At 35.2% G+C, this 279,022-nt stretch overlaps 2 protein-coding genes and 3 non-coding genes across 7 annotated transcripts; 1 reads left to right on the top strand and 4 right to left on the bottom strand.

Annotated features, from left to right (window-relative positions):
• The first annotated feature begins 138,712 nt into the window (after window positions 1-138,712).
• LOC150096693 (calponin-3-like) lies at window positions 138,713-216,755 on the top strand. Its single transcript, XM_090407956.1, has 6 exons — window positions 138,713-138,892; window positions 180,575-180,729; window positions 196,937-197,003; window positions 204,099-204,203; window positions 208,208-208,240; window positions 214,708-216,755. The coding sequence occupies exons 1-6, from the start codon at window positions 138,842-138,844 to the stop codon at window positions 214,900-214,902; spliced, it is 606 nt and encodes a 201-aa protein (XP_090264082.1). The 5' UTR covers window positions 138,713-138,841; the 3' UTR covers window positions 214,903-216,755.
• Window positions 216,756-228,245: 11,490 nt separating this feature from the next.
• LOC150096689 (large ribosomal subunit protein uL11-like) lies at window positions 228,246-266,095 on the bottom strand. Of its 3 annotated transcripts, none has more exons than XM_090408212.1 (5): window positions 265,940-266,095; window positions 256,762-256,835; window positions 249,387-249,567; window positions 239,307-239,506; window positions 228,246-228,284 (listed from the first exon to the last, which is right to left on the bottom strand). In XM_090408212.1, the coding sequence occupies exons 1-5, from the start codon at window positions 265,974-265,976 to the stop codon at window positions 228,261-228,263; spliced, it is 516 nt and encodes a 171-aa protein (XP_090264338.1). In that variant the 5' UTR covers window positions 265,977-266,095; the 3' UTR covers window positions 228,246-228,260. The 3 variants fall into 3 exon arrangements, with proteins under 3 accessions (XP_090264338.1, XP_090264340.1, XP_090264339.1); XM_090408214.1 differs by lacking the exon at window positions 228,246-228,284 and adding an exon at window positions 231,871-231,997; XM_090408213.1 differs by lacking the exon at window positions 228,246-228,284 and adding an exon at window positions 234,839-234,865.
• LOC150096692 (small nucleolar RNA SNORA57) lies at window positions 249,928-250,058 on the bottom strand. The gene has a single exon (XR_016549880.1). It is a non-coding gene; the product is annotated as a small nucleolar RNA SNORA57 (small nucleolar RNA).
• LOC150096691 (small nucleolar RNA SNORA57) lies at window positions 250,143-250,273 on the bottom strand. Its single transcript, XR_016549879.1, has one exon. It is a non-coding gene; the product is annotated as a small nucleolar RNA SNORA57 (small nucleolar RNA).
• Window positions 250,358-250,488, bottom strand: LOC150096690 (small nucleolar RNA SNORA57). The gene has a single exon (XR_016549878.1). It is a non-coding gene; the product is annotated as a small nucleolar RNA SNORA57 (small nucleolar RNA).
• Window positions 266,096-279,022: the final 12,927 nt, after the last annotated feature.

Genomic DNA, 279,022 nt, shown 5'->3' with positions numbered 1-279,022 from the left:
AGTCAAACCACTGGTTTGAGAGTGGCTGTATTCATAGCTAGCTTTTCCAAGTGTTCTATGTAGAAATTGGCTAAAGGGAGAGGGGTGAGCCCATTGCTGTCTCATCTAGTTGTTTGTATATCTTCCTGTTCCATGTAATAAAATAACCTGCATGTATACTGTAAATTTAAATAGTTCAAATATATCAGGGAGAAAATGTGACTTTAGTAAATCAGCGTTTTTTTCAATTAATGGTACATTTGTAAATAATGAAGTGATATCAAAACTAATGTTTATACTATCCACAATAGGGCACAGGGGAAGGTGTACCTTGTTTGTGAATTGTAGGTGCTCCATATATTCTGGATGTTTTAACATGAAAAGGCTTGAGTTTGTTAACTGTTTCTTTTGGCCAGGAAGTGACCTTTTTCAATAATTTGCAAACTTTATTCTTTTGAAAGTTAGTGGAATCACGATCTATAATTTGGTACGTAGACTGGTCTTGTAAAAGTATGTACATTTTGCTTTCATATTCATCTAAATAAAATAACATGTGCTGTGAACACATAAGCCCTTCCATGCATATCTTATATTCAGCCCATCAATGATATTATCATATGAGATGTTTATAACCTTTCATGGGCATGATTCCATGAAGAAGAAAAAAAAATCTAAAATATAATGTTCACTGAAAAATATCTTTAAAATACATATCCTCAAAATTAAAATTTTCTTCAGAGAACTGAGTCTGGCCCAGGCATTTCAAAAGCTTTAATTGCACTTAGATTTTTTTTTAAACACTAAATTTTAATTAAAATCTCATGCTGATCTCATGTTTTTTTTTTTGTTAACATCGTAAATTAAGGATAAATATTTTTCCCAGGAGAAATTCTAACTTATCACTGAATCTGTGACCTCTTGAAGTGGTCATTAGTAATATACATGTAATAAATTCAGGTTTGCACATGAGCAAACTTTTTCATGCACAAACTTTGTTTACCTATCCTTGGATAAAGATGAAACCAAGAATATAATTTCTTGGCATCTGTAATTTATAATATAACCAAGTGGAAAAATTTTCAATATCTATCTCTAATCCAGAGTATTTTAATAATAAGGTGTGACACCTTCTGGCTACCTGTATATGGGAATATGACTACAACCTTGGTATCACTTCCAGGTCTGGCTCCCACTGATGAGATCTCAATGAAGGTAGAAACCAGTCTAGGTATTGGCCCATCCCTTAATGTATGGCATTATACATGCCTGTAAGATGTGCATTGTATTATGGGATTCCAAGGCAATTGATGTGAAATCGTTATCCTCTATATACGAGTTGCCCTGTCATGAAGTTATTTTGTGCGCAGACTTTGTTTGCTTACCCTTGAATAAAGGATGAAACCAAGAATATAATTTCTTGGCATCTTAATTTATGTACATAATGAGTTAACTTATGTTATAAAAAAAAATTTAAGCATGTCTTTCATGAAACTTGGAAATCAAAAGGAATAGTCGCATAAAGGGTGGCAGATAGACCAAAGGAAGGCAATCTGCAAAACAGGCCTTGATGCTGAATATGATCAAGAAGTTCTGGAAATGTCAAAGGCAACAGCATATGTTTCTCCAAACTTTTCCATGACATAATGTGTCCAGTGGTGGTGATGTAGGTAGGCTAAGACATGAGCCATGGATTCTGATATTGATTACTTTATCTGTTATTTTGGAGAGGATTGTAGTGTTGGAGATATCAGTAGTTGGACAGTAGGCTTTTGTCTCACTTTTTTGGAATGGTTTGGATATATGCTTGCTTCCATGAGATGAGATAGGTGCCAGTTGAGCATAGAAAATTGAAGAGATGGTAGAGGACAGGTGTTAGCTCCTGAGCAAAATGTTTGAGTACAACATGCATCTCTCCTGTTTGTTGAATACAACAGGAGAGATGCCATCGAGACTACAAAGCAGAACAGTAGTCTGATCTTTATCAATGTACACATGTAATATAGGATTCTCATTTTATGCATACCTTATATACAGTTTTAATTTTATCTTCTGTACATCTGAACATCTATTGAAGTCAAGATACATAATTCCAGTAATGCATCAATTTTTAGCTGTCTGTCTGTAACTCAGTAATGAATAACAATTGAAAATAATTATATTTAATACAGTTGCAAAATTTAGCTTTATACCATATCTTGAGCTTAGCATAAAATCAGGTTCAGGTATTCTAATAAAATTGAAACCAGAATCAAAATATTAGGCTGAAAAGCAATGCTAAAGGAAAATAATAAACTGATCTGCTAAATTGTTTGGGCTTTTTTTTTCCTAAAGAAAACGTTTTTTGCACAAAATTTTTTTATTTATTTATTTTTTTAACTGAATTATGCAAGACTCAGAGAAAAGAAGAATTACTAGCAGTTTATCAGCCTGTTATACACTTCTTGGAAAGAAGTCAACAGACATCACAGTGTGAGGAACAAACAGCCATGGCATCCACCTTAATAAGATGTATGACCTCACTTGATGCATCAGTCATATGGAGCATACTTTCCTTAAGCGTACTATAGCAATCAATGGGAATTTTGGACCATTCTTCATGTAGGCATGCAATGAGATCCTGGACTGTTGTAGGGCAGATGTCCCTTAATCTCATGTGATGCTCTAGTTCATCCACAGATGTTCAATAGAGTTGAGATCAAGACTCTGGAGGACAGTCAAGTTTGGTGATGTTCGTGTCCATTGTGTATTGTCTTGCTGAAAGAGACAGTACAGGAATAACCACTACCTTCATATAGCGCAGTTAATTGGCTCCAAGAAGCGTCTGCACTATGCAAAACCACATTGTTCAAGGTATATTTATAAAGGTTTTCAATTTAATTTGTTTATTACAAAAGTTAGGATAATAAAAATGTTTATAAATGAAAAATATTATTTTTATTAACTAAATAACAAATAAAATCCTTTTAAACTGATATAAAAGTTGTAGAAAACAAAACAAATATTGCTTCAATTTTAGCATACAGTAATTTACTTTTTACTAAAGTAGTTTTTTTGTGTTCGTTGAACCATCCTTGTCTTCTTTGTCTCTTCAAGTACTAGATCTCTGTAGCATTTGATGGCATTATTGAGACTTTGATGCTTCTTTGATCTCACTTTGATGCTTCTTTCCAAATTCGGGTCGGCATTTATGAGAAAGTCGGAAGCTTTGCCGATTTTTCTCACAAAACTTGAAAGGTCAGCCAAAGAAATTTCTTCAACCATGACATCAGTGAGGTCATCTTTGTCTTCTTCTGCATCATAGGCTCGTTGTTGTTCCAACTCCAAAAGGGTTTCGTCATCCAGATCATTTGAGTGAGAATCAATACATTCATTCACATTGTTACAGTCGAAACTTGTAAAATCAAGAGCTTTGCCCATCTGCACAATTTCTGTTGAGATTTCCTCTTTCTGTGTTGCAAAGGCAACAAAATCCTTTGAACAATGCAGCAAGATATTATGCCATACGGCTCTCATGTTGCTTTGAGTTGCCTCTTACCAAGATTCATAAATATTTTGAACAGCATCTTTTATGTTAAATTTCTTCCAAAATTCACTCAAAGTCCAAGAATTTTCTTCTGCTGCAGCTTTAATAGCTTGAGCAAGTTCGTCTTAAATAGTAAACCTTGAAAGTGGAGATAACGCCTTGATCCATCAGCTGCAGAATTTATGTTGTGTTTGGAGGGAAAAATAAATCTTGACATTTTCATCTAAGTCAGTCAATAGAGTTGAATGGCCTGGTGCATTGTCTAATAAAAGCAAAATTTTGAAAGGAATATCATTCTTTTTACAATAGCTTTTAACTTCAGGGCAAAAACAAGCTTTAAACCAGTCTTCGAAAATTGAATGAGTCACCCATGCTTTTTTATTCGAACGCCAATGAACAGATAAATTGTTCTTTGTAAACCCCTTAAGAGCTCTTGGGTTTTCCGCTCTGTACACTAACAGTGGCTTCAATTTTAAATCAACTGATGCATTACCTCCTAGTAAAAGTGTCAATCGGTCTTTTGACACTTTATACCCAGCTTGTGTTTTTTCCTTCTCTGCTAGAAATGTGCACGATAGCATTCTTTTCCAGAACAAGCCAGTCTCATCAGCATTAAAAATTTGATCATCTGTGTAGCCTTCCTTCCCAATAATCTCCTTCAATTCATTGGGAAATAATTCTGCAGTTTTAGTGTCGGCACTTGCGCTTTCACTTTGGATTCTTACGTTATGGAGTCCCATAGACTTTTTGAAATTGTAGAACCACCAGCGACTTGCTATAAAAGTTTCACTGGTTGTACCGCTTTCATTTTCTTTTATTTTGTCATATCGACTTGTTGCTTTTGCCTGGATTATCATTTGACTCAAAGGAATCATTTTCTGATTGCATTCTTCAATCCAGATCATTAGAAGGCGTTCCATATTTTCCATTGTAGAAGATCGATTTCTCGTGATCACTTTTGACATATAAGAAGTGGTGCTCATTCCATGTTGTTTAATCTTTTCTTTGCTCTGAATAATTGTTCGTACAGATAACTCATTCATTGAATTCTCATGTGCTATTTTAGCAAACGAAGTGTCATTCTTGTGACATTTTATAATTTCAAGTTTCTTCTCTAATGTCAACCACTTGCGTTTTTTTGTTACCCCAACAGTGTCTTCTTTGTTTTGTCTCTTTTCACTCATACTTAAATAATAAAAAAATATTTAATACTAATATTGACGTAAATAATAAAATGCCGCAGGGAAAGAACGTGTCTGCGTGAGAGCCAATCAAATAACTATTGTATAAATGTGGCTCTCGACTGTCACTTGCAGCGCCCGGGAGTCACCGGTCAGTGTTGACAATGTTAGTGTAATAATGATAAATGTAATAATAAAAACCATTAGACCAAAACCCGCGTTGTTCAAAACCGTGCTATACAAGGTATTCCTGTAGTCAGTTCCGTAAAAATTAGAAATGCCACGAGGTAGGAAGCATCGCACTGTCCAGAATATTCAGATATCTCTCGGAGTTAAATGTTTGTTGAACTACAAACAGAAGTCCAGTCCAAACCAAGAAAAACAGGATCATACTATCAACTACCACCTTGGAATTTCATAGTTGGGGTTACACACTCTGGTAAGAGACAGTCACTGGGCATCCATCACACCCATCCATCTGCTCTATTGAGCAGATGGATAGGCGTGGCATGATTTGTTGCTCCATAACACAGCTTTCCAAACTTCCATGCCACACTGTACATGCTCTTTGCACCACTGAAGACAATGTTGCATATTTGTTCAGGTAATGTGGGACTTGCATATTGCAGTCTTACCATGGAAACTCATGTTGTGAGCCTTGGTCTGAATGTTTTTCTGCAGACTAGTATTTCAGAACTACGCATTCAACATATCGGCCAATGAATGGCGGTTGTGAACATTATCCTTTGTAGTACCCCACAGTTACATTTGGTGAGAGTGGTGGGCTGTTCCACTGCTGGGAAACACTTGCAGTTGACTCCCTGCACTTCCATCTCAGTATGGCATCACTGAGTGTTGACAAATTGGGCATCTATGCCCAATTTGTCAACAATGTACTGAACATCCTTCAACATGGCATCCTATCCCAATATCTTTTTCAAAGTTTGTCAGTTTCCTTCTCACAGCCGTTTCACCTAGACACTGGTTTGGGTGCATCATATTCCTCCAATTCATACTGGCTACAAGCACATGACTCATTAAATGCACAGTGCACCTTGCCCTTGCGAGTGTCCATTTCTTCTTTCCAAGCAGTATATATTATTATTATTGCACAAGCACCTTCATGGAGTCCAAAGACTCATTGCATGAAAATTAACTATCCACACAATCTATCATACCTCTCCTTGAACCCAGTAACATACAAAACACTCACAACTGAATCTGGACTGAATCAGTTGTGAGTGTTTCAATCACAACTGAACACTCACAACCCATTTCACTCATTCACAACTCTCCAAGAAAAAAAAAATATCTACTCCTCACTAATCACACCTTTATTCAACTTCAGGGATAACCTCTTGTTCTGGTCCCTCTAGCTGATTGCTAAAACATTTCCCTCTACATCAATCCTATAAAACCGTTTATGTAATTTTAAATGTTTCTATCGTATCTCCCTATTTTCTCCTATTAACCAACTTTTGCAATTCACACATCCTAAATCTATCCTTATAGGGAACATTCCACAAACCACTCACCATCTTGATCACTTGCCTCTGAATCTTATCCACCACTTTCTCCTCCCCAAGAAACCTAGGAGACAAGACCTGAGCACAGTAATTCAGATGTGGACATATCAATGACTTATAAAGAGGAATAATTACCTTATCTCTACTTGTTAGCGTGTTCTTCAATAGCCAAGTAAGCTTATGGGCTACCTTAACAACTTTAGCAATATATCTTCTAAACTTTAACTCTCTGTCTACTACCACCCCTAAATCTCTAGCTTTTCATCTCCTTTCAGTATGGTACACAGCTTGTAACTATTTATCCCAAAATGCATAACTTTATATTTCTCCACATTAAACTGACAGAAATCATCTTTTGGCCATGCTGACAGCCTATTTAAATCATCTTGCAAGATCTGCACATCCCCTTGATTAACTATTACTGTACCTAATTTTTCATCATCAGCAAACTTCTAAATATTTCATTTCAGGTTATTTTTGTATTATTTATGCACAAATTAAACAGTAGTGATTCCAGTACTGAATAGCACACAACTAGTGACCTATTTTTGCCTTGATTCTGCCTCATATATCACTTTTTGATGTCTGTCTAACAGCCACCCTCTTATCCACTTAACCAGTGCCATATCCGTCCCCATTTGTTCTAATTTGTATGATAGAGTTCCATGTGGTATTCTGTCAAATGCCTTTGCAAAATCTGGCAGAATCATTATGTAGCCGTCTCCTTTATCCAACTCTGCTGTAACTCTGTTATAAAAAGTTAGTAAATTACAAAGATATGGCTGACCCTTTACAAAGCATTGTTGCCTCACATACAGTATCATATTTTTATTTATTCCATTCTTGAATTCTCTTTTTGACCAATTTTTCAGTTTCTTTTACCACCATGCCTGAGATACTGATTCGTCTATAATTGGTTACTGCAGTCTGAGAACCTCCCTTATGCAGGGAATTATTTTGCCCACTACCTTACCAGAACTGAGACTTAAATAGCGTAGTCGGAGACACTGCCAGTTTCCTTGCACAATCTCACAAAATCTAATCTCATGGCTGTGGAATTAGTGGGAGGAATATGATAGTTACAATCTCCCAAGTTCTTTTATTGCATTGAGATTCTGCTATATCATAAGAACCTGCAATTCATCCACCTCTCTTTCCACATCAGTATCAATCACATATGTTACAGCAGTCATCTCACTTGGATGATATACCCTTGCAAAGTTGTCATCATGACTGAACTATTTTATCTGCTTTTATTACCTTGTGACCATCACTCATTAAGGTTAATCTTTCATAGTCATTCTTCCTCTTACTTGCCATGTAACAAAAGAACTCTTTGGGATTTCCCTTGGCCTTCTTGGCTAGATTCTTCTCGTAATCAGATTTTGCTTTCTACAACATTTTCTTCTGAAGTTCATACTTAATGATATTACTAATCCATCTAACTCCTACCTGATTAACCCTCCTTGTCTTAGGGTATACAATTTAATATTGCTTCCTCTAGATACTGTAACTATCTCCCATGCACTACTAACAGTCTTCCCTTGCAATGTTTTATTCCTTGGCTCAAATTCAGCCTTCCTCCTAAGCTTGTCTTAATCACCTGCCTTGTAATTCCACATATATTCCTTCTTTACAGAATATTCATCATGTTTTACAATCTCCCAAGTCAAGACTATAATCACTTTTGTCAATTGGAGGCAATGTGGCCACTTTTGTTTTGGATAGCTCTTCTGATCCTGTGACCAGTCCAATACTCTCACACCCCTAATCCTCTCCATCACATACTACCTCAAGTATTATCTCAGTAGGTGTATAAATTCCATTTCCTTCCTGCCATGTGATCTTTCTTCCCTCCAGTCTATATCTTCATAGTTGAAGTCCATCACAATAATCACTTGACTTGTACTAATTTGGCATTCCATGTCTTCAAGATCATGCATGTTCATTTGATGAAAACCCATACATACATAAAACACTACAGTTTGTAGTATTAGATGTGATTAGAAAATTAGTTGTTTTTTTTTACTTAACTTTACTAAAGAGTATATTTATGAGTATAATTTTCATCATATAGAAATTCACTAGTGTGAGGATATGCATAGTATTCATATTTTGTAATATAACTATCTTTTTAACTTGTCCTTATTCTTTAATTCATGTACTAATCAGAAGAAAAATCAAATCAGTCTTTTCTTTATCCTGATTTGGCATGGTGTACATACACCTTGCCCATAGGGATACTCGTTTACTGCTTGGAAAGAAGTCAATGATCACAAAAATATTGAGATCCAAGGCCCACACCATAGGTTTCCATGGTAAGGCTGCAACATGCAAGCCCAACATGACCCAAACCAACATGCAGCATCATCTTCAGTGGTACAAAGATTGTGTACAGTGGGACGTGGAAGCCTGAAAATCTGTGTTATGGAGCGACGAATCACACTACATACTCTACCGAGCTTCGTGTAGCAGATGCCCAGTGAACGTCTCTTACCAGAGTGCATAACTCCAGCTATGAAACGCCAAGGTGACGGTGTAATGGTATGGTCCTGTTTTTGTGATTTGCCCTCTTACCTCTGTTTGTGGTGCCACGAACACTGAATTCCGAGAGGTATCTGAACATTCTGGACAATGTAATGTCCTCTACATTGTGGCATTTCTATGGAACTAACCATTGTATCTCTCAGGAAGATAGTGTACCATGTCATAAGGCTACTGCTATTGCATGGTTTATGGATATGAACACTACCTCACTTGACTGCCCTCCACAGAGCATTGACCTCAACTCTATTGAACACCTGTGGGATGAAGTGGATCATCGGATGAGGTCAAGGGACATTCACCTTACAACACTTCAGAACCTCATTACATGCCTACATGAAGAATGGTCCAAAATACCCATTGATTTGGCATCATACTCTTGTGGAATGTATTCCCAATAGGATTGCTGCAGTCATCGCAGTGAAAGGATGTCCTTCATCTTATTAAGGTTAGTGCCATATCAATTTGTTCCTCAAACTATGGTGTCCATCAGCTCCTTTCCATTTCTAGTTCAAACCAGCAGAAATATCCTCACTTATTAGAATTGGAGAGAACATTGTTTCAGGTAGCCATCACAACCAAAAAACACATCCATCTAGATTCATCAGTTCATTCAACCACTTGCCTATAGTTTATTGTCCAACCCAACAAGCAGTGCAAGTCATACTGAGTGTTGGAGGGAGGGGAGTTGATGCAGCAGCCCTTCAATAAAACTAAGGCTCTAGCATTTAGGCGATGATGGTCTAGTACAAGCCTCAACAGCTATGAATAGTCTGAGACATGTCGCTTTTAATTCTGTCCTGTCTTATCCCATTGTGGAATACCTGACTGATTTTGAATTTCATTTTGAATTTTCAACCATAATCAATCTTCATTATGGATGCATTATGGTTTCACAAATTGTCAATGATTAATGCAGTAGCTTATGGAAATGAGTTGACTGTCTTTTTTTCAGGTTTATACATAGCTACACATTTAGTGTAGCTATGTATAAACATTTTGGTTTACAACCCAGTGTCCAGTAGAATAATTCTAATTGGAATAAAGCATACCCAGCGAACGTTAGAGTCATACAGGTGTATGCACCCACTATAGATTCAAGTGAAGATGAGGTAGAAGAACAGCAGCAATTTTCCAGTATGGTTAGGTATCACTGAAGGCAGATTAATAGGGCTGTATGTTTTGTCAAATAGACTTGCTTACAGGACCTTTGTGACATCTTGAAAAACCTGGTTGAAAACATCTTAGATGTTCCCTTGGCATGGAAGAGATGTGAGGGCGTGATAGAGCTCCATTGCACTTGTGGTGATGACCGATGGTATCTGATCAAAGGTTTCCTGAAAGATAGATTGGTCAAGGTGGACCAATACATGGCCTCCTTGGTTACCTGATCTAAATTCTATGGATATTTATTGTGCACCACTTAAAATTATATGTACTTAGAAATATTGAATGGTTGGAATGTGTTGGATATTTGTGCACTGCCATCAAACAGTAGCCAAGAACTTTCGAGTGTATTAATATGTCAGTGCTATGTTTGTTCCCTTGGCACGGAAGAGATGTGAGTGCATGATAGAGCTCCATTGCACTTGTGGTGATGACCAATGGTATCTGATCAAAGGTTTCCTGAAAGATAGATTGGTCAAGGTGGACCAATTACATGGCCTCCTTGGTTACCTGATCTAAATTCTATGGATATTTATTGTGGACCACTTAAAATTATATGTACTTAGAAATATTGAATAGTTGGAATGTGTTGGATATTTGTGCACTGTCATCAAACACTAGCCAAGAACTTTCAAGTGCATTAATATGTCAATGCTATGTTGTCTCAGCTGCTGTGTCACCAGCAATGGAGGTATTTTGAAAATCTGAGGTATGTTCATCCTGCAGAGAAATTTTTGTTTTCTGATAATCTGCCTTCTCTCTGCAATGCTCTCAGAAATGTGAGGTTTCCAGAGAAATGTTTATTGGAACATTTTGTTAGTGCATTCCCAAGTTAATATTCATGATGTAGATTGTCATAAGCTCAGTCGATTTTGATACTTTCTTAGTTTTATAAGCAAACATTGTTTGTTGTTTGGTTATAAAATAATTTACATATATCATGCAGATTATTATGTCTATACATGAATTCTAAGAGTGTCAGAAATAAAAGAGTAGAGTTTGCTGCCTTGATTAATATGTTGGGACTTAAGATTATAGTCATTAGTGAGACCTGGCTGTCAGAATTAGAAATACTAACGTATTGAGTGTAGAGGTTACAATATTTTTAGGAAGGAGCGGCATGCTGGTAATAATATTGGATGACTTGAATCCAGTTAGTGTTGAGACCTATGATCGTAGTGCTAGTAACATTATTTCACGTGGCAGTGAATTTGAAGATATCTGGTGTGAGGTGGCATCTAACAAGATCAATCACATAGTGGGATGTTGTTACAGACCTGGTGGATCGATTGCTAGTGATGAAGAAATGCATCAGCAAATAGAGACGATGGGCGCAAAAACTAATCATGATGGAAGACATTATTCAACTATTGATTGGGTAGCAGTAAAATCTCACGAAAAGAAGAATGAAAGTCAATTTATTGAGCTGTTGCGAAAAAAATTCCTCAAGCAGCATGCCAGTGATCATGCAGTACTCAATTGGGAAGTGACTAGGTTTATGAGTTCCATTCAGAAAAGGTTATATGCTGAACTATAAAGTGGGATTTTATGACCAACTGAGGAGTATACTCAGTTCAGCAGAATGATATCGATTGCTGGATGGAAAGAATGTCGACAGTGCATGGGAAGCATTTAACAAAATACTTTAATGATACAATAAAGATCCTGTTAGCTCAGTGGAAGTGGTGTTTGCACTCCTCATAGCTAAACCACTGGAAGATAGACTGAGTTCAAGTCTAGTCGCTGACTAGAGGAGCTTTTACTAATCCTTTTTTCGACTTGTTCCCGAGTTAGTCGATCTCTGGCACAGCCAAGCCGATTTTTTCTCCCAGAAATTCGAGGTTTTCGTTCTGTAAACTCAAGAAAATAGACCGTAGAACCCACACTATTTCAGACATTAAAAATAGTGTTAGGGGACTATGAGATGGCGGCACTGTTGAGCCGTATCTTCACTGCCGGCTGCTTGATTAATGATAGCTTTGGGTCAGCTATCTCTGATTGGCTACCAGTGGAGATTGAACTTCCCACTCAGTCTCCCAAAGTTAGATAGGGCTAAGACGGCCTTGCCTACTCCCTATACCGGAATAAAAAGGCATTAGCTAATTTTTTTTTTTTTTGATGATGCAATATCAAAATGTTTTTCAAGAGTTCGAAGAATAAATAGGGTTCAAGTCAAATAGATGTGTAATCTTTTTAAACAAGAGATTCTTAAAAAATGGATGATCTGGAAGGTATAACCTGGTGCAGGATGACATCCATTATGAAAATTATAAGCAGCAGGCTAGAATAGTCAACTGGTATGGAAAACAAAGTTTGAGTATGAAAAGAAACTGACTCCACAAACTAAAAGACAAAACTTCTGAATGCTGATGGTGTGAGGGTGACAGATGCAGAAGAGGTTCAACTAATGAGTGTCCATTTTGCTAAACGTTATCAACCTGGTGTATGCAACATTGAATTCACTGCTACATCTTCACTGGATGAAGAAACTCAGATGTATGAGGACGAAATAGAGCTGTTGCACAAACTGAATAAGAATTTAGCAATAGGGACTAATGGGATATCAGCACGTGTGCTAAAAGTGTTCAGCTGGCTATTCCTTTGACCAGGCTGTTTAATATGAGTCTCAGAACAGGAAAGATTCTGCAGGAATATAAAGAATGTATGGTAATCCCATTGTGCAAGGGGTGGTGCAAAGACCGATGTATCCAATTATCGACCAATCAGTATCTCAGGAGTGGTGAAGATTTTGGAAAAATTAATTAGGGTTTGCATTCAGAAATGGGTTGACAGTGAATCTATTTTGCAATAAACAGCATGGGTTTATTAAGGAGAGGTCATGTTTTATCAACTTACTCACATTCTATAATGTTACCATTGAACTAGGTAAGGGGAATTGATACGCCATGACACTTGGATTTTGCTTAGGCTTTTCACAGTACAGCATGGAAGACTTTTGCATAAATTGAAGAATATAGGTTTGGATTATAAAATAGCATGGATAAGAGGATGGCTGACTGACAGATATTAAAATGTGAGTGCAAGTTTTAAGGTAAGTAGTTGTGTACCACAAGGATCAGTCCTTGGTCCATTGTTATTCAAGCTGTACATGAATGATATTGAGAAGGATTTGACAGGCGACATACAGCATGCTGTATGTCACATCAAGAATGCTGCTGATATGCAGTACTTGGAGAACGATTTAAATAGGCTGGAATTGTGTGCATGGGAAAATGGATGTCAGTAAATGCTGTCATGCATTTTGGTGTGATTTGATATGCAGCAATCCCTCGATTAATACGTTCTCCCCCCGATTAGTGCGTCATTTTTTTTCGATACCCAAATTCGATTAGTGCGCCTATCTTAAAAATAAATGTTACAGATTTTAAAAATTTTCAATCTATACATTTTTTATGGCTGACTATTTTAAAAAATCACTCACCAAGATGAAATAATTTAGTTAACGATTTCAACATTTTACAGCGTTATTTTTTAATGGCATGCTACACTATTTCCCTGTACACTGTGTTCCAAATTTTAATGGCATGCTACACTATTTCCCTGTACACTGTGTTCCAAATTTTAATGGCATGCTACACTTTCCCTGTACACTGTGTTCCAAAATTTGTCGTCTGCTTTACATAGCATTTTGCTGATCATATCTCGTGCAATTGTTTTCCGTACTTTTTTATTTTAAATTATTTTCCTAACCTTTAATCATGAGTAAAAGAATTAGTGAGCAAAAAACAAGTGTGAAAATTATTCGAAAAGTAATCTGATTGGAAGAAAAACTGGAAATAAAGAAAGATGAACAAGGCGAGTCCAGAGCAAAGATAGGACAAGAACACAAAAATGGGTGAATCAACTGCTGAATACAAAGAAAGGTAAGGGCTGCTTGAAGTTCATCATGCATGCACTGAAAATCAAAGTATTATAATAATTGAATTAGACAGACTTCTTTTTACATGGATCGAAGATTGTAACCAAAAACGGATCACGCTGAACACTGGCCTTATTAAATCAAAAGCATTCTCTTTGTAACTGGAAAGAAAGGGCTATCAATGATGGAAAGGAAGAAGACTTCCACGTATAGTTTTGGGTGATTAGAGGGTTTCAAAAAGAAATAGCCTACATAATTCTCTAATCACAGGCGAAGCTGCAAATGCAGATAAGGAGATGTCCAGAGATTTTGAAGAAAATTGTGTAAGAAGGGAACTATTGTGTTCAGCAAATATTTAGTGTCGATGAAACCGGCCTTTTTTTTTTGGAAGTGAATGCCTTCCAAGACTTTTCTAGTAAAATCAGAGAAATCTCAGCCCTGGTTATAAAGTCGAATGAAATTGCTGCTAGCAATATGTGAGCCGTTTGGTAGCACATTCTTCCACATTGTGTAAATAATATTAGAAGCTTTTCAAATTAATCTAATTAAATCTCATTCTGAGAAGTTCAGTGATTCTGACCTGCTAAATTTAGATGCACAGCGGGAAGATCCTGAAGAATGTGAAGAAAATTTAATCAATTTCAAGCCCAAACAGGTTCCACAGAAACAATTTGAAAATGGCTTTCATAATCGAAGTTCTTAAGCAGCAATTCTCTCCCTGGTGAAGAGAGAACCAGTAAAATTTGCAGAAGAGGCAATTAGCCATGCCGTCAGTTGTAAGGAAAAAAAAAAGAAACGAATGCCTATGTTAAGAAGCAGAATAATAAATTTATATCTGAATATGTTTTATTGTCTTTCAGCGTCATGGTTTTCCTTTAACTAGGCCCTGAGACATACCCTATCCTAATTCTTTTATAAAAAATTATAAAAAAAAAATAACCTATGGGAAAATTTTATAAAATATTTTCCCATAGGTTATTATATTTAATTAGTGCGTTTTCGATTAATGCGCCTGTTTAAAAGAGCGCATTAATCGAGGGATTGCTGTACCATATCGTATTATATTGGTGAAACTATGCTAGAAAAGACTGTTCAGGCTAGAGATCTTGGAGTTTTAGTAGACAGCAAGTTGAAGTTCAGGGGGCCATGTAGTAAAGATTGCAGATACATCTCAGAAGATTGTTTAACGAACTTTCACATGTTAAGATAAGGATGTCATTTTGCCTCTTTATAAGACCTTGATATGACCTCACTTGGACTATTGTGCTCAAGTAGTCTCATGGTTTCCGTTGTGATTTTGATACAATGGAGAGAGCTAATCTTTGACCGTTAAAAATGATATCAGGATTGTGGAATACTGATTGTGAAGACAGATTGAGATTTTGTAGAATGAAGATGCTAGCAAACAGGAGAAAGAAGGGTGATATAATTGAAACTTACAAATTTCTGAAAGGGTCATACGGGATTTCGGTTGATGGAATTTTTCAATTTATTTGGGGTGGGGAAAGGACAAGAAGGCATCCTTGGAGCTGAGAATGAATACCGCCAAGATGGGGATGAGGGCTAGATTTTTCTCTCACAGAGTGGTGCGTGATTGGAATGGATTGACATTGGATGGTGTGTGTTCAAGCAGGGCTTGAACACACACCATCCAATGCACACACAACAATAATAAGTATGATAGCTAATGCATGTAGTATGCCCTCTGTTAATGAGTCCCTGACTCCCTGGAAGTTTCTTAATAATAATAATAATGTATTACCTATTTTTCATTTAGTACTGTAGTTTTAACATTTCTGAGATATTGCTGTAGATTCCAAGCACAGTTTTTCAAGCTTGTAATAAGTTTGAAAGTAGGGTGGTGATCACTCACCAGGTGACAAGAATTGTCAACCGTCAATAAACTGACGTATATCCATCCTGCAGCCTGTTGATTGAAAAGCAGAGATACTATCCACTTGGGTAACTAGACAGGATGAAATAGCAATTTCATTAAATCCTTCAGCCTGAGATGCTCTCATACTTCCATATGCAGGAGGATTGACAGCTGGGAAAAGCAGTCTTCATCGTTTTATGGAGATTATTATTACATGACACCTCCAGGGAGTTCAAAGACTCATCGAGAGATGGTAGCTACTCCACAACTCTCCGTCTCCACCACTCAGTCCACCAACTACAACGAACCGCCAACGCCGACCCGAGCAAATTTTTGAGTGTGTGTGTGTGTGCAAGATTTTTTTTCCGCCCTTCGGTCAAGCAATCGATACAGCAGTCCCTCGATTAGTGCGCCTAATGCGTTTGAAACGCACTAATCGAATATAATAACCTATAGGAAAATGTATAATTCGTTCCTCAGATTTCTTTTTTGATCCTTAATTTTTTTTATAAAAGAATTAAGGTATGTCACAGGATCTAGTTAAAGGAAACCATGAAGCTGAAAGACAATAAAACATATTCAGAATATAAATTTTATTATTCTACTTCTTAACAAAGAATTGAACTAATCTAGTTTGGCGGGCATTTTGTTTCTTTTTTTCATACAACCGACGGTATGGCCCTATTGCAAATTTTACGGGTTCTCTCTTCATCAGTTCAGCCTCTAAGCATTGCTGCTTAAAAATTTTGATTGTACGAAAAAGTATTTTCAAATTGTGAAATCTCTTGACTGACTATCAGTGGTTAAATTTTCTTCATATTCTTCGGGATCTTCCCGCTGTACATCTAAATTTAGCAGGTCGGAATCACTCAATTCTTCAGAAATTAACTCTTGGACGTTATCATTGAAGGGAAGAAAGAAATGAAGGACGTACGAATTGGTCGCCAACACGCTAAATCACGTGCTTTATAGAAAAAATTTTCTGACTATTATACAAGCAAAATAGTTACCACTTTAAAAACTACAATGATCATAAAAGCGAAGTTAATTTTTCGACGTGTAATAATAAACAACTCATTCCAGAAGAGGATTGATTACCCTATTATCGGAATGGATTCTCCTTTTTGTGACATACGCATGCGCAGGTGTCGAAGGGTCTCGAATCTGTGGGCGTACTATAGCAGACGACATAAATTTCGGTGCTAAAAATTTGGAACATAGTGTACATGGAAGTAGTATAGTATGCCATTAAAAATAACTTTGTAAAATGTTTTAAATCGGTAACTAAACTTTTTCATTCTGGTGAGTGATTGTTTAAAATAGTTAGCCATAAAAATGTATAGATAGAAAATTTTTAAAATCTGTAACATTTATTTTTAAGATGTATATAGGCGCACTAATCGAATTTGGGTGTCAAAAAACATGACGCACTAATCGGGGACGCATTAATCGAGGGATTGCTGTAATAATAATAAAATAAATATTTTTGTGTTTATTATGTAATATGAGTACATAATTTTAACACAATTTATAAATATTACATAAATCACATTAAACATGACAAAACAAATATATATAAAAAAAATCTAAATTAAGATTTAACAATTTTAATTATTTTAAAAAAAGAACCCTTTCTAGCCATAATTTCGGCAAAAAGACTAGTACTTCTAGATCTAATGCCTCGCCTATGTCATTTTCAATAGATAAAGTGGCTAAGCCATCTAATTTCTCTTGGGACATTTTGGACCTCAAATAATTTTTAATAAGTCTTAATTTAGAAAGACTGCTCTCTCCATTTACAACTTTAGTTGGGATTGTTAAAAGAATTCGTAGTGATGTGTACACATCAGGAAAAAGGCTTATGCATTTATTTGCACAAATATAATTTAATACTTCTTGGTGAGAGTAATTATTTGATATCCTCCGAGACAATATTTTAACTCATCTAATAAATCTATTGCTGAAATATCTTTTTGATCACCATCAGACAGAACAATTTCAAAGTCGAAACAAGCTTTTTTTTACTGTATCATTATCAAATTTTAAGTTACCATTGTTAAAGAGAAACCCAAAAATTGATTCATTTTTATTTAGCTGTTCAAATCTCTCAGTAATTGATGTTATTGCTGAATCAAGAATTACATTAAAAAAATTAATTTGAAACTGTCGCTCAAAATTAGTAATTGATTCGTCAGGATTCATAATCAAATTGAGTTTTTACACGTCGAGTTCGTGTGGTGTCGTTAGTTGGGAAATCAGCATTTAACCTAATATTTAGAGCGAAGGTATGGGCTTGGTGTTTAACCTTCAAAAAATTATTTTCGCTTCTGTATGACGGTAAGAATTTTTTCGTGACATCTAATGATTTCAAAGCTTCCATAATATTGCAAGAGATATTTTGCAATTGTTTGCTAGATGCATTGACTTCACTTAGAATGTCATACCAAACAAATATGCTAAATATAAACTTGAAAGAATATTTTTTTTTTGGTAACGAACTAGCTTCCAATTTTGTTTTAATGCCTTGTTGCCCAATTAAGCTGTCACCTTCCATGATGAAAATTAAAACTTCGTGTATTTCTTTTACTTGATTTCATATTGCTTCAATGCGACTTACCCATCTCGTTGTGCACAAATGTTTTAAAGTAAAGTTTTGGACGTGGTTTAGAACTTCCCATCGATGACTCAGTGAAGAAAAGAAATTGTAGATTGACTGAATAATGTCAAAAAATAAAACCGTATCTACTTTGCAGCTTGCTGCATCGCTCAATACCAAGTTTAAGGAATGCTAACAACACAGAACAAAATGTGTTCTAGGATTTTTGTTCCTTAAAAGTACTTATACCCCTGCATTCTTCCCCTTCATATTGGACCCATTGTCATATCCCTGACCACGGATATTTTGAATATTTGTTTTTTAATTCTAATAATTTTAAAATTGCTTCAGCCATACCACTTCCTGTTGTATTATTAATTTTAATAAAATCTAGAAATCTTTCCTCTATTTGTATATCTTTGATATCTTCATAGAGCCTGTGTAGCTCAGTAGAAGTGGCGTTTGCACTCTACAGTGCCTGACCGTGCGACAGAAGGCGTTCGAATCTAGTCGCCGACTAGATGAACTTTTTCTAAGCCTTTTCTTGACTGGTTCCAGAGTTGGTCGATCTCTGGTACGGGCTAGCGGGTTTTTCCTCCTGTAAACTCATGAAAATCGGCCGTCGAACCCACACTATTTTCAGACATTACATATATTGTGTTGGGGTTAGGGACCATCAGATGGCGGCACTTACTAGCCGACTTCTTCACTGCGTGCCGATTAATTAGTGATAGCCTTGGGCAAGCTATCTCTGATTGGCTACCAGTGGAGATTGAACTGCCCACTCAGTCTCCAAAAGTTAGATAGGACTTAAAAACGGCCTTGCCTACTCCCTATACTGGAACAAAAAGGCGTTAGCTGTTTTGATTTCTTAATTTTTTTTCTTTTATATAAACAAATCTTACAATTAAGGACATTTGCTCCTGCCGCAAAATATCAGTGGTGCAATCAACAATTATTGAAAAATACTTAGCATTTATTATTTTAGATATATTTTTTAAAAAAATTTCATTACTCAATATATTAATGATTTCGTTTTGTATACATTTCCCTAAATGATGAACGTGAATTTCGTTATTTTTTATGCGTTCTACATGTTTTTGTAATAAGCTGTCAAATTCGGCGAATAATTCAATCAGCTTCAAAAATGTTCCATTATTATTTGTATATAGAGTATCTGAGCTTCCTCTGAACGCTGTTTTCTTTTGCAAGAAATTTAATAACTGATATTATGCATTTTAAAACATGCATCCAGTGTTCTTTCTTTTTTTTTTTTGAGTAATTTTGTCTGATGTTGATCAATTGTAGTTTCATTTTTAAACGCTTTTCCAAATCAATCCATTTTTCAAAATTATTAAAATGTTCTTGGGATTTTTCGTAGTGCTGAAGAAGTTGGGACATGTTTCCAATCGTTATTAAAAAAAAAAAAAATCAGCTAACGCCTTTTTATTCCTGTATATATAGGGAGTAGGCAAGGCCGTTTTAGCCCTCTCTAACTTTTGGAGACTGAGTGGGCAGTTCAATCTCCACTGGTACCAATCAGAAATAGCTGGCCCAATGCTATAGCTAATTAAGCGGCACGCAGTGAAGAGAGCCGGCTCAACAAGTGCCGCCATCTCGTGGTCTCTAACACTCAATGTCAGAAATAATGTGGGTTCTACGATCGTTTTTCTTGAGTTTCAGGGAGAAAAAAAAACCCTCTTGCCGTGTCAGAGATCGACTAACTCGGGAGCCGGTCGAAAAAAGGCTTAGAAGAATTTCTTCTAGAAAGACTAGTTCGAAACCAAGAGGTCTTCCTTCATGCGGTCAAGCGCCATGGTGTGCAAACGCCACATCCACTCGAATATTTTATTTTCTCAAAAGCATCTATGTACATTCGGACGAACTATTTACATATATACAATAAGTACTTAGCATGCTTATTTCAGTTAACAATTTTCATTTACAGCATGATAATGAATACAATAAACAATAACATACAATACAATATACAATAACAACATGGCATGCTTATTTCAATTAACATTTTTGATTTATGTATTCATTTATTTATTATTATTTACATTTTTTTTTTTTTTTTACAACATGATAACATGCCCAATATCTATTTTCAGAGTACTTTACTCTGAAAATATCTATTTTCAGAGTAAAGATTGAAAACAAGAGTACTTGTTTTCAATCTTTTGGGCAGTTATTTTGTCATTTAACATCCATTGAAATATTAACATATTTTTACCAACTGAAAATTATAAGACATATACTTCCTCTTATGCAAATAGATCTGTTCATTACTATACAATATTTCCACACTTATATATACATATTTACATTATGTGTTTAGTTTTCTATTCCATTATTTTTTCTTTCAGAATGAATTGTATTGGCTTGTTTTCGTGTTTTTTCTTTATGGTGGGTGTTTTATTTCTATTATTTGTATGTTTTCTTCATATTCATCAGAGATAAGGCATGTTTTCCGCCATTGGTGTTTGGTTATCTTTTTTCTGTTTATTGTGTCTGTTATGATTTCATTTAGTTGTTTGTTAAGTTTTTGCATTATACCTGGGCCTGTATCTCTTCCATAAATTCTGTCACATCTGTATGTCCAGATAGAGTACATTGTTGTTATAATTACAATTGCTTCGGTTATTGTTATGTTTCCGTCCTTTAGCCAGAATAGTGTGTGTTCTGTGACCGGTTCTTTGTGTTTTATAAATTTCTGAACAGTGTTCCATATTGGAGAGGTGTGGGGGCAGTATAACATTATGTGATATAGTATTTCTGGTTCAGGGCAGAAGTAGCATTTGGCTGGGGCTTGAAGTGGAATACCTTTGTATGCGCACCACATTCTGGTGGGTAGGCAAGCGTGGTGAACCTTGTAATAAAATGTTTTTAGTTTCGGGTGTATGGGTAATCTGAATGCCTTTTTGAGTACATTGGATAATTTAATTTTACCTTTTTCAAACTCTCGGTGTTGAGGTGGTGGTATAACTGCTCGCGTGAGAGTGATAAGTGCAATTTTTGGTTTCATTTTGAGGAAATCTTTTATTGCTATATGATTATTAATGAATTTGTACCCCTCCGCAACTTCAATGAACATTTTTGGTATTTTGCCATTCGATTGTGGAAGAGAACAAATTATTTGGTGGGGCATTATTCTTTGCATGTAGTGTATGATATATGCACTCCATGCTTTGTGTTCCGAGTAAACTCTCTCTATGATTTTGCTCTTGCACTTAGAGTTTTTAAATGTACATTTATTAAACCAAGTCCTCCAGCTTCTATATCATGAAATATTGTACACCTTCGTATGGGTTCGTATTTCGAATCCCAAATAAATTTTGCACATTCTCTGTGAATTTTGTCAACTTCGTTGCCATTGTAATTAATGTTGGCTACAAGGTACCATATTTTTGATAGTAAGAGCTGGTTACATATTTTTGCCCTGCTTCTAATTGATAGTTGTCTGGGTCTCATTTGTAAAATTTTTTTAGTAATTTTGTTATGAGCTGCTTCCCATTGCTTGTTATGATGGGTTTGGTCCCCTATGGTGATTCCTAAAAGAGGGAGGTGTTCATTAATTTTAATTTTGTTTGGCACGGTTGGCTTATTTGCTCACCTGCCGACGAACATCGCGTGGCATTTATGAAAGTTGAGTTTTAATGCGGATGCCTTTTCAAAAGATTTAAATACATTACAAGCAATCGCGAAGGACTCGGCTGTGGTTAGTGTTAACGTAACATCGTCGGCATAGGCTAGTACTTTTGTTTTACCTTCTTCTCCTATATGAGTACCCGCTATGCCGGGATGTCCCGATATCGCTCGTATCACCGGGTCTAAAGCAAGAGCAAATAGGATCATAGATAGGCTGTCTCCCTGTCTGATCGAGCAGTCAATTTTAACAGGTGCCGACAGTTTCTTGTTGATTATGAGTCGTGACTGTGCAGTGTTATATATGTTTGACATTAAGTTCTGAAATTTCTTCCCGAAACCTGCAGCTTTAATGACTTCTTTCAGGTACTGGTGACTAACCGAATCGAAGGCTTTTTCTATGTCCAGACTTACCAACAGGCATGGTTGTTGTGTTGCCTGGTAGTGTTCATATATGCATCTAACTGTCAGAATATTATCTTCTATTTTTTTGTTTTTAACGCCGCAGGTTTGGAATCCTGATATTATTTTATGTATGTGTATTTGAATTCGTTGTGATATGATTTTGGATAAGAATTTATAGTCTATTCAGGAGTGTAATGCCTCTCCATTGTGAGTTTGCAATTTTGTTTGTGATGTCTTTATTTTTTGGTATCAGTGTTATGTAACCGAGGTTGAAATATTCTGGGATGCTTTCCGAATTCTGTATTTCGTTCAGCATTTTCACAAATAGTGTCTCAAACAGGGGGTAGTAAGCTTTATAAAATTCCGCCGTAAGACCGTCAGGTCCTGGAGATTTGTGTAGTGACAGGGACTTTATAGTATTTTTGCATTCAGTTTTTGTAATGGGGGAATCTATAATTTCAGCTTCTGACTTTGATAATCTCGGTAAGGTTTTTAATAAATTTTGTGTTTCTGTTTTATCACTTTGTTTTTGGGAGAAGGTAGTTGTGTATTGTGAGTGGAAGAATCGCAGGAGATTTGCATCTCCCTCGACCTCTGTCCCCTCATGTTTTATTTTATGAATGGTGTTTTTTTTTGTTTTCTCTGCTCTTCAAAGAGCCAAGCTGCTTTGGACTTCCCTTCATCATGTTCCATTGTTCTGATTTTTGCACGTATCCAGGCCCCTTCAGTCTCTTTTATTTCTATTTGTTTCAATTTTGCTTTAAGAGCGTTGATAGCTATTTTATTTTCTGGGAGGGTTCTGTCTGTGTTGTATTGTCGTGTTAGTTCTTTGATTATGCTTCTTTTTTCTTGGTTTGTTGTATATTTCTTATGTTTTCCTATTTTTATAGCAGCCTGTTTTAAATGTATTTTGAATTGGTTCCAGGCATACACTGGATTTTCTATTTCTCTTATGTTGTCTAATATTCTTTTTATTTCTGTTGTAAATGTGTCTGTGTTGATTATACTGTTGTTTAGCTTCCAGAGTGGGTAGTTTCTGTTGGTGTATATATTTCTGTCGTTAGCCTCATGGGAAAGTTTGCCCTTAACCATGTAGTGGTCACTAAAAGTCAATGGCAAGTGACAAACCTCCTTAACGGTTAATCCCATATATCGGCTTATGTAGATTCTGTCTAGCCGTGAGGCATTGGTGGGGGAATAATGAGTATAAGCTTTACGTGTTGGATGTAATTCTCGGAATATGTCTTTGAGTTGACATCGCTGTATAATGTGTGAAAAATTGTTTTTTGTTGTAGCATTTTTTACCTCTGTCTAATATATTGTTTTCTACAAAATTCATGTCTCCGGCCTCAATTATATTTCTTGTGTTTGCCAGTTTGGTTTCTAGGGTCTCCCAAAAGTGTTTTTTTTTTTGTGTGTGTGTGTTCAGCCGGGCCGTATACGTTAATTAACGACACTATTTGATCTTCCCAGACTATTTCAACCTCTAGCACTCTGTGTTCTATTAGAGTAGAGTGTGATAATAATTGTATGCTACTTCTCTTACTTATCAAAGTCATTAAACCTGCAATTACTTTGGGCTTGTTCGCCAAGAATGTAGTAGTGGCACTGCAGATTTCTGTGTAGTTTTTGTTCTGCTTCTGAATTTTGTTTTAATCTGGTATCTTGTAGCATTACTATATCTACTTGGGTCTGGTATATTGTGTTTGTTAGCAATTTTTGTGAAACCTGGTTATTCAATCCATTACAATTCATTTTAATTATCTTAATTGGCTTATTCTTCATTTTTTGTATATATATTAGCAGGCTTTATTTCTTTCTGTTTTTCCTTTTTCTCTTTTTGCTTTTACATTAGGTACGAACTGGATTTTTTTACGTCTCCCTGAGGTAGAAGCGCTGCCGTTTGCTTCATGTTTTCCCCTTTCGTCAGGTGTCATATTCTTTTTTTCCTCTTTTCTCATAGATACCTGATCTTTATCTGTTTCTAAACCAGTACTATTCCTTTCTCTTTCTTCCGTTTTTTTTTCTCCTTCTGGATCCACTGGTTGTGATGGCACAATTGATGTATTTTGAGAATCACCCCGCTCCAATTCCTCCTCGTTGGTGCCTATTTGGTTTTCTTTTTCTAGATGATGTACAGTATTATTTTCTTGTACATCATCTACTGACTCTAGCTCTTCTTGGTTTGGTTGGTTTACTGCTGGTCGTTTAACCAACATTGATGCATATGTTTACCCTTTACAGTCTTCCGTATCATGTCCGATTCTTTTGCATTTATCACACTTAGGTGCCGTACACTGCTTTCGCAAATGTCCAATTTTCCTGCATCTGAACCATGCCGGAGGTCGTCCTGGAATTATGACTATTCCGGTCATTTTTTACGGTGTATCTTCTACTTTTGTATCTTCGTTCAGAGTTATAGTTAATTTTTTCTTATTAGAGAGAACATGGGCCCACTCTTAATCTTTACAACTGGCGATATTTTCTAAAATTTCAATTTTCCCGAATTTTTCAAAGTGCATAGCTACCAATTTGTTTGATATTTGGGGGGGGGGGGGGGTAACCAGTGTATAACAATGTCAATTGTACGGCATTTACTAATGGGTATTATTTCACATTTTAAATTACGAACAATAATTTCTCTTAGTTTAACAAAATTGTCTTTCACAGATAGGTGTTTAAAAGATATTAGAAATACATAATTATATTTTAACGCACCTAGGTGCCACACATCAGAACCTCTTACCTTTGCTTTTAAATCTTCTATTATATCCTCCTCTGTGTATGGGGCACCGACAGGGTTGCATTTCAATATGCAGGCTTTTGTCCAGTCAAGTTCTTCAGGTAGGTTTAGCGAGTTCAAGACGTCCATTCCGATATCCTTAGAATTATTCGGCAACGTTTCTGGAGATTTCATTGTAGAATCCTTTACTTTATTTTCTTTTCCAATAAAAGTGGCCAAACTGGATACTGTAGACTTGCAGGGTTGAGTTACAGATGTGGTCGACATTCCTACGGCAATTACTTGCGGGAACACGGGCAATCACACTTGTGATCGGCTTAAGCCGAACTAATCCACTTACAATGGGAAAATAGCTTAGACACGGAGCACAAAAAAACACGTCTGCACTGGTCGCTATCCAAACAACATTCCGCCGCCACATCCACTCAGCTACACAGGCACTTAATTTACTTCCGAAATTAAGTTCATAGTATTCGAATATTAGAAAATAATTTGTAGCAGAAACAAAATACTACATTTTTTGAACTTGAATAAATTAACCAAAATCTTTTAATGGTTTCTCCGTTACTCAAAATCCTATTATAATGCGATACGTGAAAACTTCTATTATGTTCATCGCGTGGAATAAAAGTCTCTTTTGATTCAGCAGGAGAACCCCGTTTTACTAATACAGTATATCAATTATTGAATTGGACAAGTTTGGCCATAAAGCTGGATCGTCAAAAAGCTCGTAATTTAGTGTCGAGGTATTTGTATTTGAAGTCGAAGCTATTGGATGTTTCTCAAGAGCCAGATTATCATCTAAACACAAATTCCAATTTTCAGACTCATTGTCAGACTCTCATCGTATAAGAGTCAATGAAAGCGACGTTCCTCCACAGGAACGTCGCTTTCATTTGTTGAGCTCGAATAACTTCTCGTTCTGCTCGTCTTTTTCTGTATTGATGACCAGAAAGAGTTTTCATTTTTTTTCTCTGGTCTGCCATTTTTGTCTTTTTCTGAAATAATAAGAAAAAGTTGTTTTTTTTTTCATAAAGTGTGGGAAAAAACAACGTAAAACAATTTAGAATTGATACAATCTTTGTACAATCTTTATATCATCTTTATATAATCATTTTTATCTGATTCTGATTTTACTGCATTAAGAAAACAAATAAATTAACAAAGCAAAATTAAAAATTACCTTATTCAATATTAACGTAAAACTCCGTATAGTATCAATGGGCGTAATTTCAAATATATGCAAGAGTTCGTAAAATAATAATAAAAAAAAAGTTAAAAACAACCACGGCTATAGCTACAAAAAAACTGAAATGAATAATTTATTTAAAAAATTATTACTAAGATAAATCACATATTTAACTACAAACTTACCTTCATAAATACGCGGTAACAAAATTCATTCAGCAAGCTAATAATATAATACACACTAATACAGGGATAGCGAACTGGCATGTAAGAAAATTTTGCGGATATGTGAACGATTTATAATTCTAGATAATAACATCTTATACGGCTATAATATAGTTTTAAAAAATTATTTTTAATTTTTTCAAAAAGTTGCATATTTATATTATTTATTAATATATCAAAATTTTTATATTAAAATATTAAATTACTAAATAACATTTTCCGATTGATTTTGTTTCTTAAATAAAAATATTCTATTTATAAGAGAATCAAATTTTCTCAATGAAATTGGATCTAAATGTTTCTATCCCAGGGATTATCAAAATAAAAATTATTATTTGGAGCTCATGTAATTAGAATAAAATATAATTGTGTTTATAAATACGTATATATAAATTTAATATTTTTTAAATATATGATATATCCAATTTAATTAATTTTTTTTTCTGCCTCCAGTATAATTGTAACATAAACTCTGGAAGTTTTCCGCCTGTCATATTCACCCATTTCGCCCCTGCCACGGGACCGGCCTGCGAACCGCAACAACTTAAATCATCTACACCGACCACCACCACCACTAGTATTTTCACAGACAATCAGAAACATCCATGCCCACGGCGGGATTCGAACATCTGGAGAGCGGATACGCTAACCACTCGGCCAAGCAGGCCGGCAGAGATGGCGAAGTTTATCATTCCGAAAAACACACAACCCAACAAAGAGAATACAAGTAACAGACAATTACACTGGCTTTATAGCCTTAGCTACTTTGGCGTAATTTCCAACAGCCACATCCCAATTGGCCATTACGTATTAAGTGCTGTTCTGAAATCCAGCTCCTTAAAAATAACGACTAGATACGGAGTTATTATTTACGTTAATCTATTTAGCACAGAATTTTTACCCTAGTGTCTAGAGCATCTTCAGTATGGCTTTCAAATTAAACAAGTCGAAGAGAAAATCCGGAAGACGCAACAATGAAACGTGAGCTGCTCGTACATCGTATAGAGCGGTACTGTTTAAAGATCCTAACTGTACAAATTTAAAAAAGAGACAGAGAATTAAAAAAAAAAAAAAACAGTTTACAGAATGTGCGGAGAATTATTTCCCATTAATAAGAACAAATTCGGACCATCATTTCTTTTGTGAAGGACCTTCATCTTCTAAAAGAATCCATGTTTGATGGAGTGGCATATTCAGCAAGTCCCGACTGTTCCAGACCAAGAAATTTAATTTAATCAAGGTATTCATCATGACAAAGAGCCCCTGATCTATCAGTTTTGGCAAAATATGATAACCTATACTAGCACAGAATTTGATAGGGTACAGAGTGGGTTAAAGGCAGAAGTTTATCCCTTGCAGACCTTAAAATGAAATCTTAATTAATTTATTTATATGGGGTTCCCCTGTCCTTTTGGCAGGGGAGGGTTCAATCCTCCTAATGAGGGATTAGTTATATATTTTATAACGAAATCCGTCTGTGGTTGCAGGGAAGGTTTGTCTGTTCAGAGGGACCAGAGTACAAAGGTTCCTGATGTCGTAGACGGGAATCGAACAACCCCGCTCTTTCCGACCAGAGGACTTCGTCTATACCAACTGAGCTACGGAGGCTCATATCTTTAATAGGACGAAATGACACCAGTACGCTAATCAATGTTAGCAGTTTGGCTACTCCTTTAGAGATACCTTTAACATAAGGAATCGTAATAGGATGGCCATTTCTCTGGAGGTAGGTGATAAAGAAACCCCTTACCTGTTAATGATTTTGTTGATTTAAGACTTGTTGAAACCATTATTATTATTAAAAATAAAAGTCCAAAGACTCATCGAGAAAGGGCACCTATTCCACAACTCTCCGTCTCCACCAATCACAGTTACGTTCATCATCTACACCAACGCCATCTACCGCCGACCACCATCACTAGTATTTTCACAGACAATCACAAACATCTATGCCCATGGCTAATGCGGATATGCTAACCACTCAGCCAGCAAGAGCCTGGTGAGGAAGATGGATCTAGTGTAATGTATTTCTTGAGACAGCAGCTCTTCAGTAGAGCATGACGCGTGAGCTCGATATATTAGTATTAATGGCCCCAGATTTTTGACAAGGATGATGATGATGATGTGAAAGAGCATGAATGTGAAGTTTGGTATGAGTTATATTTTTAAAAACGGAGACATCAAGCTTACCATCTGGCAGACGAAGAGGAAGGAGGTCAGAAAGAACTGGATGTGATATTGGACTTGTTGATCTTCAAGTTCCATAAGGGAACCATGCCAAACATCAAAGATATCATCCTTATACATGCGGATGATATCTGCCACCAATAAGACTAGCACATCGAGCTCACTTTGTGCTTTATTGAAGTGCTACTTTCTCAAAAAATAAATTTGATCAGGTCCACCTTTCTGGTTCAAGCGATTAGCGATGAAGGTGGACCTGATATAAGTTATTTTTTGGTTGTCCTACAGGTGTCCTTTGGCTCTATTTAACATGATTTCTAGGTTTTTAAGCTCCGCAATGGATAAACTATTGTTTTTACCCCACCCTGCAGTCTGTTATAGTCTATGTCAGTGTGAGTTATATTTTTTGCTAAACTGGTAGATCGTCGGCTGTTCGTCTTGATGAATACCTCAATCACACCTTAAATTCCATGAGCTGGCACAGTTGGGACTTGCAGAACATGCCATCTCTAAACATGTTCCTTTGGAGGAAGATTAAGTAGTTATTTTATTGAGCGTTATACAAAGGGGGGGGTTGTAAAACCTTTTCACACATTCCGTGGTCATTTTTTTAAAAATTTATGATTATTATTATTACTTTAGCCCTTGTTTAATTTGTACAGTTAGGGGTTAATATACTTTAGACAGTGCCACTCTATATCATGCACACATATCTCAATTGTTTTCGCTTTGAGTCTTCTGGGGGTTTTCTGTTATCTGTTTGATCTGAAAATCATACTGAAAATTCTGCAGACGCTAGGGGAAAATGCTATGCAAAATAAATTCTAACATAAAAAATAAATTTGTAGTTAGTCGTTATTTCATTATGGCTTATGTTCCTATTCTTCATGTTAATTCTAGCTCCTTAAAACGTGAGAAGCGTAGTGTGTTAATTTTGGCTGAATTTATAAAAACAGTTAAGAAGAAATCTGGATATATCAGAAAATAATATACAATCACCGCGTACGTGACAAATAAAACTTTTCGTCTAGTACCACCATCTAGTGGGAAAGGGCATAACGATAACGTTATTTTAATTAATTATACTGCGTACACTTTCCAAGTTCATGAAAAATAAAACTGCGTAAATATTTATTAAATCTCGCTGATATATATATATATACATATATATATATCTCGCTGATATATATATATAAATTCAAGGGATTTCCCATTCCCTTTCACAGTAATAGATTTCGGCATAACCTATGGAGCTATTTTTTTAAAAAAATAGTATATATTAAAAATATAATTTTAGCTTTAAATTTATAATAATTTGATATTGTAAAGTAACAAATTTTGGTGTATTTTAATTCTCGATCCTAGCGATTGAACTCATATTATGGCTGTTGGAAAGACGAACTTTGAAAATTATTTTCAATTCTGAAGCCAAAGCAATTGCATAGTACAGTGAGCAACAGTATTAACACATAAATTTGCGAAATGAACACTGAAATCAAGCCAACTATAGCAGCTTGTCACGTGGTTCATTTCCCGTCTTCCTTTATAATCCTGATAGGTGAATGTTTGTCAGTAAGATTTAAATTATCCTTTGTTATTTCATGATTTATTTCTGGGAACATGCTTTCGGAATCCCAAATTTGTTCAGCAGAATGTAAATACAGCTTCTTTTCCTCAACTGAGCTGCATTTGTTCCTAACTGCCCTATACGTCACATCACGTAATCCCACACAAGGACACATCTCCCCGCAACTGAATTCCCTCACTTTCTCGTTTTCCCCTGCCACTTTGAAATGACGTAAACAATACACACCCCGATGCGGTTGGGAATAGCCTTATCGTAACCAGTTTCTTGTTACCGGTCGCTCACTGCGAAATCTTTGTTGCAGGCGCACGATGTTTGTTTTAGTGTGGGTCTGTTCAATGTCTAGAAAAGGATGAGATTGCTAGAAGTATTATAGCTAGTCTAACGCTATCAGTGGGAGTGCTGCAACCGAACAATTCCATATTACTATAGAATAGAATGCAGTGAAATTACAACGTATTTGAAGTTAAATAGGATTTTTTTTTTTTTTTTTTTTTTTCAAAAGAGAAGTTTGAAGTAATTAGTAAAATAATTTTCCTTATTCTGGGCACAAAATTAAAATTGTATTTTTAATAAAGCGCTGCTGGGAAGCGGTAGGTTTATTTGTCGGAATGAATTACGAAACTAACAGTGAAGTAGATTCACAAATTTGCTGTGCTGTACAGTAATCTAAAATTTCCTTGGTTTAATTAGTATTTAGTTGCTCATAAATGTGAAATTTACATAAAGTTGATGCCACACAAACAGCGAACCAAATGTCTCATTTATTTTATCTTTGTTTTAATTGAATACATTTTCAAACTAAACTGGAATTTTAATTTCTTTCAAAAATTTCATTATTTATTATGATGAAATTATATCATAACACTTTTTAGAAATCCTAAAAATATTTATGAATTATTTAATTATTTAAAACTGTACACACTGTTACAGAGGAGGGGAAAAGAATATAAAAAGCCAGAAATATTACTCAATGGTTTGATGTCTGAATCGAAACGATGATTTTTATTCGACTTTGTGATCTGCAAATGATGGTAAAAATTAAGATTTCAGTAAGATCAGGACTATAGAGAATGATGGTGTAAAACATTCAGTGTTTTTAATTTCATCAAGAGCAATTATAGTCCGAAGTGTTTTATTATTACGTGACACTCCAAAAAGTCACAGGACTCATCGCAGAAAATTACACTACATAATCCGAGCTTCATAATCCACAATCTGCACGCAGGGCACCACTCCATACAGTATTTGTCTGTTGATTATGTGTTCTTCTCTGGCTGGTTTGTGTTTTTGTGGGAGGTAAAAAACATCAATTTCGGGAAGAAAAACCGGGCTATTTCCGTTTGATACTATCTAACTCACCTTCATTTAGGGAGGGAGGGAGAGAGAGAGAGAGAGAGAGAAGCCCATATAAAGATTCCTAGCATCATAACGCGATTGGAACCCATGTCGTTTCCATTTTAAAGGCGTAGTTCTTCCAGTGCACTACGGGGCACGAAAGTTTTATGTTCCTTCCCCCCTCCCCCGGTTAATGTATAGACTTCTATAATACGACAAATGAGCTGTGAAAATAACCATGATCTAACTTTCAGTGCATATTGGTTTTTCTGGAAATCAGCAGGGGTGTAGTCGGGCCAGGGTGAAGCCCTGGTACTTTTTTAAAACTATCAAAATTTTTAAATTCATTATAATAAATTATAAGAATTATAATCCTCCTCTCCCATAGTCCTTAATGGACCGTTGGGTCACTCACGGATAAGCCATGAATGTTTGATGGGCGGTGAATTAAGACAGATGGCGCCCATCTCCTCTTCTGTCTTCGTCTATATGTTCACGGGTCCGGTTTGCCTGTTTATGGGATGAAAAATCCCAGGATAAACTGGGGGAAAAACCATGCTGTCCACACCCAAGACCGGCGGCTAACTTGGCTATGACTGAGGAGGATCCTTCAGCTCCTCACGTCTCCGACGGGAATCGAACTTAGGACACTCCTTCCCCAGGTATGGTTGCGAAGCGCAAGGAATTATAATAATGAGACATAATGTATTTCCAGCTTTCGATCAAAAAATAGCAGCTGCCGCTCTTGTCATTTTCGTTTCAGAAAACAAGGCAATCTCTCTTTCTGCCATATGGCCATCGCAATAATAATAATAATAATAATAACGCCGCACTTCGTGCTCTGGATTTTTGTTTCCAAAGTTTCCCTGGCACTATTTCTTTTAGGACTACACCCCTGGAAATAGGAATTGAACACCTCAGTTCATCATACTTTGTAAACAGGTGTGTTGACCACTGAAACCGATATTTAAGTACATAAGATAACACTGATCAAACGATGTTACTAGTTTAGCTTTTAGTTGTGATCTCAGATGCCAAGCTGATTGGAAGATTTCGTGCTAAACAAAACGTTATGGGTAATAGAGCTGTCGTGGATCCCTATCCCTTCCCCACACATACACACCATAGTACAAATGATAGCTACAGTGCACTTTGGTTGGAATGATGTTAGTTGGTCAGCTTCGATTCTCGAGGGGAAACTTCAGAAGGCATGTTAGCCGATCTCATAGTAGCAACAACAAGTTTTTTTGTTGTTGCTACTTTGTCGTATTTTTCATACGCACATTATATTCCTCAGACTTGGTTCAATTAGTTTCTCTCTCTCTATCTCTCCTTATCCAAAAAAAAAAAAAAAAAAAAACAGTGAATCTGCAGGGGCGGAAGAAACCTCTTTCCGTGTCTCTGCTCCCCCCCCCCAAAAAATCATGGGTTTGCTACTGCTTGAAATAGCATACAAAACATCGCTATTTGTATGCTGTCAGTTGGCTGATATGTTTTTTCACTAACTCATTCATAATAGGTATTGTGGAAGGAAGGAAGAGGCACCTTCAAACTGTTTATTTGATTCTTGTTTGGTTTGTGAGAGGTAGAAATACTTGACAGTTTTGTTTACTCTCTTTCTCATCACATGCACAATGCAAATTGCACACGGTATATTCGACTGGTTATTTAGTTTCCGAAAATAAAGAACCCACTACCTCCATATGAGACTATCAAATAAACCTCAAATAAGTATGGAAATATCACTTTCCCTACTTATCAAATTTGCAAAAACAACATTTATAAAAATCAGTATCTTTCGCGTCTGAAGATGAATTATAGACGTGCTTTCTGAATTTCCGATTTCACTTGTCGAAAAATAAGTAATTGCTCTGTTATTAAAAACACCTCAAAGGGTTGTTCCCATTGACTTAGATCTACCAGTGATTTGCAACGTCTCATTTACTTGTTTTATGTAAATACCGTCATCTTTCTGTAATGTTGAAAGAAGGGGCGGCTCGTGCATAGGCACTACAGAACTGCAGCATCCCCAATTTTCACCGATATATAAATATATTAATTTATATTTGCTTGTAATATTTAATTTTATCATCAACAATTCTATACAATTCTCTTATTTTGTATAAAAAATAATAAAAATCCATCTTGTAGCACTTAGGAGGGTGAAGGACGTTAGCAGCACTGTGTTGTTTACCACAGTGTCATATTGCTACGCGCCCAAACATATACACTTCATAGTGAGATACGAGCGTAATGTGGCACTGTCCGTCGCGCAGTTCCACTGTTGTTTATATGCAGTTTGCGCCAGTAGTAAAGTGTTTATCGTGTTTACTTCGTCTCTTTAAATATGTGGACATTACAATTAAAGACATAACATTTGTTATAGTTTTTATTTTAGAACTGGGATTATGATAATGGATTTTATTTTTAAGTAATTTTGCATTATATATTATCGATAAAACTGTATAATTTTATCGATAATAAACAGTATTTTTTCATGTTTAACTTTTTTTTTTTAAATTTTGCCATAATTTTAATATTTTATCCAAATACGTATACACTGTACTTACAGTGTGTATGTATGTTTCGAAAGTTGCAGCACCCCCACGATTTCAAGCCACGAGCCGCCACCGGTTGAAAGTCTATCTCTAACGTTACGTAACATCCGGTTCATAGGAGTTGAGTTGGTCAATTTAATCTTCAGTTAATCAAAAAACAATGTACTTAATTTTTGTAGGGCGACATCACTCGTTGGCACTGTGAACTCCAAGCCGCCTTTAGCCTATCAATTGACTAGTTGTATCCCCCTAGCGTGTGTAACTATGTATGCTAAGATACATACTGGTGTTCTAAAATAAATAAATAAAATAAAAGAATCTTGAAGGATATTTTTAATATATTTCAAGCAAGTATTTGTTTTGTCTGGATTGAATGGCCCAACGTATACAGTACTACAAATAATGAAGTTAAAAAAAATAAATAAATACTCAATCTGCTGTCTGTTAAATAAATGATAAAAATAAATAAATAAATTCTCTTAGAATAAATAAATAATAAAATTAATTAAATAGTTACGTATTATATTCATATTCATCAGAACAATTGAGCCTCCGTAGCTCAGCCAATATAGACGAAGCCCTCTGGTAGGAAAGAACTGAGTTCAATTCTGTCCATGACCTTTACTGATCATCTTTCGACGAAAGATGAGTTTGCCGGTAGTAGGAGGTGGAGTTTTTTTTCACTCAGGTTTTTCGTCCCCTAGAACAGACAAATCGGGTCCCCGTGAACACACACTCGGATTACAGTCAGGAATATTTAAGAATCGGTCCCTCCTAGCCATAGGCTTGATTCGTCAGCTATGCCGGTCCCGAGCCCGGATAAGATAGAGGGGATTGAGATGGTGCCGTACCTCCCCCCGTAAAACGGGTTCATGGCCGTTGTATCATCATACGAAATAAAGAAGAACAGTTGTTGCTAATAAGCTTCACCTCTACTAAACATTTGCTCATATTTTGGAAGAACGATGCGACATAAACGTCCTTCTTGTGAATAAAAGAATAAAAACTGGGTTCGATTTTCTCATGTGAGAAATAATTACAAGGCTTCTTCAGGTGAAAGTGAGTTCATCGGATAAGAAAATATCACGTTCTTGCGCAGCTTAGAAAAACATTCCACATTTGAAGAACTTGTAAAAATTAAATAAAATCGGTCGTTCATATATTAATTTCTCTTTAAATTTTTATATCGTCAATATTGACATCCTTCTTTTTCCAACACTGAAGACACAGTAATAAATCAACAATTTTTTTTTTTTTAAATTTTTATGAAACACATCGACATGCGACATTTAAATTCATACAAATATTGTATCCGCATCTCTAAATAATTTTGTGTGCCTGATAAACGAATTTCATTTCATGTAAGAAATAAAAATAAAACTTCCAGTTCTTCATCCACAGCATTGATTTGGCACAGCTGTCTCAGTTTTAATTGAAACTTAGATAATCTGAATAATATTAGTCATTTATAATACTGAATTTTCTTCCCTTTCTATGGCTTGGATTGAAATATTAATACCAAAGAGTCAATAAACCAAATATACATTTCGTCAGAACTGTATACTATATTTGGAGAGTGTTTTTTTACTAAAAAATTGATGGAGAAAAGGGCAATACTTTAAAATTCTTGTCTTACTATTATTTAGTAATGAATTATAATTTGTCTGCATATCCATACTTCTTTTTAAAGTCTTAAATCTTCCCCTCCCCCCATTAATTGCCATCGCATCTAATCCGCGATGAAAGCTGATTTGAATAATATGAGGAGGTGATCCTCTTCCTTTTCTGAGTTTGCCTGAAGAATGCGAACACTTTTTTTGCTCTTTCCTTCTATTAATGCCTTCAAAATTTACATCGTCATTATCACCAGCGAATGCAACACATTTTGAGGGCAAATTATATTTTTTTCAAATTTCGTCCATTGTCGCAGCTATTTCAGTGGGAGTAGTGTTTATTTCTAGAATATTGATGATTAGGGGATTTTTTTTTTTTCTTTCAAACCATGATTGCCAAACATCCGTCTACATTCTGTTATGAGATATATTACCCCAAGTATTCACTAATTCGGTTACTTGGATGAATATGGCTTCGGTCTTTGTTCCAGCACGTGATATTTGGCAGTTTCTGAGTCATCACTTGACGAGTTCAATTTACTTTGACTTATAAGAATGTGACGGTGTCTGACCGGACGTCAGAGTTGCTGTACTTTCTTTTCATAAATTTTTGAACAAATTGGAGTAAATAAATTAAAAAAAAAAGTTATTTTAGTTAAAGATGATGTTATCTTCACTTTATTTTTCTGTGCTTTTCACCTGCTGTTACGTAACTATCGCATATACTTTTCAGGGCCCTCTCTAGATGAGTCCCTGACTCTCTTGTCTAATCACACGTATCATATTCTTTTCTGATTTCTACCAAACAAGTAAATTTTGCTTTTAAATTACACTCTCTTTTATGTGAATTCATTTTACGGTGACCATAAGATTTTTTTTTAAAAAAACATTAGTATTTTATATCGTACAGGTACATTGCTCTCCATAGTACTGGCCCTGTGAGAGAAACTGTGTAGTTTAACTCGAACTGTATCTCAAATCAGTAAAGGATTACAATGTACAGTGACTGTAAGATTAACTGCACGAGTTTATACGCGAATTATTATTATTATTATTATTTTTAAATTAACATTCGTTGTTGAAGTTTGGTCTAAAACATGTACTTTCGTATTTATACAAAAAGAGGACATTTCCATGCCTTGTAAATGCCGAGAGGTATTTAATTTCAGATTAAAAAAAAAAAAAAAAAAATTTTTGAGAATTTTTGGTAATCGTCCTTTTCATAACATATAATTTTGTGTCATTTTGATTCGGTTTGGCGAATTTTGAGACTAAAATTTGCTTTTTAAACAAAATGTGAGGTTGTTTGACATATTTTAATACAATACGAAATTGCAAATTTTACCAAAATCTCTTAATCTAAAGGACACACACACACACACACACACACACACACACACACACACACACACACACACACACACACACACACACACACACACACACACACACGACAAACGGAATAAAAAATAAATAAAATAAAATAAAGCCCTTCCACTGCGGAACTACAGCACCCCTAATTTTTCTCGATACATAAATATATTAATTAATTTATATTTGCTTGTAATATTTAATTTTATCATCAACAATCCTTTACAATTCTCTTATTTTGTATAAAAAATAATAAAAATCCATCTTGTAGCACTTAGGAGGGCGGAGGACGCTAGCAGCACTGTGTTCACCACAGTGTCATATTGCTACGCGCGCAAACATATGCACGTCATAGTGAGATGCGAGCTATTAGCGTAATGCGGCACTGTCCGTTACGCAGTTCCACTGGTGTTTATATGCAGTTTAAGCCAGTAGTAAGAGTGTTCGTAGTGCTTATCGTGTTTACTCCGTCTCTATAAATATTTCTCATCTTCCTTTCCCTCTTTTACCTTGCAGTGTCGAGGGTTTATTAATCATCGGACCCCAAGCCGTTCACAGGATAAGGTGGTAGGCCTTACGCCCCGGTGTATCCTTATGTCTGTAATGTTGAGTTCTAAAGGGGGGTTTGCCTGCTTTGCGGGATGAAAAACCCCAGGATGAACTTGGGAAAAAATCATGCTGTCCACGCCCAAGACCGACAAACTTGGCTATGGCAGACTCCTCACGTCACCGACGGGAATCGAACCTATAACACTCCTTCCCCAGGCATATGGTTGCGAAGCGCACAGCCACTAGGCTAATCGCGCGCGTGCTCTTTAAATATTTGGCATTACAATTAAAGACATAACATTTGGTATAGTTTTTATTTTAGAACATAATTGGGGTTATGATAATGGATTTTATTTTTAAGTAATTTTTAATTATACTAAACTGTATAATTTTATCGATAATAAACAATATTGTTTCATGTTTAATTTTTTTTTTTAAATTTTTACCATAATTTTGATATTTTATCCAAACACGTATTCACTGTACTATTCACTGAATATTTCGAAAGTTGCAATACCCCCACCCCCACGATTTCAAGCCACGAGCAGCCGCTGAGACTGTATATGGAAAACTATATTCCTCCGTACAGTTCCCCACCCCCCCTCTTCTATCCTCGCAGATTAAAGGCAGTTCCACCAATCAAATATGGAACAAGGCCAACGAACACGAAAATCACTCCTGGTTGATGCCTTTTTATTTTTCTTTCCTGCCATTTACGCTTCTATATTTTCTCATGTTCGTGCAACTCCGTCGTTGGTTTAATGTACCGAATTACCCCTAACCACTTTAACCTTTTTCTCCCAGCTTCAACTCTCCGGTCATTTAAACGGCGTCAGTTCACCTCCCAGTCGGGCCACTGTGGCACCGACTCCCACGGTGGTCTATCTACGAAAAACCTAAGATGTAAAACTAAGTGTGAACTCTTGTTGAGAATAATAAGGCGGTGTCTGGACGTCTGTGGGGACCTGTTAATGGAATTCCATCGATCGTTGAATATGAATTGTTTATATAATGAGAACTCTATGACATAACAGTAAAAGAAGAAATGAATTTTTCTGTCTGCTCTGATTATTCGCATCACGTAACAACGGGCGTTACAGGGTTAACTGATCCTCCGTTAATATTTCCGGGAAAATTAGTCCTATCCGTGTTTGCCGAATCAACATCCGTCAAACGAACCGAAACCAACAATTTTTTTTTACGAGCTGTGGGTTTCCGTTCACATATCAGACATGCTCTGTTTGTTTACAGTTCGTTTACTCTGGTGCCACCTATCTTATTATGCTTTTATAATTTTTTTTTTTCTTTTTCACATGAGCCGAAAAATAATTACTGTCGTGTTTTATTTCATTTTCTTTTCAAGAATAGCTGATTCCAAGAAATGTAATTTTAGGAAATTTAGATCGTAGAGACAAGATCTTATTATAGGACTTCATAGGCCCTCACACATGCTTTCATACGTTATTAAAAAAAAAAAAAAAGAGGGGGGTTTGAGAGAACGGCGTCCTTCCATTCTTCCTCTCTCTCTCTCTCTCTCTTTCTCTAATAAATCTCTAATAATAAAGCGGGACATCAACCCCGAGCACAACAGTTGTTAAAAAGCTATAGTAAAAGTTTTTATGTTGTTATTTTTTGCGTATTAATGTATTGTTTTTAATATGTCGTGTTTATTAATGTACCGTGTTCGTGTTTTTAATATAATTTCTTCCAAAATTCAATTTTTCAAGTTCCTATATGAAAATTATTCACGTAATAATAATAAAAATAATAATAATATCTCTTCGCCCTTAATAGCTGCTTTCGTTCCGAAATGCTTATAAATTCACATATTTATAATATCAGAAAGATAAACTTCTTTTGGTCGCCTTTAAAGTTCAGAAAATTCATTCTAAAATTGGCTCGCTCTCCAAACAATGTAAACTTTTATTTCCCTTTAATTATAAAAGGGAAATAAAAGTTTAGATTGTTTGGAGAGCTAATAGTTACCTGTTATAATACAATAATGAAGTTTATTTGAACGTTTATTCTTAATTTGGACGTATAATATATATTTTATAATATGACATTTGCATTCAGCAGTTAAATCATGAAATTAAAGTATTAAAAAAAATAATAATAAGGATATTAAGATAGTGATCTCCTTGCATGCAGGAAAACTATGTATTAATATATTCCAACCGGTTTTTATTCCCCTCAAAAGTGTTTTAAAAATATCTTGTGAACGAATCACAAGTAGTTCGGGACCTGAACAAAAATAATTTTACTTACGAAAAATGTCAAGAGAAAGGATTAATGAATGTGTTTTCAGAAAACATTAAATTCAGATCTGTACATGTCATCTACTGACCAACTCCCTAATAAGAAATAAGTGATCTCACCGCAAAACGTAAAGGAACTGCTTAAGATTACAAAACGCCGAAAACGGCGATCAAGAATCAAGTGACAGTGATTGTCACCAAAAAAATCTTAAGTGGTGAAGAAAAATTAAATGAGAATGATGATTAAATTTTTGATTTTAATAGTGATTATTAATTTCTCAAGATGTATTGCCAATAGTTAACGTAAATATTATTTTTTTTATTTCTTAAATGTAATTTAGCAGGAAAACCAAACGATTTAATAGTTATGTTTAAAATTAAAAACGCACACTTAAAGAGTAAATAAATATTATTTTGTAAAAATAAATGCTTATATTGTTTGAGAAACTTAGTTTCAGAATGTATTTTCTGAATATTAAAGGCGTTCCAGACATTAATTTTTCTGTTCTTATAAATGTTTATTTATATGCAATTTAGAAAACAATAATACTTTTTATAAAGATGACTATTAAACAGGAAGAGAGAGAATATGCCATTGATTTTCTTAGAAGAACCTGAATTTTTGAATTTTAGTCAGTTGGAATTATGGCCGAAACAATTTTGGCTATGACGTCAGTATGGTATCTCTTAATTACAGGTGTGTTCTTCTAGCCGATTTGCCTATTTTGTAAGATGAAAAAAAGAAGAAAAAAAAATCACAGTCAAAATGTGAATGTCTTTAGGTGCAAGATGACTTTCATCGCCTGATGTGGAATTACCGCCTCGCTTGAAAAAAGTTCCGTGTATGATATCTAGAGCATGATGTCTGGATATATGAAAAAAATAATTAAAAATGGATGGGCGGTAATTACAGAAACATACAAGAGAGAGTTGATTACTTTCTATGGTAATTACTAATTACTCAGAAAAATGCGAGGCTTCTCAATGACCCCTTTTTTTTTATTGAATTTTCCTCCTACAAAACCATTATTAAGATAACAGAACGACACTATAGTAGAAGCGGCCATGTTGCAATCCCTGATGATGTGCAAAGCCGCAATATTATAATAGTGCAGAGAGAGTGAAAAAGGGCGATTCAATCTATAAATTACCATTCAAATTATTTTCTTTGTTTAATGTATAATTTGTTGGATGTGTTGATTTTCTTCCATGGGAACGCAACACACACACACACACATTCGACGTATTCCTTCCCTGGGATAACACTTCTTGTACAAGGATGCGAAAAACCTTTATTAAGCGATATTCAAACCGAAGATAATTTAGCGGTCTTGATGCAGAAATAACGGTGTTTTTTCAAATAAATTATCAACATATCTAGAATTGATTTTGAAAGAAACAAACTAGTAAACATGTCTTGTCCGAATGGAATACATAATTTCTAGTTCCTATCAAAAGTTTAAATCATAACTTTTGCTTAACCCAGTTTCTACTTCCTTCGCATCATTATATAAATAAAGAAATAAAAATGAAATATAAAAACATTTCCTGGGTTTGTACACATTTGTGCAAATGCACTGAATTTTTGTTGTCCAAAGTTGACTCTTGGTGTGTGGGGGGTGCCATTTTATAGGGGGAAAGGAAGAAAACTTGTTCAGCTGGCATTTCTTTCTTCATCTTGGAAATTAGCTCATATCCAACCTATTCATAGCAGTTGAATAGCAAACCGTATCACATTCTCCTATTGCTGTCATTTTAGTTCTCTATAAATAATAGAGAAATCTGAATGGTTCAACTTCTACACTATCTGGAAAACCTATGCACTAATAAACGATCATCAGTTGTATCAACATGGGATACTGCTTGTCACCTACTTTGGACAATTGCCGAGAAGCTTTTTTTTTTAATATAAATTCAATTGGTTGCTCTTCCCATTTCTTTTAAGTAACCTCTAATTGTAGGCCTCTCTTTTGTATCTGAGTTTTCAGCTTCCTCTTTTATCATGATGTGGAATAGATATTTTTCCTCAAAGTTTGCAATCCACGGTACCTTTCTTTACTGTTTCTTGTGTACACCAGCGACTTTCAGTTGACTGCAAATTTAAAATTTTGTTACGATCGTACATTGCATTTTTCTTTGAGATTTGACATACCTTGTGTATTCCACAATATCGCTAAAACTTCTAAAATACTTCTGCCTAAATTCCGATCTATTTAACATTCTTCTGCTGGACCATGTTAATGACCTTCAAGTCTAGAAAACTCAGTTATGCCTAACTTCATTTCTAATAAGCTAAAAAAAAAAATACCCAGTCTTACTTTTGATAATACACAAATCTACAGATAATATTTCTCTTTGGATAACGAGAATATCTCAGAATTTAGGTTTTCTGTTATACTTCAGTCATTACTTTACTCTGAACAGCTTATCTTATACATATCAGAGTACGATACCTCACAGTTATTTAAGGGTTCGAAAAAAAAAAGGGGGGTTGGATAAAAATTAATCTCCAGGTGGATCCGATTAGCTTTTAATTATCACGCCCATTGAATGATTAACATAAGTTATCCACGAGATAGTGTTATATTGGGATTCTGCTCTTCACATATTTGAAATACGAATACCAAGTCTGAAAATATTTTAAGTTGAAAGATTTAAATTATTAGTGTTATTAATACATCTCTATGAAGAAATAAGTTCTTTCACTTCTTAAAAGTTTAAACACTTGAATTGCTGTCAGTGTCTTCTTACAGTTTTGTCTCTTTCTGTATACACTCATGAGCCAAAATATCAAGACCACCTAGCCTGTATTCGGCCACCAGACTAACTGCATGGTTTGCTGGGAACAGTCCATTGGTTGCGGTATCTTGGGATGGGGATTGTTCTCGTGGATATCACTGAGCTCTTCATCCCCACTGAATACACCTTGATCGCCATTCTTAAATGGGGATTGTTCGGACTGGGTATTACCCCACATACTATGTGAGCCTATGGATCTGAATTCTATCAGCAAGATAATTCCCCGTATCACAAGACTCGCATTGTGCAAACGTGATTTGAAGAGCATATCCAAGCATTCTATGTGCTCCCCTGCCCGCCTAATTCTCCTGGTTTGAATCTAATCAAACATTTCTAGGATCATGTGGAACGTACCATCCGCCAGTTGATGTCGGTGCCTAGCTCAGTCACTGACCTCCGGGACGTTATTTTATCTAGCTGGGTCAGAATATCTCAAGACACCTTTCATGGTTTAGTAGCAGCTTGCTCCTGTCATGGCATTGAACAAAACATCGTGACCACCTAAGTAGGTGTGTGTGTGTGTGTGTGTGTGGAGGGAGAAGTTGGGGGTCATCCGTGGATGCTAAGTAAGGATGTGATCAAAAAAGTATGTGAGATCTTGGTTCTTTTCATGGCATGTGGTGATGAATGTAATAAGTTGTTGACATTGTAAGTGCATCTTCGGTGAATCTTCAAAGCGGCATGATAGGTACAAAGGAATTACACATTCAAGGGCTCTCCTTCGATGAGTCTCTGGCTCCCTGGAGGGGCCTGTATAATAATAATAATGAAAAAAGAAAATCTCCGCTTAGGATTGACCTTTTCCCTCATCGAAGTTGTTACGGGAGAAGTATGACGTAAGAGAAATCAATCACGAAAAATAAGCAGTTGCTTTGCTGATAAAGTAAATGTTTATTTACAATTTTTTTTTATTCTTATGTTCATCAGATATGGATGTTTTGTTTTTTAATGATCATGAAAATAATGAGTGTTTACTCGTAAAATGGTACTTAACCCGATAAAGCCAACGATATTTAAGTCGTTGGCGATTTTATAAAACAAAACATTCGTATGTGACTCTGTGATGTAGGTTACGGTTTCACACTCCAACCATTTATGGTTCGGTTAAGTATGGCTGTCACATGCGGTTCATTCAGGTCATGAAAAGACGTCATTACCAACAGCAATAACAAGGTCGCTTGACCGCACTTCACACCCCCTAGTGGCTAAAAGCGAAGAAATTTCACAATCTCGAAATGCCAAGTTTCAATTAGAAATTAAGTAATAATTAGATGCAGGTGTTTTTCATTATTGTTATGCAAGGGTGTGGCGTATCCCCTTCTGTTTGCGTGTATTTCATGAAACAAAAACTGTCATTGAAAATAGGGAACCAAACAGAGGTTTCATGCTAAATAGGGATGAGCACTTTATTAAAATTTTCTCATTTCAAGAGAGAGATAATTCATAAAAGTTCTTGCAGTTCCTTGAATTCGTAAGAAAAAAATTCTTTGTATTAAACGAGTCAATCATACCTTTTCTTCACACTTGCCGTTTTAGCCTTTAGAAATAGAGGATAAAGATAAATTCAGAAGTCCGTTCAAAATTTATAGACAACAAAAACAAATTCCTGGACGTTTTAATCTAAGAAGTCAAAGAAATCACCCGATCATTCTTCAGCAGTAGTGCTTGACTATTTTCGTCTCGTGTGCCCTTTCTGAGTCTGGTATTAATCCCTATCAAAGCAGACTTTCATTTCATATATGCTGTTATCAATATGCATGCCAATGTAAAGAGCAGTGGTGTTTAGCTGAAAGAACTCTTCTGCGTGCTGTTCCATACTTCTATTTTGGCAGAGGAAACAGAATTACCACATTTCTAGCCTATTTCAAATAAGTCCTTAAATTGATAATTCCCCCCAATCACCGAGAGTAAATGAACCTCCATGGCGGAAATAATATTCGAATTTGGAAGAAATAAACATATTTGTCTATAACAAGTTCTTCGTCAGTGGTTTTGCATGATAGCAGGAGACGACACCCTTGGACTACAGAAATGCCATTCTAGCAATATCTGAGCTACAAACAGTGTCGAATGTGATTCAGTGACGTAGCTTCCTTTAATGTGGTACAAACATGAAATGGACTAAATCCAAACCTCTCATCAAATAGCCGTACATATACTGTTATTTAACATGGGTTGGGGAGATGAATAGCCACTTTCTCGTGACTTCATATCCACTCCCCTATATACAGAGGGAAGTTAAGGATATAATTCAAGCGTGCTACAAACAAACATCTGATGACCAAGTTGTGAAGATGTGATAATTTCGTCAGCTATTTCATCCCTTTTTTTTAAAATATTTTCTACCTCCCCGCTTTACTACTTTGACAGTCCGCAGTTTTTGTGATAATACATTACATTATATTCTCTTTGCTCATTTGTCCAGCTTTGCACTGCACAAATCAATTAAACTTGTAGAATATCTACTTTTACAACCTTAAATGCTGAACTCCAACCCATTCTTCAATGGAGTTCTTTCTAATAAGACAAGATTTCTTGTATCACTTAAACCTTCAGTCTTTCTTTGTATAAACATATCACGAGCATTGCTTTCTCAGCATCGAAGAAATCGGGCTTTTTTTTTTTTTTTTTTGCTTCAGTTTATCGTACTTGCTTCGCCAACCATCAGGCTGCGATTCGAATCCCGCAGTGGGATAGATGTTTCTGTTCGTCTTTAGGTGAGAGGTGAATTTCATCGTCTGGTGTGAGACCACCTCCCCGCTTATTGGAGGCCTGAAGTGGCTTGAAAAAGTTTCATGTTTGGCCCACAATGGTTGGTCGATTGGCAGAACCTCTGCTACTAATGGTTCACGAAAAAAGTTAAGCCAGTTTTTGCGCGGTTAGTAGTTGGAAGGATATATATATATATAATATTTAATAACACATTACAATTGTAAATAACAGATACTTTCAAGTTAATAATATTTTTAATTTTTTTTTTCCCTGTATAATGTATTATATTCTTTCTTTGGGAGGCATTTCTGATTCTTCCTCGAAGCTTAGCACAGCTTATCTGAGGAAGATAATAGATGATAGATGACGGTGGTTTCATGGTTATGTTTCTATACTGGTCGCAAGCAGGTGTTGATTTTACTGTTTGTTGGTACGTGCTTGGAAGACTTCAACTACTATTACAGTTTAACTTTTTTTTTTTTTTTTTTTTTTTGCAAATAGGATTGGATTTAGACATGGTGTGTTTGTTTCTTTGTGTTCTTGTAATGATGGTTTGTGCGTGTGTGCGTGCGCGCGTTTGGGAGGGGGAGAAACAGGAATTGCTCTAATTTTCATTCTCGCTATAATATTTATATAGCGCCTGTTTCAGCTCTCTGTATGTTCCTAGGTTTCTGTTGTCGAACGGCAGTTTGTTTATCATGTCAGGTACGTAGAAGTTTCGGGTAGCTTTGCCGTAGTGATTGTTGTACTTATATGTTATGTAGTTTGTTAACTGTGGTCTTGTTATTTGATGTGTTGTTCTGGTTACTCTATAGGTTGGGCTTTAGTAATGTTTTAACATGACTGTGTAGTGGCATAAGTGTTTCACCTTAAATATTTTATGTTTTGTCCGTGCTTCCTGCATAAGAGTGGGTTGTTCCCAGAATATCAGTTTTACCATTTTATCTTGCAACCATTGTAACCTGTTAAGTCTGTAGTCTGCGCAGAATGCGTATGATGTGATTGCATATCTTAAAATGTTTTCATATAATACTTTATAGATTAGTATTTTTATGTGGGTTAGAGCAATGTCTTTTAATCGGTATAGTTTGCTTGCTATTATCCTAAGCTTGGTGTGTAGGTGTATATGGCTATTATCGAAGTGAAGTCCGAGATAGCCTGTTGTTTTCACCTGTGTGATGGTTGTGGTTTTAGGTTCTGCGCTTTGTGTATAGGAAGATGAATGTCGGATAGTGAGATATTTAGTTTCTATGGGCAGGGTTTAGGGGTTTGTAAATATCATTAGCTTTGTTTTTCCAGGGTTATATATATATATATATATATATATGCCGTTTTCGGTTAACCAGTTAGTGATTTGATTGATGTCGTGTTGCATATTTGTGTAAGTGATATTTGCGTTGTTGTGAATGGATACTATGGCCATGTCGTCTGCGTACTGGAAGATTTTACTTTTTAGGGGAAGGTGGCTTATGTCGTGTGTGTATAAATAGAATGGATACTCCACAGGTTACATGTACCTCTTTGCTGTACGCTGATCCTATACGTGTGGTGTGTTTTCTGTTTTTCTTGTATGCTTTAAACCACTGTAGTAGACGACCTCCAATTCCGATATGCGTTAGTTTCGTTAACAAGGTTTTTTGTGTTAGTGTGTCAAATGCTTTTCTTAGGTCAATGAATACCATTAATGTTATTCTGTTTTTATCCAATACAGCGTTTATTAGGTCTGTGAAATCTTCCAGGAGTGTTGCTGTTCCTTTATTTTTTTGAAAGCCATATTGTGTTTAGAGTATGATTTGAAATTTTTCAACGTGTGTGGAGAATTTGTGATGCACGATGCGCTCCATGATTTGGTTGATTACAGACGACGTGGCGATGGGTCTGTAATTACTTATGTTTCTTTTTCCATGTTTGTGTATGGGTGTGATTAATGCAGTCTTTAGTGTTTCAGGTATGTGTCCCGTTTCGAAGATTTTATTTAACAGTTTTTGTATAACTGGAAGGAGGTTGGTTGAGTGTTTCTTGATGTCTTTTGGTCTGATTCCGTCTATCCCCGGTCCTTTGTTAGGGTTAATTTGTTGAATTGCCAGTGATAGTTCTTCTTTTGTTACTCTGGGAAACCACATCGACTGGGTTGCTCGTGGACCTAGTGGAGAATGTTCGTTTGTGTGAGGAAAGGTTGTTTCTTGTAGTTTTTGGACAGAGTTCACGAAGTGCTGATTAAAGTTGTTTGCCAACTGTTTGAGGGATTTGGGGTCGCAGGCAAAGCTGTGTTTTATTGTTTCTGAGGCAGTGGTTCTGTGTATATTGTCCAGCATTTCATTAATCAGGTGCCAGGTTTCCTTTATGTCATTCTGAGCTGTTGTTAATTTATTGCTGTAATAGTTTCTTTTTTTTTTTTGTTCTAATCTGTGTTGTTAGGAGAGTCCATTTTCTTTTGTATTCAGCTTTTAAAGCGATATTATTCGGCGACTTCTTAAATTGTTTCCATAGGGCATCTTTTCTTTGTGTGTCTGTTATCCATGGATTTTGTTTCGTTTGGGGGCGCATTTTTATTTTTGTTAATGCTTTGTTATATATTTTGTTAAATGCAAGTTTAAGATTATTATATACAGCAGCAGCAGAGTCTAAAGATGCTATTTGCATCCAGTCTGTTTTTCTGATTTCATCGTTTACTATTGTTTCGTTTAGAATGCTATAATACTGTTTTGTAGTCTCAGTGAGTTTTATGGGTTCTGGTTCAGTGTGTAACTGTAATGCTGTGAAATAATGGTCTGCCAGTTTGCATATTATGATGGCTGCTGTGTGGCTGTTTAGAGGGGCCCTTATATTTATATGATCAATGCAGGATGAGGTTGTTGTGTTTCCGACTATCTCTTCTCGTGTATACGACTGTGTGGATGGGGGTTATGTTATATGCAGATAATAGGTCTAGGTATTGTTCTGTGTTGTTATTTATGTTCCTAATGTTTATATTAATGTCTCCTATTATTATAAAGTATTCTGAGACGCCTACTTCCGTGGCTGAAAGCCATCTGTTTAGTTGTAGGAATTTTGTGGTGCTTAAGTTGGGTGGTCCGTATATTGCGTTTAATATCAAGGAGTTTTCTTGTTTGATGTTTTTAATTTCGATGCATATGTTTTCTGCTTATTATAATTTATAGTTTATTTCTGTTACTTCTAGTTTATGTTTGGTAAATATTATTATACCACCGCCTCGTTTTGTTTATCTGCAGTGTTTGTTGGAAGTGTGGCATTTGGTAGGTGGATGCCGCTTCGTTTGTCGTAGATTGATTTCAGAATGTGCCAATTATCATGTTCCGGGGTGATTACGTCTGCTTGATGGTCTGCATTCATGTTGGTTGATGTGCTGTTCCTTCTTTACGAGTTATCAATATTCCTTTCAATATGGCAGCCTGTTGAGGTCTTCTAGGATTTTATTTCGATTGGTTTTGCGTCTTGTTTCTTTCTAAGGAATATTTTGCTGTCTCTTATAATAATAATAATAATAATAATAATAATAATAGTTTCCTGACCATGTAAAAAAATTAATTAAAAATATAAAAAAATATATAAAATTGATAAATTAGAAAAAATCCTTAGCCCACCTACTGTACGAAATGTACTATAAGTTTGCAAAATAACCTTTTGTGGATGAGGATCAACATAAAAAAGTGCTGTTTATTCTCCTAGCAATGACTGATTTCTAATCATAATCACTAACTATTATTGAACATTATTCCCACGTTTGAGAAGTGCTCTCAAATAAGAGATCCCAAAAGATAATACCTAGTACAGAAAGAACCATTTATGTTCATTAATGAGAACATCTCATACTAATTCTCTCACAACCCTCTTTCGCACAGATGTTCGGTTTTCTGTTATTTCCATAGTTGGTGTTTATCAGAATTGCTATCGATACCCCCCCCCCATTCTCCTATAGATATGTTAAAGCACTCGCGCAATATTTACTCAACACCCATCATTTTTCAATTCCAGACTCGCAAAACAAATAACTGAAACAGCACAACGACATGATTTTGTCTGCACAAGCAGTAATTTGTCCAGACATGTCATTACATGCTTCAGCTCGCCATTCAGTGATTTCAAGTTTCGTTTGGTATATCGTAAACTAGTTACTTTCAAAATGACTTTCAAGTCATGCATTAAACAAAACCAGACTTTTTGAATCATTTAGATCGATTCCCCAAACCCTATATTTTGAATGGCTAACGTTTATCCAATGCTAGTCCATATCTTAACGGTTTTCTCAAAATAAAGCTTTATGTTCATTTGTTCTTTAAATTATGTCGCCTTTTTACTCTTTTCTTTCGCTTACATCTGAAATTTTAAATTTTAAAACTGTTCCTGTTATTCTGCAAACAATAAAAGCACTGTCATCATCATTAGTGTTCTGTCTCTTGACAGGTCCAATGGTATAACTCAGCAGATTCTCTTCCCCCAATTTCCTCTGTCTCTTGCTTCCTCCTTCATTTCCTGATATCTTCTTGTTCCCATTATATCATCAAGCATCGTTAGTCGTCTTCTTCCTCTTGGTCGCTTTCCTTCAATTTTCCCTTCTATCATTCTTTCCAGTAGGCTGCCTCCTCTTAATACATGTCCTATCCAGTTATGCTTTCTTCTTCTTATGGTCTTTAGTAAATTCCTTTCTTCTTCAACTCTTTGTAATACTTCTTCATTGGTGATTTTTTCAGTCCACTTTATTTTCTCCATTCTTCTCCATAACCACATTTCAAATGCCTCCAACATTTTAGCTTCTTTCTTCCTAATTGTCCATGTTTCTGACCCATATAAAGTCATACTTCAAATATAGCACTTAATAAGCCTTTTCTTTAGATTTTTATTCATTTTATTAATAAATAAATTTTTCTTGCTATAAAAGGCATATTTTCCTTTGTTAATTCTTTCTTTTATTTCCATGTCACATTTTCCATTTTCTTGTATTATACTACCAAGGTATTTGTATTGTCTCACTTGCTCTACACTTTCTCCATTCATCATCACCTTGATACTTCCTGGTTTCCTGGAGACTCTCATCACTTTTGTTTTCTTTGCGTTAATTTTCATACCATATTTCTTGCATATATTTTCAAATTTTTGCATTAGGTGCTGTAGTTCATCTTCGGTATTAGCTAATATTGCTTGATCATCTGCAAATCTAATATTTTGTATTGTTCTTCCTCCAATGGTGATTCCTCTTTCCTCTTCATAAAATGCTTCTTTTATCATTTCTTCTGCAAATATATTGAAGAGCGTCGGTGACAGGCAGCATCCCTGTCTTACATCTCTGCCAATCACACATTTTTTAGTTTTTCCTACTTTTGTCTTTATTATGGCCGTGTGGTTCATATATAATTCAGCTATTAACCTTCGATCTCTCCAATCTAAACCTATTTTGCGTAATATTTCCATCAGATTTTCCCATTTCACCGTGTCAAATGCTTTTTCAAGGTCGATGAAACAAATATAAACTTCTTTATTTACTTCTATATTCCTTTCGCATATGGTCCTCATTACTCCAATTGCATCTTTGGTTCCTCTGTCTTTTCCAAATCCAAATTGATCATCCCCCAGAAAATATAAAAGCACTGTATACTTTTACAAACATGATGATGACCTCCAAAAGGAATGTTATTGTTAGATTAAGATTACTCGTGTAAACGATATTCATGTTATCGAAGCGCTTTCTGTACATACTCTGGCCTTGTCCTTGAAAGTATGAAGGAAAGAGTAAATCTTGTTTGTATTGACTTTAGCCGATAACATTCTCAAATGATGACAAAAGATTTTCTTCTTTTAAATACGTCGTTTCAATAAGGAATTTTAAAATGGTTGGGATGCAACTCCGAAAAAAAAAAAAAAAGTTACAAAGGCTCGTATACTGATTATAGATCAATGCCGTCCATAGTTAAAATCTTCCATTGGTGGAGTGTGTTTTGTGTACAGAAAATAACTTCTCACACTGTTTCTTCCTTTGTGCACACGAAAAAAAAAATTTCCTCGTAGTCTCTATAGAAATACTGTATTTGCACGTAGTTTCAGCCATCGTCTATTGGCTAGACTAATGAATCGTTGTGTCTCCACGCCTTCTAGCCGGAAATAAAAGAAGGAAGAAACGTTATGATTTTTCGCTCGAAAACAACAATAATTATTATTATAATGATCATCGGTCACATTATAATTTTCAGATATTTGAAAGAATTCACATTTCATATAGTCAGAATAATTCACCTTACCATTAAGAGATAAATAAAACATTAATTACTAATGTACACAGGGCAGCGAGAATCCTCATGATATAAATGACATTTAAAATCCTGAAATGTTCACAAAACAAATAAAACTGACACACCTTATCGGTGGAATGCAGTTTCCTTTAATGAACTTTACTCTGTCTTCCTTGTAGTTGTTAAAGTAAACCAAATATGGAAATAGTTAATGAAAATAAATGTCTGAACTTTTTCCTATAATCTTTTCTAATGTAGTGTATCTATCTCTCTTTGAAGTTTAATATTAATACTCGGTATCGTATTAATTTTATAATTTAATAGAATTATTTATAATGACTAAATATTGTTTATTGTTTTAAAACTTGTTACTGTAAATTTAAGAATAAATTTTTTGAGAGCGATTTTCACATGAATGCTTAATTTTGGAATATTTTCCGAAATTAAATGTTTCTAAAATATTTCCGATACATATAAAATAAATGAGTACTTTTATTATTATTATTATTATTATTTTGTACAAAGCAAGATGGGAAAGTTGAATTTGTTACGAAGGGAAAAAGAAAGAAAAAAATCGTCTGCTACTGTAGCGCAAGTGAAGTGACATATTCTTTCGCGTGCTCCACTTTCTCGGTTACAGTCCGATTACTACAAGTAGACCGTTTAAGTGTTTATGTTTGAAAAACCGCTATGTCCATAATTGCATCGCGTGCACTTGCGGTTGAATGAAATTTCAAATGCGACTTTAATTGAAAGTCTGCATTTCAAAATTGTAAATGCGCAACAGATTTCAAGATGACTGAACAAATTTTATAAATCACAATTTTTTAAAAACTTACAAACACCGTAAAAGCAAATATTTATGATTTTTTTTTTCTCCATAAGATGTTCAGGAAGTTTAGTATTGAATAAAGATGCAAGATGCACCCTTATTTAAAATAACTCTTACAGAAACACTGCAAGTACAAAACAAAAATATTTGTTTTTTATATGTATAATAAACCAGAAAATAGAAAATGCGTTCTTTGTACTCTTTTTGGTGAAATCAGTTAGAGTGACGTAATGAGGGCAAGCAATTGCCCTGGGAACTAAGCTTAGAGCGAAGGAGATTTTTTTTGATTTATTATTATTTTTTTAATTTTGTATATCCAACAACTGAATGAGCGTGCAACCTTTTCTTTTTGTCTACAGGTGTATGTTCTTAATTAATTGCTAACTTGTTACGTGGCATTCTATCAAAGAAAGGCCTCTGCAAAATCTAAATATACAACTGTGTATGTGTATGCATCACCCTTATCCAATGCATTTGTCGTCTTGATATAATAAGTAAGCAGATTACTAAAATACTATCTTCCTTTAGCAAACCCATGCTGATCATCAAAGAGAATGCCACTGTTGTCAACCCAACTGAATCTTGGTCCTGATTAACTCCTCTAATACCACAACTCCGGGCACACGGATTGGCCTATAATTCGAAGCATTATTCTTATCACCTCGCTTCTGAAGCGGAATTTGCCCTCTGTCCACTCCTTTCGAACTTAGTCCACTGCAAGATTCATGCTGTTGTTAATTTCTTGGAACATTCCCTCAAAATACATAGTGTCATCAAGCTTATTAACACCATGTTTAATCAATTGCTCATATACTTCCCTCCATCCTCCCTTCCCACTGCATTCGACTTCTGCATGATGTTACATTTACAAAACTTAAATTCCTTTATGAATTGCTCATTAAATACCTCAACTATATCCTCTTCAGTGGTTATCTCATTCTACCATTTTCACCAACTAATATCATCCTTCCAGAATACATTTTTCTTCTACTTACCAAGTATCGAAAAAACTCTGGGGATTTCTTTAGCTTCCTTAGTTAACTGCTGCTCATAATTGCACCTTTGCTACCATTACTAAGTGAATCAACTTCCTTGCCTGTTCTCTGTACTTCTCATACAACTGGTTATTATCACTCATCTCGAGCTGCTTCCATAATATCTTCTTTTTCTTCTTCCAGATTGCATGACTTGCCTCTACATTCCTCCATTTCGCACGTGCTCTATCGAACTCTTGATCTTTGGGATGCATTCTAACATTGCCACCACTAGATCCTTCTTGAGCATGGCCCAAACGGCATCGATCTCCCTTCCATCCAGTTCCTTATTCTATGATATTGCTGCAAGCTGTTTCCTGAGTTTTTTAGTCACCAGCCTTATAGTTCCACATATATCCCTTTCTAACAAGTCCTCGTATAACTGGCCACCGTCCAGATAATCACCTCATGGTCGCTCTCATCAACTAGTGGAAGATTTTGACAATTTATAATAGCATTGTCTGATGGGATGATCAGATCCAAAATACGTGATCCTCGTGTGCCCTCTGTTACGTAAGGTCTCTTAAAAACTCCAGAAATTTATTCTGTTTCCGCATACCATCTCTTCACTCCAATCTATATTACAATAATTAAAGTCACCCATAATGATCGCTGTTTTTCTGATTTACCAGGTTAATTTGTCTATGCTATTATTATTATATTACCAGAGTATATATGGAGTCTATTGTTATTATATTAAAGCCTGAACAGGCCAATAAGCCTAGTACATTGAAAGAAAGATTATTATTATTATTATTATTATTATTATTAATAATAATAATAATTCGTGAAATTTCTTCTGTTTGCAGCCCTAAATATTTATTTTATTTCGTTTTTTTTTTTGAATTATTCTTTTGTTTTTCTGTGTGTATTCCATCGTTCGTATGATGGGTACCGAAACCAAAGATCAATGTATAGAAGAAAATAATACCGATGCATAGGTATTATCATTAAAAAATAATATCGAATAAAAAAATAACACGACTTTCTTCTTAATAATAATAAAGGGAAAAGTGGAGTTTTCATTAATTTATTCGTTAATTAATGCAGTTTAAGATTTTTGCCGACAAACAGCTGAATAGAATCATCTGTAACTGCATATATTAATATGCATGTATGTTTCTCCGTCTAGATTTTTTTTTTATTATTATTTTTTTATTTTTTTTCACTTCAGTCAAAATGAAAATGGTAGGAAATATTTCAGCTAACTGTACTGTTAAATGAAGGAGGTTCCTATTTTTCTTCCCATTCAAATAAGAATAATAACGCTTGGATCCAAACCAAGCCATCTATTGGATTGTTCAGATGATCTGATCGTGTATTTTGATTTTTCGGTTCAAATTCAGTTAATTGCTATAATCAAACAATAACTTACACAGAAGCCAACTTCATAACTTAGAAATTCATTAAAAATAACACGTTGTCATCCGTAGGTTGCCCGCCATTTCGAACAAACTTGTTAGCATGTAAGGGGGGGGGGGGAATGTTAATAAGTCATTCACTAAAGTAGGATGGCTGCCGTCGGCGAGTAAGCTGAATTTGCTAAGGTATGTGAATGACCTAACAAAGTAAAGGAAAAAATGAATCTTGGGATTGTTCTCCATAAATTAAAATAATAATAAATAAATAAAGGAACGCCGAAAACTAAAGGTGGAAGAATCTTTAAAGAACTCTGCCTGACACAAGGACAAGATTGAAGAGATGCTTACTTACGGCCTGCTCGTATTCTAGTCTCACTAATGACACAGGAATTTGTAATATATAAAAGATATCATTATGCTTTCTTGCCTCTTCAGATACACTTCGCAAGCACTTATTTCGTTCTCGATTTAAGTTGTTTCCTAAATAAGCATGTCTTCTTAAGAGGCGTGTAGGGTAAGTAGTTTAAGTGCATCGTTACTAAACTTGTTCTGTGGGAGAGGCATTCTTTTAAAACCACTTCTTAAAAAGACAGAAGATGATTATAATGCTGCATAATATTTAATTATAATTATTATAGAAATTAGGGAAAAAAAAAAATATATATATATATATTAGAATTTATTAACAATATTTTCAATCTTAACATTAGACGTGTCGTTTAAATATTGAACTATAGATGTTTTTCACCAATTTCATATCATTGATACTATTATAAAACTATATAATCAAGAAGGTCTCTGCTTTTACCAAGTTAAAAATCGCAGCTTTGTGGTTGTCTAGCTGAAACGAATTACTTATTAATGAGAATATACTTTGAAAAAAGGCTTGCCCGGCTTTTATTGCTTAAAATGGGTCATGTAAACATTTAAAGGTTCTAATTAACAGCTGTCAGTGTTAACATTCAAATGTCGTGCAAGTGAAGATCACTGTGAGAATTAACCTAGTAAACAGTTGATTGGTCTATAAGATTTAATTTTGACCTTGTAATTAAATAAGTTAAAACCAAGTTAAATAAAAAATGAAATGAGCAGCGAAGAACCTCATGGAGAGTTTACAAAGCTATTTGGTTTAAATTTGTGCTTGGTGTTATAACACGTGTAATGATAATTATTATTATGACATGTGTTTTGTCCCAGAACAAGTTGCACTATTTGTTTCGCATAATGAAACCATAATAACTCATGCCTGAAGCAAAATAAAAATACGAATACGAAAGCACGAAGCTAATACCGGTTTTGATAAAAGTGCATGGCTTACTGAGTGCTGATTGTGATATCTTACGAAAGTAGAACGATAAACTGATTTTTATTTCGCAATCAATCTTATTCTTCCCCCCTCCCCTCCCCATGATAAAAAATGTTCGCGATTATTTAGTACAGTACACAGTTTAGGGCTTGATAATAAGTTTCATATAAATGGCAATTAAATTACTATTAAAAATTACAAGGTAATTTTTAACCATTTCTATTATTAAGTAATATCCTAATGATTAATTAATTCTTCTGAATAACTAAGCAAGACTGCAATAATCATGATTATTAAAACATGTAATAAACAATTTAAGTGCATTAATTATATTGAACTTGAGTTCCAAATTATGGACAGCAAAACCTGAACTCCCAGAGTTTATCTTCCATCTTACTTGGAAGTAGGGGATCGTGGTAATGCCACGATTTCCGAGACCAATTGGCTTAGGCAAAGATTCGCTCAAATGACGTCCATGATACACATTGCAAGCTCCCCTTACTGTCGCTCAAGATTCCTTTACCCTTTCTTCCCCCATGATTTTTTCCCCTCATCGTCGACTGCATTTTTAAGGTTATTAACGATCAATAAGTCAATTGGTGCTACTTTTTAAATTATGACGTCTACGAAGGTTCTTCGTAAGCTTGGCGTCGTTGGGCAAGGGAGTGAGAATATTTTACATGGAGAGTGGTGGGTAAACGGGAAGTATTGTGAATACTAGGAGTGTGAGTATAAGGTTTCAGTAAGACAGATATGTTGCTGGCTTGAGAATATCCAACGATGGGTCTGTAGACTCCATGGAGTATTGTTATAATAATTTTAAAAACAGGAAATGACTTAGGCTTATCAAAAGCCCAAAAATATTCAACTGTATAATATTCAGGTGTATAATTTTAAAGTCTCTTTTTCTGTAAGCGATGCTCAACGAATATTTAAAATAAAGTGAATGGATTCATTTCTAACATCTATTACACTTCTAGCTAAATATCAAAAAGTAGAGTGTGATAACCCCATTGGCGTTTGTAAACCTATATGCATTCGTAGCGTGGACGAGCTAAGGATTTTTTTCTATTTTTAAATTTATTGTTACATAGTCCAAAAACAATGTTCTAGGGACTTAACATTGAACTTTCTTCAAGCTACTTCAATAAGCTGGTGCCTATTTTGGGAGGATGAAGATTTTTAACTCGTACGCTTACTAATGCCGGCAGTTCTCTGTGAGAATCTAGGGGGAAAAAAAAGAAAAAAACTTTCAAGTTTTTTTGTTGTTGTTGTTTTTTTACAATACAGAAACATGGCGTTTCAAACATCAGCTTGAATAAAAAAGTATAAAATCAAATTAATTTCTTGAATTGAGATCTGTTTCGTTGCAAAGGATATAATCAACAGTCAGCGGGAGCGAGAAAGAAGCGCTTTTTCTTTTTCTTTTCTTTCTTTCTTTTTTTTTTTTTTTAAAGCGTAGGTGTAACTAGAGTAAAACATATCGAAATATTTTTTGTATTTATGCACCAGGAAGTACAAATCAATCATACTTGATGATTGCAACTGAAGGCAGTCAGAGAAAGCGAGAAACCAGTTTTACATGGGCCAATGAAGAAAGATTGCATAATAGATGTCAAGAAATGTATCTCATTTCGATAATTAATAAGAAATTACCTTAGAGACACACGCATGCACAAAGTTGCGGAAGTTAGACAAAAAAAAATTATAATACCGTGTGCAATATATTTAAAATTAAAATAGAATTCATCTTTATAACTACTTAGGAGGCATCTTTCAACGATATCACACTCTTGGTGTTTCAACCGAAATTCGTTAATAGCCAAAAATTAACGATCACACCAGATGAATATTATACTCGTATTTCAACGCATCCTTGTTTTCTTTCATTAATTATTATTGAATAATTGCAGACAATGTTTAAATTACGCTGTAAATTTAAGCATTCATAAACGGCACTTTATTTTCTGCCATAATTTTCCCAAAATACTAACCAAATTTGTAATAGATATTTAGAGTAACCTGCACAGATGTTTATTTGCGAGCTAAGATTGAAACTTGTTTATTATGTATGCAGTTTATTTTTAAAAATGTCGATTAATGTGCACAACTGCGTATGGCATTTTATTATTATTTCTTGGAAATGCTCGTATCCATTTACGTTCGATTCAGATTTCATTAGTGACAGAAAGAAATGCCATGTTCGCCGATTGTTTTGCTTAAATGTTCGTTCCTTGTAAATGTCTTCTTTCTTAATCCGCCTCTTTTACCTTTACGGTGTCGAGGTTTGAAGTCTTTTAATCATTTTCAATTCGAACTTGCAGGTGATTGGCCTACAGAATCTCCTAAGTATTCTTGTCTGTAAATTGCGTGTGTTCAAGGGGCCCGGTTTGCCTGTTCTGAGGAACGAAAAACCCGAGTTTCCCTGAGGAAAAAATCCTCTACCTCTGTATGAGACTGGCTAACTCACCTTTCATCGAAAGAGACCAGATAAAGGTTCCTCACGTCACTGACGGCAATCGAACCCAGGTCTTTCCGACCAAAGGGTTTCGTCTATACCGACCGAGCTACAGAGACTCTTCCTTGTAAATGTAAAAGAACTAAATAAATAAACTATATCCTCTAACGCATTTTATTCCTAAAGGAGGTGGACGAGTACTTTAGCCCTAACTTTTTGAAGATTGGTAAGCAGCCGGTCTCAACACTTCAGCCATCACTGACAGTGAGCTGAAGCTGTCAATGATCATGACTTTCAGGGAGGAGATTACAGCAGACAAGTGCTGCTATTGAGTCGATTTTTTGAGCTTAGGGAATTAAAAAAAAAAAACGGGTTTCCTGGAGGGAAAACCCTATTTTCCTGTGTCAAAAAATGACTAACGAAACAAGCAGAACTGTAAGTTCGAATTCGAACGTGTGCGAACTGTGCAGTGGCATAGGACCTCGCAAAGCGCAAAAAATTGAAAAATAAAATAAATTAACAGTTTTTTTAAGATTATTATATAAATTAATATTGTAATTATTATATAAAAAATATTATATAGAAAAATATATGTATATAATTTTACAACCAACTATCGTTGTTATAGTAAGCGAAATAAGATCGTAGCGCTAGAGCGGTAGTATTTGAAACTACTCTAAGATATATAACAATATCGTACAACATAGTGTTAAATAAGGAAAAGTGCATTTTAAAACAGGTGTTTTTAATAATTTTAAGGAGTTTTTTTATTTTAGTTTATGGTTTTATGAACAAGTAAGTATATACATGTACTGTCATGGCAATTTTTTTTTTATGTGACATTACTTGCAAAACATCTTTAAAAATATATTTTGTAAACTGGTTTTAGGTTATCCGACATCAGAATTTTTCTTCAATAGCAGTTTTCAATCTATATTAGATTTATTTATTTTCTAATGTTATCTATTTTAGATATATTTTATTTATCAGGTAAGTAATTTTGTTTTAATTTATTAACTTATTTTATAATTAAATGCATCGTATTTAATTCTAGAGTATGACTAGTCGTGAGAGAGATTATTATGGAAGAAAATACCCAAGTGGGCATGAAAAACGAAAGCGAAAACAAGAAAAAGAAGCGGCTGAGGAACATCAAAGAAATTCACTGTTTAAATTTATGAAGTTGAACTCATATATTTGTTCAGATATATCAGTTGATAAAGGGAGTTCTGAAATAACTGCAAACCGTTCTTCGGCTTCAACATTAATTAATAATGAGAGTTCTGAAATACTCAAAGGAAGCGGAGAACATGACGCGTTTGGTCAAACAATGAGTATTGAAGATCCTAAAATTGAGACACCAGAGGAAGATGAACTATTTACTATTGATGATCCAGCAACATGGCCCAAAATTTTGAACAACGCAACATTAACATAAATTGTACAACGTGGTCCACCGTCTCTCCTCCGACTGAAAATGATTTTCCGAAAGATGACAACAAGAGGTGTTTTTCCACAGCTCACTATGCTAGGACAATTGCAAACGGAGAGAAGCAAAACAGAAGATGACTTATATATTCAAACTCTTCCAACTCTATTTTTTGTTTTTGTTGCAAATTATTTTCTTCTGATGATAATTTTTTTATCTAATAATGGCTTTTCTGACTGGCGACATGTAAGTGAAAGATTAAAGTCGCACGAACGAAATCCAGTGCACATGAAATGCATGTATTCATGGACACAAATGGAATGTAATTTAAAACATCACAATACAATTGATCAGGCAAATTAAAATGTCATAAGATTTGAAGCAGAACGGTTAAGAAATGTTTTAAGACGAATAGTAGCAGCAATTCTTTACTTATCCGAACATAATTTAGCTTAAAGAGGTAATTTTGATACTTTGTACACAGCCCATAATGGTAATTTTTTTGGAATCATAGAATTAATTGCAGAATTTGATCCACTTTTAAAAGATCATTTAATGCGATGTTCGGGGGAAAAAAATTATAGGTAAGAAACAAAATTCGTATCTATCACCCATTGTGCAAAATGAATTAATTGTTGATATGGGAACCAAAATTCAACAAAATGTTGTAAATATGATACGACAGGCAAAGTACTATTCAATAATTCTTGATTGTACTTCTGATGTTAGTCATTAGGAGCAAATTTCCGTAATTTTTAGATTTTTACATATATTTGAAGCAGATATTGAAATTCGTGAACACTTTTTGACGTTTTTAACAACTAATGACACTACTGGTAAAGTTATATCTGAAAATATAAAATCACTTTTGAATAAATTAAATCTTAAATTGTCAGATTGTAGAGGGCAAGGGTATAATAACGGAGCGAATATGAAATGAGTATATAAGGGAATCCATGCTTACATTTTAAATGAAAACGAAAAGGCATTTTATTCTCCTTGCGCCTGTCATAATTTAAATTTGATTTTAGGGGATGTCGCAAAATCATCAATTATAGCAATAAATTTTTTGAATGTTATACAAAAAATATATACATTATTTGCCTCAACTTCACGTTGGGACATTTTAAAGAAATTTGTTAAACAATTAACTCCAAAACCGTTACATTCCCATCTTGTAGAATAGAATCAGTTGGAGCTGTACGTTTTCAAATTCCAGAATTTTTAAATGCACTAAAAGAATTATTTAAAATTGCATCAAATAATACTATCAAAAGTAGAAGTGGTTTCAATATATGAACAAATAGATTCATTTGAGTTTATACTAAGCCTTGTAATTTGGTATGAATTTTTGTCAAAAGTTAATTTGGTAAGTAAAGTATTACAAAATGCAAAAATTCCCATAGACGTAGCAACTAAGCATATTAAAGAGTTAGTGCAATACTTTGAAGAGCGGAGAATATCAGGATTTGATAACTGTTTTGAGATTGCTAAAGAACTATCAAATCTATTATAAATAGAAATTAAATTTAAAGAAAGTCGAGTACGTCGAAGAAAAGTATTTTTTTGATTATGAAACGCCTGATGAATCACACATAGGCGATAACAAAGATAATTTTAGGATAAATTTCTTTTTTGTAATTTTAGATACTGCTCTCCAATCTGTCAAAAAAAATATTTGAATTGTATGAAATTCACGAAAAATCATTTGGATTTCTTTATGATATGAAATTAATAAGAAAAATGACAGAAAATGAATTAAAATTTTGCTGCAAACAGCTGTATCAAAAATTAAATACAGATATTGATGAATCTGAATTTTAAATTAATTAATTATTTTTAGAAATATGGTTCCAGAAGATGCATCCATTAATATTTTAAAATTCATAATTGCAAATAATTTGTCGGATATTTATCCAAATATTACTACTACATTTAAAATATTATTGACCAGTCCAGTTACGCTCGCATCAGCAGAAAGGTCATTTTCCAAATTAAAATGAATAAAAACCTATTTACGATATTCTATGTCTCAAGAACGTTTGTCGTCCCTGTCAATAATATCTGTAGAGCATGAGATTTCAAAAAAAAAAAATTTGAATTTTGATAGCGTTATAAGTGATTTTATTGATAAGCGCATTAGGTTAAATAAAATTTGATATATTAAGATTTCTTTTAAATCTTATAAGTTATACATATATTTCATTCTTTATAGTAAAAATGGATATTTTTTCATATTTTTATATTATTATTTATATTATTAAATAAACCATTGTTCTGGTGTATTTATATGATAATGTGTACTTACATAATAAAATAATATATCATGTACATACAAACACATTTATTTTTTAACTAATTTTTTCCCTTTACTTAAATTGATGCTAAAGAGCATACTTATTTATGTGCATAAATATTTTTCATATTTGATTTAATTAATTAACTTATATTATATTCTTCCATTTAAAATTTCCATAAATGTTACTACCTTTCAGGGGCCCGCTTTTCCATTTCGCACAGGGTTCCGTAAAATGTAGAAACGGGTATTAGATAATAAAAGATATTAGCCGGTCTCATACGAAGGTAAGGTTTTTTTTTTTTTTCACTCGGAAACTCGGGTTTTTCGTCCCCCAGAACACGCAAACCTGTCTCGTGAACACACGCATCTACAAACACAGAGCTAACCACCTTATCCTCGAGTTACGGTTGCGGTTGCAAGAATACAAAACCTCGATACCGTAAAGATAAAAGAGGAGGATTAAGTCAAGTAAAGTAAGGAAAAGTTGGTGGTGTCAAAAAAAAAAAAAAAAAAAAAAAAAAAATCGCGACATTTTATACAGATTATCGCTTAATGAACAAGGATTGCGTTAAGATAATATAAATCTCTTGAACGGAGTTTTATCATTTATTCATAAAAAAAAATTAATCCTGTAATTTTTTTACTCAAAGGGGTTTAGGTAAAATTCTTTCAGCATTAAAGTTTTTTTTTGTTTTTTTTAAATCGCCTGGCAGATCTTTTCCATTAGTCGTCACCCATAATTATTGAGTTCGTGGCTACCAGCGATTTAGACTTCTGGGAGATGGCAGACAAGTGCCATCATGATGTGTTCCTAAATTTAATTAATATTATTGTCTGAAATGGTGCAAGTAATATTTTATCAAGTAATCTGAACATATGAACTAAAATCACGGTGAATACTGAAGGGACAAATTACCCCCCTCCTTTTTTTTCAAGGGATTGTAGATTGTACAGTATGAATATAAATAATGCAGATCAGTCATATCTTTAAAATCGAGGAATGATGATGAGGAGGCGCTATCAGCTGGTAAACATAATAGGAAACACATCTCATCATGATGAAAGTCATTTCTGCTTTAAAATGGCTCTGAATGATTGAAGTCCTGGTTTCATCAGTGGTTTTAAGTAGTGAATATGAAGATACGATTAAATTACGTCTTTGGACATTACTCTATAGACTTCAAACCTATATTTTTAGCAAGAACTGTAGAAAGGATACGATTGGAATTTGAATGCATTTTCTATTGCAATCTTATAAAGAATTCATTCAACTTATTGGTATGAAATATGCTAGAAAAAGGATTGAAAGTATATGATACTCCTGTGAACACCTGTTTTACATTAATGTACAGTATAAAGATAAATAATGCAGATCAATCATATCTGCCAGTCTACTGACTTTTTACCACACCCAGCATATATTATACACCATGATGAAACAGCATAAATTGAGTAATAAGCGATATGAATTAGAGATAAGCAACAAATATAAAAGTTAAAAAAAAAAAAAAAAAAATTTCTTTGTTTTGAATCTCAAAACCAAGACGCATCAACATAGCAGCGACCTTTTCTCAAGCAGCTGTTATTGCAGCTATACATTCGATGCCAAAACCTTTTTTCTTTATGTAACCCAAAAGATCGACAGACGGAGAGGGATAGATCGCAGCAGACGCCCATGACCCCGATTACTTCCGTCACCTAGAAACATCATCCAGACCATACGTGTCTGTCCATAAGTTTGTGCGTGGGTGAGTTCTGTGGGGGATTTCAGTTCAATAACGCGGTAGTTTATGTTCTTCTTCGTGAAGCGTGACTTTACCCCACCCAGCGTGGGGTGGAATAAGATAAGCCCACTCCAGTTTAAAGGGCGATAGAGAAACAGAGGTGGGCGGAAGACCTGGGATGTGACTGATTCTACTAATGCCTTCCTATTTAGTTTTGGTATGAGCAAAGTATGCGATAAGAACCTTGGGCCACGTGGAAAGAAGTATCACTTTTTATATGAAAAGAAATGATTTTGTGCTTCTGTCTTCAACTTAAACCGAAATATACGAAAATAAAGGAGTATATGTAGAGACGAGCAACTTCAAACTGGATTGTAGAATCGATATTTTCATTATTATTCAGATAATAAAAAGCGTAGGATAAAATCTGTTCGTAAAAACCTTGAATCCCGTTCATGTTTAAATCTAAATTGTAAAGCAACATAAAGGAGTATAATATTTATAGTAATGAATACTTAATTCATTACTATGAAATTATCAAGAATAAATAAATATGTTTTTTTAAAAGTCCCTTATGGCAACTGTTGATCTAGACTAGTGGTTCTCAGCCTTTTTCCACTTGTGTACCCCTTTTAAATCCATTTCTATAAATTGTACCCCTTGTTTTTAAATACTGACACTTTTGTTCAGTGCCTACCTTAATGTAAAATAGTTTACTTTACTTGTTTTTCCGTCATTACTGATTATTTTTAGTGTATGGTCCCAGAACGTATCCCCGGGGGTACGCGTACCACCGTTGGGAAACCCCCGGGGATACGTGCTGGGATAAAAAATAATCAGTAATGGCGGAAAAACAAGTAAAGTAAACAAAATGCAAAATGTTAGTTATGGAACATTAAATGTTAAGTTTGAATCACCGCTAATGGAGTCACTTCAAAACTAGCTCATATTAGCGAATGATGAATGGTGAGGTGGTGGCTGTAAAGTCCTCCCCTAAACCACTCTTCTACCAATCATTACGCACAGTTCATGCGTCACTTTTGTCACCCATCCTCCTTTCCAGAACAATTGCATGTTACTAAGAAATTATCTTTGCGATAACGAACCTTCCACTGACTTCCATTTGCGACGTTTCTAGAACTTCTCCAAAAATATAAATACATTAGTAGCCAGACTGTTTGATCAGTTCAGTTATTAACTGAGTATAAGTAAGTGCGTTGTCTTTAATTGTGATTCTTTTCATTAAGATAGGCACTGAACAAAAGTGTCAGTATTTAAAAACAGGTATTTTAAAAACAAGGGATACAATTTAAAGAAATGGGTTTAAAAGGGGTACACAAGTGGGAAAAGGTTGGGAACCACCGATCTAGAACAATAGTCTAACTTAAAGTATATAAAAGATTTTGAAATCAGTCAATAACATGCACTGTTTATATACTCGATGGCGTAACTACATTAACTCAAGAAGCATTCTATGTACCTCATTTAAGACCTTAAGAATATTTGGACTCTTTGAGAGCTATGTTAGATCCATCTAATCATTTAGGTCCCCTACATTGTAGGATTTGCATGCACACTGTGGTGGTCATGTTTATATGTAATCTGCTAAGTAGTTTCTATATTATAATCCCGAATCTAAGAGCATAAAGAATTAAACTTGAACAAAAGTCCTTTGACCCATCTGTTTGTATCACAGGTAATCATTACAGTATGTTCATACGACATCTCACAGAACCAACCAAGAATCACAAACGTTTCCTTCAGCAAAGAAGCACCATTTTTTCAAAAGGAATTCCCCTAAGATAAGTCGAATATTGGTAAGGTAGAAAACACCTTAAGGGGGGGGGGGTTCTCTGAAGAATGACTAGTAAATGTTGCATGGGACTTTGGTTCATTATTGATGGCTTAGTGTGCAGCGATGGGACTTAAAAACCACAGAAGATGAATAACCGTCTTTAGTAGTATCTGATGCTATCCGATCTTATGCTATCTTAAATTATCTTTAGCTGTTCCAGCATAGTATTTATTTTCTGAACTGGAGTGTTTTAATCATGAAAGATATTCGCTCATCAGGAAAGAAATGCAGAATAATGTAAAAGGAATAAGAATAGGAACAGTGGCGTAGCTAGAACTTTTGTCGCCCGGGGCCATTCCTGAGTTTGCCGCCCCTCTCAATACACACCAAAAATACTACAAAAAGTCAAAACGACGTATAGGGAAATAAATTAAACCACTATGTTTATTTTTGAAGTAAAACTTTAATTTCAACATTCTAAAATGTTATTTTTCTTGCTTTTCTGTTAGCAAAATCGTCGATGACATTGGCGAAGTCTAGTTCATAGTAATGTAGGTAATTCTTAATCAGTTTTATTTAGAAAAACTCCTCTCATAACTAGCAACACTTACAGAAAATATCTCACCATTCCTCAGAAATCGTGTTATCAGATGATGATGAAGGATCTGCTGCTACTGATAATTTTCATTAATATCATTCTGGTCTCTTATAATATGTAGGGTCTTTGATGTCGTTTTTTTAGGATCTTTGATGTCGATTTTTTTTATTGAGTTTTATTCAGAAATATTCATTGGACCATTGGTAGTTGCATATTTAATTCCTCATCGAACGGTAATCCTTGCGACAACTCCTTGTCTGATGTGAATCGAAATTTTTTTTTTTTTTTTTTGAAATCCGATCCTAGAGAATATTAGTATAATAAAATTTCCTTATTTGTATTACAATTTAGGGTAAATATAAGGTTCAGATAGCTGCTTTTTTTTTATGATGTTGAATATTTGGTTAGCAAAGCTTAATGGAACATAAAACTATTCCAATATTACTATCCTGCAAGGCTAATGAAACTGCTCATGTGACATTTACTAATTGAAGTTTATTTTGAAAGATATAATAATATTGTAACATGTCTCAGACATTCTTGAAAAGAAAGGTGGTAAATCATGTTGAAAAATCTCATTTCTGAAAGAATTTTTTAATACTTGAAGCTTATAATAGGATAGAAAATCAGTATAAGAATGAAATATAATACGAGAAGCGAAGAATCAAAAATGTATGAAGGGATAAAAATAAATCATTAAAATTCAATGATAAGAATATAAATAAAATCCAGTTAAACATTAAAATGATTGAATAAATGTCAAGGTGAAAATGTATAAAAATACTAAGAGGTTGAACATCAACAATAGTATATATGACGTGTTGGCAGGATCAATGACGGTGTGTTTGGGGGGCGGGGTGCTATTCCGAGTAATCGTCATCGGATTTGTTGAAGAAACGAAAAGGAAGATAGTTATAATGTTGTCCTGAAACTTATGAGGTGATGGCTTTCACGTCAACCTTAGTACGATCATATCTGCATAATTTGAGAAATGAGCAGTTGGTGCCTCATTCTCCCTTTAGTTGTGAAATGGGAGGTAGGCGACCAAGCGATCACTCGGCAGGTCGATGCGCTCTGGACCGTTAAGTTGGAATAATTCTGTGTTGAATAAAACTGGCTTGACGAAACTTCCGTGCCAACAAAGTCTTGCCAGGGCATGAAATATTCACATCTTCCTTTGTCCTCCTCCTGCTCTCTCTCTCTCTTTTGAGAGAGAGAGAGAGAGAGAGAGAATGGTAGCGACCAGTTATCTATATCATAGTCCTGTAATATGCCATCATTGAAATGAACTCTCTTGATGAACAATATATTCTGCGATCCTCTGCCCGTTGTTCTCATCCAATAATTTATACGATACTGTAATTGTGGCCACCATTCAAGAGCAGAATCTTAATTTGCAAATTAATTTTTTTTTGTCTGTCAGTCAAAATGTATGATTTTTCATACATACTATTTACTGTATACGCATGTGCATATATGTGTATAGAATTGCATACGAGTATATGAACACAGATTATATATATACTACTACATAATAATAATAATTATTATCACCATCATGCGCGCGCGTGTGCGTATATATATATATAATATTCATCAAAGCTTGATTTGCTTCCTCAGTCTTAAGAAAAGGCTGTCTTTCTGAAAATGAAACTGTGCCGAACAAAGCGGCCTTTTTGCAGCTGCCCAATTTTTAATCCATCTAACTCGAGTGCTTCTAGATGTTTTTTCAATGTTTTAGGGATGGCGCCTAAAGCACTTATTATTATGGGAATAACTTTCGTTTTCCTTTTGCCAGATTCGTTCAACTTCGATTTGCAAATCGCGATAATTTGTAGTTTTTTCATTTTCTTTGTCGTCAATCCGACTATCTCCTGGTATACTGATATTTCGATAAACGTAACACCCTTGTTTTCACTTTTTTCAACCACTGTGATATCGGGTGTATTACATTCCAAGCTTTTGTCAGTCTGGATTTTGAAATCCCAGAGTATTTTAGCTTTTTCATTCTCATATATATATATATATATATGTGTGTGTGTAATTAAAATATTACATTTTCTGTTTATTACAAACATTTAGTGCATTCATTCATTTTTTTTATAAATATACATTTTTTTTTACAAACTTTGTTATTTTTACCTACTATTTGCATTTCATACTAGGGGGGGGGGGTCTGGAAAGTTCTGATAAACACCTGGAACAAAAATAATGTTAACGCAACTGATATAACCACAAGAAAGAACATGTCTTGAAACCCTTGAACTCCCATGTTTCATCAAATTATAATAATTTATTCTTTCTTTCTTTCTTGTAGTTATATCAGTTACTTTAATATCATTTTTGTTCTAGGTGTTTTTCAGAATTTTTCCAGATCCCCCCTCGTACATATCTGCAAATAATAATAATAATAATAGTTAGTTGGTAGCTAATAAACTGTCTTCATCATTACATCAAGTTGCGAATCTTTCTTGAATTACTATTATTATTATTATTATTATTATTATTATTATTATAGGCGTCAAAGTGCTAACTGCATACTGGTTTTAGCTCAGGTCATCATTATCAGTTATTCATAATGTGTCTTGTTATTTTATTTTATAAAAGAAAGCCCTTATAATGGCTGAACATTTAACGTTTGAAGAGAATTTACTAAAGTCCATATCATTATTTTGCTATTGAATATAGTTTCAATAGCAAAATAGTTTTAGCGACTTCTATATGTTTTGTTGATTTCAATATGATGATATAATTATTTGAAAAACAGCTTCAATAAAGTAACATAAAATCGAATATAGTGCAACTATTTGCACTGAATGCACTTGACAAGTGCATATTGCTAATTGCTCGTACTCGGATATGTAGTATGTCTATCCATATCCCTCAGAAAAAGAGAAAAAAAAAAGAAACAGAAAAGTAATTTTATGCATTCCATATTACCACAAACAACACTTGGTTCGACTTCGGTAGTACAGAGCTCACATGATTGGATACACAGCTGATCTGTTGGAAAGCTGTGGTATGAAGTAGCGAATCACGAATTTGTTCATTTTACCAATAATTCAACACGGAATTTAAACCCAGGCTGGAAGAATCATCCTCTCCCCCATACACACACCAGTCGACATTGTTGAGTATCAACAAACTCAGAGATTAATAAACATGAGATAAATGCCTACATGAAAAACATGTTTATTTATTTATTTATTTTTAATATAGAACCTTCTTTCTTTTCTCTTCCCATATATTTAATGAAGGCGAGAAGATTATTCTTCTAAATTCTTTTTCAGCAATTTGTTCTTCGAAAAATTCACATTCGTCATTTATCTTCATATGCGAAACATTTGTCTAGTTAACATTTAGTCACGGTTTGAAATTTTGCCTATAATAAAACTACATAATGTAGTTTTATTATAGGCTATGGATATTTTTAGCGACTGGATATCCATCGTATCGAAGTATTTTGTTAGCAACCGCTTATCATCTTTCATTTAAGTATTATGAACATTTAAAGTTCGAAATGCATATAAGTTTTCGTCGCAAGGGGATTAACTTACCATTTCATATGGTCCATAACTATTTCTGTCTGGGAAATTAATACAGTGGGTGAGTGACCGAACATCCTTGAACGGAAGTACTTGTACATTTTTTTTCCATTCGTTTCTTACTAATGATACATCCCCGTATATAATTATTGTGTGTCGTTACTAAAATGACTTATTGTGAAGCTTCTGTGTAGGCGCGTTAGGTCGAGCTGCTTCCCAATTAAGTATACCACCAACCACGCATTTCCACCAAATGGCAGATAATTTCTTTTCCTGGATCAATGTCTCTGACATTAACACAGACACAAATTGATGTCTTCCTCGTTATTACATATGGTTCAACACCTTATACAGTTTTTCCACGTTCATCAAGTATACACTGCATGTTCGTCAAATGAGATCTTATTACAATTCTTAGGCGTTTTCATATCGTGGACTCCTAACCGTGAAGAGCTGAGAGTAAACGTTAGTAATTTATCATGCATACAGATATTAATGTAATCTGAAGTATCCATACTGAATTCTGATGTGGAAAAGGGAAGGTTGTTAACGACGCAGCAACGACGTCCTTCCTGATAACCATAACAAGAGGTCAGAGTTGAGGTAAGACATGGATCATTAAATCAGAATAATAATCCAAATGTTGACTGCTAGTTAGATTCACCCGACGCATTTTCCAGTGTAAAATACACCAATTCCTTTACAAATGATGATAAAAATGAAAATTGCTATGTTGAAAGTTCCTGATGAAAATTGCATCCATTAATTTGCTTTTAAAGTTAATTCTTGTGACTTCATGCATAAATAAAGGACAACTTATAAATAAATAAACCTCCTAACGCCTTTTATTCCTCAAAGGAAGCTTGCGAGGCTATTTATCCCTCAATAACTTTTTGAAGATTGGTAAGGCAGCTAATCTCCACATATTGCTATCACTGAGAGCAGGCTCAAGGCTATCAGTGATTTTTAATATGACTCTGAGGAGGAGCGCATGGCTGATAAATAACTGCTGCCAACTGTTGTTCCCTACCACTATATATTTTTTCTGAAATAGTGTGCGCGTTCCACGATCTATTTTTCTTGAATTGTAGATTTAAAAACCGGAATTCCCTGGAGGGAAAGCTGTTTGATTATACCAAAATCAAATCAAGTAAGGTTTACATAGTGCATTTCCCACAGCATGGCTACCTCGTTCGCCTGATCTCAACCCATGTGACTTTTGGTTGTGGGGGGCCATCTGAAACTTATGAAGGACATGTTCCTGATTTACCAACTTTGAAAGACAGAATAATGCAGGTCTGTTGCATTCCACTGTAAAAAATGCCATTCACAGAATACAGTAAGAACATCTGAAAGGACATATCGAACCACGTCTGTAAGTTATACGCACACGCAAATTGATTTGTTGTGCCATTACTGTTTAATTAATCCCAAATCACGCACTTATAGCGCCACTTCCGTGGTGGCAGAAATTGGTACTCTTTTTTATCTTCTGTAAATGAAAAATCCCAGGTTCCAGAGTGTACTTACATCATATATTCCCAGACATTCGTTTTATGAATGTCTGGGATGAGTTTGATAAAAGGAAGGAGTATTTTAAAAGAGATGGTTTGCACTTAAATGGATTGGGCGCTTGGCATTTAGAACATTTATTGATAAAAGATAGAGTAAATGGTCAAAAACAGGGACACTGGATTTGCTAGGGAAGCAGGTGATAGAGTCAGCTGTAAATAGTACTAAGGTCATTAATTGCTGTGAATTTGGGATTAATTGTTCGCAGAAAATTAACAGTATAGAGAGTGGGCTAATAAATAGAATGGATGAAAATCGGCATGAGACTATTGTGAATACTAAAATTAGTAGAATGAATATCAGTTCTAAAGCTGGTATAAGAAGTAAAGGGGATCTGCAGTTTTTGTACACTAATTCAAGAAGCATACGAAATAAGAGGGAGGAATTTTTGGCATTAGCAGGGAAATCACAACCAGCATATGGCTTGCATAGGACTGGCTATAGACCTAAAAATGAACTGTTTCTTCGCCCCCAAATCATTAGAATAAGTGAAACATGGTTGAATGAAGATGATATCGTAACGGGAATAGAAATGGAAGGGTACAGTATTTTTCGTGAGGATAGAAAGGGCAGGAAGGGAGAGGGAGTGCTGCTGATGATAACTGGGGAATTAAGTCCACATAAGGTGGACATGAAAGAGGGAAATAGTGGCAATGGTTATGAGGCAGTGTGATGTAATGTGGAGGTTGAGATGAAGATATATTTAGTTGGATGTTGCTATAGGCCTGGGAATGTGGAGAGTGGTGATGAAGAAATGTATAAGCAACTTGGATTATTAGTGAACAAAGGGCGGGTAATTATTATGGGTGATTTTAATTATGGTGGTATAGATTGGAATGAAGAGATAGCATTTGGGAATAAGGAAAATGAATTTCTCGAGTTTTTGAGAGATAATTATCTCAGGCAGCATGTAAAGAAAGGCACGCGAGGATCAAGAGTTCTAGATCTCATCATTTCATCAGAGGATGTAATTGTTAGAGAGGTTTCATATTTTCTTCCAGTTGGTGAAAGTGACCATGAAGTAATCACCTGTGTTGTGGCTAGTCGTATGCAGGCTTTTGCCAGGAAAGGATATGTGTGGAATTATAAGGCTGGTGATTATGACAAGCTTAGGAGACAACTTAGAGCTATAACATGGAACGACGAGTTGAGCGGTAAGGAAATAAATGCTGCATGGGAACTTACAAAGAAATGCATAATAGCATCAATGTATGAATGTATCCCAGAGGCCAAAAGGCTGAATAAAGGTGGGTGTAAAATGAATGGATGTGGAGCTTAAGCATGAAATCTGGAAAAAGAAAGTCCTTTGGAGGACGTACAAGATGAATAATCGTAATCAGTCACATGAAGAATATAAAGAGCAAGCCAGGAGAGTGACTCAGTAAGGAAAACAAAAGTAGAGTATGAGCAGAAATTGGCAAATCAGGCTAAGAAAAACCCTAGAGAGTTTTTTAGATATGTGGCAAGTAGAAGGAAGAATGATCATGGAGATATAAAGTTAAGGAATAAAAGTAGTAGAATGGTAACTGCTGCAGAAGACATTGTTGAGGTATTCAGTGATCAATTTATAAGGGTGTTTCATCCTGATCAGGGTGGAACCATGAGGAACTTAAGTGTAGAGGACATAGGAGAGGATAGCTTAATTGTGAGTGAGCAGGAGGTATTTGAGGAAATAAATAACCTTGATGTTAATAAGGCGATAGGATTTGATGAAATATCACCACGCATCTTAAGAGAATGTTCCAGGGAACTGGCAGTAGCATTGGCATGCCTGTTTAACAAGAGTTTTGCAACAGCACAGGTTCCAAGGGAATGGAAGGAGGGTAAAATTGTTCCACTGCATAAAGGTGGTGATAAGGCTTCAAATTATAGACCTATCTGTATATCTGGAGTTGTGGTGAAGGTCTTGGAGAGATTGGTGAGAAGTAGGATACAGAAATGGGTTGATAACAGCAGTTTTCTCTGTGGTTATCAGCAGCATAGGTTTGTTAAGGGGAGATCTTAACACTAAGATCTCCCTTAACAGTTACCAATCTCCCCTTAACAAATACCTTGTACAAGGAAGATGCATATACAGTAGTGTACTTGGATTTTGCAAAGGCTTTTGATAGACTGCCACATGAGAAGCTCTTAATTAAATTGAAAGAGATGAGATTGGATAACAGACTTCTGTGTTGGATCAGTAACTGGCTGTCAGATAGGTATCAGAAAGTTGTATATGGGGGTGCAGTATCTCGAAAGAGAAAGGTCACCAGTGGTGTGTCACAGGGGTCAGTTTTGGGGCCATTGTTGTTCAGTTTGTATGTTAATGATATTGGGTTGAGTTTAACTAGTGATATCCAGCTGTTTGCAGAATGATGCAAAACCGGGGGGAGCAATGCACAATCAGGCTGATGTTAATGCCTTACAAGTGGAACTGTCAGTTCAATGTTGCCAATTGTAAGGTTTTGAGATTTGGTAAGCAACGATGGGATGCCAAGTATATACTTGGTGGGAAAACTTTAACAGAAGTAGAGGAGATGAGAGATGTAAATGTGATGGTGGACAAGGACCTGAAATTCAGGGGCCACATTTCACAAGTTATGAAGACATCACATCGAATAATGGCAATGATGCGGAGAACCCTGACATGCAGAAATAGAGAGGTTATGATTCCATTGTATAAGGCCTTGATCAGGCCTCATATGGATTATTGTGCACAGGTTTGGTTGCCGGGTTTTCATGGTGATGAGGATATGTTGGAAAGGGTACAGAGAAGATTCACAAAGGTAGTCAGAGGTCTTTGGAATGTAGAGTACGAGGACAGATTGCGGGAATGTAAGTTGCAGAGCCTCGCGAATTGGAGGAAGAGGGAGGGATGTGATTGAGACATAAACTGGTCAGGGATTGTTATCAGATAGATATGGAAGAGATTTTTCATAGAATTGAAGAGGGAAGTAGAACAAGAGGCCATTGCTGGAAACTGTATAAGGAGAGTGTGAGCAAAGGAATGAGAAGCAGGTTCTTTGCATGGAGGATGGTTGGTGAGTGGAATGCATTGCCTGAGTGTGTTGTGAATGTGGACACATTGAATCAGTTAAAGACGAGGTTGGATAAACATTGTATGCAATAGTGAGCACCTCCCACGATGAGTCTCTGACTCCATGGAGGTCGGGTGTTGATAATAATAATAAAAAAAATAATATATTGGTTGAATTTCGTCCAATACATTTTTTGCTGCAACGCTCTAAACACCTCCTCTTTAATTATGGCTGCCCTGTATTTACAATCTTTCATGAGTGTGGTGGGATTTATATAAAAAATAATCTAAACAACCAAACGATTTTCATCATCCAACAGATATAAATTTCTTCCCACAATATGACTTAGGTTCATATTCTTGGAATGAATATGAACCTAAGAATGAATGCAGGGGTGGCTCGTGCATAGGCGCTGCGGATCTTGCAGCACACCCAATTTTTCTCGATATATAAATATATTTATTAATTTATTTATATTTGCTTGTAATATTTAATTTTATCATTAATGATCCTACACAATTCCTTCTTATTTTGTATAAAAAAATAATAAAAATCCATCTTGTAGCACTTAGGAGGGCGAAGGACACTAGCAGCACTGTGTTTACCACAGTGTCACATTGCTACGCGCGCAAGCATATGCACGTCATAGTGAGATACGAGCTATTAGTAATGCGGCACTGTCCGTCGCGCAGTTCCACTGTTGTTTATATGCAGTTTGAGCCAGTAGTAGAGTGTTCGTAGTGCTTATCGTGTTTACTCCGTCTCTTTAAATATTTGGACATTACAATTAAAGGATTTAATTGTAATGTCCAAAAATCGTAAATCCATTCCTTTAATTACAATTAAAAGAATGGATTTTATTTTTAAGTAATTTTGAATTATACCAAACTGTATAATTTTATCAATAATGAACAATATTTTTTCGTGTTTAATTTTTTTTTAAATTTTTACCATAATTTTGATATTTTAAACACGCATAACTGTACTTACAATGTGTATGTATATTTCGACAGTTGCAGCACTCCCCACGATTTTAAGCCACCAGCCGCTACTGTATTCTTATATAAGTATTTAAAACATATTAAAATAATCAGGCACATATTGGAATCCCTGACTTAACGGAAATTTTCTCAAATCTTTTTTTTTTTTTTTTCAGGAGGAATAAATGGGCTTTATTTTTTTTTTCTTCTATGCTTTGTATTCTTATTATTTTCCACATAAAAATTTAAAGTTTATTTTACCATAATCTTAAAAATACTTTTTTTTTTACCCCAAGTATTCTTATTTAAGAGTTGGAAGTTGGAAAATTAAAAAATCAGTAATGCCTAATAAGTTATTAAAATTCGCTATGACATCATTATTATAAACATCTCGAAGTAAAAGAGAAAGTTTTCTTCTGTAATTTGCAGAGTCCATTACTACTGTTGCTTTCCCCTTGTCAGCTTTGGTGATTGCAGAAGAAAACTTTCTCATTTACTTCGAGATCGCTCCACATATCAAGAACTTGATTATGATCCAACCAACAGACAACTAAAGAAATTAAATTCTCTCCTAGATGAAGTCATCAGTTTAGATAGAGACACTATTGAAAGACTTAAAACTCATTTTGCAAGACCTCCTAGATTTTATGGTCTTCCTAAAATACATAAGATTGACTTTCCTCTTCGTCCAATAGTAGATTGTATTGATTCTCCTACGTACCGTATAGCCAAATATCTAGCTAAATTATTGAAATCTCACATAGGCAAATCTCGTTTCTTTCTTAAAAACTCCTGATTTCTTTGAAAAATTGAAAAATATCTCATTGCAACCGACAGATCTTATGGTGAGCTTTGATATAGAATCTTTATATACAAATGTACCTCTCAAGGAGACTTTAAAATTACTGGCTGACAACTTTCCAGAAGACATTATATAAAACTATTCGATTTCGTAATACTCTGGATATTTCTTATGTCAAAACAAATTTTACAGCCAAGTAGAAGGAACGGTCATGGGAAGTCCTCTCTTTCCTGCTTTAGCCAACTTTTATTTAGAACATCTAGAAAAAGTCCTCTTCGCATCTATTTTCCCTCAACCATCCTTTTGGGTAAGATATATAGATGACATCTGTACTGTATGACCTCACAACAAAGACTACTTACCTTCTTTTTTAAACAGTATCAGTTCCTTACATCATCGTATAAAGTTTACTGGAAATGGAAAAAAACAACCAGTTATCATTTTTAGACGTTCTCCTCATCCGGTCACCTTTAAATACTCTTACAACTATAGTTTACAGGAAACCAACGTTCGCAGGTCGTTATATTCTTAAAGAATCGGCCCATCATCCTTGTCAAAAAACGGGAATCATAAAATGTCTAATCAGAAGAGCCAAAACTAATTGTTCTACTTCTAATTTTCTACAGAAAGAACTTTCTACTATCCAACATCATATAAAACTCAATGGCTTTTCCGAAAAGAGTACACAACATCTTCTCGATTCGTATAATCCACCACTAAACAACAAAGATTCAATACGTCGAGTTCCAATTCCATACATCTCCGGGATTTCAGAACCTATCTCAAGAATTCTGAAGAAATATGAGTTAACAGCTACTTATTCACCTATTAACAAATTATCTTCCCATTTTCCTTCTCCTAAAGACAAACGCTCAACTATGTCTCTTCCTGGAGTTTATCAAATTCCCTGCAACTGTGATCTCTCCTATTTTTTGACAAACTGGACGCTCTCTAGAAAAAAGAATCCAAGAACATCAATCCTCCATTCATCACAACAAACCCGAAAAATCTGGATTGGCTCAGCATGGGATAGAAACTAACCACAACATCCTTTGGTCAAAAACTCGCCTCTTACATAGATCCCGCTATAAATTTGAACGTTTATTCAAAGAAAGCGTAGAGGCCTTACTCCATCGTCCTAACCTGAATCGGAATGGCTGTATATCTGTATCAAAAATACGGGAAAGTCTAATCAGGATAACTCATTCATTCATATTAATTTTATGTTATTTAAAATTATTGAAATTATTTATTAATATCTTTATTTCAATCACGTCTCTGCTTAAAAATATTCCCTTTAATACTTAGTGATATAACATCACGCGGCTTGTTCTATTTTTAAATGATCTATTGTTAGTATTCCACCTTGTATTTTTTAAAACTGTTCTTGTAGTGCCACTGAAGATGGTCTACAATTTTCAGACCGAAATATTTGGCTAATTAAATATCTTTCTTGTGTTTACGTGCTTATATTATACAATCTTTATGTCACAAGTATCCTTAAAATATCATATTCTTGTTTAATTCTTTATCCAAGTATAAGCAAACAAAGTTCGTTTCTATCTTATGAAAATAAGTGTGAAGCTGGTTATTTGGTCAACTTATTGAAAAAAAGGTAGAAATGGAAGCAAGAAAACCACTAAGAAAAGATATAAAAGCAAGCATTTTCAAGACATCTGCATTAGATATATTAGAAAATTGTTAAATGAAACATAATCATCAATGAACTAATGGTGGAAATATCTAGAAGGATAAATACAATCAAAATTTTCTACTTTCAGTACTGAAAGTAGAAAAGTTATTAGAATGTGGAAAGGTAGCAGCTGGCTAGAGTAGATATTTTATCTGGAATACCCAAATATAAATGTATAAAAGTTTTAAATGGCTACATGGCATTCAGAAAGCTTAGAAAGTTGAATCCCAAATGAATGGAGATAGATTTCCTATTGTACTAATTTGTAAATAGGTAATAAAAGTGAATCCGTACAATTTTCCCGTTGAATGTTCCAGGAAATATTTATGTTGGTGTACTTGAGAAGAGATTAGAAAAATTGTTGAGGAAAAACTTTCTCCCTATTGGACCTGAAAGTTTTTTTTTCCAAGTTTGTCTACAACAGTTTTCTTACTTTTCCTTATGTTTGCATAGATATTGCCTGGACTATTCAATAGGGAAATTCTTCAGATTTAGTTTTACTACTTATTCATAGATTAATACAATGCACGCTCTACCTCCAGTTATCTGAAATTCGACCTTCTAACTAAGCTTTATAATTTATGTAACCTTAAAGCTTTTATACTTCCATATTGAGTATTTAAGATAGAATATCAAACCAGCCCAGCTACTTTTCCACATTCTAGGCGTCTATTAATTTTTCTACTTTCTGCACTGCAATATACAGTATGTTTGATTGCATTTATCCCTTCTGGATACTTTCTGCTTCTAGTTTATGCTGATTAGGTCATATTTAATAATTTTTGATGTACGAGTAATTACTTCGGATGTCTAGAAAATGCTTATCTTCATTTTTACAACTATTTCTCCCGGTCTAAACCAACAAACAAAAATGTCAAATAGAAATTATGTTTTTATTCCGATTAGTTTCGTGAAATACTTGTTTCACTTCACTTCATCAGAATACCAACAGAAGTCTACGCTACAAAATGCTCATCTTCAGTTTTTATATCACCTTGGTGGTTCTCTTTCTCCCATTTCCACTTGGTTTTGTATAATATATAAAACAATGATCCTATTTAGGTCGTGATTCAAAACACTACGCACTTTGGGAGTTCTGAGCAGAAATTTTTTGTAGCCTTGCATTAAATGTTAATTAGTGTGTTAATTAGAATGATATTGCCCATTTCACCCATTGACTTTAAGTTACTGTACATTCAAATAGTAAGTGCAGATCGTTGGTATGTGCGATCGTTGATTTAGGTAGCATCTTCTTATTTTATGTATTTTAACGAGATGATTAGTAATCAGAGATTAGTTAATGAGATCAGTAAGAACAGAGGATTTCAACTCAATTCTGACAATACAAAGATTATGGTTCTCAAAGTAAATATGGATTGGGAAGCTCCTGAGAAACAAGTGTATCTTAACAGAGAAAGAATTGGGAAAGTCAGCAAGTTCGAATACCTTGGCTTCATTATTAATGTGAAGAATTCCTGTTCAGATGACTAGGAATGGCTAAAACAACAGTCAGAGACTTGTCTAAAATCTGAAAGGATCGATCTATCTCCATAAGAACAAAGTTAAGAATTTTGGACGCTGCAGTTTTAGCAACAGCGACTTATGAATGTGTTACTTGGAACCTAAAGAAGTCTGGGGAAAAGGATAATTGCTTTTGAGATGTGGTGTTACAGAAGACTGTTGAGGATAACATATACTGAAAGGCAGTCAAATGGATGGGTGCTGAAAAAGATCAGCAGAAGTTTAAAGCTCCTTAAAGATACTGACAGAAGAAAATTGAAATACTTTGGACACATTGAAAGGAGAGCATTTCAAAACAGTAATAGAAGGTAGAGTTCATAGAAAAAGAGGAAAGGATAGATCTCAATGAAGTGAATGGATAGTGTGCCTGGAGTGATCTTCAAAGAGTTGAAGACTCCAGAAAAGCATATGACAGGACCACCTTGCGAGGACAATGTGGAAATCACCAAGGAAAAGAGTGACCATACGGCATCTGATGGCGTCCGATGAGTAGATGGACATCGTCAGATGTCCATCCATAATAATTTATGAAGTTATAAAATTTGTGTATTTTTACAGTCATAAAAAACGCATTCTTATGTTTAAATAAATCTTTATATTCCATTTCTAAATTTTCTGACTAAAGCCTTATACTGTAAGTGTTATTGAAATTAGATCATCTCCAAAAAATACCAAAGCATTTTATTATATAAACCTCCTTCTCACAGGAAAAATAAATAAATAAAAACTGTAGTTTTGAGTTACGTATTCCATTTTATATTAAAATAATATCGTCTGCCGTTTGGGTGCTCACTCACGCACGCTTGTGACGAAAACAATCTTTCATCGCTATTTGAAATCAAGAGTTTGTTTATTATTACATATTTAGTAGTTTCGGAAGTGTTCAGTACCTATCATAAGTATCTCTTTTTTTATATTTTAATAATATATTATGTTATATTTTATGCATTAATGAAATTAGAATATATTTTAATTTAATTTATACAGTGCAGTATTATCGTTCAGTATAATTTGGCAGTATATATATATATATATATATATTTGAACGCCGTGAACAGAAACCGTTCACGGCGTTCAAATTATGCTGTGTATTACTGTATATACCAAATTTAATATGGGAATGGAGTAAACATATTAAGAAGTCTTAAAGTTAACCCAGGTTCTCTTAAGAGGGGAAGGATAGCAAATGAGGCCACTGTGTCCTCTTACCAAGTAAAAAAAATAATAATGTTAAACGAGGCCTAATTAAAGCTTGTGGCCTCGAAAAGCTAGTTTCCATTAAGTTAATTCGTCTCGATGATGTTTTAGTATCCAGTTTCGGGAGAATATTTAAGTGTGTAATTTAGACATCAAAAAAACAATATATATATATATATATATATATATATATATGGTCTAACACGTGTAGTTATTTGCACTTGTATTAACTAAACATAATTTGGGATATATATATATAGTTTAAAACGTCCAGTTATTTACGTTTAACTAAACATAGTTTTGAAAAGTGCAGTGATATTTTTCTGAGAAATTGAAATTAATTAGGTTGATTAATCAACCTAATTAATTGACGGTTGATTGGTCAACCGTCTAGTACGTCTTGTGTATCATCACTGTTTCAACAGTGGCAATCTCCCGTAATATCCATTGAGACTGTATGTAGGCTTAATTTTATTCAACAGCAAGTTCAGAAGAGTTCAATCTTTTAAACTACGTTTGCTTACAGACAAGCAATAAATCACGCCTTATCTTTCACGTTCACTGAAATGTCAGAGGCATCGACTTCCCCCCCTCCCTTTTTTTTTTGGTTATACAATGTTGATAAGATAAAGCGCACTAAACAGCCTAATGTGTACATTCTACTTAACTCAAACAGTCGCGCCGTAATTGCAGTAGAAGTACTTTTTCAGTAACATCTGGTGCTGCTTTCAACTATTTCGATCCCCTTAGGAAAAAGTAGACCTTAGATATATATGCACGTAGTCCATGTATTCGGTTTGAATATCCAAGTTTTGGATGTATATTAATCTAGTTATTATCAGAATACCGATAGAATTTAATTATGCGGAAACTTTTACAAAGAATTTGAATATAATAAAATTATTGCACAAAAGATCTCGATTTTCGAGCCTGTCGACAATGTTTTCCCTTCACATGAGAACCTTCATAGGACTTTTCAACTGAGAAGGGTGAGCTAATCGTTTTCATGCGCAGGTTTCATGATTTTTTTTCCCTCCCAAGAACTTAGGTGTTTCTTATAACAGAAATGCAAACCATCCAGAGACTATAATTGATCTAACGGAGTAATGAAGGATAGAAGTCTGTCACCATGTGATATCCCCATTAGTTTTCCCAGGGGTAGATGATAACAACAACATTGACTCGTTTCAAACTACATGGCATCTTTATAATGTTGTAGGTAGAAAACCACAAGCGAGTTGTCAGTAGCTTACAAATATGTTTCGTATCACTCTCATCAGTTTACTTTGGGCCAGAGGGGGCTCACGCAGTATGAAAGTCATTGCTGGAACAACTGCTTTGAGCTCAGTCAGCACTGCTGACATCTGCGATAAGTGGAAGCCGTAGTAACATGCAAAAATAACTTTTTATAATCATACACACACACACATAAAAAAATGAACCCTATTATTATTTGCTTAGATTTTGTCGTTCAGTATTTTGCTTGAACTATATTAACTACCTGACCATTCTAATCTTCATTGTTTTCGAATAATAATTCCGTCTGTCGTCCTGGTCTGCAAATAGTGCACATGTTCTCCACCGACTGACTGTAGGCTCGAATCTCACTGCAGGCATGGATGTTTGTTGATGCTTGCAGTGGAATAAATGGTAGATGAACATCATCGTCCAATATGAGATCACCATCCCAGTTATGAGGATTGAAGTGGCTTGAAAAAGTTTGGTCTCTACAGCAAATTTCCCATATTATCTAACCCTTAACCAATTCAGAGTACTGAAAAAGAAAGGATGATAATTTTGCAAAATCAGCGTGAAGTGTGTGTGTTATTGTTGAAACTGAATAACGTCCTCATAACTGCATAACTTAATTTTAATGATCAAAAATAAATTTACATTGTAAAAAGGACAGTAGTAACAAATGATAAATAGATACCACTATTGTACGAGGGGTTCCGAAAAGTAAGGTAACACGTTTTTTTTCCCTTAATAATGGTGACAGAAAATGAGATAAAATACGGTGGACAGATAGACCCGTTAATGACGTTCAAAAAGACCACCATTGCAGCTTGGCGCTACTGTTGTCTCACGGCTATTTCCAGTTGCATGATGGCTGTTACCGTGCTAGTGTGGTCCCAAAGAGGTGTCTGTGTAATTATTCGTCTTTTGCAAGCAACAGGGGCTTCATCAAGTGACAATCATCGTGCACTGGTTGCTGTGTATGGCGAAAAAAGTGATGTTAAATAAGCAGGTGTGTTTTGGGTGCAATGAATTTAAAGCGGGCTGTATTGACATTGACATCGAGCGGGCAGGCCTTCATCGGGCAAAACAGGTGTGAAATTGCACAAGTGGTGAACTTGAGTAAGTGCACTGTTTACAAAATTGTTCACAAAGTCCTTGGCTTTCGAAAGCTGTGCTCCGCTGGGTGCCCCATGCATGAGGATGCGTCAGGAGAATCTGTTGCGATACAGTGACAAGGCGAGAATTTTTCTTGCTGGCCTACTCACAGGAGACGAAATGTGGGTTCTTTACCCCGGAGAACAAACAAGACTCCATAATCGGGAAACATCTACAGTCTCGTGTACGAAAAAATAAAAATAAAAATAATCAAATCTGTTTCCACTGTCTGAAAAATCATGCCCACAGTGGGATCGCAAGGCGTTCTGTTGGTGGACTTCTTGCCGAAGGGAGAAACAATCAGCGTGATTGTTCCTCCGAGAGGACAAGCGGCGTGATTTTGCACGACAACGCTACTCCACAACCACTCGAACACATTTGTGAGTGGCTGCTGTGATAGTTGGGAAACTCTGCCACATCTCCCTACAGCAGAGAGTTAGCACCTTCAGATTTACATTTGTTCGCCCCCCTCCCTTCAAGAAACACCTTTCTCGAATGATTTCACTACAGATGAGGAAAGTTCATCAGGCGTTGCGATATTTGTTACTGGGTATGGGCACGGACTTCTTCAGTAGTGATATTGATGAACTGATCTATCATTGGGACAAGAGCATGAATAAATTTGGAGACTTTGTCGAGAAGTAGTGTATGGTCACCTATTTCTTGGTGTATAATTCAACTTCCTATTATGAAACATCCTCGAGAAAAAAAAAATGTGTTGCTTTACTTTTCGGAAACCCCTCGTACATTTATCTACCTCTCTTCCTCTTTCCCCTCCGCCTCAAGGAACCTGTATAATCACTTTAATCTTTTCATTTATTAATTATATTGCATCAATGATCCTAACAGGTTCTTAAGTGTCCATGGCCTGTGAAATATTCTCGGATTTAGTAACCAGAATTCTAAAATAAGTGGTTGGCTTAATCCCTGTAAGTAATAAATTGCATGTGTTCTCCTAGCTGGTTTGCCTGGTTGAGGTTTCCGTGATCACGTCCGTATGAGACTGGCTAACTTACCTTCAACCGAAAAGTTCTGATAAAGGTTCATTGCGTCCTATACAGAATTCGAAAACCCAGGTCTTTCCAATCAAAAGGCATCGTCGAAACTGACTGAGCTACCGAGGCTAGTTCCGTTTATGAATGGTTTCTTCTAATGTTCACTTCAAACACTTAAGAAACAAGTTCATAGCAGAGGCCCGCTATAGGTAGCAGTCCTTCAGGATTTGTTTCAGTTATTTATATTTTAGATGGTATTCCCATCCACGATTCATTGCACATCAGTACTGTGGATCGGTTAAGGGTTAGATTATCTGGAAATTATTCTGGATCCTATAAACAACGGTAGAAATTTCTTCGAGGTCTTCGATAAGCAAGGTGGTAGTCACACACGATGAAAAATAATCTACCACATCACATTGAAATAAAATATATATAATATACAGTATATATAATAATATATATTACTAAGGGAAGATCATGTTTTAGCAACTTGCTCACATTCTATGACAATGTTACCATTGAACTAGACAAGGGGAATGGATACATCATGATACTTTTGGATTTTGTTAAGGCTTTTGACAGAATACAACATGACAGACCGCTGCATAAATTGGAGAGAATGGGTTTGGGTTATACAACATTAGCATGGATAAGAGGATGGCTGACTGAGAGATATCAAAAAGTGGTATACGGGGGGGGGGGGATCTGAGTCTACAAGGTTTAAGGTAACAAGTGGTATACCACAAGGATCAGTGCTTGGTCCACTTATTCAATCTGTACATTAATGATATTGGGAAGGATTTGGCAAGCAACATACAGCTATTTGCTGATGATGATGATGCAAAGATAGGCAGGGTAATCATGAATGCTGCTGATATGCAGTCCTTGCAGAATGATTTGAATAAGATGGAATTGTGGGCATGGGAAAATGGATGTCATTCACTTCGGCATAATTACGTATCCAATGTCGTATTATATTGGTGGGATTAGGCTTGAAGAAACTGATGAGGCTAGGGATCTTGGAGTGTTAATAGATAGGAAGTTGAAGTTCAGGGGCCATGTGGCAAAGATTGCAAATATAATATCTCAAAAGATAATTGCAATGATCAAACGAACGTTCACATGTAAAGATAAGGATGTTATTTTGCCTCTTTACAAGGCCTTGATAAGACCTCACTTGGACTATTGCGCGCAGGTCTGGTCTCCTGTTTTCCGATGTGATTCTGATATATTGGAGAGAATACAAAGGCGAGTGTTAAAAATGGTATCAGGATTGTGGAATACTGAATATGAAGACAGGTTGAGAATTTGTAGATTGTAGACACTAGCAAACAGGAGAAAGAGGGGTGATATGATTGAGACTTACAAACTGCTGAAAGGTCATACATGATTTCGATTGATGGAATTTTTCAATTTATGGAGGGTGGGGAAAGGACGAAAGGGCATCCTTGGAAGCTGAGAATGAAGGCTGCCAAGAGGGGTCAGCGCTAGATTTTTTTCTCAGAGGGTGGTGCGTGATTGGAATGGATTGCCATTGGATGTTATGAGTATATATATATATATATATATATATATACACATACACACTATATATGTGATATATATGTCATGCTATTTTGGCCTCCTTAGGCTCAGTTTGTATAGACGAAGCCTATACAGACTGAGGTAAGGGTAATTTGACTGTGGTCGGAAAGACCTGGGTTCGATTCCCGTCCGTGATGTGAGGAACCTTTATCTGTTCTCTTTCGACGAAAGGTGAGTTACCCGGTCTCATACAGTGGTAGGATGTTTTTTTACCCGGAAACTCGGGATTTTCGTTCCCCAGAACAGGCAAACCAGCTCCTTGAACACACGCATCTACAGACATAGGATACTTGCATAGGATACTCCGGGAATAAGGATTTACCGACCGACCTATTCCGTGGGATTTCCGGTTTCGAATCGTAACGGGTCACTAGGCCTAATACGTAAAGGAAGAAGACTATTTTAGCATGCGAATCTGGTTGCTATGGCTACCATGCGTGTGTTTCACTAACTGGTAGCTGTTGTTGATCGTTGCTGTTGTAACAACTCATGTAATATTGTATTTTTTTGTTGTTGTTGTTGTTTACACACACAGATATTTTATATATATGTTACCGCTAAAGTGCAGAAATCAGTTATTCTGCAGATTATCTAGGTATTGTGCAGATTAACTACGGTGATCCGTTAATGTGCGGAAAATTGTTTCATTTCTCAAATTACCTAGGTAATCTGCACATTACCCACTAGGCACTCGTTAAAGTGAAAATAAGATCTTTGCTGGAACAACAGCAACGTTTCTGTACGCTTAAATTAACATAATGTTATTTATTTTTCGATATCTAAAGAATCAAGTTAATACAATCAAACAATCAACAAATTAATTGATAGAATCAATCATCAATCAATTAATATAATACAAGGAATCAAACCGTTTAAAATATTATTACAATTAAGAAAAAAAACATATGATAAAATTATGTTTACTTATTAAAAAATCAAACTAAAAGTGGAGGGAGAGGGGGGAAGGAGTAGGGAAAGGAAATGAGAGAAACAAACTTTTGAACTTTAACGATACGGAAGCCGTTAATGTGCACATTACCTAGGTAAAATGCGGAAAACTCTTAATTCCGCACGTTAACTGAGCAAATCAGTTAATCTGCAGATTAGCTAGGTAATGTGCACATTAACGGTTATCGCACTTTAGCGGTAACATATATACTACTAGCCCTGGTGTGCGTTAATATATTGCCTCTTTCTTTCTTTCTTTTTTTTTTTTTTTTCAACAGTTCAAAAGAATATTTGTGAAGTAAGTTGGACTCGAACGCAACAGAACGTTTTGATATAATGTTTCTGACAACGACGACTTTGCTATCGTCGCTGTCATGGAAACATCACATTGTATCCTTCTGTAGCCTCAAACGAACCCCTTTAATTATATAAGGAGAAATTTGTGGCGTGAACTCTTAATAATAACCGGAAGAAATTATCCTATTTAGCAACACTGCGGTCGTCACGGTTAGGTGACCATAGTGTTCTTAAACCAAAATAGTGCTTCAGTATTTCATCAGAGGGAATTCAAGCAAGATAACTCTATGAAATTTATAATAAATTATTACATTTTTAAAATGATTCAATTAATGAAATCAGTTTGTGTGGAATACTGAAACTGAAATCAATGTTTATTATTATCATTATTATTTATTTTGTTTATTATTATTTGTTTATTATTATTATTATTATTATTCACATCGCGTATACAAATTATACATATTATACTATTCAACTTGTATAATTATGACAATATTTCACAATACAATTCAATGCATAGTACAATGTTACAAAATAAAATTCTAGTATTACTATCATATTCTGTTGGTACTAACACTTATTATGGCTATTATTTTATTATGGTTAATAAAAAGTTTTCTCATATATGCAAGTAGAATATAATATATTTCGAATGGTTTCAAAGTTATGATAAGTAATTGGTTTAGGGTAATGTAAGTTAGTTAATGCAAATATGTGTAACCAAGGGCCGTAGCCATACTAGTTACTAGAAAAGTAATCATGTTAATACTACATTCAATATTTTACAACCTTTCGAAGATTTCGACTAACTGAAAAATATTACATAACTTTTAGTTGTGTTAAGTAATCTATAAAAAATTTATCCATTTTTCATATCATTATTTAATTATTAAAATCATTAAATGAACATAGCTGTTGATAAATATTTCACTGTAATTCTTCACTTCGGCTAAACTGAAGTATTAGGCTATATTTAATTATTAAAATCATTAAATGAACATAGCTGTTGATAAATATTTCACTGTAATTCTTCACTTCGGCTAAACTGAAGTATTAGGCTATATTTAATTATTAAAATCATTAAATGAACATAGCTGTTGATAAATATTTCACTGTAATTCTTCACTTCGGCTAAACTGAAGAATTAGGCTGAGGCTGATATGTTTATTTCGCGGAGGGGGAGAATCTTTACATTGCAAGGATGAAAACAAGGCATATAATTGATGCAAAGAATTTTTTTTACAAACTAATCCGCTATACTATAGAGGTTTAGTTTGTAATGGCTTGATTGTCGTAAAAGTTTACGACCTGCGCTTTGATGACTTTTAAATAAACTGGAATTTCCTTACTAAAATATATGAGCTCATTAACTTGTTTTAGAGGGAAGGGAACGAAAACTTAAGACAGCAGATCAGATTTCTGTCCTTAGTCTGTATTTTTTAATCGAAGTACTTCACGAAGCAATCTGTTTTTCGACGACAAAATGTGTTGGGGTAGGAAATATTTTGCATAAAAAAATTAAAAAAAAAGGCAGAAAACACCTTTTTCAGAAAGAAATCGAATCATTAATTATCTAAATTATAGCCATTAGGAAAAAGAAAACCAGGACGTCCTCTTAAACGATTCAACGATGACTTCTAAGGCCGGAACACGCCATGCTAGGCCTAAATCCTTGATATGCATGATGATGATGATGATCTAAATTATAAAAAAAGAGGCAGAAAACATCTTTTTCAGAAAGTAATCGAATCAAAGTTTTTTTTTTTTTACAAATATCGTAATCCTCCCCTCCCCTTCCCCCCCCCCACACTTACACTAAAGCCACGTAAGAAATTTAACGCATTTAGAACTCTTCCATTGTGCTATACTTTTTTTTTTCTTCAGACATTGTGCCAAATCCAAAAGTAAACGTCTTTATTAGCAGTTGTGAACAAAATATTTCCATTGTTTAAAATTGCATAAAAGTGGCCTCCAATAAGTTCATATTAATCCATAGCCCATCAACAGTGCTAAAAGTAACGACATTTCATGGGTAGAATTTATATATATATATATATATATATATATATATATTTGCTTTTAGTATTCCTAAATTATCTATCGTGTTGATGTGTTGCAGCCTTTTTTTTTAGGATGAGTCATTTTTGCTCTTCTCAATTTTTGTTTTTTAGTGAAAGAATCATTCGAAACAAAACGAAATTAGATGTGATAAATGATGATAAACTGCCTACAGCACATAAGCCAAAAACAGCTTTAGATTCAGTTGTAGTGATAATGAATGATTGCGAAGCGTGTATTTTTTTTTATGATGGTGTCTGATTAATTAGATATTAGTAACAAACAAGTGTATTTGGCAGTTAGTTTTGTGACTGAAAAAAAATTCTTTGCATTAATTATATGCCTTGTTTTCATCCTTGCAATGCTTTGATAAAGCAATGGCGCATGGAAGAAAATGTGGGCTTTTAATTACGCAAGCGTTTTCAATTAAAAAAAATGGCGAATTCGAAAACAAGTTATTTTAATGAGATATCATTTCTTACACAGGCATGGGTATGAAAAATAGACCATTTATACGCGGCAGTTGATCTAAGTTCTGTTCCTCAATGATAGCAATAAATCCTACAACCTACACCCAATTACTTGGAACCTTTCTCTTGATTACCGGCGCTTTTCTTACGATTTTGCATGCGCGGTCATAGGGAGTGACAGCGATTAGCCCCGAGCAGACGCCAAGTCTACGTTCTTGTGACTGTTTAACTTAGTTTCGTAGGTGTGTCGGCGCTTCTAATGTGGCACTTTTCACTACTAAGAACACACTTAAGATGCCGTTTGATGGAAACTTATATAGGGAAGTGTGTACTCACATAAATGGGCAAGGGAAAAGATGGGGAGTTTATTTATTTTTATTTCTTATTTTTTCGTTCTTCTTGAAAGGATCAGCTGTTGACTATTTGGCAAATTTGAATGGACCTTTGAGCTTGTTTAATGGAAACGATGTCATGTTTTATTTATCGAAACTGAATAATTATTCGAACTCTGGCAAAGGCGAAAATTCCAGATCTAGCGCTCATCCTCCCAATCAAAATTTACGATGGAATCATTCGTGCTAGCATAGTTTCATAATTCAGTTGTATTACTACTTTCTCTTTTTTTTTTTTCCCCAGAATTTCTAATTTTAAGTCTCTTCTAAAGTTAGAATAAGTACTTTCAATGGAGACACACCATAGCCATTATTGAAAAGCCATTTGGCACTACTTCCACTAAACTATGACTTATGATTATTTTATTCTTTATTTTCAGTTCAAAAGAATTTATTATTATTTTATCTTTTATTTTCATTTCGATGTTCGTGTTTAAAAACTGAACGCGAACGCAGAATGTTCGAAAGCAACAGCGCACATCTTGCCACTGCATTACGATATTCTGTGCTTGGTGATAAATACTGACTATTCGTCGAAACAGAGAAGGACCTTCCGAAAACAATACGTCAGGCATCTTTATATAGTAAGGAAGGTCCCTAGAAATAGATTGGGCCCTTCAAAATATAGACATGATTGAGAGGAGGTATATGATTTTTTTTGTTTTCAATAAAAAACCTTTTTTTTTAAATTTATACTTGGAAAATATCACTACCTTGCGAATATATTGTCGCTTTATGTACAGATGGCGTTCATCATAGTTCTACAATTCACTCATATGCCAAATAATTCTAGTGAAATTGTAGGTACAAAAAACAACAACAAATTTAATGCAAAACCAACATTATTTAAAAATGAAGCGATACTCGTAGTTTTATGAAGAAGCCTGTAAGCATTTCCTACTGTATTCCTTTATTTATTTCTAACCTAAATTCGTTTTCTCTCTTTCACACACACACACACAAACGATATGAAATACTCCGAAACAATAGCAATCGAAACAAATTTCTTACAGTGGAATTTGTGCAATACTTTTTATCGCATGCACTTCACAGTTTGAAATTCCCCGTTGTCCGTATTGCATACCATCGCAGTACGCCATTGAGGCAAACATTAGCAGAGAATTTTTTTTTTATTATTATTATTTAATAAATAGAAGAGCCTCCGTAGCTTAGTCGGTAAAAACGATGTCCTTTAATTTGAAGGATCTGGGTTCGAACAGTCTAGAACGCGAATATCCTTTATAAGGACTTTTCAAATGAAGGTGAGTTAACCGTTCTTATACGGATGTGGAGGGGATTTTTGATTCTCACAAAGCAGGCACCAGCAAGAGAAGAACACACGAAGAAGAACTGCCCTATTAGTGCATTAATCTGGTTTTCAAGAATCCAGTTTAATTCGCTTAAAGGCCAGCGAATTCAGCCTATTTTGTAAGGGGGGGGGGGGGAATGAGATTAGATGAAATCTCATCTTTTATTGTTTAATCTTGAGTTATGCAGTGTTTTTTTTTTTTTTTCGAAATAAGAAGTAAGATTCAAAAACAACAATCAGATGTTTAACCTATAGTACTCATGAAACTCAACGAAGTATATGGAATCATTATTAAACCAATGGCGTTGCAAGAAATCTTGAAGAGACATAGTAATTTCCAAACTTAAAATAATATTCTCCAAATAAATATTTTCTTCGGTGTGCTAAATTTTCAGTACCTAGCACAAAAAATATTTTTGGTTTATATGATTTCACTTTTATATAATGTTAGCTGGGCCATACCATCTTTCAATAAGTCAAGGATAATATTAATCTGATTGGCGGAGTGGTTAGCGTACCCATTCTCCAACCAACAGGCCGTGGGCCTCAAGGTTTGTGATTGTCTGAAGGTGGGTAATGAATTTCATCCCGGTGTGAGACCACCGCCGGGTTATTGGAGGATTGAAGCGCTTGGGGGGTGCTTGAAAAAGTTCCATGTTTGGTTTCTAGAGCAGGGTTTACAGACTACGCAAAAAATAAATTCAAAATACAAAATATATATATAAAATTGATAAACATAGAAAAAAATCCTCAGTCCACCAACGGTACATAATATACTATAGGCTTGTAGATAAAAAACCATCACTGTTTTTCGCAGGAGCATGGATAGATTTTTCGTTGCTTGAAACACATCATCTCTAGTACCAAAATGTTTAATAAACGGCACTTGTCAATTTTTAGCAGAAGGCTTTAGCAAGGTCAGTGGCATATTCTAGTAATATACAGATCATCAAACAAGATCAGATCTCTCTCTCTCTCTCTCTCTCTCTCTATATATATATATATATATATATATATATATATATGCTTGGACTCACATTTACCTGGAGCCTATTCTGGCATAAAAACACCACATCAATAGCTTCCTCAGCATCTAAAAAACTAGTCATTCTCTTTTACCCATTCAGATAATAACTCTATACAAATTTCCAATTGGCTCATTTTTAGAATACTGCCCACATGTTTTGAGTGCACCCGAAACTTCCCTAAAAATTGTCGATACAGTCCAGAAGAGATCAATTCGACTCATAAATGATCCTTCCATTATAGATTCATTTCAATCTTACAGACGCAGTGTTTCAGCTCTGTGTCTGTTCTACAGGAACTTCCATGGTCACTACCCCACTGAACTGCTCCGCTCAACTATCATTCCTCCACTTTCTTTGGGCCTGTTAAAACGAAACAAGCAGCCCTGTATCCATTTTCATGGCAGCTGCAAACACACTGAACTTGCATCTCATCTTTCTCGTTCGTTTCCTATACCTCTGTCCTCTGGCACATCCTTCCCTCATGAAGTATTCTTAAACAACTATAACCTGCAATTCTTCAAGAAGATTGACAAAGAAGTTGACATTTTTATAGAAAATGTGCTTATAGGTTCTTCTGCCTCTCGTGTATGCGATCAGTATATGCATGCTGTATATTAAAATGTTGTAATAACTTTGAATATAATAACTGCACATTATACCAAAAGGGTATAATGTGCAGTAATCGATCTTCCAGTTAAGTAATCTAAATATTCAAGACATTTTCGAAAAGGTGATCAGAGTTGATATCGTTGTAATATTTCCCTGAAAAAAAAAAAAAAAAAAAAAAAAAAATAGAAACTTGACACTTCTGCTACACTCAAATTAGTTTTCGTCTTCTTTTCCTACACTGCTTAATTCTTATGTCAAGTATTTCAATGTCCATATCGTATTATTATTACTGGCAATTGCCATTATTATGTTTTTAACTGAAGGCATACCGTTGTAGGGTTACAACTGTACAACAATTATGGTCAGATCCTTTGGTCACATGCCGTTCTTTTATTCGATTATCATCCTTAAATGGTACTTATCCTTAGTCATATTCTATGACAATGCCACCTTTTGTTCCATTCGTAAATGACCTTGACCGAATTTTCCTCTTTCTCAAACAACACACTTATCAAACCTGTTATGCAATATACTCAAAACTGCGCGATTAATGTTAGATTTTATTTAAAAAAAAAACAACCGAACTTTTAATGCCGATAAGTGTTCTAACTTTCAGAAATTATTTGATGTAATTATGATACGGTGCTTAATTATAGTCATTGATTTCTGTTTACCTTAGAGTTGTAAGACATACAAAACAGGTATTCAGCATACAGAATGGTAATTGCCAACAAAGTACAAGCCGCCGCTACGTAGTTTTAATGCACAGCGAACGCAGATTTCTTGAAAGTAAATGTAATCTTGGAATATGGCAGCAACTGATTTTAGTTAAGAGGTCAGGAACTCCTTGATAAAAAGGAGGCGAGGGGGACGCAATTTCACCAGTAACGAAATACAGTAGCTCTTCCCCTTCTGTTACTACCTAAGTGATTCCTGGAAAGTCGTCGTTGAGTCTTCTGTCGAATCCTAATTTACTATGACTCAGTGTCATGAAAGTTTTCGTTCCTAGAAAGACTCTTTGAAGTATAACATACTACACCGAAAATGGTCACCTTTTATGGCACTTAACTAATGAAATGATAAAGAAACACACTTATTTAATTATGCAATGTGAAAATGTTCAAAATATTACAGGACGTACCGTTTTAAAGTTTCTTAAAATAAAAAAAAATAAAAAATCGTATGACAAGACATTCCTAATGGTGACTAAGATCAACTTCGTTCAAAATCTGGATCATTACTTTCCAAATTTCTTACACAAGAATCAATATTTTCAAGGCCTATAAGTCTTTGTAATGTAAACTTATGGATAAGATTAAGTTCGAGATACTCTATTTTGTATTCTCAAATTCACTTTCCTATTTCTGGAAGTTTATGAGGGAATATATATGCATTATACTGTAAATTATTTTAAATTTAACTAGTAACAAAAGAACTATTGTAACAAATTACAATAGTTCGTTACAATTGAAGGTTTCTGGGCTCTGCACCAGTGAAGGGATCTTGAGCATGGCTTATGGCAATTTTTTAACGCAAATATTTATGCAATATTTTGTTACGTAAACCTTAGCTATTTGATTAAAAAAAAGAAGTAAAACACGTTGATTCAGTTATTAGCAATCATTCATACTAGTTAAAAGTTTTATTCTTGGTTGTACGCCGCGGTCTTAGTCAGGCAGCATCGACCAACTGCCACCACATCAAATCCGATTGCCTCGCTTCTATCTTCTATCTATTTCACACAGCCATAATAGGATTTGTATTGTCGTAAATTCGGGAATCTGCTGTATTTCAACGACATAAACCAAATCTAAATGAATTTCGTATGACAGATGTGCATTTTTTAGAACCAAATTATAGTCACACAACTATTGAAGAGTCCTTCAATAGGTGATGGTACTTTTTATTTATGGAAATCTCTCCACTTGGGAAACCTGTAGCACATTGGTGCTGTGGATCATCTAAGGATTAGATTATCTGGTAATTCTACTCTAGAGGCCAAACATAATATTTATGCAACTTAAAGTCTTTAGTAAACAAGACTGTGTAAACTGGCGATGAAAATTATCTTCCACCTAAACACATATTTATAAACATAAATGTAGATGCCACAATTTGGATTCGAATCCATATCATAGTGGTAAAAGAAAACACAAATGCTGTCCGCTCAGCTACCTCGGTTGGTTACCAAATGATTTGTTCAATGTCACATGAATTCTATTCCGAAACTATTTATTTGTGAAGCAACGTGTCATCATATTATCATATTGCTTCAAGTAAAATATGAGAATTAAATAGTTTGGCTGGTTGGCTGAGTCGATAGCATCTCGTCTCTTTAGTCTGTAAGTTCGAATCTCACTAGGGCTTGGTTGTTCGTGAAAATGTTTATGTGATAAATTATTTCACCTCCCAGTATGAAATCATCATCCTGCTTATTTCAGGTCTGAAATAGCTATAAAAAAATGTTCATAGATCTAGTTCCCGGATTATCTAACTCTTCACTCACGCATATCACTAAGTGTACCATTATGTTCATAATCTTTCATCGGGTTAAATAGTCATAAAAATAATGCTTTAGTCAGTGGTTTCAAATTACGGTTCGTTAGTGGTTTTTCTCTGGGCCACCTTATTTATGCGACCTTATTCTCTTAAACTCCCATAAATCGTCCATATATTATGTTGGGAAAATATTAAGTGACGTCCTTCAAAGTACAGAATGAATCCTAGCTGCTGATTCGTAGTAGTAGTAATATTTCTGGGTGGCGGAAGTTACATGACGATGACGCAACAAATTGTTATTGATTAACAAATAAACAGTTGTGAAAGTAATGCCATGAAATCCTTATCACTGATCGTGAGATCTTTTAAAACTCTATCGTTGGCCTACATTTAAACGTTCCGTGGGAGCTAGTTGATGAATGAGGTTTACCTACTGTACACAAGGCGTGTCGTGATTGATGTTTGAGGGAGGAATGGGGGGGGGGGTTCTAACCCTAAGAATTTCTGTAATATTAGTAATTTATATCTCAAGGAACGATGCTGTCGTCCAGAATATGATCTAGAATTATGTAGGATTAAAATTTAAAAATGGCGGTATAATTTAGTTTTTACCCTGTTTGTTATAGGAGTCTTTTTTACTTTGAAATATAAAAATAATAGGTTAGGTAATTATTTTAGCTGCTAATGATACTAGTCATAGCTCTGAAGATTGATTTTATTAGCAATGATAGTGCTATGGAATTTATTAAAAATACAAAAGTCGAGCTAAAAATATCTGGAATATTCGTTATAACGAGAGAGAGAGAGAGAGAGAGAGAGTCATAACAGATAATTGTTATAATCTATTAATCATTCTGAAATTTTTAAAAATCTGAAAAATCTAAAAATTCTGAAAATTTTTAAAAATCTCCTAAATAAAGCTACAAATACATTAATTAAGTTTATTTCATATTATCATTTTTATCGCAACACTTTTAATTAATTAAATTAATGAGGGTATTTACCTTACTGACAATTTTCAGTGGATTCACAAAAGAAAAACACTATAAACATTTATGCCAGCTTAATAGCTGCGGTACGAAAATTCATATATTTGCATATTAGCGTGAGCATTGGAACAAATATAGCGCCTGCATGGTGTGTACATGTATATAAGGAGGCTAATGATTTCACATTAATTGTTTTTAGTATAATATAATGCAAAAGCTCGCATCCTTTCGAGTGAATGCTATGCATTGTGGGAAGGGCCACCACCCAGACCGGTTTTAATCTTTATTGAAGTCTCGTCAGTGGGAGCTAGACCCAGAAGTGATAAAGACAGATTTTCACTACTTGTATATGGGAAATATATGATTTCTGTATTACTTCAACCTTCAACCACACTGTACTTATGACAGTCTGGACTGATGAGACTTCAATAAAGATCGAAACCGGTGAGTAGTGACCTTTTTTTTTTTTTAAAGAAAAGATTTATTCTTTTAGCCACCACTATGAAAAAGTTGTATTTTTAATATCTGTATATCTGTCTGTCTTATGGTTAATATAGGCAACAGCTTTCCCAAACGTGAATATTAATGTATTATGAATGATTTTGCATCACAATCACGGCCGTTTAAAAAATTTGAAGTTAAACAACTTCACTTTTATTAACACTTCTGTAAATACAAAAGTTCTAAACTAATTCTGAACCGTATGATAATCGGCAATAGATGTGCCAGAAACGTGTCGGACGTCACAGAAATTTCTATCCTGTCCGATATTGATCAAAGGAGAAGAAAAAAACATTCATTCAACGATAGCTCTGTGTTCGGAAATGGTTTATGATCGGAGAGGCTTTGATGGAGGGTTACGGTGGTACATAGGTTGTAGTCTAACAAACAGTCCTCAGTCTCTCTTATCGAAGCGCAGTACATCAGTGCTGTGCAATGGAGCAACATATCAGAACGTAGAAGCGTCAAAGTTCTATTCAGTGGGTATAGCATCAAATGATGTCGCCGAACTCCAGTTCAAGAGGTTGCTTGGTTCGATAATTCCGGTACATTTTTTCCTTGTTGACAGTAGAGCCAGATTATGGTGACAGATGACGAATCGATGAATTATATTCGTAATGCTAGCTTGTAACCCTGAAGGGTGAGCAATAGTTTGATGATGTAGGAGATGGTACTTTCTTGGTACATGTTATATTCCTCTGATATATAATATGTGAGTTACATCTGAATGCCACTGAATTAAACTGTAATAATATGAAAGATCATTCACTTTTTTTTTTTTTTTACAAATTTAGTTATTAAGAATTAATGCTATATGCAAATGATGTGCTTCATTACGATAAACAGCCAAGAAGCTATTTTTCCGGCGGCGTAAATTAAGTTAAGGGGATAATTATTATCCCCTTAACTTGATGTGCTTCATTCTTCGTATCGATACAGTTAAACACATACTATTTGCTTATACAGTATATGGTTGTGTGAGAGATAACTGAAGACACTTTCAATAGAATAGTGGCAGTAGGAGAACGAAGTGGTAATTTATTTCCATACGAATATTCATTGGAAATGAATTGGATATGTAGGTCCAAAAATGAAGCCACTGAGACGAAATATACGATCAACAACTAATCATGATGTTCCAATAAATAGCTAAATAAAGGAATGGATATTTATTTATTTAAAATAATAATTTAGCAACTTGTTTATAATTTTGCACGTTGTTTGATGTTCAGCTGAGTTTCCGGTAAGATATCTTGGATAAAAAGAATTTTCTGCAGAAGTTAAAACTTTAGTGTAACTACACGTATTTCTTCTAACCTTAAGCCTTTAAAACAGCTTTCGTATCGAAGGCAACGACTACTCGTGTCAAATCTTAATACTTCGTCCACTTTTTACTGCTGCTTACTTTTGTTGAACAGGTGTGGTGTCCTTAATGATTTCAATACTGTTCTACTCCTTTGGAACAACATTTAAAATTAGTATGTTCAGATACTTTCTCTTGTCTAGTTGTAGTAGCACAACTGGTAGACCAGTTCTTCGCCTGCTCATCGATGGACTTGCTTTTCTGACCACTTACCCAATGTTGACTTGATGTTTTCTGTTTATCACACCGTTATCGGTACACCCACGTTGCCGCACATGCTAGTAGCCAATGGTTTCCGAGATACTCTTACAGGCCATTTGGCTCTCATTGTCATCCCTTGTTTGAAGTTATTAGGGTCACGATCTTTGCTCTTTATCACACAATCGAACGTCATTACTCTCCCAGAAGAAATCTATTACCTACTTGTAGTCGGTGTCTGACTAGTTATTCGCTTATAGAGGATCCCACTAATCTTTTAGCTACTGAGTGTATAATTTATGAAAACTTTGTTGAGATACGCTCATTTCTAAAGATCTTTTCTTGTGCGAATTTCTTTCTTCTCAGGATCTTGAAGAAACCCTGGCAACGGTCTCACTTCATCCGGCTGTCATTCATTCACATTCGGGCTCCAAACTCATCAGCGGAGACGCATCGTGCTCAGTACATTATAGGGTGATACAATCTACTCATCTGCTACTCTTCGTGTGAAATATCTGTTCCTTACTCACTACACCGTTATACAATTTCCCAAAATGGTCTCTTGTTCTCGTCCCTCTTTTACCCTTTGAAATGTATACTTGTAAAGCTCCTCTCGTTATCACATGATCTCTTCTCTTCCCATTTGCCAGCTACTTCAAATTACATTTCCTCAGTCTGATCTGATACTTCCCTGCATTTCAGGAAAGTTTCTATAACAGAGAAATGGAACAGCCATTTCCATGCTTGGCAGTCCTTCTCGCAATTACAGTAGTCCTCTGTGCCATCCTCATCACTTTTGATGCGTACGTGGAAAGAGAGAGCGTGCATGCATCACGAACTCTGTCCTTTACAATCCCAAGATTTTGTAATTATGGTACAGGCTGCAGCACAAATCATCCTGAAGCGCCAGTATAATTCGCTTCGCTGTTAATGATCTTTCCATTTTTTTTCCCCCATCAAACAATTAAATCTCTTTCTCTAAGTATCATTTAACATTTAGTTTTAAAAGAAGTGTTACAGTGAAAGAGTCACTTGGGATTTCTATTTATTACCTATTTCCAAGTGCCTAATCGATAAAAGTAATGTAAAAAATATCAAATAAAATCTAAAAGTCTTATCAAGTATCTTTGTCGGTGTGCATTTTGGTAGTGTTCTAAACAATATTAAGTTTATTCCTCTCTCCCTCATTATTTGTTCCTTTGTACAGTTTAATGGTATCTACTAACTAACGAATACAACTATGTAGTGTTAAAATGAATATTAGTAATTAAAACTTTTTGTTTAATATTTAAAAAAAAAGTCTAAAGCATTAAGACAGTTTAAAAGGTTTTTTTCTATAATAAAATGCTCATGAATACTTTTATTAGGAAGTTTCTCATGCATTCACAATATAATAATCTCATGTTGTGAACTGACAATGATGTTCAATACAAGTTACAAGTAAATAATGAAGTGAAATTTTTGTGGGACCTTTTATTACTTCCGTTCGATGACTTCTTTGTTCCCAGTTGAAACAATCACGAATCTCACGTAGAGACGAAAATTTACTCTCAGTTGCCCTCACAATGAATAATGTTTATCTAATTGTCTCTTTTGTTCTCCTTCCGCACACTAACAAAGCATTAAGAAAATTCTTTATAACTTAATACAAAGTACAAATGATTTATGTCGCATTTTGCATCACATGATCCCTCCATGGCATAACTGATGATCCAATAATGGTAGATTACTTTTGTTAATCTCTGCTTTTATTGTTAGACTTAAGGGAGTTACATGATTGCTATTGTAAGAGAGTGTTGATTTTCGGCGTTTTAAACGATATCCGAGCAACTGTTAGATTGATATTGCCTACCTCTGTACCCTAGTTTTCTATGCGTGACCAGTTTTGATATTATGAGAGGGTGTGACGCAAATTTTCTTTCATGTATTATTCGTCTTTTTTTCTTTTTTTTTAAGTTTTGCTTCTAGTTTGATCTTTTCCCCCTTTGTTTATGTTCACTTTCCTTGTTTGTTTTTATAAATTCTTCTTTTGCCATTTATGTATAGAAATACATGAATTTCAATGAAATTTTACGTAAAATAAAAATTTCTCAAGTTATCATAATTCTTGTTAGTGTTCAATATTTATAGAAATTAAATGAAAATACTCGTAATTCTTTTACCTGTATTTATTTAATGAAAATGCTTCCTTATTGTTTATTAATTGTCATTTACACATGCATCTTTTATTACAAGTTTAAAAATTATATTAGAAAGAACTAACTAATAATACGTATAGACAGTTTTTTTTTTTTTTTTTTTTAATATTTTACAGTCAACGAAACACCTGTGTAATGCTACTGAAGCACGTTTGGCTATTATAGATGGCGTAACAGTCAATAACGAAAATATTAATAGCTTTAATTAATCAATTAATTTTGATTTTTTTTTTTTTACAAATTGACATTAGCTCGCAAACGAAAGAATTAAACTGTTAAGCAAAACGCTAAACTTAATCTTGCAATTTTGAAAAAAAAAAAAATATATATATTATTATGCTGATATTGAGCTGTATTATTGTCCCGCACCACACCTAAACTGTGAGACTGCTACTGTTTCTTGCGCGTATCATTCAAGGTGACCTTGGAAGATGGGTATGTGTAACACGTAGGTTGCTGAGGTTACTTTTGCTTAAAGAACAAATACATTACGAAACACGCGTTGGCTTAGATGTCTGCTTAACGTAAATGCTTAAAAAAAATATTAAAATGCTTTAGCTTCAAGAAATGTGTTAAAAATCTCAGTGGATTAGAATGAGTAATATCAGATCATTACCTATATGAATGATGATAATAACGGAAAGAATAAGGAAACTAATGGAAGAAAATCTGGTCGATAAGCAAGCTACATTTAAAAGAGACAGAAATACTGTGCACCAAATATTAATATTAAGATTAATTGTGGAGAAAGCTCTACGTAACATCAATGACAATGCAGAAGCTGCTGGGAGAAATTGTGGAGAAATAGCAAACTAGTTTCCAGACAAAAAGAAGCAAGAGACGAACGAGACTCAATATCCCCAAGCATCTTTATCGTGTTTTTGGAAAGAAAAGAACAATAGATATCATAAAGGATAACATAAGGAGAATTTCAATTCAAGTTACAAAAATAAATGATTGACAATTTGCAGACAATAGTCATTATGGACAGGGCCGTCGCAAGATTAGATCGCACCCTGAGGCAAACAATTAAATATCACCTCTGATGGATTATAAGACAAAAATATAAGAAAATCTCCAATTGCTATTTTGTTTTTATTACAAGAGGAAACATTAATGCAAAACGATTATATAATAATATTAATTACCGTATTTGCCGGCGTATAGGACGCACCCCCTTTTTTGTACACATTTTTTAGGAAAAAAACTTTATCACTGAATATTATAATGATTTTAATTTCAAAAATCATTATTTCAAATATATAGTAATAAGTAGGTCTACTTTCAAGAAATACCTAATCTAACTAGGAAAGAGTACCCGCCTCTTAATCGTTAAAACCCAGAAATTCATCTCCAGAGCTAAATGAAGAGACACTTGAAACCTCTTCTAAATCAGAATCTGATTTAGAAGAGGTTTCATACAACAAATTGTCCTCTGTACCATCCGGTGCATTACTAATTCCACACTTCTTAAATGATTTAACCACTGTCCCAGTTTTCACAGCATCCTATCAAGCTTTGACCCACTCACAAACTTGCGAAATGCTATGCCTCTTCCTGATGGCGTAACCTCAAAATCTGAAGACTGCATCCAGCTGTTCCACTTCTCCTTCACAAATTCCGTTAAATGGTTTCTTAATACAGACATCTAAAGGTTGAAGCTGACTAGTTAGACCTCCTGGAATTACAGCTAACTGAGTTTTCAATTCCTTGAGTTTATTTGTAGCATCGTCTGTTCTGTGAGAACGAAACTGATCCCATACTAGCATGGCAGGCTTCTTCAACGGTCCACCAGGGCGCCTAGACCAAATTTTACCTATCCATAACTTCATTCCTCCTCCATCCATCCAGTCTTTTGCGTAAACATGTACAAACATTCGTTTAAGCAGTTTTTCTTTGGGTAGCGTCTTCCTTTTAAAAATCAATAGGGACGGCAATTTTGTCCTATCAGCACAGCAGGATTAAACAACCGTGTAGTGTGTTTTTTCCTGCCCCGAAGTTTTAATAGTAACACTTTTAGCGCCCTTGGAATCTACAGTTTTGTTTGAGGGCACATCAAAAGTCAGCGGAACCTCGTCCATGTTTCCTATTTGCGCAAGTTCAAAATTCTCTCGTTTCCTTGCGTTAATGACAAATCGATGAAATTCAATCATTTTTTCTTCATATTCAGCTGGCATCTTTTGTGATATTTTTGTTTTAGTACGCATACATAGCTGGTTTCTCTTCATGAATCTTGAACACCATGATGTTGATCCAGTAAAGTTGGCGATCCCTCTGTTACTGGCTATCGCTTTCGCTTGATGAATAATCATTTTTGTAGACACTGAAAGTCCAGCTTTTCTGTGGTCTAAAATCCAAGAATTCAGTTCAGCCTCAAGTTCAGGCCATTTTGCAGTTCCACTTCGTAGGTTATGTTTACTGTGAGTTGCTTTTTTTAAATCCTTTTCCTGATTCCGCCAAGTTCTTATCTTTTTCTCAGTTGGGGGGTCCGAAATTCCTCTCTGCAGCCCTGTTTCCATGTTCTTTAGCATACGCAATCACACGTAGCTTGTATGCAAAATTCAACGGCAGAAATTTATCACCGTTCACAACTGCGACAACAATTGGAAAGTTTAAACAACAGGACACAGCTATGATCGTCGATGACAGCGCATGCACGTCCACTGAACTCTACGTCAGTGTTTCTCAAAGTGTGGTACGCGTACCCCTGGGTGTACGTGAAAGGTCTTCAGGGGGTTCGTGGCAATTTTTGGCTATGCATCATTAACGCATGGAATAAAATTTAATGTATCCGTGAAGTTCGAGATCGTAAAACGTTCCTATTGTATCACTGAATAAGGTACAGAGACATCTGCAGGCTGTGCAATATGTTTCTCAATAAACAGTGCAATTAGAGACAACTGGGATTAAAAAAAAAAGGCGCTAAGTAATGAATCGCATGTCCCCCCCCTCCCACTGAAAATGCTGTATGACTCAAGCAAAACCATATGTTGCCGGTGCAACATATGGTTTTGTTTGAGTGAACGTGTTAAAACGAAGAAATATATAGTGAATGTGTTTCAGATATTATATAAGAAATTCGGTTGAAGAGATTTAGCATTTCAACTTAACTGTCGGCTTGTCTTTGTCATTTAGTAGCACAATCTTTTGTTAATACCGCACCAATCATATGAACGCTGATGTCTGAAGTTTGAGAAACACTGCTCTACGTAACAGGAATGCTCTCACACACACCGCAAAGAAGCAATAAAGAAATCGCGTTACTTGGAACAGAGAAAATTTCCAGAAATTAAAATAATAAAAAACTGAGTATCGGCGTATAAGACACACCCTGTTTTTCAGACCTATTTTCAAAGAAACAAAGTGCGTCTTATACGCCGGCAAATACGGTAAATGTTTGCTCTACGGGGATATCGCACACTAAAATGTTTATAAGCTCTTCTAAATTTAAATTATAAGCCATGTCCGTCTCTATCGATATAGTTGCTAGACCTACCAATCTTTCTTGTGTCATTACTGTTCGCCAATAGTTTTTAATCAGTTTAAGCTTGGAAAACTTCTTTCCGCACTTGCTATCCTAACAGGAATTGTTAGTGTAGCGACGGCGCCTACTGCAGTATGGCTGAACGAGCGCCCTTATTAAGCCTCGCCGTGAGGCCGGCTGCCTCTATGGAAGAAGATGAAGCAGAACTAGAAAGAATGGCGCTGAAGCTAAGCGAAGAAGGAAAGAGATGTGGCTTGATAATTAACATTGAAAAAACTAAAATAATGATATTTGGAGAGAAGAGGATGAAAAGAACAAATAAAGATCGGTGGACAAGAGCTGGAAGAGGTTAGGAACTTCAGGTACCTAGGATACAACATGACACGAATTAAACTGAAAAAATATAAGATCTCGGATAACAAACGCGAAAGTAGGCCTACAGGTAATGGGCAAGATATGCAAAAGTAAACAGTGAGCCTTTCCACAAAGGTGAGATTACAGGAAATATACATATTCAAAAATATACAAATATACTATGGTTGTTTGACATGGGTGATGGTCAAAGACAACATGAGGCGAATATTGACTTTTAAAAGAACATGTTATTGAAAGCTTCTGCGAATTAGATGGGTGCAAGAGGTAAAAAATGAATAACTGTATAGCGAAGGAAACTGCAAAGAGAAACTAATACAGAAAATAATTCTAATGAAACTAAAGCATTTTGAACATATCTGCAGAATGTATAACAGTGGAAAGATCAATCAAAACCTTGATGCTTGGTACAACAGACCTGTATAAACAGGAAGGACTTGCCAAGGCGAAACTGGGTCGGTGATGTGATGGAGAGGTGTGGAAAGAGTTTGCAGGATTTGGAGTCCTTTGGCAATGGACAGAGAGAGAAATGCAAATAATAGTGAAACAAGCATTGGACCCATGGGCACACATAAACCTGCATGAAAATGGCATCCAGTGAAGTTTGAACCTCATATTTTTGCATTGACAATCATTTACCACAATTTTGATAATGTTTTTTGCTATTTCTTTGTTTTATCAGAAATCAGGAAAATTCTAATATCTGCATATTAGAATAAATACTATTGCCTTCCTCAAAATTTTATAGATTTTGCTTCCATGAAACGAATTCAGGATTTCACATTGCCATTAACAGATTTAGTGTATTTATACACGCACATTCTTAACTGAGCAAAATGAAGAATGGTGAAAGCTCTCCTAGGTATGAGTCACTTAGTCTCTTCAGATATCTTGAGGGAGCAAAGAATATCTGATTATTCTTCAACAAATATCGCTTGTGTTTATTGACATGTGTGAATATCCCTATGGTCTCATTCTAACAAACTTATAGGCTGTTAAAGTAAAAATTAAAATCTTGAAATTCGAGAAGGAAGAAAGAAAGAAAGAACAAAAATGACATTATCATTCAGGAAGAGTCACCAGTGACATCAGTCGTGATCATTTTGAAGATGAATAGTTAAATAGTGGGTATACTTGGAGTGTTTCGAGAAACTATTCAGTACATCATTCTTCCAACGGGTTCTAGATTATTTCTACTTCGGTTTTTTTTTTCTATCTGAACTGCGAGACTAACGTGCACTCTTATGTTGCAGCATCATCATGAAAAAAATTGCATGAATCATGAGGCACTATCATACCATGCCTTTACCTTTGGTCAGCCCAATTTCTATATTATTCTTGATACTATTACAGCCGTGTCGAGTTTTGACAGAAGTGACCTACACATTTCCTGCATTAAATTTAGCTTGATTGGCATTGCTACTGCTGACTGTTTGTAGTAAGATGTGCTGCTGATGTGCTATATATCTATGGATAAACAGGTATCAATAGTATTTAATGTCTTAAATGGATGTCTTAGTACCCACCTAGTCTGCAAAACATTAATGTAGAAAGTTATCCATATACAGCCTATTTCTAAAAATGGGGAAAAAAATTAACTTAGTCCTGCCATGCAATGATCTCTCTTGTATATCACCCCCCCCACACGAAAGGAAGGGGCAACCTAATCGTTAAGGCGAATAATAATCATAAATTATTAAATTATTATTTAGCATGTTATTTCTATTATTAGCAGAAATTGTCGTTTAAAATGAGCTTCAAAATTTAATGAAATATTTTAAAATTACATTTAAAACGCATTCGGGTCTAAATTAAGCCAACTGAACCTTTTTAAAAACAAACTTTTAATTTTCGTTATTCGCATGCAGTACAGTTCTTTTTATTACAATGTTCTTTATAAATATTCTATGATATTCATTCCACTATGACACCTTCATTTTCCATTACTTTTGAATCTTGTTATGTGGTGCTTCAATCGTCTAACTAAAGTATATTGTCGTTTTAAATGTATAAGTTTAATTTTTATATGGATAAAAAAAAATATTTTTATATAAAATGCCTTAATAGATGTGGACCTAATTTTTTATTTCTTTATATTTTATCGAGAAGTCAAGTAGAGCATATTTATTTCAAAATATTAAATAGTTAAAATATAGTGTAATATCTATGTTAGAATTACAGAATTAGCATTTTAGAATATTATTATTAGATAAAACTAATTTATCATTGTTTTCATATTTATGTTTTTATCTATAAATAGCTATGTAATGATGTCTGATTTCATGTCAGATAGTTTGGACAGTTTGAGTGAAACGCTTTTTGCAGGTTCAAGGTGTACGTGTTGTTAATATTAACTGGTCACTACTTTTACACCATCTTATTTCCTTCTTTCTTCAAATTTGTTTCTCTTTTGGACTCGTAAAGGAAAAGTTTATATAAACAAACCACGAACAACGGGGACATGTAACCAGAACAAGCAATCACTGACATGACCTCCTAAAAGAGTAACGGAGGGTGTTGTACTTTTGAAAGAGAGTGAAAAAAAAAAAATGTCAGTGCGTTTTAGAGATGTTATCTTCCAAAAATAAACAGATGTGAAAGTTGTTAAAGCTTCCAGAATGTATGAGTACAATATATTTTTCTGCATTCATCCTTTTTTTTTTTTTTTTTTCAAACAAATAAAAGTCTACATCATTACTTTTGGTTCATCCTTCATAGGCGGCGTGCTTTTATCACGCTTTTTGTTTCTGTAGTGATAACATCTCTTCGCCAAAACGACCTCCACAAATGCTTTGAACTGAAATTTTTATTTCTCTTATGTACTGTCTTAAAGAAACATTTCAGATGAAGTTTCTTATTCCCCCCCCCTTCTTAGCGTATCTACAGATTTGAATAGAAAGTAATTCCATTCAGCATATTTTATTTCTTCTGCTTCCTGTCCTACTTTCTTTTCACGATACGCAGATAATGCATTTTGTGGTATTGTATTATTATTAATATTATTATTGCATGTACATGACCGCTTGCCTAACTTCAAATGAGCTTAAATAATTCATAAATGAATAAATCTTGTAATTAGGCATGCTTTGAATGACCACTAGGTGTCTCTAGTCATAATAATAATACTGCTGTATAGAAACCATTTCAATTTTTAATACAAAAAACACAAATCAGAATGAACTACTGCGTCAGTAATAGCACAGCCTCACTCAAAGCATGGGAAGTTGGTTTCACAGCTGAAGAACTGAGACTATGAGGCCAATATATTATCTATTAATTTCGGCAGTTTTATGTTACTATCCCTGTTTTCTAGGCAGAAAAATCGATCGTAGAGTCTATATAAACTTCCTTGCGCTCCAGATCGGATGTGAACCTAGGTTTTTCCAAATTGATGGGCATGAACGGAACTCAGATGAATTATAATTACAACTAATTATGGAAAAATTGTCATTGGGGATGTAGTCTGATTTTCAGTGTAAATCTAAGAGAATAAAGAATTTGCACATCACATTAGGGTTACTCAAATTATGCTCTTTTTTTATTATGCGTGTATATAAAAAAATTAAAACGTTTCTTTTTTACTTAGCGATTGGCGAATAAGAATCATACTCTGAGGGATTAACAGTCATTTGCCAATCCGTTATATAAGAAAAATTTTGTCTCCCGAGCCTGTAACAAGCTTTTATTTGGCCTCTTTCAGACGTTGAAAATTTTGTTAGGCCTAAGTTCTTACCTGGATTATTTTATTATTGGGTTTCTTAATATACTCGTTACTCTGCTGATGAGTCTCCTTATCTCAGGTGGCCACGATGCCTTTAGTTGGAAAGACCTAGGTTTGAATTTCCCCCCCCCCACACACACACACATCCACACAATCATAAACAGCAAGCAGGTTTCCGAAAAAAGTCAAGTTAGTTAGCCATGACAAGCCAACGTTTATTCATCTGGAATAAACGTTATCACGGAAATACGTTGCAAGCAAAAAGCTATGGAAAAGTCTGAAAAATCAGATATTAACTATCACAAGTAGCGTTAACTAAATTGTCAGTTAAAGCTTTTAAGCAAAATTTGAATGACAGTTACCTAGAAATGTTAAGATTAATTCGAAAAGTTTTTATGACCTGGAAAATGGGTAAGAATAATATCAAGAAATGGAATAAATATAGCCAGTTTTTGGAGAATAATTTTGAATAATCCAGTTATGGACGTATTTATGTCTTTCTGGTTGGTTAGAAGACAAGGTACTCATCATCATCACGAACCATAGGCTCACTACTCGTTGGTGTCCGGTGCCTCCTTCACTATCTTCTTCCACCTTTTTTTGTCCAGTGCAAAGTGTCGCAGTTTCTGTAAACCCATTCCACACCAGTCCTTTATGTCGTCTATCCATTCTCTGCATGGTCTATCTCTTCTGTTTACACCATTCACAATACCAAACACGAATGTCTTTATCTTCCGATCCTCATTCATTCTGCAGATGTGTCCAAATAATTGCAGCTTCCGTTGTATAATCTTCTGCATTAGATTCTCCTTTGGTTGTATCTTCCGATAGAACTATTCATTTGTGATTTTCTGTACCCATCCTATTCTTAGAATATTCCTGTAACAAGTTATTTCAAATACCAAAATTCTTTTTCTTGATTCCTTCCACGTTTCAGATTCATACAGTACACCTCTGAAGATTCATCTAGTACTATTAGTTTCGTTTGCAGGCTGATATCAAATTTAACAATTCATCCATTTGTTACCTACGAATGTGAAACCTGAATATTTGGGCCAAGGTGGAGGATTTGATTTCAGCTTTTGAAAGGAAAATTCATAGAATAATATTTGGTCCAGTGGATGATAATGTTCTCTGTAAGATCAGATACAACTATAGGTTATATCAACTCTATAAAGAACCTATAATATCTAGTTTGATCAAGTTCTAAAAGTTGTAAATGCGCAGGACGTTTTTCGAAGAAAATGATTGTTCCCAAGAAAAGTATAAATAGAAAATTTTTGATAAAAAACTAAAAGGAAAAAAAAAAGAAAAAGAAAAGATGAATACATAGATACCATTAGTCAGGATAACATCATTTTGCAATGTCTAAACAGAAGTAAGATTTTGGATAGGCAGGGTTGGAGGCGACAAATTCAGGAGGCCAAGGTTCAATTTGGGCAGTAAAGCTATAGGAAGAAGAATAGAAAGAGTAGTAGCCTAAGTAGAAACAACCATAAGAAAGCTCTTATGGTTGTTTCTACTTAGGCTTGTACAATACTTTTATTATTAATGGTTGCTTTATTTATAATTTACAAATATAAACTTAATGTTATTTATTTCTTGTATTTTATATCACACACACACACATATACACAGGAAAGGTTCATGTGTGTGTGTGTGTGTGTGTGTGTGTGTGTGTGTGTGTGTGTGTGTGTGTGTGTGTGTGTGTGTGTGTGTGTGTGTGTGTGTGTGTGTGTGATATAAAATATATCACACATCATGTGTGTGTTAGTTATTAATTATAATAAATAAATAAATATTAACCAAACCAGAGCAAGAGATTAAGGAGAAAGATTTTTGTTGTTATTATGATATGATGCCTGAAATTCGAGTTGTCCGAGCAATCTCTCTCTATATGATAAAATATTCTTTCTCCCTAACATGGATTTTAAGCCAAGTGGCCTGTTTCGGTCTCATCCCATCTCTTTCTTGGTCTTCCGATTCTTCTTCTTCCTACTTATTTTGTATCTGTATAATAATTTCGTTAGTCTGCTCCAGAGTTTAAAGCCGTGTCCTCCTTTTCTGAAAATCGTGTGTTGCCTTTTAATACCTAGGTGCACTTACTTCACCGAATATGAGAAATATTAAGTACAAATTTGTGATCATATTGTTAAAAAGTTATTACAAGAAAGAAATACTATTTTTCTTATTAATCAATGCTTAAATTTATAATACAATTTAAATGTTTGTAATTATTTAATAATTAATAAAAGGGAAAATAAACTGTATTCTAAAATATAGTACTGATATGGTGTTTCATCAATTTTTCGTTACTAAGGGATCCGGACCGCAACGAGTTAATTATTTCCTAATGCGCACCATGAAGAAAACTAATTAGTGACCCTTGGTCCATAGAAGATAATAGGATAATTCGCATTTCTTAGGGATTAGGCGTTCAGGACCTGTGACAGTCTATGGGCATTTAGGACTTGTGACCAGCTGTGAGCCACTTTAAGTTTTTATCCGATTACTTTCCTGTTGACAGAGCTAGGCATTATCTAGCTATTTTGTAGCCAAACAAGTTGAAATACATGAAATTCGTCAGTTAAACCTTTGGAACTAAATATGGAAGTGTTTAGACAGAAACAATTTGATAAACCCACAGAGTGCTATGCAAATCTCGCTATTTGAAGCGAATATTTTATGAAGCACTTTTTAGATAATGATTTAATAAATTACTAAGACGAAAATCGCGAAACTTTGTTTTAGATGGGGAGAGGGATACTGTTTAGACTTGAAAAATACTTTTGATTTTAATGTAAAGGTGCATGCTCATTATTAACTTTTTGATTACTGCTCGGAGCTTAGAGTTCAATAAATAAATAAATAAATAATATTAAGAAATTCCTCATTAATAATTTATTCCTAATTAAAAATTTTAAATTTGGAAACGATTGATCAGATATATTATATATGAAGTCTGGCAAAGTGAAATACATCAGTAGAAATAATTCTGCCTTCAAGAAATAAATTAAGGGACTTACTCTGTAGGAGGACATCAGATAAATTGTATGAATCTCCAGAGCAGTGCTCGTTTATCGGTTGTCAGTTTCCAAAACAAATCCATTTAGCATAACTTTTAAATGATTTTTAATGAATCAGACAGGATTTAATGTTAAGATTTAGTGGATGTTCGAAATGTTACGGATCTCTTAGCGCTTTCTGAATATGCATTTCCTGAGGTAATTTATTTCCATTAGCTTTTCTCGGAATGCTAGCGTAACGGTCGCCTAACACAGATGCCTTCACTGAATAAGGTGATTCATAGGTACACTCAAAATGTGCGCGTGTGTGCAATAGCGGATTATTTTGGACATTAACCAATGGTTGTATTTTCACAGTAATATTAATTCATCAGTGGCGTACATATGTTACGTATTTGGATAATAATACTTTGAAATGTAGTCTCTTTTTTATTATTAGCCAAGGTGAAAGAAAGTCCATTAGATTTAGATAAAAACTCCCAACATTGCCATATCAGAGAAGTCTGTTAGCCTAAATAAAGACAATTTGCTTTGCTGCAATCAGATTTGTTGCATCCACTATAGCAAACAGACGACAGCACATTCGGATAACTGACATGACACAGCTTTAAGCAAATACAGACACAGTTTACAAACTTGTTCCTCTTACGGTACGGGTTGATCTGTTTACCTCCAAGGTATGAATAAAATGTCCTACTAACCCCTAATAGGGACACCTTTCCCTATTCCATAAAAGGCATGCTCTTAAGCAAAAAGTGCATGCCTCCTCTCTTACTTATGGTCTTCGTTCACTGTTTTTATTCGTAATTATACTTGGCATCACAACATGCGTCATTTTGATTTTTTTTTTTTTTCACATGAATTATTCCTTTAAGTCTCAGCGCATAAAAAGGTTTCTTGAATATAAGCAGTATGTGCTAATTTCGACATCTCTAATATAGATATTTGTTTCTTCGCCATCTATGATTTTTTAAGCATATTTCGTTTTTAATAAGTTGTTATTAATCTGACATTATTTGCCTCTTCCCACATCCGTTACTTTACAAGTAATGGATGTGGGAAGTTACTTACTTTACTCTCCCCTTAACATATTGAAAATGATAGCTATGTACACGAAATCTCTAGCAATATCCCAACACAGTAATATTGTATCCAGATCACAGTTCGAGGCTGCTTGATCCGCATTTGTTTTTGAAGTTTATTATCATACCGTTCTAAATGACATCATTTAAAAATAAATTAATATACATAAGTAAGACACTTAACCTCCTTACAATGTAATAATGATTTTTTCCCCAGCCTTTTTCCATCTATTGTAGAGCCTCCGTAGCTCAGTTGGTTAGACGAAGCCCTTTGGTCGGAAAGACCTGGGTTCAATACATATTCCCATCTATGACGTGAGGAACCTTTATCTGGTCTCTTTCGACTAAAGGTGAGTTAGCTGGTCTCATACGGAGGTAGGGACTGATTTTTTTCGCCCGGAAACTCGGTTTTTCGTCCCTCAGAACAGGCAAACCGGCTCCGTGAACACACGCATCTACAGACATAGGACATAGCGGGAGGCATAGGGACAACGACCTTATCCTCGAGACGGTCGCAGTTGTGAAGTTTACAGCTAAGAACCTTAATAGACAAGACATTACTTCGTTGTAATGAACAGCGTGAAGTTCCGCATTACCACATTACTCGGAATAATGTGGAACTACTTCCTGGATGCTCTCCACAACGGTGGGATCCGGACTGATTTTAGAGTTGTGCAACCTTAAATAATCGACAAACATGAAAAAATATATGACGTTTTTTTTTGTTTTTTTAATCTCAATGATTTCATTTTATTTAATATATGATATGACTTCAGGTGGATTCGAATCCACGAGTTGGTGGTTGAAAAGCGAAGCTATTCGTGTGGCCAACAACTAGACTGGTATTATCCGTGAATCTTTTTTTTTTTTTTTTTTTTGTGAAACAGAAATTGAAATATTAAATAGCATAACATTTCACTGCACGTTTTATTTATCCAACTAAATAAATGTTTGTAAACTTTAAATTTAAATATAAAAGTAAATTGTAAAAAACTGACTTTATTTTTTTTTATTTACTAGATTGCAAAACATGATGCAATCTCAGGAAAGGTGATTTTTGTCACGGCAGGTATTAAAAATGTCTTTACATTAAGCCCCCCCCCCCTTTCTATATATCGAGCGCACATAGCAAGAACGTAAAGTTTCCGTAACGTAAAGCTTTTTCATGATGAAAATATCTGAATAAGCCGGATTTTTTAACCTAAAAAAAGTAGGTGAATAAAGAAATAGAAATAACAGGAAGTCTATAGGATTCTTTGTACTCTGTACCAAAAGGCCGTTACATTTCTTTATCCTAACTCAGTAAAGTGGTTTAGTCATTATTCATATCATAAGGGATCTGTATGACATCTCCCTGGATTTATGTGACAATTTGGCTTATTTATGAATTTCAAACTACTACCTGTAATGTCAGATCAAGAAACTGACGTAACTCGCTATCCATCCGAGCTAACTGAGGGGAGTCTTCGACCTCTACCTCAGAGGCTGTAAGTTCAGATCCCACTGTGGCAGATGGATGTTTGTCAGTGCCTTTAAGTGACAGACAGTTTTCATTATCGGTATGCGATCGTCATCCTGCTTATCAGTGTTGAAAGTTTATGCTCCGAGTTGCCTGGTGTTGTACTACTTACCCAGGTAAGATAGTACAACACTATATTCAGTCCTGAAGATATTTTCAGGCGCAAACTTTGTTTGCTCTCACTGGGATAAAGGATTAAACTAAATTTATTATTGCTTATCAGTGGACCATTTAATCTTCAGAGCAGAATTTCAAGTTTTCTAACCTGCAACCTATTGTTTCATAGGTTATAATTTTTCCTGAATGGAGTCACATAAATTAATTTTTAAAAAAATTATATTTTATATTTCCAAATATGCATCTACTCTTTCTTTTAGTCCATCCATTTCTTCTTTATTTTCATTTTTGATATGTCACCGACTAACCTATCTTATTGATCCTTCAGGATAAGTTTAAATGTTCTATCGGACAAACAACTCATTTTAGTCATCTTTCCTTCCTGAGTTAAACATTTGTTATTTCATAAATTCAGGTACTTAGATTTTTTTATCAGAAAATAAATTATGCTTCACTACAAATTAGATTCTGGTTTTCATTCGTTACCTAAGCGTAAGTAAACAAATGTTTGTACATGCAGTGTTTTTCACCAAGTCGGCTTTCCTAGCTATAGACTAGGAAAGCCGACTTCGCATCAGATCGTCTTGACCCTCATTATTTCCACGGGTCTAGCTCCCACTGATGAGACCTCAATAAAGGTCAAAACCAGTATGGGTAGTGATCCTTCACATAATCCATGGTAATATTAACGTCCGAAAGGTGGCATGCTGTGCATTTTGAGATAATGTGGCAGTTTAATATGAAAGCAACTGTCTCTTTATACGAGTAGCCTAGTCGCGAAGTTACATCACGTGATTTGCGTTTACTCACGCATGGGTAAAGAATAAAAACAAGTAATTTCTGGGCAAGTATAATTTAATTATTTAGTATATACTTAATTGTGTGACTACAATGAATACTATTTGTATACAGTGTGGAACTATAAGTATAATGCACTAATTTTTTTCGAATATAAGTTTAAAAAAAGTTCACTATTGAATTAATTAATAACGTAAAGAATCATCTATCTTTCTAACCGTCATAATGGGGTTAAAACCCTTTATTCCCCATGAAACATGGGGGTTAAAGTATTTTAAGATATGTTCTTGTGGTTATATCAGTTGCTTTAATATATTTTTTGTTCTAGGTGTTTATCAGAACTTTTCAGCCTCTCCCCTTGTATCTGTTGATGGCAGTGCATGCGGGGCCTCAAATTTTTCGAGTATTCCACTGCTGTATTCTTATTCTCTTTCTAATTTTAGAATCATATTCCACATTGGTGAAGTAATATAACATAAAAATCTTCCCTTTGGGGAAGATTTTTTTATCTTACATGCTTTTATAAAAGCTTGCGATTTTTTTTTTTTTTTTAAGTTTTATTATTACAAATCCCAGTAAAAAAAAAATCACTTCAGTATTGTGGAAGATATAAGGGATGCAGCATCTTCTCTGTCATTAGCAAAACTCTGCGAGGATTTCATAAGATTGAATAGGAATAAAACATTCAGAAAATTGTATTGTCTTTTTCTTTTTTCATAGAAAATAAATAAATAAAAATTAAATCGTTTCCATCTTAAAATCTTTCAGAATTTCGTTAGTTCGGTACGTCCTATATACGCCGTTGTATAGGATGCTTCATCCCAAAAATTCGAAGATTAAAAAAAAAAAAATAGTGACGGGAGGTGATTGAACTTATTTGATTTATATTCCTGGGCACTGAATTGTCGATTTTGTCATAGGCCAAGTTATATGAATATAGAGTCACTTGATGAACGAAGTTCATATATGAATATTCAGCTCAGGTAAAACTTAATCAGAAGGAATGAGGGATGACAGCCAGCATTTTTACCAAATATAGAAATGAAAATACATAGAAAGAAGGGAAGATCTAAAAATCTTCCGTGTCTGTTATAGTCATGGTGATTAAGTTTTGAATTTTATCCTAACTACAAAATGGGAATAATGAACGTATTTTGCATATGAATAAAGCGCTGTACTGTAAAAACCGAATTTCAAAGGCTAATTCTAGTTGAGGCTTATCCTTAAATGATGTCACATTTTTGCCCGGACGTTTTGACATCTTCATCACAAAAAGTGTCAGTTTTTATTTTATTATTTTTTAACGAGATTCATGTAAATACACGAAGTTCTGCTTTAAAATTTTCCAGTAATTATAGACAGTAATATCACAGTAATATCTTAAAATCATAAAAAAGGAATAATTGGTATTCAACAAATTCTAATTCAGAAAAAAAATTTATTGAATTTTTTCGATTGTTAAATTTTTTTTTTTTGATCAAAGTGTGACATCTCTAATGATCACAATGTACTGCATATTTGCTCGTCTTCAATACGTCGCTTCAATTAAAATAAATCCCTGCTATTATTATGCAATAAAGGAAGTCTTTCCATTTTCAAATTGGATTTATGTATTGAACACTTCAGCTTACTTAAAGCATAATACAAGTATGAATCACCAACTCGCTCAATGAAATCCCGCAATCATTTCCGTGAATGAAATCCGGCGACTATGCTGTATCATTCTAAAATACTTCTTTTTTATAATGACAACTGACAGGCACCGAATATAAATTATTTCCGATCTTTGTGAGCATCTTTGAAATGTGGCGTCAGCACTTGTAAGTAAATTGTGACACATTTCAATGTCACTTCTTAAGTGTATGTCCCAAGGTTAGCAGTAAGGAATGTGAGGTTAGTATTTTAATCCTAGTGCAAACACAGCACCTCCTTATCGTTTCTTATGGTAGAAATATGCTGTTGACTCTCGTCAAAGTCCGATTAATGAAAATGACCAGTAAAGTTTAAATTTTTATTTTATTTTATTTATTTATTTATTTTTATTTTTTTGAAACGGTGGTGAGACCTACACTGTATTCAGTCATTTTGAAATGTAAGGGCTGTCACCAGATGTCTCTGAAAATGAATGTCTGAGATGTCTCAATGAAAATGGAGAGTTTGTGCACACGATGCTAATACACATGAAGCATTGTGCAGTGATTTTCTGACTGCAGAAATTTCACCGATTAGCATTCCTTATTGAATAAATGCTCTACGTGTCTTGCGATACAAACTTTTGTTGCCACAGCATTCACTTCTCAGAAATGAGACGTGAATAATGTGGTGTATTTAGAATGCATTTCTGGCTGGTATCACCATAATTTCTGATCGCTGTTTTGCAATAATATTATTATCAATAATACACCCTCTGTCCAAAAAGAAACTGAACTTTTGATAGAAAATAAAACACAGGCCAATTATAATTATTCGAATCATTTATTTCAATCAATATACTTTCCCTCAGCTTCGATACAACGTTTGGCACGGTCAATTAATTCGTTAAATGAGTTTTTTTATATCGGTTTTTGGGATACTGTTGAGGGTAGTGGTTACTGCCGCTTGAACGTTTTCGATGGTGTGGTATCGCTTTCCTTTCATCGGCAAATGAAGTCGGGGGGAAGAGAAAGAAGTCACAGGGTGCTAAATCAGGTGAATACGGCGAATGATCCAACACACAAACTTGGTTTTTGCTCAAAAACTGTCTCACAATGTTTGAACGATGAGATGGTGCATTATCGTGCAAAAGTGACCAGCATCACGATATTCATGCCGTACGCGAAGAATTCTCGCTATCAATCGCTTCAAAACTTCGAGATAAAACTCACCATCGACTGTTTGGCCAGGCGGAACGAATTCTTTGTGGATAATGCCCTTGGAATCGTAGAAACAAATCAGCGTTGTCTTTACTTTTGACTTCTCCAAGCGACTTTTTTTTTTCGGATGTCCCTCTTCTGGTGGTCTCCACTCACCACTCTGGCGCTTTGTTTCTGGCTCATAGTCGAAACACCACGTTTCGTCACCAGCAACGATCGTTTCAAGGAAGTTTGAGTCCTTACGAGAGGTTTTAATGAGGTCTTTGCAGTGTTCAATTCGATACATTTTTTAGTCGTCGGTCAGCTTGTGGGGAACAAATCGCGAATTCAATTTACAAAGGCCCAAACTCTCGGTCAAAATGTTGTGCACAGTTGATTTTGGAATCCCCAATTCATCTTCAATCAATCTCACGGACGATTTCAGGTTTACTTTGATGAAATCACGCACTTTTTGGATGTCAACTCCGCTCAGTCCAGTTTTTGGACGGCTAGCTTTTTGTCGTCCTCAAGCGTCTCACGACCACTTTGAAATCGCTTAAACCACACGTAAGCTCGAGTACGGGATAAGCATTCATCACCGTATACTTTTTGAAACATTTGATGCGTTTCGGTAAAACTTTTACGAAGTTTAACACAAAAGTCAATCGCAGCTCTCTGTTTAAAACTCATTTTCCGACCGTTCGTCAAAACACACAGTCCCTCTTGTCACTATAACTCGGCTTCTAATGAAATAAATGTTATAAACAGTTGACACAACGCTAATAAAGGTTGCCGCTTTTGGCAACAGGTTGTGCCACTAATTTCTTCTATTTTCGAAAAGTTCGGTTTCTTTTTAGACAGAAGGTGTAGTAAAAGGATTCAAACAGTTCGTTCTGGTATGCACCAACTTTTTCCTGTTAGTTTGGCCTTGCTTGTAAGCACGTGCATTAAGATTGCAGAGATTCACTACTCTGGTTTCATTGTCTGATGCTATTCACCATTCAGTCTAAGCTTTGTTTTATCTGACTTCCGTCCTTGTTTTGAAATGGAAAGAACATATACGTTTCCCTTAATAAGACACTTCTCTTCTGACGGACTTGAAAACTTGAATTTTGAGGGATAGTGGGTGGACGGCCCTTGATCTATATGCAATAATGGACATCAGCAAATCATTATTATCGCACATCTGATGCACAGGAAAACGATTTCTGACATAGGCGATAAAAAAAAAAGATAACTAGAGAGAAATTTTACTCCTTTGTTGTCTACTAATATTCTAAGAATATTCGAGAATAAAAAAATTCTAATAGATTAGGTCTTGAGAATAAAACCAGCACATTTTTAGATCAAATTTAGGATGCATCAATCGAATACATATTCTGAGAAATGTAATACAGTCGCAAAACTGTAGATCCTATTGATGACCACGACACTAATATTCGAGACTTTTTAAATGGTTTTGTGGAAAGAGCAATCCAAATAGGTCTCTATTGCTGCAAGCAATTTGAGAAACTGTAATTTTATTCTTGTTTTCAGAATATTCTTCAATAAACAACGGTATCAGTTACAATTCCTTCAACTTAAATTCTCGCAAGACAGTGTGTATAACAAATTTTATGATAATGAAGAACGCAGTTATTTTCCAGTCAACACTTTAGAGCACAGACTAAATGGATGAATCATGAATTATGCAGGGACTGCGGTGGGGGAATATAAAGAACGAGTTATTAGCGGCTACGTAAAGAGTATAAGGTACGGGGAAGTGCAAAGAAGAATGAAGTCGGCATATGAAACGAAATTGGCTGAGTCAGCGAAGCAAAATCCTAGAGAATTTGGTGTTCATAAAGTTGGAGAATGGATGTGATATCACCGCGCGTAATTAAAGGAATGGGCAAACAGTCGCAGAACAGTGAAAAGAAGGAAAAGTGCAGCTACATAAGTGAGCATCCAAATTACTGGTGGCCAATTATAATTAGAATGGATAGACGACATAAAGGACTGGTGTGGAATGGGCAAAGTGCACTGGACAAAGAAAGGTGGAAGAAGATAGTGAAGGAGGCATCGGACACCAACAGGTAGTGAGCCCATGGTTCGTGATGATGATGAATTATAATTATGCAGCTCGTATATCAGGAGTGGTGATGGTGAAGTCTTGGAGAGGCTGATTACAAATAGAGTACAAAATTGACTGATATAAGAATTCCAGAGGGCAGTATGTGTTTGTTAAAAGGCAATCTTGTTTTAGTAACTTTAGTTACGTTTTATAATCGCTTGACCACTGTATTAGAGAGAAAGAGAGAGAGAGAAAAGATGTATTATACACAGGGCCGTGCTTACACTTTTCCCGAGGCGCCAGATTGCTCCGGGGGCCCCCTCCCTCATTGTTTGGAGCCTTAATTGGCCCTCATTTTTCGGGCGCCCCAAGTAAAGCTTCGTGCACCTGTGCATAAGTACGCCCTGCATATACAGCAATTTTTCTCGATTTTACCGTTCACTGCAAGATTTCATTTACTAGATTTTACTGCATGACAAAATATTGTTGAAAAGTGAGTAGGATCAGGATGGATAGTCAGTTGGTAGCCTGGATACAAGGATTGTTAGCTGATGATAGAAGTAGAGTTCTGTATGGCATAGTGATATTTCAAATTAAAAAAAAAAGTGACTATGGTCTCAGAACAAAAACCCGATTTCATTTACTTGAAATCGGGTTTTTGTTACATGAAATATATATATATGGGAATAAATTTTTAACTTCGGTATATTGTATATTAGGATAACCAAGCAATTTTATATGCTTGGTTATTTTAACTCCTAATCCCAAGTATGCAAACAATTAAGTTTGCGCCTGAAACAAAGTTCAAATCTAAAGATCTAAAGATGGTACAACACCAGGGCAACTCATTGTAAAGGTGGGTAAAGCTCTGATCACTATTCTTAGTATTTTCCCATAATGTAAAGCACATCTCACTAGAAGATGTATACTGCAATGCATTATGGGTGGGGTCACTACCCAGACCTGTTTCAACCTTTTTTGAGGTCTCCTCAGTGAGTAGCTAGACCCTAAATACCAAGGTTTTAGTAATACAGAGCCTTATCAACTTTACCTATATAAGTTGCAACAAGGTGTATTAATTTTTAATAAAAATCTCTGGAGGAGATATTGATGGGAATAGGAGTTAAAATAACCAAGCATATAAAATTGCTTGGTTATCCTAATATACAATATACCCAAGTTAAAAATTTATTCTAAGATTAAATACTAAGAATAGTGATCAGAGCTTTACCCACCTTTACAATGAGTTGCCCTGGTGTTGTACCATCTTTAGACTTGAACTTTGTTTCAGGCGCAAACTTAATTGTTTGCATACTTGGGATTAGGAGTTAAAATAACCAAGCATATAAAATTGCTTGGTTATCCTAATATATATATATATATATATATATATATATATATATATATATATATATATATATATATATATATATATATATATATATATATATATATATATATATATATATATATATATATATATATATATATATATATATATATATATATTAGGATAACCAAGCAATTTTATATGCTTGGTTATATAAAATTGGTTTTTATATATTGGTTATATATAAAATTACTTGGTATCTTTAACACACACACATATATATATATATATATATATTTCACAGTTTAAAAGGAGATATTGATATGCAGATAGACGCACCTTTGCTGCAGAACTTGTTTTAGAATTGGCTAGCAGATGGAAAAAAATGAAGAAAAGCGGATTTCTTCATTCCGACTTTCGTCTACATTCTGTTTGTCACAAAACAGAACGTAGAAACAAAAAATAGTTTATCCTTCTTTTACCCACAAATATTTATAGATCTAACTCGATTTGGATTCGACGCCGATGATAATATCATTCGTCATGTAACAGTTTCTAAATAATTGAATTGAATAAATCTTGAAAGAATAAAGGGAACGTTTCTTTTTGCTTTTAACCACAAAAAACACTTTTAAAATATAAATTAATCTTCGCCTAGTTGGTCAACCATAACTTGACTAAATGTAACTCAGTAGCGCACGAAATTGATACTTCCAAGGCCGAAGTCCACTTCAACTTTCATCTAACTGTAAAACATCGAGTTCTAAGCAGCTGGGCAACTAAAATGAGAGCCCTAATTCGTTACACAATCTTCTTGCGTGATTATTCATATATTACATTTTTAACGAATGTTATTTTAACATTCGTTAAAAAATTATCCTGGCGGAGTGTCTAACCATATTAAGGAGATGAGTTTTTATGCTTCGTTTAAAAGAATGATTGTCGAGAATTATCTGCCTATGAAGTGAGAAATGACTGCTGCTCATCATATTCCACCCAGCTGGATGTCTTATTAACCATTTGCCCAATTGTATTTGAAATTATCTGTAGTCTATTATTCAGTTATCACAATTTCTATACCAGAATCTACATTATTTGTTTGCAGATTTTTTATATTAAAATCCTGTTTCCGTATTCTTTTTTTTTCATAGTGAAACACTTCGCTTAATCGCATTTCCGAGGGAATCCAGTGTTTTAAATGCGCTTCGTACATGTTCGACGAGGAAAAAAAAAAAAGAAAGAAAAGGAAAACTCGTCAGTACTAGTGGGTAAGAGAAAGTTAGATAATGTAAAATTCATTTTTCAATAGAAACGACCATTTTTCATGTTTTCGTTAAAATCTTTTAATCCTAAACGAATTTTTAACAATAAATAAAAAAATAAACTGACGCCTCTTATACTCATGGGGGCTAGATGGAGCTCCCTTTTGGCCTGACTTTTTGAAGAAATATGGGCAGCCAGTCTCGACCTTTGAACTAACACTAATTGTGTGCTCAAGCTATGAATGAATCACAACTTCCAGGGATGGGAAATACAGCAGACAAGTGTCGCCATCTCGTCGGCCTGAACCTAATAGGCATGTGTTATAGTGTTAGTTCTACAGTCGATTTTTTTTTTTTTTTTTAGCTTTCCTTTCGGTAACGTTGATGGAAGAAAAAAATCCTATTTACCTGTGCTAAAGCTCAACTAACTCATGAACAAGCCGAAGAAAAACTTAAAAAAGTTCCTTTTTTCGACGATTAAAATCAAACCAGTAACCAATTTTCTTCCAGCGGATTTAACGCTATGGAAATAGACTCCATTTACAATGGCACAGTTTCTTAACAATACTAATGGAACAGCTTTTCAACTATAAGAGAACGCAATTCTCAAAATGTGGTATTATTAGGGTATCAAATAAAAAAAAAAACTGAGAGATAAAGATAAAGAAAACAGATAAATTGTGTGCGTGTGTGTATATATATTTATATATATATATATACTGTATATATATACACACACACACACACGCACACAATTTATCTGTTTTCTTTAGGTGATTCAGACAAGCTGATTAACAGTATACAGCAGAGAGAGAGACTTTAAGGTAAGGAAGGCAAAATTAGAGTATGAGATGGAATTGTCTGAATGAGTCAGGGATTATCCCAAAGAATTCTTTTTCAGTGTGTGACAAATAAAATGAAGAATGATTATGGTACAATAATTTTGATAATTTAATGAATGCTGATGTGAAAGTAGGCAGGTGATTGAACCAGGTGTAATAATTGAATTACGGAGTGATTACTTTGCAAAGGTATTGCAATATCTTCCAGGTGAAGATATTGCAATACCTTTACATGACATAAATTGCAATACCTTCCTGTACATGTCATAAAGGTGTGTAAAATATTACAGAAACTCGATGCAGAGACATCTATGGAATATTAGCCCGCGTGTTATGAGAATGTGCTAGAGAAGTGACAATGTCTTTGACCATATTGTTTAATTTGCGTCTCCGCTCTAGTAGGATCCCAAGACAGTAGAAAGAAGGGAAAATAGCTCCGTTGCGTACAGGAGATTCCGAGATAGATGTACGAAATTATTGAAAAATCAGCATTTCAGTTGGTGTCAAAGTATTAGAAAAATTGGTTAAGGACAAAATTCAGAAATGGGTGGATAGGAATAAGATACTGGAGGGACACGGCATGGTTTTGTGAAGGTAGTAACATGCCTCAGTAATTTACTCATTTTTTATAATAAAGTAACAACATTATTTGACATGGGAAGTGACAACACGATAATACTGCTGGATTTTCGAAAATAATTTCAGGACTGCATAGAATTCTGTTACATGAATTCGAGCGAATGGGTTTAGATACGAAACTGGTTACGTAGATAGAAGGTGGATAAACATCAGAAAGAATTTTATGGAGGAGCAGAGTCCAGGAGAAAGTGCGTGAAAAACAGTGCGTCATAGGTCCTGTACTCCGATTGATGCTAATTAACTTGTACATTAATGATATAGGAAATAGTTTGAGAGAAAATACGTTGCTTGCAAAGAAGTGAACGACACTATAATATGAAGAACAAACAGCCATGATATCTACCTTAATAAGATGTAGGACCTCCTTTCGCTGCGAACTGCATTAGTTCTACGGGACATACTTTTCACAAACGTATGATAGCGATCAATGGTAATTTTGGACAATTCTTCCTGTAGGCATGTAATGAGGTCCTAGACTGTTGTGGGGAAGACGCCCTTGACCTCACTCGATGATGGGGGGTCAAGGGATCGAGATCAGGGCTCTGTGGAGGCAAGTCAAGTGTGGTGCGTGTTCACAAACCACTTAGTTAAGTAGCAGTCTTATGGCAGTGCATTATCTTGCTGAAAGAGACAGTGGTCAGTTCCATAGAAACGCCACAAAGTAAGAAGAATTGCATTGTCCAGAATGTTCAGATACTTCTTGGAATTCAGTTTTTCATGTCATCGCAGAGGTCTGAGGCCAAACCAGGATGGATTATTTTGCCATCACACCGCCACCTTCGAATTTTATAGTTGGAGTTACGCACAGAGTGCGTAAGATGCCAGGTGAGAGACGTTCACCTGGCATCTTCCACATCCACGCTCATCCTTCTGCTCAGTAAAGGGTGTAGTGTGATTTGTCGCTCCATAACACAGATTTCCAAACTTCCACGTTCCACTGTACATGCTCTTTGCACCACTGAAGAGGACGCTACATGTTTGTTCGGATAATGTGGGTCTTGCATATTGTGGTCCTACCTATAAAACCTGTGTTGTGAGCCTCGGTTCTGAATGTTTTTGTGCTGATTCGTGTTCCAGTCGATGCCCGGAACTCCACATTCAACGTGTTGACCGACGAATGGCTGATTTTACATATTATCCTTTGTAGCACCCTACAGTCACGTTTAGTGAGTGTAGTGGGTCGTCCACTGCCGCAGTACTTGCAATTAACTCCCTTTCCTTACATCTCAGCATAGTATTACTGATTGTTGATAGCGATGGCCCAATTTGCCATAGAGAGAGAACATCCTATCTCTTTGGATGCTATCTCTTTCAACATAGCATCCTATTACAATGCCTCTTTCCAACTTCGTCAGTTCCTTTCTCGCAGTTATTTCACCCAGACACAGTTACACTGAATTGAAAGCATCATATTCCTCCAATTTATATCCGCTACAAACACGTGACTGGTTATATGGCACAATGCATCTTGCCCGCGGGAGCGTCCGTTGACTTCTTTCCAAGCAGTGTATTCAGTTTCTTCTGATAATGTAAAACTGAGTTGAGCAGTAATTAATAAAGATGACTTTGCAGGGTCTTTTAAATAGACTGACTGTATAGGCAAGGGAGAATAGCTGTCCGTTTAAAGTAGCAAAGTGTGAGGTTATATATTTGGGATGAAAAGATTAACAGTCCTGTACAACATTGATGGAATTGGACTGCAGGAAATTAATGAGGCTAGGGATTTTGGAGTGTTGGTGAACTTTGAGTTCAAGTTCAGATGCTATATTCCAAAGATAGCAATATCGCAAAACTCGTAGGATTACTTGGCCACGTAACCATTGCACCGATCTCATTACCTGAGTTTTCTGACGAGGTGGGAGAGGATCCAAGCGAGTTACCAAGATGGTGACAGAAATATAGGATAGTCCTTATGAGGAGAGATTGAAGATATGTGGGTTATAGAAATTAGTTTATAGGTGGAAAGGCGAAGGAATATGACAGAGGCATATAAGTTACTTAAAGGATTTTACAGGAAATTTTCCAGTACTTTATTAGTGGGTAGAGAACTTGATTGCGAAATCAACCCATTCCAATTCATTGGAATGTGAGTGCTTCCTTTTTAGTGAGTGAATTCGAAACGAAGCATGATAAGTATTTTGCCAATGGTGGTTATTGCTTGGTGGATTTTTTGTGGACCCCCCCATAACGAATCTACGAACTGTAATGAAGTGTTCATATAATAATAATAATAATAATAATGCTAAACGTAGATTAAAATCACTTAGATTACCTTACATCAGTTACTGCCTGGAAAAACTAACATAAACGGAGAACCAAAAATGAATGAATGAATAATATAAAAATCACGCTCCTAAAAAATCTCATATTTCAGATTCTTTGAAGAATTAATCTTCAATTATAAAAATATCGAAAACATGTATTATTAATCGGGAATACTAATCGCCATAGATAGAATAGTTAATTTTTATCCGTTATAACTCAAAAGAATTAACTAGGACAGATCCTAGTTTAGCGCACCAGTATTTCCTCTCCTAAGAAAGACATTGATTATTTATTATTTTTGAAAGAGAACAATAAAGTAGAAAAATTGGAACAACGTATTCCATATTCTCCTGCTCTACTCTGTATATTTTGCTGGAAGCAACAAATATTTTCTAAAGGAAGCGTTATTTTTATGCTGAATCATCATAAACAAAATATCGCTGTACAACATCAATGGTATAACAGACAGGTTTGCACGTTCATATTAAAATTATGAACCTGCGGTGATATTGGACATGAATATTATACTTTTCTTCTATGTTATAATTTTTTCAGTGCAGGGCAAACTCTGCCTGATGATATTGAAGAAATATATAAAATACAGCGCGTTGACTGTGAGCAGGTGACAGACATCCTTTACAACCAATCCTATTTTTAAGCAGATGCAGCAGATGTTGCGGAAATTTGATGCAACGTACACAGAGACTAAACCTTGTCGGCAGCATACACGAAAAACAAAGAGTACCAGATGGTTCACTAGTTGCGTCATTCGTCGAATGCTTACTGAAACGTAATATCATCATAATTCCTCCTTCCAAATACGAAGCCAGGAATAACGGACAAAATAATAAAAACCTGTCGCTGATAAACGAGGAAAAATATTATTCAAAGTAATGAAAATTTAAAAAAACGTAAATCAATAATTTGCTATTGACTAAAAGTGTACATGTCTTTAATCAACAGCATACACTACCTGGTTTTTGAAGACAGTGATGAAGGGTCTCGAAATTCTAGTGTAGAGGATCTGTTGCAAAATGATGAAATAAAGCATGAAGGGGGAAAAAATACGATTTTTAGATATGGTCATATCCCCTTAAACTGTTTGCGGTACAAGTCTTAGAACTGTGCAGTGTTAATGTGTTGATGACGTCACTAGACTTAATAACATGTCTTTAATAAATTGCACACGTTGATTTTACATATCAATTTACACTAGACTGACTTTCCTCTTCTTGTTTTTCTTCTAGTTATTATTCTTGCGTAGGAATAACAAGGAAGTCAGATTCATGTTATAAAATGTATGGAGTAATTAATATGTATCTGACTTCCGCATTGTTCCTACACACGAATATCTAAAATATTATTAACTTGTAATCTGATATAGAGATGTTCAAACACCCACATCATCTCGATTCAATTTACTTTTCGTGAATGTTTTGTCCAATAACATTGGGAAAGTCGAAATGTTCATTACATTTCCATATACGGAAATCTCTGCGTAGACACATAAACACCTGCATTTAGCGATTTTTATTTGGTTGGCTCATTGCAATGTCTTTAAAATTGCATCTGAGATTTTCTGCTTTTTTTTTTTGTTGCCATTTATTGTTATTATTTTTTTTTCTGTGGCTCCTATCCATGAAAGGTTTCTTAGTAAACCTATAATGCAGTCGTACCGTGGGTGGACTAAGGATTTAAATATTATATATATATATATATATATATATTTCAAATTTTATATTCGTTAAATTTGCGTCTGCCCGTATCGCGCATGTAGTTATAAATAGCGATTAGGGGAAATACCCTTTAGCACGCATGTACGTCAATTGTTTACCGTATAAAGTGTTTTATTGTTGAAAATTGTCTTTGTTTTTTGCCAGGAAAGTGCATTAAAGATCATAAGTGTGTTAATCTCAAGATGAGCACTTTATTTTGTGGTGAGTTATGTAATTAATATGTAATGCGTTTTTTTTTTATGTAAAAAATTATTTTTATAGTAATGGCCACTTAGAGGGCTTTTGCGAAATGGTTGAAAACGAAATTAGTGAATTAATTGATGGAGAAATAGATTTAACCCTTGACTGCTCACCCTTTTTTAGACATCATCACTGCTCATCTGGGGTATGCTGTCACCCCACGACATTTCCTCTCCCTCCACTATAAGTAATTGAAATTGTTATTGTGTTTAGATAGCCCAAGCTATTAACAAATTTTACCTACTACGATATTTTGAAAAGAGAAAAAGGAAGGGAAAATAAAAAAATAAAATACACTATTATGCAATTTTAAATTTTTACTGATATTTACTAAGTGTCATACTTTCTAACGAAGACAAAAAAAAAGAATATATATCCTAATTTTTCTTGTGCAAATGTGTTGTTAGGTTTCAGTTAAAATGTACATGAAGAAAAAAATACCTTACAATACAAATGACGAACTTATGTACACAAAACAAACAATGTGTCAAAAATTGATGTTTGCTTTAGTAATATATTACACAAAAATAAAACATTTTTCTACCATGTGAATGATTTGTAGTTGGTAAATCTAATAAAAGTTTAAAATGCATCAAAATCAGTTTATAAACCATGTAGAACGTTAATTCTTTCTATCACATTCATCACAAATGTCTTTCCTGTGATCCTCACACACAAAAATGTCACATACTGAACAACGAACTTTGGTTTTCCAATCCTTGGCTCGTGGATAGATCTGACGTCTAGCTTGCTTCTTCACTTTTGGTTCTGGTGGTCGCTCAGCCTCAGCAGGACCAGCATTGGTGTCTTCATCGTTTTGGATGTCCAGAACTTTCTTTATGATATTCGAAGTTCTCTAGACAGTAGCTGAGCCAGTCTCCTTTTCATGTGTGGTGTCGCAAGATTCAAGCCCAAATTCTTCAGTATTGGCCGCCTGATCATCTTTTTCTTAGTTGCTGACTGGAGAATTATCTGTGAATTGATTCCAGCATCCCATAAAAACTACTGGTTACTTAGAGACTTTCTTGTCACTGTACATTGATAGAAATAGCTGTGGTGCCTAACACAAATTTAACACACACTAATGCTCACCGGGATATGCTATCACTCCAACGATCTTACAGAACGATACATACTTCATGAACTACACTCACTCATTGACTGATGTGGTGAACAATTGTTGGGTTAGAGCAGCGCTTCCCAAACTGTGGGCCGCGGTCCCCTTGGTGGCCGTAAGTTTTGTTGAGAGGGGGCCGTGAAATAATGAAAACAAATTTAAAATGTTTTAAGACTAAGTAGTTCTTATTTTAATCTTAAAAGAAACGTATTTAGTTTTTATTATTTCTTTTTTGTTATTTTTTATATTTTAATCGAAAAAATCACACATTGGTGTTAGTTCACAAATTTTGCTTCCTGCGTATTTCGGCGCTTAATAAATATTAGTAAATTCATATAAGTTTCATTTCAAAGGTATTGATAAGAAGCACAAAAAAGCTTACAAACGCAAAATCTTGAATATAAATTGTAGTGAATATAAATACAATAAATATTATAATAATATATGTGTGTATTATGATTTTTTTTTTCCGATGGGGAGCCGTGAAATATTTTAATTTTTCCAAAGGGGGGCCTTTACATCCATAAGTTTGGGAAGCACTGAGTTAGAGTATAGCTGGGTGGGGGAAGCGCTGTGCACATCCGCGACTCTTGTGTAAAGAAAATGGAATCACCTGGGTAACGCGTTACACCGGGGAGCATTGCAGGGTTAATGGGGGGGGGGGGAACTAGTACAATTAATAGATGACGTCGAACCAAATGGCGGTGAAAGTTCTGCTGAAGATTCTGATTGTGATGAATCCGTTAAAGAATTCAGTTTAAAGAAATTAGCAAAAGGATTGGACTTGGCAAGCAAGTTGGACGTTATTTTACGGATAATGAACCCTCAATGGAGCGCTCTGGAAAATTCACGAGACAATTGGATATTTGTTTAGCTCATATTATGAACTTAATAAAAAAAAATTGCAGTATAGTAGTAAGCAAGGTCTTATTACTGCCTTCTTGATAACTAAACCAGCCGAAGTATGCAATGAGAATTATACAAATGATGTCCAAGAGATTTCAAGTGATGACGACGTCCGGCCACTCGTAAATAAAGAACATCTACGAAATGTTATTTCTGAAGACAGTGATGACGATTAAAATATGCAGTGTATTTTATTTTGGCTAAAACATTTATGCATTATGGGCAATGAAGTTTACGTACAATTTGTATTTTTATAGGTTTATATTATGTATTTTGTTTCATAGTTTATATGTTTTCTTAATTTACATGAATTACCTGAATTAAATAATTTTTTTTTGTTGTTGTTGGATATGTCATTGTTTATATAATTAAAAAAATAACGATTTCGGGACATAACCCTACTTTTTCTGTGTGATCTGAGTCTCGCGTAACGCGATTTATATAACGCGGCATTTCTGTGGAACCTGACATCCACGTTACACGAGGGTTACCTGTATATATAATTCTGAACTTGTGTGGAGAGAAAAATTGAGATTTTTCCGACTTATTTATTGTAAAGCATGAAGCTGGAAAAAGGATTATTAAGAATGGGACTGGTGTAATCGCTCTTCAGGAGGATTTGAATACAACCGAAGAACAATTCTGCCAAAAAGTCTACAAGAAATCCTGAATTACAAGTATTACTCCATGCTCTTTGTGTAAACCACACAAGGACTACTATTTTTTTATTTTTTTATTTATTTCTTTAATCTACGAGAATAAGTCAGAAAACAACCACAGTGTTTAATTTTATTTGCAGTTGATCTTATTCTAGAATGATTGATTGCGCTTGCATCCATAAACATGAAACCTCGCTGTTATTTAAGTCTGGTATTTGATCTTTAGTAAACAACCCTCCTGCGGAAACATGACCACTTGGGTGACTGTGCATCCTATAAAGAATAGCTTACAGCACCGATTGGATCAATACTTATTTTGGGAAGTACAATCGAGATAACACAGGAAGGGGAGAAATACGTACTAGGCTTTTAACATTGTTCAAAAATTGAATACATTATATCATTGACTTGCGTTTTTAACTAATAAAAATTTATTTCATATGTTTAATTTGCACTGTAATAGTTATTTTTTATTTGTTTTGTTGTTATTTAACACGTTCATTGCCAATCACGCGATATCGCGCGATGCGAGTTCTCACCAAACGGCCGATCACGTGTTATCGCGTTGACGTCGCTAACTAAATAAAAAAAACATAAAAAATTTGGCCACCGCACGAAATTCCAATTTTCAGCTTGGCAATGAAAGTGTTAAGCAACCATTTCCGACATTATTTTGTTTATTTCCTGAGGCGGGGGGTGGGGGCTGCACTTCGCTCCTCTAGATTGCCCACTAATATGCAATATAACGGTTTTTGTAAACTAATGATTGGTTGGTTGGTTAGTTGCAATTACAGCCAAAATTAAGACCACGAGGCATATTTTTGTCTGGTAATTACGTCTGTTTTCTAGCTGGTTTGCGAAATGAAAAACCCGAGTTCCTGGGAGGAACATTTCTTCCATTCCTGAGACCCGCTGACTCGTCTTCAGTGTTAAAAAACCTTTATACAGGTTCCCCACGTCTTTGAAGAGATTATGGGTCTTTCCAACTGAAGGGCGAAATGTCGCAACTGCACTGAGACGCTCCAGTGGTAAAAGTATAATAACATACTGAAGTAATCGAAGACTTATAGCACAGTTGACGAACATAGGTTTAATAAAATATGTTTGAATAAAACATTGTTTTTATCACAGAAAAACATATAATGAATGGATTCCAGCGTTCAAAAACTGCTGAACAGATGACACCGACAAAAAATATCACGATATCATTCCATTTCTGTAATTTTACATACTATTGTACACATTCATGTGTAACTCGTATCCGCTTCAGTATGGCAATCGCCATACTGTGTTCTAAATCTTCGATGACTTTCTGCACCGGCTGTACCTTTAACCTACCAAGAAGCGAATCACTGCACGCTGTTATTCTTTGGTACATGTCGTCAGCGAGGCGGGCATGTTAACGCAGATAATTCTCAAGACAACTGATTAGTCAAGGTCAAATACCTCACTTAAATAACAGTGTGGTTTCACGGTTGAAAGCAATCAAAAAAAGAAATTAAATTAAGCGTTACACTTACTTTCTTGCTCGATTTATTTTAATCTGTAAATACACAATTGACAACAATTCTGAAAATTTTCAAATCATGCATTTACAATGCAATTGCGTTACGGATTTGTAAATTAAATGCCATTTTAACATGCTTTGAATGTCGACAAATTGCATTACGGAGATAATGGATGATTTCTCATCAATTAAAAATAACAAAATGACTATGAAGCTTATTTGTGGGATCTGAAAGGAAATGTTAATTAGTTATTTTATCACAAAAAAATAAAAAAAAATTAAATTGCGAATTTCTGTTTTAATTACTTGTATTCTAATTTAAAGTATGTCTCGATTTCACTTCCTCCAAATATGGCAGCTGTACGTCCACACACGATTTTGTCCCGAAAATTAATAAAAATAAACATTAAAAATTGATTAATTAATTCTAGAGATCGCTAAGATGATTTGAGGTTTTAGAAACACAATTCCATTACACACCGTCTTTAAAATATAAAATATGAACTAAAATTTGAAAAATAAAACAATTCGGGTATACTTTTTTGCTGTAACTTAAGATAAAGTGCGAGGAGACTGGAATTATCGATTAGAAGAGGACGTTTCTGAAGTATGCATAAAGGGCGCACCAGACTGACGGGAGTCAGCCTACCATAACTCGACACTCGATTAAAAGTGCGAAATTTCCACATATTTTCTGAAGTTATTCTGACTAAGGAAATTAAGAACTAAAAGTAAGAAATTAGCAATTAATCATCGTGGAACATTATCGTCTGCTGGTAAGAGGAATCATGGGATTAACAAAAGATGGTTAATAAATTCATTACCAATGTATTTCTTAGTTAAAATTAGTTTAATTAACAATTAGTTAATAAACAGTCAATTACTATTACTTGAGTAGTTATTAACTATATTTGAAAAATACATTTGAAATATTTTCTGTCTTCGTTTAGAGTATTTTATTTTAAAACGTGTCAGTAGTTTTTAACTGATTTCGAGTATATATATTTAGGCCTTATATTTTTACTGGTGATCACAAGTATATTTTTAATTGTTATATTATATTTTTAATGGAGAGTCTATTGTGGCTCATAAAGTCGGTAACGACTGTGTATTTGGTTGAAATGACGTGTGTTCCGTATCCCGTAAGACGGGACGAAACCTTTATAAGAACTCTAGATATGAAGATAAGTTGGCCGCTTTTGCACGAAGGCGGAACGGTTTTAATTCTCGGAAATTCAGTTTTTCATCTCGCAAGTCACACATACTGGCCAGAATGCACACACTACAGACAAAGCAGATTATATTGATTGGATTAAATTCCCTGCCCTGTCAGAGCATTAATGTCATTTTCTGTGAAGATGTTACTCTGTTACTTGGTAGTGACAAGCCATTGAACCCAAAGAGTTATATATATATACTGTATATATAATTTTGTAATTCTCTAATTTCGATGATGAAATGGTCCTTTCCTTTTAATCGTCTTTTTTTATTACATTTAATAGAGGGCATATCTAGGAGCGTGATGTTTACACGAATCATATTATCTTTCGATGCAAAAGCAACATAGAGCATACGTATTTTTCAGTGTAAATGTTATGCTAAACATTTTATTATCAGACTTATAAGAAACTTTCTAGTTTCGAAAGCAAGAAAATCTGATTTCATATCTTAATTATGATAATTATCGTATAATAATAATAATAATAATAATACATGACACCAACATGGAGTTCGAGGACTCATCACGGGAGGTCTATCCTATACTATCAGCCATCTGCACCACACAATCCACTGTCTGCAAGACGGTGGTTTGTGTCTGTTAATCACATGCGTTTTCTAAGGCGAATTGTTTCGAAGGAGGGAAAACGCTGTGCCTCATATGAGACTGGCTAACTCACCTTCAATTGAAAAAAGTTCATAAAACGATGCCTTAAGTTATGAGAACCTAATCCAGATCTTTTCCAGTTGAAAGGCGCAAGTCCTGTGGTTCTTCCAATAGCACTGAGTCACATTATAGATTGCAGACAGTTTATTGTCCATTGTCATAATAGTGTCCCCCCTCCGCTTTAAACGTCTGGCAGACTTTTATTTAATCCGCTTCAGTGTTCTCCCCCTCCTATTTCCTTTCTTTGCTATGCCACTGTAAATTGCTTGGCTATAATCATACAAACAAACTATGCTTATTATTTTTAAAATCTCTTGCTCAGCATTCTTACATTTCCTTTTCACGTTCACCTAAAAATGAACTGGTCTTTCAGATGTTCCTTAAAAATGAAACTGGGTGCTCTACTCAGAGAGATCGGAAACCCCCCCCCCCACACACACACACCAGATAAAGCAAATTTCTGTGCATATTTTCTTTCCCTCCGAAGAAGAATCATCACGCATACTGAAAAAAGGGAGCAAAGGAGTTCACAGAAAAGTTCGCACTGGCGGATGTGCAAAAATACTTCCTTGTTGATAGCAACTGAATCGGATGTAGATAAAATGATGCAGACAAACAGATTAGACACAATTTTTTACCTGGAAGAGTGTTTTTAAGCAGTATTTGAATTTTTTTTAAATGCAATTTTTATTTCCCAAGTTGTTATAGAAATATATTTATTTTTCCTTTGCGTTATTCATTTCACCGAAACGGTGAGAAATTGTCCATGACAAATAGAGTAGAATCAGTTGGAATAAAGATGCTACAAGGATTAAAAAAACATTTCGACATGGATTAGTTGTTGAGAGGTGTGTATCATGCAGTAGTATTCAACCGGCAATACATTTATAATAGGGTAATTCTGATTTTTAAAAGTCGGAACAAATATGAAAACATTTTTTTAAAGCCGATACAACTGCATAAGAAATTAAGATTTCGTTATAAGCGCCTCCACATGTGCCTTTTGGTTGGGAAAAAACGTGTTCGAATCTCGTCTAGGACTTTTCATCTGAAGGTGAGTTAGCCAGTATGGCAGTCTTACGGGTTTTACTCTCAGAAATTCGGTTCTTCTTTCAGCAAAACAGACAAGCCGACTAGAAGAACACGCACACGCCAATAACAGACATAATCCACCGTCGCTTGGCTTCAGCCTAATTCAAAATAACTTGGGAAAAAATGATTTTATCGTTCTTTCATCCACCATGTCTCAGTTTTTTTCCCCTCGGTCATCTCCAGTTCAAAGTAACGAGTCTTTTGATACAACCATTTCATTTTTTTGCGAGTTCATATATGCCATACTTTTCATCTACTTCTGCCTCCTTCATCTGTTCACCTTTTTCACAGTTTTCACCGCTTTCATTGCGATCGCATCACACTACGAAGCTCAATTGTAGTCTCCTTCCTTATTTTCTCCAAGTTCGTATGATTTAATGCTGTTCATTTTCTTCTCTTTTCACATCTTTAAAATTATATCACACTTTTCTATACATCTCGACAGGGCTGCATCAATCCGAGGGTGCACCGCACCCGGGCAGCAACAATGATAGGGCGACAAGAAACAATCAAATATTTATTTTATGTAGCTAATATCTAATTTGGATTATCATATTCATTTCTTGGTATATCCTACATCGTAAAATTTAACTAATATCATATTAAGGGGCGGCCGTTAAACGTTTGCACCCAGGGGCAAATACCCTTGACGCGTTCTTGTATTTCGACATCATATCTTTCAACTCGTATGTTATTTGTATTCTTCTATGAATACACATCTTAGATATAACAAAAGCATTTGTTTTCTCCTTTAGGCTATGTTGATAATAAGAGTGTAAAAGAGTCAATAAGAATATTAATCTAATCAATAAAAAATAAAAGCAAAACATGTTTTTTGCTGGAGGTACTGAGAAAATAGTACACACACACACACACTATCTCACACTCCGTCTTTTTAATACATTACTTCCCACTCCTTTTTTGCTAGCATACAGCTTATGTAAATTGTATTAATTTATAATCCACTTGAGATTATATGTAGCTGGTTAGCCCTAAACTATAAGCATGGTTTGTTTCATACGTTTTAGTTTTTTATACTACAGTACTTCGCAAATATCGTAAAATCATTTAGGGTGTTTTATTTAACAGCTGAACATACTTAAATTATCATATTAAATTTTTTATTTCCATTTTTTATTATTCAAACTATGGGACATTATCTACTTATCCTATTTACTGGAATATAACTCGCACTTTTTTTCCCAAAAATTAAAGTTAAAAAATCGTAGTGCGAGAAATATGCGGGAATTTTCGTAACTAATTTTTTTCAGGGAAAAATTAAATGGACGTTTATAATTAAATTTTCAGTATTCATTATAATTTATAATTGCTCATGTTATTTATAAAATGAATGCATTTAAATTTTAATTATGAACGTTATTTACGCGATCAGCCGCTCACCTGCATCACGTGAATCTTTAGCGACAATGCTTCTGTTATTAAAACAAACATTTTCATTCTTGCTTGTCGTTTTATCATTTCGGAATCATAAGATCGCCATGATTAAAAAAAAAAACAACTGAAAATGGGTATGACTTACCAAGAATTTACTGTTCCGTATCGCTACTTCCGGTCTTGCATATGATTGTTGCGGTATTAACAAAAGATCGCGCAACTCAACAACAAAGGCAAGCCGACAATTGTTGAGTTAAAATGTTGATTTTAACTCAACCGAAATGCAAAATATCTGAAACTGCCATAACAACATTCACTATCTATTTAAATTTTTTTCGTGTGCGAGGTATATGCAAAACTTTTTAATTTCTATTTTCGTAAAGTAAAAATAGGGGTGCGAGATATACGCGAGGGCGAGTTAGATTCGAGTAAATACGGTATACCCACACACATTGGTTTCGTGCATGGGTATAAGGAAAAACAAATTCATAATTTTTTTGACTACTGGTCAATAGATGGCTGGGATTTCGTTCAGAGTGACATTTATATTTTTAATATAGAAAGAGGAACAGTAAAACTTACTTTATTCCATTGAAATTTTCTATAATCAAAACGGAAAACTATCATTCCCATAGATGGCGCTGTCTTGAGTGAATTTTATTTCCTTTGTATGTATTTATATTTGCCTGATCGAGCGGTTCCGTGTCTGCTTCTTCAACCAGCAGGCTGCAGGTTCGAATCCTGCTGTGGGCATGGATGCATGTGATTGTTTTTAGGGAGTAGATGAATTTTATCTCCCCTTCTGAGATCTGTTTATTGGAGGCCAGATATGGCTTGTTTGGTCTAGAGAAAGGGATTCCGGAGAGATAAGAAATACAAAGAATTATAAAAAGTAATAAAAATAGAAGAAATCTTTAGCCCACCCGCTGTACTACTGTACCAATAGGTCAAAATAAAATCGAACATAAGAGGTCGTTTTGCTTCATCTTATCGTTTGCAAAAGTTTATTAGTTATTTTCTCAGGCATCTCCATGGAGTCAAAGAACTCATTGTTGTGCGAGGCCTGTTGGGTGGATTGATGGGGCAGTGTAGTGTGTCTGTAAATTGCATGTATTCTTCTGGCCAGATGAAAAACCCTTCTACCTCTGTATGAAACCGGTTAGCTCACCTTCAGTTGAAAAGTCCTGATAAAGATTCTTCGAGGTTCTAAATACAATGAATTCTAACCATTATTCATACAGTCCCTATATTACTTCTTGAACTCATTCACCGACAAAACACTCACAAAAATATTTAGTTATTTTTTAAATTTTATTAACATTTTCGTTTTTTTTTCATGCGTATAAACATAGTTTGTAGATTAAACAAAAGAAAAAAAAAAGAGCAAAAATGAATGTGATTTTAATTTAAAACTTAAATCTTTTTATAAATAGTTTTTTTTTTTAATTTTAATAAAGCGATAGTATAATTTTGAATTAAAACGTTTCTAGGTGATTTTGACGTTGTTTTCAACCATAGGGCGAAAAACCATCACAGTGTACTTTGAAAAAACAATACACAAAACTTGCTTATTCACTCAAAAGAAGGTATACGTCAGTACATTTAGTATAAATAAATATAACCCAGGTTATGTCATTGCATAATAAGATTTTCATATTGGTAGAAATAATATTTATACCCACCGCCTCTTTAAGACAGTTTTGGATTAAACACTATTCTGATATCTCAGAGTCAAAAAAAAAAAAAAAAACCCTCAGTTTTACAGAATATATGTCAGAGTTATTCATTACATTTAAATGGATTTGGAATGCTCAAGGAGCATATTTGAAAATATGAGCTTTTGTAGATTGTTTTTTAATAATTTTAAAGTAGGTACTTTTTTTTACTCATTATACTGAAAGAAAATAGATCAAAAGTTTCTTAATCACCGGTTTGCATTACCAGTTTATTTCTTCTGCTCAGCCGGCACACACTACTAACTCTTGACCATGTGGAATACTTGATTAAGATAAGTAACGAAATAGTGGCTGCAGTAGGGTGGAACATGTTTCGCCATTGGATATTCTAGTTTGTTCTTCGTTTCTTTATGTTAGAACTGTAGTGATTGGTTGACGTTTTAGTGTCGCCATCTCCAGGGCAGCCCCTCCCTGACGAAACTTTTTGTTCTCACGGTGCAACCACTTGTTGAGGTGAGCGGAGAAGTTCTAGAACGTTTGCATTTCGGTGTGGAATTTCGGTTATTATTGTGCTTCATCTGTTCTAGGAAATGGCATATCAGGGACCATCTTATGGATTAAGTAGGGAATGTCAACTAAAGGTATGATTTATCCTAAAATAACGGCATACTTTAATATGAACTTCTAATTTATCTATGCAGGTGGTTTTTTGTTTCTCCATTACCTAAACTTGTTCCATGTTTTCTACCAAAGCAGGAAAAAAAATAAAAAGCAAAATAAAGAAACACTGCAAACATAATATAATAAAAACCGAGAGAGCTAATCGGTAAACCTAGTATTAAGTTTATATGGAATAGATGAAACAGTTATTTTTTTATAACTCGACTAAAATTCACGCACATCTTTTGCCGTGAACATTGGCTGAAAAGATATTTTTCGCCAAACTTTATTTTTCCTGCTTGCAGTTTTAGATTTCGGTTGTTATTCCTAGGATTTTTTATTGCCGAAAACACCAAATTAGTAGCATTTGTTTTCCTCGAAGATATGGGGTTTAACAGACACACATGCAAAAAATCAACATCATGTAACAACACCAGATCATAGCATCTCAGTAATTTTAAATGCAAATGCATGTTTAATATATCATTTGCCAATAATAAAATTAGAAATTCCCGCGTTTTACATCTTTAACAGCATGAAGTTGAATCGTGGTAAAAAATAAATAAAAAATAAAAATAAATAATGATTTGAACGTCGTAGGAATTTTTTGTAGACGATAATTGGCTGTAGACTGCATGCAATTATTATAACGGTTTTCAGCACAATAACGTGTGTGCTTGGGTGCATTTCAGTTCAGGTGCAGTATTCGTAACGCAGAAAGTTTAAAAACGCGTTTTCTTCTCTCATACCTTCTACAGCGTACTGTGCATTCAGATTATGTGACTTATTTCCAGAATCTTGACACTGCAAATTTAGAACATACACATACTGTTAAAATTCTGCATATTACGAATTTTAACAGTACTATTAATTCAGATGCGCATTTTTTTATTTTTTTTTTATTTTTAAATGAATTGGTTAATGGTTTTCATTGCGTTGTAGCAGAAACTGATGACATGCGTTTATTCCATCACACATTTCCTTTCGTGTTATTAGGCTGAATGACTTGTCATGGCCAAGTAACGTGGCTTCTTATAAACATACTTACTGCTTGAGATAGGGCGTTAATCCGTATGTGCTTATGCCGGTTTGCATGTTTTGAGGGATCAAAAAACCTTGCTACCTCGTGTGATATCAATTAACGTACCTTCAATTGAAAAGCCCAAAGATAAAGGTACTTTGCATCCTAGGCAAGATTCGAACCACCCCGGTATTGCCAACTAAAGAGCTTCGATGCCGACTTAGCCACGGAGGCTCAGCGTTTATTTATAAAGTAGATCAAATTGCAAGTATTAAGTGAATTAAACACCATATTTGGTTAACTTTTTTTAATGTAAAATATTTCATGCCTCCTCGTAATATTGGTAAATGGTCAAGGAAATTAAATAGAATCAGCAGAAGAGATAATAATGTTATTTTACGTGTTGTACAACACGTTAAATTCATTTAATTACTTCGCCCTTCTAGCAATGCATTCCAACACTTTTTTTTGGGGGGGGGGGATGGTACTTACTTGCTCTCATCTGTAACAGTGGCAGGCAGTTGCATCAATTTCATTAACAGATGTAGTTGACTATGAGAAGTTAATTCATTCATTCTGTATACCCATTTTCTGATAACCCATTCCACATGCCTACCATACTTAGGCAACTTGTAGTTAAAACCTCTTGTTACTCCAATTTCTGTCTTTCAGCAAACTTTTCCAGTGCCTCTCTGTAAACTCCTCGAATGTATATTGCAATAAATTTGCATTCAATCTTAATTGGTCCCCATATCCTGTAATTTTTGTTACCCATTTCTGAGTCCATAGTTTGCATATTCATCTCCTTTCAATATCTAAGTTACCAGATTGCATACAGTAATCTATACATTGCTATCATCAGAGCATTATACAATTGAAATTATTTCCTTGTTCTTGCTTGTTAATGTTCTCTTGACTATAGCAGCAATTCTTGTCATTGCATGTCCTCTTAACTCTTAAAAATACTTGGATTTACTGCTACATAAAGTAGAACCCTGCCAATATAGTATTCAGCTTTCCCATATTTTGAATTTCAAAGTTCAAAACCTTAAGATATGTTATGTAAGGGTAATCTCTATCCACATTGACATTCAAATACCATTCCCCCCCCCCCCCCACACACACACATCTTGGTACCTTTCATGTGTGGAGCATATATAGGGTTACCATATTCTAAAATTTAGATAGAGCTAGATAGGGCTAAATGGCCTCGCCTACTTCCCATATACGGGAATAAAAAGGCGTTAGCTGATTTGATTTGATTTTTGATATTCTAAAATGCCAAAACCCCCATTGCCTGACCAACTTGTTCCAGACACAAACATCTAACAAAAAATAAATACATATGTTTGAAATCTTTACATTTGTAAGCTTTTCATTAATTAGATGTGATGAGTAACACACAAAAATATGAAATTTTAAGTGTCATCATAAGTCTTTCTTATGAAACAAGAGTAGGCCTACATGAAAAAGAATTAGGCTTATCACACTATACATTACTTTGCAGCCCATGCATATTTTTCACTAGACCTAATTTTCTTTAGCAGTTCTTTGTTTTGGCAAAAATAGTCAAATATGTAATTAAATTTAACTATAGCAAGGCCTTTCACAGATTCTATGGTAAGTCTATTTCTTTCCTTGGTCCACTGAGCTTGTATTAATGAAAAGAACCTTTCAACACTGGCATTGTGGCAAATATCTTCATTATCAAAATGCAGACATGTTCGCATAAATGCTGACTTATGGTAACCCTAGACATATGTGTATGTATGTATATGCTCCTAAAAATTACTATTAGCATTATTCTTGATAAACATTATCACTTGTTTTGCATCTTTGAAATGGTTACACTCAGCATTGCCAAATCTCAAAAGGTTGTCTTTTTTTTTTCCTTATCCCAAAATGCTAGCTTTCTCACTGAAGTAAGGACTTATATTGTATTTCACTCTATATACACATCTCATTTCTTCCAGTCTATGCCCCAACTGTTATCATCAAAGTAATCTTCATTGGCATGAAAATATACATTCTGCACACTACTCTGAACTGCCATTCCCCAACTAAAAACCTTGGTTCTCCAAAAGATGTGCCAAGGCTGTACAAATGAAAAATCAAGCATACCATAACTGGCTCACATCAAGAACTCAATTCTCCTTTAGTGCTTGTACTCAAACCTGAAATAGATGCAAGAAAAATATCAATGCTTCCAAAACAGAGTTTGAAAGAACAAAAAGCAGGAAACTTGCAGTCTGTCCAAATGGCCACTGAGCTTTTTAGTCTCTTGCCAAATCAGTTGGTTGTAACTTTTGCCCAACACTATTCTCACCCTCTTATCATAGCTCGATGACTCTATTGCATCACCACCCACGCTGTCCCTTTAATACACACATAATTGACAATGGTAAATGCCCCCTCCCCATATCCTTTGCTAGAAAGAGATCAGAAAAATATTGTCCAAATTAGACACAGAAAGTCTCCTGACCTTAATGGCATTCCTCCAATTTTCCTAAAGTGTGTGTGTGTGTGTGTGTGCACACCAGAACTGACTCCTATCTTATGTTGTCTATATATACTCTTACTCCACTGGTATCTATCCCACATCCTGGAAATCTGCCTATATTCAACCCATTTCCAAGAAGAGTGACAAATCACTGCTGTCTACCTACCACTCTATTCCACTCGCCTCAGTCCTGTCTAAACTAATGGAGAAAACCATCAATTTCCAACTCCTACTAACTTGAAGGCACCCAGCTAATAAATGATTCTGAAGTATGGATTCTGTCACTGCCAATCAACAGGAGATCTGCTCACATATATTACCCATGACATTTGTCTCTGGACAAATGTCATGGAGAAGTTTGGGGAATCTCAAGTGGTTACACTTCATATCTTCAAAGCTTTTGACGGGGTCTGGTCACAAAGGCTTACTAAGCAAGCTTCCATCATTTGGTCTGTCTCAGGACTTCTGCAGTTGGATTGCCAGCTTTCTGTCTGGACACACACTGTGTGATGGCAAATGGTTCCTTATCCTCTCACCCACTTTCCTCCTCCTATATATATGAAGGGTGCAGGGGAAAAACAACTTCAGTCCATGATATTGACTTCCAAAAAAAACGTAATTAAATTTTCCTTGTTGTCAAAATGCAAGTAAACATAGCATAACAAAATAAAAAAAAAAATAGATATGGTACATTCATGTATATTAAGCATAATTAATTTAAATAGTACTTAAAAATTAAAAAAACAAATGGCAAATAGGTTGAATTTACAAAAATTGGACTGAAGTTGTTTTTCCCCTGTACCCTTCATATATCAATGACCTACTTCAGTTGACCTCTAACTCAGTATATAGTTTTGCAGATAACAGCACATTGCACTCCTCCCCCTTTCATTTGATGAATCTTACTTTATATAACTCATCTCAATCTACAGAATATTAACCACCACTGCCCTCAATTCTGATTTCCAAGTCATCCTCCAATGGCATTCAGATGACCTTGTCAGTTTCAGTGCTAGTAAAACTCAGTTCTGTCTTATTTCTCACAAAAAAAGAACCATTTTCTCTCAGTATTATTTTTGATAACACACTCAAATTTCCAGCGTAGATGCAGTTTCTCTTCTTGGAATTACCATGACATCAAGCCTCTATTGGCATAAACACATCACAACCATTGCATTCTCAGCTTCAAAAAAACTAGGATTTCTCTTTCGCTCAAGATGTTACTTCACCTCTGAATAGCTGTTAACCATATACAAATCACAAATCCGTCCAGCTATTGAATATTGCTCTCACATTTGGAGTGGAATCCCCTAAGAGCTCTCTCAAAATGCTTGACTCAATACAGAGGAGAGCAATTAGATTAATGACCCATCTCTTTCCAACTCACTCCTCCCAACTTTGCACAGATGTTTAGTTTCTGCAATATGTGCATTCTATAAATATTTTCATGGCAAATTTTCATCTGAACTAGCATCAATAATTCTCCCACTTAGTACTAAGCCTGTTGGAACATGTGCAGCTGCTGCTCAACATCCCTTCACAGTACAAGTTTCTTTTCCTCCTCTTTCATCCTTGCTCCTGCTGTATTGTGGAACATTCTTCCCCCTAATATGTTTCCCAAGCAATACAATATATTAAGGCTTTTAAATCAAATGTAAACCAGTTTCTCCTTTCCCAACTACCCATATAAGTTACTAATGTACTATAGGTTGATCAACCAACTTCTTGTGTATGGGCTCAACATAAAATTAAAAAGTTCTTGTATATGAAATGAAAGGTTTGCAATCCTTGTGTTTGAAGGCAAGAAGAGAAACTTGTTTTATAGGCAATTCTCATATGGGGGGGGGGGGATAAAACTCAATGACATCACAAGCTTACTATCACCTATGATAGGCTTTGTTAAGGATGTAGGATATATATTATTATATTATATAAATGTTCAATATATAAACATTCCTCCTGTGGATGCCAGAAAATTATCTATTAGCTTTATAACCTTTCTACAATTACTTTTAACCTCCATACCTTCTAGTCTTTCTCCATCTGAAAGAAATAGGAAGAATCTTGTGAATAGCTTGCACACTAGTAATTTAATCCTGGTGTAGTATCTTGTCTGTTGTGCTAAATATGAACATGTGCTCAAAAATTAACACTTATCATATAACATGTTTTCAGTTTTTCTTACCTAATATCTGCTCTGTAGCATGTGAACAGCCTATATTCAACATAGTATAATGTTGAAATAATGGTTTCACACGTAAGAGAAAACTAAATCGAATTTATTACTCCTATGTTTTTCACTCAATGTCATGAGCTTCATTTAAGAAGGCAGAAGAATTGGTAATAACATTTAAATTGTGAATACGAGAACAAGTCATGCAGCATGTGCATAATATCATGTCTCAGTTGCAGCTGTACAAACAAGAGGAAACACTTCTAGTTTAGAAAAGTGGGTATAGATGGATAATTAATTTAAAATTATAAACAATGGCAAGTGATAGGCATGCAATCTGTGTGATTAGGATGGTGGTGAAGTGCTTCACATCATTAATAAAAAAAAACAGATGATCATATATGAACCTACTGTAGTGTAGCAGCTTGGTATTGTTCTAGTGAACTCAGTCAAGTCTCAATGGTATGAGAAGCAATGCCTGAACCTTCATACTCCAAAAATGTTATTTAATCTTAATGTTCCTGAATATTCCAATTCTTCATTTCTCTCTTTTTCTGTGCTGGAAATATTATAAGCTCTGTCCCTCAGGGTTTTTATTAGACCTCACACCACCACCCTTCACAAAAAATAGGTCTAATAAAAACCCTGAGGGACAGAGCTTATAATATTTCCAGCACAGAAAAAGAGAGAAATGAAGAATTGGAATATTTAACACAGATCCTCAAAAAAAAAAAAAAAAAAAAGGTTATGAACCCAAGACTATCAAAAAAAAAAAAAAAATCCTCCACTCACCTCCTACAAGCATCCCACAGAAACAAGATTTCAAAAACGCCATCACGCTTCCATATACCAAGAATGTTACAGACAAGATGGCTAAATTACTAAACAAACAAAACATCAAAAGTAGCCTTTCTGCTGCTGGAAAAAATTTCAAAATTTCTATATCCCCCGAAACCTTTACATCATCCTTAAAAAAAAACCAGGTGTTTATAAAATTTATTGTTCTTGCAGCATCTGCTACGTAGGACAGATAGGAAGATCTGGGAAAATACGCATGGACAAACACCAGAAGGATGTACAAAACAGAAGAGAACACAAATCAGGTCCAGCTTTCCATACCACTTCCACCAGCCACAGTGTACTCTGGCAGAAAATAAACATGTCTTATATAGAAAAAAACTGTTACATAAGGAAATTTAAAGAAGCTGTAAACATGCTGGATGTGATAAAGGAGGAATGCTGTCCTTGGGTGAGCGGATGAGGGTGGCTAATTTGCTACATGGTCTGAATGTAGTGCGTAGTTTATGTTTAATGAGAATTCTTGAGATCTTTTCGGATGTGCCTTTAATGAATTCTCATTAAACATAAACTACGCACTACATTCAGACCATGTAGCAAATTAGCCACCCTCATCCGCTCACCCAAGGACAGCATTCCTCCTTTATCACATCCAGGAGTCTACCAAGTACCCTGCTCATGCAATCAAGCCTACTACGGTCAAACAGGAAGAACTGTGAATATCTGCATCAGTGAACATAAACGATACGTCCGGAAATATCATTATGGGAAGTCGGGCCTAGCAGACCATGCTCTGGATACCCCTGCACACAGGATCAACTGGAAAAACACAAAAGTACTACACAGAAACCCATATAAATCAGAGAGATTGTTCTTAGAGGCGACAGAAGCCCTAAAACACACCCCAAATCTCAACAAATATGGCTGTATTAACTTGCCGAAGATCTGGGAGACAGTCATATTAAGGAAAAACTAGCACTTTTCTAGGACTCTAGCAATATATGATAGCGGTTTTTTTTTTTTTTTTTTTTTTTTTTTTTTTTTTTTTTTTTTTTTTTTTCAGATAGAGGGCGCCAAAATCAGGACTCTAGTCTTTGTGTTGCTGCTACAATTTTGTTAATGTACACCATGTTGTTTTAGTCTCGCGTATTGTGACAAACAGTGTTTTTGTGCTCTGAAGATGCTGGTTATAATACCAGCGAAATATCAGCATCAAGTGAATAAATTAATTATTTACTTAGTTTCTGTGTTCTATTATACCGTTAAAATAATAAACAACATGTTCGACGAACACATAAGTCTGTCCACACGTTTAAGCTGTAAACATGCTTAGAATTCCAACACAAGGCTTAATTCTACACCAAGTTCGGTCAGCTTTGATAAAAAAAATATACCAGTCAGACCTCGGACATTATGATCGTGAAACAGAACGCGGCATTATCCAGCATTGTTGGATAATGCCGCGTTATCCAGCACTACATTCTGATTTTTTTAATTTTATAAACAGTTAGATGGCTACAGCTGTATAGTATGAACTATTACTTAATCTTTTTTGTTGTTTTAATTTTCAGTTACCTTTTACCCCTGAAGATGTAAGTCAAATGACTTATGAAATTTGTCAGGTTTTATTTCTTTATTGTGCTTTTAGCTTAAAAAAAAAAAAAAAGTGGTCCAATTACCGAAAATATGGGCTTGTTTGCTTTTGCACAATTCTTTAATACAGGGTCGAATTGCAGACAAACACGTCTGTAATTCTTGATCAAGAGAAAGAAGTTGCTCCCATTTCTTACTTTTAATGTTAGCCAATACAGAAAATCCCTGCTTGCACAAGTAGGTTATTGAAACATGTAGCATAAATATGGCATCTTCTGATATACTGAGCTTTTTTCCCCCTCTAAATTCAAGAATTGAAGTAGTGTTATTTCCCTAAACTTGAGCTGAGAAGTTTGATCAGCCTGAAGTTTTGCCAACTCTTCTGCCTCTTTTAACAGTAGATGTTTTGTGTCTGTAGTAGCAACTGCAAATGAATTGTGGACCCAATTGTCTTCATTCACATTGAAGGAAGAAAAGTATTGCCAGTTTATCCTCGAAAACCGAGAGATATTCTGAAATCAAGGAGTAATCTCCAGATCAGTATCAGCTTTGAGTGGAAACATTTCAAGGTCATTGTTTTCTGCTTTTGCCTTCCATATTTTTTTTTTCTTTCAAAGAACCCATTCAGCTTGTTCTTCCTTGATGCAAAGAGGGTTTTCTTCCTTCTCCAGCATACTTGCATTGAGGCTGTTTAAATGTCTAAAAATATCGCCCAGGTATGCAACTTTTGAAAACCATGTCTCGTCTTTAATCAGGGTGGCAAACTCGAGTTTCTCTGTAGCAAAATCATTCCTCAGTTCATAAAATCCTGAGAGTACCTTGCCTTTGTACAACCAGTGAATGTTGTTGTGAAGGATCAGCATTTCATGACAAGTTTCTGCTTTCTTGCACATGACTTTGAGAAGTCTAGTCTTAACTGTTCTAGTTTTAAGTGGATCCCTACCCTAGGAGAATCTTGCTTTAATCGTGAAATAAAACCTTTAATTCAACCAGTCATTGCTGGCACATCATCAGTGCACATTGAAATGCAATTTCCCCAATGTGGCTATTATAGAATTGTATATGTCTGATTCAGTTGACAAGTAATTCGTATAAAACGTTTGCCAGCCTAATATCGAAATATTCATGTAACATTACTATATTTTGCTGCAAACTTAAGTGCCACCAATTGACCATCAGCAATACGACAATGATTACATCAGGTACTGAGGACTGTACTTTTTTTACTAAGTAATTTAAGAAAATTACAACGTCAACTAGGATATACATTAAAATAAATTTTAATATACTTCAATATTTCGGCGTCACGTTGCCATTTTCAAGAAACTTAAGAACAAGACACGTGCACGCAGGCACAATAAACAGTAAATGAGGAAGAAGTAGGAAGCTATTATTTCTCCTAAAGTCCTGATGGTGCCCTCTAGCGGGCAATGTTGGTATACTTGGGAGATTGGGCTGAAGGTCTTCTGATGTAGGTTTCCCAAATTTGAGGCAGTCTCATGCAGCCAAATTTGTTGAGGGCTGGATTATTTCTTAGGGCTGAAGCTGAGTCCATGAAAAGCCTTTCATATTTGTATTTACTACGCCGTACTGTTGTGACTTTCTTCCACCTTATTCTATGGCAAGTATCTAGCGCATGGTCAGCAAGACCAGAGCGGCAGTATTGGTGAAACCGGATGTAGTCCTTGTGTTCTGAAATTCTGATATTGGCTCCCCTGCCTGTTTGGCCAAAGTAGGACAGCTTACAGCTGCAAGGGACCTGGTATACACCAGGTAGGTCTAGGTGGGGGGGGGGAGGTTGGTCTTTAGTAGAGCGGATAAGGGATGCCAATTTTTTATATGGTCTGTAACAAGAAGTTAAATCATGTTTTTTTAGGATTTTTGTAATTTTTTCTGAGGGGCCTCGTATATAGGGTATGGTGATGGATTTAGAGTAATCCTTGTTGTGAGGGGGGGGGGGGTTGTGGTTTACTGATTTCGATATTTTTTGGGGGGGGGGGGTAGCCATTGGCTGAGAAAGTGTTGAGAATGTGGTTTAGTTCTGTGGTTAGGGCATTGTCATTTGAACAGATAAGTTTAGCCCTGTTGTGTAGTGTCTTAATGACTCCATATTGTTGCGAGGAGGGGTGGTGGGATTGTTGGTGAATGTATCTGCCTGTATGGGTGGGTTTTCTATAGACTGAGCAAACCAAGGTTACATCAGGTTGGCGGGTGACTAGTGTGTCTAAAAAAGGAAGGCAGTTGTTTTTTTCTTCTTCCAGGGTGAATTTGATTCTGGGGTGTTGGTTGTTTATATGTGTTAGGAAGGAGAGAAGTGCATCGGAGCCAAATAGCAAACACCTCATCAACATAGTGAAGCCAAATGGTTGGTTTTTGTGGGGCAGAGTTTAAGGCTTTCTCTTTAAAAGTCTCCATATAAAAGTTGGCCAAAACATCTCGTGCACTGCAGCGGAGAAAGAATTTAAAAAAGTATGAGATTGACACATCAAAAAATTTGAAAATTTAAAAAAAAACTCGATCTTGAAACCACAACTTTCTACCGAAACGCGGTAGTCAACCTTTCGTCATTTAGTGTAAAACCTGAAGCACTCGATGCCCTCGTGCATGGCTACAACTTTGCCATTGCGCCCAGAAGAATACCTGCTGAAGATATTATAAGAATTGAACTCAGGATACGACACCTTCCAAACTACATCGCCAACGATATTAGACTGGATGTAGCTTGTGTTCTGACCAAAGCTAAACCACCAAAAGCCAATATGCCCAGTAAGGAAATTAAATCTCTACTAGAATTAAAGAAAAACAAGAAAATAATAATTACCAAAGCTGATAAGGGGAACGCCACAGTATTGCCTAACCAAAAGGATTACACAGGTAAGCTGAAAGCTTTGTTAGATTGGGCTACTTACCTCCCTATCGAGTAAAATCCCACAACTCACAAATTAGAAAACTTAAGAAGGTCACTTCTTGGCCTGTGGAAATTTAACTATCTAAACCCCCCCCCCCCCCCCCCCCGTATTTATGGACTCCCAAAAATACATAAGGAAAATTGCCATTTCATCCCATAGTGGATGGCATTGATTCTCCCACATACAAACTAGCTGAACATTTGACCAAAGCTCTCTCACTATATTGGCAACACTACCTTCACACAAAAACTCAGCCCACTTCAAAGCCAGCATAAAACCTCTTACACTTAAACACACTGACATAACGGTCAGTTTTGATGTCTCCTCCTTATTCACAAATGTCCTACTCAAAGAATCCTTAGAGCTAATCCAAGCTAAATTTCTTCCCGATATCACAGCCCTTTTTCAGTTCACAATGAACTGAGGCTGTTTTGTTTGGCAAGGAAAATTATACAAACAAATAGAGGGGACAGCCATGGGTTCTCCACTCTCCCCACCCTTGGCCAACTTTTATATGGAGACTTTTGAAGAGAAAGCCTTAAACTCTGTCCCACAAAACCAACCATTTGGCTTCGCTATGTTGATGATGATGTTCGCTATTTGGCCACATGGCTCCGATGCACTCCTCTCCTTCCTAACGCATATAAACAACCAACACCCCAGAATCAAATTCACCCTGGAAGAAGAAAAAAAAAAAAAACTGCCTTTCTTTCTTAGACACACTAGTCACCCGCCAACCTGATAGAACCTTGGTTTGCTCAGTCTATAGAAAACCCACCCATACAGTCATATTGAAGTATATTAAAATTTATTTTAATGTATATCCTAGTTGACGTAATTTCCTTAAATTACTTAGTAAAAAATGCATAACCAACGTCTAAGCCTTTCCACGAGAATGAGGACTGTACTGTTGTCAATGTTGTGACTACATACAGAAATTTGCATTATCGAGTGTGCTGCAGTCTGAAAAAGTTGGAGAACCACTGCTGTAGTTTGTTATTAACATAATGTCCTGTTTAAAGGAAGAGAGAAAAAAATGACAAGGAACCTAGTAGAGAAAGGGGATGATTTATTCTTGAAAGTAACATGGAAGAATAACAGGAGGAAAAAAAAAAGTCACTGAATGTTATGCTTCTTTAAGGACAAACTTGAAATTGATTCAGTTATTCCAGCAGTGTTTGGAATTGGAACTCTACATATGCTGTGAGAGATCTTAGGAATAGGTGTTTGTGTGTTCGATGTAATAGACTTTCCTTGGGATGAAGACATATAATGTTTTGGATTATGTCTAATTTATGCTCATAATTGTTTAAGCAGATGTGCTTTATTAAGAAGAGATTTGGTTATGCCTATTTTTGATGCAGTAGTTAGTTAGGGATACTCCCAATTATAGCAAGAAAATAACTTATGCTGTAGAACTATTTACCAGGAGATTGAGCACAATCTCGTGGTAAATAGTTAGATAGAGTTTCCACAGGGTCATATCATGAAGAGGTCAGGTGTAGAGGGTTACACTGTACCATCTACCATGCAGATGGCAGGTGAAGATCTTACTAGAATGTGTAACCCAAACTATAAAATTCAGAGGTGGCAATGGTAATGGTATGGTCCTGTTTTCCTGGTTTGGCATCGGACCTCTGTTTATGGTATCACAAACATTTAACTCGGAGATATCTGGACAATGCAATGCTTCCTACTTTGTGATTTTCTATGGAACTGACAATTGTTTCTTCAGCAAGACAATGCTGCTGCTCTAACTGCATGGTTTTTTGGACATGAATGTCCACCACACTTGACTGGCCTCCACAGAGCCCTGATCTCAACCCTATTGAACATCTGTGGGATGTCAGGTGAGGTCAAGGGACATCCACCCCACAATCCAGGACCTCATTACATGACCTCAGAAAGAATGGTCCAAAATTCCTATCGATTGCTGTCATACACAGAAAGTATGCCCTGTAGGGTTGCTGCAATCATCACAGCAAAAGGAGGTCCTACATCTCATTAAGGTGAGTGCCATGCCTGTTTGTTCCTCATGCTATGGTGTCCATTGACTTCTTTCCAAGCAGTGTATATTTCATCCTAAATAGTTGAACTGTGGAAGGCAGAGCCCTAGTTGAGCAGTGTGGACATACATGGGTTGGGTTGAAATGATTCACTTTGGTAGCCAGGTGACTGGTAGAGAAGGGGAAAGGGAAACCACTATTATTTTCCAATAAGAACTCAAATGCATGTGGGACAATGATTTCGATTCTTAAATATAGTGGACAAATATATTTAGGGACTGAAATATAATGGAGCAGTCTGGCATACTGAAGTGGCACCTCTCTGCACAGAGGAAAAAGGAATGTAAATTCTCAAATAAGGCAACTGTTGAGAAACTGATAACTAAATTCAACCATTTCTCAAGCCAACATCAAATCTTTCAAAGAGCAAGTTAATCTTGCTTAGGAAATTAATAAGCATAAGAACCTGGTGATTACAATGCTTATAATCTCCTGCACACAGGAAAATTAGATATACTCCAGTAAGAATAACTCTTCAAAGATTAAACATTTTAGGCCTTGCTGAAACCCACTGGAGAGGATCAGGACATTTTGTAACCAAGATGAAGACTACAATTTACTTCTAGTTTGCAAGAATCTACTACACTGAAGTACTCGTGATGGTTGATAGCAGTACAGCAAAAGCTGCACTTGGTGTCAGCTTTATCACTGACAGAATTATGACTTTAAATATTAATGCAAAACCTCTTCTGATTTTTTTTTTCTGCTCCTACAGCTAAAACTGATGACACCTTTAATATTTTCTCAAGTGAATTAAATAGAGCTCATAAAATGTAATGGAATAATTTCAACAGAAAGAGAAATAATTAAATAGCAGATTTAATTGTTGAATATTTTGTCTCTGTCACAGAATACAGTGGTAAATTGACCCTTTGATGTTAATTTATCATTGTAATCAATATATCATTAAATATTTTATCATTGTATTTCTTCAGGAGTACAATGATAAAATTGTAATAATACACACAGACAATAAGTGGAAGAAATGAAATTAGACTACATGAAGACTAAATGAAATCTTATGAGGATTGTTCTCTATTGGTGCTGTTGGCCAGCTAGAAACCTAAGAATTAGTTTCTCAAATCTTAGGAAGTTTAATACAACAATATTTATTAAGATTAGGCTGGTTTTTTAAACCTACTGATTCTAAAAAGTCTCAAGTGTGTGTTGACTGTGATGGAGCATGATAGTTTTTACAAGGTATCCATGGTGTGGTCTACTAGACCTGACTGCTTACTTGCTTAATGTAACTCTAATAATGTGGCTTAAGCAGATTTATTATAACTTTTTATTTATGAGGGTGGCCTGAAAAGTTCTCAGCCTTGACCATAGATGGCAACACTATCGGTACGATTTTTTTTTTTTTTTTTTTCGCTAAGTTGGTACATCTGTCAAAGCATCCATGTGAAATTGCAAGTCATTCTATGAAATAGTTTGTTTTATACAGCTGTCTGAAGCAAAAGTGTTGTCTGTATCCCTTGAAATGGAAAAAATTGAGTATTATGCAGTTATAAAATTCTTTGTAAAAGAAGATTTAACGCCAAAAGAAATTCATTCAAAGTTCATGAAAATTTATGAGCACTCTTCTGCTTCGTTTTTGACAATTAAGAAATGGGCTGCCGAGTTTAAACGTGGCCGTACCAGCCTTCAAGATGATCCACGTGAAGGACATCCAAAAAAAAGTGTAGCAACACCAGAAATCATTGATCAAGTGCACGATATGGTACTGGATGACTGGCGAGTCAAAGTGCGTGAAATTGCTGAGACTATAGGCATTTGAAAAGAATGTGTAGGATATATTTTGCATGAAGAATTGCAAACAAAAAAGCTTGCACAAGATGGGTGCTGCGCTTGCTCATAGCAGATCAAAAACGCACTCACACGAAAATCTCTGAACAGTGCTTGGATGTAAGTGTTGTTGCATGGGGCAGGAGATGAGCACTAAGTTGTGGACAGAATTACCCAGGGGGCTCACTACATTCACTGTATATTTGGAAGAGTTATTGGTGGGGAAGAGATCTAGGGTATTTGTGGAGTGATTTGGGTTATCTGGTTGACTTGTGAACAATTTGTGTAAGGTCATTTGGTGATGGCAAATGTTTCAGCATCTCTGCCTGCAGGATTTGTACAACTGGAAGAGGAAAGCCAGTTGGTGTTATGGACATTAACATCACCTAGGAGGATGATTTCACTATTAGGAGAGTGGGACTGGAGAAAATCAACTTTTAAGGAGAGGAAATTAAAGACCTCAGTGGTTGGTGGTATTAGTAGAGCAATAGAGACAACAGATGAATTTGACTGAGTGGGGGAGGGATATTTTTAACCAAAGAAGGTCAAAGTTGGGAGGTTCTAGGTTAGGTGCTCTGGCAGGGTATGTCAGAGCGGATATATGCACAGACCACCCTTGAGTCGAAAGGAGTTAAATAGTGTATAGCTTGGTTGGTTGAGATGGATAGTGCTCAGGAAGGTGAGATTTGAGTTTCTGTTAAGAAGAGTAGGTGGGGTTTGGTTAACTGCAGATGATAGTGGACACTATTAAGGTTGGAGTTGAGACCACAGATGTTGGTGTAGTGGATATGCAAGGTCTGTGAGGTATGGATTTGACTGCAAGGGTCTTGCATACTGGTCTCCTTGGTGGCTACTGGTGGTGTTACTTGGTTTTTGCACTAGTTTGGTTTGTAGTCTATGGCCTAGCTGTTGTCTCCATTTTGGCATGTTTCTTCTCGCTGTCTTCGAAGTTGGCATCTTTGTTCCCTTTGTGCAAAGGTTAAATCAGGTTGAGCACGTACATGTGATTGGGGGCAACGTTCCTTTAGCTTGCTATTTATCTTCATTATTAATTTGGATGTGTTTGTCGGTGTATCACAGACACTTTTGCGAGACGTGAAAAGTTCGTTCCTCCTTTCTTTTGTTCAAAACAATGGCATTTGACGATATTTCTGGGATTGAAGTTGCATTCACCTGCTAGTTTGCTGACATAGTCTTTTAATGATTTAGTGTTTTCCTCCGGAAAGTTCAGAATAATGGCTTTGAGTCTCCTGTTTTCAGCCTTGAGTGACGCATTTACTGTTGATGCGATTAGATCACGGAGTTCATTACGGAGCACTTGCGATCAGCCGCTGGTTGTCGAGTATCTTGCGCTTAGGTTCCAACTTTTGGATTTTGGAAGAGAAAGTATCGATCGTAATTTTAAGGTGTTGTTCGAGATTTTAACTCGTTTGCCCAGGTTCAGCAGCTGTTTAACAGAAGAAAGGCTGGTTCAGTTCAATAGAAAGCTTGTGCTCCGATTCATCTATTTTTGTGCAGGAAGTGAGTAACCAGTTGCAACAGAAATCGTACAATATACCTTTTTTTCTTTCGGTAACTTTGGATTCGCAGCTGCAGCACTTCGTATTGTCCTTCAGTTTGTTGGCTATTGGCTGTGCTACGCTGATGGGACTTGAAGTAATCTTTCGTTGTTTGCCTTTATTGCTACCATCTTTACTTTGCACTGTAGGCATAGTGGCCGCTTTCATGCGACTGTTTTTTTAATTGTAAAAATGTTTTTGCCAGCATTGAAACTGACAAAGTTGTCCAAACCCTATTGAAGAATGGTTTGGAAATCAGAGTTTAGGGAAGTATAGATTGTTGTGGAGCTTGTGGTGGTTTGTGTTGCACATCATTTGTTGAATGAGGAGGAGGAATGTGGTGTATTGGGTTTGTAGTCAACTGGAGTAGGTACTTGATATATTGAATTTTTCTATAGTGTTTGTCCAGAGATGAATGACATAGGTGAGCATATCGTTTGCTGATTGACAATGACAGAATCCATACTGGTAATTATTGGTTAGTTGGGCACTTTCGGGGTAGCATAGGAGTTTAATGTTCGTGGTTTTGTCCATTAGCAAGAACGGAGGTAAGAGAAATTGGGCAGTAGTTTGGTAAGAATATGCTACCCTTCTTAAGAATAAGTTTGAGCTAATTTCTATGCTGTGCGATAGATGCTAATGGAATATGAAAACGTAAGCAGGCAACACAGAATGGGGGTTAACTCAGGAGCATACATTTTGGAAGATTGGAGAAGTGCCACGAGGGCCAGGAGACTTCTTTTATCAAATTTGGATAAAATTCTTATTTCTTTCTGCCAAAAGGTCAAGGTGGTCATTATGCAGTGAGTGTTTGAAATAGCTGGAGCATTTGCCAGGGTCAGCCATGAAGGAATGAGAGGAGAAGAAAGAAGCCAGGAATTTGGCTTTTTCTATAAGTAACAATGCAATACTAGCATTTGAGTTAACAGTGATGGACAAAAGCTATAGCTGATAACTTTGGCAAGAGATCAGAGGGCATAATTGCCATGCAAGTTTCCTACTTTTTGCTTTTTTTTTTTTTTCAAAATCCATTTTGTTTACATGCATTTTTCTTGCAGCTGTTTCATGCTTTAGTATAAGCAGTAAAACTAGAGGTACAAGTAAATTATCCAGCACAGCTAGTACACCTTTTGGAGAACTAAGGCTAAGTTATGGGCTATTACAATGTTTTGCGTGGAATGTGGAAATATTTCCACACCTAATAAGGATGACATGTTTGGATCAGAAAGTTGGAAATGGGGGGCATAGAAATTGCAAAGATCATCCCACTTGGCATTATAAAAATGCTAAGTGGGATGATCTTGTTTTTAGTCTTGTGAACCAAACATTTTCCCTGACTGCATTACTGAAGCAATTCTTATTGGTTTGGAAACATTCTTTCCTCATTACACTTTAACTTTTTGCTCCTTATCTAAGCTTTAGTTCTTCACAAAGCATGACAAGGCTATACGAGAGAAGTATCAAGTATATACCAGTTGGTTTTATAAAGAAGTGAGATGGAAATCTCCATCTTCCTTTTCATTATTACTCCATAGAATCTAAAGGTTCATGGAAAATCCATACAGAGGGGTGCTTCACCTTTAATGCATTCACTGACAGATCACCCATTTCAGACTCTGATAGCTTATTCCATTTATTCATCACTCTTTTGGGGGGGGAGAATCTATTGTTTTGATTTAAGCAGTAGACCTTCATACATTTTCCATGGATGACTAGTGTTTTGTCCCTCTTGAAAATTTGCTGAAAATTTCCCATGTTCTATAAACTCTTTTAGTAACTTACATGCTTGTATCTTGTTCATTTATCTCCTGGATTCTCTCCACTTCATCTCCAAGAAACCCAGGTGCTCAGTAATCTAGATGTGGTTGTGTCAAAGCTTTAGTGTTAAATTCCTTATCTCTGCATGTTGGTGCATTGTTCATAGTATCCAAGTAAGCTTATGAGCTACCTGTAGCTACTTGTCCAATATTCCCTTTGTACTTCAGTTCCTTATCTGTTGATATCCCCTACCCCAAATCCTTGACTTCATTAAACCACCTATTACCTTTTGATTAGCTATTACACTACCCAATTTTCATCAACAAAAAACTGTTGAATAGAATCCTGTAGCTCACCTGCCTTTCCTGAATTCTGCTGCTTTTTGGTATTTGTTCATCACCACCCTCATATCCATATTACCAGCTTCATATCCTCTATCCTATTTCCAATTTGTAGTTCCCTTTATCCAATTCATTTGTCACCATTATAAAGTGAACAAATTAAGGCATGACCTACCTTTTTTTATTCTCCTTTCACAAGTCCTCCATAAGAGTATCATCCTTATCCACCTTTTCCCAAATTAACTTCTCAAGTACATTTTTGTATTGCACTCCCACTGTCTCGGAGCCTCTTTTAAGCAACGGAAATATTTTGTCCTCCATCCATTCCTTTGGGACCAGTGCCTGAGACTTAGATTTAAACAACCTCAGAGACAATGCCAGTTTTTTTTCATAAAAGACAGGTTGATATCCTATATAATCCCATGGCCATATTTGCATTGATTCTTCAATATCCTAAGTACTTCCAATTGAGTAAACTTTTATTCCCACATCAGTTGAATAAGTCACCCTTCTTGCCTGTGCCTTGTACTAAGAAGCATGTTGATCACTTTTCCTCTTGCATAGCCAGCAAAGGTTGGCAATTTTGCCAACCTTTGCTGACTATGCAAAAAATTGCAACTACTAACCGCTATGTGCGCAGTTAGTAGTTGGACGGGGATCAATCGTTCGATGCTGTTGGCACACTCTCCCTCGATGAGTCTTTGGACTCCTTGGAGGTAATAATAATAATAATCTCTGCAAATTTTTATCCTCCTGACTTTGCATATAGTCTTTTTTTTTTTTTCTCCCAAGATTCTCCTCAACTTATGCATTGCTAATCCTTTCTGTGCAGATTCTTATGCCATGGCATTGCTTTGAGCTACTTCCTAAGTTAGTCATTGTTGCCTATCCTGTAATCTTATATATACTGCTTCTTACTAAAATTTTACATATTTAGCGACCTCCCAAGTCAAGACTGCATGATCACTCTTCCCAGTTGGAAGTAATATGGCTAACCTGAATATGGCCAGATTCTCTGATGCTATGACCACTCTCAAACTCTCCAGTTCTCTTCATGACATGTTTTAACCAAGTGCATTTCTTCTTAGTAAGTGAATAAATTCCTTTCCTTTTTCCAGCCTGTGTTCTTGTTAAGTCCACCAGAAATAAGTACTTGGCCTGCACTCATCACGCAAATTTGCAGTTGCATGATATTTACAACTTCCTTTGTAGCCTGTAGCAGTAATTGTTTTACCCAGTTGGTTTCTATCTAGTATCAGATTGCTGCTTCAGATGCATTAACCTTCCGATCAATCCTGGTGACCAGTACTCTTTGGCTACAATTGAGTTGCTATAATGAGCAGTATCGATCTCCACATCCTATTCTTTCCGTCCTCCCTGAAAAATATACCTTTCACATTCTGCCCCTGTAAACACATAATCTGCTGTCAACTAAACTTTAGGTGGGTTACAACAGTCAGTGACATCTTTATTCTCAATGCTTGTGGCAATAAATGCAAACTGTAGTATCCCCCTTAGGTCCACAACTATCTTTTACAGCATGTATTGACTACCCATCCATTTTTGTTATTTGATCAACTGCATTCCACATTTTTTGGTCATTCTTACTTGCTTGCCTCATTGGTGTCTGCACACATTCGCCTATATTCTACCACCAAGTAGTTCTAGCTTCCTTGACTTGTCATTCCCCCACCAAACTCCCAGGAGAACTGTGCTTTCTTGAGACACCTAACTCCAAATCTGTTTAAGTGCAGTCTCTCTCAGTCTTAAGTTTTACAATCTGTGTTAAATCAATTAACACAGATTGTAAAGAATTTGCAATTGTTAGTAGTCTTTTTCCTCGCCTTACCTCTACTCATAATCTTTCTCTCTTTTTTCTTCAAAAACACGTGGTTCTGTTGCAATGATTGTTAACCAAGGAGAAAGCCAGTCTCTCCTGCCTTCTTACTTTTACTCCAAATCTTACATTTGTGAACTTCAGAAATGTTTGCCTGTCATTTTAAATGTGCAACATTCAGTGCTCAGAATTTTTTGCCAAAAAACTAACAAAAAAAAAACCTATACAATCTAAATAGGAAAATGTTTCCTGCTCCTGAATGCTTTGAAAGTTTATGCTCCAGAGTTGACTTCGCTTCTATGTTGCTTAAAGTGTAATGGAATAACAACTTGAATTAAAGGTTTAATGATTTCAATATTTTGTCTCTGTGATTTGCATCACTGAGAGGACAAAGGGGAGTAATCCATTTTGAATCTTGCTACTTTCCATATAATGACAATTTTCAAACAGTATCATATATCTTTCAGGAGCTCATAGTTCTCGATCATTGTCACCCCTCATTCTTCTACTTACCAGTTTCTGCAGTCTGCATATTCTCAATTTTTTTCACATAATCTACATTTTAATAATCCTGATATCTTTATGACTCTGTACCCTCTCTACTGCTGTTTCATCCCTCATAGTTCTCCTCAAAACCCTGGAGAACAAACACAGGCAGTAATCTATTCGCAATCTGATCAAGGCCTTGTAAAGTAGAAAAGGTAGTCATCCTTATTACAATGTTCATTATTCAGTTATTTCATGTTAATCACTAAAAAAACACTTGTACTATAACCACAGTGATGATATTTAATATGTAAATATTTCATCCCAAGTATCTTGGGACATCCTCAGTACAGTAATTCAAACAATACTAGTAATTTAAATCCATCGCCATGTCTGTCTATCACTGGCCTACATTTTCAGGTCGCTACATTCACAATTCTTCCGCTCATCATCCACTGCTGTTTCAGATTACTGTCTCAGAAATTTGGCATCATTAAATCACTAGTTACCAGAGCACACAAATTCTGCTCCTCTGAAGAATCTCTAAACCAAGAACTAGAAATAATCAAAAATACAGCCATCCTAAATGGATATAATCTTAAAACAACTAAAAAAAATCATCAGTCACTTCCCCACACATCAACCTAGACGAGAAGAAGCCCATAGGATTCCCATACCTTATGTCAAAGGCATCTCCGAACATCTTTCAAACATTATGAAGAAATACAATTTTGCCACTACTTACAAACCCATCAATCAGATCTATAACTTTTTACCTTCTCCTAAGGACAAACTCTCACCTCTGATGTTATCTGGTGTTTATGAGATCCCATGCTCCTGCAATTTGTCTTACTTTGGACAGACAGGTAGATCTGAAACGCATCTCGGAACATCAAGACCACGTTCGTCTTTTCAAACTGCAGAAATCTGGTCTCTCTCAACACGGAGTTGAAAACCCAAACCATAGGATCCATTGGGAAAAGTCGAAACTTTTACATAGATCTTTATGTAAACATTGAACGTTTATATAAAGAAAGTGCTGAAGCCCTACTACACAGATCAAATTTAAACCACAACGACATTCTTACTATTCCTAAATTATGGGAAATTGTCATACAAAATTATGTAAAATAGTCTCTTTATGTATGTTAATTTTTTTTCTGTTCAGTTATATTTTAATTTATTTCTATAACACGTTACTGCACGCATATTGAGATTCTATTGTAATCATGCGCCCTAACTGTATGTTATTCCTAGTATTGTTTGAATTACTGTACTGAGGATGTCTCAAGATACTTGGGATGAAATATTTACGTATCAAAACTTATCACTGTGGTTAGTATGTGTGTTTTATTAGTGATGAATTCACCACAGATTTCATTATATAAAAAATATTAGATGTTGTATTTGCAGTCTTAGCTATTTGACCTTTTTGAACTTATTTACCCCTAAGTGAAAGATCCTTAGCCTTATCAATTTCTCCAAGCATAATTCCTCCTATATAAGTATGCTATTGGAAATCTCATCCCACCAAAGTGCATAACTCTTAATTGATTATTAACATTGAATTGACAGCCATCCACAGTTCCACCTTATTCAAGTCATTCTGTAAATGCTACATATCAGTAACATTCCTGACTGCCCTGCCTATCCTTGCATCATTAAAAACCTCATCAGGTCCGTCCAAATATCATAGTATAGACTGAATAACAATGGTCCAAGGACTGATCCTAGGTAACACCACTGGTCATCTTTAAATATGATACCTCCCATGCAAAACACATCTCCTTGCAGATATGTATGTTATGCATTAAGGGAAGGGTCACTACCCAGTTTGGCCCTTTATTGATGTCGAAACTGGTATCTCCACTTCTGGACCTGGCTCCCACTGAAGAGACCTCAATAAAGGTCGAAACTAGTCTGGGTAGTGACCCTTCCCTTAATGCATAACATTATACATATCTGCAAGGAGATGTGTTTTGCATTATGAGAGATACTGAGATAGGAGTGATATTGGCTTGGTCCACCTTTGCTACGAGTTGCCCTGTGTTGTACTACCTTATCACAGTCCTGAAGATATTTTCAGGTGCAAACTTTGTTTGCTCATACTTGGATAAAGGATTAAACTAAATTTATTACAGCTGTGAACCTTTGTTTAGAATATGTACTACTATCTGGTCTGTCCTTGATAAACATTCTTTGCTAGGTTATGCACCAGTAGAACCTTCTTGTGCACCTGTGTTTCTTCATCCAACATAGTGATGATACTGTAGGCTATGTTATCTACACCAGGTTTATAGATCTTAGCTATGGGAGGACTCATTATTATTATTACGTAACGCCTTCAGGCAGCCAAAGACTCATCGAGGGAGGGCATCTACTCTACAACTCTCCATCTTCAACAACTGCAACTACCTTCATCACCTACACCAACGCCATCTACCACCACTAGTATTTTCACAATCACAAACATCCATGCCCACGGCAGGATTCGAACCCGCAGCCTTTTGGCTAGAGAGCACATACGCTAACCACTCAGCCAATCAGGCTGTCATTATTTGAACATTTGCATCTGATTCAGCCATAACTTGAACATATGTATTTAGTAAACTTTTTTTTTTTTTCACTTTCATTCCTTTTATTTACAACATAGTAACAAAATTCTTTTGGGCTTGCCTTTAACCCTCACTGCCCATTTATTTCATACTCAACTTTACTTTCCATATAGTACTCATAACTTTTCTTTCCTTCTCTTTATGAGCAATCTTATTAAGCAAAAAAAAGATGCAAAACGAACATCATCAGAATTCTTATTAAGCAAAAAAAAGATGCAAAAGGAACATCATCAGAATATTTCATAACTTCTCATTCTGATGATGTTCCTTTTGCATCTTTTTATGGATCTCTTGCTTAATAAGATTACTCATCCATTTCATCCTATTCTTTGTTCCTGCATGCCATGGACGTATTCAGATACATCATCATTTAAGCATCTTTTCACCGAATACCATGGGCATTCAGTGAAACATCCATATTCTTACCCTACTTTCTCTCGTCAGTATGGTAGGATCGCTGTCACCCACTGTTGGCAAAACAGTCACGTTCTTAACAAAAAACCCTCTTTATTTTATGATCAAATTTCTTTCGCCTTGAGTTTCTTTATCCCATTTTACTCAAATTTTTCTTTCTCCTTAAGAGTTTTCTCAGCTATCCAATCATCATCATCAAATTCCTACCATGTACCCTCAAGGGGTGTACAGGATATGATAGTACTACATGAAAAAAATTACATCATTACTAACTTCTTATCTACAATTTCCCCCCAAGTCAATCCGTTACCTGTCAAAGCTACAACATTGTCAGATCTTATATTTCTATCGTCTAAGGCACTTTGTTAATCAATCAATCCACCTATATCTTGGTCTTCCTCTGGGTCGTTTTCCTGCCAACCTGGCAGAGAACACTTGTTTTGCTCATCTTTCCTTGCCCATTCTGTTTAAGTGACCATACCACCTGAGATTAGCTCTGCTAACACATTCCTGGATGCTGACATTGTCAAGTTCTTTCCTAATATCCTCGTTTTTAATATGATATTGCCATTGATGCCATCTGTTCACACCTATAATCTTTCTCAGGACTCTCATATCTGCGGTCTCTAGTCTTTGGTCAAGTGTTTTACTTCTGACCCAGCTCTCAGATCCATAAGTTAAAACTGGTTTGAACACTTGTATAAAGCTAATTTAGTGTTCCGACTAATTTCTCTCTTATTCCATATGAATTTATTCAGTTGACTTCCCACTATACCATCTTTGCTGATTCTGTTGTCTATTTCTATATTTAATTTACCATCTTCAGTAAAAATCGTGCCTAAGTAGCTGAAATGTTTTATTTGTTCCACAGGTTCTCCATTCACACCACAGTTGCCATTTTCAATGGTTCTGCCTATTTTTATTGTCTTTGTCTTTTTATTGCTGGCCTTTATACCATATCTATTACAACAGCTATTCAATTTAGTCAGAGAATCTTGCAGACTTGTAGCGGATTTATTTAGAAGTATAACATCATCCGCATAAAGCAAAGAGCTGACATTAACATCTCCAATTTTGATATCATGTTTAATACCACTTTCCTTCATAATGTGATCCATATAGATAATGAATAACAGAGGGGATAATGTACATCCTTGTCTCACACCATATTTAACATTAAACCATCTTCCTGTACTTACAACTCAAATAAAGACTAAGTATTGCTTGATATAATGCCCCATTGACACAATATAACTGCAGCGTATTGAATAGCTTCTCTCTTGGCACCTTGTCATATCCCTTTTCCAAATCGACAAAACTTAAATACAGATCTTTGTTATATTCCCATGCTTTCTCGACTAATTGTCGTAAAGTGAAGATCTGATCCTGACAGCCTCTTTTTGGCCTGAATCCAACTTGTTCTTCAATTCCCAAGCTTTTCTTCCACAATTCTTCTCAACCGTTTCTCAAGTATACTTGCATAGATCTTGCCAGGAACACTCAGGAGGGAAATACCTCTGTAATTCTCACATTCAGTTTTATTTCCCTTTTTGTATATGGGTACTATGAGAGCTCTACTCCAATCATCAGGAATTTGTTCCTCTGTCCAGGCTTTCTGAAGTATGCAGTGCAGCCACTGTAAGACTCTTATACCACCATATGTCAGCATTTCTGGTCGAATATCATCTACTCCTGCTGCCTTTCCACATTTCAAGCCTTTGATGTCTTTTTCTACTTTAAGTATGGATATGTATTCCTGACTGCATGCCTGGTCAGTGTTTTTTATCACTGTGCTGTCATCACTGCTTGTTTCATTTAGCAGTTTTTCAAAGTAATTACTCCATACCTTAAGGATATTTTTTTCTCCCATTTTCATGTCACCTTTATCATCTCTAACTTCTTTTACAGCACTCTTTCCTCCATTTCTAAGCTTCTTCAACAACCTCCAGAATATTTTTCCACCTTCTTGATATTTATTTTCTATATTCTTGCCAAAGTCCTCCCATGACTTTTGTTTAGCTAGTTTTACACAGTGTTTAGCATTCTTGCATTTGTCTCTATATTCTCTAAGAGCACAAGCTGACTTATTTGCCAGGAACTTTTGATATGCTTTCTTCTTTTCCTTCACTGCCTCTTTAACTTCCTGTGTCCACCAGGGAGTTCTGATTTTTTTATCATTGCAGACAACCTCACTACATGCCTCTCTGGCAGAATCAATCAATGTTTTCTTCAGAGTTTGATTTCTGTTCTCAAACTCTTTCATTTTTCCATCAATAATCTTTGTGTATTTTAGTCTACAGTTCACATCTGAGAGCTGCTCAACTTTTATTCGCTTTAAAACTTTCTTGCATGTTATTCTTTTCAATATGAAATTCAATTTTATTTGCCATTATTATTAGCTTTGCTGTTTTCTCCAAATTTTCCCAAAATCATTTTCTACTCTGCTATTTAGATCCCCAACAAGGACCAACTTTTCCTTTTTCGTTGTGTCAGTTGCTTTTTCTAAAGCCTGAAAAAATTCCTCCACTTCTACCTTAGTATAACCTTCTGTGGGACCATAGGCACAAAATATTTGCCCACATTACTCTACTTGAGACTGACTGCCATTCAAGAAGATTAGCCTTGTATTTTGTGTTGAATACTATGGCTACTCCTTCTTTTCCTTGATTGTCATTGCCTGAATATAACATTTTGTATTTCTTGCTCAGAAAGATCTCACCAGTTTTGGTCTTTTTTTTTTTGTTTCAGTCACCCCTATTATGTCGATCTGGTAGTTATCTAATTCCTCAGCTAGCTCCATTTCTTTGCCATTAAGGCTTCTTATTGATAGTACCGATCTTTAACTCTGGTGATGTAGAGTTGGGGTTTGTTTTCAGATTTGTTCCAGTAGCTGACTTTTCGCTGTTTGCCTTGGTTCTCTGGCGAAAACAACAGGGGCCTTGTTTAACCGGGTGATGCCCCAGCCTGCATGAAATTTTGTCATGTTGTACCATCATTTTTTATTTTGGTTTAACCAATAAGAATACAATTTGGTTCGGCTAAATCCCAAATTTGCCAGCCCATCCTCGTTTGTTCAGTCCAAGTAGATACCCAACAGGGTGCACCACGAGAAGGTGAGGATTGGACATTAGGTCAGAAGCCCTGGTTGGTTTTCTGCATTCCTTTAAAGGCTATGTGGAGGTCTCCTCTCAGTTATATAGCTTTGACCCTTAAGCACCTCTGCTATCCAATCAACATGGATAATTTAGGTCAATGGTGAGTACTTGTATCTATTATTTGATATCTATTGGCAATTTGATGTTTCATTGTTCCTGGCAGGTGTGTAGCGACACTACATAGTATATTCTGAAAATATACTATATATATATATATATATATATATATATATATTGTTATGCTGAATTCCAGTTATGTGAGTGGCTGGGCTTCACTTCTTCATCCATAGAGTCTATGTAGACCTTTGAGACACTATAAAGGTGAGTCCTAACCTACTCTCTCCAGGTGTTTGTCTTGGGATCTCCTTAACAAGATGGAAAATGAAGAATTAGTCAATTTTCTAATATCTATCTAGGTGATTCTAGGTTGACCTTGGTGTTGTTTACTAGAAGTCAAGTCCTGTAGTGCTGTTTTAGGTAAGCTATCTGATCTAGCCATGTGGTCCAGCCTCTGGAGCTGATTCCGACATATTTTAGTGATATTTTCTTGTGTTTGAGCAACAGAGCAGATTTTCCTTCTAACCTTGCCATTTGTCATATATGCCATATATTGTATATTCAAGTTTTTTGTAGCACTTCATCTCGAAGGCCAATAGTGTTTTTCTCATCTTCCTTTAGCAAAGTCTGATTCTCGCGTCCATACAGTAAGAAAGTTAACAAGGGTATCGATGAAGTAGTCTTGCAGTTAGCTATATTTTAGTGGCTGTAACCTATGAAGGGAAAAAGTTACTTTAGCAATTCTTGCTTTAATGTTGTGCTTAGATCAGCCATCTGTGTTGTATGCTTCTGAAGTAGGTGAATCTTTCTGCTTCCAGTTTTTCATCATTAACTGAAATTTTCATAAGCTTATTTTATTGCCTGAAGACATTTTGGGTCTGTGAATGCTGATCTTTAATCTGTAATCACAAAGTGCCTTAGAACCTGTCTGTTAATTCTTGTAACTGATGTTTATTCTCTGCTATTAGTCAACATCATCAGAGAATCTGAGATTTATTTTTTGCCAACAACTAATTCCAGTACCACTGTTTTCCAAGGCTAGGTTTATTATATAATTATACAATATCATATTTTGGTAATAAACTGAAAATTTTCACTCTTTCTTGATATTTCTAGAAATCCTTTTGTATCTCCTTAATTATATTGTAATGTTATTTTTTATTATATACCTTGTCTACAATATTAGGTCTGTGCGGTTAGCCTAGTGGCTATGCGCTTCGCAACCATATACCTGGGGAAGGAGTGTCCTAGGTTCGATTCCCATCGAATCTTCCTCAGCCATAGCCAAGTTAGCCTATCTCTGGCGTGGACAGCAAGGTTTTTTCCACAGTTTATTCTGGGGTTTTTCCTCCCACAAAGCAGGCAAACTGACCCTGTGAATACACGCTTCGACAGACATGGGATATTGCCGGGAATAAGGAGCAACCACCTATTCTGCGGGATTATCGGTTATGGAAGCTTGCACCGTAAAATGTGTAAGCCTGCACGAAAGCCTAACATACGATGACAATATTAGGCCACAACATATTCACCAAGGTAAACTCAACTCCTTTATTCTTGATGATCGGCATTTGTGTATAATTACCTTCTTGCCTTTTATATTTTTAAATCTGCAGCCTGCTTTGCCTAGTTAGGCAGCTATTCTTGTCCTTACACACAATCATCAGAGCTTAATGCATACATATCCCTTCCTTCCACGATCTAGTTTTCCTTATTCATTATATCTCACTCCAATAATTTTTCCAGGTTCTTGATACCAAATCCTTTCTGTGGAGACCATCCCTCAGACCATGTCCTTTCTATCATCAAATTTAATGCACACATCAAACTTGTCCATTTTGTTCTACACAACCTGTGTGTCAAATCATTTGCTATCAAAGCCCTCCTTACCTCAGTACTCTCATATTTTAACAATAGACTAACACTTTTCACTCTTTCTCAATGCTTCCAGAAATTCTCTTGTATCTCCTTTCTGAATTATATTGTAATATATTGTCTTTTATTATGAATCAGGTTGTGAGGGGGATAAGAGGAAGATAAACAGCAAGGTTGAAGATGCCATTACTGCAGAACAAACGTGGGGATGAGAAGGATATGAATGGAAATCTTAGGATCAGGAAAATAGGAGTGGTCAGACTGTAGCATAGCAACTAGAGCAGGGAGTGTTGCTGGGTAGGGTGGTTGATGGAGAGATATCAGAGAGTGGTTTATTCAGGAGTAGAGTCCAAAAGACAGCCTGTGACTAGTGGTGTGCCGCAGGGTTCTGTTCTTGGACCACTACTGTTTAATTTGTTCATTAACGATATAGGAAAGGATCTGAGAGGAACTGTGCATCTGTTTACGGATGATGCGAAGTTAGGTAGGGCAATAGTGAATGCTCAGGATGTCACAATTTTGCGGGATGATTTGGATAGTTTGGAGGACTGGGCTAAGGAGAATGGATGTCAATTTAATGTGGAAAAATGTAAGGTTTTGCATTTTGGGGTGAAAAGATTAGCAGCAGTATATCACATTGGTGGAACTATACTCCAGGTGGTTGACGAGGCCAGGGATTTGGGAGTGTTGGTGGATAGGGAGTTGAAGTTTAGGGGACACATCGCAAAAGTGGTAAAATCAGCTCATCAAATCACTTGGTTGCTGAAAAGCACTTTAACGAGCAGAGACAAACAGGTTATTGTTCCTCTGTATCGAGCCTTGATAAGACCCCATCTAGACTACTGTGCCCAGATATGGGTGCCAGGATTTCTTCTCGATGGGGAGGAGGTGGAGAGGATTCAGAGACGACTGACCAAGATAATAACAGGACTATGGAATGAACCTTATGAAAACAGGTTGAAGATTTGTGGGCTGCAGAAATTGGTTGATAAGCAGAAAAGGGGTGATATGATTGAGACATTCAAATTACTGAAGGGTTTCTATAAGATTAATTCAGAAGATATTTTTGAGAATAGGACTGGTAGTAGGAGGACTAGGGGCCATCCATGGAAGCTTGGTAAGAGTGTGTTTAGCAAGGGTGTTAGAGCTAGGTTTTTTACTTGGAGAGTGGAACAAGCTGCCAGAGTCTGTTGTGAGTGCCATGACTGTAATTGAGTTCAAGGTGAAGTATGATAGATACTGTGTGAATGTTGAATAGTTTTTCTTGACATGATGTTGGACCTCCCTCGATGAGTCTAAGGACTCCTTGGAGCTGCCTGTAATAATAATTATATACCTCATAGCTAAGGTTCAGAAAGATTGTAAATCAGGTTGTGAGTGGGATAAGAGGAAGATAAATAGCAAGGTTGAAGATGTCATTATTGCAGAAAAAAGGTGGGGATGAGAAGGATATGAATGGAAATCTTAGGATCAGGAAAATAGGAGTGGTCAAACTGTAGCATAGCAACTAGAGCAGAGAGTGTTGCTGGGGGATGGACTTAAAAAGAGTGGGATTGTTATGCTTGTGAACTAATGTAAGGATTATTAGAAATAAGAGAGCTGAGTTTATTGCATCGATTAGTATATTTAGTATGATGTTGTTATAGGCCAGGGAATCTAGGACTGAGTGTAAAATGTTTAGGCAAATTGGTTGCACATGTAAAGATGTGATCATAATGGGGAGATTTTAATTGCAGGAATGTGGATTTGGAGAAGATAACCTATGGGAACAAGGAGAGTGAATTTGTTTAATTTGAAGGAAAACATCTTAAGCAGCATGTGATGGAAGCAATTCCATATTAACCACATCCTCATGGATGCGATTGTTAATATAGTCTAAACAATGCCGTTAGTTGGTGAGTGATCATGAAGTACTGATTTGGGAAGTACAGAAAAAAAGTTTGTGTCAAAAAGGATATATGTGAAATTATTAGGCTCCATAGTTGATCAGCATCGATACATTGGGCTGATAAGATGTGCAGAAATAACAGAGCTTGGGGATTGATAAAGCAGTATCTGACACAAGCAATGCATAACTGCATACCAGGAGTTAAGAATAAACAGAGTAGGAGTGAAATGGATGAACATTGAAATCAAGCATGCAGTGTTGAAAAAGAAGTTAAGATAATAATCAGATGCATGAGGAAAATTATTATTATTATGCAACACCTTTAGGTAGTCCAAAGACTCATCGAGGGAGGGCACCTGCTCTACAGCTCTGTCTGTACCACTCAATCCACCAACTGACCGCAACTACACCAACGCTATCTACCGCAGACAATCACAAACATCCATGGCGGGATTTGAACCCGCAGCCTTTTGGCTGGAGAGGGGATAAGCTAATCACTCGGCCAGCCAGGCCGGCCAGTACATACTAGGAATGTGACAAGCATTATGAAGAATGAGAGAAGATCAGCCAGTGAGGTCCTGGTTGCCAACCATATCAGTCATGTTTAATCCTGGATCTGGTTAATTTATAAGCTTTTCTTAATGCTATGGCTAATTTTTACCCTGTGTAATTCCCATTGTCAAAGCAAATGTTAACTAAATCAGTGTGATTATCAGTCTGTGAAGGAAAAAAAAAACATCCATTTTATAAAGTTGAATAGACACAATTTATAGATGAAAAAATATCGTTGGTGGTGGTGATGGCATGTGTGTAATAGAATTACGTAGTAGGGGAGATGTGTGGAGTAGAATGCCCTCTCATGAGTCCTTGGAGATGTCATGTAATAATAGTAAAAAATATGACCATTTATTTTTTTTTTATTTTTTAATCAATGATCTGTTTTCTTTGCTATGTTTTTTACTTTTGACATGTCTTGAATCACTTTGATGGGGAAAAAAAATCAGTTACATCTATGCCATTATAAACAGAAATGAAATAGTCAGTATCATAAAAATTCTCCAAGTAAAACTTAGGTCCATAGAACTATATTAATGCATTTCTGAATTCTGATTGGCTCTAAAACATCAGATGGATCAGGGACAGTGGTGTGATATGACATGGTGGCAACTCGAAAAACAGTCAACAAATATTTAGATTAGAATCAATATAAAGAAATATTTTGGGCAAATAAATACTTCTTTCCAAGTTATAACATTCAGTATTAATGGCTAAATTATTCATATTCATCACTGAGTAAGAAATAATCTCATTACTTGTGCCTTTGCATATTTTAGATTTTTACAGCTTTGAAGCCTTTTAAAATTGAGTACATTGCTGTGTTGTTGTTTATATTTTTAAGTTGAGTACAAACACGGCTTCATCCCAATATAGTAAATATGACTGAACAAAACTGGATTGAAGAGTAGAGGGTTTAGGATGGCAGATGACATGTTGAATCCTGTCTCATCCTGTATCAACATGCTGTTTGAGGCACTCATGTTCAAATATCTGCATTCTCCACAGTTCTTACAAGTTTGGAAATGAGAATTTTAGTGTTTTATATAATTCCTATTCGTATCCTATTTCCTTGGTCACATTACTGTATCTAATTTTAAAACCAGATGGGAGGGTATATGACCCTCATTGACATAGTATTTTATCACTTGCTGTTATCAAATGCTGTCTCTTGAAAATAGTGAATTATAAACAAAATCAAATTGCAGATTAAATTAGTTCTTCCAATTAGAATTTGATGGTACATTTAGGTACGTGTTAATTTTTTCTTTTTTAAGTATTCATTTTCTACTCTTTCCCTTGCTATGTCAAATGCATACCATTCCTGATTCTAAAAAAGTTTCCTTCATAAGTGGATGTACTAAAATATGCTTGAAGTTGCAACACAAAAGATAGTGTTACTAAATCACTTAAGGAATTGACAACGTAGATAAGAATATAAATTAAATTACACTTTAATAAATATTTCCTATATTTTGGCAGCATCACGTTGCCATCTTCAAAAGGAACTTACAAAAAAGGCATGTGCACGTAGGCACTACAACCTACACTTCCCAAATTTGGGGCAGTCTCATACAACCAAATTTGTTGAGGTTTGGAGAGTTTCTTAAGGCTGAGGCTGATTCCATGAATAGTCTTTCGAATTTGTATTTGCTATGGTGTATTACTGTAGCTTTCTTCCACCATATTCTGTGGCATGTATCCAGAGCATGGTCTGCAAGACCAGAGTGGCTGCACTTGTAAAACCGGATGTAGTCCTTGTGTTCCGAAATTCTGATATTCACTGTCCTGCCCGTTTTGCCAAAGTAAGACTCTCCAAACCTCAACAAATTTGGTTGTATGAGACTGCCCCAAATTTGGGAGGCTTACATCAGCAGACCTTCAGCCCAACGGCCAAGAACACCTACTTAACCTGCTAGGGGGCACCATCAGGACTTTTGGAGAACAATAGTTTCATCACTTCATTCTCAGTTACTGTGTTGTAGTGCCTACATGCACTTGCCTTTTTTGTAAGTTCCTTTTGAAGATGGCAACGTGACGTTGCCGAAATATCGGAAATATTTATTAAAGTGTAATTTAATTTATATTCTTATCTATGTTGTCAATTCCTTAAGTAATTTAGTAATGCATAACCAATGTATAAGAAACTTTTCTATGAGAAAAGATATTGTAATTTCATTTCAAAAGGCTAGGAAACAAAATAACAGAACATGACCAGTTTTGCTTCATAGCTACCTATCAAGAGTAAAATGCAAATAAGAAATCAAAAATGTACATACCTGAAGCATTGAAACAGCAGTTAAAAATCAGAAATTAAATGATTGGGAAAATATGCTGAGATTAATTTTAAAACTCTTCAAAATTCTGAAAACTCTGGATCCACTGAATAAAAATGGCTGCCATAATTAATAGGAGGCAGCAACAATCTAAAAAATTTTCTTTCATCTGAACGATAAGGTGTCAAAGAACTTGCTTTCATCAAAATCAAATTGTGGCTTCATTTCCCTGATTTCACTGGGAATGACCCTCGAGCAATGAATTCCTCACAGCTTACGGAGATAGCCTCTCATTTTTACCCTCTTGCCTTCCATTTGTTTTCTTATCCCCTCCATTAATGACAAAATCTCCATACCAACTTAAATGTTATGAGTTCTGGTTTTATTTCCTTTAAAGAAAGGAAATAAAACCAGAAAGTTAAAATGGGTGTTGGATTAGGGAAGTGGTATATGGTTTATCAGGAAAAATATACAAATGCCTTTTGAGATGAAGTTGAACAGTAATTACTGTTTCTAATTATAATGAGCTTTTTGTTTTTGTTTTTAAAAAAAATTGTTCACTGAATGCTATGCATTTAGAATGGTGGTAGGGCATTTACCAGGATCGTTGACACAAGAATTTGAAAATGTAAGATGCTAGTCGATTCATTTTATATGACCAGACTGAATGCAAAATGTGGAAGCAGAGTTGCATGAAAATTAATAGTTCAGAGACCAGAAAAAGACGACTGTCACAATAATGATCCAAGGAAATAGGACATATAAATTCAAAGATTGCTTTTGGCATTCTTATATGCCAGACACCACATGGAGGAGAGTGGTTTGTGAGTGTTTCTCCATGAAAGAAATCCACACTCAATGAGATTCTCTTATGTTGATGTTTAGTGGAATAAACAGGGTGATAATCAGTGTTTATCCATGTCAGATTAATGACACTTAAGATTATATGAATCCTAGATGGCAAACATCCACATTATGCTATTTATAAGGATCACTAGTGAGAAAATCATCTTCTATGGATCTTCTCTTAGTATATAATAGAATACTTGCAGAGGAAAGGTTTCTGGATTCTTGACATAAGTCAGTTGTCATTGCTATCCCAAAACCACGAAAGGATCCAACACAAGCAAACGTTGCTTTAGAAAGCAACGATCTTCTCTCCAATACACAATGTGCCTTTTGTAGCGATTGTTCAACTTTAGGCCATTTGGTTCATCTAGGAACTCGTATAAGAGATGCATTCCTGAAGTAAGAACATCTGATTTCAGTTTTCTTTCACATGGAAAAAGCTTATGCAGTCTGCAGATATGGCATATTAAAAGATCTCTATAACCTAGGTCTCAGAGGACACCTTTCTATATTAAAAACTTTCCAAGTCAGAGTGGAAAGTATGATATCTCAGCCTTATCATCAAGAACAGGGTGTTCCCCAGTGCTCTGTCTTAAGAATGGGACACTTTTTGCTATCAGTTAACTCACTAAACAGCTTCCTCTCACTGTAGGCAATGTTCTCTATGTTGATGACTTCACAATTGACTGTCAATCTCTTAACATGAGGGTAATTGAAAGACAACTTCAGGAAGCAGGTGATTTTTTTTTTCTGTGAACTCTTAAGTAATGGGTCCAGGTTTTCAACAGAAAAGTATCTGTGTACACTTCTGTCAAATGCACTCTTCACCCAGATCCTGAATTGAGATTGGGATGAACTGTTATTCCAGTAGCATCAGAAGCAAAGTTCTTGGGACTCATCTTTGATGGAAAACTTGCATTGCTTGCACATATTTGTCAACTAAGAGAAAAGTGCAAGAGAGCATTAAATCTCCTTCACACAAATGAAGTGCAGATTGCTTCCTCTTTATTATGCACTTATTCATTCAAACCTGGATTATGGGTCTTAAGTCTATTGTTCTGCAAGGCAGAATAACCTGCAATCATCAGGGTACACGGATAGCTACTGGTGCCTTTTGCACATCACCCACTCAGTCTTTATGTTGAAGCAAATGAACCGGCTCTATCACTTGGCAGTTGGCACCTTCCGGTCTCAACTTTTCTCCCCCTTGGTTATCGTGTAGTTAAATGTTCGAGGCGATCACTGTTTTTATTATCCACATAACAGAAAACGGAATCTTTAGGATTTTATTGGACAGAAACAGTTGTCTCTTAATTATGCCCTAAAGATAGTCTTTTGTAGATCATCCTACATAGACTAGTCTCTTTTCTCTGCATTGGAAAGTCAGACTGCCATATGTCCTTTTGGTATGCATGTTAAAAAGACTATGCAAGCTGTTGGCATGGTAGGTTTGCACTCCTTTCTGCAACCTCTCACTTTGTCAACTACAGAAGTCTTATACTCCATCTCTACCTGCAATTGTTTAATATACAGAGAACAGCCCACTCGATTTCTTGCCCATCTATACTGATGGCTCAAGAACTGATACCTAGGTTGGCTGTGCTGTTTCCTGACATTATCTCCAACCAGATCCCACCTGATTGCAGTAATTATACAGCAGAGTGTAGAGTGGGTGCCCTCCCTCGATGAGCCTTTTGGACTCCCTGGAGGTGTTATGTAATAATAATAATGCCATTCAGCTTGCACTTAGCATATAAAAGAAAACTGCTACCAATAGTGTGTAATTTATAGACTCCTTGAGCTCTTTACAGGCTATCTGCCCCCCCCCCTCTTCTATGTATAATCCACATCCAGTGCTGTATAAGATGTTACTATTGCACAAAACAGAAACCCTTAATTTTGATGTTCAGTTGTTCTGTATTCCCAGCTACATTGGAATTAAGGGAAATGAGACTGCAGATGCAGCTGCTAGATCAGCTCATACTTTTTCGACATATTGTTTAACTATACCATATACAGACACTTTATACAATCAAAGCTAATTGCCTAATGGCAGGAAGCATTGCAAAACAAATTACATGACATTAAGCCTGAAATTACATATTGGCATTCTAGTCAATGCAGAAAGAGAAGAGAGGAAGTTGTTCTTGCTAGGCTCTGCATAGGTCACAGTCATCTCTCGCATTCTTATTTACTGAGAGCTGATGACCCTGCTGCGTGTGAAAAATGTGTCTACAAAGAATTAATTTGTACAAACACATTTGAGTGTAATTTGATGTATATGTGATGAAGATGATGTAATTTGATGATATATATATATGAAGATGATGTATATACATCCTCTGTCCAAAAAGAAACCGAACTTTTCGAAAATAGAAGAAACCAGTGGCACCACCTGTTCTTTTTGTTGTCGAAAGGCAACCTTCATTAGTGTTGTGTCAACAGTTTATGATATTTGTTTTATTAGAAGCCGAGTTATGGTGCCAAGAGTGTCAGTGTTTTTTGACGAACAGTCGGTCGTCATGATATTCAAGCCGTATGCAATGAATTCTCGCTTCAAAACTTCGACATAAAACTCACCATTGACCGTTTGGCCAGGCGGAACGAAGTCTTCGTGGATAATGCCTTTGGAATCATATGTGATTCCACATATGATTCCAAATATGTGGAATTTTTTGGGTGCCCCTCTTCTGGTGGTTTCCACTCGGCACTCTGGCGCTTTGTTTTGGGCTCATACTCAAAACTCCATGTTTCGTCACCAGTAATGATCGTTTCGAGGAAGTTTGAGTCCTTACGAGCAGTTTTAATGAGGTCCTTGCAGTGTTCAATTCGATACATTTTTTTTGGTTGTCGGTCAACTTGTGGGGAACATTGCGAATGCAGTTTACGAAGGCCCAAATTCTCGGTCAAAATGTTGTGCACAGTTGATTTGGAATCCCCAGTTCATCTTCAATCAATCTCACAGACGATTTCGGGTTTTCTTTGATGAAATCATGCACTTTTTGGATGTTAACTTCGCTCAGTCCAGTTTTTGGATGGCCCCGCTTTTTGTCGTCCTCAAGTGGCTCACGACCATTTTGAAATCGCTTAAACCTTTGTTCTTCAACTTGTGGTCCATGGGCCGGCACCAGTCTGTGGAAATTTCCTGGCAGTGTGCCAAAAATTTCTTCTTCTCTCAGAAACAACACTCCAGCCACGTATATCAAATTTTCTGACCTCTAAGCAGCAGCAGATCTCACACTACCTAAAAATTGTAATTTTATAACATTGGATTTAATAAATAAAATACTATTTACATTGGTTTATGTTTCTGTCTTTGCCATCAGCCGGTCCACGGAATATTTCTCCAGTCCGCAGGTGTAAAAAGGTTGAAGAACGCTGGCTTAAACCACTTGTAAACTTCAGTACGGGATAAGCATTCATCACTGTATGCTTTTTGTGGCATTTGATGCATTTCAGTAAAACTTTTACCAAGTTTAACACAAAAGTCAATCGCAGTTCTCTGTTTGAAACTCATTTTCCGACCTTTCGTCAAAACACACCTTCACTCTTGGCATTACAGCTCTGCTTCTAATGAAACAAATGTCATAAACAGTTGACACAACACTAACGAAGGTTGCCATTGTCGACAATGAAAAGATACAATAGGTGGCGCTAGTTCTATTTTCGAAAAGTTTGGTTTCTTTTTGGACAGAGGGTGTATGTTGATAATGCATTGCTTAACTTAATTTTAACAGAATTTTTGTACATACATAGTATTTACTAATTTTTCTTTGACTATTTATGCACTGCTGTAGCCTTTGACTTTGTGTATTGCTGTGACCTTTGCTGTAATTTCATTTATATGTAGCTACTGCATTGCTTAGCTTGGTTTTTGTATGTGCACTTTGTTTACTAGTTTGTTTTTGAATATTTATGTACTGCTGTAACCTTTGCTATGGCGCAGTATGACCTTTGCTGTTCTTGCACCAGTAAACCAACCAATTAGTGAGAAAAAATTCAGTAGTGTTTGGAGAGTGGTTAGGATTATCAGGTATTCCAGTAAGCATGTGAATAACTTGCGAGATCATTAGAAACAGTAAATGTCTTATCTCTGCATGTCATATTTGTGTGCTGTTGGAAAAGCAGTCAGAATTGTGAACATTAAAATCTCCATGTAAAATAACTTCATTAGAATTGGATTGCAGAATATTTAATCAAAAATTTTGAAATGGCTGATAGATTAGGAAGTGATAGACAAATGAACAGCTGACAGTTTATTAGAACCAATATACATAAAAATGCCTTTTTGAGATGAAAAAAAAAAAATCGCTATTCCTGTAATAACAACAAACTTTGAGTCAGCAGGCTCATTGTGGGAATCGTACTCGCCAAGCAACATATGTTATATTGATACTTAAATTCATTTGCACTTCTGGTAATAACTTCTTTCTGTCCATATAAAAATCTTGATTGGTCAAATAAAGCCAGTTGGAGTTGTTGTTAACATTAAAATCTCTAACGAAGATGAGAGTTAACGGGAGAATTTATTTTAAATAAATGTAATCAGAAAGTTGAGAATGGTTGGCAGCATTTTGAGTGTGATACAGTAAATGAATTTGATAGAATGGGTAAAGAAGTTTGTAGGTGTAGATTAAAAAGAGAAGATTCTAATTAAAAACTCGAAGATATATATGGGAGTGCACACGTTTTGAAGATGAAATTAAGAGCTTTTGTTAAGAAAATTAGTTATTGTTTTGTAGATTAAAAATGGATAATTATAACATTGAGGTTAGAACTAAGTTCACTTATAAACAAGTTGAACTTGGACAGATTTGGGAAGTTAGAGTTGTCTGTCACTCCCTAAATCTATTAGTCAGAAACTAAGGTAGTTTCTCACCTCTGGAATGTCGAGTATGAGGAAAGAACCTACAAGTTGGTAAGGGGTTATTATAGGATCAATGCTGGAGAAGTTCTACAGAAAATAGTGGGAGATCAGGGGAGAACTAGAGGTCATCCCTGGAAACTGTATAAAGAGGGTGTGAGTAGGGGAGTGAGAGGTAGGTTTTTTTCATGTGGAGTTGTAAATGATTGGAATGCCTTGCATGAGAGTGTGGTGTCTGCAAGGAGTTTGAGTGTGTTTAAGACACAGTATGATGAGCTGTATGTGTGATAAAAGGACCTCCCAGATGAGTCTTTGACTCCATGAGGTCTTGGGGTGGTAATAATAATAATCTACATGCAGTTTGTCTGCTTGACGTTTCATGGTTAATTGTAGAAAGTTTTTTTCCAGTTACAAAGTAAATTATACTTGCCATGAAATTCTTGTTTAATCCTTTATCCAAGTGTAAGCAGAAACTTGACACAAAATATCTTCATCTAGGCTACTTTTATGTAGAAGTTGATGATTTCACATCAGTTAATTTAGTATCTCATGATGCAAAGCATACTTCCTTTCAGGCATGCATAATGCTGTGTGTTCTGGGAGGGAGTCTACGCAGACTGGTTTCAACCTTTCAGCTCTCATCAGTGGGAGCCAGACTCAGGAAGATACAAGGTTGAATTAACGTAGAAGTCATATTTTCCCATATACAAATAGTAGAAAGGTGCATCACCTTATTATTAAAATATACTTGTATATTCGATGTATATGACTTCTGCATTACTTCAACCTTGGTATCTCTCCTGGGTCTGGTTCCCACTGATGATACCTCAATAAAAGGTTGAAACTGGTCTGGGTGGTGGCTCTTCCCATTATGCATAGCTTTATACATATCCGAAAGGGAGTGCATTATGGGATACATGCTAAGGCAAGTGATGTGAAGTCATTAGCCTCTATATACAAGTAGCTCAGATATGAATATTTCATGCACAAAACATTGTTTTGCTTCCTTGGGGAAAAGGGTTAAAACCAAGTATATAATTTCTTAGAATCTTTAACTATAATATACAAGGAGAAAAAACTTTTTACTTCTTTCTCTCATCCAGAGATTTTTATTAATAAGGTTGAGCACCTTTTGGCAACTTGTATATGAGATATATATGACTTTAACTGTGCTATTTCTCCCAGGTCTGGCTCCCACTGATGAGACCTCAAATTAATTAATTTTTAATTAAAGTATTAAAGTAGTGAAAAAAGTATTTATTAATTTATTTATATAAATTAATTATTCCTGACATGGTTCTAGTCTACATAATTTTACTAAAATGAATGCCTGATTACATTTAACACTAAAGGAAAGGAATCTTGAAGTAAGGGCTTGTCTCAAATTTCATTTCTTTATTAGGTTGGTTGATGAAGTTCATGATACTTTGCAGCCATATTTTTTCAGGTGCTACGATTTTAAAATAGCACTATATGCGTTATGATAAGGTTGGCTCTTCCAGCCATGTGCAATCAAACCAGAGTACATTATCAGCTGGTTAGAAACATAATTCAACAGCCCAATATTTTGGATTTATGAAAAAAAAAAAATTGTAAAGAATGTAAGCCATTTCATTTTTTTTTTTTAATGGTGTGTTTTCAGGATTCAGTCTGACCATATTAGGCATTCTGTCCTTATGCCTTAAGCACATCCTTGTAGGCTTATTCCCTGATTTGCCAGACTTCATCTTCAGAATACTTGCAAATTAATGAATACCCATTTTTGTTATAATTTTTCCTGTTCTCCAATCAGGGTTTTGAAAGCGAGTATGTTCCAGGTTGTGAATTCGAATCCCACCATGAACATGGTTGTTTGTAAAAGCTGGTTTGGATGAGCTTGTATAGTTGTTTGAGTTTATAAGGCTTTTTTTTTATATATAATTTAAATTTTTTCCCAAGGAAAAACTTGATATGAAGATCAAAGCATTGAGAAATTTAATTTTGCATTTCTTTAAAAAGCAGTTAATCCTGTAAGTTATTTACTGATAAAATATAGATTTTTTTTTTACTCACATAGCTTTTTTTTCCAGTAGCTTTTCTAAATCTGTTGGAACTGTACTGTACAGCAACATACATTTAAACAAATTCATACTGAGAGAACTAATATACAACCAAAAATTATTCTTTAGCTGAAAATACTTTTAAAAATTCAAAAACATGCAAAAGTAAAAATCTTACCTGTGAGAATTACAGTAGTATATTTAATTGGAATTCAAAACTATATATAAATTGTATTTTCTCTCCTAGGCTCAAGCCAAATTTGATCTTTACCAGTCAGAACAGGCTCTTGCCTGGATTCGTGATGTAACAAAATTGCCACTTGATCCACCAAATCTTGAAAAAGGTTTTCAAGATCAGTTTGATTTTGCAGACTGTTTAAAGGATGGACTTGCCTTATGCACGTATGTTTTGTTCTTTTTTGTATTAACACGGGAGATTTTTATTACTTTAGTTTTATTTATTTTTCTCTGTTTTATTTGAACTTTTTTTTGAAATGTGAGGTTGGGAAACAGCATATGTTGTCCATGTTAAGGGCAGCTACATGAATCATTAAGGTTAGTCAAATGAATGTTGATGCTGTCCCATAAATGTGAAACACTTGAGATTTGGTGCAGTATGAGAGTACAAATGAAAGGTATCACATGCAGCCTTGGATATCTCCTGGATAAACAAAATCCACATACCCAACTAAGTGAAGAGAGGTTAGATAGACAAGTTAGCTACTGAAAGAAATGTAAGAAGAGTAAAGCTAGACTTATCAGTAGGAATGCAAAATGTCTGTACTGTAAGGACTCATGGAAAGTATTACTCCATTTGCAGCAAGATGAATCAATGCTGCTGCAACATCCCTAAATTAGTGGAATGCACTGGACAGGGTGCAGGGTAGATGAAAGGCGGAAGAATTCAGAAAAGTACAACACAAGAAGCATGTACTTTTTTTTTAGTAAAAGAGAGATACAGAAGAATAAGTATTACAAACCAGTAAATGAAAGCATGATAATGGCAAGGTTTGCAGCAAGACAATTCAATATCAGTGGTCCAGATCTATTCACCCACTTCAGAAAATACTGAGGAAGTAATTTTTTATACCAACTTAGATGCCATCAATATCAAAGAGATAGTGGTCATTGGAGATTGAAATGTACAATTAGGAGAAAGTAACAAAAGAGGAGAAAGTGCTTGAGTTTGCCTTGAAATATATTACTTTGCACTACAAAATTCTAGCAAAAAAGGCTGTACAAAGTGGACACAATTACCCGATGAAAAAAATGAACGTGCTTGATATAAGACATGTTCCAAAAAGATTACACACACACACACACACACACACACAGTGCTTTTTTTTCTGGTGGCATGTAGTACCGGCACCTTTTTTTCTTAAGTTTTCAAAAATTTGTGATTTATTGACAGCAAAATGTATTATAAATATTCCAGTAGATGGTACTGTGTTCATGAATTGAATTTTCAGTTTTGATTACTCATAAGTTGGTACCCTGCTTTCCTGTTTCATAGGTTGGTACGCAACCAGAAACAGGAAATTGTGTTCACTTCCAATTGCTTCTAATATCAGTTTATCAGTTCTATATTCACTCTGCAACAGGCAGATGTTCACGTGAGTTTTGAATTAATCTCAGTTAAATCAGTGCAATCATTGTTCAAAATGAGTAAAATAAGTAGTTACTTTATACCAATGAGTAAAAAAAAAAAAAAAAAGGAAGGCTGAAGAAGCAGAAATTGTTGACTACTTGTGATCTCGTAAAACAGAAAACTAGCACTGAAAATACGCTTGGTGAGAGGATCACGAAACCAAGACCAAAGATCCACGTGGTCAAAAGGAAGCAGATTCTGATAATGATTGGCCTGAATGTTAGACACTTTGCAGAAAAATGACTTCTGTGAGAGAAACAAGTGGCTGTATGTCAAGAATAAAATGTTGGGCTGTAAAGTATGTCGTGATGTCGGAAGTCTTGCCGTCAATAAACATATGACAACAAAAATTTCAGGGTGTGGTCAAATGGTAAAATCAGTCATTTTGGAGAATCTTGCAAACAACAGTTAATGTCATTAAGAAAAAAGATTTACAATCATAAGGAGAGTGCAGCGCACAAAGCGTGCCAAAAAAATAAAATCTGAAGCAAAAAACGAAATATTAGAGAAAGTTTTTTCCTAAATACTTTGTCTCATAATAAAGACATAACAGGAAAAGTGTTTCGAACTGCTTACAAAGTTGCGAGGAGAAATCAATCATTTAACAACTTGGAAGATGAAATACATTTACAGGAACTTAATGGCCTAGACATGGGATATATTCTTCATTCTGCAAATGTTTACATTAACATTGTGAGCCACATTGCAAATGAAATGAGAAAAATATTAATAGATAACATAGTGAACTCCAAGAACAAAATATTGTTACTTATTGATGAATCAACAACTGTGAGTAACACAACAACATTGATGGTTATTGTTCGTGCAGTTCTTCCTGAACTTTCGGCTCCTGTGAGTCTTTTCCTAGATTTGATCGAATTATCAGATATAACTGCTAGAGGAATTCTAAACTTTTTAATTAGTCATCTTGAATGTTTAAGTAATCTCCAGATAATCCTAAAGGAGTATTTATTGTCTGTAACTTGTAATGGTGCAGCTGTGTTGTTTGGTGTTTGTAATGGTGTAAGGAGACTAATGCAAGAGGAGTTTCCTAGTATTATTTTCTGGCATTGTGCTAGCCATCACCTTGAATTGTCTGTTAGTGAGACAGTGAACAATGTGGCAGGAGTGAATCGCTTTAAGAGTTTCATGGACAAACTTTATGTGACTTATGCTTCACCTAAGAATGCTAGGGAACTACAGGAATGTGCAGCAACTATAGAACTTGAACTTCTTAAAATTGGCAGAATTTTAAGCACTTGCTCGGTTGCATCTAGCTTTCGTACTGTTTTTGCAGTGCAAAAGCTAGTGGCAAGACTTTGAAGCCCTCATCCATCACTTTCTTTATGAGGGCCTTTTAAGAAAAATAATGTCATGCGAGTTTGTTCTTGATTTGGGCCTTATGTGTGTGATGCTCTCCAAGAACTTAGTGAGACTAGATTTACAAGAGATAAATACTGACTTATACAAAGCAGACAGGAAGATGAAGAATACAGGACAAAGATTTTCAATTCTTTCTTTTTGAAGAAAGAATTGAAAATCTTTGTCCATACTCTTCAAAGTCAGAAGAACATGAAGTTCAAAGGGATTGAGCTCCACAAAAATGAAAGACACAGTCCTGCAATAAGTTCATCTGCTTTCTATAAAAGTCTGAAAGAAGCTGTTGGAAAGTGTCTGCTTGAAGGGGATGATGCTGATTTGCCTGAATGTGCTAAGATTTTAGATTCCAAGTATTGGCCAGAAAATCCTGGGAAGCATCTGACATTTGGTGAAGCTGAAATTAAAAAGTTAGCATGCAAATTTCTCTTAAATGAAAGAGAAGCAGTTTGTGGTTTTCATGAATATCTTCAAGAAAATAAAGTCCCGGACATCCTACTTCCACTAAAGGACACTTTGGGCAGATTTGCAATATCTTCCAGCGAATGTGAAAGGGGTTTCTCTCAGATGAATCTTATAGTAACTTCATCTAGGTCATCTCTGCTTGTACGGACAACTTCTGCACTGATGTTCATCAGGATAGTAGGACCTCCTCTCACTCAGTTCAACCCTAGCAAATATGTGGACTCATGGCTGCTCTGAGGTCGTCATTGATGGACTAAACTATAATCTGATTTTATATATATATATATATACAGTGCTTTTTTTAGATCGCTTCTTGCTTTTGGTATATATATATATATATATATATATATATATATATAAAATCAGATTATAGTTTAGTGATTGCCACGTCAAGCGGAAATTCAAACAAGAAAAAGCACAATTTCAAAATCAGATATCAGGAAATTGCAAGGAAAGTATAGAAGAAGAATTTAAACCATTATGAAAAAGAAATGGAAGATAGGAATAACAAAATTGTATTAATTGTTTAACAGAGATGTCTGTTAAACAGTTTTTTTTTCTTTTCAATAATGGCTTTACATTTTCTCTCACATGTGTGAAGCCATTATTCAAAAACAAAGTTGTATCTACAGTCAAGAGGGCAGTATAAAATGTAATGCACTAAAGTAAATAAGGCAGTTAGAAAGGACAAGATTGAAGTGGCTAGAAGAGCAATGTGAGGATATTAATACAGTGGTGAATACAGAACAAAAGAAGTATCTACTCAAACACAGAAGAAACAGATGGACAAGGTACTGCTTGGTTATATGACAACATGATATTGAAGTTGAAAAGAGGAGAAACAGTTGTAAAGGCAGTAAGGAATGATAAAAGCCCTGGGAAAGCATCTTTAGGGAGATGCTGAAGATGGTTACATAGATGAACTACATCAGATGTGTAACATTGCATGGCATTATGAGAAAGCATCAAAATAATTGAGATCAATTTTAGTATCTATTTAAAAAAGGAGCAAAATGGATTGCAAAAAATTTTCATAGCTTTGGTCTTTTTATTACCAATTTTCATATCAAATTTGTTTAGGGAACCCAGGAGACTTGCACTGGATATGTTTAGGAGTACATTATCTGCATAAAGCAAAGAACTAAGTTTGATTATCTCAGATTTTAATATCAGATATAATACTACTTTCTTTCATAATATGGTCCACATTTTCATAATGTGGTTCACATAGATGAATAAAAGTTGATATAATGTCCATCCTTGTCTTATCCCTAATTTTGCAAATCATCTTCCTGTATTTCCTTCAATTATACTGCTGACTGACAACTTATTTATAGGATATGTATTACTCGGTATAATGTTCCATTTATCCCATATAGCTGTAGTGTTTTGAAAATATTTTCTTTGGGTACCTTGTTGTATGCCTTTTCTGGATTTACAAAACTTACAAATCAACTGTTTGTCAAGCAAAAAATCTGATCTTGCTAACCTCTGTTTGGCCTGACCCCAGCTTATTCTTTCAGGTTCTCTTCCACAATCTTTCTCAACTCAAGTATACTTGCATAAATCTTACCTGGAACACTTAGTGGAGAAATTCCTCTGGAATTCTCACATTTAGCTTTATTCCCTTGTTTGTAATTGGGAACTATAAGAGCTATACTCCAATTATCCAGAGTTTGACCATATGACCAGGCCCCCAGAATTATGCAGTGTAGCCACTGTAGAACTTTTATACCTCCATACTTAAGAATTTCTGGTTGAATATCATATATTCCAGCTGCCTTTTGCATTTCATGTTTCTACCTCATATATACTCATCTTTGCATTGCTATGGTTCTGTCACTGCTTGTTTCACTTAAGTCTTTGAAAGTAATTATTCTAGACATCTAGAATGTTGTTATCTTGAGTTTTTCCATGTCACCTTTATCGTCTCTGATTCCTCTTATAGTATTCCTGATATTTATTTTCTATATTCTTACCCAAGTCCCATGACATTTGTTTAGTTTCTTTTACACAGAGCTTGCTCTCTTACTTTTTTTTTCTCTGTATTTTAGGGCATCTGTTGGCTTATTTGCTAGGAACTTTCGGTAAGCTTTCTTCTTTGCCAGAATTACTTCTTTCTAACATCTTATGCCAATCACGGTGTTATTTTTCCATCCTTGAGCACTATCTCCCTAGCTGAATCTATGTTTTTGTCAGAGTTTGCCATTGGCACTCTAAGGTTTGGTTCTTGTTTTAAAATTGCTTCAATCTTTTTCAATAATGTTTGTATAGTTGAGTATAGTTTACCTGTAAAAGCTGCTTGACTTTAATTCCTTTTTAAAACTTTCTTACGTTTTTTTTTTATTTTCAATGTAATATCCATTTTTATCCTGCTTAGCACTAAGTAATGGGCACTTCCATTTCTAAATCCTCTGCACACTCTTATATCTTGGAAGCATGAAGCATTGTCAACAATGGTATAGTCAGTGATGCTTTTCTTATTTCTTGTCTTTTCTCCCTTCATGAACTTGTGCACAATCTTTGTTGGAATGTGGAGTTAGTAATGACTAGTCTGTGTCCTGAGCAGAAATCCAGCAAATACCTACCATTATTATTAGCTTTGCCTTTTTTCCAAATTTTCCCAAAATGTTCTCATATGCCTAGTTGGAATTTATTTCCTGTTCTGCTGTTTAGATCTCCAAAGACCACTTTTCCATTTTCTTTGTCAGCTGTCTGTTCTAATGACTTAAAAAATTGAATATAGACACCATAAACATAAGTATCAATGGAAAAGGACTCTAGCTGAGAAATTGAAGAAATACCATAACTGGTATTTCTTCAATTTAGTGTCTTTGAGCGGCATAAGAGATTCAAAGGTGGGTGAGAAGATGTAAACAATGACCCCCAGAAGTAGGTAAAAACAAAAATGATGGACGCAAACATGAACAGAGTAAGAGATTTGGTATAGTGTGACAGATGATTAAGTGTGCAATTAATGGCTGATGAATTGCAAATGAATCGAGAAAGGAGAAAAATACCTGAATTGTGGCCTGACAAGTGGAAAAGGGTACTCCTAAACAAAAATAGGATAAATAGTCATGAAAATAACGTTTACTTAGAGGAGTAACATGGGAATCTTCCCAGAAGTAATACCTACCATAATCGGTGTTATTGAGAAAGAATAATGGGAGAGATATTTCTATATATTAAGTTTAGTTTTAGTTTTAAAGCAAATAAAAGTTGAGCAGCTCTCAGATGTGAACTGTAGACTAAAATACACAAAGATTATTGAAGAAAAAATGAAAGAGTTTGAGAACAGAAACCAAACCTTGGAGATTCAGTGGCAAGCCTTCATGAAAACACTGATTGATTCAGCCAGAGAGGCATGTGGTGAGGTTGTCTGCAAGGATACAAAAATCAGAACTCCCTGGTGGACACAGGAAGTTAAAGAGGCAGTGAAGGAAAAGAAGAAAGCATATCAAAAGTTCCTGTCAAATACGTCAGCTTGTGCTCTTAGAGAATATAGAGACAAATGCAAGAATGCTAAACACTGTGTAAAACTAGCTAAACAAAAGTCATGGGCGGACTTTTGCAAGAATATAGAAAATAAATATCAAGAAGGTGGCAAAATATTCTGGAGGTTGTTGAAGAAACTTAGGAATGGAGGAAAGAGTGCTGTAAAAGGAGTTAGAGATGATAAAGGTGACATGAAAACTGGAATAAAAGATATCCTTGAAGTATGGAGTAATTACTTTGAAAAACTGCTAAATGAAACAAGCAGTGATGACAGCACAGTGGTAAAAAACACTGACAAGGCAGGAATACATATCCATACTTGAAGTAGAAAAAGCCATCAAAGGCTTAAAATGTGGAAAGGCAGCTGGAGTAGATGATATTCGACCAGAAATGCTGAAGTATGGTGGTATAAGAGTCTTACAGTGGCTGCATTGCATACTTCAGAAAGCCTGGACAGAGGGACGAATTCCCGATGATTGGAGTAGAGCTCTCATAGTACCCATATATAAAAAGGGAAATAAAACTGAATGTGAGAATTACAGAGGTATTTCCCTACTGAGTGTTCCTGGCAAAATCTATGCAAGTGTACTTGAGAAACGGTTGAGAAGAATTGTGGAAGAAAAGCTTGGTGAAGAACAAGCTGGATTCAGGCCAAATAGAGGCTGTCAGGATCAGATCTTCACTTTACGACAAATAGTCGAGAAAGCATGGGAATATAACAAAGATCTGTATTTAAGTTTTGTCGATTTGGAAAAGGCATATGATAAGGTGCCAAGAGAGAAGCTATTCAATACGCTGCAGTTATATGGTGTCAATGGGGCATTATATCAAGCGATACTTAGTCTTTATTTGAGTTGTAAGTCAGCAGTTAGAATTGAAGGAAGTACAGGAAGATGGTTTAATGTTAAATCTGGTGTGAGACAAGGATGTACATTATCCCCTCTGTTATTCATTATCTATATGGATCACATTATGAAGGAAAGTGGTATTAAACATGATATCAAAATTGGAGATGTTAATGTCAGCTCTTTGCTTTATGCAGATGATGTTATACTTCTAAATAAATCTGCTACAAGTCTGCAAGATTCTCTGACTAAATTGAATAGCTATTGTAATAGATATGGTATGAAGGTCAGCAATAAAAAGACAAAGACAATGAAAATAGGCAGAATCATTGAAAATGTCAACTGTGTTGTGAATGGAGAACCTGTGGAACAAGTAAAACATTTCAGCTACTTAGGCACGATTTTTACTGAAGATGGTAAATTAAATATAGAAATAGACAACAGAATCAGCAAAGATGGTATAGTGGGAAGTCAATTGAATAAATTCATATGGAATAAGAGAGAAATTAGTCGGAACACTAAATTAGCTTTATACAAGACAGTGTTCAAACCAGTTTTAACTTATGGATCTGAGAGCTGGGTCAGAAGTAAAACACTTGACCAAAGACTAGAGACCGCAGATATGAGAGTCCTGAGAAAGATTATAGGTGTGAACAGATGGCATCAATGGCAATATCATATTAAAAACGAGGATATTAGGAAAGAACTTGACATTGTCTGCATCCAAGAATGCGTTAGCAGTGCTAATCTCAGGTGGTATGGTCACCGAAACAGAATGGATGAGGAAAGATTAGCAAAACAAGTTCTCTGCCAGGTTGGCAGCAAAATGTCAGAGGAAGACCAAGATATAGGTGGATTGATATGGTATAAAGTGCCTTAGACGATAGAAATATAAGATCTGATAATGTTGGAGTCTTGACAAGTAACAGACTGATTTGAAGGAAAATTGTAGATAGGAAGTTAGTAATGATATAATTTTTTCATGTAGTACTATCGTATCCTGTACACCCCTTGTGGGTACATGGCAGGAATTTGATGATGATGAAGTTTAGTTTTATTTACCATATCTAACTTAATATTAGAAGTGCATTTAGAGTTGAATGGCTGTAAAGCTAGATAACTGGAAGGTTACTGCCATATCAATTTTAAAGAATGTGAAGAACCAAGATGGGGAATTCTGACCTAATGTCCAATCATCACTTTTCTGTGATACACACATTAATGTTTACCTGAGTATTGAAGGAATGAGGATGGGATGGCAGTTTGGATGTGTAGTTAACCAAATTGTACTCTGTATTGGGAATGGCATTAAGACATTCATGCCAGTCAAGATAGAAATTGTTTGGTGTTGTCCATTCTCGTACTTATGGTTTGCAATCTGTTGAGTAAAAAGGAGTGACATGCATAATGAGAAAGGCAAAATCAGATTATGAATAGAAATCAGCAGAGCAGACCAGAAAAAGTGTTATTTTGCAAAGGAAAGATAACTTTATTAAGTATAGATGGTAAGAAAGTAATATGAAAGGGTTAGTAGAAGTGAAAATGAAAAGCAAGGAAGTAAAGATTGTAAGTCTGCTGCCTCGGTATGATAGTACAGAACTGAGAAGGGCCATGATTGTCAATGAAAAGATCGTGCTGAAGGAATGGTGTGCAGTTTATTGATGTATGGAGTGAATATGATGGATAAAAGAACTTATATGTGCTTGACAGACTATTTTAAATGGTTTTGGAATTAGATGTTTGGAGAAAGTTGTTTAGTGAGAGTGTGGTGTGCAGAACCAGGGAAACTAGAGATATTAGGGAGAATGAAATCAAGCAAGTGTCTGGCCACCCCTGTGGTAAACGAGCATGGGTACAATAATGATTATGCAATGCTGAACGGGATTTCACAGGTCCTCAATTTAAATGGGTTGGTAATGATATTACACAACAGTAACTATGGATACAAAGGGACATTGAAATGCATATACACAAATGCAAGAAGTATCAGGAATAAGGGGAGGAGTTTTTGGCATTAGTATTTGGGATAGAATGGCATTAATAACCTCACTGATGCCTATATCATTTTCAGATATAGGCATCAGTGAGACCTATCTCTGAAAATGATAGTTACAGGAATAGAATGTAACTGGTATTGTATGAGTGTGACAATTTAATTCCTGGAACGGCCGCGTAGTTTTGCCCATGTGGTGATTTAGTCGTGGTTATGTTTGTACGTCGTTTAACTAATGCATACATAAACCTCAAGCCGATAGAGCCATTTGCTAGTTGGTTATTGAAAAATAATAATAGAGATCTACATGTAAACTTTGGTGTAAAAATGTGTGATCGAAATTGGAGTAGCATGTTAACATCAAATTTTGTGTGAAAATCGGCAAAACTGCTGTTGAAATGTTGGAGCTGTTGAAAGTGACATATGGTGTGGATGCTCTGAAAAAGTCAAGTCTTTGTGTGGCATAAGAGATTCAAAGGTGGAGAAGATGTGAACAACAAACCCCAGAAGTGGGCAGCCAAAAACAAAAATGACAGATGCAAATGTGAACAGAGTGCGAGATTTGGTATGGTGTGACAGACGATTAAGTGTGCGATTAACGGCTGATAAATTACAAATGAATCGAGAAAGGAGAAAAAGACCCGAATTATTGTCTGACAAATGGATCATCCATCACAACAATGCAGCATGCCATAGTACACTCATTGTGAGTTTCTGGCGAAAAAATCAATTACTGAATTAGGTCATCCTGCTTAATCACCTGACTTAGCTTCCTGTGATTTCTGGCTGTTTCCAAAATTAAAAATTGTGCTAAAAGGACGAAGATTTTCTGATATCACTAATATCCAGCATAACATGATAAAGGAACTTGAGTATTAAAAAAAAAAAAAAAAAAAAAAAAAGAGTTCCAGGCCTGTTTCCAAAAATGGGAACACTGTCTAAACCAGTGTATAAATACAGAAGGGAAACTACTTCGAAGGCGAAAGTAGTCACTAATGTATAGTTCCAAAACTAGTGCATTTTGGGAATTAAATTGTCACACTTCATATTTCCAGGGAGGACAGAAGGAATAGGACTGGAGGTGGGGTATTGCTGATGATAGCTGCAGAATTAAAACCAGTTTGGTTTTATTTGTGGAAAATAGTCCTATTTTCCACTAACACCTATGTATCTGTGTATTTGCCAACATGGCATCTATGTATCAATAGATGCCATGTTGGCAAATCAGCAATGAGTGTAGGCCAAACAATTATTATGGGAGACTATGGGGACATCGAATGGAGGGAGGAAAACAGGCATGGCAAGATAGAAGTGGGATTTATACAGTTGCTAAGGGATAATTACATGAAACAACATGTTATAGAGGGGACAAGGGGTTTGAGAGTGTTGGATATGACAGTAGCATCAGAAGATGCATCAGTAATCAATGTAGACACTCTGCCTCCAATTGTGGAGAGTGACTATGCAATCTTGTTCTGGGAAGTTGCTAAACAGTGGAGTTCTCCGTCAAGAAAGGGTTTATGATCAGCTATAAGGCTGGTGATTATGAAAGACTCGGGAGTCATCTTGGAACAGTGCCATTGCCTGAGAAGCTACAAGGAAAGAATGTCAGTAGTGAATGGCGGCAATGGTCAGAGATTGCTTGTGAGAGTAGTAGTATTATACCATATACCCAAGGTCACGAGGATAAACCAAGTTGGAATTAAGTGGATGAGTAGCGATATAAAGCAAGAGCTGCCAAAATACATTATAGAGGAAATATAAAAAAAAAAACTGATCATCATACTCATGAGCAGTACAGAGTGCAAACAAGAAGGGCGATTAGTATAGTAAGGAAGGTCAAATCAGACTCTGAGAGAGAATTAGCCAAACAGGCCAAAGTAAACCAAAAAGAGATTTTTGTTATGTAGCAATCAAGAGGGAAAATGACTATGGTAGAATTGACTTTAACCATGCTACCGGCCAGGACATATATATACATCCAAGTAAACATGGAAGTGCATATTAAAATTGTAATACCATTGATATTACATTGAAATATATGATGGATACGAAGCGTACAAGGATGCGTATTTGATCCATAATGGCTGGTAAGGTGGTTAAACAATACTCATGGTAGGAAGGTGACTGAACCGAAAGAAATAGTTGAGTTGCTGAGTGATCATTTTGCAAAGGTGTATCATCCAGGTGGTGATTTACAGTTGCTGATGTTAGTGATGCTATCAACATTGAGGTAAATGAACAGGAAGTTTTCAGCATATTAAAAAAATATGAATGTGCACACAGCAATTGGACTGGTTGGCATATCAGCCCATGTACTATGTGAATGTGCAAGAGAATTGTCATTTCCTCTGATGAAGTTGTTCAATCCCTGTCTCATCTCTGGCAGGGTTCTAAGAGAGTGGAAAGAGGGTAAGATTGTACAATTGCATAAAGGTAGCTCCAAGACAGGTAACAAACTACACACCAATTATTATATCAGGAGTGGTTGTTAAAGTATTGGAAAAGTTAGTGAAAGGTAAAATACAACAGTGGGTGGATAGGGATGTAATACTCTATAGTGGGCAGCATGGCTTTGTAAAGGGTAGGTTCTGTCTTAGTAACTTATTCACATTTTATAATAAAGTGACAGCAGAATTGGATAAAGGCAATGGCTACATCATGATTCTGCTTGACTTTGCCAAGATATTTGACAGAATACCACATGGAAAACTATTACAAAAACTGGAGAGAATGGGAATGGATATGAGACTAGTAGTATTGATAGTGGGATGGCTGACGGATGGACACCAGATAGTAGTATATGATGGATAGAGTCTAGAAGAATGATAGTGACTAATGGAGTACCTCATGGTTTGGTACCAGAGCCACTATTCTTTAATTTGTATATCGATGACATAGGGAAAGATTTAAGAGGGGATATTCAGTTTGCTGATGATGCCAAACTCTGGAGAGCAGTAGTTGGAGTGATGTACATAACCTGCAGGATGATTTAGATAAATTGGCACTGTGGGCAAAGGATAATGATCGTCAATTTAATGTTGCAAAATGTAAGGTTATGCACTTCAGGTCGAAAATTGCATATGGTGTATTATATTGATGGTATTGGTTTGCAGGAAATTGATGAGGCTAAGCAGTTGGGGATAATGTTGGACAAAGAGTTCAAGTTCAGAGGGCATATTGCAGAAGTTGGTAAAATAACCCAACGAATTACATAGATTTTGATAAACATGCTAATAAGTAAAGATAAGGAAGTTATTATTCCCTCTTTATAAGGCTATGATTCAGCCACATCTTGACTACTGCACACAGATTTGGTTGCCTGGGTTTCTTAGTGACCAGGTGGTCGAAAAGATTCAGAGACGAGTGACCAAGATGGTGACAGGTCTTTGGAATACTCCCTATGAGGATAGGTTTAAGGTTTGTGGGTTACAAAGTTTAGTTGATAGGTGGAAAGGAGGGACATGATAGAAACTTTTAAGATATTAAAGGGGTTTTATAAAATTGATGCAAGTGAAATTTTTCAATATATGACAAACAGAGAACTAGGGCCATCTCTGGAAGTTGTATAAGAGCATGGTTAGTAGGGGGTGTGGACCAGATTTTTTGCATGGAGAGTGGTGAGTGAGTGGAATGGATTGCCAGAATTGTTGAGTTCCTGACAGTGAATGGATTCCAGGAGAGGTATGATATGACTCGTGTGTATGATGGTTGGTTTGTGTTTGCTGTGATGAGTCTCTGGACTCCATAGAGATGCCATAAATAATAATTATAACTAGAGGAAGTACCTTAATTACTGAGTGTTTGTCATCCAGGCAGTGGTAATGTGATAGCAAGTGAGAAACTGATGCAAGAATAGGTATTGGATGAACTGGAAATGCCTAGAATATTAAGAAATCTTATTGTAAATACAACATTTACAATGAGATTAGATGCAATATTGGTTTGTGTATTATGAGAAAGTGCAGAGAATTAGCATTCTTCTGAATGTGCTGTTTAAGTCTTGGACCTGGCAGAGATCCAGTGAAGTGGGAGGGCGAGATTGTTTCTTTAAATAAGGAGGCGTCACAAGTGTCTGTAAGTTATAGACCTTTCAGTAGTGGTGGTGGTTGAGGTTTTGTATATTTAAGGTCAGGAATGAGCAGATAATCAATGACAATATTAAGGTGGGCAGCATGCAATTTTTCATATGTTCAATGTTTAAAAATGTACAATTTTTGTTTTCAGAATTTTTAAATTAGTCAATATGACTACTATAAAAACTAATTATGTGATAAATCATGCTCATCACTTATTTTATTTAGTAATTTCTCCAATGTTTCCACTGCATTTACTTTTAGTCTGCACTGTATAGGTGAACTGATGCAGATGTCTGCAAATTGGAGGGATTTGTTTAGAATCTGTACTGCTTAGACAGTAGTCATGCTTGAACTCAAGCAAACAGTGATGGATTTTTTGTAGCTGCATGAATTTAAGCACATTAATTTAGGATTTGTGGCTTGTGACTTTCACTATTATTAGCACATGCTGCTGCACATATCGAGACTGGAAACTTGTGTACAAAATGTTTTTCATGCACACATGGGCCAGCAAAAATTAGTGGAAATATTGGTAGTATGGCTTCGTGAAAGGATAGGTCTTGCCTTTAGCAACCTGCTCACTTTCTATAATAAAAGTGACAGCTGCATAAAGGAGATGGATAAACAATAATATTGCTGGACTTTTAAGTGGTATTTGAAAATATATTACATGGAAATTAATTATGTAAATTGAACCAGTGGGAATGAATATGAAACTGGTGACAGGGATGGCTGAGAGAAAATATTAATGGAGTGGCATCAAAAAAAGAGGCAAGTGACTGGTGGCTTGTATCATAGTTCTGATTGGTGCATGGCTGTATAATTTGTACATTAGTGATGTAAGGAAAGATCTGAGAATATCCAGTTGGATGTGGTAGTGCAAAACTATTGTTAATAAAGGTGATGTGTGTGTATCATATAAGATGATTTAGATAAGACTGACATTATGGACAAAGGATCATGGTTATGAGTTCAGTGTAGCAAAGTATGAGGTTATGGACCTCAGCTGAAACTATATTGATGAACTTGTACAGCAAGAAATTAAGGCTAAAGATTTTAGGATGATGTTGGACAGGAAACTGAAATTCAAGGACACTTTGCAAAAGTGTGTAAAATAGAACAAAGGAACATCTGGTTGTTGATAAACACACTGAAGTAAATTATCCCTTTTAATAAGGCTTTGATGTGATCTGGACTCCTTTCTCAGACTTGGTAGCCTACATTTTTGGGATGAGGAAGTGGTGAAGGATCTAGAGGCAGCTGACCAAGATGGTGTTAGCTCTGTGGAATGCTTTCTATGATAGATTTAAAGTTTATGAATTACAAATATTGGTTGAGATGCAGAAGAGAGGTGATATGGTAGAAGTTGCTGAAAGGATTTTATACAATAAGTACAGAATAAATTTGGTACGTGGTTTGAGGGGAAAGAATAAAGGATCGTTCCTAGAAGTTGAGTAAAAGTGTGGTTATCAGATTGTTTGAGGTTGTTGTGAATGCATTGCTAATGAATAAGCTTAAGAAGAGGTATGGTGTGGTTAGTGTAGACCAGGGGTCGCCAAACTTCTTTGACCGTCAACCCCTTCAAGAGTTTCTTGACTTTTTATCGACCCCACCTCTATTTTACTATTACGTAATTATAATAGGACAAGCAAAAAAAAAAAAAGATGCTTATGTGAGTTTTTAGATTGTTTATTTTATAGTTACAGTGTTTACTGTATCTATAATATAGTACTGTATATATATATTATTATATTGGCTTACATGCAGACAATATTCATTAGAATATTGTCTGCATTTTTTTTGGAATCTGAAGCTGCGATTGTGGTTACTGGGGTTGTAACAAAATAATTACAATTGAAGTCAGTAAGCAAAAGTAATAAGTCTAGATAATATACCTACTCACGTATTTCTATAGGATGTACAAAACTACCAGCCCTGCTCAAGTCTTCAACATAGAGAAATTTAGTTCGTGAATGAATAACAATTGAATTATAATATTTATGTTGATGAATTTTAGAACATTAACGCTCACTTGTATGTCGATGTGCAAAAATGAGACCGGGATCAAATATGTGTAAGTATAAGTAAATAAGCAACAGCACACGTGTTGCAATCTCACTCCCCCTGCGCTGGCCGGGAAGGAACCACAGACATCCGTTTATTGGTAAATACGTCATTTTGGCCTACTTGATTGGTCTCCGTAACTATTTTCATGACCTTGCTCTATCTTACAGGTCCTATTCATGTCACTGTTCCCACGATTCACTCTTAATTGCATTGTCATTCAGGATGGAGGTAATCCAAGTTAACCAATTAAATATTACCTGTACAATGATGTCTTATATTTTTCTATCGACCCCCTAACGATGTTATATCGACCGCTTTGGTGACCACTGGTGTAACCCATCCAAGATGAGTTGATTCCATGGAGATGACCAGTTAAAAAATAAGAGGTTGTCTAAGCTTAACTGCTCTCTGCTGAACAGCACAAATTTTTAGAAGTTTTTGGTGTCTCACCTATGAATATCCAATCTTAAGTCTACTCCTGAAATTTGTGCTCTAGGTTTTCAGTTTAGTAGTGTTTTTTTTTTTAAAATAGCTTTAAAAACATTTTTGACAGATGTATACTTAATTTGCATTCACTAAATGTTTCATGTTTTTTGTATGAAATTCAAAAATTTTAAGAGAATTTTTTTCTTTAAAGGTTAATAAATATTCTTCTTCCTGGGGCAGTGGAAAAAGTGAATATGATGAAGGCTCCATTTAAACAGGTAATTATTTGTAAAGTGCAGCATTGAAATATCCTTCAATTTTAGAAATAGCAAATTGTTGGAGACTTGTAGTCTGTGGTGAGAAGCAGCTCATTAAACACTATTTCAAAAACCAACATAATTTCACTTCCCTACATAGAAGAGGTGAAAGTTTTATACTTGATTGGTTAGCATATCCACTCTTCAACCAACAGAGAGCAAGTTTGAATCCTGTCATGGGCATGGCTGTGATTGTCTTTTGGTTGAAAACCACTGCCCTACTTCTTTGTAGACCTGAAGTAGCTTGAACTGAATTAAAAAAAAAATAATAATAATAATAATAATCTTGGCGAATCCACAGTAATGTACTTTGTTTACATCCCTTTGTGGGATGGGAGTCATGTGATGGCTGAACTGATAACTTGTGTTTTATAAAATGTACTATGGCTACTACATAATGTGACTTTATAGGATCATGACTGCTAGTTGAACAAGAAAAAGAATAGTTTGGACAAGCAGCAAAAATGCCATCATGAAGTGATATTTACCATCTAATCAGAACAATAATGATTTTTTTTAAATTTTAAATTGCATCAGACCTCTCAGATTGATTATTTGTTCTGATATAAGCTATAAAAGTTTCTACAATAGATTCATACATAGTCAACCTTGCTCATGATATTACTATTATTACGGGCAACTCCAGGGAGTCATTAGACTCATCAAGGGAGGCCCCAAATCATATTCATCACAACTATTCAACATTCATACAGTATCTATCATACCTCGCCTTAAACTCATTCACTGTCACAGCATCCACCACAGACTCAGGGAGCGCATTCCACTCATTCACTACTCTAAAAGTAAAGAACCCAGCTCTAACACCTTTACTAATCACACTTTTGACCAGTTTCCATGGATGTCCCCTAGTCCTCCCACAACCAGCCCTGTTCTCAAAAATATCTTCTGAATTAATTTTATAGAAACCCTTCAGTAATTTGAATGTCTCAATCATATCTCCCCTCCTCCGCCTATCAACCAATTTTTGCAACCCACAAATCCTCAACCTGTTCTCATACGGTTCATTCCACAGACCTGCTATCATCTTGGTCACTCGCCTCTGGATCCTCTCCACATCCTCCCCATCAAGAAGAAACCTAGGTGACCAAATCTGAGCACAGTAGTCTAGATGGGGTATTATCAAGGCTCGATAGAGAGGAACAATAACCTGCTTGTCTCTGCTTGTCAACGTATTCTTCAGCAACCAAGTGATTTGATGAGCTGTTTTGGTCACTTTTGCAATGTGTCCCCTAAATTTCAATTCCTTATCCACCAACACTCCTAAATCTCGTGCCTCATCAATTTCCTGGAGCACAGTTCCACCAATGCAGTAAACTGCCGCCAATCTTTTTACCCCAAAATGCATAACCTTACATTTTGCCACATTAAATTGACATCCATTCTCCTTAGCCCAGACCTCCAATCTATCCAAATCATCCTGCAAAATTTTGACGTCATCTGCATTCACTATTGTCCTACCCAACTTCGCATCATCTGCAAACAAATGAACTGTTCCTCTCAGATCCTTTCCTATATCATTAATGAACAAATTAAACAGCAGTGGTCCAAGAACAGATCCTTGTGGCACACCACTAGTCACAGGCCGTCTTGTGGACTCTACTCCTGAGTAAACCACTCTCTGATATCTCTCCATCAACCACCCTCCTATCCATCTCACCAACCCTATGTCCATTCCCATATGCTGCAATTTACTGATTAGAATTCCATGTGGTATCCTGTCAAAGGCCTTAGCAAGGTCCAGTAGAATCACTGTAAACCCTTATCTAGTTCAGCCGTCACTGTGTTATAATACGTGAGCAAGTTACTGAGGCATGACCTACCCTTCACAAAACCATGCTGTCCCCGATACAGTATCCCATTTTCTTCTATCCAATCTTGTATTTTCCTCTTGACTATTTTCTCTAAGACCTTGATAATGATTCCTGTTATGCTGATTGGCCGGTAATTTTCAACAGCAGCCTTGGAACCACCTTTGTGCAGCAGAACTATTTTCCCCTCTTTCCTGCCCCCTTGGGACTGACGACCCGAGGCTCAAATTAAACAAAATTGTCAAGGGCACTGACAGTTCTTTAGCCGCTTCACGTACTGACATTGAGGTTCTGTAATAGACTAGTTACCTCTACTTCATTCATCACAATTCCAGTATAAGCTGTTGGTTCTTCCATTCCTGCAAAGTCACCACCTGGATGATATACTCTTGCAAAGTGCTCGCTCAGTAATTCCACAATATCGACTGATTCGGTTACCTCCCTACCCTCAGCATTTTTTAAGATCATTCTACCATGAGCATTTTTCCTTTTACTTGCAACATATTGAAAAAACTGTTTGGGATTCTCTTTAGCCTGCATGGCCAATTTTCTTTCGTAATCTGCTTTTGCTTTTCTTACCACCCTTGTTACCATCCTGGCCTGAGCTTTATACTGTTCCTGCACCTGATGGTCACCTTTCTCCTTAAATTCCATCCACAATTGTTTCTTTTTTTGCAGCTCAAGCTTAATAGTGTTATTCATCCATTTAACCCCTACTTGATTTATTATTCGGACTCTTGGTATACAGTCAACCATTGCCTCCTGCAAACAGTTCTTAACCACCTCCCATGCACTATCAACATCCAGCCCTTGCAGTTTTACATGCCATGGCACTGAGCAAAGCACACGCCTAAGCTTGTCATACTTACCAGCCCGGTAATTCCACATGTACCCTGTCTTAATTGTAAATTCCACTCCTTTATATATGTACCGTTTGCAAGGAAATCCTTCATTTGGGTGCTGTGTGAAAATTAATCTGTTATTTTCCTGTTTGCATTTGTTATAACAGTTGATTCACTAACAAACTGTTAGTCTCAATTATACCATAGGCACAAAGTCTTAGAGACTTTGTGGCCGATTTATTTAAGAGGATAAGATATTCAGTACATAAGATCTACATAAAGTGAGAAACTAAGTATTTCCAGTTTGAATATAGTCTTATCACTTTTGTGAATAATGTCCAAAAAATCATAAATAACAAATGGCATTAGTGGACAACTCTACCTTATATTGACCTGGAGTTTAAATTTAAATGTTGCTCTGTATAAGGTTTCTTTTACACCATACAAATTGGATGTTTGAACATTTTCTTTACAGCTTATCTTTTTGATATCAAGAATGCATATATAGAAATTATTTTTCTATAATCCCATGATTTCTAAGTTGTTTGCTGTAAGAAAAAAAAAAAAAATAGTCTTAATGAGCCCTGTGTAACCTAAATCCAGTTTGTAAGTTTTTTTTTTTCCACTTAGACTATAAATTATATATTTAGTTTAACCCTTTATCCAAGTGTAAGCAAACAAAGTTTACAACTGAAGTATTTTCAAGACTGGGGCGACTCGTGGTAAAGGTGGATCAAACTTCACCTTATTAGCACACCTTATTAATAAATTACTCTGGATTAGAGAATGATGTTGGAATTTTTTTTCCACTTGGTTAGACTATAAATTATATATTTAATTTAATCCTTTATCCAAGTGTAAGAAAACAAAGTTTGCATCTTCAGGACTGGATTGTATGTGTAGCATTATACATCTCCGCAAGGAGATGTGCTTTGCATTATGGGATATTAAGGCAAGTGATGTGATGCTTGATCCATCTTTACCACGAGTTGCCTCAGTCCTGAAGATACTTCAGGTGCAAACTTTGTTTTCTTACACTTGGATAAAGGATTAAACTAAATATATAATTTATAGTCTAATCAAGTGGGAAAAAAACTTCCAACATCATTCTCTAATCCAGAGTAATTTATTAATAAGGTGCGACACTTTTTGGCAACTCGTATAGGTAAATATGACTTCCCAAATAACAAATGTCCCATCAAATTATATTTCTTTTCAGATTATAGACATCAAGCTGAAATCAAGGCATTTGTTTCGACCTTGGTATCACCTCTGGGTCTGGCTCCCACTGAAGAGACCTCAATGAAGGTTGAAACCGATCTAGGTAGTGACCCTTCCCCTAATGCATAGCATTATACATGTCTGCAAGGAGATGTGCTTTGCATTATGGGATACTAAGGCAAGTGATGTGGATGTGAATCTTGATCCACCTTTACCACAAGTTGCCCCAGTCCTGAAGATACTTCAGGTGCAAACTTTGTTTGCTTACACTTGGATAAAGGATTAAACTATATATATATATATATATATATATATATATATAATTTCTAAATCCAGTTTGTTTGCCAGTTTCATCTCGAGTAACTTTTCTTACATTTATTTCAAATATGTTCCTATAGTTCTTTCTCAGAATCAGTAGGGATGGTTATAAATTGGTACGAGTGCTCCACTTCCTATAATCTGGGAACCAAAACTTCTGAATTTTGGAACAAGTTTTGTAATAGTAATCTTATGAAGTGGGGGGGGGGGGTCTGGAAAGTTCTGATAAGCACCTAGAACAAAAATGACCAGAAAGAACATATCTTAAAACCCTTTTAACTCTTTCAGCTACCATTAGGCTCAGTTTGAGGTCCTATGGTGCACACTGATTGTATAAATCTGATACTATAGGTGTTTTAATAGTTTAACTGAAGCATGTGCTGCAGTCTGACCAAAACAGGACATGCTGCATGAACAGGAGGTGCAAAAGAATGACAAAAATTACTTTCGTTATAGTGAACTTGAATTCATATTGGTGATTGCTGTTTCCTGTATCATCAACATTTTTCCTTTTCTGCTTAAAGAAGCTGTTTATAGCTAGTAAGATAATTATTTGAATTTATATATAAGCATAAATTTTACTAATAAGTTTATTGATAAATATTTATTGAAATACTAATATAATGATGTAATACAACATTTTATAGTAGTTGATTCTCACCATAGCAAACAGTTAGTGCATTACTCACTATAAGAACCTACTGAAAAACTCCTGGCCATTGTGGTATAACATCAGTGCTCTTATGAAGAAAATTCACTATTGTCAGTATTCTTCCGTAATAATTATTTTTTTGGTCATTATGAATTAGAGAATAAACACCAATTTGTCTTGTCAAGTGTGGATTGGCAAGTGGGTTAAGCCATGCCTTTAGAGTTAGCTGGAAATAGCATGGTTAATGCCATGATAACTTTAAGTTTGGTTAAAGGAAATATATGTAAACTTCATTCACTGATACCAGAGAAATGGCTTTATGATTATGCTCTAATTCTGAAATCTCTAAAAATTTGTTATGTGACACATTTTGCAGCTGCTCATTTTGTCGGTTTTTAATCCTGCAGACCTAATTACTCTGATTATACATATAATATACTTCTGATTGAATAATCTCTCCTCCAAGGCAAAAAAAAAAGTTAAGAGGTCAAGATGTCCACGACCATTTGCTGCCACACTCACTTCAAAGTATTTGGTGCAAGTTATGCAGTATGTTTTATAGTGGGTTAAAATTCTGATATACCTTTTGAAATGCTCTTTACTATTTGAATGTACAAATAATAATTTATATATTTCTCTTAAAGAAGTATTACAACTTTTATATTTTATTTCCATATAGTTTTTTTTTGTACAGAATATTCTTTGATATTGAAATTGCTGTCATAGATAGTATTAATAATCTTTGTACCATATTTTATGCATATTGCACAATGTTTTGCTGGGAATGAATAGCTAAGTATTATTACAATAAAGAGCCAAAAGGCTTTTATTTATTTTTTTATTTTTTCGGTGACATAAATTATTTAATTGAAGGGATAATAAATCCTTCATTATTTGAAAGCCGAATAAGAAACTCGAAGATTGAAATCTAAGAGTTTCATGCCGAAGAACATCCAGCAAGTCCAACCGTAAGTCAATGCCTGGTGGTACAACACTAGGGCAACTCGGAGCAAAGGTGGAGCAAGCTTCGATCACTGTCCTTAATATTTTCTCATAATGTAAAATGCAGCTCCTAGGAGATGCATTCTTATAGTAAAGTATGTAAGCTCTGTTCACTAAAACCTTGGTATTATCCAGGTCTACCTATTCACTGATGAGACCTCAACAAAGGTCGAAACTGGTCTGGGTAGTGACCTTCTCTCATAATGTAAAACAGTAATGCATCTCCGAAGGTGAGTTAGCTGATCTCGTTCGGAGGTAGCAGGGTTTTTTCTCCCGGAAACTCGTTTTCATCCTGCATACAGACAAATCGGCCCTTCAGAACACATGCAATTTACAGACATAGAATACCAGTTGTGGTGGTGGAGGTGGCGTTGATGGAAACGATTCATAGTAGAGGTTCGGTGTAGTGGTTGAGACAGTTGTAGGTATCCTCCCGTGATGAGTCTTCGGACTCCTTGGAGGTATTAGAAATAATAATCTCCTAGGAGCTGCATTTTACATTATGAGAAAATATTAAGGACAGTGATCGAAACTTGCTCCACCTTTGCTCCAAGTTGCCCTAGTGTTGTACCACCAGATTGACTTGCGCTTGGACTTGCTGGACGTTCTTCGGCATGAAACTCTTAGATTTCGATCTTTGTATTTCTTATTCGACTTTGAAATAATGAGGGATTTATTATCCCCTTAATTAAACTAAGTATTATTTAATAGAACACCTTTTTAGTGTTTGATAATAATGGATGCCTGGAAAAGTGATTTACTGTATTTTTCTAATGCAGTATTAATTTCATTGAATAGTCCAAGCTTTAATAGAGCACCTCCATTAGAAAAAATTCATTCATTCAAAGGAATGAGAAACTGATTTTCATTTTTGCATTGTTCATTAGTTTAATGGGAATGCAGTATGTTTCAACTAAATTGATACCAAAAGCCTCGAACTGAAATAGTATGTCAATTTATTACTGTAGATCACTAATCTTGGATCTTTAGAGTCATACACTTTGTACTACTTTGGATTGTTTGATTTCAGATATGTAGTTTACAAATGTTTTTGGATTGCATTATAGAATGTCATGTTTTGTACTTATATATATTTCAAAATGTAGCATGTAAAGGGTAGAGCATAAAAAAATTTTCTTTTATATGTATAATACTGTGTAATTCTATTTATTTATTTATTCTCTTTTCCTAGAGAGAGAACCTAGAGATGTTCCTCAAAGGATGTGAAAGATATGGCCTCAAATCACATGATCTGTTTCAAGTTAATGATTTATATGAAAGGAAAAACTTGTATACAGTGAGTAGACACTTCTTAATTACTTGGAAGTTCACAGTATTTTTTGTTGTTACTTATCATTGTTGTTAGTATTTGGATGTTATAGTGGTCATTTGGCAAAATGAACATGAAAATAGTTTCCTTCAACAGGCTATATCTGAAAAATAGCTTTTGTATGAGTTTTTTCCAAAAATTCTTAAGATGTCAACAGAAATTTTCTTGCAAGTTATGGTCAAAAGGGATTTTTTTATTATTATTTTCTTGTAGAACTGAAAAAGTTTATGAAAAAATACTTTGAATTCATGTAGCATGAGACATTTAAAAGAAAACTTTAGTATTTTTAACAGCATTATATTCAAAACGAAATAAAAAGGTGACATTCCCTGTAAATAAAACTCTTAATTAAAAAAAAAAAATGTGGTGGTGGGGGGATCATCGGTGAAAATGGCACAAGTCCTTGGAGTTACAGGGTCTGAGTACTTTCAGCATCTGGGGATGAAAAAAATTATTGGACTAATATTCCACTGACTAACTGTATACAGTGTTTTAATTCTTTGAAATTACAAATCAAGTGAGCTGGTTCTGATGGTCTCTAATTCATAGTAATAGTGTAAAAAAAAAATCTTAAATGGCAATTGAAAATACTGATTATGCTTCACACATTGATAGTGTCTATTGTGGTTATTCTGCAGTTGACTCTGATGCTGAAAACAGTTGGGATTTTGTCCAACTATGATAGCAGTTAACAATTATCATAGTGCATGTGTGATTTCATTTGATACAGGTACATGTTAGTTTACCATGTAGAAATTGAATGGAATAGATTCCAGTCCTGTTTCCTAGAATTCATGATTCTGTTTTTAACATTGCTCTTTTTCCATTTGTTTCTTTTTTATAAAATATAGTAATAGTACTCATTCATTTTTAACTGGTTTTTATTTTCAATTAAATGTAATTGTTTATTTTCCAATTAAAAAGATCCAGTTATTCTAATACAATCAAATTTATTTTAAAAGGCACAAATCACTGCAAAATATTTAGATCAGTCTTTTAATACTAAATGTTGTAGTACTGTTGGAATTTTTATATAACCTTTCTTTGATTATCAGCATAGTTAGGTTAGCAACATTTTGATAATACACAAATTGTTTTAAAATGAAATCAATAGGATTTACAAAGAAAGAATAGATTGAAAAAAAACCTGTTTTTGCAAATGCTAGTCAATAGTTTTTCCTTAGAAATGAAAACAATTTTTTTAAATTTTTTATTTGTTTTTTCTGCATATTTAAAAAAATTTGTTCTCAATGACTATCATCACCTGAAAAAAGAAAGGCGTTACAAAGTTTGGATCAACTGACTTAAATTCATCTGAAATGGAAGACTCTCGCTAGATCTTGCTGTATCCCATAGCCAATTTTTCTTGATTTAGTTGATTGCACCAATTTGTTTAAAAGACTTGTTTGTTTTGTTTACGTATGTGTAATGTGTTGTGTATGTCATTCACACTTAATGTATCCTTACAGATGCACTACTCTTTTCAATGTTAAACGAGTGTTAAACTTCTCAGTGTTAAACGAATATTACCTGAGTTCAGTATCTGATTGATGCAATGATTAACTCAAGACCAAATAAAATATATATAAAATATATATTTAATGAAACCAAAAATTATACACATGGTAAATATAATTAAATTAATAACCACAAAACTATTTGAATCCAAAGACTTCTAAATTCAGTCTATACTTCAGAGATCTTTATCTTTAGATGATAAATTTATTCACTGGCCGACTCATTTTGTTATTGGTTTGTTCAATGTATACTTAATCAGTGCAATTTGTTTTTCACAACAAATTCCTACAAAAATAAATGTTCACTAATTACTTCTTTATCAAGCCTCTTAAAATATAAAATTTATTAACTTCCATGAGACTATGCAGTATTTTCTTATTTAGCATATTGTTCCATTCATCCTTGCTGTTTCACTGAGTATAAATATTCTTATCTCAGGCAATTTAATTATAAGCACAAATCCTTTACCAGAGAAACGGTTTCTTTTACCATTTTATAAACAAAACATATCAAAGTAGAGCTCTTATTCATGCCACTTGACAGTATCAGATTTCTCCAATTCCATCACTTGTTCTGAGAAATAATTCAATAGCAATAGTGTCGTTAAGACAGAAGAAACTTTCCATTTAGCATCTTTTTAAACATTGAAAAAAGTCTGTTGAATATTTCCCTTGTTGACAGTATTAACTTTTCTAATCAAAGGATTCACTTTACTAAGATTTTTGTTCAGAATCTTGTTAATAAATTCAGGCTTAAGTTTTCCAAAAACTTCTTAAAACAACATTATCTGGTCTGTGTTTTCAAATTTCCATTCTCTTGCTTCTTGTTTCTTTTTCACTACTCCAGTTATGTAAACTGAAGAATATGGGATTGGAATATAAACTCTCCACTTGAATAAGTGGACGGATGGCAGACAGATATCAAAAAGTGGTATATGGTGGATGTGAATCTGCCAGATTTAAGGTGACTGGTAGTGTACTTCAGGGTTCAGTCCTTGGGCCATTGTTGTTCAGTTTATACATTGACACTAGGAACGATCTAACATGAGAAATGCATTGTTTGCTAATGATGCGTTGATGGGCAGTCAAGGAGGCTAATATTCAGTGCTTACAGAATGATTTGAATAGGCTGGAAATTTGGGCAAACAAAAATGGCTGCCAATTTAGCAAGCATAAAGTTATGCACTTTGGCGTGATGAGATTTCCAGCAGCATATTTATATTAGCAGGGTTATATACAAGAAACTGATTGGGCTAGGGATCTTGGCATAATGGTGGATAGGAATTTGAAATTCAAAGGTCACATAGTAAAAGTTGCAAATACAACTCAGTGATTAATTGCAGTGTTGAAGCGAACCTTTACATGTAAGGATCAGGAATTAATCTTGCCTTTTTATAACCCCTTGATAATACCACACCTGACTTGTGTGCAGATTTGGTTTCCTGGGTCCAAAAGGATATAAAGAAGCTGTGGAAAAGGTACAAAGAATAGTTACAAAGATTATAATTGGGATTCCTAATCCTGTGGCTTCCTCTCTTTGAGAGGGTTGCAGCTGATTACTAGGGAGATGGTGCAAGATGGCTTCCCGTTTGCCTTCCTTGTTGCCGTAAGTATTTATGACTGCAGCTGTGTATGTTCACGGGACTGGTTTTGACTGTTTTGAGGGATGAAAAGTCCCTCCACCTCCGTATGAAACTGGTTAACTCACCTTTATTGAAAGAGACCAGATAAAGGTTTCTCACGTCATGTACGGAAATCAAACCCAGGTCTTTCCGACCAAAGGGGCTTTGTCTATACCGACTTAGCTACGGAGGCTCCATAATTGGAATTATGACTGCTGTTCATAATTCTATAAATCTATCCTCATTATTTAAATCCCATAATTGGAATTATGGGATTTAAATTATGCGGATAGATTTGCGAGTATGTGGATTACAGATTAATAGGAGAAAGAGGGGGGTGATATCTATAAACTTCTGAAAGGATGCTATAGGATAGTGTCTGGTGAAATTTTTCATTACATGGAAGGTGGGGAGAGAACATGGGGATATCCATGGAAGTGAAGTGCTCATAGTCAAGATAGGGGTAAGAGCTATGTTTTTTTTTTCTCTTGCAGGGCAGTGAGTGCATCCGGTGTGTATGAATTTTAAGTGAGGTACCTATACATCACCCAAACAGCTAGTTTGGGTGATGTATAGCCTCCCTCAGTCCTTAACTCTCTGGAGATCTAAGATAATACCCTCAAGGAGGAGTGTGTTCATTAGAGATTGAGTCTGACACAGTTTCATTAGTTACGAATAACTTTTTTCAAAATTCTAGTAACACTATTTAATCTGTTTTAATTTTGCTGTTAAGTTTAGTAAATTTCTATTGTTTAATTAAATTTATAATGTGATATCCTAAGACATTGTTTATATCTGGTTATTTTAGAATGTTTTTTATTTTTTATTACAGGTAGTGAACTGCATATTTGCTCTTGGAGGATTGGTAGGTAGTAATCATAAAATTTCATAATGCTATAAGAAACTGAACTTAAAATGAAATCTTTCTTCATAGAACCTATACCAGAAAGTTGAGCTGTTTAACATTCAACCTAATTTTGCTTGAATAATGGTAGCCACTAATATATGTTGGTTTTTGTGTGTGTGTGGGGGGGGGAGACCCTACCTTCTAAGATTTAGAAATGTTAATTGTCTTGTTATTGACATGTAAATGAGTTTTCCAACTACATGGCAAGTGACAAAAAGTTGCCCACAGCAATTAGTAAAAGTTAAATATAATCTGAAATCTACAGGCATTAGTAGTAAATATGTTATTCAATTAAAACAATTTTGTAAACACTTTTCATAGAAAAAAGACATTAACAGAAAGATTTAAAGACCTGGGTCTGAATCCTGTATAGGATGCAATAAACACAAGGATTTTCCAGATGTCACATATGATCAGCATTCATATGTGGAATGGAATGAAGGTCTTCATCCCATTCCACTCGCAAATCCTGACTGCTGTTCATGTTTTGTTCTCAAACAAGGATGTTCTAGCAGTTAAAATAGTATATCAGATGTTTAGAGAATACTACCTTTACACTCTTCTTATAGTGCAGTTTGCAACATAGATAAACAAACAAATCTGACTTTGAAAGTTCCACATAATTCATTCCAAAAAAAAAAAAAAGTCTGCCATCCAACTACTGACTGATCATCACCTTATTTTTCTCTAAAAAATGGAGAACATGATCAATAGTAAATTTTTCCACTCCCTAGAATACTACGTCACCCACCACGCATTTTGGAAAAAAAAAGCTAAAGCCATTTTAAGCCTCCTTGTTTTAAATAATCGCAACCCTTGATACCTAAATATCATTTGCATTATTTTCATGCAATAGTTTGAAACTATAGTAATTGCAGTTATGCAACTGCAGTGGGAAATCAATTTGCTGGTTGGAACTGGATTCATCTACATGGGAACTTTTAAGTAAATTATTTAGCTTGGCTTTAGCACACTGTTTCATGGTCTAGGATTAGCTTACTTCCATCTCTTTGCCACTTGTAAAATAATCCCAGTTTAAGTAGCAGGATAACAAAAAAAAAACAAAAAAAAAGGCAAAAACTAAATTGTGGTTTAAATGCACAGTTCTTTCCTCTTTAGTAACTACTTCAATTTCTTTACATATTTCATATATTCTTAGGAATTGGGATGAAACCACCAACACAGCCTTGGAGAACTGAAAATGGATTCAAATTCTCACTTTCTTGTGGTGCATGTGTTATGAGTCCACATGGAAAATGAATGAATGAACAAGGATGTGTTGGCAGCTTGTGACTTAGCTCACCAAATTATATTGGCTTAAATTAAAAATAAGCGATGTTGGTACTTAATGTTACACTAACTGTTTCAGTTGGTGTGACATTTTGTCATGTACAAGCCTCAGGCAAAGCTTTGACATAAATGCTAATGGATGTTGGTGTTATGACATTGTTTTCTCTAAAAATTTAATGCTTTCCTTAGTGTAACTTCTTTCCCTATACTGTGATCTATCCTTTCCAGAATTTCCTAACCTTAAAACTCCAAATCACTCTTTTGTAACTTCCCTATGAAAGTAAAAATTAGTCACCAACTAAGAATGAATTCTCTAGACCTTCTTTCTGGGGCCGTCTCCTTTTCAGACACTGACAAATTTGTTTTTTGAAGCTGCACCAGTCAGAGTCCCAGGACAGAAGAATCCTTGTTCAGAGAGACCTTCCCTGAATCTTAACGCCTATTTTATCTTACTAAAGCTCTACAACATCTGTGGGATTCTTAGCTTGCAGTCGTGACTCTAACGTTCTAAATTCCCCTATCTTATTCCTTTCGCATAGGTTCAGATTTTTATGAGTGGTAGGTTGGTCTCATGCTCAGGTTTACATTACAAAACATGTTTATTAGGATTTTAGAGCACTTTTTAGATCAAACATACACAAGAATTTATTTAATTAAACACTAAATCAAACAGGCAAACACAGTGAACATTCTAATAAATAATCAACAACTCTAGCCTCTAAGTTAATCAATGATATACATAACATTCACAATACAAAATTCTAATTAGATTCTATCCACAATACTAGCTCCTCACATTAATTGGGCACACACAAGTGCATAAGTTTTCAGACAACCAGTCTAATGAAAAACCAACAAATTGCTAAGCATATTAGTCATTCAAAGTTCCCTAAGTATCTGTCCATAATTTCTTTTCCACTAAAAACTGATTCACCTTCTTTTCTAATACAATTGGAAAATAAATAAGAGAGTTCTGTACGTTACCATCACTGTGTTTGATTACCATCTCGGCCTGGTCCGACTTCTTTTGTTGGATATGACTCTACACTTTCAACAGGTTGCGCCCACATGGAGGTCATGTTGTTCATCCGATAAGGCCTTTCTCTGCACTTTATCAATGCTAGCATTCATCTCGATATCTAGCAGGTCACTCTGGTCAGCGTTACCGTCTTTGGGAAAAAACCTTCCGCTGCCTCGTTCCGGTAGGACTTCTACCGAAGGCCCGAAACAGTGGATGCCGACTTCTCGCGTGCTGTCCGTCCAGTACCCATCAAGCATCCACGGGGGGAGAGAGCTCAACGTTCGACATTGTAGTACCTTCTTCCACTGGTCAGCGCTGCAGGTCCAAACGAGAACAGTAACAAACTCTAGAGAGATTGAAACTCACACAAATCCTTATTTATTTTATCTCCATTGCGCCCTCTTTTCCGCTGCAGAAATCTTCACACGGCACTTTCCCTTATGCCCTTAAGCTGTTTCGTCATAACTCTGCTCCTCGAGGAACGCGAGTTCAGTTTGCCTTCCACGTAAGCCTTCGCCTCAGGCATTAGGCTAAACTGGGTGGCTAGCATGCGACCTTCAGACTTTTGTTTACACTTGATATAAAATTCACATAGACTACAATTTGATCGCTACAACTCACAAAACGGAATTTCTATTTAGATAAACAAAATTCATCTTTCCTTTGCACTTCACATTAAAGTTATTCACTTATGCTCCCTCTTGCAATTTGTTTTCCTACTCTAGTATACAAGTATCTCTTAGTTGTTATTTTATTCTTGTTAGATCTTGAATGAAATAATTTTTTTAATGAAAATTCCTCATTCGAGATCTAACATTGGCATTGTGGGAGGCCACTCTACACAACGTACTATCTGCCACTACATAGTTTAATTACATATGCTCTCTATCCAACTTAGGAACTAAATTTTGCTATACCTTTATTACAATAGTTCAAGTTTGAGTCAAATGCATATAAAATAATTATATGGGATGGATTAGATGGGGGAAAAGGCATTGGCCCAGATAGTAAACGGAATATGTAAGTAGCATACGAATTAAGATTTATAAAATGATACATATGCTTATTAGTATATGGTAGTTTTTTCCCCACCCCACCCAAAAGTTTTAAGTTATTCTAGATTATTGCCTGGCTTGACCTGTGCATAACATTCCATCTTTCAATTTTTTTTAAAAAAAGATCTTTCCTTTAAATGCTGCAAGAAAAAATTTCTCATCCCTTTGAAAAGTCACATCTTTATACAATTATAAAATCAAAATAGGCAAAAAGTGAACAAAAAATAATGTTACTTGAACATTATTGGTAGAAATGTAAAGAAAAAAATTTGAAGATAGCCCTTGTTTAGTTTAAGTACTGCAGCATACAGTCAAGTTTCAGTATAGCAACCATAGGAATAGTTTGCTATAGTGAATTTCTTTTAGCATAGTGTTATATCTATAGGACCTGCTCAGATTTTGTAGTAGTGTTTTGATTAAATACAAACATAAATAAAATTCCTTTCATGTTACTTATTTCTTTTTGCAAAGTAATTTCACAAGGTTATCTTTTGACATCACATTTACGAGAATATCTGCTTTAGGAGTCTACTCCAAGAATGACTTTCTACATGAAGCTGTTGTGACATTTGCTAGCCCACAAAAATGTTATGTTATAAAATCCACATTTTGAACAGAATGTTTTTTTTTTCATTCAAAAGTAGAATCTGGTGGTAACTGATTTGTGTTATAGATGAAAAAAAAAACTTTTGTTTTTTTGGTTATCTTTTGACATCACATTTACGAGAATATCTGCTGTAGGAGTCTACTCCAAGAATGACTTTCTACATGAAGTTGTGACATTTGCTAGCCCACAAAAATGTTATATGTTATAAAATCCACATTTTGAACAGAATGTTTTTTTTTTTTTTTTCATTCAAAAGTAGAATCTGGTGGTAACTGATTTGTGTTATAGATGAAAAAAAAAAAAACCAATCAACGCTTCCAAAACATAGTTCGAAAGAGCAAAAAGCAGGAAACTAGCAGCTTGTTTAAACGGCAGCCGAGCCTTTTTGGTCTCTTGCCAAAGCAATTGGCTGTAACTTCTGTCCAATATTATTCCCACCCCTATCACACCCTGATGGCTCCACTGCCTCATCACCCACAGAAAAAGCCAATCTTCTGGTCTCATACTTTGCTTCAAATGCATGCATAACTGATGATGGTAAATGTCCTCCAACCATTCCAGACACCCAACATACAATGCTCCCTATATATCCTTTTGCCAGGAGATGAAATCAGAAAAATACTGTTCCCAATTTGACACAAAACAGTCTTCTGGCCCCAATGGCATTCTTCCAATTGTTCTGAAAAATTGTGCTCCAGAACTGACCCCTATCCTATGTCACCTATATATACTCTCCTACTCTACTGGAAATTGGCCTATATTCATATTCAGCCCATTCCCAAGAAGGGTGACAAGTCACTGCCATTCAATTACTGCCCTATCTCGCTTACCTCAGTTCTGTCAAAGGTAATGGAAAAAATCATAAATTCCCACCTCCTACATTATTTTGAAGACACTCACCAAATAAATGTTTGCCAGTATGGATTCCGCCACTGCTGATCAACAGGAGATCTACTCGCATATGTCACCTATCTCTGGACAAATGCTATGGAGAGGTTTGGCAAATCTCAAGTGGTTGCACTAGATATCGCCAAAGCCTTTGACCGGGTCTGGCGCAAAGGCCTACTAGGCAAGCTACCATCATTCGGTCTGACCCAGGACTTCTGTGGGTGGATCGCCAGTTTTCTCTCTGGATGCACACTGTGTGTGATGGTGGATGGCTCCCTATCCTCGCACCACTCAATTAATGTTGGGGTCCCACAAGGTTCTGTCCTCTCACCAATCCTGTTCCTGCTATACATCAACAGCCTACTGCGATTGACCTCCAACCAAATACAGTTTTGCAGATGACAGCACACTACACTCCTCGCTTGCATTTGATAAGCCTTACCCTAACCCAACTCACCTCATCCTACAGAACATCAACCATCACCACCCTCAACTCCGATCTCCAAGCCATCCTACAATGGGGTTCGGATAACCTCATAAATTTCAATGCCAACAAAACCCAGTTCTGTACTATTTCCCATAAAAAAGAACTTTTTCCTAGTATCCGTTTCGACGATACCCAAATTTCCAGACAGCCTGAGATCTCGCTCCTCGGAATCGCCCTCACATCAAACCTCACCTGGTACAAACATATCTCAAACATTGCATCCTCAGCCTCAAAAAAAACTAGGATTTCTCTTCTGCTCAAGACGTTACTTCACCCCTGAACAGCTACTAACATTATACAAGTCACAAATCTGCCCAACTATTGAATACTGCTCCCACATATGGGGTGGGGCTCCTAAAAGCTCTCTCAAAATGCTCAACTCAATACAGAGGAGGGCTATTAGACTTATCAGTGATTCATCCCTTACCAACTCCCCCTCCCACTTTCACACAGACATTTGGTCTCTGCAGTAAGTATATTCTACAAATATTTCCATGGGAAATGCTCATCCGAAATAACATCAATAATTCCTCCGCTCGGTACTAAGTTCATTGGAACACGTGCAGCTGCTGCACAACATCCCTTCACAGTACACCTAGAAACAAACAGAACAACTTTCTTTTCCTCTTCCTGCAACTGCTGTGCTGTAGAACAGTCTCCCACCTGCTGTGTTTCCCAATGAATACAATTTAAAGTCATTCAAATCAAATGTAAACAAATTCCTCCTTTCCCAACCCACCACCCATACACAGTACTAATGTACTATAGGTTGACCAATCAACCTCCTGTGTATGGACCCTAACATAAAAAAAAAAATAATAATAATAATAGTCTTCCTTATCAAAAGATTATATTGAAAACATTTAAATCTGTTGGCAATGGCAACATCTTTTCTATAGTGAAAGCTTGAATATAGCTTCTTGCCTTTTGAAAGTATAGTGGCCCTCTGAGTATATAGGTGGTGTCACTTTGCTGTAGATAACATAAGACTGTTCATTTCTAGAATAATGACTTTTTCACTATCATTAAATAAGTTGAAATATTTTCTGATCAGTCTTCTATTATTTAATTTTTTAGGCGAAAAAGAAAGGATTTACTGGACCAACAATTGGTGTGAAAGTTGCTGATGAGAACAAAAGAAGCTTTAATGATGAGACTTTAAAACTGGGCAAAACAATTATAAGCCTGCAATCAGGTACAAACAAAGGTGCTTCTCAGGCAGGAATGACTCCATATGGTTCAACAAGGCAAATTCTCCCTGATGGAAGATGAATGTAGTTTATCTCCATTGAATGTTTAAAGGGTGAAATATCCCAGTGCTTTAAAACGTTTTCCAATTTTAGAGATTGTTTTATGACTGTTCCTTCCATTACAAAAAAAAAAGAAAAATAATAATAATCAAACTTCATGTGGAGGAGAATGAGAGTTGTTTTGTTATTGAGAATTATAACTTGCTCATCTAAAAAACATTTCAATATGGAAGCTGCCTTGCACTTGTAAGTTATTCCATTACTTAGCCCTGTTTTGTTATTCAACTTTGTATAAATATTAATTAGTTCCACTAATGTGAAATCTAGGAAAGAAGGAAAAAAAAACGGTCATAGTGTTCTTTGCTGGTAATTAACACTGATGTTAATTTTGAGATATGGATGCAAATCTACTTCTGTTAATGCTAATTTGAAAAAAAAAAAAACCTACTCCCACAGAAGCTAGATTTAATTAATGTCCACAAAGTTTTATTTGAATGGTAGCATTCCACATGAGATTGTTTAAATTTGTACAGTTCGTGATGATGCCAAACTTTGTATTTTTATATGCTAACGTTTTTTTTTTTTTTTTTTTTCCCTTGTAAGATAATGAAGTATTCAAGCATTTGGCTTTTGGGGTCAAGTACTTCATTCAGTTGCTGTTATTGCTTGTACAAATAAGATGTGCTCTTGGAACTGGCAAATAAAGTGTTTGTATGGGACTATATTTTAATCTTTACTCCAATAAAGTATATGCATAAAATCTGCGCCATAGTACATTTCAGCTGATGCACACGTTGCATGTACAATCCTCATTTTTCAATATTGGTACTTCGTTGTAGTGGTAAACTTATTAAATGGGATTTTGTTGGACTACAGTTTTTGTGTCCTATGTAAAGTGAAACGTGTGGAGGAATCAGGAAGATTGTGACTTCCACCCATCTATATATATATATACATACATACTGCAGATGGGCTAAGGGTTAAATAATTCAGTAGCCTTGCTCTGAAATACCAAACCTGCAGCCACTTTAGTCCATAGTATATCCTGCTTTCTAATCAATGGTAATGTTGCAGTTTTGTATTTACTGACTTATGCAATTTATTACTTAAACTACATTTTTCAGAGTATCTTTTGGAATACAGCTGTTTTGACACTGCCTAAATCTGACGTCATTTTGAACAATACAGCTTGTATGTATAAGCTGTAACATGCACCCTATTTTTTTTATTCTGTCTGAGCTGGAATTCTCATGAGTATAATATTCCAAATTGAGTCAGCCTCTTCAACATTCTGCAGAGGAAGTCAGTGATATTCATCTTAGAACTGGATACTGCAAATGGACTTGCACTACCTTAGCTATTACCTTGACTCTGGATCGGCACTTAAATGTAGCAAGTAGTCAGGAATCTCCATTATTTTTCCATTGCTCATTTAAGATTCAAAGAGCTTGACAACCTTACTGCCACAAAATGGCAATGTCAAGATGACTTTGTTTTCAGCAAAATTTTATTTGAAATTGTTTCTTGGGTTTTGATCGAGCTGTCAGTCACATTTATCAGGAGTATGAAAGATACTGATGACCATAAAATGTGAAACACATGACTCAAAGTAAAATAGTATCTTTTATACAAATAGCACTTTTCAGTTCCTTCTTTCTTGCATACTACAATAGTATACAACTAATTATTAAAGCATAACCTTAATAAACTTCTAATACTGGTCACAAATGTATCCAACTCACTTTGCAGCATTCAATCCCTTTATCAGTAAAATATTTCATTATGTCCTGTGCATTTTTAGTCCCTAGATGATGCCACATTGTCTGGCAAAATGTCAAATGTTATTTGTTTATTAAAAATTAATTTATAATCTGTTGTGCATATTCTTTATTTTAGAAATTGTATCAATGCAATATATAGAATGAAAATCATGCTATTTATTAATGTGAATATACAGGGTGTTCGGGATAAATTTGACATATTTATAATTAATTATATTTTTCCGTAAGTTACATGTATTAACACACACTTCTCTTCATTTAAAAGTTTGGACCCTTCTTCATTCATATACAAGATGTCAGAAAGGATGGATAGCTGGAACCCACCTGAATCATGGAAGAGAATAACTTGTATCATGATGATTCGTGCCCGCCATCAAAATAAGGATATTACGACTGCTGCCCAATGCTCCCTGAATACAGTAAAAACAATCAGGCATGAACTAGAGACTTGCAATGGTGACTACGAGGATGTAGCAAGAAGAAAGATCCCTAGCAGACGATCTGATTGCGTTCGTACAGCAGAATTCCTCGCAAATCTGCAGGAACAGGTGTTGAAGAACCCTGGCATTGGAATTCGGGCTTTGTTCGTGGAGTTGCTAACTGTAGTCAAGCCCTGGATAACAAGGGTAGCCAATGGTAGGCCGTATGTATGGCAGCAGGATTCGGCCCCTTGCCACACCTCTGGGAAAAGTCAAAAATGGTTGTCTGAAAATTTCTACGACTTCACCAGTCCAAATGTTTGGCCTCCAAACTCCCCAGACCTTAACCCCATGGATTATTTTGTATGGGGCGCAGTTGAAAAAGACACCAATCGCACTTCCAGTAATACAAAAGCCCAGTTAATGGATAAAATTAAAACAGTTTTTGCGGCCCTTCCCAGGGAGACTGTAGCATCAGCTTGTTCGAGGTTCCGAAGCAGAATTGAAGCTGTGATCGATGCTAATGGTGGTTATTTTGAGTAAATCTTGTTGATAGTATTGTAATTAACTCTGCCTGTAATGTTTTTTTGTCAATTCATTAAATTTAATAGATACAAAGAAGATTTTCTTTTTCCTTACGAAACTGTCAAATTTATCCCGAACACCCTGTATATATAAAGCAAATATTCACTCTTTTTTTAATGTTTTGATTTGCACTTGGGCTGCTTTTTTGCCCCCCCCCCCCCAAAAAAATTGTGAAAGTTTTTTTTGTGGGGGGGGGGGGGTTAAATACAAAGCTGAATTTTGTTTTCCTGATTTCAGAACTAAAATGCAAAACCTTCTGATGCAGTATAAGCTGAAGAGCTTTAAAACGCCATTATAGCATTGTAGAGGAAAACAAGATAAAAATGTAAAGTGTACAAAAAATGCACTGAAAATTTCTACACCTGATAGTTTTGGTATTACAAAAATGTTTTATTCTATTAAGTTGAACGTATACATATTTATGAGGTGTGACTCTTAAATAACAAGACAAGGCGCACTGTGAATAGTGTACTCATAACAGCGGAATAATGTGCTTGCACAGTGAATGACTTTGAAGGTTCTAAAAGCAGTTGAGATAAGCATTAGTCACTGTCGCTCGTAGTTAGTTTGTAGGCAGTTATAAAAGAAACATGTGAAGTCGCTTTGCCTGAGTAATGTCTAACATTAAACTCGAGCAGCGCATTAATCTCAAATTCCTTGTGAAATTGAAGAAATCGTCGACCGAGTGTTTTAAATGGTTGCAGGAGGTGTACGGTGACAACGTAATGACATGTGCGCGAATGGCACAAATGCTTCGCTGAAGGTCGAAAAAACGTTGAAGATGATGAACAACATCGCCCTGTCACGGCAGCAACCGAACAAAATGTCACGAAAATTAATAATACTTGTCAGGAGCAGAAAGACATCCAGAAACAAATTTGCACTGACAGTGGAGCCGGACTTGCAGATCATCACATGTGATGAGATGTGGATTTTCCAGTACAATCCAGAAACAAAGAGACAACTGATTCACTGGAAAACTGCGTCAACCAGAATGAAAAAAGCAAGAATGAGCGAGTCAAAATTGAAGGCAATGCTGATTGTTTTTTTATATATATATATATATATATATATTGATGCCGTGGAAATGGTTAAATGGGTACCAGAGGATCAGACAATTAACATTATTACCTTGAGGTTCTGGTCAAGCTGAGAGAATGAGTGAGGAAGAAGACCCAATCTGTGGAAGAACAATGTTTGGATTCTCCACCAGGACAACGCTACAGCCCACAGTGCACTTTCTGTAAAGCAGTAGCTGGTCGATAAGAAGATCCCAGTATTGTCCCAGTATTGGGCCATCCACCTTACTTGCCAGACTTGGCTCCATGCGACTTTTACCTTTTTTGTAAATAAAGTTGAAATCTGCATTGAAAGGCACCCATTTTCAGTCAGTGGATGAGGTAAAGGAAAAAATGGTAGCACTACTGAAGCAAATGACACCTGATTACTTGCAGCAGTGCTTCCAACAATGGAAAATTCATTTTCAACGGTGTATAGAGATGGGGGGGGGTGTAATATGTTTGAAGGGAAGAACTATTGAGTTGTACAATTGTAATAATAAACTACATTTTTGCAACCAGTCTCATTATTGAATAGCCACCACACCTCGTATATATTTTTTTAATATTTCTACCCTCCTGTTCCTGCAAACTTGATTTAGATTAGAGTTTGAGACTATCACCTTGCTTATTGGCGACATCTCCCTTCTACATGTCAGGCATAGTTAAGATAGCTTGTAACAAGCCAGTGTCTGTTACAGAGCTGTCCTAAGTCATACCTATCCCAAGGATAAGGTGACTAGCCCTATTCCACCCAGTATATTCTGTGGCTGTAGCTGCGTATGTTCACAGGGCTGGTTTGCCTGCTTTCAGAAGGAAAAACCCCAGAAAAACTGGGGCAGAAAAACCTTGCTATCCGTGCCCAAGACCGACTAACTTGGCTATGTCCGAGAAAGAATCTTTAGCTCATGTCAGCAACAGGAATTGAACCCAGGATACTCCTTTCCCAGGCAAAGCACATAGCTATTAGGCTAACTGTGCATATGCTTATTGGTGACTTAGAGTTAATTTGATCTCAAGAACAGGATTTCTAGATTAAACATTTATTGCCCAAATTCTAATAAACCATAGATTTACAACCTTGCCATGAGATAAAATTTTATTTTTTATTATGGTAAGCATCAATTTCCTGATATGTACTTTCAAGGCATGTACAGGCTACTATTATTATTAGGCACCTCCAGGGGGTCGAGGGATGGCAATTACTCCACAACTCTAGTCTCCACTATTCAAACGACCAACTACTTTCATCATCCACACCAATACCATCTACCACCGATGACCACCACTAGTATTTTCACAGACGATCACAAGCATCCATGGCAAGATTCGAACCCACAGCCTTTTGGCTGGAGATTTTCACAGACAATCACAAGCATCCATGGCAAGATTCGAACCCACAGCCTTTTGGCTGGAGAGCGGATACGCTAACCACTCGGCTGGCCAGTACTGTGCTGTTACTACATGATTAAGTTTACATTATTACTAATTTCTAATCAACAATTTCCTTTCAAATTAGCCTATTACTATTCAGCACTGCAACATTGTATCTAATATTTTTGTATTGTAAGGCATTTTTACTGAATCAATCCACCTAAATCTTGCTCTTTTTCACCTCTTTCCTCTGTTTCTTTTAAAGTGACTCACATTAATTAGCCCTCGTCACTCTGGAATGCTAGCAGTGTCAAGTTCCTTTCTAATACTGTATCTTCATTTTTAATATAATTCTGTTCAGGCCTCTAATTTTTGATCAATCGCTTTATTTCTAACCCTACTTGTATGTTGATAACAGAAAACTGGTTTCAGCATAGTCTTGTATATTGCTAATTTAGTGTTTTCACTAATTTCTCTCTTATTCATTTGACTATCCAATACCAGCCTTGTTTATTCTATTTTTATATTTAACTTATCAACATGTAAAGACCATCATGCATCAGCTGACATGTTCATGGTGGTGGAGTTCCAGGCATTGACTGGAACACAAATCTGCACAAAAATCATGAGGGTCACAACATGGATTTCCCTGGTTGGACTGCAGCATGCAAGCCCCACGTTCGAACTAACATGCAGTGCCATTTACGTGTTGTGGTCCTACCAGAGAAATCCACGTACAGTGAAGATTGGAAAGCTGTGTTAAAGTGACTAAGCAGATGGATATGTGGCAGACGCCCAATGAACATCTGTTACCAGAATGCATACCCCCCCCCCCCACTGTGATGTCATAACCATTGAACTTAGATGTATCTGAATCTGAACAATTCAATGCTTCCTAGTTTGTGGCATGCTTTCAGCAAGATAATGCACCATGTCATAATACTACTGTTTTGTTTCTTGTGGACATGAACATCACATCCAACTAGCCTCCATAATACCTGAGGGATGAAATGAAATGTCAGGTGAGGTCAAAGAAGTCTGTCCTACATCTTCCAGGAAGAATGGTCCAAAATTCCCCTTGATTGTTATCATGTACTTGTGGAAAGTATGCCCTGTCAGAGCGCAGCAGATTTGTTCCTTACATTATGGTATCTGTTGATTCCTTTCCAAGCTGTGTATACTTCTTGAACCCATTCACTGATAGCAAACCGCTGGCAACCTCTTCACCACCTTCAGAGGGAGAGGAAGTTACTTTCCAGGGGTGATCTTGTACCATGTACTGAAATGTTCAATGTTATTTCTATAAATCTCCTTTAATAAGTGCTTCTACACCTGCTATATATTCTTGGTCACTTGCATCTGGATCTGCTCTGCTACATGTTTCTCCAACTGCACTTCCAAACTCAGTGCACAATACTTTCTCCAAATCCATATCATGGCCTTCTGTGCTGACTTTACAGTTTGTGAATGTACAAACTTTGTCACTCACCTGTAATCATAGCCCTTTTTCAGCTTGCCTCTATTTTACTTTGGCAGCAGAGCGCCATAATTTGTACATTCACAAAATTTAAAGATACATGGAAGGATCTGCCATGATCTGCATTTGATTTGCACTTATCAATCTTCGGTACTGGCCATGATAATCTCGCATTTCACCATGTTCTATCATAAAACTGCAAAATTTTATCCACATTCTCCATTTCTCATTACGTTTTCTGCTCTATGTTGTACCACATAGAAGCATTTCTCCAGCTGGTTGTATCGCGTTTTCTTTGAAAAACTGTAAGCAGGGTTGAGCATTGTGGTTGGTTTCTACTATGCATACACTCACTTCCAGCAACTACTTTGGTGTGATTAAATTTAATGACTTGTACAATAATTAGATACTAGTTAGGGGACCTAGGTGTCTATGTTCTGATTACACCTTACACATCAGGCATGTGTGCTATAGCTAATTTTTTTCAAAAGCTGTATACAGTCTGTTTACCAAAGCAAAAGACACTAGGGTCTTTTGCTTTGGTTTAGCTGCAATTCCACAGCAAGATGCCCTTGGTCAGATAAAAAAATACTTTTCACAAAACCTCAATGGCAATCTTATGTTTAAGGCAGCTGCCTGTGCTGCTGTCTAGGTTAGAGATGCACAGATCGCGGCCCTCCATTGATTTGCTGGCGGCCTGCCTCACCGTGTATTATTTTAACTTTAACAAGTTACATGATAGGTAATTTTAAAAAATGGCCACATGTGGAAACGATTGCCTGTCTACTTACGACAATCAGTTAGTAATAATGTTAACAAATTTTATAATTAGTCTATTTGTCATGAGTATTTTGTTTTCGTAGGTGCGGTTGCTACAATTAATTATTACCCCTAGGAAATGGTAAAAAAATAAATTCTACAATGGATAAAGCAGGGCCAAGTAGGAAACACAAACTACAGGATGAAAAACTGCAGTTTCAGGATAGCTGGACCAAAAAATATGGTTTTGTGCAGTCTTTTAATATCATGTGCTTGATTTGCAAGTGCTGTAGCCATATCAAAAGAATGCATTCTACATTTTCAAATCTACTCGAAGAACTACGTAAACAAAAGATTTCATTTTTGAAACGAGAATTGACAGGTCAGCAAGCGGTTTACAAAACCTATTCAAGATTCGGAAATCGCCACAGAAATAAGTTTTGAAATATCTTGCCTTATAGCAAAAAGGTGCCGACCATTTACAGACAGATTTCGTTAAAGATTGCCTTGCGATAGCTGCTAAAAAAAATTTGTCCTGAATCAGCCAAAAATGTTGAGAAAATTCAGTTAAACAGGATGACTGCAAAGAAGAATTACTGCAATGTCGGAAAACGTAAAGGACCAATTAACATCTTATTCAAAGAAATTTTCCTATTTTTTATTAGCTATTGATGAATCAACTGACATTACTTCCACAGCCCAGTTGTTAATATTTGCATATGGAATATGCAAATATTAACAACTGGGCAAGAGTCTGAGGTAAGTGAGGATTTGATTGGAATGAGTTCATTGTCAGATCAAACGAAAGGTAATGACATGTTCACTGGACTTTTGGAACAGTGTTCCAGAATTGATTTAGATCTGACAAAATCATCAGGTATCACAACTGACGGAGCTAATTCTGGATTGGTAACATTACTGAAAGAGCCCGACGATGAGTTGATACAAATCCACTGTATAATCCACCAGGAGAGCTTGTGCCCTAAGAAACTTGGATTTGAACATGTCATGAAAGTTGTGGTTTCAAAGATTAATTTTATAAAATCCCATGACCTTAATCACTGACAATTTAAAAAAGTTTCTTGAAGACATTGAAAGTGAATATGGTAACTTAAATTTTTGCACAGCGGTGAGGTGGCTAAGTCGTGGACAAACATTGGAGTGGTTCCTAAATTTAATTGAAATCTTCATGACTGAAAAAAACAAATGTCCCTGACATAAAAAAAATCCGGAATGGTTATGTGACAGCCTTTCTGGTTGACATTACTAATCATTTGAATACACGCGACAATTTCAAAGATCAATTGGTTACTCAACTTGACAGGCACATTTTGTCTTTTCAGTGCAAGTTAAATCTATTTCAAATCCAACTGAAGTCAGGGAATTACATCCATTTTCCTATTTATAAGAAAGTTTCTGAAAAGTTCAATGTCAACTTCCAAACTGTGTATGTTGAAAAGATTGATAACTCCATATCAGCCTTCAAGGATCGGTTTTCTGATTTTAAAAAAGTGAAACTGTTGCTAGATTTATTTAGCAATTCTTTTGCCATTTAAAGCCTGCGAAATAAATTTAACATAGGCAATCTATCGTTGTGTCGATAAAAACAATTATAAATGGTTGCTAGATAATGCATTAAAATGTGCCTCTTTGGCTCAACATATATTTGTGAACAAACTTTTTCAGTCATGAACTTGAATATTAACAAATCGAAAAATAGGAACCGCTTGACTACTACAAAACTCGAACCAAATATCAAATCAATGTCACGCATAAAATTAAATTTTTTATTACCTTTTTTGTAACAATTATGATAGGTATAAATAAAATAAACAAGTTGGTGCATCCCTGCTCTAGGTCTTTCACTAAAACAGTTTCCCTTTTCATATCTCAGGTAGTCATGTTTATTGGTTTAAAATAATGTATCTTAGGCAATAACAAAGATATAATATTCTTATCCAATTCATTCCCAAGGTTGGTAACCCACACAGTCCAGCATCAGACAATATCACTAATTAAGAATTTGCCATTGAAAAGCGAGAATAATCTTGTTTACTTACTAGCAAAATTCCTATGTAGTGAACGAATTTCCCCATGTAGTGCCAGAGCTGACGTATTATATTTGAATACACTCTGAAGTCCTTCATTGCATTTTAAACACACTTGAAAGACTATTTTTTCAGACTTAACCACATGAAAAGAGCAGTAACAATTCCTTTTGTCATTGTGAAATGTAAATCAAATTTTACTTCTATATATATAGAATAGCTGACAATGATTTTCCTGATTTCTGGATCCCAGTTATGAAGACCAGTTTTTTCCCCTACTCCCAAGCTGAATTCACTCTCTGCAATAAATTTATTGCAGAGATGATTCCACTCTTCATTAATAGATGAGAGTGGAAGACTGAGAGTAATTGCTAAAATTTTTTTGCTCATTAACATGTCATTTTTGTTTTATTTTCTGTTATAGTTTGGAGCTGGTTACAAAGTATATAAACTTTCTTCTCCCCTCTTCGTTGGAGCAGAGAACCAAGATATCCTCTCATAAGTTTCAATCAGTTGTAATATTCCTTTGTTCTAGTATTTATATTGTTTTTAAGGGATTTGTGAATCATTGATACTCCTGCCGTTGCTCTCATTTACTTCTATAAATATGTAGATGGTAGTGGTTTTTGGTTCCTGATTTTTCTTTGTTTCAGTTAATACTGCAATTTTGATTTTCTTTAAATACAGAATTTGGGTTTCTTTGATCAGTTCTTGAAAGTAATTAGGATACTTGTTAAATTCTAACAAGTTGCTTTTGATTGATTTCTCTACTCTTTGAAAAGAAGCTTTAGCATTATCTTCTTAAAACAAAAGAAGTATGCAATGGTGGGGAAATAGACTCCATCCTTATCCTAGTTCTTGATAAGTTAGCTTCGAGTTGCTATCATTTACATTATGGAGCTAAAAACTGCTATTTTTCCTGCACAACTGTTATGGTGGTAAATTTAACTATTTGTTGGAAAGAACTATAGTTTTGTAAAACTTGAGGGATATTTCTAAAGATTTGTATTATATATAATATAATTAGGAGTATGCTTGGCTCAGTGCCATGGCATGTAAAACTGCAAATGTTGATAGTGCATGGGAGGTGGTTATGAAGTGTTTGCAGGAGGCAGTGGTTGACTGTATACCAAGAGTCCGAATAATAAATCAAGTAGGGGTTAAATGGATGCTTGAGCTGCAAAAAAAAAAAAAAAAGAAACAATTGTGGAGGGAATTTAAGGAGAAAGGTGACCAGCAGATGCAGGAACAGTATAAAGCTCAGGCCAGTAAGAAAAGCAAAAGCGGATTATGAAAGAAAATTAGACATTCAGGCTAAAGAGAATCCCAAACAGTTTTTTCAATATGTTGCAAATAAAAGGAAAAATGCTTGTGGTAGAATGATCTTAAAAAATGCTGAGGGTAGGGAGGTAACCGAATCAGTCAATATAGTGGAATTACCGAGTGAGCACTTTGCAAGAGTATATCATCCAGGTGGTGACATTGCAGGAATGGAAGAACCGACAGCTTATACTGTGATGAATGAAGTAGAGGTAAATAGTCTATTACAGAACCTCAATGTGTGATTGAGGTTCTGTAATAGACATCCAATCCCACAATACATCTGTGGGATTGGATGGTATCGTACGTGAAGCAGCTAAAGAATTGTCAGTGCCCTTAACCATTTTGTTTGAGCCTTGGGTCAGGTTCAAGCGGGTGGAAAGAGGGGAAAATAGTTCCAAGGCAAGATTGGATAGATGAAAATGGGATACTGTATCGGGGATCGGGGACAGCATGGTTTTGTGAAGGCATGCCTCAGTAACTTGCTCACGTATTATAACACAGTGACGGCTGAACTGGATAAGGGTAATGGGTTTACAGTGATTCTACTGGACCTTGCTAAGGCCTTTGACAGGATACCACATGGAATTCTAATCAGTAAATTGCAGCATATGGGGATGGATATAGGGTTGGTGAAATAGATAGGAGGATGGTTGACAGAGAGATATCAGAGTGGTTTATTCAGGAGTAGAGTCCACAAGATGGCCTGTGACTAGTTGTGTGCCACAAGGATCTGTTCTTGGACCACTGCTGTTTAATTTGTTCATTAATGATATAGGAAAGGATCTGAGAGAAACAGTTCATTTGTTCACAGACAATGTCAAAATTTTGCAGGATGATTTGGATAGATTGGAGGTCTGGGCTAAGGAGAATGGATGTCAATTTAATGTGGCAAAATGTATAAGGTTATACATTTTGGGGTGAAAAGATTAGCAGCAGTTTATTACATTGGTGGAACTGTACTCCAGGAAACTGATGAGGCAAGAGATTTAGGAGTGTTGAAGTTTAGGGGGCACATTGCAAAAGTGGCCAAATAAAGACATCAAATCACTTGGTTGCTGAAGAATACGTTGACAGGCAGAGACAAGCATGTTATTGTTCCTCTGTATCGAGCCTTGATAAGACCCCATGTCGACTACTGTGCCGAGATTTGGTCACCTAGGTTTCTTCTTGATGGGGAGGAGGTTGAGAGGATCCAGGAGCAAGTGACCAAGATGATAGCTGGTTAAAGATCTGTGGGTTGCAAAAATTGGTTGATAGGTGGAAGAGGGGTGATATGATTGAGACATTCAAATTGCTGAAGGGTATTATAAAGATTAATTCAGAGGATATTTTTCAGAACAGGACTGGTGGGAGAACCAGGGGCCATCCATGGAAACTGTGCAAGAGTGTTAGAACTAGGTTTTTTTACTTGGAGAGTGGTCAATGAGTGGAATGAGCTGCCAGAGTCTGGGGTGGGTGCTGTAATAGTGAATGAGTTTAAGGCAAGGTATGATAGATACTGCATGAATGTCGAATAGTTGTGATGAACATGATTTGGGGCCTCCCTGGAGTTGCCTGTAATAATAATTAGAAAAAAAAAATTGGGCATGGGTTTTCTTTTTTTAACAATGCTAAATGCCTTCTTGGTTACATTGTTGGAAAGTGTTGTTACAGCAGTACACTTAAAACTCAAATCTGGTATCCTTTCAATATCAGGCATAACTTTGATAGTATTAAGCAGTGGTAATACAAGATAAATATTAAGCTAAGTAATATACTTAATATTAAGGTATGGTAACACAAGATGAATAAAAATTAAGTTGCTGTTGGATCATTCTGCAGCATTTCCAAAGGGTTTCAAATTAACCCATTCAGCATGGTTCTACTTTTTTTTCTTAGAATGAAGATGTGATGCTACAGCTCTTTTGCTATACTGGATTTCATGCTTTCTACACTGCTTTCTTCAATGTCACCAATGTGTGTGAGAAAAATGACCAAGACATCGCTGTTCACTGATATCAGCATGTGGGAGTTAGTACAGTGTGTAGAGTGAATAGTTTGTGATATTCAAGCAAGGGAGAGGTTTGTCAAATGCTTCATAAGAAATGCAGGTTGTGATGAGAGCGAAAGAATATGGATAAGGCAGAATTCTCAGTGTTGTAGAAACAGTTAATGATAGTATACAAAATATGAAGAAATTTTTCAATATATATGGGGAGTGAGAACACAGTCACACTTAGGGTGTGCAGACTAGGTTCTTTACTTGGAGTGGAATGGATTGCTATAAGTGATTGTGGACACAAACAGTGTATAGGTTTGATAAGTATTGTGTTAAGGGATAGTGGGTCTCCTGTGAGAAGTGCCCATATAAATTATTCTAAATATTTCAAGAACAAGTTTACATTTTAATCTCTTTAAAGTGTTATAGGAAGCTTTTAATTATTTGCATTTTTATTTTGTAAATAATTTGCGACCGACTGTATATAGATCTATTTCTCAGGCAACTTGACTTGTTTTTCCTGCCCTTGAGACATCATTTTTCTTCTATCATCCTCAAACTGCCCTTTTTAAATATATTCAGGTGTAGTTATCTTCTAAGGGCTGCAAAAACAAGGTTTCTTTAGCAGTTTTAATTTGTATGGATGTGAATTTGTATACAAATTCACATCCAGAAAATCTAAAATGACATTTCAATCACTTCAAATGTTTCATCTTGATATCCACAGATTTGCTTCCTGTTTTGCACTGTTGAAAATGTACCAAAAAAAAAAAAAAACTTGCTATTTTCAGACATTTTACACATGCAGATTTTCAAGAATGAACAATTTATAGCACCCAACCTCTTTCCCAAACACCCAATCCACTTATGAATATTTTAGTTCTTGAATTTCATTATGTGCAACAGAATGTTTAGTCTTGTAATCTCTTCTCCCTTTTTCTATCATACTAGCACATGTTAATCAGCATATGCATATTTCAAGAATATTAAAAAAAAAAGTATATTTATACTGTTATCCTTGAAGTGAGATATGGAAAATTATTTCTAAAGACGAGTAATTTCAATAAAAATTAGCTGGACACAAGCAATCTCCTTTATAACACCTGTTTTAATGTTGCAGCATTCTGTCCAGTTTTAAAAGAAAATGTCATTCAAGTATGGGAATAAGAATTTTAAAAAAAAATTCACCTTTAATATAAATTTAAACTTCTGGATCAAAAACATTGAATCTTTGATGTCACTATGTCAAATCATTTCAGCTGTGGTGCACACATGTAAAGTTAATGTGCAAGCATTAACTGTTGAACATTCTAGAATTCTTGTAAGCAACCAGTATAGTAATCTCTCAAAGTAAGCTAATTCTGGATGGAAGCTATGAATAAGCTTAATGAAGCCCTGGATTAACTGTTATAACCTATTCATATTAGGTTTATATGAAAAATTACCAGGCCATAAACACATCTTGCTTGCTTCTGTTAATGTGCTGTCAATCTAACATAAGTATTCTAAGTAATAAGTGTCAAAAAAAAGGTGGCACATAGCTGCAATGAACTTCATCTATTCCATTAATATTCATACAAGACATTCATTGGCAAGTGAGTGGAGAGCAGATACTATACTTTGCCAACCATACTAGTGTTACCCTAAATTTTTTTTTTAATGCTAAAGATTTGATCTGCATTTTTATATGTATAAATGACTTACACTTGCTATCTCTCAGCTACTTTTACACATAGCTGTTACATTTTTTCCCTTCCCTTTAAAGCATTCTTTGAAATTAAACACACAAATGAGTTTGTATCAAATTTGCACAAAACTCCTTGAAATTACTTAGAACAAAACCATCAAAAATAGAAGGTTCTTCACATATCCCAGGGTATAATAAGATACTAATGAAAACTGGTCAACAAAATCACTTCATAAGCAACCCAACCAGACATTATGTATCATATCTAAGACACATTTGCACCAAATTCTGTTTTCTCTACATGCTTTTTCTTGCTAACACCTTTTGCACACAAAAGGGCCACGTAGATGAAATGGGCAAATGACAAAGCGATCTGTTTGTAGGAAGCTCTTTTTGTGAAGGAGAAGAAAGTTGCAAACGTGCATGTCTTGTAATGTCTCGGACATCATTTAGATGATTTCATATAGGGAAGAATTAGTGAGATTGTCAGAGCATGAAGACAGATTTTTGGTTATAATAGCAAAGCATATATCAACATCAATACACACACCATAGCTGGTCAACTCCATTCAAATACAGGTATGCAGATATTGTAACAAGCTGTGACATGTAGGCGTAACACCTGAAAGCTGCTGAGGTCGTGGTATGGGGAGGTATTATGCTTAACGGACAGACCAAGCTGCAAGTGCTGGAAAAAGGGACTGACTGGTGAATGATATTGCAACAAAGTTCTTCAGCATCATGCTCAACTTATTTGGTGGTAGTGTAGACAAAGAATTCACAATACACAAGCAGTGGACACTTCTGAAGACAGGATATTAATTGAATCAAAATCAATTGCTGCTTCTCCAGTAAATAAGGCCTTGCTCAAAAGGAACAGGGCAGTTTGCCTCAAGAACTGAAATCACTTGGTATGTTGTGAGAGCTGCATTGCAGTTCAGGATGGACATATTCCACACACTCTATATAGTTTTCTGTATATTAATTCCTTAACTACATTCTTAGAAAATTTGTAATTTTTATAAAAATGTATTGCAATTTGTACGAAATTTATAACTTTTGTGTAATATAATTAGTAGGTTGGCAATAAATTTACATTGACATTTGGCTGTAACCATTAAAATTTTTATACAGGTAAATGTGTAGTTTGTCCTCGGCTTTTGGACACCAACATATTTCCCATCTTTTCGATACTTGTATGTGAAGCGAAAAAAATTACGAAAAAAAAAGTTCCATGCTATATATATCCTGTGGAACAAATGTCTTTTTTATAATGTGGTACACTGCTTGGAAAGAAGTCAAAGGACACCGCAATGTGAAAAACAATGGTGCCTACCTTAATACGTAGGACCTTTCACTGCAATATCTGCAGCAGTTCTACAGGACAATTTCCACAAGCATATAATAAATAGCAGTCAAGGGGAATTGTGGACCATTCTTGAATTTTGCCCACTCCCCAATGCTGTAGTTCATCCCACAGATGTTAGGGATGAAATCAGGGCACTGTGGAGGCCAGTCAAGTGTAGTGATGCCCATGTCCAAAAAAACATTCAGTTACAGCAGCAGCATCATGCCACATTGCATTTTCTTGTTGAAAGAGATAATGATCAGTTCCATAGAAATGTCACAAAGTAAGAAGCAATTGCATTGGCTAGACTGTTCAGATACCCTTCAGAGTTCATTGGTCTTGGCACCACAAACAGGTCTAAGACCATACCTTCACATCGCCACCTCCAAATTTCATAGACTAACACCAAGTATCTACTACACCCACCCTGTCTATACTCAGAGGGTATAGCATGATTTGTCCCTCTACAACACAGCTTTCACTTCCACGTCCCACTATATATACGCTCTTTGCACCACCAAAAGATGCTGAATGTTGATTCAGGTAATGTGGAGCTTGCATGTTGGCAGCCGAGTTCTGAATGTTATGGTGCAGATTCATGTTCCAGTATCGATGCCCAGAACACCTCATTCAGCATGTTGGCCAACAAAAGGCAGTTTTTACATATCCTTCATAGCACCATACTGCCATGTTCAGTGAGGTGTCCACTGTGGGTAGCACTTGCAGCTGATTTCCCCACACTTTCATCTCATTGATTGTTTACTTGGGATGACCAATTTGGTAAACAGTTAGGCCTGCACAATGGTATTCTGTCACAATGCCATTACACCCAAACACAGTTGGCACTGACTTGGGAGCATGTTCCTTCAATTTATAGACTATGAACACGTGACTTGTCACAAGGCACAATACATCTTGCCCATAGGGATATCCATAGAATTCTTTCTGAGCAGTGTATGTATGAAAGTGATGTGTACCCCTGATATATTCCTTAAGACTTCATTATGATATATCATAATGAAGACTTAAGCATCAAAGTCCTTGCTGCTTTTATAAAATATAACCTCCCTATTTTTTTTCAATTACTCTAATTCATCATGACAAGTTATTACAACCTGATCATCAATTCAGAGGAATTACTGCTTATACTAATGTGGGGAGTAAATTACAGCTAATTTACTGTAAATTCGAACTGCAAATTTTGTGATTTATGTATGAAGTGCAAAACAAAACAACACAGAATTATTAAATCACTGAATTTTATTTCAGTATCTTCATTCCTGTAAGGGAAAAAAAAAAGAAGTATTAGAATTCTGCCAATTATAAGATTACAATTTAAAATTTTCAAGCATCAGTGAGTTAGGAAATTAAAAGCACCTGCATAAATTCTAAAGTGTTAGTTGCATTAACATGGACTAGAAATAATTTCCATTAATGAAACACAATATAGGTCTAAATTACCTCTGCAGCTCAGTCAAGTATAGATGAAGCCCTTTGGTCAGAAAGACTTGGGTTCGATTCCCATCCATGATGGGAGGAACCTTTATCCTCTTGACTAAAGGTGAGTTAGTCAGTCTCATATGGAAGGTCCCCCCCCACACACACACACAAAATAACCCAAAGTTTTTTGTCCCACAAAACAGACAAACTGGCTGTGTGAACACACAGCCATGAATGCTTACGACAATATGTGGAAGAGATATGATCCTCATCATCACATGTAACACCCATAATTAACCACGAGCCATATCATGGTAGTCAACCTCCTAGATAGATGGCACTTGCTGTAGTAAAAAGTTAATTTTGATATGGAGAATGTTATCTATACACAAAATTTTGAAACATGTTCTGCTTTTAACTGTATATATACTTAGCAAAGTGTGCAATATGAATTTCTTTACCATATATATATATATATATAACCTCTTGGGAGTGCATAAAAATGTGCAGCCCCTAACTCAAATATCAGTAATAAACTAGGCAGATACAAGTTTCACATGATATTTTCCTACAGTTGGAAAATATTAAAATTCCTCTATTGTTTTAAACTTACTTAGAAGAATCTCCATCTAGATTTGCTTGCAAATCTAAAGGTGTTTAAAAAAAAAATCTAATGTAACAATCATCTAACAGTCGATGATTCATGATGTAAATAAACTAGTAAGGATTTAAGAGAAAATTCCAAAGTTCTGACAAATCTGATGAGATCAACTTTCATTTCAAATAGACATGTTGTGCTGCAAAAATGCAGTATGAAATAATGGAGATAGTTACATAACCAACTACTGACCATTCTTAAGAATTCCCCACACAGAAACTCCATTTATGACATTATCCAGCAGATCAAGCTTCATCACTTGCAACTACAGGCTAGAAGCTCTCCTGAACCAATTTAGAACTAGTCCTAGGAAATATATATAAATATATACACACACACAGATTTCAATTGATCTACTACTTAGAGAAACAATACTTACACCACTGAAAAATTCAAGAAATTTCAGCAGGTGCTTAGCATTATAAACTAAAGTAGCACAAAATTTCCATACAGTCACTAACTCCAAGATACTTTTGAATGGCAAAAGGTCCAGAATGAAAATATTTTCACTATCTCACAGAAATGTAGTCACATAATAAAAAATAAAATACATTATTCAACCCATTTTACAATTTCAGTGAATTTTGAAACATGTTCTGCTTTTAATTGTATATACTTAGCAAAGTATGCAATATGAATTGCATTAATATATTCTTCTTCTCTTCCATCCAAGACAGGTTAAGTCTTCTCTATTCCTTACTGTTTGAAAGTTCTTTATGTTCTGCATCAATTTCAGCCTGGTAATTCTTGGTCTTCTTTTTTCAGTTGGAAATGTATTGATTAGAACATTAGGAAGTCTGCCTGCATCCATGCATAGTGTGGCCAAACCATCTCAGTTGTTTTCTAATTTTTTCTATTATTGTCTTTTTATACAAAAACTCTTGTCTGACTGAAGTTTGTTTTCTTTTCTATCAACTTGTTCTATTTATTTTTCTTAAGCATTTCATTTCAAATGCCAGCAGTTTTTTTTCTTTTAACTGTCCATGCTTCTGCTCCATAGATGACTGTTGGTATAATTATTGATTCATATGTTAATATATTACCATATATTAAAAAAAAAAACACCTTTTTCAAGAATAAAACACAAAATGGATATGGAAAAGTCCAAATGGAAAAACTAGTGAAGTTGACCACCCTCAGCAATAAGAAAAACATCTTTCAAGACTGCTGTTATAAACAGCTTCAACATTGGAAGTGACAATTGTATGGTATGCAATAAAATCCAAATAAACTGCCAAAAAGAAAGAAAATATTTCAAAGATCAAAGTAAAACATACACGTACACAAATTCACATTAAAAAAAGATATATTCCAACATGAACTAAACAATAGATTTAAACATCTTAATACATTAAATTGTGCAAAACGATCAGAAAACGTATTACAGAAGAAATAAAATTATTTTCTTTATGCTTGAAGAAAAATGATATACTAAGAACATGGAAGGCTACCCTAATTCTGATACATAAAAAAGTGAGGTAGAAGACTTAATCAATTACTGAACTATCAGTGGCTTACAAAGTGTTAGTCTTAGCTCATAGGCTTTGTGCAACTCTAGACCTAGCACAACCAAAAGAACAGGCAGGCTTTCGAAGGGGCTTTAGTGCAATGGACCATATTCAAGTTGTACAGATTATTGAACGGTGTAATGAATATCAATTATCACTGTCTTGGTTTTATTGACTATGAGAAAGCCTTTGATTCACTTAAAACTTGTGCAATACTTAAAGCATTACAAAACCAACAAGTGGAGGAGCCATACATCAAGAGCATCAAATCAGTGCCATAGCAGCAATTCATTTCAATGGAAACATCTCTACTGTGGAAATATACAGGTATAAGACAGGGTGACACAATATCTGCAAAATTATTCACAGCGTGCCTAGAAATATTCAAACTTCTTGATTGGGAAGGGTCTTTAGATAAATGGAAGATATTTAAGCCATTTACGCTTTTCAAATGAGTTATCTTTACTTCAACTTCGCATGAATTACAGACTTGTATCCATGAATTCCAAATTGCTAGCAAAACAGCTGGCCTAAAGATAAACCTAAAGAAGACCAAAGTTATGGTCAATACCTATATCCAACCAGAAATAATAAAAATCAATAATGAAGAAATTAAAAAAGTTGATGACTACATATACTTAAGACAACAGATATCAATAGAACAAAACATCATGGACGAAATTAAAAGGTGCACGATGCTTGGGTGGAAAGCATTTGGAAAATACATTCAATATTCAAAAGCCAAGTACCATTATGCCTGAAGAGAAGTTTTTTAACCAGTGTATTCTTCCTATACTGACATATGACTCAGAAACATGGACACTGAATGCAAAGGAAATTCAATAATTAAGAACAACACAATTGTATGGTATCACAAAAGGAATACATGGATAAGAAATCAACCCAAAGTCTCTGACATCATAGGAAGAGTGAAAACATCTGAAGGGGCAATGGGCTGGGCATATTGCTCGAAAACAAGGTCAACGATGGACAAAAGAAGTACTGGATCGGATTCCACAAGAGGAAAAACGATCATGACGCAGACCTAAATCACGATGGACTGATGATATCAGATTTTCAGGAATGACATGGACAGTTTTGGAGTAATCTTGGGAATGCCTTGATCCAACAGTGGATTGACAACAGCTGATAATGATGATTTAAAAAAAAAAAAAACTATGCTTCCTGAATAATTTTTTAATCAGTTTTCTGGTCCTATTTACACCTAGCCATGGAGCCTACTAATTAAACAATCAAAAAATAGCCTTAATCTGTTTGATTAGTACAATCAGAAATTGTTATCAAATTCCTGCCATGTACCCATGGGGTGTACAGGATATGATAGTACTACATGAAAAAATTATATCATTACTAACTTCTTATCTACAATTTTCCTCCAAATCAGCCTGTTACTTGTCAAGACTCCAACATTATCAGATCTTATATTTCTATCGTCTAAGGCACTTTGTACCATATCAATCCACCTATATCTTGGTCTTCCTCTGGGTCGTTTTCCTGCCAACCTGGTAGAGAACACTTGTTTTGCTAATCTTTCCTTGCCCATTCTGTTTAAATGAACCATACGACCTGAGATTAGCTCTGCTAAAGCATTCCTGGATGCAGACAATGTCAAGGTCTTTCCTAATATCCTCATTTTTAATATGATATTGCCATTGATGCCATCTGTTCACGCCTCTAATCTTTCTCAGGACTCTCATATCTGGTCTCTAGTCTTTGGTCAAGTGTTTTACTTCTGACCCAGCTCTCAGATCCATAAGTTAAAACTGGTTTGAACACTGTCTTGTATACTAATTTAGTGTTCCGACTGATTTCTCTCTTATTCCATATGAATTTATTCAATTGACTTCCTACCATACCATCTTTGCTGATTCTGTTATCTATTTCCATATTTAATTTACCATCTTCAGTAAAAATCGTGCCTAAGTAGCTGAAATGTTTTACTTGTTCCACAGGTTCTCCATTCACAACACAGTTGACATTTTCAACAATTCTGCCTATTTTCATTGTCTTTGTCTTTTTATTGCTGACCTTCATACCATATCTATTACAACAGCTATTCAATTTAGTCAGAGAATCTTGCAGACTTGTAGCAGATTTATTTAGAAGTATAACATCATCCGCATAAAGCAAAGAGCTGACATTAACATCTCCAATTTTGATATCATGTTTAATACCACTTTCCTTCATAATGTGATCCATATAGATAATGAATAACAGAGGGGATGACGTACATCCTTGTCTCGCACCATATTTAACATTAAACCATCTTCCTGTACTTACAACTCAAATAAAGACTAAGTATTGCTTGATATAATGCCCCATTGACACAATATAACTGCAGCGTATTGAATAGCTTCTCCCTTGGCACCTTGTCATATCCCTTTTCCAAATCAAAAAAACTTAAATACAGATCTTTGTTATATTCCCATGCTTTCTCGACTAATTGTCGTAAAGTGAAGATCTGATCCTGACAGCCTCTGTTTGGCCTGAATCCAACTTATTCTTCAATTCCCAAGCTTTACTTCCACAATTCTTCTCAACCGTTTCTCAAGTATACTTGCATAGATCTTGCCAGGAACACTCAGGAGGGAAATACCTCTGTAATTCTCACATTCAGTTTTATTTCCCTTTTTATATATGGGTACTATGAGAGCTCTACTCCAATCATCAGGAATTTGTTCCTCTGTCCAGGCTTTCTGAAGTATGCAATGCAGCCACTGTAAGACTCTTATACCACCATACTTCAGCATTTCTGGTCGAATATCATCTACTCCAGCTGCCTTTCCACATTTCAAGCCTTTGATGGCTTTTTCTACTTCAAGTATGGATATGTATTCCTGCCTGCATGCCTGGTCAGTGTTTTTTACCACTGTGCTGTCTTTACTGCTTGCTTCATTTAGCAGTTTTTCAAAGTAATTACTCCATACTTCAAGGATATCTTTTTCTCCCGTTTTCATGTCACCTTTATCATCTCTAATCCCTTTTACAGCACTCTTTCCTCCATTCTTAAGCTTCTTCAACAACCTCCAGAATATTTTGCCACCTTCTTGATATTTTTTTTCTATATTCTTGCCAAAATCCTGCCATTAGCTAGTTTTACAGTGTTTAGCATTCTTGCATTTGTCTCTATATTCTCTAAGAGCACAAGCTGACTTATTTGACAGGAACTTTTGATATGCTTTCTTCTTTTCCTTCACTGCCACTTTAACTTCCTGTGTCCACCAGGGAGTTCTGATTTTTCTATCTTTGCAGACAACCTCACCACATGCCTCTCTGGTTGAATCAGTGTTTTCTTGAAGGCTTGCCACTGAATCTCCAAGGTTTGGTTCCTGTTCTCAAACTCATGTTGTACCATCATTTTTTTTATTTTGGTTTAACTAATAAGAATACAATTTGGTCGGCTAAATCCCAAATTGCCAGCCCATCCTCGTTCGTTCAGTATCCAAGTAGATACCCAACAGGGTGCACCACGAGAAGGTGAGGATTGGACATTAGGTCAGAAGCCCTGGTCGGTTCTCCGCATTCCTTTAAAGGCTATGTGGAGGTCTCCTCTCAGTTATACAGCTTCGACCCTTAAGCACCCCTCAGAAATTGTTTTTAAATCCAAAATTCTTTAAAATTTTAATTTTACATTTATCCTCAAGAGTTAGAGACAAATTTATCAGTTATGTTCCACTTGATCAGTGTACAACATCCAAAATGAATGTGACAATGGTTCAAAGAGGCTATTATTATGGCATGTTGTCTGACCTGACAAAGCATGACAACTTTGTCTGGAATTCATTCATGCACATTAAAATTTGAAACAAAAAAGATGGTTCCCACTGCAAGAGTCAGTAATTAGAAAAGTAGAACTTTGCTCAATGTATAATCACATCACTGAAATTTCTTGCATTAGTCATTTTATAATAATTTAAGTTGCTGAATGTAAATCAATAAATGACAAGAAAAATAATTTTTATTTGTAATTTCCTACTCTAGTGTTTTTAGTCCTCATTATGACAGGGTCCCATTCCAACAATCGGAAACTGCTAAATAACAATGTTATGTTAATTGTTAACATGTCTAATTGCTGAAATGCGTAGGTTTGTTATTTTAACTAATGCACTGTTTTACAGTTAAACAGTGTTTCTGCAGATTTATCAGTAAATTAGTAATGCATGGAGAGCCAGAGTAATTAGATAATCAACAGGTAATTCCTTAATACACACCAGATGTATAATTTAGAGATTCAAGGAATAAGGTTAAGGAGGTGGGCATCTTTAACCAATTTAGTCTGTAAATGTTACCTTCTTTCTGTATAAATTTCACTGTAGCAAGCACTTGCAGCTTACATCATTCTGTCTGCTTTGCTAATCTCCCCAACTTGAGATCTATTCCTTCAAACAACCAAACTACTTTATTAACAGAGGCAAAAGCCTCTGGTATTTTTTCCTCCCACTGTAAACTCAACTTTGTGTTTCTTTTTGCAACTTTCCATAGGTCCAGCTTCACAAGATCTGACAGGTATTCTTCCACAGCTTCAAAAAAAAAAAAAAATGTACCGCATCTTCAATATCAGCCTTTAGCTAGTACATTGTTTTATCACTTATCTTTTGTAAAACTTGCTCATATCCTGTGAATATATGAACATATATTTTAACAGCTTGTTCCAAAATCATTCATACATCTGTAAGATATAAGGGGGACCAGAAAGTAATCAACTATTTTTAATAGGTCATTTTCAGCTGATTGTCTTTTCTTAAATAACACATAAAAGCTTCCCAAGATAAGCTTACAGTAACAAGTAATGTAATAAAATCTAGTACTAGTAAAATTTATAAGAAACTAATTATGTTAAGTTAAAACATCAGAAGGTTTCTTATACATATAATGAAGCTGCATATCACTACAGCATTTTATGTATATAATAAAATTATATGATCAATGAAAATTTCCCAAGGATGCAAGTAAGATACTTACATCTGGAACTTCTAGTTCTCCGTCATTAATTTTATCTATTACATCATGTGGATGGCATCCATCTATGGTACAGCCAACAGATTGGCAAGTTCCAAGAATTTCTTTCACTGTCCCTTCTAACCTACGAGCCATGGAACGAGCTCTCATAGTTCGAGCAATGGTGATGATATCATCAAATGACAAATTGCCACTGTGTTTTACTGTAAAAAAAACCTCCACATTTAATCTAATGGACAAGCTTAGGTGTTGAACAGTATTAGAATACTAAACCAACTAAATTATAAAAAATGATGTTTATTAACTGGCTTATATATCGCTGGATTTCAAACCAGCACCAGAGCACATTACATGTTATAGTTAACATGTGGCAATGGGCAAGTGAAACAATTCAAATTCAAACAGACAAAAGTTCTAATTAGATGCCTACTGAACCATAGTTCAGAGAGCCACTTACCTCACTGCAACATCTATACAAGAAAAATGTCCTTGTAAAAAGAAGTATTACAGCTATTAGGAGTTGATCTAAGTCCCTCAAGTTTATTGGTAAATCAATGCAACCATACTTGTTGCATTATGTTACAAGTCAGCCATGCTTAATAACCATGGCTGACTCCTCTGACTTGTAACAACTTCTATAAAGAACTGTCATTCTCTTTCATATAATCATGTGTGAAAGGGTATCCAAAGCAGTCTGCCAGTCCAGACTTGCCATAATGGTTGCAAATGTATCTTTTGTTCTCCAAGATCTTAATATATCTTCCTGTCTGTCCATAGTAGGCCAAGTCACAATCACATGGAACTTCATACTCTCCAGGATATGCTAGGATAGTAACTTTGATCCCCTCTCCCTTAGGAGAATGGATCAGAGTTGCTAATTTAACATGTGGTGCAAAGGTTATATTTTATTAGTACATTGGTTATCTTTTCAGATGTACCTTGGGAATAGGAATAATGAAGTTTTGTTCTTGTGTTTGTGGAGAGAGAGAGAGAGAGAAAAAAAGTGTTTTATCTAATTTGTAGGCCAGGAAAGTATGGCAAAGTTCTTCAAGTGGAAAGAGCTGCATCATTGGAATAAATAGCCCCAGCCTTGTGTTTTAAGAATACCATACTGTTAGACTGGATAATGTGATTGTTTATGTAGATATCTTCCTTGTGTGTGCATGGATTTTCTATATAAGGAAAAAATCTATATCAATCATATATTAGCATGTGTTAGCTATAATATGCTCTGAAGATACTGGTTTTAAATCCAGGGAAATTTAAGTCAGTTAAAATATCTTTTTTTTATTTTAGTTGGTTTGGTGTTCTAATAACGTTAAAGCAAGTGATGAATTTCACATATAAGAGAATATATGTACATCTCAATCAGTGTGCAAAGTCTATGACAGACTTGACCATGGTTCAGAGAGGCATTTACTATCTCACTGCAACATCTGAACAAGAAATATGTCCTTGTTAATATGAATGCAATGATAAATTTTATTATATCATTTTTGGATGATAACACATAATTAGTCAACATTATAAAAAAGACTTCTAATTTTCATCTAAAAATTAAACATTGTCAAAACTCTTTCCTACCAACCCTTTCCCTTATCACAAACTGATAAATATAGACTTAAATTTCCATAATTCAGCTAGATGTAAAATGTAATTTTAACTTTTATGCAAATCATTTTCATGTAACTACTGTGGATGTTTACACTATTTTAGTAATTTGCATCCAAATTCCTTAAAAACTAATAACTTTGGGCTCTAGAGAGAGAAAGAGAGAGGAAAAAAAAAAAATTAAAGAGTATAATAAATAACCACTGTGCCAAAGAAAATCAATAATTTATAATTTATTTTATGATTTCCAATAAATTATTTATATTCTTTGAGAAGAGGCTAAGAAAAATTGCAGAAGAAAAACAGAACAAGATGAATTTTCACTTAACAAATTTTTTTTCAGAAATTTATTTCTTAAAAAAAAAACTGATATCGCACATGTGTGATATCTACTAGTGATAAGAGAGAAGAACCAAAAGAACCAGAACACGATTATTGAATTAAATGAAGTTTGAAGATTGGGCTACAAATAAATATGGGCAAATCAAAATAAATCAAAGACAAATTAAAATAGTGAGTCCATACAAATATTTAAAACAAATCATTACAAACAACCATAAACTTGATAGAGAAATTTAAGTTAGAATAACAACAGGATAGAAAGTTTTTAACCATTATAGATATATTTAAAAACAATTCACCAAACTGTCTAAAAAGAAAGATCTAAAGCCGTTGTGTACACCCAACAATGACCCATGATCGTGAAAACCTAGAGCCTGACTAAAACATCCAGAAAAACTGAAAACACTACAAAACATAGAAAGAACCATTTTCAAAATAAAGATAAAAAGAATAATATTTGGATAAGGAAGCAGAAGGTAATAGACATTGTATCAGTAACAAAAGGCAAATGGAACTGGGTAAGACATAATGTCTGACAACAGATGAACAAACAATAACCAAGTGGACACCAAGAATTGGTTATCAGAAATCAGGTAGACCAGGAGTGAGATGGGATGATGAGATAAGATGTTATAGTACAGATATGTACAAGTTTGGCAAACACAGAAGAAGAATTCGTCTGGCAACAAACTGAAGAATCCTATTGATGATAATGACACACATTTTTGCATATACATCAAGCAGGTGTTTAGAACAGGTGCATTTATTCAGATACTATGCTTGGCACTACAATAAAACTTTTGTTTACGTGTATGCTGTATATTTAATGTACCATATTTAGTGATACAATCAAACTGCTTGTTTGTCTTGCTTCTGCAATATAGTGTATTGGGTATGGAATGTTTTTGATGTTATAAGAATATTTTTATTCTAGTCTTCAAAAGGAAAGAATAGTATGTAAAAATGCATCTATTCTTGAAGAAAAATTTCATGTGTTAAAAGTGGGCTGTATTGGTTGATCTTCAACAAAAAACTTGCATAATTAATGCAGGATTTGCAAAAGGGTGGATAATTCTGGTGATCAGAAAATATTTATGTATATACCCTCATATAAAGTGTATACAGATCAGTAAATAAAAGAAAATTCTTAGAAAAAATCAAGCAAAATAAATCATCATCATGCACGTCAAGGATTTAGGCCTAGCATGGCCTGTTCCGGCTTTAGAAATCATCGTTGAATCTTTTAAGGACGTCCTGGTTTTCTTTTTCCTAATGGCTTGTACGTTAAGGCTTGTTTTGGTAAAAATAAATAAAACTGAAATAAACAATCACAAGCACAGCAAATTGTACAAGATTTGCTGCTCCATATATTCCTGCCATACCTATATGAATCACCTGACCAACATTAGTTGATTAGATTAGCCCTTCCTTATAATTATTTACTGAGTTACAAGATAAATGCATATAGAAGCTGTTTAATTTAATATTGGTTTAGTTATTTATATTTCAAACATTTCTCTCTCTCTCTCTCTCATACTTTTTTTTAAAATTATGCCCATCATATCCAATACTTATTGGATGCATACATATCACAGCTGTAAAAAAATTAATTTATTTGTTCAATAAAACATTGTTATTCATAGCTGTTCTCTTGCCCCTATTACTGCCATTCTCACATGGCTCAATGTTAGTTCAGATTTACACCTTTTGTCCTAATTATTTTCTAAATACACCCTAAAACAGCCATTCTCCTATCCACAAATCTGATTACAGTCAAAGAACCCATGTCCACAGATATACCAACAAGAAATGCCCCACAAAGAGATAGACCTTTTTTTAAAGTTTAGGATAGACAAAGAACATTGCATCATAGGAAATCAAAATTAGTAATATATTTCACCCAACATTACATTCACAGAAACAGACCATTAATTATGTTCAAAAAAAATGAATAACAAGTCATAATTCACGTACAATTAGCCTCTTATCTCTTCCCAAAAAAAATTGAAGCACACCTTTAACTACTTGCAAAATTTATGTGATGAATTTCACATAAATTAAGAGAATATATGTACATCTCAATCAGTGTGCAAAGTCTATATGACAGACTTGACCATGGTTCAGAGAGGCACTTACTATCTCACTGCAACATCTGAACAAGAAATATATCCTTGTTAATATGAATGCAATGATAAATTTCATTATATCATTTTTGGATGATAACACGTAATTAGTCAACTACTCGCAAAATTTATATGTGATGAATTTCACATATAAATTAAGAGAATATATGTACATTTCAGTGTGCAAAGTCTATGTGGCAGACTTGACCATAGTGATTGTTCATTTTAGAACAATCACTTTTTATGCAATTTATATTTCAGCCAAAGCCATCATCCGATGCAAAACATGAGAAAAATCAAATACTAGTAACTTTTCCTAAACAGGCAGTCTCAGCTTTGTCATCTGCTATAAACTGATGTATGTAAGGTGATATCCATGATAAGTTTCACTAGTAATAGTTTGAATGGAGGTCATTTCTTTTCTTCAATCACAAAGGCCTAAAATCACAAAAGCAAACTATATAATCTAGACTTCCATCAACTCATCACAACACTAAATATGGATATAGGTCAGGCCTGCACAACTTGATTGTCTTTGAGGGCCAAACCCAACTTGGACCACCTGACCAAGGGCCAGATCACTTCGGGCCTAGAATCTTAGACCAGTCCACTGCAGCTAAACTTAAGTAAATTTGTTACTAGGTCTACAGTAAATACTAATTAATATGCATATTTAATTTTTTTAGTTAAAATTAAAATTATTTACAAACAGATATAGCTGCAAAATTTCTCAATAAAAATCACTTAAACATAAACAAAGTTTACTAATAATTTCACTGAGAATATCACACTTATTCTCAGTGACACATTGCATTTCTTTGTTGCCACTATTTTATCAAAGTTTGGTGTCATGTTTGAAGTGGCCGTTCTTAATATGGCCTCTAAATTGATATCCCTTAAAGATAAACACTGTTTGATTTTGTAAGTTAATGACCGAAACTGTTTGTTCACAAGTACATGCTCCCAAACATACAAAATACCCGGTAGACAGTATCCAACAAACTTTTAAATTTATCCTGATCCAGAATAGAATAAAACTCTTGTAAAATACTCTCCCTATGCTTGACCTGACAGTTTTCAGAACACTGGAGATTAATATCTTCCATCTGGAGTTCAACAGGTAGATTTCCTGCTTCAACAGAAAATGGATCCTCAATCACTTTTATGCAGACTTCGTCTTCATTACTAAATGGCATTCTTTTCTGAAACTCCTCACTTAGAAGTGATATGTGCTTCTTATATTTTCCACCCACCATTGAATGATATTCTGATGGAATATTCTGTCGACAAGTTAAGAAATGTGACATATCCCCCCCTTAGCAAGTTGACTTTCAAACAAACTATTTCATTTTGAATGCCTTTATAAGAGACATTACAAAAAGTTGGCAGTGCCAACTTTGTGTAATACGATTCGTTCTCGTTCATAGACATCAAGTCGTTATCACGGAGCTTAACTTTGAATTTCCCCGCAGCGACACTAGCACTAATAAAACCTCGAAGCGATTATAATAATGTTATTAAATGACAGTGGGAATAACTCCAAATGCAATTTATTGTTGAACTGAAAGAAACATGATTGTGACATTAATCGCATGAACGTAAACATGCAGTCTTAGTAAAAATTTAATTCAATGCTAGGAAAAAATAGTCTAATTTCACATTACCCCATATGATTAAACAAATCAGTCAGACAGACAGGCCAAAATAAATAGCATTGCAGGCCACAGGCCTGATATAGACCTTATCTGTCCAACATACTTGATCGTAATTTTAACCAATAGCTTCTTTTGAGGTCTGACCTTCTCACACAATCAGTGTATTTAGGATAGCACTGCTTGTCAGTTTACATGTTCTATAATTTTGTTTATATTTAAAGTATCGTATATTTTGAAATATGTTTCTTTTTTGCACAAGATTCAGATTGAGGCTTCTATTTATAAGACCCGTAAAAATTTAAGTTTCTAAATCTGATGTCCCTTTCTCTTTCATTTCACACCCAAGCTAAAAGTATTTATTGTTCTATTATTTTATTATTAATAACTATTTTACTTTAACTGGAATATGTCCACAAAATGTTTTAGTTTATAAAGTAACTTTATGGCTTACACATGTAACAAAAATTATACAGAACTAGTTCCAAATATATTTCACCCAACATTACATCACAGAAACAGACCATTAACTGTATTCAAAAAATGAATAACGTCGTAATTCACGAGATAATAGCTCGCATCTCAATTGCAGCCGAAGTACATGATATTGCACTATTGAATAATTCAAATGAATAATTGTAAAAAAATCTATAGATAAAAAATAATATAATAATAAAACTTATGAATAGTTAATAATGATCACTTCCCAAAACTTGGATCTAATCAGTTCAAGGTTTGGACGATTTCGAAGTTTCATGTTTCTAAAGACAATTGAATTCACCTTGCTGGAATGAAAAAGTTTAGTCTGGGTCAAAGGAACTCTGTCCAATGTCAATAGCATGCGAAACAAGGCCAGACTTCTTGTATTCCCAAATATCTAATGTTCTTGATGTTCTAATCAATGCAGTCCATCCAAAATAATGATTGCATGAATACTACTGAATACAATCATAAAATGGCTTACTAAGAGATAGGTCAACATACAGTATTATCAGCAGGGGATCCAACAAAAAGTTAAATCAATAAATTAAACAAATTATTAGATAATGTACAATCATGAGATGCCACTACTATTCAGAAACTATGAATTCATCACACTCTATAGTAGACTGTATTGGATCTCCCACTTACTACCTTGCAACACATCCCTCATCATCTTTGGAATCTCACTGGCCATTCCAGTTCTTATATCAAAAACGATCAGCAATCTGCCTAATAATGAGATTATGGTTTCTTTTGATGTAGTCTCACTTTTCACCAACATACTACTACTACTACAAGAAACTTTGGTTTTTAGAATCTGATTTTAGGATATTATTAATCTATTTAAATTCACCAATGTAGGTTATTTTAAAAGGAATAATAAGTTGTTCAAGCAAATAGAAGGAACAGTGATGAGATGTCCTATCTCACCAGCATTAGCAGATTTTATGGAACATTTAGGAAAATAACTCTTTGATACTATATTCCCTTAGCCTCGTATATGGCTGTGTTTTGTTAATGATATATTCACAATCTGGTCCCACACTGATTCAAAATTACTTCAGTTCCTAGAGAAAATAAGCTCCTTGTATTCCTGTATCAACTCTATTGAACCAGTCCAATAACCAAATACCCTTTGGATAACTTAATTATTATTAATCCCAGAGGTCATGTTTAATTTTCAGTTTATCGTAAGCCAAGCTGTACTTAGATGCATTCACCCATGCTCAACCATCATTCATCGCAAAAAATGGGTATTATCAAGATTTTATACATAGAGCTTATATGATCTACTCTTCTGATTCCCTTGTTAGATGAATTGAATAAAATTAAAAGCAATCTGATATGTAATCAATACAATAAAACTACCATTCAAAAATTTTAGTGATAATTATCATCCTTCACACCAGACTACAATCTGATATGAAAAGAATTTCAATACATACCTTAAAAGGAACCTTGGAACAAATAGCAAGGATTCTTCGAAAATTCAATCTGTATACTTCCTTCAAACCAGCTGGAAACTTACTTTCTTTCTACCATCCACAAAGGATGCATACCACCTCTTCCCTTACCAGGTGTCTCAAATACCTTCAGTTCCAAACTATTGTTTAGAACTGAAGAACATCAAAACTATATTAGTTTTTTGGATATGTCTGGCCTTGCTTCACACACTATTAATACTAAGCAAAGTTCTTTGGAACCAGACCAGATTAAACTTCATTCTAGCAAGGTCAAATTCAATCGTCAAAAAATAAACCATTCAGACTGCATGCCAATATCCAAATTTTGGGAAGTGATCACTATTAACTGTTCATAAGTCATGCACTTGAATTATGACCCATTGTTTTTCATCTTTTGAATGTAGCTAATGGTCCATCTCATTGACAAAGTCCATGTAATGGATGAAATATATCAATTTTTGAATAAATTCCAATTCTAATTTTTGCTACATGTGTAAGCCATAAAGTTACTTTATGCCAAGTGCACAAGTCCCATTAAAAGTATTAATTTTTTTTGTTTTATCTATGGATATTTTCATTCCAAACTGTTCTACTATTACTAAATGATATACCTTTCTGCAAGTTGTATTCCATATCTGATATTATTACCCAGTCATTTGAAAATAACATTTATTGTATTATTCTGGAAAATATCCGAGTTACTCAAAGTGTTGTATTTCGTTAATATAAATATTAAAGTGTTGGATACAGAGGACATCCCTGACTTACAACTTGGTTCATAGATTGTTTTCCATACATTTAATTTTTTATTTCATTATTTTTGTATAGATATATATTCAATATTGCCTGTAATAAAATATTAAATATATTTATTCTTTGTAATATATCAATGTATTTTTACTTTATCAAATGCTTTTTACAATCTATAAACAAAATGCGTTTCTAAATTAAATTCCCTTTTCTCAATAAGCAGCTAAAAAAAAAAAAAAAAGCTGTATCCACCCGTAGAGAAGCCTTTTCTAAATCCATTTGTATTTAATGTTTTCACTAATTATTCCACTATATATTCTGTAGCATACCTTCAATAAACTAATAAACAAACCTAATTACCACTAATTAGATTTTCTTTTATCCCAATTTTTAAATATACATATTACTATACTTGTATTCCATTCTATTGATTTGTCCATTTATATATATTTTATTTAAAAATTTTAATAATCTCCAATGAAATTTTTTTTCTGGCAAATTTATATAGCTCAGAGTTTATCCCATCTTCTCTAGGTGATACTATTTTTTTTTTTTTTTTTTTTAATTTAGGTTGTCCTTCAATTCTTCCATGTAAGCATTTTCCAACTTTTCTTGTTATTTTATGTTAATATTACCTGTCCAAAGATCTGTAAAGCAATGTAAGAATTCTTTTACATTTACTTCACAATTTGCTTGTTTTATCTACATTCATATGCTTTAGTATTGTTATAAGTATTGGGTCTTATTTTGCACTGTCCAGCAACTGAGGATGGGATGTTCAGTTTTTATAAAAACCTGAAATTTCAGCAGAAATGTTTTTTTTTTTTTTTTTTTTTAAGTTTTGGACTGAAGAATGATTTATTAAACTGGTCAGAAAGATTCATTATTATTTTGCTGTTAAGCTGAGAGATGTAGTAAATCGTTATATTCAAATTCACAGATCCACCTCGCTTAAAGCCAATTTGGAAAAAAAAAAAATTTATATTAAGCAGCTGTAAATTAACCATTAACAAGAGATCACTTTATTCAACACAGTAAATTAAGTTGATTTCTCAAGCTAATAACTGCTGGCCTGGTTGGCCGAATGGTTAGTGTATCAGCTCTCCAGCCAAAAGGCTGTGGGTTTGAATCCCACCGAGGACATGGATATTTGTGATTGTCTGTGAAAATACTAGTAGTGGTAGTGAGCAGTAGGTGGTGTTGATGTAGATGATACGGTATGCTGTAGTTGGTGGATTGAGTGGGGAGCAGTCTTTGGACTGCTTGGAGGTGTGACGTAATAATAATTTAGATGTTAGGACTTCCAAGACAAAATTAGTAGCAATTTTATCTGTTAGCTTCTGTTAACTGCATGTTCTTTAGCTGCTTTGTTTTGTATGGGAAAGGGGAGAAAAGAAGGATAACCCTCTTTTTTCAAGAGGGATATTCCTGATACTGCATGAGAATGGCTATCTTCAGCTGAGGAGCCATTCCTTCCTTGCACATCTCATAGGTTTGGAACACAGTTCATTCAAATAAAGTTAATCAGTTAATTATTCGTGTGGATTAATTTCTATTTTTACTAATAAAGATATTAAAATATAAATTATGGCAGGATACTTGACACTTGTAGATATTGAATTAGTTTTAAATTGGAGTAGTAGGGGAAAAGATACATACCATGCTTTACTTTTTTCCTATCCCTAGGAGGCTCCTTCAATGCTCGAATAATAAGTGAAGCAGCACTTGGCACAACTTCAATTTGTGCTTGTCTGTTCTGTATAATTAGCTTAACAGTAATCTTTAGACCCTTCCAGTCAGCTGTTGCTTTAGCAATGTCATCACCAACCTTCTTTGGAGACTAAAAAAATAATAATAATAATAAATAAATAACAGTACGGTTTTGCTTATGAGTTTTTCCCCCCTACTAAGAATTATTCTGCTTTTCTCCCCCCCAAAATTTTAAACCCATTGTAAAAAAATGCTTTGCATCTGTTTACTCTTCAGATCAGAAGCATAAATTGTTCCAAGAGCTAATTAATATCTTTACTCAAAGAACATATCCAGACACTCATAACCCATCTTTGAAACTTATCACAGATATTGTTTCAATTGTCACATAGCATAGGGATACAAGATACAATTTCAAAACATCAGCACCTTGACCATCCAAGTGAATAAATATTTGTGTAGATCAGCAACAATCTCACACACACAACTAATGTGTTTGGAATCAGTTAGGATGGAACCAAAACAAAAGCTCTGGCACCGAAGGCATCTGTTCCCTTTAATATAACCCTATAAGCATTCACATCTTCACCAGAAGAATGAAGGTGTGCCAAGAAAGAGGGTAATGCACTTAGTTCATGCTGCTAAATCAAATGCTATTTATACCATAACCAATAGTTTTTAGCAACAATCTCACACACACAACTAATGTGTTTGGAATCAGTTAGGATGGAACCAAAACAAAAGTTCTGGCACCGAAGGCATCTGTTCCCTTTAATATAACCCTATAAGCATTCACATCTTCACCAGAAGAATGAAGGTGTGCCAAGAAAGAGGGTAATGCACTTAGTTCATGCTGCTAAATCAAATGCTATTTATACCATAACCAATAGTTTTTAGCAACAATCTCACACACACAACTAATGTGTTTGGAATCAGTTAGGATGGAACCAAAACAAAAGTTCTGGCACCGAAGGCATCTGTTCCCTTTAATATAACCCTATAAGCATTCACATCTTCACCAGAAGAATGAAGGTGTGCCAAGAAAGAGGGTAATGCACTTAGTTCATGCTGCTAAATCAAATGCTATTTATACCATAACCAATAGAAAATTTATGCAACTGAAATGCAACTTATAGTATTTGTGTTTTACACTAATGTTTTTAAACATCTGCAATACCTCATTTCTGGAACTTTTATTCAAATCTTATAATTTCAGTAATTCTCATAAGCTGTTTTATTTAAAGCACTTCCAAGAAAATCTTCAAATTAAATGCTCTTCAGCTTATTTCAAGAATTCAGATATGCTAAATTAATCTGACTGGTACGATTCTAATGTGATAGGATTATCATCCTGGTATTCATGCATAATCATTATATGCACTTAATAAATGCATGCAAAATAACAAGTTTTCTTTTGTTTTAAGACATCATATTATCACACACTTAACATTTTCCACACAGTATCAAATTAAAATACTCTATATAACAAGAAAAATAAAAACTTGGAAACAAAAACTAAGCTTCATATATAGTCAAACTTTTTTATGTAAATAAAAAGATGGATTAATCCCAGCCATGAAATATTTTACTTATTGCATATTAATACTATGAGCAGGATAAAAATCATAATCCAAACTCTGAAGATGAAACATGGGACTTTTCAAGCCACTTGTTTCCTAATAAGCAGGATAGTGATCTCACAGCCATTAGGATGTTACTATCTGAAACTATTACTGGCCATTTGATGCCATTATTTATGACACGTCACCTGATACTGTCAATAACTTGACTCAAATGCCTACATTAATTTTTAGATTATAACAGCATACTTATGAAGTATACCAGATTTTATCTGCAATTACTGTACCTCTGGTTAACCGAATTAAGACAACATGCACAGGCAACTGATAATGTAATCAACTCAATACTGATAATACAGCAAATATTGCTATAACAAGCTGCTGAAAAATCCAAACCAAAATACCACACTTATATTATAGGAAACATCCCACTATAAACCTATTCCTGTAGTCGATTGGTTGAAAGAGTTTGCTCTACTAGGCATCTGCTAAAAGAATTTGACAAGACAATGAAAATAGAAGCACTGAAAATGTCAACTGCGTCCTGAATGGAGAATGTATAGAACAAACACTACTTTTCAGATATTTAGGTGCAATTTTTTAGCAAAGGTGACAAATTATATATGGAAACAGACAACAGAACTACCAAAGCTGGCATGATAAGAAGACAACTGAATACGTTCATATGGAATAAGAGAAATCAGTCTAAACACTAAAAACTGATGGATCTGAGAGTTAGAAATAACACTTGATCAAAGACAGGAGTCCACAGGTGAGTTCTGAGAAGATTAAGAGAATAAGCAGATGGCATCAATGGCAATTTCATATTAAAAAGGAGGATATTAGGAAAGATCTTGATCTTGTAATCTCAGGTGGTATGATGGTCACTTAAACACAATGGGAAAGGAAAGATTAGCAAAACAAGTATTTTTTGTCAGAATGGCATAAAGAAGTTCCAGAGGAAGACAAACCTTTAATTGGATTATAGATGTGTCTTCGAAAACCAAAATACAAGGTTCTGATAGTATTGGGAGATAGATAACAGATTAATTTGGAGAAGAATTGCTGATAGGAAGTTAATAATGATCTCTTATGTAGTACTATTGCAATATCCCCCACCCCATGGGTACACATCAGGAATTTAATGATGCAACTGCTGAACAGAGATGTTTTCTATTTTTTTTTATCTCATTCTTTTTTACTATAATAAAAATTATCATGAATCCACTGTGTGACATCCTGCCAAAAATCTGAAGTTTAAATTATTAAATGAAAGTTGAATATAACCATATTAATCTGAGATCTAACCAGAGCAATGACAACCGCACATCAATTTTTAGAGAGAAAATTCATCAGATATCGGACTTTAAGCACACATGACAAGTTCAAAGTTCTGTGAAGTAGCTAATTTGCAGATTTTTCTTAAACCTAAATTATGTAAAACTAATGCTAAGTCATCTGGCTTAATTTCATATACGTCTTAGAATTTGTTCATTTAAACTCCTAATACTAAATGGACATCAGGACTATGCAAAACACTTGTTTCCCCAGTGGCTTGTAAGATGTATTGGTATTATTAAGCTCAAAATACAGCTAGCAAGCCTACAATACAGATTCACGTGGAAGTGTCAACTCTGATTGGATGACCAAGTGAATATTTTACTCCCAGCCAACTGTGTGGAACTTGTGTACTGTGAATTCTCTTTAGATGACAGATTTAACCTGGTGCAAGCCGACAGCCTAATTACTTTTTCTGGTTTCAAAAAAAAAAGTAATATTTGGTCTTGAAGCAGGTCCTGGTTTACAACCATTATCCTACCCATATTATAAATGCACAACAGGTTTACATTTTGAAATGATGGAAGTCACATTAAAAAACAAAACAGTGACATTAACATCTTATGCAAGCAGATGAAGGTAAGTATTGAATGTAAATATAAAAAAATAAGTCTTAAAACATAATAAATAAATGAGAATTTTTGAATTAAAACAAAACTATAGTAAGTTTTGTTTGAATGGCTTTTCCCTTCATTCTTCTAAGTATACCAACTTGTCATTAACTTTAATCTAATGACTGAAATCCTATCAATTTAAAATTTTGCCAAACACATCTTTAGATAAACTTTTATTCTAAAAAGAAAAATTCACTCAATGTCTTTCACACACACAGACACCCACCTACTCAAGTGTAACATGCAGCATTGAATATAGGACTCGCTTTGAACTCGCGTCAAAGGACTCGTGACCTTCCTGATGATGCTTCACCATTTCTTTCTCCCCTGTACTTCTCTTATCACTTCTAGTTTAAGCCAGTGATTCTTGATATTTGGTCAATCCATCTGTTGGAGAGTTCCCTCTTTTTCCACACAGTTTACCTTGGGTGATTATTTTTTTTACAGGCAGTTTTTCCTTCTATGTGTCCAAAATATTGCATAATTCTCTTGTCAATTATTTTTGTAAGTATTGTGTGGATATTCAGTTCTAGGATACTTTTGTTTGTTCATTTTTCTGTCCAAGACATTCTTAACAATCTTCTCCAACACCAGAGCTCAAACGCCTCAGTTCTTCTATCATCTTCTGCCATTGTTCAAGACTCAGAAGCATAGACAAAGATCGAAAAAACTAAAGATTTCTACAAGCTTCTGGAAAGACTGCACAGGTAGATGTGCCAGTCTTTCCAGATCTTAGTTAGTCATTGCTTTCTTAGCTAGTGCTATTCTTATCTCTTTTGTTATTATCGTCTGAGGTAGAAGGAATTGAAATTGTCAGCAATTTCAACTATGTCTATCTCTTCTGCGTTGTTTAAAATCATTATTTTGGTTTTATCTTTATTTGTAAACCATGGCTTAAGCTTTCCCATTCTAACTGATTTAGGATGGATTTTAATTGTTCATTTGTGGCTATTATTACTGTCATCTGCATATCGTAGATTAGTGACTGTCTGCCTATTTTAATGCCTCTATTCCACTTCTCTAGAGATCTTTTTGTTATCAATTTTATTGTAAAGGTTGAATAGTAATGGTGAGAGTATGCATCCTTGTCTTGATCTTTTTCCAAATTGGAATGCAGGGGATGTCGAATATAGGACAAAAATGCTAGAATGTGAAAAATTAATTCCTATTATTAAATATATTTGAAATAAAAAATTTTGAAATTTTGAAAAATGTTCATAGGTAGCAAACTAGTTGAAACTACACTCTACAGCCACATATAATTAACAGTATTAGTAGTACCAGAGAATTCAAGGCGATTTTTATATATTCATGAAGGTACTAAGGGGATCTGACTTGTCAATCCTTCGGTATTTCAGTGACATTCTGCACAGTTGCTCCTCAAAAGAATAATCAGTGCAGATTTAATGGAAATCAGAAACCGATTTTTAATTGATTTCCTTTTAAAAAAAATATGGCAAGATGAGATTTGAAGACATATTTGCTGATGTGAACACTAACATTCCAAGACAGCAGTTAAGAGAATGAATACAAATGCAGTGGATTCCAGTTAATTGGGCCATATCAGGAATAGCATAACCTGGCCCAATTAAATGAAGTCGCATCAATCAAGAGTTAAAAGGATGAGTGTACATAAGATAAAATACAATTTAAGATAAGCTTTTTGTTTGTTGAGAAGCAAAATTATAGACTTATAGATGAACTTAATTGGCTTGAATATTTGCTATAAAAATAATATCATGGGGATGCTTAAGGGTCAAAGCTGTATAACTAAGAGGAGACCCCAACATAGCCTTTAAAAAGAATGCAAAGAACCAACCAGGGATTCTGATCTAATGTCCAATCCTCACCTTCTCGTGGTGCACCCTGTTAGGTATCTACCTGGATACTGAACGAACGAGGATGGCCTGGCAATTTGGGATTTAGCCAACCAAATTGTATTCTGATTGGCTTAAACCACAATATTAAATGATGGTACAACATGACACAAAAAGTGTACTGACCCACATGGTTTCCTTTTTTCAAATTGGAATGCAGGGGATGTTGCATATAGGACAAAAACATTAAAATATGAAAAATTAACAATTCCTATTATTAAATATATACTTGAAATAAAAATGTCCTCAAAAGGACATTTTTAAGTCTTTTGAAGTCTTTGAAGGAGACTAGATATGATATTATAAACTTTGATTTTTTTTTTTTTTAAATAATTCCAGTTATTTTTGGGTATTTACACATGCAGTTCATAGCATTCTAAGAATGGAATTGAGCATTCTAAAAATGCTCAATTCCATTCTTAGAATTTTTGCTTATTTTGCTCAATTCCACTGCAATTAAACAAATTCAGCACAGGTATTTAGTACAGACAGAGCATTGCCTTCCTGCATGAAATAGTCATAATCCAGTACCAATTTTTCAATTATCCTGAGTGGTCACTTACAGTGTCATACTATCACTTTCTCATTCTTCTGTCCTCTGATGGTTTGTTGCAATTTCCTCTTCAAATCTTCATTTTGATTATAGCATTGAAGATTATTTTTAATGGATGCAAAGTGTTCAGTTTCTGATATGGTTCATGTCTGATTGGACATCATTCTCATTACTGGCTGAATCTAGCACATTAATAACAAAATGCTTAAAACCACAAAAGAGTTTTAGATGCTCTTGATGTTCAATTCCTTACCAAACTGCTGGCCATAAATTGTATTAACTTTATAGTTGACTTCCTTAGTAACTGCTAAGAACTAGTAATATTTTTCTTGGTTTCCATTCTAACTCACGAAACAATTCTTAAAGCTGCATATATCATCCATGCATTTTTGTTTGCATGATACAACCGATAAACTCTCCATTCTAATTGCTTTAAAGCATGGAGGTACTTTTTCCCTTTTTCCAATAACTAAGCTTTCATTTATCAGTTCTGACAGTAACACTTACACAATCCATTGCTTTTACTGATCCAAACAGTGTAGTGTGTTTATCAATAGGAACAATCCAGTGTTGGCACCATAAAACAGCCTTAATTCATCAGCACAAAATTTTTGAAGCAAGATTATGTAATTTTTACAAAATCCCATGTAGTAAAGATTACCAGCTATCCTAATTAAACAGGTATTAGACTTCTTATTAGACTAAACTTCCCAAATAAATGAAGCAAATTATTTTTATATTCTCATTGTTTTGTTCTTCTAGATTTGTCTAGAAGGCTAAAAGCATCTGTAGAAGAAACTAAATGTCTGGGTAGAAAAGTAATGAACTCATAACATTATGGGTCATTAGTTGCTACTTAATCACTCTTCTGAAATGGGTCAAGAACTTTTAGTGGAACAACTCTAAAATGTGAAAACAGTATCTGCACTGGAAGATCATTTGAGTACTACAAGGTTTCTCAATAGAAGAGGAGAGTACCATCGTCAGCAAAAGGCTATTTAAATGTTTTGTTTGATGAAAAGGCCATTCCATAGGGAAAAAAAAAAAAATGCTGTCACCTAAACAGTCCAGGATGTGAAAAATTAAGTTAATTTACCTGTTATCCAAATCTATAATTATAGATCTTCATTAATTTGCTAGTAAACTGTACACTTTAAATATGACCAACATCTACAGCTTTCAAGTCCAACAGAAAATATGCATTAGACTACAAAATAACAAAATGAAACAGCTCAGCCTTTCAGATCATATAGTGCAATACTAAGGCAACCCAGATCAAGATCCATACATATGCTACAATTATCTAATTAAAACTTAAATAACTTCAGTGAAACTTTTTCAATAAACAATTTAAAAACTTACCAAGCCAAGAGGTCCAACCTTTGGTGCAAGAGAGGAAGTGGCACCAACTTCACCACCTACAACCCTCAGATAAACTAAGAAAATAAATTCAATTATATGGAGTGCAACAAGTCAATAGTATCATGAAAATAAAAAATGGATAATAACTAATAGCACTTAAATATTCTTTAACTTTGCAGTAACTGGTTCTCCAAGTGTTGTCAAAACTGCCCTAAAACTTTGTAGAATTCTTAAAAATTCAATTCTTTTTAAGCCAACAGTTGGAAAATCATTTCAAGAAAAGAAATTAGAATAAGGTGATAGATGAATGTCACCCAGTATGGGACCCACTAATAGGTTCAACTCTCGTCTCCAATAATACATGCTATCTAGGAAACCAGGTTCACTATCAGCTGTTTCAACAAAATCTTTGCAAACATCTAACTGTTCTGGGTTTTTCATGATCAGTGTGGAACAAACTTTGCATAAATTATAGATCTAGCAATACTTTGCATTTTTTTATCCACCAATGCAAACTAATATGGAGGCAAATTATGAATTTTTGTAAATTGCTTTCTACACATCCTTCACCATAATTTCCTTGGTATACTTTCAGTAAAAAAAAAAAAAAAAAGGTTACATTAAGCTTTAAAGCACAAAATCACAAGTTCCTCTATGACACACAACTACTTGTACATTTGTATAAATCAAATTCTCTCTCACACACACACACACAACAAATACATGTTTGGAATCAGTCAGGATGGAACCAAGACAGAAGTTCTGGCACCGAAGGCATCTGTTCCATTTAATATAACCCTATAAGCATTCACATCTTCATCAAAAGAATGAAGGCGTGCCAAGAAAGAGGGTAATGCATTCAGCAGTTCGTGAACTGCTGGATTAAATGCAATTTATACCATAAATGGAAATGTATACATATGAAATGCAAATGTTATAATTAATGTTATAATCATCTTCAAAGTGCAGCTTCAAAATATGCCAATAAGAAACTCACTCAGAACATTTTTTTTTAACAGATGAATTTGGTACTGCTACTAAAATTTTACAAAGTATTACATGAGATGAATTATATGTAATTTTTGGATGGCAACACTGGGTTTCCTTTTAAGCACTGTCATGATGCAAGCCTCCAAATTATGATTCTAATAAATATCCTTTCACGTTGTTTCAGGTCTCCAATAAGTACTATCACAAGGTTATGTAAATACTATCTGGAGATCAAGCACATTCATGTCACAGAAGGGTTCAAACCAACTGCCTGTAGAATGGAAAACATGCTCACTCAGCGAACTCGCCAATCAACTAAAATAGTATCAACTTGATTAGTTGAGGTGAGACCAACACTTTTCTCTGATTTTCTTGTACACTGAAGAAAACAGGGATATGAAGATCATTGCTCAACATAAGACATGTTTCCAGAGCAATATTAGAACTTGAACAAGTCCTATCTTCAGATATGTATACAGTACTGGAAAAAGGTAGCTGCAATTGCGAGGATTTCACCAAAATGAAAACCAGAATATTCCATTAAAAGTTTTGGCTTAATGACTGCACCAATCAGAAATTATGGCATAACTTTTTATTTGATTAATATCATTTAATAATTTATCCACAACTAAATTTTTAGTTGGTCTCAAAAGCTGAAGGCCCTAAATATTGCTTCAGTCAGTAATATTTTTTAATCAATCCACAACACAAGTTGTATTGAGACCTATTACATAACAGTGCTGTGTGTGGATGTAGCACACCTTTTGGCAACTCCTATAGGTAAAGATGACCTCACTATTGCTTCTGCCTGATATCTCCACTTCTGGGTCTGGCTCCCACTGAAGAGACCTCAATAAAGGTCAAAACTAGTCTGCGTAGTGGCCCTTCCCTTAATGCATGGCATTATGCATATCTGCAAGGAGATGTGTTTTGCATTTTGGGAGATACTGAGATGGGAGTGATGTTAGCTTGGTCCACCTTTGCTACGAGTTGCCCGGTGTCGTACTGTCCTGAAGATGTTTTCGGGTGCAAACTTTGTTTGCTCACACTTGGATAAAAGATTAAACTAAATTTATTATAGTCTAACCAAGCGAAAAATAAACTTTCAATATCTATATGGATGTTGACCAGTAGTTGCTATGTTTATACATGAAGAGGAAAAACAGGAGTAGTGACCAGTTCAGTGGAGCAGCATGTATGTAAATACCCACAGAATAGACAATGCAGAAAAAGAACATCTATGAGAAATGGTCTAGAGGGTATCAGTAAGAGGAATCGACCATCAACTCTTTTCTGAATATAATAAGTACTTAAAGGAGTCTAGTATATCAACCAAATGTGATCAGAATAGTGAGGTTTGGCAAATTTGGAATTTACAGCATTAGTTTTTGCCAGGATAGGCTGCTCATGTGAAGCTCAACCCAAGAGGGAATTTGACTTGATATGTGGGCAAAATGTTATTACAAAGTGAGAGAGAGCAACAGGAAATAAGATTGTTTTGGTAACACATAAATGGTTGAAAAAATTTGGATTCAAATCTTGTCTGGAATACGAAGAACCATCAGAGCTTCTCAACTGAAGGAGTTTTTCATTTTGATAAAATTATGGAGATTATTACTGTGTTAAGAATTACTGCTCTGTACACTACCTAGAATTGTCTATGAAATGCTAATCAACCACTCTCAACAATGATGGTCTAAAAATCCCAAGAATATGGGTGGCACATATTCTACCAAGTTTATAACCTTTGGTTTTAAGATGTCATTATAAATTATAATTAGAACTATAGTACTCCAGGATCTTAGGACCCTATTGCTGAATAAAAGCAGTAAAAGATGTGAATTTATTCCCTGGTCACGTAAAAACAGACTACAGCTTGAAGGATAATTTTTCCCACCAGAGGTCAGGCCAGTAAAATAACAGTATCAAATTAATGTCACACTGATAAAATTACAACGTGTGTGTTTGTGTCAAACTTAGTTATAAAGAGCACCAGGGGACTGATGCTCTTTATAACCAGTGATGCTCTTTATAATGGCTATAACAAGTTCATCGTTATAGCCATTACTCAATATATGATTGATGAGTTAAATCTACCTTTTTTCATTCTCAATAACCTGATTAAAAATACATTAAAAAATAAAAATATCAGAGAAAAAAAATATGATTACATACCCAGATATTTAAATATACATTTAATACTAAATGCAGTTCATTTCTATGTAATTAAAAATACTAATTGTGTGGTAGTGAAGAGTTTAGAGAAGTTGGTAAGAACTAGCATACAGAAATGGGTAGACAAACAAGCTATACTCTGCAAGGAGCAGCATGGGTTTACTAAACAAAGGTCATGTTTTAGCAATTTGCTAATATTCTATAACAATGTTATGGCTGAGTTGGATAAAGGGAATGCATACACTATGATAATGGTGGATTTTTCTAAGGCATTTGATAGGATACCACATGAAAGGCTACTGAATAACCACATTGGTATCACATTGGTGGAACTGTACTCCAGGAAATTGATGAGGCCAGGGACTTGGAAGTGTTGGTGAATAGGGAGATGAAGTTTAGGGGGCACATTGCAAAGGTGGCTACTAAATCAGCTCATCAAATCACTTGGTTGTTGAAAAATACTTTGACGAGCAGAGACAAGCAAATTATTGTTCCTCTGTACCAAGCCTTGATAAGACCTCATCTCGACTACTGTGCCCAGATTTGGTCACCTAGTTTTCTTCTTGATGGAGAGGATCCAGAGGTGGGTGACCAAGATGATAGCAGGTCTATATGGAATGAACCTTATGAGAACAGGTTGAAGATCTGTGGGTTGCAAAAATTGGTTCATAGGCAGAAAAGGGGAGATATGATTGAGACATTCAAATTGCTGAAGGGTTTCTATAGGATTAATTCAGAGAATATTTTTGAGATCAGGATTGGTGGTGGGAGAACTAGGGGACATCTATGGAAGCTGGGCAAGAGTGTGATTAGCAAGAGTGTTAAGAGCTGGGTTCTTTACTTTTAGAGTGGTAAATGAGTGGAATAAGCTGCCAGTCTGTTGTGGGTGCTATGACAGTAAATGAGTTCAAGGCAAGGTATGATAGATCCTGTGAGAATGCTGAATAGTTGTGTGGACATGATGTTTAGGGTCTATAATAATAAACTGGAGAATATGGGGATTGGAATATAAACTCTTGATTTGGATCAGGAGATAAGTGGTATACAGTGGGTGTGAATCTGGCAGATTCACACCCACTGTATACTTCTTCTCATAACCCCTCTGGTAGTGACAAGAAGCTTAAGGTTGAGAGTTTTCCCTGCACGAGAGGCCATTGCAAGTTTTGACCATCCTGGAAAATGGAGATACCTCAATATCATGTTCACCCCAAAGGGAAGCGATCCCAAACTGGGATAGCTTCTTTGAGGAAAGCTCCTCTCAAGCCCCAGCAAAGACTGTTTCTCCTTTCCTACTATCTCCTACCTTGTTTTTACCACAAGTTGGTGCTTGGTACGACATATCTCGGTACTGTCCCGAATGGACAGGGCCCATGGTCTCATCAACCATGAGATCATGGCTCCAACTGCCGCCTGACACCCCTACTGCCAGGCGGTCCAAAATCGCAAAAATAGTTCTATCTTCCCCTATCTGCAGAGAGGCTTTCTATAGCCCATTAATACAAGACTTTAGGCAGGCTAAAAGTTGGTCCCATTATCAAGGTACTTTAATTGAGTCAGCACCTGCAGAACTAAAGAGATGGGCATCTCTGCTGCACTGTTCTGTAGATGGGGCTCCTTTAAAAGTCATATCTGGTGCCTCCCTAGCATGATTGGGTAAGGGATTGCACCAGACTTCTCCCCAGGTTCGAGTATATTAACCCTATCAAGACGAGGATCAATGCCCTGCCCACTCAAGCTTGCACAGCTCAATGGGGCCGTGATGACTCAAATTGTAGGGTTGGCTGCCACTACAGTGAGACATTGTCTCATATAACCATGGGTACGGAAGAGGCATGATGCCGTGGTCTCCATTCTGAACAACTGCTTTAAAAACAAAGGTTGGAAGAAAGCGGTGGAACAACATTATAGGACCTCCATGGGTTTGCGTAAGTCAGACTCAATGATTAAAAGAGATGGTGACGTTTGGGTAGTTGATGCCTTGGTGGTGGGAATAGGGCACCCACTAGCCTATAGACATAATAAGGTAAACTATTATAAGAATAACCTAGATCTAGTTAGTATGATACGGGAGGAGCATGGGGCAATTCCGAGGTTTACCAGCGCCACCATCTCTTTACGTGGCGTATGGAGCACAGACAGCTATTAAGGACTTAAAAACAGCTTGGGCTTATGCAGAAGAATATAAAGGTTCTTTCCTTGAGGGTCCTACAGGGCACACTGGCGGCATGGCATTGCCACCAGAGAATGATTACAATGATAACTAGAACAGGCATAGGTAACACTTGTAAACGCTTAGGGCTATATCAAGTTTAGACGAGATGCCTGGACATGATGTAAAGGTGGTACTGCCCATAACCAGTACAAAGATTTTAAAAAATTAACAATAAAAAATACGACTAGTGGTATATCTCAGGGTTCAGTCCTTGGGCCATTATTGTTTAATCTATACATAATGACATCAGGCAGGGTCTAACAACAGATGAGAAATTGTTTGCTCATGATGCAAAGATGGATAGGGCAATCAGGGATGCCACTGATATTCAGCATTTACAAAATGATTTGAATAGGCTGAAAATTTGAGCAAATGAAATTGGCTGTCAGTTTAATGTTAGCAGGGTTATGCTACAAGAAACTGAGGAGGCAAGGGATATTGGCATGGTGGATAGGAATTTGAAGTTCAAAGGTCACATAGCAAAAGTTGCAAATACAACCCAGAGGATAATTACAATGTTGAAGCAAATCTTGACATCTAAGAATAAGGAAGTCATTTTGCCTCTTTATAAAACCACACCTGGATAATTGCAGGCAGATTTAGTCTCCCAGATTCCAAGGGGATAAAGAAGCTGTGGAAAGAGTGTGACGAAGAGTTACAAAGATTATATCTGGATTATGGATTTAGATTATGGAGGACAGATTGAGAGTATCTGGATTACACTCTAGTTAACAGAAGAAAGAGGGTTGATATGATAGAGGTCTATAAACTTTTGAATGGGTTATAGGATAGTCTGATGAAATTTTTCGTTATATGGAAGGTGGGGAGAGAACATCATCAGGGCATCTATGGAAGTTCAATTTGTTCGCAGTTAAGAAAGGGGCAAGAGCTAGGTTTTATCTCACAGAGCAGTGAGTTAGCGGAATTGTTTGCCTTTAAGGGTAGTGAGTGCATCTGTTGTGAATGAATTTAAGAGAAGGTATAACAGCTGGTTTGGGTGATTTATAGCCTCCCTGAATGAGTCCTTGACTCCCTGGAGGTCTGTTAGTCTTTTACTGCAATTGTAATGTCGAGGGAAGTTGGACAGCTGCTATTGTTTCGATAGGCCTATCAAGTGGAGGAATGATGTTTGCCAATTCACTGGAGCAATGACCATGAAACATCTTGTCTGTGAAAGGGTGAAGTGAGATTCAAGGAAGAGTCATCTAATTTCCTATATACAGGGTATTTCAAATTTAAGTACCTGTATTCAGAGTAATCTATAGAGAGAAAATCAATCACAGGGAAGAGATTTTAACAAAAAAAAAAAAAAAAATTGGGTTCAAAAATGACCGATTGGAAAAATATGACGTGAGCAAAAAAATGAGAATTTTGTATAGCATGTGAGCTGCAAAGCAGTATAAAAAGCAAGTGACTCAATAGCCATTTGATACAATGGCTGACAATACAAATGCACTGACAAGAAATGTCAAGGCATTGGCCTTGCTTTGTCAATGCAAAGCCAATGGCCTTCAACATTCTATGGCATGATGAAGTGCATTTCTGCCACATATAGGCTATAGGGAATCGCTGGACATTTCACCAAGTTCCCTTATGTTTGTTCACAGGAAAATTCATTATTGTGTTGCTTTTCTTGGAAAAAATCCAAACTAGACCTGTGACCTAGTCATTGCTAGGCTTTATCAGGACATGTTGAAGAGTTTTGTTATCCCACAACTGCAGCACAGTGTCAATGCCATATGGAGCACCTCCTGACGTAGGACACGAAGTGAAATTCTTGAATCAATATTTTACAAAGAAGAGAGTAACCATTTTCTATGAAATAGCTACCGCATTCCCCAGATCTTAACCCCAAAGCCAAAAGTTGCAGGGGTTATCTCAAAAGCATGGTAAAGCAGGGCAAAGTTCTTCATCTAGCAGATTTGAAAGACAAAATTGCACATGTGCAAAACCTTTCAACAGATCAGTTACATTCTGCTATAGACAAAGTAATGCGATATCAGCCACTGGGTTCTGCACAAAGGGCAGCACCTTGAACCATCCATTTATCATATCTCCTTGACAGCTACTTGCAGCACATCAGCTCTGTGATGTTTTTGTATCATATTATTTTATGAAATGAGCAAAATAATCAAATAACTTCATGTGTCAGTAAATGAATAATTTCATAATCACATAAATCTCAGTGGCGTGAGTGAGCAGGAGAAAATTACATTAATGTAATTTTCTCCTGCTCACTCGCAGCACCACATTTCTCGTATTGTTAATTTAATTTTCTTTCATATCAATATCTCTTCCCCATGATCTGGTTAAGGTACCCACCAAGTTTCAGGGTATTTTCCTACTGGTTTTCTCTACAGACTGCTCTGAATATGGATAGTTTAATTTGAAGCATGCTGTGTGTGGAGAGGGGAACATAGGCTGCATTTCCATGATTGTGACTCTCACTGTCCATGAAACTGAAATCTTAAAAGGAATAAGAGTCATACATTTTATTTTATTTTGCATTATTTTTTGTTTGTTGATTCAAAAGTATATGTCACACAGTATGTATTCCTAATTTTAAAAAAATTTTCCATATTGCTGGTGAAAAGGCGTGATGTTAGTAAGCTCCTGATTTCCTGAATTTTTTTAAGATTGGTGTATTTTTTAGTACATTATTGTAGTTTTTAGTGTATTTATTGTACTATAGCATTTAATAACAATTGTAAAAATATTATTAATTTTTAGTACTCTTAAGAATTGCACTTAAGAAAAACATTGCTGCAGTAATAATACAACTGAGGATAATTTGACATTGGAAATATCCCGATTAAAAGAAATTAGAAAATCAGCCAGAGAATTAGAAAATGGAAAAATATTTAACGAAACAGACAGAATAAGAAAAAGGATCTGAACAAGAAAGCACTGAATTTGTTAATAATAATAATAATTTAAGTCTATTGAAATCTAAGAAAAAAAGGTGATATGGTATGGTGATTCAATCATGAAATTAGAATTTGCTGAGTCACTACTTTTAGTTTCTTATGAGAGAAATTTAAAGATATGATAAATGTAATCTAAAAAACAGAAAAGAAAAGATATAGTATTTCCTGAAGGAACTAAAAATTTAAGTAGCAATAAATACAGCATGAGAGAGGATATGAAAGGTCTGCTGGAAGAAGTGAGATGAATAGCTTTGAACATGGTTATACATCTGGTAAAGTGGTGTAAATATATGCTTTGGGATTGGACCTTTTGGGTATATCTTGGGAGGGAAAAGAGAAAGTTCTACAAGGCCCAACAGATTGCATATCTAATTATAAGAATACGCTAGATGGTAATTTGTTGGCAATAGGCCTGGTAATTTGTCTACACACAAATACCAGGAGCATCAGAAATAAAGCGGTTGAGTTTGTTGGTTTATTGAAAACAATTTGGCCTAAAATAGTTGGAATTAGTGAAACCTGGATACCAGGATCAGATATGGTAACTGGGATGTAAATTAATAACAAAAAAAAAAAAAAATTAAATTCGACTGTATGGACATAAAATGCTATCTGCTTACTACTTTTGGATACATTGAAATATGAAGCATAAACTTAACTCGGTATTTCAAAATAAATTTCAACCGAAAAATCACTTCAGCAAGACCATACTTCAGGACTCATGTACGATTACAAAGCTACAAAAACTGCTAATTTAAATTTGGACATCCCTATGGATGTTTACCTTAATGGCAAAACCAAAATCTACATACGAAATCATTTCTTCGAAGTACACAACATAACATTATTATTTTAATCAAATATTATAACTTACCAACTTTAATTTCAGTAGGATCGAATTTAGGAGGCATGTTGCTTTATTAAAGAAATGGTGTGGTGTGGATGAGCCAGATAGCACTACCAACAAGATGCACCACACCAAAGAATAAAAATGAAAGAAACACCACGCGGCAGAGCAATAACACCTCGCTGCTCACCAGATGTCGCAGATAGCAAGTATGCATTACTTACAGTGCATAAACGGATATTCAAAATAAATATAACTGCTAGGATTATTAAGGTTAAATAATTTTGACACAGAAGGAAAACAATTTACGTACACAAAGTTTTCATAGACATATTAATAAATAAATAGAAATATATACTCTAAGGCCTTTTTGAGTACCCAAAGAGCTTAGGTGGAATTCTTTTAGACTAAATTTTCAGGTGTAGGTTCGGATTCTAGGACAAAGCTGGTAAGAAGATAAGTTTTGTAACAACTTCGAAGCATGTAGTTAGCCAGTTTACGGGAATGAAGCAACTCGAAATTCCTGCAGATAAATTCTTTCTACCAATCGTACAAGACCAGCTAACTCACTATGACAGAAGATTAAAAAAAAAAAAACTTGACTTAAAAAAATAAATAAATAAAAACGTGTGACAAAAACTTAATAAACGTTCACCGCCCCTATATAGACAATCTGGTGGACCAAGTGGTCAGTGTATCCGCTCCCCAGCCAAAAGGCTGCGGGTTCGAATTTCGCCGTGGGCAGGGATGTTTGCGATTGTCTGTAGAAATACCAGTGGTGGTCGGAGATAGATGGCGTTCGTGTAGTTGCGGTCAATTGGTGGATTGGGAATGTCCAGAGACAAAGTTATAGAGTAGATGCCCTCCCTCGATTAGTCTTTTAGACTCCCCTGGAGGTGACAAATAATAATAATGATATAATCTCCCAGAGTTGGAAGCTCCAAAACATGAAAATTAGGTCACGACTCCGACCAATAGAAAACAACACAGATACACCCAAGACAAAAACTCCAAACCGACATGACATAGCTTCCACTTTTCCCATGAGCTCCGAAGACAACGCATTGTCGAAACGGCTCACACCCCGTTTCCCAATGCGAATCTTGATCCATCATATTCTATCCTCCTTTCACCAGAAAAAATTTCTATTTTTCACTGAGAATTCCCAGTCCACCCTTAAAACCCAGATTTTAAAATTCGCATACCTCACCGGCAATTGTACCTCATCTCCACATATCCAAACCCCCCTTCCTTTTAGTCATACTTCAGCAGTGGTACAAATGTATATCGCCATATGACGGATGCTGCTGAATAAGAAGAAAACCAAGAACATCCAGGAATAGTATGTCCAAAATTATTCTTCATGTTTCTGTATTTAAAACATCAGTAACTAAAAAATTGAGTAAAATGCCAGTGACATTATAAAACGGGATACTCCTAAACAAAAATAGCCATAAAAATTAATAAAAATCGCGTCCTAGATTGATTCGAATCCAATTTACAGAATGCTCAATGAAAGTGATGTTCCCAATCGTAACTACTATTATTTTATGGACCACTGTGTGAATTTTACTGCGAGATTTGCTGAATTAAAAACTCAATTTACCTACCGCAATGATCGATAACTCCGTAACTGACTGAAAAAGACTAATAAATGTCTTCTAGTTATAAGTTCAAAAATAAATTCTTTATTCTTCAGACCAACATCACGAAAGTTACTACAAAACTAAGCAGTCAACGAAAATAGATAGTAGTTGTTTTAAAATTCAACATATTCACAGACTTAAATTACCATACTGTACGGAGGAGACTCCATAGCTCAGTTGAAAAAGATGAAACACTTTTTCGCAAACACCTGGATTTGATTCTAACAAAGGACCTCTATCACATCTTTTTGACTAAAGGTTAGTTACCAAACCAAAGGGATGAAGGGTTATTCTCCCGAAATGTCGGAGTATTCCTCCCTCAAATAAGGCAAACCAGTCTGGGACACCACGCATTATATAAATAGAACAATCACTTCAGGGAATTATGATAGGAAATAGTAACTTTTAACCAATACCTCATATTGGATGCAAATGCCCATACTAGTATCTTGGCTATTCCCATATACGACAGTAACGATCATGCTGTAATGTTAAATATCAAAATATTAACTGATGCTGTGCTTTATAAAAAAAATATACTAGGTTTTCAGCCATATATGTAGCTAATAACGCATCCATTCTGAATAACTCATCATCAGAAAAAGCAGCAGCAGCAGCAGCCATTTTCTGTCTTCTTCTGCACAAAGGTGGTCCCAAGTTTCCTTCATTCTTTCCTATCTTGTGCATTTCTAGCCACCAAATTCCAGCCATCTCTTTTATATAATCCTTCTACTGTCTCTTTGATCTTCCTATACCTATTCAATTTCTAGTATACCTTTCAGATATCAATTTTATCAATTATTGAATGTTACTCGCCTACTCCCCGTATACGGGAATAAAAAGGCGTTAGCTGATTTTTTTTTTTTTTTTACTTCTTGCAGTGACCTTGGATCTCTTAATGGTTGTTATAATGTTTCTCACCAAGATCTGAGCTCTATCCTGGTAATGCAATTACTATCGTAAAAGGTTAGGTAATACCAGCTAGTGATATTTTTCATTTTCATCTGCACAGTACTCAACTTCAAAATCAGAATCAAAATCAGCTAATGCCTTTTTATTCCCGTTCAATATTTTAGCCCAAGTACATGTTTCACTGCCATATGTCATGACAGGAAGTATATATTTATCGAACATTTTTATTCTATGGCTGAAATGAACGAAATGTTTCCTTTCAGTGCTTCACAGTGTCATCCACAGACTTACAAACCAAGTTGAGTTGTTCATATTATTATTATTATTATTATTTTAACGGTGTCTCCATGGAGTCAAAAGACTCATCGTGGGAGACCCGACATTGACACAATAGCCATTATTTACACAATACCTGTCATACCTCTCCTTAAATTCATTCACAGTTGAAGCATTCACAACAACCTCTGGCAAAGCATTCCACCCATTCACAACCCTCCAAGTAAAAAATCTAGTTCTAACACCCTTGTTATCCACACTCTTACACAATCTGCAGAGATGGCCCCTTGTTCTCTCACTTCCTGCACTGGTCTTAAAAATATAATCAGTATCAATCCTGTAAAATCCCTTTAACAATTTAAATACCTCTATCATATCTCCTCTCCTACGTCTATCAGCTAGTTTTTGGAACCCACAGATCATCAATCTATCCTCACAGAGAACATCCCACAGACCTGCACAATCTTCATAACCCGCCTCTGAATCCTTTCTACCACTTCCACATCACCAAGAAATCCTGGCGACCAGATCTATGCACAATAGTCCAAATGCGGCCTTATTAAAGCCTTATAGAGTGGAACAATAACCTCGCTATCCCTGCTTGTTAGTGTGTTCCTCAACAACCATGTAATGTGATGTGATGTTTTCGCAATCTTTGCAATATGCCCTTTAAACTTAAGTTCTCTGTCTACAATAACTCCCAAGTCTCTTGGCTCATTAACTTCTTGCAGTTCAGTTCCATTAATATAGTAAACAGCATGCAATGTCATCCTCCCGAAGTGCATCACCTTACACTTAGCCACGTTGAACTGACAGCCATTTACCTTAGTCCATACCGTCCACCAATTTAAGTCATCCTGTAAGATATTTACATCATTTGAATTGATTATCGCTCTTCCCAATTTTGCATCATCAGCAAACAAGTGGATATTTCCATTCAAGGTATTTCCAATATCATTGATGTACAAATTAAACGATAGAGGACCAAGCACTGAGCCCTGAGGTACACTACTAGTCACTTGCGTTTTCCTGGACTCAGCTCCTCCGTAAACCACTCTTTGATATCTTTCCATCAGCCATCCTTTAATCCAAATCATCATCTTCGGATCCATACTAATTTATGTAACAGAGTTCCATGTGGAATCCTGTCAAAAGCCTTTGCAAAGTCAAGCAGTATCACTGAGTAAGGATTTCCTTTATCCAACTCCACTGTTACTTTATTATAGAAAGTAAGCAAATTACTTAGGCAAGACATACCCTTAACAAAACCATGTTGCCCCTTATAAAGTATCATATTGCTGCCCACCCAGTCCTGAATTCTAATTTTAACTAATTTCTCCAAAATCTTAACCACCACTCCAGATATGTTGATTGGTCTATAATTTGCAACCTCAGTCTTAGAGTCTCCCTTGTGCAATGGAACTATTTTCCCCTCTTTCCACTCTATTGGCACTTTACCAGAACTTGGGCTTAAATTAAACATCCTGGTTAGAGGAGTTGCTAATTCTCTTGCACATTCTCGTAATACATGGGCAGATATGCCATCTAACCCAATGGCAGTGTTAGCATTAAGGCTCTTTAATATATTAAACACCTCAATTTCGTCCATCTCAAGACTCTCATCAGTCAATGGCACATTTGACACTGCACTATCACTACCAAGATGGTACACTTTTGCGAAATGATCACTAAGCAACTCAACTTTAATTAACTTCTGTAATTTCCCTACCATCAACACTTTTTAAAATAATCTTTCCATGGATATTCTTCCTTTTACTAGCCACATAGCGAAAGAACTCTTTAGGGTTTCTTTTGAATTCATCAGCTAGCTTCCTCTCATAATTAGCTTTGGCTTTCCTTACCATACAGGTTACTCTCTTTGCCTGTACCTTGTATTGCTCATTGGAACGCTCATCACCCTTTTCTTTATATGTCCTCCACAATCTTTTCTTTATCTGCAACTCTGTTTAATAGTATTATTCATCCATTTTACTCCTACTTGATTTCTCCTTCTGACTCTGGGAATACAGTCTGATACTGCTATAATAATAATAACCTGTATTTTTACTTTCTGCATTAAATTAATTAATTAATTTGGTGAGTTAGGCCTGTGTAGCTCAATGGAAGTGGCGCTTGGTCTCTGGAAGTCTGACTTAGGTTTAAATCTAATCGCCGACTGGAAGAACTTTTTCTAAGCCTATCTTCGACAGGTTCCCGAGTTATTCGATCTCTGGTACGGGCAAGTAGGTTTTATCTCCAGGAAACTCGGGTTTTTCGTCCCGTAAATCAAGAAAAAAAAATATATTTCAGACGGTAACATATCCTGTTATAGTTAGGTACCAGTGGCGTCGCGTGCACATTTCGGTTGGGTGTGCTGTCGGGTGGGTTATGCAACCTGCGCTACAAATTTCACGTCAATTTGACCGTATGCATGGCCGTGCGTACGCAGAAAATTTTGCAGGTGGGAAGGGGTGGAAAGTTTGGAGACAAATAATTACATCAATAAATTTTTATAATTATTGATTTAATTAAATAATTACATCAATAAACTTCTTTTAGCATTTTTTGATGTTGTCGATGTAAACTATAAATACATCAATTTCATTTTGTATCGATTTTCATGATCTTTAATTCTTGGAAAAAAAAAAATTGACCGGCATGTTTTATTAAAAATCAACTAATTAATTAATCTTAAATTAAATTATTTCAGTTTAAAAGCAAAAAAAATCATAAAACTAACAAGTAAAATAATATTAAATTACATACACTTAGCTTTTAAAAATGTAATTTTCTGATAAAACTGTTTCACTATAAATTTACAATTCACACTTCACTTAGTGACTCACTAGACACAGAGGGCTTAATAATGGTCACTGTTCACAAATCAGAAAAAGATTAATCAAAAACAGGAACACATGTTTTGTTGCTGCCGTTTCTCCCCCTCCCCCACTGTGGACGGCCATGACCGTGTGATTGCATTTTTTCGATGTAGGAAAGTTTTGAGAGGGTATAGCGCATCAGTGCTCATCTTAATTGGTCCAATGCAATTAATTACAGGATAATTTTGAATACTTCTGTGTAGAGTGGGGGAAACAATCTGTTTTAGGATTTATTAGAAAACAGCAACGAAGGAGAATGCTATATTTGGTTGGTATATTTGAAATACTCAAAGATGAAAATATGTGAACCATCATTTAAAAGACATGTAAGAATAGGAAAGAATAAGTGTGAGTAGGAACACTTTCATTAATGGTACAAGAATTCTTAATAATTATCATTTGTGATACGCGTGCCCTATAAGTTGCTGAGTAGATTTATGATGGCATAATTAAAAAAAAAACTTAAGGAGAGAGAGAGAGAGAGAGTATTGCAGGAATAAATATGGTTTGATGGAGCAGAAAATCATCTCGTAAAATTTGTTGCACATGTTATGTGTATTTCTGTGGTTTGTGTATTTTTCTCCCCGTTTTCCAAGAATTTTATTTTGTTTACTGAGACTCAGTATACATAACATCCGATCATAATCGGAATTATCCACACTTTCGACAATCCTACATTTATTAGTTTTTTTTGTTTTTTTTTTAGTATCAGCGCTTCTTCTGTCTTATCAATCTCACATAAGCTGGTATTTTGTTCTAGATCAACAACGTCTTATAATACACAGAATATTCATTTTCATTCAGGAATAGATATTTTTTACTGTCTGTTGTTTCCAAAGACTACAATAAAAATGTCTCTATACCGTTAAAAACCTTTGCACCCGCAGATGCTATACTGCACAAGCAGCAGAAAAAACAATGATCATTTTTCTCCTAACATCCACTTTCAAATTTTCAGTTCCAGAAAACATGTGTAACAGCTGTTGTAATACAGCCTTCGGATACAGGAAAAGCGCTCAACTCATGACAAGTGACAACGTTCAATTGGATTGGGTGACACTCAATTGGATGTGTAACAGCTGTTTGTAATACAGCCTTCGGATACAAGAAAAAACGCTCAACTCATGACAAGTGACAACGTTCAATTGGATTGCGTGACACAGCAACCAATCACAGACGCTAGGTGAGCTCAAAATGTTAGCTTACCTAGCCACGCCTTGTCAGTGGTTTAAAAATACTAGAAAGCTAAGAATTTGACCTGCTGTGCCCTCTTTACATCTTTTCAAAGGGCTCAAAGGTGTATGCATTTTGAAAGCACACCCGGGCTATTAAGGCGAATATGACGCAATGTTTACACGTCGAATAGTGCCTTCATGAAGCTAATGCTTCGTTACCCTCCTGAAGAGGACAGTGAAGCATTAGTATGTTGTGTTCAATTTTAACTATGCAAACAATTGGGAGAGTCTTTAACGAGAATAAATGCAAAAATATAATATCGGTGATACTGATATTTCGTGGATGAGCACAGCACACCCGGAATATTCGCCCCTGTTGGGTACCAAGAGATAGCAGCACTTTTTGCCGGTCTCATCATCATTGGCCGCCTATAATTAGTGATACGAGTAGATATGGGTTAGCTATCTCTGATTGGCTGCTGGTGGAGATTGAACTGCCCACTCAGTCTCCAAAAGCTAGAGCTCGCCTACTCTCGATAAGGAAATAAAAGGTGTTAGCTGATTTATATATTTTATTTTAATTTGGTGAGTTTTTGCAACGTTTCATAAACGAATACCGTATGTCATCAGCAAATCATTGGTGATTTACTTCTTTCTCATGTACTATATTTTCTCTATTTTTCTATTTCAGATTTTTAAAATTTTCATGTAGGTCTGCTGTAAAAAATAGTTTAGGTGAAATAGAATATGCCTAACTAATTTTTTAAAGGAAATTTCACATTTCTTCTTAATTTTGCAGATACAGTTGAATTTTTGTTATGTGAAAAATATTAGTTAGTGGAATAATAGACGACTTTCCTACTTTATAGGTACCAAAACAATCTTATCGTATTTCTATCAAAACAATCTCGCTTCATTTCTCTACCGTTGATAGTAATCAGATTTTCAGGCAAGACCAGATATGTTTAGTTTCCTAGCATTTCCGGGCAAAAATACTCATTACATAATGTAATTTCGGAATAAAAATTATTCTTTCCTATTTTAGATACAACAGTTCAGATATAAAACTACTGACACCATACAAATCCAAATCTGTCCAACTTTAGATCACTGTTCCCAATTTCGAGTGGTTTAACAAAAAAAAACTTTCTATAATTCTTCTACCATCTAATAATATGCAATCCAGGAAATGGCAATCTTTCTCTCTCCCTCTCTCTCTCTCTCTCTCTCTCTCACACACACACACACACACACACACTTTTTGTTTCATTACTTTTATTTTCCATTAAATTGTTAAAAGAGGGTGTGCTGCTGTTGATCAATATTTGTTCACACTCCAGCCTTATATCTGCTGAAACAACTTCAGGTCCGGGTCTTTCATTCCATCTGCGATTGCCATCTACAACAATTGTCCTTATGTTGATTTTACATGTCCTACCAAATTGAGTTGTTCCGAAATTATCTCTGTGGGCGCTTTCTTTATTTATTTTGACCACTTTCCGCATGATTTGAGTCTACGTGTGCTTTTTAAACTCTCATGTATCTGTATTAATAAGAAAAATAAATAAATTTACTAATTCAAAATTCTTATGCCTTTTAAACATCAAAGATTGTAGGAGGTCCTAATTTTACTAAAATAAACAAATAAATTAAAAATAAAATAAATAAATAAAAAACTTAACTCCCCTCTCGGTCACCAAAAGCTAGATAGGGTTAAAAATCTCGCCTACTCACTAAAAGACAATAACTGATTTTTGTATAGAAATAATATAATATAATATAAGATTACAAATAAATCAAAGCAAAGCAAAGAAAGAAATAATGCATAAATGAAATAAATAATAAATGAACACATTAATCCTCTTATGGCTTTTATTCGAATGTACGCAGTGCTCGTTTAACTCTAATTAACCTTTGAAGACTAGTAGGCAGAAAGTTCTATCCCTCAGGAATTTACTAATATCGAGCACAAACTATCAATAAATAAAATCTTTTTCAGATAGAGTACCATGGTCCATGGACAACACCAACCATTTTGTGTCCCTGAATCATACCACGTTCATTATTCTCTGTACTACAGAACTTTGTGGATGATTTGCTTGAGATGCAAGACTAAAACCTAGCGTTTTCTGGAGGAAACTCTATTCGCCGGTGACAGAAATCTAATAATTCCGTTATTAGTCGAAGACAGGATAAGAAAGAGTACAGCAAGTGGCACTGTATTGTATTTCTAACCCTAATTACTAGCGTGTGTCTGAAACAGCGTGAGTATTATGGATGAATTCGACTAAGTTGTGGAGTTAGAAACCGGCTTTTCCAAGAGAAGTACCTTATTTCATATGCCAAGGAGTGAATAACTCGGAACCCTTAGAAAATGTTCGTTTGGTAGGCGACTAGATTCGACTTTTAACAGATTTTCTCCTTGCATTCTAGTGTTATAGAAGTAACGCTATTAGATCGCACTGTATATTGGCATGGGTGACAAATAGGAAAAGGCTGTTTCAATTTCTAAAACATTCTGACTAAAAGAGCACCGCTGTCTTTGCACAGGAAAGAAGTCTAGAGGATTTTTATGTGTTCATTGCTTCATATTGAAAAATAATTAAATTTTTTACAATAGTGATATTAATCATCAGCTACCGCTTTTCTTTTTCTCTCCCCGCCCCCGCATATACGGAGTAGGAGAGGCCATTTTAGCCCTATCTAGCTTTTGGAGACTGAGTGGGCAGTTCAATTTCCACTAGTAGCCAATCAGAGATAGCTGGCCCAAGGCTATCACTCATTAATCGGTACGCAGTGAAGAAGGCGGCTATCAAGTGCCGCCATCTAGTGGTCCCTAACACAATATGTTTAATGTCTGAAAATAGTATGGGTTCTACAGCCGATTTTCTTGAGTTTACGGTACGAAAAAGCCGAGTTTCAGGGAGAAAAAACCCGCTAGCCTGTGGCAGAGATCGACTAACTCGGGATTCGGTCGAGAAAAGGCTTAGTGATATTAATTAATGAATTATTATTATTACTTTGATGAAGAGCTAATGACTATTTGTTCTGAAATCAGCCATTTGTGGATGTCACACTAATGTTTCCATTATATAAATCATTCAATCACTATTTATATAGAAACACTTTTATTACAAGAAGATGAAGAAAACCACAAAATATCCACATTTTTCTTGCTTATAATAAGGAAGTTTTCAGTTCGTTCCGAAGTCATTTTGATTGTTTATAGCGAGTAATCCAGAGAGAGAGAGAAAGAATTAATAGCTGTTCAGAGGCAAGTGATAGCCAGATGACAATTAAAAAAAAGGATTGTTTCGACGTTCACGGCTTAAGCAAAATGTGCTAGTCAATTTTCTTCGAGAAAAACAATACCACTGAATTATATACATAATCATCCATTCAGTATTTTACGAACATTTTCCTTTTATGCTGTAGTTCCCATTCTCCACGATTTCTTAAAGTTGTGTAAATTTGGTTAAGTAAGTAAGTAAATTGTTCATGCAATTTTCTCAACAAGACAAACGGTACTTATTGAATGACAGTCTAATTGTAAACATCATGATTCGGACTATTAACAGGCAAGATAATTCCATGCTCTCTCTCTCTCTCTCTCTCTCTCTCTTTTTGTGCATAAAATAACAAAATACACATTTTACCCATTTATTTTACACTTTTTAACGATTTCTTTTATTTAAAAGCTTAAACACTGTCATCTAATGTTTCGTAAGTTCCTTTATGTAGCATAACATCAATATCAACAAACCATGTTCGAAATGCCATGTTCTCCTTTGTTGTTCAAGGCAAGCATCAGCCCTTGCTATTACACTCCTATACGATGGCTTTCCAGATTTTTTTTTTTTACATTATATACGCTTCCAGTTTCTTCAAATTTTCTGTCCAGTCTTATGATATTAAGAATTTGAACGAGCGAATATAAAATTCTTCTGTTAATAAACGAACAGTTTTAGCTTCATTATTATTGTTTTGGTAATAATGGTTAAAACTGTTACTTTGTTAAATGATAATCCATCATCGTTTAGGATTATCTTCAATAAAATTAACCTTTCCAATCTGAAACAGAAAAATTTAGAAAACCAAAAAAGTTAATAAGAACAGAAAATGCTGAAAATTAAGAAGTTTTTCGAAATAACCATTTCAAATATAAAAATCAAAAAAACGAATTACTTTTGTGCCACCCTCTTGATTGATTTTTAACATAAAATTAAATGTAATTATTGTAAACGTTGGCATACACTTCACCATAGCTTATATCAGATTTCATTAATATGCTAATTCAACGTATCGACTCAGTAAAAATATTATGCTATCTATGGATTTTTATGCCAGTAATTTCATTTATATCTAAATCTGCGGAATTCCTCTCTTTAATTCATATTGTAATAGTAACACTCTGGGTTTTTTTTTCTGTTTATTTATTTATTTTTTTACTTAGAGATGAATTGATTTGTAGAAGAATCCTGTTCGATTTCTGTATGAAGGAAATAATATACTTGGGATCAAACGTTTTCTTTAATAGTCTGGAAACTATTAAAATGAATCAGTTTGAAAAGTATTATCTTCAAAATTTTGTGGGGATTGCAAAAGTATTAGCTTTTGCGTTTCCCACAAAAGGAATGTCTCCTTTTAACCCTAACTTTTTTTTCTTTTTTCTTTTTTTTTTTTTTGAAATCGGTTGCAGGTCAGCTTCCATCTTCGCACCAGAACCAAAAGAATAGCTAATACGTTTGCTGGTATGCTAGACCAAAGCAATACGAGTTTATGGTGGCAAACTGCTGCCATGGGAAATTTTTAATCCTAAGTAGTATTAGTGTGCGAGAATGTCATCCGTTTTTATGAATTGCTGGGTTAAAATCCTGAGTTTCATCTTCCAAGAGGGGGGAAACATCTTTTCTGCTTTAAAAAAAGCTAGAATATCTTCCTTTAGTCTGACATCATGTATCATGGCATGAGGCAATCAGCTTTTTACTGTAAACATACTCATAAATCACACAGTAAAAAAAAAAAAAAAAAGATATTAACTTTGAAGTTTTCAGCCGTGGATGTGAGCAATCCTAGAAGAGTTCGCAGGTGTTTTGCATTCGATTCGATTCATAAAAATAGATTATAAAATGGAGGTTTGATGACTGTATAGCCTTGTGGTAATTTACCTAATACCAGACCAACTCTCTTTCTACTGCTGCAATCTTTGATATGACACAGTATGATCCTTGCACAAAAAAACATTAATCAACTAACTTGCTTAGAAAGTCATTCCGTAAATCTCTAAACATCTTCATGTTTTGAATAATAATACTCGTATAATAAAGCAGTTTAGGTTTAAAAGTATGAGATGGCAGAGCAGTTTTCTACTCTGCTTTCTCTGAAATATTCCAATCTTTGATAGCCACGAACCTGCTCCCTCTGGGAAATAAAACTGGTTAGAGATTTGTGTTTATTATTTATTTTATTTAAGAGGCAATTATCAAAAAGGTGATTTAGTCTGCACAGGACAGTTAAATCGTTGATTTGAGTTAAGAAAGAAAGACGAGATTGCCGATGTTGACCATAAAAGATAAGACATATCTGCTTTGACCAACCATGCAGTTGATTAAAATTTTCAACTGCCTTACATAGAAAAGATTAAATTCTTGCTGTGGCATGAATGTGTTTGTGAACGTCTTTTTAGGGTAGATGACTTTCATTACCTTTTGCAAGTCCACCATTCTGGTTATTGGAAAACTGAAGCTTGGAAAAACTACCATGCTTAGTCTCAAAAGTAATGTATCTGGATTATTAGAAAGGAATTCAACCCTTAGATCAATCACTAAAGGCATTGATATGTTATATGTTTACAACCTTCCGGTCTTTTTTTTTTTTTCCCGGCCATCAAGAAAATTCTGCTCTCAAGGATTCCATTTGGGTTCTGACATCGATAACATACATGCTATAAGCCTTGTTTACTTGCATCAAGAAAAAATATCGTCAGGGATGATTATATCAGGATGTAGAGACACACCAATGGAGGAAAATAAAGCCATAATTGAGCTCACTTTTTATATAAATGATTTAATTGCAAGGGTAATTTCTCTGATCTTTAATGAAATTTAGTTCTTCTGGATAATCAGAACGATTTTTATATTGCGAAGAATAAGAACGTAAGTGGACATTGGATTAAACATAATTAACAATGGAATAACTTATTCTTCGAATTAGATGGTAGCC

Source organism: Typopeltis vanoorti, chromosome 18, assembly GCF_054136105.1.
Source record: "Typopeltis vanoorti isolate ZY-2024b chromosome 18, IOZ_Tvanoo_1.0, whole genome shotgun sequence".
NCBI classification, from domain to species: Eukaryota; Metazoa; Arthropoda; class Arachnida; order Uropygi; family Thelyphonidae; genus Typopeltis; species Typopeltis vanoorti.
The sequence above is the reverse complement of the archived record's forward strand: the minus strand, read 5'-3'. Positions and strand labels throughout refer to the sequence as shown.

Coding starts and splice junctions, on each gene's coding strand:
- LOC150096693 (XM_090407956.1), top strand. CDS start 138,842: ATGGCATATCAGGGACCATCTTATGGATTAAGTAGGGAATGTCAACTA. Junction 180,730..196,936: donor GATGGACTTGCCTTATGCAC/GTATGTTTTGTT, acceptor TTTTCTTTAAAG/GTTAATAAATATTCTTCTTC. Junction 197,004..204,098: donor TGAAGGCTCCATTTAAACAG/GTAATTATTTGT, acceptor CTCTTTTCCTAG/AGAGAGAACCTAGAGATGTT.
- LOC150096689 (XM_090408212.1), bottom strand. CDS start 265,976: ATGCCTCCTAAATTCGATCCTACTGAAATTAAAGTTG. Junction 256,836..265,939: donor TCCTACTGAAATTAAAGTTG/GTAAGTTATAAT, acceptor TTATTTTCTTAG/TTTATCTGAGGGTTGTAGGT. Junction 228,285..239,306: donor GAGAACTAGAAGTTCCAGAT/GTAAGTATCTTA, acceptor TTGTTTTTGCAG/CCCTTAGAAGATAACTACAC.